This window comes from Bos indicus, chromosome 15 (assembly GCF_029378745.1).
Source record: "Bos indicus isolate NIAB-ARS_2022 breed Sahiwal x Tharparkar chromosome 15, NIAB-ARS_B.indTharparkar_mat_pri_1.0, whole genome shotgun sequence".
Taxonomy (NCBI): Eukaryota; Metazoa; Chordata; class Mammalia; order Artiodactyla; family Bovidae; genus Bos; species Bos indicus.
Genome location: NC_091774.1, coordinates 43,496,905 through 43,760,459, shown reverse-complemented (window position 1 = coordinate 43,760,459; position 263,555 = coordinate 43,496,905). Strand labels below are relative to the sequence as shown.

Here is a 263,555-nt window from a genome sequence, read left to right as displayed (position 1 = left end):
ATATTAATTTGCCCTGGGAAATGTAACTGCTCAGAGGCCCAGAATATTCAACTGTAAAGTGATCTCCTTCCAGTAGGAAATATGTTTGGCAGAGTGATTGCTTCTTCCAGATTCAGAGGAAAACAACAGAGCTGCGTGCTCTTGTTTTAGATTAAATCCTCACTTCCACTCTTGCTAGTTATGTGAGCAGAGGTACATCAGTTAACTTCTCTGAAATGGGAATAATCATTCTTACCCCCACAAGATTGCTTTCAAGATTCTTAATTTTTTTAATGAAGGAAGAAAGGAATTTAAATGTCTGGAACATAATATACTCTTTTCTTCTTAAACCAATGTTTCTTTCTAATATTTATTTATGTATTTGGCTGCACTGGGTCTTAGTCATAGCATACAGGATCTTCGTGACACATAGGCTCAGTAGTTGTGGCTCGGGCTTAGTTGGTCCATGGCATGTGAGATCTTAGTTCCCTGATCAGGGATCTGACCCATGTCCCCTGCATTGCAAGATGGATTCTTAACCACTGGACCACCAGGGAAGTCCTCATAACATACTCTTAATAAGCAGCAACTTGGAGCACCCATTTCAGCACCGAGGATCTGGGAGAGAGCAAGTCGACATCTGAGGGAAGGTAAATACAGGAAATACTCCTAGACTTCTCTGGTGACTCAGATGGGAAAGCATTCTGCAATGCAGGAGACCTGGGTTCGATCCCTGGGTTGAGAAGATCCCCTGGAGAAGGGCCTGGCAACCCACTCCAGTGTTCTTGCCTGGAGAATCCCATGGACCGAGGAGCCTGGTAGGCTGCAGTCCATGGGGTTGCTAGGAGTCAGACACGACTGAGCGACTTCACTTTCACTTTCCACTTTCATGCATTGGAGAAGGAAATGGCAACCCACTCCAGTGTTCTTGCCTGGAGAACCCCAGGGACAAGGGAGCCTGATGGGCTGCCGTCTATGGGGTCGCACAGAGTCGGACACGACTGAAGCGACTTAGCTGCAGCAGCAGGAGGTTGGTCATAACTTTCCTTCCAAGGAGTAAGCGTCTTTTAATTTCATGGCTGCAGTCACCATCCACAGTGATTTTGGAGCCCAGAAAAATAAAGTCTGACGCTGTTTCCACTGTTTCCCCATCTATTTCCCATGAAGTGATGGGACGGGATGCCATGATCTTCGTTTTCTGAATGTTGAGCTTTAAGCCAACTTTTTCAGTCTCCTCTTTCATCAAGAGGCTTTTTAGTTCCTCTTCATTTTCTGCCATAAGGGTGGTATCATCTGCATATCTGAGGTTCTTGATATTTCTCCCAGCAATCTTGATTCCAGCTTGTGATAAACTATACTAAAAAAGAATAATAATATTTTTAAAAAGAATGTCTACATGGTGTATAACTGAGTCACTTTGCTGTATAGAAGACATTGGCAGAACATTGTAAATCAACTATATGTCAAAAAAAATAAAATTTTAAAAAGAAGCAAATGAGATTAACTAATTAATTAAAATTTTAAGAAACAAATGAGACTTTTTCTGTCTCTCTTTTTTGCCTTCCACCAGCTAGAAGTAAAGAATTTGGAGGTTCTAAGGAATGGCAAAACAGAAGACAGAGAAACCTGGATCTCTGAATCAACTACATGGAGGAAAGGCTCTCGCTGACCAAAAATACCCCCATAGGACTGTTTGGTGAACAGAAAATAGACTTCAGTTGTGTTAAGCCACTGGTAATGTGTTGTTTTTTGTTATGGCAACCAGCATTACCATCACTCAAGTAGAAGACATTGGGGTGGGGGAAACAGATTACAGAGAGCCTTGTAGGCACATTGTAAACATTTTACCTTTGTCTCTGAATAAAATGAAAAATCACTGGAGATCCACAATGTGGATCACAATAAACTGTGGAAAATTCTTAAAGAGATGGAAATACCAGACCACCTGCCTCCTGATGCATGCAGGTAAAGAAGCAACAGTGAGAACCAGACATGGAACAACAGACTGGTTCCAATTTGGGAAAGGAATACATCAAGGCTGTATATTGTCACCCTGTTTATTTAACTTAAATGCAGAGTACATCATTTGAAATGCTGAGCTGATGACTCACAAGCTGGGATTAAGATTGCCAGGAGAAATATCAACAATCTCAAATATGCAGATGATACCACTCTAATGGCATAAAGTGAAGAGGAAGTAAAGAGCCTCTTGATGAAGGTGAAAGTGGAGAATGAAAAAGCTGGCTTAAAAGTCAACATTCGTAAAACTAAGATCATAGCATCCGGTCCCATCATTTAATGGCAAATAGATGGGGAAACAATTGAAACAGTGATAGACTTTACTTTCTTGGGCTCCAAAATCACTTTTGCTTGTGCTTCCCTGGTGGCTCAGATGGTAAAGAATCTGCCTGCAATGTGGGAGACCTGGGTTCAATCTCTGGGTTAGGAAGATCCCTTGGAGAAGGGAATGGCAACCCACTCCAGTATTCTTGCCTGGAGAATTCCATGGACAGAGGAGCCTAGTGGGCTCTTGTCCATGGGGTAGCAAAGAGTAGGACACGACTGAGCGACTACACTTTCACTTTCCAAAATCACTGTGGATGGTGACTGCAGCCATGAAATTAAAAGATACTTGCTCTTTGGAAGGAAGCTATGACAAATCTAAACAGTGTATTAAAAAGCAGAGACATCACTTTGCTGACAAAGGTATAGTCAAAGCTATAGTTTTCCCAGTAGTCATGTATGAATGTGAGAGTTGGATCATAAAGAAGACTGAGCACCAAAGAACTGATGCTTTGGAATTGTGCTGTTGGAGAGACTCCTGAGAGTCCTTTGGATAGCAAGGAGATCAAACTAGCCAATCCTAAAGGAACTCCACCCTGAATATTCACTGGAAGGACTGATGCTAAGCTGAAGGTCCAATACTTTGGCCATCTGAGGCGAAGAGCCAATTCATTGGAAGAGACCTTTATACTGGGAAAGATTGAAGGCAAAAGGGGAAGGGGGCGGCAGAGGATGAGATAGTTAGATAGCATCATTTATGCTATTGAATGTATCAATATTGATATATTTGAGGAAATGCCAGGAAATAGTGAGAGACAGAGGAGCTTGGCATGCTGCAGTCCACGAGGTTGCAAAGAGTTGGATACGGCTAGGCCACTGAACAACAAAAGGTACCATTTTAAGCATTTTATATACATTAACTCTGTCTAGAACTTGTCCTGAACTCAAGATTTGTATATCCAACCGATTTCTATCATATAAATCTGAAAGTCGCTAAGAGACATCTCAAAGTTAACATATTCCAAATCAAATTTCTAATTTACACCCATAATACGATGCCCCTTCCATACGCTTTCCCTATCTCAGTAATTGGCAACCTCATGCTTTCAGTTCATTTCAAAAACTTCACACTCGTTCCTCTCTCTCTCTCTTTCCCTCCCTCCTCACACTTATACCACATGCACACAAACACACAGACACACACATATGCACACATACCACATCATATCCATTAGAAAAGTCTATTGCTTTTGAAAATTTTAACAAAGTAAAGCATAGAAAGTTGTCTACTTTTAACCCTTGTTTGGTTCAGAAAGTTATCAAAGGAAGCTGGAGAAAGAACAGGTTTTTGAAAGTGTGAAACATCTTGGTTATGTGAATTCCAGAAAATCACTAAGCATGGTTTGAAAAATATTGGGTTAGTCAAAAAGTTTATTTGAGTTTTCAATAACATCTATTGGGAAAATCTGAATGAACATTTTGACCAATCCAACACTTTGTAACTATATCTTATAAGTTACCCGTACGTTTAGTTAGTATTGCTGGATAATGATATCAATAGTGGAAAAACTGAGGAAAAACACAAATTCATACTGTATAAAATATAATGATAGCTACGATAATAAATCCATTATTTTTAATATAAAGAAAAAAGTAGGTAATTTTATTAAGTCAGTTTATTTCCCTTTGCTTAATACATAGTCAATAAACATTTCTAAAATATCAGTTTGAAATACACAGGGTTACTTGCCTTATAACTCCCATGGGTGTCAGTTCTTCCCTAGAGAAATGTAGGAATAGCAGAACTAATCTTGCAAGTTTGTACCTTACATAGAAGCACCAAAGTAAAGAGAGGGAAGGAGGATGTGATCCCAATAGATCAGTTCAAGAGCAGAGAAGTGAGCCCCTAGGAATGGTCCACACAGGTCCGCTTACAGACACGAACCTTCCTTCAAAAGCTGGAATGAGGTCATTGGTATATCTTGGATCAACACTAACTGCAAAATTATATATATTTGCATTGCAGTATTATGATTATACAGTGGAAGTGAGAAATAGATTTAAGGGCCTAGATCTGATAGACAGAGTGCCTGATGAACTATGGAATGAGGTTCGTGACATTGTACAGGAGACAGGAATCAAGACCATTCCAATAGAAAAGAAATGCAAAAAAGCAAAATGGCTGTCTGGGGAGGCCTTACAAATTGCTGTGAAAAGAAGAGAAGCGAAAAGCAAAGGAGAAAAGGAAAGATATAAACATCTGAATGCAAAGTTCCAAAGAATAGCAAGAAGAGATAAGAAAGCCTTCTTCAGCGATCAATGCAAAGAAATAGAGGAAAACAACAGAATGGGAAAGACTAGGGATCTCTTCAAGAAAATCAGAGATACCAAAGGAACATTTCATGTAAAGATGAGCTCAATAAAGGACAGAAATGGTATGGACCTAACAGAAGCAGAAGATATTAAGAAGAGATGGCAAGAATACACAGAAGAACTGTACAAAAAAGATCTTCATGACCCAGATAATCACGATGGTGTGAGCACTCACCTAGAGCCAGACATCCTGGAATGTGAAGTCAAGTGGGCCTTAGAAAGCATCACTATGAACAAAGCTATTGGAGGTGACGGAATTCCAGTTGAGCTATTCCAAATCCTGAAAGATGATGCTGTGAAAGTGCTGCACTCAATATGTCAGCAAATTTGGAAAACTCAGCAGTGGCCACAGGACTGGAAAAGGTCAGTTTTCATTCCAATCCCAAAGAAAGGCAATGCCAAAGAATGCTCAAACTACCGCACAATTGCACTCATCTCACACGCTAGTGAAGTAATGCTCAAAATTCTCCAAGCCAGGCTTCAACAATATGTGAACTGTGAACTTCCTGATGTGCAAGCTGGTTTTAGAAAAGGCAGAGGAACCAGAGATCAAATTGCCAACATCCGCTGGATCATAGAAAAAGCAAGAGAGTTCCAGAAAAACATCTATTTCTGCTTTATTGACTATGCCAAAGCCTTTGACTGTGTGGATCACAATAAACTGTGGAAAATTCTGAAAGAGATGGGAATACCAGACCACCTGATCTGCCTCTTGAGAAATTTATATGCAGGTCAGGAAGCAACAGTTAGAACTGGACATGGAACAACAGACTGGTTCCAAATAGGAAAAGGAGTTCGTCAAGGCTGTATATTGTCACCCTGTTTATTTAACTTATATGCAGAGTACATCATGAGAAACGCTGGACTGGAAGAAACACAAACTGGAATCAAGATTGCCGGGAGAAATATCAATAACCTCAGATATGCAGATGACACCACCCTTATGGCAGAAAATGAAGAGGAACTCAAAAGCCTCTTGATGAAAGTGAAAGTGGAGAGTGAAAAAGTTGGCTTAAAGCTCAACATTCAGAAAATGAAGATCATGGCATCCGGTCCCACCGCTTCATGGGAAATAGATGGGGAAACAGTGGAAACAGTGTCAGACTTTATTTTTCTGGGCTCCAAAATCACTGTGGATGGTGACTGCAGCCATGAAATTAAAAGATGCTTACTCCTTGGAAGGAAAATTATGACCAACCTAGATAGCATATTCAAAAGCAGAGACATTACTTTGCCAACAAAGGTTCGTCTAGTCAAGGCTATGGTTTTTCCTGTGGTCATGTATGGATGTGAGAGTTGGACTGTGAAGAAGGCTGAGCACTGAAGAATTGATGCTTTTGAACTGTGGTGTTGGAGAAGACTCTTGAGAGTCCCTTGGACTGCAAGGAGATCCAACCAGTCCATTCTAAAGGAAATCAGCCCTGGGATTTCTTTGGAAGGAATGATGCTAAAGCTGAAACTCCAGTACTTTGGCCACCTCATGCGAGTTGACTCATTGGAAAAGACTCTGATGCTGGGAGGGATTGGGGGCAGGAGGAGAAGAGGACGACAGAGGATGAGATGGCTGGATGGCATCACTGACTCGATGGACATGGGTCTGGGTGAACTCCGGGAGTTGGTGATGGACAGGGAGGCCTGGCGTGCTGCGATTCATGGGGTCACAAGGAGTCGGACGAAACTGAGCGACTGATCTGATCTGATCTGATCTGATTGTTTGTAAGAGCAAAACAAGAGAAAAGAAAACAAACAAAACCAACTGGAAACAATCTTAATATGCAGCTTTAGGGAACAGGTTAAAGAAACTACAGCTTGTACAAATACTGAAATATGCACCTGTAAAACAAAACAAGAAGAAAGGATAAAAGAAAAGACAAGAAAAAAAGGAGACTCATTAGATACTGATACAGAAAAAAATACAAGTTGCTTTGCTAATGTAAAAAGCAAGGTGCAAAACTGCGTATAGTAGTTAAAACATGGAAGTAACATAAGTGTCTCTCAGTAGGTGACTAGATAAGGAAAATGTGGTATATAGATACAGTGGAATATTATTCAGCTTGAAGAAGGAAGGAAATTTTGACATATGCTACAACACAAGTGAGGCTTGAGGACATCATGCTGAGTGAAATAAGCCAGTCACAAAAAGACAAGTACTGTGTGATTCCACTTATTTAAGTACCTAGAAGAGTCAAAGTCATAGACACAGAAAAAGAATGGTGGTTGTCAGGGGCTGAGGCAGGGGGAGAGGAATGAGGAGTTTTTGCTTAATTGGCATAGAGTACCTATTTTGCACATGAAAAGAGTCATGGATGATGATGGTGGTGGCACAACATTATGAATGCACTTAATGCCTTTGAACTGTACACTTAAACATGATTAAAATGATAAATTTTATGTGTATTTTATCACAATTTCTGAAATTAAGAAAAAAATTACACAGTAAAAATAAAATAAAACTTCAAGGTAGACTTCTCTGGTGGTACAGTGGATAGGAATCTGCCTGCCAATGCATGAAACACAGGTTCAATCCCTAGTACACGAAAATTCCACCTGCTGCGGAGCAGCAAAGCCCCTAGAGCGCCCAAGCCACAGCTACTGAACCCCTAGGCCTAGAGCCTGTGCTCCGCAGCAAGAGAAGCCACCATAGTGAAAAGCCTGTGCACTCAACAAAGAGTAGCCCCTGCTCGCTGAAACTAGAGAAAGCCCCAGCAAAGCAACGAAGACCTAGAGCAGCCAAAAATAAATAAATAATTTCAAAGTAACGCACAATTCTTCAGTTATTCTGAACTTATTTCTTGGACGCTGGTTTTTAAAAATGAAAAGGTAGGTATGAGCTAAAGATACAATTAAAATGTGGAAGAAAACAATATACAGGTAGAGGATTAAAAGACACAAAATATTAGGTAGAAAATACGCTGCTGCTGCTGCTGCTGCTGCTGGGTCGTTTCAGTCGTGTCCGACTCTGTGCGACCCCATAGACAGCAGCCCACCAGGCTCCCCCGTCCCTGGGATTCTCCAGGCAAGAACACTGGAGTGGGTTGCCATTTCCTTCTCCAATGCATGAAAGTGAAAAGTGAAAGCGAAGTCGCTCAGTCGTGTCCGACTCCTAGCGACCCCATGGACTGGAGCCTACCAGGCCCTTCCGTTAATGAGGTTTTCCAGGCAAGAGTACTGGAGTGGGGTGCCATTGCCTTCTCCGAGAAAATACTGCAAGGGAATACAGCTAATATTTAATATAAATATAAATGACATGAGAATGTGAAAAATTGTGAATCACTATATTGTACACTTATAACTTTCATGATTTTTACATTAACTCTTCTTTAAAAAATAAAAATAAATAAAATGTAGAAGAAGCAAACTGACTTATTAAAGAAGAGCTTTGAGAGGAGCTCTAAACAGATCTCTGAAGTCAGACACCCAAGGTTCAAATCTCAGCTTTACCATTTATGAAATCTGTATTTTTAGGTAAATTTCTTAACCTCTCTGAGCCTTAATTTTTTCATCTGTAAAAGGAAAACAATAATGTTATTTGTCTCATATGTTTGTTGTGTGAATTAAAGTGATACACATAAAAAAGAATGTGCGTGTATTGTGCTATCATCTGTGTAAAAAGAATAAAAGAAATATGTACTTTATTCTTTCTTGTATATGCATATACTATTTTTGGAAGAATAAATAATTTTGTTAAAATGTATTGTTCTAGAAATGGAAACTCACAGGGATCTAGAGGGGAAATATTTCATTATACATTGTTTTTTACTTTTTGACTTTTGAACCATAAGAATGCATTATTTACTCAAAAACAGACAATATTAAAACTTTTTAAAACGCTATCCCCTTCCTCCACTGCCCCCTACTCACACAGCAAGATTAATCCTCTGGAGACATGGCTCTGGTCATGCTACACCCGTCCAGTCAGAATCCTTGGTAGGGCACAAACTCTTTCCAGTGTGACTGCTAAGGCTTTGTATGATCCAGGCTCAACCCACCCACCTTATTATTCTTCCAACATCCCCCTTCACACCATCTATCTCCAGTCAAGATTTACTACTCACTACATTCCCAGCAGTCACCCCACTTGGGATGAAGTACCCATAACCAATCCTCATTTGGAAAGCCCAGAGTTAATCACTCATTTGTGGCTCCTCCTCTGTTACCCACCCAGGGTAACAGACCCTTGGACGCTTTAACAGATAGAAGTTGATAAGAAGCCAGATGAGATATTCAGGCAAGGCTTTATTGGGACTCCTGCTGTAGTACAAGGTAATAGGGGCCCTTGCTCACTCCCTAAGGGGAATGAGTTGATCCCTTAAATGGGATGAGGGTAGGGGCAGATCAGTGGGTTGGGCTTGAGGGGTGGCTTGAACCTGCCCACTCCCAGTTCACAGTACAGCATTCAAGAAAGGCCTTCAGGTGAACTCACAGGTGCTCAAAACCCCTTCTCTGCAATGTTCAATGAAGAGTTCACCATGTACAAACTGAAATGAATCCCACTGATTATACAAAAAAATGCAAGCTTCATAATACAGGCTTTCTTCCTTAAAAAAAAAGTTATGTATTTGGCTATGCTGGCTTTTAGTTGCAGCACGCAGGATCTTCAATTTTCACTGTGCCCTATCGGGTCTTTAGTTGTGGTCTGTGAACTCTCCGTTGCTGCATGTGGGATCTAGTTCCCTGGACTAGGGATCGAACCTGGATCTCCTGTGTTGGGAGCTCAGAGTCTTAGGCCCTGGACCACCAGGGAAGTCCCAATACAGGCTTTCTTAACACAAGAAAATGCAAACACTGCTGGGTATAGAGTGACAGACTCACAACATCTCAGGCAGTCAGGTCCCTCTGTACACTGATCCATGCCCTGCTGTCCCACCAGCCCCCAGTACTTCATTCATGACCAGCATCAGGCTCCTCATGTCACTTGTTGACGCAAGAGCTCTAAATTGGTTGAAAACCAGATATCACATTTAGCCACTATAACTCACAGCAACCAAGAAGCCCCAAAGAAGAGTCAGCAGCAAGCAGCATCTCCTGCCCCATGGCCTGAGGAGGTATAAAGTTGAGCAACAGGAAGAGCAAATTGCCGATAATGTTCACAATGGTGCAACATTCCCAGAAGTTGTGCATGATCGTGTGCATGTGTTTATCTATGTATGTGTCTGTTTACTTATATGTGAGTGAACATTTGTATACAGAGTTGATCATGTATATATAGGCACTTAAATATTTTAGATGTATCTTCATATTTGCATGCATCAATAATTGTATGTGTGTGTAGTGTGTGAGTATGTGCGTGTGTGTGTGTGTTGTGTATATCTGAGAAGGCTGAACGAGTTGCTAGACCAGATAAGCAGAGGCTCTTGACAAACCTAGGAGTGATTCACTGGTGGTCCCTTCTGTCCCCTTGTCCCTTCTATCCTCCTGGGTTGAGAATCTTTTGAGAGCCTGGGTAAATGTCTAAGTGTTAGTCATTCAGTCGTGTCCAGCTGCAATCCCATAGACTTTAGCCCATGTGTTTCCTCAGCCCATGGAATTCTCCAGGCAAGAATACTGGAGTGGGTAGCCATTCCTTACTCCAGGGGATCTTCCTGACCCAGGGGTCAAACCCGGGTCTCCTGCACTGCGGGCAGATTCTTTACCATCTGAGCCACCAGGAAAGCCTGAGAGTCTGGGTAGATGACCTTATATGTGCTGCATCCCCTGGCTGTGAACACAGCCCCTTACTATTCCCATCAACTCGAGAGCCAAGAGCTTTCTGAGAAAGGCCAGATGGTCTGCTGAGGGGAAGTGAAAGGCCTTTGGACCAGATCCCACGAGGAAGATATATTTAACTGGCTGAGCTCACAAAGATTTTGGAGGGGGAGGTGGTGAAATTGTTATATGTCTTAATTGTGATGGTGGTTACATAATTGTGTATGTTTGTCAAAACTTACAGAATTGTACACCAAAAAAGTGAATTTTACTGTAAATCATATCTTAATTAAAAAATAGGAAAAAGTCTGTACAATTGACAATTGAATAATTTAGTATTTTTTCAGCTATGATCAAAACCAGTGTCACAGTATTAATTTGCTAGTTTATATCAATTTGTCTTTAGTATGGCAGACAAAAAAGAGTAATTACATATAGAAAAATTAATGAAATTTAATTGTTGAAATGATCAAATTTATAATAATGAATTGACAGACTTAAACAGCACAAAACTTTTTAACACATCAAGTATTAACTATAATCAAACTGAATTTCTAAAAAAGTTCACAGAATTATGTCCTAGGTTATATTTGGGGACCTCTTTGTTTTTATTCACACATAAGAAAATGTTCCTTTTTTTTTTTTGGCTGTCCCACATAGTATACCAGATCTTAGTTCCCCAACCAGGGATCGAACCCATGCCCCTTGCAGTGGAAGCGCTGAGTCCTAACCACTGGATGGCCAGGGAATTTCCGAGATGTTCTCTTTTAAGAGTACAGTTTAATGTACTCTGTGGACAAAGAAGAGATATTATTGGGTTGCTGGTAACTGGAGCTTGCAAAAGAATTATTAATAATTACTATTCAATGCAATACACTCACAATGTTCAATAGATTTTAGCAAATGTTAAAGAAATGGTTTGGATTTTTTCTGAGCCTGAATAAAAGTTCATGAAATTTCAGGAAGAGGAGGAGGAGAAAGAAAGATGCAGATGCCGCTCCTGGGGACTGGAAATACTCAGTGAACGACACTCAGGAACCAGGAAACCCGGGTTAGAATCCCCACTATACAATGTGCTCGGATGAAGTGACCTCGGCAGATTTCTCATTCTCTCAAGTCTTTGGCTTACCCAGTTTTACAGAGAAATACAGTTTCTAATAGCTGCAACTTTCAGAGTCCTTTTATTGCTTTCCCACCTCAGATACCCTATAATTAGAAAGATACCTCTGAAAAAAACTGCCTAGATAGTTTTCCCATTTTTTATTAATAAAAGATACATTAATCTTATTTCAGACCTTTTAATTAACACAAGATGTGTAGACCACAACAAGTTAATGTAATTCTAGCCAAAAGCAAAAGAAAAGGAAGCTTGGTGGGGTTTTTTAGCCTGCACAGGCTTCTCCTAAATAAAAATATTATTCTCCTCCACCGCTGCTGCTAAGTCGCTTCAGTCATGTCCGACTCTGTGTGATCCCATAGACGGCAGCCCACCAGGCTCCCCCATCCCTGGGATTCTCCAGGCAAGAACACTGGAGTGGGTTGCCATTTCCTTCTCTAGTGCATGAAAATGATAAGTGAAAGGGAAGTTGCTCAGTCACGTCTGACTCTTAGCGACCCCATAGACTGCAGCCTACCAGGCTCTTCCATCCATGGGACTTTCCAGGCAAGAGTACTGGAGTGGGTTGCCATTTCCTTCTCCAATCTCCTCCATTAAACTTTCTCAAATGTTGGAATTGGCCAAAAGCCCTCACCAAGATAATTTTCATAAGCTCCTAGGGGCAAGGCGATATAAAGTGAAGAACCGGTTTTGATTCTCAACTGAATGTCTCTGAAGCTGCTATTCAGAGGTGTGCCTGGGCCACCCCTTGGCCTGTTGTCTCAACCCACGTGTGGGCAGGCCTGCTGCCTGCTACCCACTAAGTTTGCCAAGCTCAGGTTGTAAGTTATCCCCATTCGTGCCTCTGACTCCTGGGGACCCTGAGGGTAACAGGCAGGGCTACCATTCACAAGTACACAGACTGAGCTCTGCCCAAGAGATAGGATTCATTGTGGTCACTATTCATTCACATAGTTATTATGACAGTTTCCCAACAGATGGCAGTAAAGTATCTTAAGAAAGGGGCATCTTTTTCTAGTTCACCCCAAATCATGCATGAACTACCAGTGGGGCTCCATTTTCTTTGCATTGCCCAATGTAGTGCTGGTAAACAGCAGGATACACGAAGTAGAACTGGGCCTCACAGAACTAGAAAGTCAACACCAGTTTCTCTCTCTCTTTCTCTCTCTCTCTGTGTCTCTCTTGGCTTCTTTCCGTTCCTCTGCTCTTTCTTCCCCCTCACCTTCCATCCACATTCCTTACTCACCTGTTTACAAGTGCACTATACTGGATGTAGTAATTGGAGTCTACAACCATTCTTACCACCTTCTATTATACCCAGGGCCACCTCCATGGGTGTATGTACGTCCTATGCACAGGACTCTGTATTGAGAACTTGATTTAATGCTGGGTTGTTGCCAGCATTAAATTTTTATTTATTTATTTATTTATTTGGTTGTTCCAAGGAGCTTGCTAGATCTTTTTTTTTTTTTTTTAACTTTACAATATTGTATTGATTTTGCCATATATTAACATGAATCCGCCACAGGTATACACGTGTTCCCCATCCTGAACCCTCCTCCCTCCCCATACCATCCCTCTGGGTCGTCCCAGTGCACCAGCCCCAAGCATCCAGTATCGTGCATCAAACCCGGACTGGTGACTTGTTTCATATATAATATTATACATGTTTCAATGCCATTCTCCCAAATCATCCCATTCTCTCCCTCTCCCACAGAGTCCAAAAGACTGTTCTATACATCAGTGTCTCTTTTGCTGTCTCATATACAGGGTTATTGTTTCCATCATTCTAAATTCCATATATATGTGTTAGTATACTGTATTGGTGTTTTAATTCCAGGACCAGGGATGGAATTGGGTCCTAGAAGTGAGTGCGCCAAGTCACTGGACCGCCAGAGAATTGCCTTAAAATTCTTAGTAACTTTATGAGCAGATGGTGTTCCTTGCTGTCTCACTCCCGTACAACCTCTGCAGTACTACACAGGTGGTGAATTCCGATGGACCTATGATGCCCCTTAATTCACGAGACTCAAAGCCAGTACAAGGCAAACTCATGATGTCTACAACTGCATAAGCAGGAGTGCTGACTATCCTGACAGGGTGTGCTTTCTGTTCAAACCGGAACTTGCTTCTAACACAGAAAGAAGGCAATGGCATTCTAAGAAATGCAGGGCTTCTCTGATGGCCCAGTGGTTAAGAATCCCCCTTGCAATGCAAGGGACACAGGTTCCATCCCTGGTCTGGGAAGATCCCACATGCTGAGGAGCTGCTAAGCCCATGTGCCGCCAACTACTGAGTCCACCTACTGCAGCCACTGAAACCCTCATGCCTAGAATCCTTCTTCCCCAACTAGAGAAACCACTGCAATGAGAAGCCTGCACACCGCAACAAGAGAAAGCCCACGTGTAACAATGAAGACACACCATAGCAAAATACAAAAAACCTTTTAAAATGCAGACAGTGGGTTGGCCTGTGGTGCAACCATCAAGCTCCAGGCTGGTCTGGGGCTCCAGTGCTCTCCTTCCCCTCACTGAGTGCTGCCTGTTGCAGAAGAAGCCATGGTGCTTCGGATCACCAGGAACACAAAGACTAATGCTGAAAATAAGCTGAAAATCAGTATGGCAGGGGCAAAGCGCTTGCCTGTGGCTACTGCTGCAACCTCTAAGCCTGGGCTGAGGCCCCGAACAGCTCTTGGAGACATCCGTAACAAAGTCAGTAAACAGCCACAGGCCAAACTGCCCTTGAAAAAGGAAGCAAAAATTTTAGCTGCAGGAAAAGTTACTGCTAAAAAAGTAGCAAAATCTCTGGAAAAGGCTCCTGTACATATGCCGGAGCCCCAGCTGAGGCCGGAGACAGAATCAGAGCTTGTTAAGGAAGAGAAACTTTCCCCTGAGCCCATTTTGGTTGATACTCCGTCTCCAAGCCCCATGGAAACATCTGGCTGTGCCCCTGCAGAAGAATATCTGTGTCAGGCTTCCTTGGATGTAATTCTTGCAGTGAGTGATGTGGATGCAGAAGACGGAGTGGATCCAAACCTCTGTAGTGAATATGTAAAAGACATCTATGCTTATCTGAGACAACTTGAGGAAGAGCAAGCAGTCAAACCAAAATACCCAATGGGTCGTGAAGTCACTGGAAACATGAGAGCCATCCTAATTGACTGGCTAGTGCATGTTCAAATGAAATTCAGGTTACTGCAGGAGAACAGGTACATGACTGTTCCAAAATTGATTGGTTCGTGTAGGATAATTGTGTGCCCAAGAAGATGCTGCAGCTGGCTGGAGTCACTGCCATGTTTGTTCCAAGCAAATGTGAGGAAACGTACCCTCCAGAAATCGGTGACTTTGCCTTTGTGACTGACAACACTTACACCAAGTTCCAAATCAGACAGATAGAAATGAAGATTCTAAGAGCTGTAAATTGTAGTCAGGGTCACCCTCTACCCCTGCATTTCCTTCAGAGAGCATCTAAGATTGGAGAGGTTAATGTTGAGCTACATACTCTGGCCAAATATCTGATGGAACTAACTATGCTGGACTGTGATATGGAGTACTTTCCTCCTCGGATTGCAGCAGGAGCTTTTTGCTTAGCACTGAAAATTCTTCATAATGGTGAACGGACACCATCTCTACAGCATTACCTGTCATACACTGAAGAATCCCTTCTTGTTGTTATGCAACACCTGGCAAAAATACGGTCATGGTGAATCGTGGGCTTACAAAGCACATGACTATTAAGAACAAGTATGCCACATCTAAGCATGATCAGCACAGCTGAATTCTGCACTAGTTCAAGATTTAGCCAAGGCTGTGGCAACGGTGTAACTTGTGAACTTTGGAATACTATCTGCAAATAAAACTGGCACCATGTGCCATCTGTGCGTGTTATATGCTACATTCATTTACTTTTAATACAGTTTTATTCCTTTTTACTTATCTCTTCACTCATTTGAACGTGGCTACTTTCCACTTTGGAAGGACTGATGTTGAAGCTGAAACTCCAGTACTTTGGCCACCTGATCCAAAGAGCTGACTCATTGGAAAAGACTCTGATGCTGGGAAAGATTGAGGGCAGGAGAAGAAAGGGACGACAAAGGATGAGATGGTTGGATGGCATCTCCGACTCAATGGACATGGGTTTGGGTGGACTCTTGGAGTTGGTGATGAACAGGGAGGCCTGGCGTGCTGCAGTTCATGGGGTCACAAAGAGTCAGACACGACTGAATGACTGAACTGAACCGAACTTTCCACTTGAGGATAAAAGTTGTTTGTTTAAAAACAACTGTTTTAAACAACAATTGTTTAAAAACAAACAAACAAACAATTTTCAGTTACTGGGTACCCAGCTAATATATACAATTGGTTCTTCTGGGTTTTTGTTTTATGTGCCTGGCTTTACTTAAGATGATTTACTAAACTCTTGAAGGCATTTAAAATCCTGATGTGTTTTACATATCATACTGTATGTAAGCCCAAGTCATCTTAAGAGACTCTGCTGCCTAGTTCTACGTAAGGAAAAGTCTACCGTCTCATTCCTAGTCCTCCTGATTGCTATTTCCTCTGGTGGTTGCTACCATAATTCTAAGTAATCTACTTCTACTGCTTTCTTATATTATCAACTTTAGCTAGCATCAGCATTTTCACTTGGAAAAACAAGAATTTTAATTTATATTCAAAATCTAATTTTTGTTTATTAGTTAAGAAAATAAAACAATACTTAAAACAAGATAAAAAAATGCAGACAATGGAAGAACCCTAGCATATTCTTATTTATGTGACTTCCTTGTAGTAACTGATGACTTGCCAAAACTGGCGATATAAAAGGAAAGGGAAAAACAGGGCAACCCATAATTCTTTTCCTTTCAGGCCTTTCTCATTTATCAGTAAGTCAAAGAATATTGGTAGAACATGTGCTCATCAAGAAGTGAAATAAAATCTGTTGAGTTACTTTTTGCAGTATTTCCACTATTCATGTAAGAATGAAATGCATACGTGTATATGAGTTTCAAAGCAGAACTATATAATTTCGGCAATTCTACATGCAGTAAAACCCTCTGATATTTGCATTTAAAACTGCCACTGCACAATATAAAATCAAATATAAAATTCAAGCTCATAATTTACTATTTTAATTTTTCTTTGCTTAGACCAACATTGGGAGAAGGCAACTCCAGTTGCCTTCAGTACTCTTGCCTGGAAAATCCCATGGACGGAGGAGCCTGGTAGGCTGCAGTCTATGGGGTCGCTAAGAGTTGGACACGACTGAGCGACTTCACTTTCACTTTTCCCTTTCATGCATTGGAGGAGGAAATGGCAACCCACTCCGATGTTCTTGCCTGGAGAATCCCAGGGACAGCGGGGCCTGGTGGGCTGCCGTCTATGGGGTCGCACAGAGTCGGACACGACTGAAGCGACTTAGCAGCAGCAGCAGACCAACATTAAATAAAAACGCCAGGACACATCAAGAAGATCCTGGAAGGAAGGAAAAACCTCTACATTTTAGTACTTTTAATAGCACTATTTCTTTTCTGCTTTTTGAAAAAGGAGTTCCGCATTTTGTTTTCTTTTTTATGGAAATATAGCTGATGTACAATACTATGTAAGTTTCAGGCATACTACATAGGATTTGACATTTGTGTGCATTATGAAATAATTACCATGATAAGTTTAGTACCCATCTTTCCCCAAACATAGTTATTAAAATGTTATTGATCATATTCTTTATGCTATGTATTACATCCCTGTGGCTTATATTTTATAATGGGAGGTTTGTACCTGTTAATCCCCTTCCACTATTTTGCCTCTACAAGCCCTGCTCTCGTTAGGCAACCACCTGTTTTTATCTCCATATCGATGACTCTGTTTTCATTTTTGTTGTTGTTGTTGTTTTTAATGCCATTCTTTATTATACAAGTAATTCATACATAAGAGTATAAGGAAGAAAATAAAATGACCCACAATTCCACCCTCAGAGATAGCATCACATTTTTGTTATGCTTTGGTGATTTCTGTCTTGTCTGATGGCCTTTGAGCTGGACTTGGGATCTGGAATACAGACACTATAGCTGAGTGAGACTTCAATGCAACTTTTTCCCACAACTTTATCTAATTATGTTTAGGAACAGGATGCTGCTAACAGGAATTTGGCAGACTTCCCTGCCTCCACATCCATTTGATCATGGTTATTTTTTTTAACTCAAGTATAATTGACCTACAACACTATGTCAGTTCCAGGTGTACAACATAGTGATTCAATATTTCTATACATTGCAAAATGACCAATGTGATCAGTCTAATTACTTTTTGCCATATACAACATTTTTACAATATTATTGACTGTGTTCCCCATGCTATATATTTCCTCCTGGCAGATGACTCATTTATTTTCCAGCTGGAAGTTTATATCTCCATTCTTGAAGGAATACCAGTTGATTGGGACTTCATCAACTTTCCCTCTCAACAGCAAAGTTCTTGTCCTCAAAATACTCATGGTTAGTTAGGAGTAAATAGACCTAACTACATTGAGAATTGGAGAAGGAAATGGCAACCCACTCCAGTGTTCTTGCCTGGAGAATCCCAGGGACGGGGGAGCCTGGTGGGCTGCTGTCTATGGGGTCGCACAGAGTCGGACACGACTGAAGCGACCCAGCAGCAGCAGCAGCACATTGAGAATATTTATTCCTTTAGCAGCTGTACAAAATTTCCTCATGGAGGAGGCTGTCTTGTGGTTTAAGGCTGAGAGTCCAAAGATAATCTTTTAACAGGGCAGATTCTATTAACCAGTATGCCATTTACTTGTGTCTGACAAGCCAGCTACAGCCTCATTTTAGCTTCAGTTGTTTTGTTTATTCTGCTGTTTTAAAGTCAATGATTGTAGCAATTCCAAATAATGACAGTTATATCTTTCCCTTCTTTACACCTAATATTTCTTAGTCTTTCCTTATAGCATTAGGCCAAGACTTTCAGTACCACATCAAATTGTAGCAATCATAGTGGGAATCTTTATTTTGGTTCCCAAATAAAGTCTTAAAGAGAACGCATCTAAAATTTTCTATTAAGAATGACATTTGGAGGACTTCCCTGGTAGTCCAGTGGTTAGGACTTTGTTCTCCAATGCAGGAGGTGTAAGTTCAATCCCTGGTGTGGAGCTAGGATCCCACATGCTTTGAGGACAAAAACCAAAGCATAAAACTAAAACAATATTGTAACAAGTTCAATAAAGACTTTAAGGATGGTCCACATCAAAAAAAAATCTTAAAAAAAAAGAATAGCATTTGTTATAAGGTTTTGGTAAACAATTTATCAAATTAAAGAAATAATCTTTTATTACTGATTTGTAATTATAAAAATTATAATTTTATCATATATAGATATTGAACTTTATAAAAAAATTTTCTGTAGCTATCAAGATAATATATAGTTTTCTCCTCTTAATATAGCAAATTACCCTGATAAATTTTTCCTATGTTGAACTATCACTATACTCTGAGAATAAATTCTATTCATTCTCAATGTATTTTTTAAATATAAGAGTTGGATTTAGATATACAATATTTAGAATTTTTGCATCTGTGTTCATAAAAAATGTCTATAATTTTGTTTTACCTGAATTAGTCTCACCAGGTTTGGGAATCAAAATTATAAAAGGCTTTCACATTGAACTGGAAGGTTTTCTATCTTTTTCTACCCTCTAGAAAAGCTTGTATAAGATAGGAATAAACTGTTCCTTCAAAATTTGTTAGAACTTATCTGAGAAACACCTGGGTTTTGAGACCTATGTGTCTGATTCTCTTTGAAATTTCTTTTAATACATTTTGGTCTGTATGGTTTTCTGTCTTTTCTTCTGCCAGTTGTGGCACTGTATTTTTTTTAGTTGAGGTTCATGCCAGCTTAGTTGCCCCATGGCATATGGGCTCTATGTTCCCCGACCAGGGATTGAACCCATGTCCCACACATTGAAAGGCAATTCTTAACCACTGGACCACCAGGGAAGTCCCCATTGTATATTTTTGAAGTTTTTCCAAGAATCTATCCATTTCATCTAGATTTTTCAATATATATTTAATTCAGAAATATAAAAAGTTTCTGTTGTACATACAGCCATTTTTCTTGTCTGTATTTTATTTATTTGCACATTTTCCTTTTTTGCTTTGATCAGTCTTGTCAAACGTGTAACTTAATCTTCAAAGTACTAATTTTTATTTTGTTAATCTTTATTGCCTTTTTGTTCTTTATTTCATTAATTTGTACTGTTATTCTTTTTTGTTTTTTGTTTGTTTTCTTTTGGCCTTTGACTTTTTTCTGTTTCCAACACATTTATATAATTTGCTTGTTAGGTTTTTTTTTTTTTTTTGGCCAAGCTGTGTGGCTTATGGGATCTTAGTTTGTGGACCAGGGATTGAACCTCAGCCCTTGGCAGTGAAAGCATGGAATCCTAAGCGCTGGACCACCATGAAAGTTCCATCATTTTGGTTTTGGTTTTTTAACAATGTACTGCATTTTGTTTGTTTTTTAATTAAGCATTTTTTCTGAGATAATTGTAGATTTATGTGTTGCTTTAAAAAATAATGGGGCTTTCCTGGTGGCTCAGATGGTAAAGAATCTGCCTGCAATGCGGCAGACCTGGGTTTGATCCCTGGGTTGGGAAGATCCCCTGAAGAAGGGAACGGCAATCCACTCCAGTATTCCTGCCTGGAGAATTTCATGGACAGAGAAGCCCAGCCAGCTACAGTCCATGGGGTCGCAAAGAGTCGGACATAACTGAACACCTTTCACTTAAAAAATAATATGGAGAGATTTCATTTACTTTTTACCCAGTTCCCTCCAAAGGCAGTACCTTGCAAAGCAATACCACAACCAGAATATCAACATTGTTACTGTCAAGACACAGAACACTTTCATGCTACAGCAATTTCTAATGTGATCCTTTTATAGCCACACCCATTCCTGTCCTACATCTACCCTTTCCTTAGTCTCTGGCAACCACTAGTATCTATCCATGTCTATAATTTTGTCATTTCTAGGATGTTACAGAGATGTATCATATCTATTATATTGTGACTGGCTTTCTTTCACTTAGTATAGCTCTTTGGAGATTAATTCAGGTGATTCATGAATCAATAACTCATTCTTTATTATTGCTGAGAAATATTCCATGGTATAGATGGGACACAGTTTAATAGTTCACCCATTAAAGGACATTTGCATTGTTTCCAGTTAGGAAACAATTTTATTATGAAAAAAGCTGTTATAAACATTCATATGCAAATTTCTTTGTGAACAGTCTGCATTTCTCTGGGAAAAAGGCCTAGGAGCTCAGTTATTGGATTATATGATATTCCAATCCTAAAAGCTATTTCAAATCCTAAAAGATGATGCTGTTAAAGTGCTACACTCAATATGCCAGAAAATTTGGAAAACTCAGCAATGGCCACAGGACTGGAAAAGGCCAGTATTCATTCCAATCCCAAAGAAAGGCAATGCCAAAGAATGTTTAAACTACTGCACAATTACATTTATCTCACATGCTAGCAAAGTAATCCTCAAAATTCTCCAAGCCAGGCTTCAATAGTACGTGAACCAAGAGCTTCCAGATGCTCAAGCTGGATTTAGAAAAGGCAGAGGAACTAGAGATCAAATAGCCAACATCCATTGGATCATTGAAAAAGCAAGAAAATTCCAGAAAAACATCTACTTCTGCATTATTGATTATGCCAAAGCCTTTGACTATGTTCAGCTCAGTTGCTCACTCATGTCCAACCCTTTGTGACCCAATGGACTGCACCATGCCAGGCTTCCCTGTCCATCACCAACTCCCAGAGCTTGCACAAACTCATGTCCATCGACTCAGTGATGCCATCTGACCATCTCATCCTCTGTCATCCCCTTCTCCTCCTGCCTTCAATCTTTCCCAGCATCAAGGTCTTTTCCAATGAGTCAGTTTTTCGCATCAGGTGGCCAAAGTATTAGAGCTTCAGCTTCAGCATCAGTCCTTCCAGTGAATATTCAGGACTGATTTCCTTCAGGATTGACTGGTTGGATCTCCTTGCTGCCCAAGGGATTCTCGAGTCTTCTCTGACACCATAGTTCAAAAGCATCAATTCTTCGGCACCCAGTTTTCTTTATGGTCCAACTCTCATATCTATACATGACTACTGGAAAAACCATAGCTTTGACTAGATGGACCTTTGCTGGCAAAGTAATGTCTCTGCTTTTTAATATGCTGTCTATGTTGGTCATAGCTTTTCTTCCAAGGAGCAAGTGTCTTTTAATTTCATGGCTGCAGTCGCCATCTGCAGTGATTTTGGAGTCCAAGAAAATTAAGAAAATTAAACTGTTCCCATTGTCTCCCCATCTATTTGCCATGAAGAATGGGACCAGTTGCCATGATCTTAGTTTTTTGAATGTTGAGTTTTAAGCCAGATCTTTCACTCTGGTCTTTCACTTTCATCAAGAGGCTCATCAGTTCCTCTTCACTTTCTGCCATAAGGGTGGTGTCATCTGCTTTTCTGAGTTTATTGATATTTCTCCTGGAAATCTTGATTCCAGCTTGTGCTTCATCCAGCCCGGCATTTTGCATGATGTACTCTGCATATTAGTTAAATTAGCAGGGTGACCATATACAGCCTTGACATATTCTTTTCCCAATTTGGAATCAGTCTGTTTCATTTCCAGTTCTAATTGTTGCTTCTTGACCTGCATACAGATTTCTCAGGAGGCAGGTAAGGTGGTCTGATATTCCCATCCCTTAAAGAATTTTCCACAGTTTGTTGTGATCTACAATCAAATGCTTTGGTGTAATCAATACAGCAGAAGTAGATGTTTTACCGGAATTCTCTTGCTTTTCCGGAAAACTCTTCCACAGTTTGTTGTGATCTACAATCAAACGCTTTGGTGTAATCAATACAGCAGAAGTAGATGTTTTACTGGAAATCTCTTGCAAATTGCCAACAGATGGTGGCAATTTGATCTCTAGTTTCTTTGCCTTTTCTAAATCCAGCTTGAACATCTGGAAGTTCTCGGTTCACATACTGTTGAAGCCTGGATTGGAGAATTTTGAGTATTACTTTGCTAGCATGTGAGATGAGTGCAATTGTGCGGTAGCTTGAACAATCTCTAGCATTGCACTTCTTTGGGATTGGAATGAAAACTGACCTTTTCCGGTCCTGTGGCCACTGCTGACTTTTCCAAATTTGCTGGTATATTGAGTGCAGCACTTTCACAGCATCATCTTTTAGGATTTGAAATAGCTCATCTGGAATTCCATCACCTCCACTAGCTTTGTTCATAGTAATGCTTCATAAGGCCCACTTGACTTCTACTTCCAGGATGTCTGGCTCTGGGTGAGTGATCACACCATTGTGTGACTGTGTAGATCACAAACCATCGTTTGACTATGTAGATTACAACAAACGGGAAAATTCCTCAAGAGAGGGAAATACCAGACCATCTTACCTGCCTGGTGAGAAATCTATATGCAGGTCAAGAAGCAACAGTTAGAACTGGAAATGAAACAGACTGATTCCAAATTGGGAAAAGAATATGTCAAGGCTGTATATGGTCACCCTGCTTATTTAACTTATATGCACCATGCAAAATGCCAGGCTGGATGAAGCACAAGCTGCACTCAAGATTGCCAAGAGAAATATCAATAATCTCAGATATGCAGATGACACCACCCTTATGGCAGAAAGTGAAGAGGAACTGAAGAGCCTCATGATGAAAATGATAGACCAGAGTGAAAAAGCTGGTTTAAAACTCAGCATTCAAAAACTAAGATCATGGCAACTGGTCCTGTTACTTCATGGCAAATAGATGGGGAGACAATGGAAACAGTGAGAGACTATTATTGGGGGCTCCAAAATCACTGTAGATGATGACTGCTGCCATGAAATTATAAGGCACTTGCTCCTTGGAAGAAAAGCTATGACCAACATAGACAGCATATTAAAAAGCAGAGACATTATTTTGCTGACAAAGGTCCATCTAGTCAAAGCTATGGTTTTTCCCATAGTCACATACAGATATGAGAGTTGGACCATAAAGAAAGCTCAGCGCCAAAGAATTTATGTTTTTGAACTGTGGTGTCAGAGAAGACTCTTAAGAGTCCCTTGGGCAGCAAGGAGATCCAACCAGTCAATCCTGAAGGAAATCAGTCCTGAATATTCATTGGACGGACTGATGCTGAAGCTGAAGCTCTAATACTTTGGCCACCTGATGCAAAAAACTGACTCATTGGAAAAGACCCTGATGCTGGGAAAGATTGAAGGCAGGAGAAGTGGACAACAGAAGATTAGATGGTTGGATGGCATCACTGAATTGATGGACATGAGTTTGAGCAAGCTCCAGGAGTTGGTGATGAACAGGGAAGCCTGGCGTGCTGCAGTCCATGGGGTCGTAAAGAGTTGGACATGACTGAGCGATTGAACTGAACTGATGATAGTTCCATGTTTAAGAAATTCCAAAACTGTTTTCCAGATTAGTATACTGTTTAACAGTTCCACCGCAATGTATAAACAAATGATCTAGCTTCTCCACATCCCTGTCAATATTTAGTATCACCACTATTTTTCATTTAGTCACTCAGATAGTTGTGTAAGAATACCTCATTGTGGCTCAATTTGTAGTCCTCTAATGATTGACTGTGTTGAATATCTTTTTAAATATTAATTTATTTATTTTAATTGGAGGCTAATTACTTTACAAAAATATGGAACGCCTCACGAATTTGCACATCCTTGCACAGGGGCCATGCTAATCTTCTCTGTATCGTTCCAATTTTAGTATATGCGCTGGCTAAGTGAGCACCGTTGAATATCTTTTCATGTGCTTATTTGTCATCTGTATATCATTTTTGACCAAATATTAGTTCATATCTTTCACCCATTTTCTAATTGGATTTTTGGGTTTGCTTCCCACTCCAGTACTCTGGCATGGAAAATCCCATGGATGGAGGAGCCTGGTAGGCTGCAGTCCATGGGGTCGCTAAGAGTTGGAGACGACTGAGTGACTCCACTTTCACTTTTCACTTTCATGCATTGGTGAAGGAAATGGCAACCCACTCCAGTGTTCTTGCCTGGAGAATCCCAGGGACGGGGGAGCCTGGTGGGCTGCCGTCTACAGGGTCACACAGAGTCGGACACGACTGAAGCAACTTAGCAGCAGCAGGAGCAGCAGCAGCAGCATACATTCTAGATATCAAGGCTATTTTGGATATGTGGCGTGCAAATTTTTCTCCAATTCTGTAGCTTGTCTTGTCATCCTCATACAAAGATCTTTTGTAAACATTTAAAAAATTGAACTACAATATATCAGTTCTTCTTTTTATGTATCATGCTTCTGCTCTCAAGTCTAAGAATCTTGCCTAGTTTTGGGCAACAAAGACTTTCTTATATTCTTTTCTAAGTTTTAATGTTACATTTTACATTCAAGTTATTTAATTAGAGTTAATTTCTGTTTTGAGGTTTATTTAGAGGGTTTTTTTTTTTTTTTTTGCCCATGAATGTCCAAATTGCTCCAACATCATTTGTTTAAAAGGTTATCTTTCTTCCATTGAGTTGATTTTACACCTTTGTCAAAAATCAGTTGGGCATGTTTGTGTGGTTCTCCTCCTGTATTCTCTATTCTGTTCCACTGATCTATGTATCTGTCCCTCTGCCAATATCACAGTCTTGATTATTGTAGCTATATAATAAGTCTTGAAATGGGACAGAGTGAGTCCTCCTACTTTATTCTCCTTTTTTGAGATTGTGTTAGCTATTCTAGTTCCTTTGCCTTTCCATTGAAGTTTTAAAATAATCTTATCTATACCTACAAAATATCTTGCTGAGACACTAAGGACATCTGTATAATGTTGAGTCTCCCAGTCCATGGTGATGGTATGTCTCTTCTTTCTCAACAGCATTGTGTTGTTTTCGGTGTACAAGTCCTGTATACAATTTTGAGTGATTATAAATGGTATTATATTTTTAATTTCAATTTTCATGTGTTCAGTGCTAGTATATAGAAATGTAACCTTAAAAATAAAAAAAAAAGACAGAAATGCAACCTTGCTGAACTCACTTATTAATTCTAGGCTTTTTTTTTTTTTTGGCCAATTCCCTTGCATTTTCTTCAGAAATTATCTTGTCATATGGAAATAGGGACAGTTTTGTTTCTTCCTTTATGATCTGTATGCTTTTTATCCCCTTTTCTACCTCATTTGACTAGCTAAATCTTCTAACACTTAAATAAAGTGGTGAGAGTGAGCATCCTTGCCTTGTTCCTGATCTAGGGGAAAACATTCAATCTTTCACCATAAACTGTAATAGTAACTGTATTTTTTTAGTTAGCTGTTGTTTTCTATAACTTAAAGTTCCTCTTTATTATTATCTTTCTGAGAGTTTTTGTCATGACATGCTGCTGAATTTTGCCAAATGCTTTTTCTGCATCAATTGAAATGATAAATGAATTTTCTTCTTCAGACTGTAAATATAGTAGATTATGTTGATTTTTCAAATTTTAATGTTGTTTTCTGATGTAATATTTAAGTGTGTTTAATGCTCAAAATTCTCCAAGCCAGGCTTCAGCAATATGTGAACCGTGAACTTCCTGATGTTCAAGCTGGTTTAGAAAAGGCAGAGGAACTAGAGATCAAATTGCCAACATCCGCTGGATCATGGAAAAAGCAAGAGAGTTCCAGAAAAACATCTACTTCTGCTTTATTGACTATGCCAAAGCCTTTGACTGTGTGGATCACAATAATCTGTGGAAAATTCTGAAAGAGATAGGAATACCAGACCACCTGACCTGCCTCTTGAGAAATTTGTATGCAGGTCAGGAAGCAACAGTTAGAACTGGACATGGAACACCAGACTGGTTCCAAATAGGAAAAGGAGTGCGTCAAGGCTGCATATTGTCACCCTGCTTATTTAACTTCTATGCAGAGTACATCATGAGAAACACTGGACTGGAAGAAACACAAGCTGGAATCAAGATTGCCGGGAGAAATATCAATAACCTCATATATGCAGATGACACCACCCTTATGGCAGAAAGTGAAGAGGAACTCAAAAGCCTCTTGATGAAAGTGAAAGTGGAGAGTGAAAAAGTTGGCTTAAAGCTCAACATTCAGAAAACGAAGATCATGGCATCTGGTCCCATCACTTCATGCCAAATAGATGGGGAAACAGTGGAAACAGTGTCAGACTTTATTTTTTTGGGCTCCAAAATCACTGCAGATGGTGACTGCAGCCATGAAATTAAAAGATGCTTACTCCTTGGAAGGAAAGTTATGACCAACCTAGATAGCATATTCAAAAGCAGAGACATTACTTTGCCAACAAAGGTCTGTCTAGTCAAGGCTATGGATTTTCCAGTGGTCATGTATGGATGCTAGAGTTGGACCATGAAGAAAGCTGAGCGCTGAAGAATTGATGCTTTTGAACTTGTGGTGTTGGAGAAGACTCTTGAGAGTCCCTTGGACTGCAAGGAGACCCAACCAGTCCATTCTGAAGGAGATCAGTCCTGGGATTTCTTTGGAAGGAATGATGCTAAAGCTGAAACTCCAGTACTTTGGCCACCTCATGCGAAGAGTTGACTCATTGGAAAAGACTCTGATGCTGGGAGGGATTGGGGGCAGGAGGAGAAGGGGACGACAGAGGATGAGATGGCTGGATGGCATCACTGACTCGATGGACATGAGTCTCAGTGAACTCCGGGAGTTGGTGATGGACAGGGAGGCCTGGTGTGCTGCGATTCATGGGGTTGCAAAGAGTCGGACACGACTGAGTGACTGAACTGAACTGAACTGAATCAATCTTACTTTGAGTACTATGCTTGTTGTGTACTATGCTAATTTGTTCCACAAATTTTAACATATTTGTTGTCATTCAAGTATTTCATAATATCCTTTATGGTTTCCTTTACTACACGAATTGGATTTTTAAGTTGTCTCTTTGTTATTAATTTCTATATTCACTGCAGTATAAAGATCGTCTGATACCAATCTTTTGAAACTTACTGAAACTTCCTTTGTGGTCCTTTTTTGAAAGATTTTGCTTGTGTTCAGAAGGAATATGTATTCTTTTTTGGGTGCACAGTTCTACATATGTATCATACATATGTGCATGCGTGTGTGCTAAGTCACTTCAATCGTGTCTGATTCTTTGCAACCCCATGGACTGTAGCCTGCCAGGCTCCTCTGTCCATGGGATTCTCCAGGCAAGAATACTGGAGACGGTTGCCTAGCCCTCCTCCAGGGGATCTTCCCAACCCAGGGATTAAACCTGTGTCTCAACTCCTGCATTGGCAGACAGGTTCTTTACGACCTAGTGCCACCTGGGAGGCCCATCATACACATATATACTTTAATTTATTAATTTCCTTTTCATGTATTCAATGTTTGTTAATCAGTTTCTGAGAGGGATGTCTTAAAATCTCCAACCACAATTAATCTATCCATTTCCCCCACAGTTCTATAGGTGGTAGCTTTTTATGTTTTGAAACTGTTTGGTTTTTTTGAAGTTATGTTTTTAATGCATCTATGCTTAGAATCAGAGAAGGCAATGGCACCCCACTCCAGTACTCTTGCCTGGAAAATCCCATGGACAGAGGAGCCTGGTAGGCTGCAGTCCATGGTGTCGCTAAGAGTCAGGCACAACTGAGCAACTTCACTTTCACTTTTCACTTTCATGAATTGGGGAAGGAAATGGCAACCCACTCCAGTGTTCTTGCCTGGAGAATCCCAGGGACGGGGGAGCCTGGTGGGCTGCCGTCTATGGGGTCGCACAGAGTCGGACACGACTGAAGTGACTTAGCAGCAGCAGCAGCATGCTTAGAATCGTTGTATGTTCCACTCTGTTCTTTTTTCCTAGCATATAATATGCTTAACAGCTATGGTATTTTTGACTTTAAGTCTGTTTCATCAAATACTCCAGCTTTACTTTTTTTTTTAAGTTATTTATTCTTAAATTGAAGGGTAATTGCTTTACGGAATTGTATTGGTTTCTCCAAATATCAACATGAATCAGCTATAGGCATTCTAACTTTCTTTTGATTTAGAATTACATGGCTTATCTTTCAATTCTTTCACTTAAACATATATTTAAGTATTCATCTATTATATTTTTATTTCAATTATTATATATCTATTTAATATTTTACCTAGTTCCTTATTTCTTATTCCTATATCATATTAGTAATACATTTACTATTTTGAATACATTGTTTAAAATTTATCTGATCCAATAATTCTGTTTTAAGCATTATACATTGTTCAATTTTTTGTCTGTCAGTGATTTTTTTTCTTAGGTGTCTAGCTATCTTGGTTAATGATCTCATGTTCTCCTGGCATTAGTTACTCTTTCTGTTAATATTTACTGGGCAGGGACTGAAGGCCAAGTCTCAGTATCTCTCCTAGTGAATTTAAAGAGAGAGGATGGAAGAATTTCCAGGGTAGAAAGCTTTAGATACCAGGTTCCTTTAACTGCCACTTTATTCAGTTCAGTTCAGTCGCTCAGTTGTGTCTGACTCTGCGACCCCATGAATCGTAGCACACCAGCCTCCCTGTCCATCACCAACTCCCAGAGTTCACTCAAACTCATGTCCATCAAGTCGGTGATGCCATCCAGCCATCTCATCCTCTGTCGTCCCCTTCTTCTCCTGCCTCCAATCCCTCCCAGCATCAGAGTCTTTTCCAATGAGTCAACTCTTCGCATGAGGTGGCCAAAGTACTGGAGTTTCAGCTTTAGCATCAGTCCTTCCAGTGAACACCCAGGACTGATTTCCTTTAGGATCTCCCTGCAGTCCAAGAGACTCTCAAGAGTCTTCTCCAACACCACAGTTCAAAAGCATCAATTCTTCAGCGCTCAGCCTTCTTCACAGTCCAACTCTCACATCCATACATGACCACAGGAAAAACCATAGCCCTGACTAGACGGACCTTTGTTGGCAAAGTAATGTCTCTGCTTTTTAATATGCTGTCTAGGTTTGTCATAATTTTCCTTCCAAGGAGTAAGCATCTTTTAATTTCATGACTGCAGTCACCATCTGCAGTGATTTTGGAGCCCAAAAAAATAAAGTCTGATACTGTTTCCACTGTTTTCCCATCTATTTCCCATGAAGTGATGGGACCAGATGCCATGATCTTAGTTTTCTGAATGTTGAACTTTAAGCCAACTTTTTCACTCTCCACTTTCACTTTCATCAAGAGGCTTTTGAGTTCCTTTTCACTTTCTGCCATAAGGGTGGTGTCATCTGCATATCTGAGGTTATTGATATTTCTCCCAGCAATCTTGATTCCAGCTTGTGCTTCTTCCAGCCCAGCATTTCTCATGATGTACTCTGCATAGAAGTTAAATAAGCAGGGTGACAATATGCAGCCTTGACGTACTCCTTTTCCTATTTGGAACCAGCCTGTTGTTCCATGTCCAGTTCTAACTGTTGCTTCCTGTCCTGGATACAGATTTCTCAAGAGGCAGGTCAGGTGTTCTGGTATTCCCATCTCTTTCAGAATTTTCCACAGTTTATTGTGATCCACACAGTCATGACCCAGATAACCACGATGGTGTGATCACTCACCTACAGCAGACATTCTGGAATGTGAAGTCAAGTGGGCCTTAGGAAGCATCTCTATGAACAAAGCTAGTGGAAGTGATGGAATGCCAGCTGAGCTATTTCAAATCCTAAAAGATGATGCAGTGAAAGCCACATTCAATATGCCAGCAAATATGGAACACTCAGCAGTGGCCACAGGACTGGAAAAGGTCAGTTTTCATTCCAATCCCAAAGAAAGGCAATGCCAAAGAATGTTCAAACTACCGCACAAAATTATATTCATCTCAAGTGCTAACAAATGCTCAAAATTCTCCAAACTAGGCTTCAACAGTGTGTGAACTGAGAACTTTCAGATGTTCAAGCTAGATTTAGAAAAGGCAGAAGAACCAGAGATCAAATTGCCAACATCGATTGAATCACAGAAAAAGCAAGAGAATTCCATAAAAACATCTATTTCTGCTTTATTGACTATGTCAAAGCCTTTGACTGTGTGGATCACAACAAACTGTGGAAAACTTTTAAAGAGATGAGAATACCAGAACACCTTACCTGCCTCCTGAGAAAGCTTCATGCAGGTCAGGAATAACAGCAGCAGACATGAACAACAGACTGGTTCCAAGTTGCAAAAGAAGTACATCAAGGCTGTATATTGTCACCTTGCTTATTTAACTTATATGCAGAGTACATCATGTGAAATGCCAGGCTGGATGAATCACAAGCTGGAATAAAGACTGCAGGGAGAAATATCAATAAGCTCAGAAAAGCAGATGACACCACCCTTATAGCAGAAAGTGAAGCAGAACTAAAGAGCCTCTTGATGAAAGTGAAAGAGGAGACTGAAAAAGCTGGCTTAAGACTCAACATTCAAAAAACTAAGATCATGGCGTCCAGTCCCATTTCTTCATGGTGAATAGATGGGGAAACAATGGAAACAGTGACAGACTTTATTTACTTGGGCTCCAAAATCACTGCAGATTGTGATTGCAGCCATGAAATTAAAAGATGCTTGCTCCTTGGAAGAAAAGCTATGACCAACCTAGACAGCATATTAAAAAGCAGAGACATTACTTTGCCAACAAATGTCCATCTAGTCAAAGCTATGGTTTTTCCAGTAGTCATGTATGGATGTGAGAGTTGGACCATGGAGAAAGCTGAGTGCCAAAGAATTGATGCTTTTGAACTTTGGTGTTGGAAAAGACTCTTCAGAGTCCCTTGGACTGCAAGATCAAACCAGTCAATCCTAAAGGAAATTATTCCTAAATATTCATTGGAAAGATTGATGCTGAAACTCCAATACTTTGGCCATCTGATGGGAAGAACTGACTCAGTGGAAAGGACCCAGATTCTGGGAAAGATTGAAGGCAGAAGGGGATGACAGAGGATGAGATGGTTGGATGGCATCACGGACTCGATGGACAGGAGTCTGAGCAAGCTCTGGGAGTTGGTGATAGGGAAGCCTGGAGTGCTGTAGTTCATTTCGTTGCAGTCAGACACGACTGAGCAACTGAACTGAACTGAACTGAACATGACTAACAGATAAGGAATGTATTTATTTCCATTGCCCAGAACTTTACTCAGGTCTGTAAACTCAATTCCAGCTCAGATTTGAACTGATCCCTCTCTTCCCAACAAAGCTGGCTAGAATTGTTATCTAAAGATAAGGAGTGTGACATCCTGCTTCTCCACCCAAATTTGAGACCTAAGAAAGATGATTCAAGTGTCTTCCAGGCCTCAGGTTGAATGTGTTTCCACATTTAAATGTCACTAAAAATGGATCCTGTAATGTTTGCTTCCAGGTAGGCCTGATGTCCCAAAATGTATTTGACAGCACCTTTTATCACATGACTCGAGGCAAAGTCTCCCAAGTCTTACATATAGGTAGAGATTTTTCCTATTTTTGTGTAGCCATAGACATAAATTCTGACAATTATTCACATTACCAAATATCTTACTTACCACTACCATAATTCTTCATGACCATGTATAATTCTAATTGTTTTTCTATCAATCACTATTGTTTCATCATTTCCAAATTCCATCAGGAATTCCAATTTTTCTCTGCAATACCTGTCACTACTTCTTTTCAAAACGTCTTAAGAGTGGGCACGTAGCCTCATAGCTCAGTTGGTAAAGAATCCGTCTGCAATGCAAGAGACCCCAGTTCAATTTCTGGGTTGGGAAGATCCACTGGAGAAGAGATAGGCTACCCACTCCAGTATTCTTGGACTTCCCTCATGGCTCAGCTAGTAAAGAATCCGCCTCCAATGCAGGAGACCTGGGTTAGATCCCTGGGTTGGGAAGAACTCCTGGAGAAGGGAAAGGCTACCGACTCCAGTATTCTGGCCTGGAGAATTCCATGGACTGTATAGTCCATGGGTTCGCAGTCAGACACGACTGCGTGACTTTCACTCTCACTTTTTTAACAGTAGCCTATAACCTTGTATTAGGACTCTCCAAAGTAACAGAACCAGTAGGAGACATGTATATAACAGAACCAGTAGGAGACATGTATAAAGTATTGGGTCATGTGATTATGGAGACTGAGAAATCCTATGATCTGTAGTCTGCAAGCTGTAGACCCAGGAAAGTCGGTGGTACAGTTTGAAGGCCTGAGAACCAGGTGTAACCAGGGCAGACAAGTTGGCACATACAATTACACACAAACTTTGACTGCTATTCTAACATGAATTCAAATGCAGGCCCCAGAGTGTTCATCCAGTCACCAGGAAACCCTGTCGCAAAGGTAAAAGTAAGGTAGGGGTCTTAACTCAGCACACTCATGTCTGCCTTGGGCCTGTTAGCTTTCCAGGAAAGACAGGTTTCTAGGAAAGAATCCATTTTTTTCAGGTGACGCTGGGCAAAAGACCATCTTCCATACTATGATTTTGTGATGAAGATCTTCATAGATTCACTCTAGAGAGAGAATGCTATGTGAGCGGTTTTCCATTCAAAATATAGTGTATTTCCCTCTCAGCTTCCAGTTTTATATTGATCTCAAGAGTAGTTTTCAAAAATTCCATTAGACTTTCGGGTGGCATTCCAGAGCTATCAGAGGCTAACACTGGATCAATTTCTATTCCCCAGTACTCTTTATCTAACAGTTCAGTCATGATGATGAGTGCCCACTTGGCAGATCTCCAACTGCTAGATGATACTGAACTTTAAAGCTCCCCAAATGTAATATAGGAGTTCAGTGACTTCTCCCACATTTTATTCTCAAAGTATCATCCCTGCTAACTCGAAGTGGTCATCAAACTTGGGATTATGGTTTCTGTTTTTAACACCAAGTCTTTGCTAGGATGAAGACTCTTCAGAAGAGTCCTTTTAGTTCCTTTAACAATTACTATTTTACCCTGTTTTATACTACTAGTAAAGTAACCAAATGGGAATAGCTTTTGCTTTGTTTTCTCAAGTATTTCATTACAAATGAAATGGTTAATTTATCAAAATGTGATGATGTGAAAGCACACTGTCAGCTATAAAACGAGCTAGACAAAGGATTGCTTAATTTAGTATTTTTAGTTAGAAGGGCCTATTAACATATCGCATTAATTTCAGAAAAATCCTATCATGTCTGAGCTGTAAAGAACCTGGAGTTCACTTATTCCAGATGAGAAAAATGAGGCCTAGAGCTTAAACAACATCCCTTTAAGTCACCCAGCTTAGCAAGTTTTTCCCAGGAAAGGAAGAAAAAAGGGAAAAGGCAAAAATCAGAATAGAGCATCGAAACTACAATAAGACCCACCTTCAAACACCTAAACTACAATCAATGAACAGTTATTTAAATACCAGGAAGTTTCAGCCCTTTTGACTTATTCTACTCATTTTCAAAAAGCCAAAGAGAACTTTAAAAAGATGGCTTTATAGAGAAATCATTACATATACCACTTATATAAATGTTTACTTGTACTTACCTCTACAATTTAAAATTTAAATGCTTTAAGATTCTCAAAAGCCAACTATAAAAATTAAAGGTTTAAAATTTTTTTTCTTTGTTCTTAGAGGTGCAAATGTGCATCAGAATTTCAAAAGAATATTTTTGTTCAATATAAATACTTACATGAAATAAATCCCAAGTGCTATATTTGAGGTTTTTTCAGTACAATTTATTCTTCTTACATTTTAATTTACATTTATTAAATACCTTAGAAATATTACACTCAAAAGTTAATAGACTTCCAGACAGAGACCATTAACTAAGAAGGAGCAGTCTCACTAAGTCAACTTCCCTAGTTAGTTTGCTGGCCTCCTCACTATTCACATGCTCTCTGGTGCTTATTACTATGCAACTGTCTTCAAGATGTGGTTGAAGCTTGAATCTACATCTGGCATCAGGCCAAGTCTGTTAATCCATGAATATCGGCCATCAACTGCATTTAGGGTACAGCCTGCAGAAGGCTCTTTCTTGACAGTCAATGATGATGAATGTGGAAAGACTGGATATTCTCTTGGGAGAAGAAAATATACCCCACCTTAAGTGACAGCTACAGTTTCCTAACAGAAAAAACAATTAGGAAAGGGAAAAGATCAATGATAAGAATAAGGAAAATACTCTGAGAATAGAGTAAGTACATATACATAATGGAGTAAATAGGCTGCTCCTGAGTCCATATGCTTACTTTTATTTTTAAAAGTCTGATAAAAATTTACTCAATTACATTTTATACAGTAATATTTAGTAAGCTTTGTCCAAAAAGGCTATGTTTTAAGTTTGCTTGTAAAAATAACGAAAGCTTTATCAGTCTCTGGTCAATAAGAAAGGAAGAAAACCTTGCTAGAAATAACAATAAATAATTTCACACAAAAGGCCAGGTGACATAAGAATAGTATATTAATGAATATATTTTCTTTGTATTTACAATAAGTCCATTTGTTAATACTGTGATAGAAAAAATAATCAGTCCACATTATACAGTAGAAACAGGCTTTGAGGCTGATCATACCTGTCACAATAAAAACATACAAGGATTTCTTCCACAGCTAAAGTACTTTTCAACATGACAGTCTTGGGTGAAGGCAAAACTGACCGAGTATTTCACGTCTTAGAATCGAGGAATCGAGGGTGTTACCATTAAGCAAGCAGCAAAAAGCTGTTTGGGTTTTCCAGGACTATTTAAATATAGTAGTTACCATATGAGAATTTAATTTTACTTTGAGATATAAAAAGTAAAAACCCTCAATAGGGAAACTGCATTAATCAAAAGCAGCCCCAAACAATAAAGCCATCAATAGAGAAATGAAACAAGGCATTCTTATGTATCATGCATAAAAAGGATAATTACATCATACATACTTTAATGACCAGATTAATAAATAAATGTGATAAATGTTACAGTCATTGGAACAAATAAACTATGTTCAACTACTTAAGTGTTATGCTGCCACTGCTTCTGTTTCAAAATATTAAGTAATATAACTAATCTAACATCTAAAAACTGCATACTTTGAATGTTTGCTTTTTTGATCCCCTCTTGAGACAGTAAAGGGGAACCATATAATAAAATATTATCTGAATATAAATTATCAACACCAATATGATACAATTATCATGTAATTGGAATTTTGTATATGCACAGTGTAAATATTTTGAAAACTGGAAAAAAAAAGATGAAAATAGACTGGTCAGAATTTTAAATTTCAGACTAATCCATGATAATCTAGAACAGAAGATAAAAATAAAGTTCACCAAACAGACATAACTTGATATCTTTTCCAAATTCAGTAGTCCACTGAAGATGCGACTTCTAAACAAGTCTATTGTCTCAAAGGTAAAAAGAGGAGGAAAATGTAAATCTCTTTTGAGCTTTAGTTTTCAAGTTTATGCTCTCAAAAAAGGCTTGACATTAGTCAGAATAGCAATACTATATCTTTGTTTTTGAACTTTGTATTTGCTTTTCCTATTTTAGCTATAGTACTGAACAGATAAATTATCGAGTCAAGGGTAACTATTTACGGCAAGCTCATGAAATATATTAAACTGAATTAATCAGCTGGGTCAAGAATTTCCTACTATCCTGCTATGTTTAATACCTATAGTCTTGGAACAGTAATTTAGGAGATGTCTATCATAACTACTGACAGCACTTTTCATGGTATACCAATTTCCACTTTTACTTTCTTCTCTCCTTTGCCACTTAAATGCATTATTTTAACCATCTGATAAGATATTTTATTTTACAAACTCCTGTTCCAATTACTGAAGAGGTGATTGTAACACATAAACCTGCCAATCCTGAGATGATGATGATGATGATGGTTAAATTAAAACCCAGAGGATTATTCACTCAAATTTCTGCTTTAGTTTTTTCTGGAAGATGGCTGGCAGAATAGAAAGAAGAGCCAAAATCATTAGAACAAATACTGAGTTCCAGGAAACAGCTTCCCCTGCTGTTGTAAGCTGGTATAGTGTTGTTCCTGCCTTAATTGCTACAAAAGAGGGAGGTGCAACACCTAAAATGAAAAGTAAAAACACACATTAGAAAAACAATCAATTCTCGTTAAAAATTAAAATTCTGTGTGTATAAAATTTCTTGTAAGAATACAGTGACTTACATTTTTTTAACTTTTAATTTAATTTAAAGCCCCTCAAGTTTATTTCCATATAAAGAATTCAATTTTTCATAATCACCTCTTAAGGATATTGAATTAAAAAACCCAAGGAAAGTTTCCAGAAAATAATTTTACAAAATTGATCAACAGCCTTAAACAAAGAAATGTGCTATGATTCTCCAATTTCAACTTTAGGAGATACTAATGTATATAAGCAAAGATCTGGTCTCAAGGATGTTCATCTAAGAATTATAATTTAAAAATCTGGGAAAAAACCTCCATCGTTGAAAATAAGATTGAGTAAGTTTTCATTCACTCTTGACAGAGTACATTTAAAATAAAAATGAGTGGTAGGAGATACTCAGAAATAGAAAGATACTCAAAATATATGAGTAAAAAGGGCACTTTATACAAAAGAATGGTGAAACAACCATATTTTATTAAAAATCAGGACTGGAAAAATTACTTTAGCCAAAGCTGAAGTTAATTTTATCTCTAGGTATTTCATCTGTAAAATAAAGAGACAGTACAAAAACTCTCTCTTCTGATCCCATAAATGAAATATTATTTTACAAAATCCAAAAGTACCCCCACTAGGATATTTTTGCCACTTTTATGGAGAACCTAAGACTTTCAGCTTTGTCTATGAATTCTTCTAAAAGTAGCAAAAAAATTAAGTATTAACTTAAAGGTTTAATGTAATACACACTCAACACTTGAGGAATCTGCTCATTTTGTTGATATCTGAACAATTCAACTTAACTTCAAAAGAAACACAGAATATTCTTAGTGAAAGAACTACCAGAATTCACAAAATACATAAATGAATCTTTATGTCCACTGATTAATTTCAAAACTAGGTGTTAGCTCCTCAAAAGCAAGAATCTTTTTGTTGAGCCTTATTTCCCCTATACTTTTGGTAATGCCCATAATGAGTACTATGTCAATAAAAAGAAAGATAGGATCAATTCTTTATCGAAAATTAAAGTTCATTATTTAAGTACCTGATTAGCAGACAAAGGAGAAAGTACTCAAAAGAGGCACTTTCATTTTTTTTTCTCTCCACTGAGGGAGAGAACGGAGTTAAGAAGTCCTGCATAATTCTGTATGACTAAAAGAATATCCAGCAGACAGTGCTCTTATTTTTAAAAAGTAACAAAAAAGATGTAAATCAACACAATCCAACAAACAATTCTGAACATTAATTTACACAGACCAGGCTCTGTGACCACCAGTTATATAAACCTACCCCAGCTGGACATGGCTAGACATGTACACAATGAGTTCTGTAACGTGCATGAATTCATAGACAAAGATAAAAGTCTTAGCAGGTTCTCCATAAAAGTGGGAAAAAAATCTTAGTGGGGTACTTTTGGATTTTATAAAATAATATTACACTTATGGGATCAGAAGAACGAGAGGCCTTGGCCTTACCTAGAAAAGTGCCAATAAAGAAGACTTTCAAGGGCACATTTATCACAGGAGATGTAATATTAATAAACCAATTAGGCAGAAATGGTGTTATTCTCAAAAATATAATGTAGTTAATGAGATGTTCTCTGTGACGTTCAACCTGTGACAAGAAAGAAACAAATCAGTTTGAAGACAAAGCCAATCCTGAAAATAAACTGCTTATTATAAAATACCTTATTTCAAATTCTTATCCCTGATAGCTCAGCATTTACCCAACAGAAATTATCAAAAAAGGAATTTGGAAATGACAATGAACTAGTCATCAAATGTTCATTATCAGAGCTAAATAACATCAGATGAAAGTTTTTATGATTGTGCTTACAGCATAATGTTACACTATTAAAGACGGTTCTACATCAGCCAGATAATATGGCTCAACAACATTTTAAACCTAAAAAGGCAAAATTAAATTTATAACTATATATAAGATATCCAATGGTCAACTTTTTAATGCCTTTAACTTCCTATAAAGGAAGGGCTAGTATAGTACATCAATAAACCTAGCCTCCACTTTTTAAAAAAATTTCAGATAACCTTTGTTATTACAATTTACTTCACATTCATCACTGATAAATGAGATTAAATAAGCAAATGGAAACATTCAGCTGATTAAATAAAAGCACTGAATGCAGTTTATACTTCCTAGATCTTGCTATATAAATAATGATTTTGATTTGGGGCAAAATGCTTAATTTCTCTTAATTTCCTAACGTATAAAACAAAGGGGCAAATATCTAAAATTTCTCTGATTTAATAATCTGTTTCTTCTGCTTTTTTCTTAGAAACACTATGTTAGACTTTCCTGTGTAGTAGTGTTTATATCAATATTTATCAGTGGTAGTCTTTGCAGAGATCCTAACAGAAGATAACAGTTCTTCCCACTAATGAAATGCATTAAAGGAGTTGGCTGATCCAAGCTTTTCAGAGACCCACTGACAGCATCCTGCATCAACACAAGTGAGGTGTTTAAATACATGGATGCCTTTACATTGACACTTTGATTTTTCTGCTCTGACTAAACTTACTAGGAATACAGAATTTACTGTTATAGACACAAAAACTTCATATTTGAAATTCTTAACATTCATTATTTGCCTACCACTTAATTTTATTTTGGACAAAAGATTATTTTTATCAAAGCTCTGAGTCTGAGTTCATTTATGTAGATATTATACACTGACCTCCCAAGTAGCCAAAGAATTACATCAAATAATTTAAAAATACATGTTTACCTGCTGTGACCATTTTACTGCTTTCTCCGTTAGGTATTTATATACAACTGGCCTCCCAACTAAATAGGAGAGCATATAGCAGAATGAAGCACCAAGTCCAGAACACTAGAAAATAACAAAAACTCATAAGCATTTTGTACTTTTCCATCTTACTCACATGGATATATTCCTCTAAGGCAAAACTCAACTAGTTTCTTTCTTTTGGGGTACAGGGAGGTTACTTTGCATAACACCTCTAATGCAGAGAGCAAGAACCCATCTAATCCAGTCCTTTCTCTCACCAAATTATAACTAAAATGAGACCAGCTAAAACAAACTGGAACTTGTGATTAAACTTACAGACTATATCCAAATAGTTCACGTTAGCCATTAGCCTATGAATAAAACCTCAAGAGCCAATATGTTTTCAATTGCTATGCTTGAAAACACCACCCCCATTGGGACTTAACTCCTTGTGCCCACCAACAACGTTCTTGGACTGTTTGAATTACAAAACAGTACTGGAAGCAAAGGCTAGAACAGAGCCTATAAATGCAATTAAGTCTGTGATATCCCTGTTCTAGAAAAGAGACAAACTATAACATCTCCTTATGGAGGGACAATTATTACTTTAACATTAAACAGCTCTTAAAACTAATTAAGTTTATGCTTCCAGAGACTAGAATGCCATCATCATTCCATCATTCTATTTAAAGTTATTTTTTTCTAGCCTCCCAATTTCATTTTAAATACTTACCAAACAAACAAGAAATAAGGCTAGTGGAAAGGGATAAAGGAACCCTGAGAGTATACTGAGAAATATAGAGCCCGGAATAGCAAATGTTTGCAAGCTGTTAACTTCTAAGTTAAGGATTAAAACATAATTAAATGGATTTTTCAACCACAAATCCAACAATCCAGAAAAAAAGCATCAATGCAGAAGTTATATGTTAATAAGATTATATCCATATTTCAATATTAAAAAAATTAAGTGAAATTACACCCCAAGTTTAAAAAACACATGATTACTCAGTTGTAATACCTGTAACTTGGAGCTTACAATTTACTAACATTATCAGAAATCAATGCTAATTAGAGTGCGTTACTAAGAGAAAACCAAGACAAATGCCGAATGTGTACTGGACAGAGAAGAACTAGGCACTTTAGGGGAACAGGGACACAGAAAAAAAGAAGAAGAGAACAGAAAAGGTCTTCAGTAACCTTGTAAATAATATACTTCTCTAAATACAATGGATTTTTACTCTCAAATACTTTTAGGAAACATGATTTCTGTAGACACACAGGTACACAGAAGATTTACTATGCCTAATTCAATGTGTGGACATTTACCTCAACTTACTACTCATTAAAAAAAGGACAAGGGTCACAAAAGATAGTAAAGTTACAAACAAGTCTTATTTTTAAATTAGATCTTTTTTCTACTTCTCTGATTCCTAGTTTGGGCCTGCACCTCTGCATCAACCATAACATGATTTACTTACAAGTCAGAAAGAGTGAATTCCTTCAACATCTCTGTACTTTAAAATTTGTATCTTCACTCAACCTGTTTGTTCCCTCTAGTTTGCACTTTACTCTTATTTTTGTTTCAATCTCCTTCTTCCTGGGTTCTTTAACTTCTTGCTCTTTGACAGATTCCTCCTGCATAAAACTATTCAGATGCCTATAAACTAAAGAAAACCTGGGCTTTTTCCTTGAGTAAGGTATCCTATCCAGCTATTTCCTCTCTCATCTTCACTGCCTTAGATTCTCTCCATGTCCCTTGCCACCTGGCTTACCCATCCGCCACTCTACTGAAACCTCCTTCTGGCTGAAAGTAATGACTTTTTCTTAGTAAGAATTTTTTAGTAATTCCTGCATAAGATTCGGAGAAGGCAATGGCACCCCACTCCAGTACTCTTGCCTGGAAAATCCCAGGGACTGGGGGGCCTGGTGGGCTGCCGTCTATGGGGTCGCACAGAGTCAGACACGACTGAAGCGACTTAGCAGCAGCAGCAGCAGCAGCATAAGATTAGATATCCTTTAACGTGAAACTCACCTCCAGTGAACTGTATTTTTCGATATTACAGATCATTCCTTCTCTATAGCTTTTTCCTTCTCCTTACCCTCAAATCTGGAGATTGTTAAATCCATCTCCTCTCACTTTTGATAAATTCAGCTACTTCCACGTATATGGATGCACACATGGCTTCAAGTATATGGTCATATGAATCTATAATTTTGAATTCTCTTACCACTCTCAAATTTCCCAGCTGTTTATTAGATACCTCCACTAAAAAGTTTAAAAATTACACTTATTTATTTCAGGGCTCTTTAGAATCTTTTAATGGAAAGTCTCAAACACATATGAAAGATGAGAAACTAGTACTATATACCCATACACAGTTTTAACAACTAACATACAACCAATCTTGCTTTCTCTGTAGCCCTTACACGCAATTAGATTGAAGCAAATCCCAGACATACCATTACAACTACTTTAATACCTTTAAAAGATAAGGATTTCTTTTCTTAACACAACTATAATAACATTGTGAGAAATTAACTATAACTTCCAATTGGTCTAAGTAGCTATTTAGTGTGTTCACAATTCCCACATGCCTTTTTTTTTTTTTTGACAGTTGGTTTGTTCAAATCAGGAATGAAAGCGGTCCACACATGGTATTTGCTCACTATTAGCAAGTAAATACAGATTTTTTTTTCCCCTTGCAATTTACTTATTGAAGTAATTAGGTCATTTGTGGAGAAGGCACTGGCGACCCACTCCAGTACTCTTGCCTGGAAACTCCCATGGACGGAGGAGCCTTGCGGGCTGCAGTCCATGGGGTTGCGAAGAGTCGGATACCACTGAGCGACTTCACTTTCACTTTTCCCTTTCATGCATTGGAGAAGGAAATGGCAACCCACTCCAGTGTTCTTGCCTGGAGAATCCCAGGGACAGAGGAGCCTGGTGGGCTGCTGTCTATGGGGTCGCACAGAGTCAGACACGACTGACGTGACTTAGCAGCAGCAGCAGCAGGTCATTTGTAGAATTTACCACTTTTTGAATTTTGCCTATTGTATTCCTTAGGGTGGTTTAATATGTTCCTTTGTCATTTTTTAAGATTAATCTTTGTTGGCATACACCTGATTTACAGGGACTTCCCCAGTGGCTCAGTAGTAAAAAATCTGCATGCCAATGCAGGAAACATGGGTTTGATCCTTGGGTCTGTAAGATCCCCTGGAGGAGGAAATGGCAACCCACTGCAGTATTCTTGCTTGGACATCCAATGGACAGGGGAGCCTGACAGGTTACAGTCCATGGGGTCTCAAAGAGTTGGACACGATTAAGCAACTGAGCACGCAGGCATGCAGTTCATCTACAATGCTGCATTAGTTCCTGCTACACAGTAAAGTGAAGCAGCTATACATACATATATTTATATATATTGTTCCTCTGTCATTTATCTTGTAGTAACAAAGCCATTTTCTGTGCACAGGGATATAATTTGACCTTAATTTCCCAGCTCTGTATGGATTGTGTATTTTTTTCTCTAACACTGAAAAATCTTGGTTCTTAATACCATAGCAAAATTAGCTATTTCCTTACATATTAATATATATATACACATATATATGTATGTGTGCATATATGGGCTTTCCTGGTGGCTCAGACACTAAAGAATTCACCTGCAATGCAGGAAACCATTAGTATTACATATTTTTAAATTTCAGAACAATACAACTGAAAAGAGTTTAAGATTTCTTTCTAATTTTTTTTTGTCCTTAAGATTTATCCCAGAAGGGACACATAACCAAATTAGTTTTTTCAAGGATATAACTAATTCCTCTTGATACCCAAATCCATATCAACTCACTATATCGTTAAATTTATTTCATTTTGCTTTAGATTATTTTTTTTTGTTAAAATATACTGAACGTAAAATTTACCATCTTAACCATTTTTAATGTATGTTTCAGTAGCATTAAGTACTTTCACACTGTTGTGAAAGCAATCTCCAGAACCCATTCCTTCCTCCCCCACCCCTCTGACAACCATTCTTTCACTTTCAGTCCCTATGAATTGGGGCTACTCTTACGCATGTGCCCAGTCACTGAGTCGTGTCCGACTCTTTGCAACCCCATGGACTGCAGCCCGCCAGGATCCTCTGTCCATGGGGATTCTCCAAGCAAGAATACTGGAGTGGGTTGCCATGCCCTCCTCCAGGGGATCTTCCCAACCCAGGGATTGGACCCAGGTCTCCCACACTGTAGGTGGATTCTTTACCATCTGAGCCACCAGGGAAGCCCACTTTTCATGTGAGTGGAATCATACAGCATGTCTTTGTGACTGGTTTATTTCACTCAGCATAATATCCTTAAAGTTCATCTATGTTGTAACATGTTTCAAAATTTCCTTCCTTTTAAAGCTGATAATATTCCATTGCATGTACATAGCAAACTTTGTTTATCCATTCATTGGTTAAAGAACACTTGAGTTGCTTACATTTTTTGGCTATTATGAATAATGTTGCTATGAACATGAGTATACGAATATCTCTTGAGACCCCGCTTTCAATTTTTCAGGTATATACTCAGAAATGGGACTGCTGAATCTTGTTTTTAATTTTTTGAGGTAACATCATATTGTTCTTCATAGTAGCCACACTGTTTTACACTCCCATCAACAGTGCACAGCGGTTTCAATTTCTTCACATCCTCACCAACACTTGTGACTTTCTGGGATTTTTGCTTGTTTTTTTGATTAGTAGCCATCTTAACGGGTGTGAGGGTACTTTAGATTTTAAAGATTCTTGTTTCTTTTTTCATTTTGATTTAGTTGATTTTATACCTGTGTGAAATTATTTACTTGGTTCTAAAGTCAACTTTACACAATGAAGTACACTTGAGGAAGTTCCACTTCCATCACTGTTTCATCTCTCCCCCACAGGTAAACATTTTTATTAGTTTTTAAAGATATCCTTTCTATTGTTATCCACAGCTCAAAAGTCCTCAATGACTATCCAATACCAAATAATATTCTAAATTCCTTAGCCTAGTACTCAAAGTCCTCTACAATCTGAGTGCAACGTCCAGCCTATCTTTCTAAACTTATTTCTCAAATCCTCCCCTTCTCACTTCCTATACACCAACAAAACTGGACTACTGATCACTTCCTTACCATGCCCTGTGCTTATAAGCCCTGCTCTAGACTTGCTGTGTCTAGAATGACTGTACTATATCTCTACCCATAATTCTCATTATTCCAGATGGAAACAGTTGTTTTTGCTTTTGAACACTTAAACTAGACTGTACTTAGTATATAATTAGTACTTAAAAAAAAAACCTGGCTAAATGGATGAAATCTAAGTTAAAACTAGTGATTATAACATAAAAAGTAACAGATACATAGGTAACACCAATGAAAGAACTAGTACTGCACGCTGAACACAATGGCTACCAGGCAAGTGTGCTGTGAAGACAAGACACTAAAGCGTGCCTGGTCTGAACTGAGATGTGTCATGAGCGTGAAATATACACATTTCAAAGACTTGGTACCAAAAAAAAATGTGAAATACTAATAACTTTTATGTGGTTACATTTTGAAATGATATTTTTGACATTTCAGTTCAAATAAAATATATTAAGATTATTTTACTGGGGACTTCTCTGGGGGTCCATTGATTAAGACACTGTGCTTCCAATGCAGGGGACACAGATTCAATCCCTGGTTGGGAAACTAAGATTCCCACACGCTGTCTGGCCAAAAAAAAGAAGGCTATGCCAACATCATTATAATAAATATTTTTTAAAATTACTTTTTCTAATGTGCTAACTAAAAAATTTTAAAACTGCATGTGGGTCACATTATACTTCTATTAATCAGCACTGTACTATTAATTATATGCCTTATATACCCTAAGATAAGTCTTCTCCTGTACACTGAATTTTAAAAAGTATCTTTTTAACACCCAGAGCTTATGATTCAAAAGTGTAAAATAAATAGAAAATTATAAGAAAATATGGAATTAACACATTATCCTATAAAAAAATCTAAAACTATGCAGAATCATTACAATTAATTATTAAGCAAATAGTTAACCATATGTTATCAAACCTGAACTGACAATATTAACCAATGATTTATTTTTATCCAATGTATTTATAGTAACAAACCTATTCCTATACTTTCAATTCACTTTCTACAAGGCACTTTATTCTTTCCTACTAATTTGCATATGAATATTAAAGACAACTAGGCTATAACATTTGTTCTCCTATAGATGATCAATATTCACTTATGCTAACTGGCTGATTTGCCATATGAGTGGGAAACCCTTTTATCCTTCAGCCATGAATCCCTCCCAAAGCTAGGGGGCAAACCGGACAGAAAAGATGATTTTCCAAAGTGAATAGAAACTGTATGTCTTGTTCACAAAAGTCTTCCAAATGAAAGGGATGAATCAAATTTGTTTCTTCTTTGGGGAAAATATTTAATTTTATGGCTAAAGTTTATAAGTGTAAAATAACCTACAAGCCTAACACTCTGGTTTTCACAAATAAGCGATGAAATGGAAAGCAAACATCAAGAGTTAATGTCTTTCATTACCTAAGAAGATATGGAAAACACACGGGACTAGAATAAAAGATACAAAAGTTAGAAACTAACATCCACAAATTGGAAGGTTAATCACCAGTTGAACAGGTGGTTTGAAAATATGTGGAAAGAATAAAGCTATTTTCCTGCCTAGTTAAATTATAACATATATTTCTATATAAAACAAAGGAATACATACTGAGAACTGTAAAAAAAAAATCATATCTTTTACATGACTAATTATCCTGTTAGGATTTTTTTACAAAGAGAACCATTAAGAAAAAAATCATGAACAAAAGATTCATAGCATAGTATCTACAAAAGCAAAAAATTAAATACAAACTATAACTTCAAATCTAAGAGAATTTTTAAAAATTATGGTATGGTAACTATTAATTCAAAATTATTATTTAAATTACACCATGGATTAACTAATAATCCTAAATAAAGTAACTATCTTAAATAATACAAAGGAAAGAAAAAAGTTTATGATAAGTGAAATAAGCAGAAAACAGAAAAACAGGTAAATATTCAGAAATGACAACTGAGTTGAACAGACAGGATTAAAATGAGAATTTTTTCATTCTCATTTTTCAATATTTTAATGTTATACTGCGTTAGCAATTTTTAAAAGGAAAAAGTTATATATAACTGAACAGCAGATCTTTCAAAACCTTTTTCTTAAATAAAACTAAAAAACATTTTTCAGTTAAAAGGATACAAAATATATGTAGCAAAATAAGCTACAAGTACTTGTACATAAAAGGTGTCCTTATATTTGGATAAAACTTTTCCTAGAGCCTTGGCATCATCCATATCTCTGGGAACCTTCATATTCATTCTTTCTTCTCTAAAGAAATAAAATTAAAGTGAAAAAAATTTTAAATAGAAATTTGCCAAGATAAATCATATCAAAGTCAAGTTCAAAACATGAAGTTTTATCCAAAATGATTTTGATGCCTCGATCTGTAATATGCTAAGTATAAGTCCACAAAATTTAACTTCAAAGTCTATATATCATTTGCCTTTTAATGCTTTAATATAGTTTTATGAGACATATAATTCATATGAAAATTCAGGATGACCCAAATTAAAGGTTAAAAGCATTTGCTCAAACACTGGAGTAAATTTTGAACTAAGAAATGAACCACTGACGTTAGCATATTTAAAACATACTAAACATCATTTTGGGTAATTCTCATGATAAGCTACAGTAAATAATTAATTACAACCAAAATTAAATATAAATTTCAATGAATTTACAGTTCATATCTTTTCTTTAAGTATCCCAGCTTAAAGTTCAGATAAAAACTTAAACACTTGTTACTTTCTATTAATTTTACTTTATATTTGGTGCCTTGTTTGGAACTGAATATTCTATTTATAAAAGCCCCAAATAATCACCTTTGTGTTTAACATATATTGTGCCCATTTGTTTACATAAAAAAATTTAATCTTACGGAACAATGATAGAAAGCTCTTAAAAGTCCTATAAAAATAGCAGGTAAACAAAAAAGGGTTTTTCTCTATAAGTTTAAAAGGTAAACTTTATGGGGAGATGCATACATCTCATACATATTACACACACAGAAATAATAAGCAGAATACAGAAGATCTACATAACAGCATATTATTATATAAAAGTGTTATAATTCTTAGAACAGATTGGAAGCAAACAATCTTAAATTACACTCTATATTCTTTCCCTCTTTCAGTCAGTTCTTTATTTCTTACTCCTTTGATAAAAATGAGAAAGGATCCAGAACTGAACGACACTAGTATTAATGAAATGACATGCTATCCTCCCAAAGGCCTTTTCATTCATGTAAGAAATTAAAAGTATTAAAAATAAACATGTGCAACTATAAAATTTCAAATATAAGGAAGCGTTAATGAAAGAAATTAAGAGGAGACAGGAACTCACTGATGCCTTGAAATCACATCTCACAGTTATCCATTACCACATCAAGCTGGCCCTGGTTGAAAGTCTAACTATTTACATTTCAGTAGTCTCTCACATAATCTATGATTACCCAAGGGTGTTATTACTGTGGTTAAATAACCCAGAGATATTTCACCCTCATAAAATATGCCTCAGGTCTATAATCTTTTACCTGAAATTCAAAAAGCACTGAAAACCAAAAGTTCTTTGTAGCTTGTCAGCAAAAATTGATCCACATGTATATAAAGTTATTTATAGTCTTTTACGATACAAGTTTTTCTATGTGTTTTATTATGGGGTACTGCCCCAGACCCTGCTAGAGATACTACATAATATACAGGATTTATACCATGTTATCTTTCCAAAATAGAAAAGCTCTAAATTCTGAAATACATCTCACTCCCAAGGTTTTTGCTAAGGAACTGTGGCTGTATACTAATAGACAAGTCTTTTTACAAGGTGCATTTCACAGCAAAAAGTACTTATTCAAGCCTTATCATTTCTATATAACAGGGAACAGAAAAAGAGCCAGTAGACAGAGATGCGGGAGGGAAGTAAATGGACTGGACAGAGGCAGACAGAAACTGCCACAAGGAAAAGTAGGAAGGGAGAAAACAAGAGTGGAAAAAGGGAAAAAGCAGAGAAAAAGAACATTAGTATTTCTCAAACTGCAGGTCAATTTCTATTCTAGACTGCAAGATAAATTTACTTGGTCACTACTAGCATTAAAAAAAATAAAATGCAATAAATTAATGTGGTTTATTTTCCAAAATTGCTTGAAAGCCATTAGAAAGATGCCTTAGAGGAGAAGAGCTAGAAAAACCAGGCACAGAAAATCAAGAGACATATTTGGAAAGAAGTATTTAAAGACAGTGTCAATATGAACTTGCTACAAACCATGAGAGCTGATATACAATCATGACATTCTGTTGCTTAAAATTAGTTAAACTTTTAATCCACTTTAATGCCTTACAGACATTTTCTATATATATTTTTTTAGTATACTTACTCACTAAGCTGAGGAAAATTTTTATATACCAAAAACATAACAAAAGCTGCAGACAAGAAAATGGACACCAATATAAGAAGTGACATTCTTGCTGAGCCAGCTTCTGCACAGGCTTTCTCTGAAAGGGGAAACAAAAAGTTGTAATTAAGATAAATATAAAGGAAGAGAGTATTCCGAGCCAGTAAATAATTTCCTGAAAGATTTTCCTCCCGAGAAACTGTTCACACTTTTGCCCAAAACACTGTAACATAAAATTTTAAGTACTACCATATTTGATGTTTTATGAACTGGCTGTAGTTCTTCTCACTGATACATGCATTTTAAAAGCATGAAAAAACAGAATAGCAGAATTTGTAGCACTGATTTGTGGATAAGCTAAAGGGGAAAAAAGGGCATTGCTGTAAATGCTATCACTGACTTGGAATTTTATGTATCTACATTGGGAGCTGACAACATAGGCAGAATGGCTTCATAGGAAAAATGAGCTAATGCGGCAGTTACTTCAACTCTCATAAGAAAGAACCTGGAGATTGACTAATGCAACTGGTGAATGTTACACTTTCTGTTTATATCAAGGGCTTCAGAACACAGCTGAAGCCTAGATATTTTGGGTGACTCTGTGACTCCAAGAATGGGAGAATATGTTTGTGTTCTCCAATAAGGTAATCTTAGTGTTATCTTAAAAAAAAAATCTTATGGAAGATGACCATATGAAATGAGAGCCAGGATACTGCAAGCAGAATGAGCAGGGTGTTTTTACTGCAAGCAATCAATACTGAGGAGGCAGGAATACCTTATAGTCATCACTGGGGAAGAGGCAGGAGAGGGTGGCTCAATTTGTATTACCTACATTTATCATAATCCCATGTATACACTGATGACAGTCAGGGGACTAAGAGACAAACATGCATACTATAATTCAGTTCGGTTCAGTCACCCAGTCGTGTCCAACTCTTTGCGACCCCATGAATTGCAGCACGCCAGGCCTCCCTGTCTGCCACCAACTCCCAGAGTTCACTCAGACTCATGTCCATCGAGTCAGTGATGCCATCCAGCCATCTATCCTCTGTTGTCCTCTTCTCCTCCTGCCCTCAATCCTTCCCAGCGTCAGGATATTTTCAAATGAGTCAGCTCTTCGCATCACATGGCCAAAGTACTGGAGTTTCGGCTTCAGCATCAGTCCTTCCAATGAATATTCAGGACCGATTTCCTTTAGGATGGACTGGTTGGATCTCCTTGCAGTCCAAGGGACTCTCAAGAGTCTTCTCCAACACCACAGTTCAAAAGCATCAATTCTTCGGCGCTTAGCTTTCTTCACAGTCCAACTCTCACATCCATTCATGACCACTGGAAAAACCATAGCCTTGACTAGATGGAACTTTGTTGACAAAATAATGTCTTTTCTTTTTAATATGCTATCTAGGGTGGTCATAACTTTCCTTCCAAGGAGTAAGCGTCTTTTAATTTCATGGCTGCAATCACCATCTGCAGTGATTTTGGAGCCCAGAAAAATAAAGTCAGTCACTGTTTCCACTGTTCCCATCTATTTGCCACGAAGTGATGGGACCAGATGGCATGATCTTAGTTTTCTGAACGTTGAGCTTTAAGCCAACTTTTTCACTCTCCTCTTTCACTTTCATCAAGAGGCTTTTTAGTTCTTCTTCACTTTCTGCCATAAGGGTTAGCAATATTTATAAAGGTGCATCAGGTGTCACTGCCTACTCCACTAATGCTCCCTTCTCTGAGGCCTAGCATCTTCCTCAAGTCTCCCCCACTCTTCAAAGGGGCTAATCTCAATGGCCCTATTACCACTGATGCCAACACTTCACCCGCCCAACACACAAGGCTGACTGGCCTATGGCTGGACACCTGACCCAAGTATCGGGATGGCCAAAATGTCATTTGGGTTTTTCTTAAGATGGTATGGAGAAATCCAAACAAACTTTTTGGCCAACCCAAGAGAAACAATTCGTTATTGGCTGACCACATTTTCTCTTGAGAATATGAACTAAGAAAAAGAGATATACTATTGTCAAGGTGTGGCAGATCTTGAGGCCAAAATGTCAAACAGCAAAAGGACACAGTCAAAAGACATGGCAAGCCAAAGATGTGTACCAGAAAATCCAAGAGGACAGGTTCAAAGGGAAACCCAGACAGTAGACATGAGAGGAAGCTAACCTTCTTATCGATTTTGAACTTTTCATTTCCCTTGAAGCCTGGTGAGAATTCATTTTTTGCTCCTGGATACCAGAGTGACTGTCTCATATTCTTAGAGAACAACCTTGCTTTTTATTTCTGTTGGTTTAAACTGACTCCTGTTCCTTTGAAAGGAAAAAGTTATAACTTTTTATACTCAGTTTATCCCTTAGCTCATTATGGCAGTTTTATATACGTTACATCTGAATTAATAGAATTTTAATACATTCAATGTTGAACATAGAGCAATAGAAAACCATCTAGACTCTTGCTATTCCGTGTGTTTTATGAACTACATGACTAAGCACTATCAATGAGTTTGTTAGAAATATAGATTCTCAGGCTAACATCCCAGACCTACTAAATTAGAAGCTGTATTCTAATTAAATGCCCAGGTGATGGTATATTAAAGAAGCAAAAATCTGACCCATCCTTCCTATTTTTTGATAAGTTACGGAGGCCCAGAGGAGACTGCACTATTTTTAAAAAGTCTTAAGTCAATGAGATAGTGTGAAGTATTAAATATATTCCCAAAGCACTTTAATATCCATTTATAAGCAACTCATAATTTCTGCTGAAATGAACTGCTTAGGTTAGTGCTTTAATATACTAAATATAAATTATTCTTATTGGTTCATTAAAGTATGCTTTCTGAAAGACAATATTAGGTTTACTGGGTTCTAGTATGTGGACACTAAAGTTAATTTTTTTTTTAAATCTTTTCTAATTTTCTGTAGTCTAAATGTATCACTAATCAGCCCAAGCTTCCAACGAGGCCCTATCATTTTAACTTTGCTTCATCTTAATCTCAAAAAGGACTTTACCTCAAAAACCAAGTCACAGATAGAAACTTATCTGTTCACATCACACTTATAAAATTTATTGCAGGAAAGAAAGGGATGATAAAACAATACAAAAGATGTCTTGAATGGAGTAATAAAGCAGTCACGTGCATGTGTATGTCAGTCGCTCAGTTGTGTCCAACTCTTTGCGATGCCATGGACTGTAGCCCACCAGGCTCCTATGTGCCTTGGACTCTCCAGGCAAGAATGCTGGAGTGGGTTGAGACATGCCCTTCTCCAGGGGATCTTCCTGACCCAGGGATCGAACCCAGATCTCCCACATGGCGGGCAGATTCTTTACAGTTTGATCTACCCGGGAAGCAATAAATAATAAAACAGTCATGCCTGCCTCTTAATACTCCAGTTCATCAACCCACTTACATATTTATATACATGCTTTGTTGCGACACAGAGAATTAAACAAAGACTTTAAACATCTGAGGTGGGTCAAAAGTGAAAAGGTCTCTTCAGAATCTTATGATAACAAACAAGTAATTTCCCATTACTTTTTTACCCTGATTATGATACCTAGTTCAATACACACCTTGAGGATTCCTAATAAATCAGATCTACTCAATCTAAAAGGAAAAAGAGTAATTAGCCAAAAGTTATAAAACTATCAGTGCACTAAAACCAATTATATGAAAAATGTAGTTTTAGTTTCTAAGTAGAAACCCTATTGAAATATAGACTACTCTTAAGGCTAAAATGGTTAGTTTCTTACTTATAAAATAAAGGAGTACTCTACTAAAAAATAAGGGTAATATATAGGTACTGAGTTTGGGGACATAGTTTTCTATAGGCTGACATCAAAGGAAAGACATGATAACATAAATGGTCTGTATAATTTTTCCAGAGTCTGATTACTTCTTAAAGATAGGAAATTAACTTGCCCCAGCCTTCATGGCACCCCACTCCAGTACTCTTGCCTGGAAAATCCCATGGACGGAGGAGCCTGGAAGGCTGCAGTCCATGGGGTCGCTGAGGGTCGGATACCACTGAGCGACTTCACTTTCACTTTTCACTTTCATGCATTGGAGAAGGAAATGGCAACCCACTCCAGTGTTCTTGCCTGGAGAATCCCAGGGACAGGGGAGCCTAGTGGGCTGCCATCTATGGGTCGCACAGAGTTGGACACGACTGAAGTGACTTAGCAGTTAGCAGTCCTCACTTTTCACTTACTTTCCTGCTAGAATCAGGTCTAGAGTACAGAAAGGACTGATGTAATATTTTAATATTATGGGCATCTTTTAAAATCTTTAAAACCATTAGTTTCTGTTTTTTCATCCTATAGATACTTGTGGACACAAGCATCACAGCTAAGACTAAATGGCTGATTTCCCCTCCTTTCTGGGAACATCTCTTCAAGATCTCTCTTATGCAAGGAAGGCACACAAAGGTAGAGCTGCATAGGACTATCTGCTGAGCATCTATATTGTACAAAATGTTTGGTCAATTTATGCTAAGAAGCTGGTAACACCATTAGCTAGAATCCCAAGGAAGAGGACAAATGGGGTTTGAGATTATAGGAAAGCAAGATTACTGGGCTGGAGGAAGGCAAGATTCACAGAACAGGTGGAAATTTAGTTGAAAAAAAGATAAGTTTACACTCCTCTAACCTGTCCTGGAGCTAAAAGTATATTTAAAGAATCCAATAGGTGACTGCTGCTGCTAAGTCACTTCAGTCATGTCCGACTCTGTGAGACCCCATAGATGGCAGCCCACCAGGCTCCCCAGTCCCTGGGATTCTCCAGGCAAGAACACTGGAGTGGGTTGCCATTTCCTTCTCCAATGCATGAAAAGTGAAAGGTGAAAGTGAAGTCGCTCCGTCATGTCCGACTCTTAGCGACCCCATAGACTGCAGCCCACCAGGCCCCTCCGTCCATGGGATTTTCCAGGCAAGAGTACTGGAGTGGGGTGCCACTGCCTTCTCCTCCAATAGGTGACAGTCCTCCTTAAATTACACAAGACATTTTGCATAGTAACTCTAAAATTTAACTATAATATTTTTCTCCCCATCATTAATTCACCAGTCTTAAGTAAGGGATCTGAAGGGAGAAAGGTGTGAGACTTTTAAGTGGACTACAGAACACCCTGGCCTCCTGATTTCACTAGAAAAGACCCTGATGCTGGGACAGATTGAAGGCAAAATCAGAAGGGGGTGCCAGACAATGAGATGGTTAGATGTATCACCAACTCAATGGACATGAATCTGAGCAAACTTCAGGAGATAGGACGGGAGCCTGTCGAGCTGTGGTCCATGGGGTGGCAAAGAGTCGGGAAGGACTTAACGACTGAACAACAAAAACAGAATACTATCCTGAGTCTTCCTTGAGTACAGATTTCTCTGATTGCTACTTGTTGCCTTACAGTTGGATGATGAAATATGTAAGACATTTGTTGAACAAAATTAACCTCCAGGTTTAACTCGATACCTATTTTTTCACTCTCTATAATGAAATGCTTTTTCAAGCATTGTACTCAACATAACGTAAACACAAGAAAACAGTTGATAATGCAATAAAACTAAGTGACAGTCAACTTTAAAGCTCTCCATTCTTTCACACAAAACTTGCAAGTAGAGAATGTTGCCTATTACAATTCAATAATTCTGAGTACAGTTCTAATAAATCCAGAAGCTAGCATGCAATTCACTTAGTTCTGAACCTAGATTAAAGTTATAAACTTGGGAATTCCCTGGCAATCCAGTGGTTAGGACTCTGTACTTTCACGGCCGGGGGGCCTGGATCTGATCCCTGGTAAGGGAACTAAGATCCCACAAGCCTTGTGGCACAGTCAAAAAACAAGAGTCATAAACCTTGTTTTAATGATGATTCAACATCTAAACGTGTAGCATACATAATTATAATGCCTCTTCCTTCTGGTTGCATTAGACACATGTTATTTAGCATTTAGAGCTTCTGACAACAGTGCTCTATACATTCATTAACCTCCAGATCTTCCATTATACTAATTCCCATTCTCAATTATCCCATTATCTGTTTGCCAACCTCCACCCAGGCCAAAGGTACTGCAAGAGAAAGATTACTGTGTTCTCTTGGCCGACAAGTTCATAGGCTTCAAGCTTTTCTATCTTCAATTAAGGTTATCACTGGTAAACAATAATGATTTTACAGTACCCTCCAAATAGGCTTCAAGCTTTTCTATCTTCAATTAAGGTTATCACTGGTAAACAATAATGATTTTACAGTACCCTCCAAAAAGACTACTTCAAGTCTCTTCAAGCTTTTAATTCTACTTTCTCCTATTCTCAACCAGCGAGGCTGCCTCCACAGCTTACCAATCTCCATCTCAAGATCTATTCTTGAATTATCTCCCCGGGCCTCTTTCCCCTTATCTTTCCATTAAATGCCAGCACACTTCCTTCCAGATCTTGCTCTCAGAACTAACTCTTCACTGAGTATCTTCAACTCTTCCTACTAACAAGCAACTTTTCTCTAACTTCAAATATGCTTCTATTCATCCTGAAAAACCAAAACTTAACCTTAATGCCCCTGTAGTAGCTCTCTATTTCTTATTACTTTCATATCAATACTTTTTGAAGAGCAAAAAGTATTATATCTACACGATCTCAGGCATCACTCTACTGCTCTTCTAGTACTCTAGTTCTCTACATTCAGCCTACATGATCCTACCATGGAGGAAGCAAAAGGCCCATCTCTCCTGAAGACACAATTTACAGGGACTCTAACAAAAGTTTTTTTATGGTTACAAGAATCTATTATAACACTGCTGGAAGTAAATTTTATTTCAAGAGCTTAAAATTCTTTAAAATGATGTATTAATAATCAAAAATGGTAGTTTCATCTAGTATAAATTTAAACTAAAATAACTTTTTTTAATAAAATACAAAGAATTAACAACTTTAAAAATACATACAGAGAAAGCATGTTTGCAGGTAGGTGAAGAAATAGCACCACCTATTTTGTATGAAAGCTCATTCTCTGATGTTTGCGCCCTGCACATCTGCTACCATTCAACCCACAATGCTCATTCACGATCATCAACCACTTTCAGGCACTTCCCCTTGAGAGGATAATAGGCAGGAAGGCAAGGGGTCTCCAAAAGGAGGAAATAGGCTCCAAGTGTCAGACTTTTTTTTCTCTCTCCCTTAACCAGCAGGAGGAAACACTCTCCACTGATGTTTTTCTTAAGCTATGTTAATGAAACTATGTATTTGCTTTGGAATTTGCCTTTCTTCAAAATGGTCCCACCTAAGACTAACTTGACTTCCTTTTCTCAAACCTTGGGCTGATAATAGCTCAACAAACCAGTATTCATATCAACTGTTTTACAGCTGGGGGATGACACACCTCGTGCCATCCTATCTCAAAAATGCATATTATGGGAGAGGGTCCTGGTGAAACTCCCTCAGGTCTCTCTTACCTGATTCAGTTCAGTTCAGTTCAGTCACTCACTCGTGTCCAACTCTTTGGGACCCCATGAACCGCAGCATGCCAGGCCTCCCTGTCCATCACCAACTCCCAGAGTCCACCCAAACCCATGTCCATACCATCCAACCACCTCATCCTCTGTCGTCCCCTTCTCCTCCTGCCCTCAATCTTTCCCAGCATCAGGGTCTTACCTGATTAATAGCTTTCTAACAGACATAAAACAACTTGCTAAAACTAGCGGGGTGGCGGGGGGGAGCACTCTCTGTCCCTCTTCTGACGTCTATGTCAAAAGATTTCTCTTTCCCTTTTTATACTTTAATAAAACTCTGCTACACAAAAGCTCTTGAGTGATCAAGACTGGTCCCTGGTCCCAAAGTTAAATCTTCTTCGGAGATCACGAACCGGACACGGTTCACCATAAGCTATCACCCTATTCAGCAAAGACTAAGACCAAGCTTCAAGTAAACTTCATAATCCTAAAAGATACCTCCATTTAGAAGATTTACTCAGCCTCAAAATTCTTAAGACTTTGATTTCTATTCAACTTTAGCCACCCACTTCCAGAGATAAAGTTCTCACACCACCTGAGACTGCTCTACCTTCAACATTTTAAGCTTCAACATGCCATTCTTTGATCACCTCTGTTCTTTCATAAGCTTAACACCTCTATTTTCTCCCTTCTGTTGGGCTCCTCGCTTCTCTTCCTTCTATGCCCAGCCTGTGTATCCAACACCTTTGATTTAGAATCCTTACCTTTCCTTATAGCTAATCTAACCTGAAATCAGTGTTTCAAGCTCACTTTTTTCACTCCCATACCAAGATGGCTGAGCACAAATATAGAAAAATCATTACCCATCACAGAGATCCATGTCTTTGGGAAAACTGACTTAGCCTCATTCCTACTTCCTTGTTTAGGTATTGAATACACATCAGGCTGAGCCAATTAAGTTATTCTTACCCTCTGACAACAGTGATAGGCTCAGGGACAAGCATTTTATCTGAGGCAATCTAATCGGAGTGACTAGACTTTTATTGGTAATACTAGGAAAAATAGGCTCAAAATTATCAAGGAAGCATTTAGCTTTACCTGGACCTTCAAGAGAAATCAACCTTAAGTAAAGCTGATATCAAGCAAGCAAAACAAGATATGAAAGAAATCTGATCCTGATGATATTACTGAGCCACTGGTTCCAGACTAAAGCCAGCGAATCCCACTTAATCTCTCTACCTTTTAGTTATATGAACCAATAAACTTCCTTTCAGCAAAGGTTTCAATTGTGTACTCTACTGATTATAAGCAAAAGAATCCTGATATATAATATTTGGGTTGAGTCTGACATCAGCACATCATACTAATATACCTTGGTTGATGTCCAGTTGCCAATTTTACTCTTAGTTCCCAGTTATCAGTAATCAGTAATTCTTCTTCCTCTAAGCTAGTACTTAGCTCACACCAGATGCCCAAAGGATATTTGTTGAACCTAGGTTCTGCAAGGCAGAACCTAGAACAGGCATCTGAGAAGGATTTTATTATCCAAGTTCAAACAATACTGTCTTCTAAGAGCAGTAAAATCAACTTCTTTTAGTGTTTCTAAAAGAAGTTTTTAGTGTTTCTCAAACATTTTTGGCTGCATTCCACAATAAGCAATGTATTTTATACCATGATCTGATACACACAAAACTAGATGACTGAAAAATAAAATTAAAAGAATACTTACCCCTACTACATACAAAGAACTCTATTTTTCCTTCAATTTTTTTAATGGCTCATGATTACCTATCAAATTCATTTCACACTGCTTACAAGGGGATGACCTATATATTGAAAAATGTGGCCTTAGGAGTTCTCTTAAATCAAAATGGGGAACTTCGATGATTTGCTAGTAAAAAGATCAGTCAGGGCAAACAAAAGAAAATAAAACATCTGGTCCAGGTATTCTTGCACAAAGAGTAGGTCAAGAGCCTCTTAAGTATTATTACCTCTTGTGTCTCACCTTTTCTAATCATGCAAGAATTAGACTTTTAGTGTTACTGTCCTGCTCAAATCCTCACAGTGGTCTTCAGTGCCTAAGACTCAAATGTCAGATTAAAGTCAAGGTGAAAGTGAAAGTCGCTCAGTCCTGTCAGACTCTTTGTGACACCATGGACTATACAGTCCATGGAACTCTCCAGGCCAGAATACTGGAGTGGGTAGCCTTTCCCTTCTCCAGGGGATCTTCCCAATCCAGAGACCGAACTCAGGTCTCCCGCATTGCAAGTGGATTCTTTTACCAGCTGAGCCACAAGGGAAGCCCAAGTCAGGTGAGGAATCCACTAAATGTACCAAATACTGCATGTGAGGTGTAAAATATTTCTTTTTTAATTTGGCTGCTCCAGGTCTTAGTTGTGGCATGTGGGACCTAGTTCCCTGACAAGGAATGGAACCTGTGCCCCCTGAATTGGGAGGGCAGAGTCATAACCACTGGACCACCAGAGAAGTCCCTAAAATATTTTAAACATACACACAATGACAACTACTATTCGTCAAAGTTATGTAGATGTATCAGTTAACAAAAACACAAACTTATTTAAAGTGTCATGGAATTTATAGAAATATTTAATTACTATGTATTCAAGAGTTACTGCATTTTCTTCCTCCAAAACTTTTCCTTTCTGAATACCAAGTTACCACCTACAATTAACAAAAATTATTTTTCATAATAACTTGGAAAATCAGTTGTTAAGTGGTTACTACTGACATCACATCACCAGCTAATTAGCCATGCCCTCCTCCAGGGATCTTCCTGACCCAGGGATCAAACCCACATCTCCCACATTGTAGGCGGATTCTTTACCATCTGAGCCACCAGGGAAGCCCAAGAATACTGGAATGGGTTGTCTATCCCTTCTCCAGGGGATCTTCCCAACACAGGAATTGAACCAGGGCTTCCTGTATTGCAGGCAAATTCTTTACCAGCTGAGCTACAAGGGAAGCCCAGCTAATTACCACCAGCAAGGAACTTACACCCTATCATGTAAGGGGTCCACAAAATCTTGTACACAAAGACAGAATTCCTCACACCAATTAAAAAGAGAGAGAGAGGCAGAGGAAAAGAAAAACCTGAGAATCATTAATAAGCAGATAGATCAAAAAAACATCCTTTGCCTAGGACTTAAAGCCCTTTATACTAACATCATTTTGACCATGGCCAACATTATCTCCTACTACCACCCAACAGACCTAGTCCACTCCTGACAATTTTATCTCTTTATAAACACACATGAATGGTTCACACTAACTTTCAAGCCTGTTAGTCTCCTCTGCCCAGAGTCCCTCTCGGGTCTACTAATCCAAACCCTACTTCTCTATGAAGGCATACCTTCACATCTCTACCCTCTGTCTTCCTGCAGATTTGTAGTTTCTCGACAGCATCACAAAAATAACTGTGGTGGATGTGTTTTTCTAATGATAAAATAAGATGAACAATTGTAAAAGCTCTTTGGAGGTTTCAAGGTCTTATTTTTTATTTTCCGAACAGCTTTAAGTTAAAAAAAAAAGTAATAAAGCAATTGATTGCTATTCCAAACCAAATGATAATCTTTAGGGATGACTTATCTGGTAAATACTTTTTCAAAAAACCCTTGGATTACTGTCACTCTCAATCACAGCATCTTCAAAAGATTCCTGTCATTTACAGTGTATTTATACTTTGACAACAATTCATTTCTGGGTTTTTGAAGTTATTTGGCTCTATGTCTATGAGGTAGAAAAATATCCAAATATATAAAGCTGAAAGACCCAAATCAGACTGGAGGCATCTTAAAATATTTTAAAGTAAAATACCATTTTCTGCAAGACACTTTCTAAATTTTTCATATATTTTAAATTTGATTCAAAAAAAATTCAGCTGAATGTTAAACATTATCTCCATTAAAGTGTGCAATACTTTATTGTTGACTATAGTTAACAATGTTGCTGCTGCTGCCGCTGCTAAGTCACTTCAGTCATGCCCAACTCTGTGTGACCCCAAAGACAGCAGCCCATCAGTTCCCCCCATCCCTGGGATTCTCCAGGCAAGAACACTGGAGTGGGTTGCCATTTCTTTCTCCAATGCATGAAAGTGAAAAGTGAAAGTGAAGTCGCTCAGACGTGTCCTATCCTCAGCGACCCCATGGACTGCAGCCTACCAGGCTCCTCAGTCCATGGGATTTGACACTCTTAAAAGATCCTCTCTTTACCCATCACCGGTGGTGCAACACATCAGTGTGAGCTGTAGACAACTTAATTGAGACAACTAAACTAACAACTAAATGGAGACATCCATTTGCTACAATCACTCCAAGTTTACTGGACAGAGGAACCTGGTGAGCTACAGTCCATGGGGTTGCCAAACAGTCAGACACCACTTAGCAACTATACAACAACAATTCCAAGTTAATGGGCTTTAAAAGCATTTAAAGAGTTTAATCACTTCAACTGCTAAAAATTCTAGCTCAGATGGTATCAAAATATTTAGTTTCTGGGTATACTTTTTTCCTTAAAATAATATTTAAAGCCCTGAGAAATTCCAAGATGGAGTAGCGCAAAAAAAAAACTTAAGGATAAGAGATCTTAGCTATAATAGTAATTACTAACATTTATTCAGCCTTCACTTCAAATAAGACAAACATCACTTTAAATCCTTTATATGAATTATTCTCTTTAATCCACGCACCAACTGTAAGTAGCTATTATTACTGTTATCATCATCCCCCACTGTACAGTTCAGATACTGAACTTTTAAAGGATAACGAGTCCAAAGTCGTAAGTGGTAGAGGAGGGACTCAAACTCAAGTGTTCTTGCCACCTGGAAGTGGCATCTGGACGTATTAATAGTTAACTCCTTGCTTTTAGTCACTACTTCACTAATCTGGCTCTGTGACTTTGTGTAAGTTATATATCCACTGTGGACCTCAGTTTCCTCATCTGAAAAAAATAAACCTACGAATGCTAACGTTCCTTCCAGTTCTGCCTGGCTTTAATATTATCAACATTACAATCTCCCTGAGCATCAACAAGCCAGCGTTTCATTCCTTTTTTTAGTTGAATTAAACTGAAAAAAAAAAAAAACCACACACACAAAAACATTTAGGAACGCACCCCATTTAGGTGTCTGGCCTTATGGACAGTGGGCACAAGGTGGACAGTGGCCGTAGCCGAGGTCTTCCAATATCTCTGCTCCCGGTCCTGGATGCCCCCTTTTCACCCGCAAATCCCCGGTACCCGCTGGGTTCCTTTCTCCTCCGAAACCCCTCCCGGCACACCTCCGCCTCTGGGCCAGGCCCCGCGCTGGTTCCCAGGTCTACTCACCTTTCAGGTGGTCTCTGCTGCTCGGCGTCGAGGGACCCCGCGTCCCCGTTGCCTTGTCCCCCGGAGGGGTCGAATGGAGTGCCGCCGTTTGCGATCTTTCGACCGCTCTGCCTTTCGTCATGGTTGTTTCAGGGTAGGTGGAGGAAGCGGGGTGAGGCCGCTCCCCCTTAACAACTCCGCTGCAGGATCCTTACAACACCCAGGGGCTACAGCACAGCCACTTCCGGGTCGACCACCTCACCTGAGACGACCTCAGCTCCGCGAGCAGTGACGCTGAGCTGAGATCTGCAGCGCCTACTCGGGCTAGGCTCCGCCCCGCACCGCCCCCAAGGCTCGCGCGCTCTCTCCCACCCAGTAACCGCGAGACAAGTCAGGGTCCCCGCCCGCCCCATTTGCTGCCCTACCCGGCTTCGTGACTGCGCGGAGCATGCGCAGTCATGGCACCGGCGTCAGCCGGTGTGACTCACGGGCTCAGGCTTGTAACGCGCATCTCAAACTATCCGGAAGTGCGGTCCTAGACACTTGAATCCCTTTGTCCCGGCAGCCGGAAGTGGCCAGGAGTAATTAGTTGGCGTTTCACGGCAGATGTTGATTCCAATCTGCACCAGTTAGACAACTTGTCTTGAATCTGGAGAAGCTAGACAGTGCTTTGTCTGGAGATGTTGGAAAACATAAAGGCTAAGCCGAACCCACCGAATTTCAGGAAATTAAGACTCAGCTGGCAGCTATTACCTGTGAAGGTCACAGGGTGGCAGAAATGGGTTTAGAGGGACTTCCCTGGAGGTCCAGTGGTTGAGACTCCGCGCTTCCACTGCAGGGGGCATGATTGGATCCCTTATCCGGAACTAAGATCCCACATGCCCTACAGCAGGGCCAAAAAAAAAAAAAGGAAATAGGTTTTGAATCCTGTTCCCAAGTAAATGCTTTCCCACATCATTGACCTGTCACCCGTCACTTGTAAATCCAGGATGGCACATTTATCTTTTCCTTTTCCTGACCCTAAAGGTACGTTTTTTTTTTTATGGTTACATTTTCCACTCTTACTTCCCAGAGCGGTATTCATTTACTGGTGAGTGTATTGAAATGTCCTCTTGAAAGCAACTTGGCAATGTGTGTAAAAATACTGATTCTTCCTATCCTGTAATTCAATTGCTAAGAAACTATTCTGTGGGAATAAACCTACAGAGGGAGTTATTCCTGATGGGATTATATTTTAGTATGATAGTAAATGCAGAAGCAGTCTGAAAACCAATAGGAGATCCACTCAGTGGAACTGTTACTTTGTACACATCCTCTGCCTCCTTATACTAAGACTGTCAATGCCCTCTGTTAGGAGGTAGTGAAAACAGGAGGGAAGGGGGCAGGGCACAACCTTTGAAAGAATGACATAGCCTGAGGAAAGGACATAAACTGATTAGACTCAAATGGGTCCACGATGTCAGACAAGTCACCTTTGACTAGCCCTTGAGCCTCAATCAACACCCAGAGGTACTATGACAGTTCCAAGGTAAACCATCAAAGATCAAAAGGTGGGCAGTGGCCCAATCCCTGGAGAACCCCACCCGTTTCCCAAAAGAGTTGGAATAATACTCCCACTCATTAGCCTGTGAAATTACCCAACCCATAAAAGCTAACCACACACTCTGAGGCTGCTGCACTCACCCTCTGAGATGGCCCACGCTCTTCTGTGGAGTGTGTTTCTTTCTGAAGAATCCACCTCTTACCTATCGCTTTGTCTGTCACTGAATTCTTTCTACGATGAGACATCAGAAACCTGAGCTTTGTTAGGTGTTGAAACCAGATCTGTGATCTCAGTTGGAAGACTGTGGATCTTGGCTGGTTTAGAGTCCCAAAGGGCTTCCCTGGTGGTTCAGACAGTAAAAAATCCGGCTGCAATTCAGGAGACCTAGGTTCGGTCCCTGGGTTGGGAAGATCCCCTGGAGGAGGGCATGGCAACCCACTCCAGTATTCTTGTCTGGAGAATCCCCATGGACAGAAAAGCCTAGCTAGTTGAAAAGAGTCAGACGTGACTGAGCAACTAAGCACGGAGTCTCAAAATGGGTTTTGGCTGTTCAAGTCCCAGCCACATGGGTTCAAGTCCCAAGTAGGGTTTTGGCTGGGTTTGAGTCCCATTCTGAGGTAAATTATTTCAGCAGCTTCCCATTCAATTAATTCATGGTCATTATTAAAAGCAATATTTATTTAGATTATTTGTTTACTCTCTGCCTCTACCTCTAGAATGTAAGCTCCATTAAGAGGCCTTGCCTTCTTGTCCATTTGTATGCCCCAGCACCTGGCAGTGCCAACACCTAAGTGGGCATTCAATAAATATATTAAATAGATTTTCTTTTTGGCAGCACCAGGTAAATAGTTTCCTAATATATAATAATAATAATAGTTCCCTATTCTATTATTATTTTATAGTTCTGGGATCTTAGTTCCCTGACCAAGGATTGAACCTTGGGCACTCAGCGTGAAAGCATAGAGTTGTAACCACTGGACAACCTTGGAATTCTGTATGTTTTTCAACCATAGAAAATTACAAAGAGACTAATAATGTGGATAATGCTTCTTTAGAAACAAATGCCAAGAGGTAAGTATAAAAAGCAAAACAAATATCAAGAAGAAATACATAAGAAATTTATATCTTTAGTATAGAGGTCTTCTTGAGCAAGATGCAAAACCATTTTTAAACACTTTATATATTTTACTAAAAAAACAAAAATTTTTTTTTAGCCACAACTTGTGGGATCTCAGACCCCTGACCAGGGATTGAACCTAGGCCATGGCAATGAAAGCCCAGAATCCTGACCACTAGCCACCAGTTCACTTCAGCCTCTCAGTCGTGTCCGACTCTTTGCAACCCCATGAACTGCAGCACACCAGGCTTCCCTGTCCATCACCAACTCCTGGAGCTTACTCAAACTCATGTCCGTCGACTCAGTGATGCTATCCAACCATCTCATCCTCTGTTGTCCCCTTCTCTTCCCACCTTCAATCTTTGCCAACATCAAGATCTTTTCCAATGAGTCAGTTCTTCACATCAGGTTGCCAAAGTATTGGAGTTTCAGCTTCAGCATCAGTCCTTCCAATGAATATTCAGGACTGATTTCCTTTAGGATGGACTGGTTGGATCTCCTTGTAGTACAAGGGACTCTCAAAAGTCTTCTCCAACACCACAGTTCAAAAGCATCAATTCTTCAGCACTCAGCTTTATTTATAGTCCAACTCTCACATCCATACATGACTACTGGAAAAACCATAACTTTGACTAGATGGACCTTTGTTGGTCAAGTAATGTCTCTGCTTTTTAATATGCTGTCTAGGTTGGTCACAGCTTTTCTTCCAAGGAGCGAGCGTCTTTTAATTTCATGGCTGCAGTCACCATCTGCAGTGATTTTGGAGCCCAAGAAAATAAAGTCTGTTACTGTTTCCATTGTTTCCCCATCTATTTGCCATGAAGTGATGGGAGCAGATGCCATGATCTTAGCTTTCTGAATGTAGAGTTTTAAGCCAACTTTTTCACTGTCCTCTTTCACTTTCATCACTTTAGTTCTTCACTTTTTGCCATAAGGGTGGTATCATCTGCATATCTGAGGTTACTGATATTTCTCCCAGCAATCTTGATTCCAGCTTGTGCTTCTTCCAGCCCAGCATTTCTCATGATGTACTCTGCATATAAGTTAAATAAGCAGGGTGACAATATACAGCCTTGACGTACTCCTTTCCTGATTTGGAACCAGTCTGTTGTTCCCTGTCCAGTTCTAACTTGCTTCTTGACCTGCATACAGATTTCTCAGGAGGCAGATAAGGTGGTCTGTTATTCCCAACTCTTGAAGAATTTTCCAGTTTGTTGTGATTCACACAGTCAGTTATAAGGGCTTCCCTCATAGCTCAGTCGGTAAAGAATCTGCCTGCAATGCAGGAGAACCGGATTCTATTCCTGGGTCAGAAAGATCCCCTGGAGAAGAAAATGGCAATCCAAAATCCCATGGACAGAGGAGCCTGGCGGACTACAGTCATGGGGTGGCAAAAGTCGGACACAACTTAGCGACTACACCGCCACCACACAGTCAAAGGCTTTGGCATAGTCAATAAAGCAGAAGTAGATGTTTTTCTGGAACTCTATTGCTTTTTCAACTTCCAGCTTGAACATCTGGAGGTTCAAGGTTCACATACTGTTGAAGTCTGGCTTGGAGAATTTTGAGCATTACTTTGCTAGCGTGTGAGATGAGGGCAATTGTGCGATAGTTTGAACATTCTTTGGCATTGCCTTTCTTTGGGATTGGAATGAAAACTAGCCACCAGGGAACTCCCTAAAAAAAAATTTTTTTAATACCAAACAATAAACTTTAAAACCTAGGGATAGACTGAGAAAAAATATTTGCAACATAAATAATAATTACCACAAATCAATAAGACAAATACAACTCAGAAAAGTGGACAAAAGATGTAAATAGTAAATTCACAGAAGGAAAATTAAATAGCCAACAAATTAGGAAAAGATGAACAGGCTTATTAATATTGTGAGATGACACTGATTGAGAGGTGCCTAGATTGCAGAAGAGAGGAGTGTCTGCATTAGAATGGAGCTGCAGTGAAGGTCTCCTAGGAAGAATGATTTTTAAACTGGTTTAAAGGATGGGAGGGAATTCACAAAGGAAAGGAGGCGAAAACAGTTTTTACCGCTTATCATATACACTAATAATGAGAAAACAGAAAGAGAAATTAAGGAAACAATTCCATTCACCATTGCAATGGAAAGAATAAAATATTTAGGACTATATCTACCTAAAGAAACTAAAGACCTATATATAGAAAACTATAAAACACTGGTGAAAGAAATCAAAGAGGACACTAATAGATGGAGAAATATACCATGTTCATGGATTGGAAGAATCAATATAGTGAAAATGAGTATACTACCCAAAGCAATTTATAGATTCAATGCAATCCCTATCAAGCTACCAACAGTATTCTTCACAGAGCTAGAACAAATAATTTCACAATTTGTATGGAAATACAAAAAACCTCGAATAGCCAAAGCGATCTTGAGAAAGAAGAATGGAACTGGAGGAATCAACCTACCTGACTTCAGGCTCTACTACAAAGCCACAGTTATCAAGACAGTATGGTACTGGCACAAAGACAGAAATGTAGATCAATGGAACAAAATAGAAAGCCCAGAGATAAATCCACACACATATGGACACCTTATCTTTGACAAAGGAGGCAAGAATATACAATGGATTAAAGACAATCTCTTTAACAAGTGGTGCTGGGAAATCTGGTCAACCACTTGTAAAAGAATGAAACTAGACCACTTTCTAACACCATACACAAAAATAAACTCAAAATGGATTAAAGATCTAAATGTAAGACCAGAAACTATAAAACTCCCAGAGGAGAACATCGGCAAAACACTCTCTGACATACATCACAGCAGGATCCTCTATGACCCACCTCCCAGAATATTGGAAATAAAAGCAAAAATAAACAAATGGGACCTAATTAACCTTAAAAGCTTCTGCACATCAAAGGAAACTATTAGCAAGGTGAAAAGACAGCCTTCAGAATGGGAGAAAATAATAGCAAATGAAGCAACTGACAAACAACTAATCTCAAAAATATATAAGCAACTCCTACAGCTCAACTCCAGAAAAATAAATGACCCAATCAAAAAATGGGCCAAAGATCTAAATAGACATTTCTCCAAAGAAGACATACAGATGGCTAACAAACACATGAAAAGATGCTCAACATCACTCATTATCAGAGAAATGCAAACCAAAACCACTATGAGGTACCATTTCACACCAGTCAGAATGGCTGCGATCCAAAAGTCTACAAGCAATAAATGCTGGAGAGGGTGTGGAGAAAAGGGAACCCTCTTACACTGTTGGTGGGAATGCAAACTAGTACAGCCACTATGGAGAACAGTGTGGAGATTCCTTAAAAAACTGGAAATAGAACTGCCTTATGATCCAGCAATCCCACTGCTGGGCATACACACTGAGGAAACCAGAAGGGAAAGAGACATGTGTACCCCAATGTTCATCGCAGCACTGTTTATAATAGCCAGGACATGGAAGCAACCTAGATGCCCATCAGCAGATGAATGGATAAGAAAGCAGTGGTACATATACACAATGGAGTATTACTCAGCCATTAAAAAGAATACATTTGAATCAGTTCTAATGAGGTGGATGAAACTGGAGCCTATTACACAGAGTGAAGTAAGCCAGAAGGAAAAACACCAATACAGTATACTAACGCATAAGTATGGAATTTAGAAAGATGGTAACAATAACCCTGTGTACGGGACAGCAAAAGAGACACTGATGTATAGAACAGTCTTATGGACTCTGTGGGAGAGGGAGAGGGTGGGAAGATTTGGGAGAATGGCATTGAAACATGTAAAATATCATGTATGAAACGAGATGCCAGTCCAGGTTCGATGCACGATACTGGATGCTTGGGGCTAGTGCACTGGGACGACCCAGAGGGATGGTATGGGGAGGGAGGAGGGAGGAGGGTTCAGGATGGGGAACACATGTATACCTGTGGCGGATTCATTTTGATATTTGGCAAAACTAATACAATTATGTAAAGTTTAAAAATAAAATAAAATTAAAAATTAAAAAAAAGAAAATAGGAGAAGGGGAAAAAATGAGATAAGACAAGGGCATTATCACAAAATGCTAGAAGTTTGAAGTTAATCCTCAGAGATATCTGAAGGCATTGAAGAACTTTTAACTGGAGAGAAATGTATTAAGATTTGTATTTACAAAGCTTATTCTGACTGCCCAGTGACAGAATTAGAGGAGTGCCACACTATCTACAGGAAGAGAAGGTAAGAAGTTATTGTAATAAATCTGGCTAGACCCCTGGTAGCAGACTGGAAACAAAGAGATGATGTCAGATATAAGATATGTGAGAAAAACTATTTTAAAACTTTTACTTAATTATGTGAGTAAATACTAGTTATTATATACTAGTTACAACTGGTTATACTGGTTACTAGTAAATGCTAGTTATTCCTGAAGAACACTGAAAAAGCAAATTATCAGACAGAAAAATATAAAAAGCATCTCTAATACCACAATCTATAGATTATCATGATGTCTGGGATTTATCCTTCTGGAATATTGCTGCTGCTAAGTCGCTTCAGTCGTATTCGACTCTGTGCGACCCCATAGACGGCAGCCCACCAGGCTCCCCCGTCCCTGGGATTCTCCAGGCAAGAACATTGGAGTGGGTTGCCATTTCCTTCGCCAATGCATGAAAGTGAAAGAAGTATTAATTAAGGAAGTCAAATTAGGGGAGTAATGCCATAATTAGACAAGGATAATAAGTCAGAGTGAAGGGGTTAGGTGTTCAGGGAATTTTTGGCTTAGGAGGGTGAGGGGAATATCTGTGTCTAAGGTTGCAGGAAGAGGAGTCACATTGGAGAGAAAGACATTGAGTTTTGTTTGGATACTGCCTATCTATACTTCCTTGCTTCCTGCCTTCTACATCTTTTCTCACCTGAAATTCCTCTCCTTGTAGTCACTAGTGAGCTTTTCACTGGATTCAGTTTTTAGTCATTTGCTACCTCTCTCCATTGCTTAATATGGTCCCTCCTTCATGGTTTCCATGACAATTCTCTGACCACTTAGTAAAATCTTTTTGAAGGAAATGTTTCTTTTTACTTTACTTTAAATGCTGGTATTTCCCCTAGATATCCACTCTCTTCTCAGTCTACAGACTTTTTCTAGGCAATCTTGGCCATGACTTCAGCAACCATGTGTAGATATATAGATGATAAATTTTTATCTCAAATACCAGAATTACACATATAATACTTATTAGACATTTATATCAGGGTATACCACAAGCACCTCAAACTCAAATATCCAAATCTGAAATCAACTTTATTCTTCCAGGGGCTTCCCTGGTGTCCAGTCATTAAGAATCTGCCCTCCAATGCAGGGGATGCAGGTTCAATCACTGGTCAGGGAACTAAGGTCCCCCGTGTGTGTGTGTGTGTGTGTGTGTGTGTGTGTGTGTGTATTCTAAGTTGCTGAGTCATGTCCAATTCTTTGTGACTCCATGGACTGTAGCCCGCCAGACTCCTCTGTCCATGGAATTTTCCAGGCAAGAATACTGGGATGGATTACTATTTCCTACTCCAGGGGATCTTACTGACTCAGAGATTGAACCGTCATCTCCTGTGTCTCTTATATTGGCAGGTGGATTCTTTACCACTGTACCACCTGGGAAGCCCCAAGATCCCACATGCCAAGGGTCAACTAAACTCATGAGCCACAGCTAGCTCTGGAGACTGGGTGCTACAACTAGGGACCCTGTGAGCCACAACAAAGACCCAACAAAAATACTTCATCCTTCCAAACTTTAAACACTTGCTGTATTCATGATCTTGGGGGATGGCACCATCAGTTCCTATTTTGCTCAAGTCAGAAACCTAAGAACTCTCATTTCAGTTCAGTTATTCGCTCAGTCATCTCCAACTCTTTGCGACCCCATGGACTGCAGCACGCCAGGCCTCCCTGTCCATCACCGACTCCAAGAGTTTACTCATTTAACTCAAGAACTCTCATTTAACATTCACTAATTTCAACTTGTTAAATGAATAATGAATGAATGTGAATTCCACTTGTTTTTTACTCTCCATCCAAACACTGGTCTAGTCACACCTCCATCTCCTCTTCCTTACCTTCCTCATTCAGATCTCATTATCTCTCTTCTTACTCTCCTTTAAGCAATTTTCCATATTACCACTAGATTGGTGTCTAAGAGACCATCTCGAAGCCCTTCATGATCTGACACAAGCTTAAACAGCTGACTGTGAATCCAACATGAATAAACAAATAAATGAATAAAAAGAACCATTCTGGGGGATTTCCCTGGTGGTTCAATGGTTAAGAATCCACCTGCCAATGCAGGGACACAGTTCGGTCCCTGGTCCAGGAAGATCCCACATACTGTGAGGCAATTAGAGCCCTCTGCGACAGGAGAAGCCACCACAATGAGAAGCCTGGGAGCCGAAACTAGAGTAGCCCCCACTCACTGAAACTAGAGAAAGCACACAAGAAGCAATAAAGATTCAGTGCAGCCAAAAATAAATAAATAAAATAAAATTTTAAAAAGAAACCTTTCCAAACCACATGTAGTACCCTGAACATGCCACACTCATTTGTGCTGCTATGCCCTTGCAATAGTTGTCCTTCTGCCTTTAAGCATCTTCTCCCCAGTGTTTTCCTATGATCAATTACTGCTTATCTTTGAAGAGTTCTCCTAAAGTTAGCTACCAGCCATGACAGGGAGTCCCTCCCCTGGATTGACGCTCTTTTAGTAATTATCTAATTATATTTGTTTATTCTTGTCCGGGGTACACACAGCACAACATATGCGATCTTAGTTTGCCAACCAGGGATTGAACCCATACATTGAACCCTACATGGGAATTGAGGAGTCTTAACCACTGGACCACCAGGGATGTCCCCTAATTGTTTACTTATTGTCTACCACATAGACTACAAACCCCTTTGGTGATCCAGCATGCTGCCTTTCTCAATATGTTTTTGTACAGTGAATGCCTTTGAGGCACATGAAACCTCTCCACATACATATAATTTATTGCTGTTGTTCAGTTACCTAGTTGTCTCTGACTCTTTTTGACCCCCATGAACTGCAGCATGCCATGCTTTTATATACATATATATATGCTATGCTAAGTCACTTCAGTCATGTCCGACTCTGTGCAACCCCATAGATGGCAGCCCACCAGGCTCCCCCGTCCCTGGGATTCTCCAGGCAAGAACACTGGAGTGGGTTGCCATTTCCTTCTCCAATGCAGGAAAGTGAAAAGTGAAAGTGAAGTCGCTCAGTCGTATCCGACTCCCAGCGATGCCATGGACTGCAGCCCACCAGGCTCCTCCGTCCATGGGATTTTCCAGGCAAGAGTACTGGAGTGGGGTGCCATTGCCTTCTCCGATATATATACACACACACACACACACATACATAGTTAGTTAAATGGGTAAATGAAAAAATAAGACTGAAGGGGTAGATCTGTACCAGCAAATATAAAAGATATTATAAAATAATTAAAACAGGCATGTACAGGGTTAGGAAAAATGAAGGCAAATACATGAGATCAAATAGATTCACATAATCATGAAGATTTGTATATAATAAAGGAGGAATTTTAAATTAGAAGAAAAAAAGGATTATTTAATAAGTGTTCTAGGATAATTATCTAACCAATTTTTAAAAATCAGATACCCAATCACATCAGTTCAGCTCAGTGGCTCAGTCACATCTTGACTCTTTGCAACCCCGTGGACTGCAGCACGCCAGGCTTCCCTGTCCATCACCAACTCCTGGAGCTTACTCAAACTCATGTCCATCGAGTCAGTGATACCATCCAACCATCTCATCCTCTGTCATCCCCTTCTTGTCCCACCTTCAATCTTTCCCAGCATCAGGGTCTTTTCCAATGACCAGTTCTTTACATCAGGTGGCTAAAGTATTGGAGTTTCAGCTTCAGCATCAGTCCTTCCAATGAATATTCAGGACTGATTTCCTTTAGGTTGGACTGGTTGGATCTCCTTGCAGTCCAAGGAACTCTCAAGAGTCTTCTCCAACACCACAGTTTAAAAGCATCAATTCTTTGGTGCTCAGCTTTCTTTATAGTCCAACTCTCACATCCATACATGACTACTGGAAAAACCGTAACTTTGATAAGATGGACCTTTGTTGGAAAAGTAATGTCTCTGCTTTTTAATATGCTGGTTAATATGCTTTTTAATATGTTGGTCATAGCTTTTCTTCCCAGGAGCAAGCGTCTTTTAAGTTCATGGCTGCAATCACCATCTGCAGTGATTTTGAAGCCCCCCAAAATAAAGTGTTTCCACTGTTTCCCCATCTATTTGCCATGAAATGATGGGACCAGATGCCATGATCTTAGCTTTCTGAATGTAAAGTTTTAAGCCAACTTTTTCACTCTTCTCTTTCACTTTCATCAAGAGGCTCTTTAGTTCTTCACTTTCTTCCATAAGGGTGGTCTCATCCGCATATCTGAGGTTATTGATATTTCTCCTGGCAATCTTGATTCCAGCTTGTGCTTCATCCAGCCTGGTATTTCCCATGATGTACTCTGCATATAAGTTAAATAAGCAGGGTGACAATATACAGCCTTGATGTACTCCTTTCTCAATTTGGAACCAGTCTGTTGTTCCATGTCCAGTTCTAACTATTGCTTCTTGACCTGCATATGGATTTCTCAAGAGGCAGGTCAGGTGGTCTGGTATTCCCATCTCTTTCAGAATTTTCCACAGTTTGTTGTGATCCACACAGTCAAAGGCTTTGGTGTACTCAATAAAGCAAAAGTAGATACTTTTTTGATGATCCTGCAGATGTTGGCAATTTGATCTCTGGTGCCTCTGCCTTTTCTAAAACCAGCTTGAACATCTGGAAGTTCAAGGTTCACATACTGCTGAAGCCTGGCTTACAGAATTTTGAACATTACTTTCCTAGCATATGAGATGAGTGCAATTGTGTGGTAGTTTGAGCATTCTTTGGCATTGCCTTTCTTGGGATTGGAATGAAGACTGACCTTTTCCAGTCCTGTGGCCACTGCTGAGTTTTCCAGATTTGCTGTCATATTGATGCAGCACTTTCACATCATTATCTTTTAAGATTTGAAATAGCTCAACTGGAATTCCATCACCTCCACTAGCTTTGTTCATAGTGATGCTTCCTAAGGCCCACTTGACTTCACATTCCAGGATGTCTGGCTCTAGGTGAGTGATCACATCATCGTGGTTATCTGGGCCATGAAGATGTTTTTTGTATAGTTCTTCTGTGTATTCTCGTCACTTCTTCTAAATATCTTCTGCTTCTGTTAGGTCCATACCATTTCTGTCCTGTATTGTGCTCATCTTTGCATGAAATGTTCCCTTGAAGAGATCCCTTGAAGAGATCTCTAGTCATTCCCTTTCTACTGTTTTCCTCTATTTCTTTGCACTGATCACTGAAGAAGGCTTTCTTATCTCTCCTTGCTATTCTTTGAAACTCTGCATTCAAATGGATATATCTTTCCTTTTCTCCTTTGCCTTTAGCTTCTCTTCTTTTCTCAGCTATTTGTAAGGCCTAGTCAGATAACTATTTGCCCTTTTTGCATTTCTTTATCTTAGGGATGGTCTTGATCACTACCTCCTATACAATGTCACAAACCTTCGTCCATAGTTCAGGCACTCTATGAGATCTAATCCCTTGAATCTATTTGTCACTTCCACTGTATAATTGTAAGGGATTTGATTTAGGTCATACCTGAATGGTCTAGTGGTTTTCCCTACTTTCTTCAATTCACCTATCACATACTATATACAAAATTAATTATAGATTACATTAAAGCTTTAAATTTAATAAGAACTATGAAAGTACAGTCTGCATATTGTCACTCTGCTTATTTAACTTCTGCAGAGTACATCATGAGAAATGCTGGACTGGAAGAAGCACAAGCTGGAATCAAGATTGCCGGGAGAAACATCAATAACCTCAGATACGCAGATGACACCACCCTTATGGCAGAAAGTGAAGAGGAACTAAAAAGCCTCTTGATGAAAATGAACGAGGAGAGTGAAAAAGTTGGCTTAAAGCTCAACATTCAGAAAACGAAGATCATGGCATCCGGTCCCATCATTTCATGGGAAATAGATGGGGAAACAGTGGAAACAGTGTCAGACTTTATTTTTGGGGGCTCCAAAATCACTGCAGATGGTGATTGCAGCCATAAAATTAAAAGACACTTACTCCTTGGAAGGAAAGTTATGACCAACCTAGATAGCATTTTCAAAAGCAGAGACATTACTTTGCCAACAAAGGTCCGTCTGGTCAAGGCCTTTCCTGTGGTCATGTATGGATGTGAGAGTTGGACTGTGAAGAGGCAGAGTGCTGAAGAATTGATGCTTTTGAACTGTGGTGTTGGAGAAGACTCTTGAGAGTCCCTTGGACTGCAAGGAGATCCAACCAGTCCATTCTGAAGGAGATTAGCCCTGGGATTTCTTTGGAAGGAATGATGCTAAAGCTGAAACTCCAGTATTTTGGCCACCTCATGCGAGTTGACTCATTGGAAAAGACTCTGATGCTGGGAGGGATTGGGGGCAGGAGGAGAAGGGGACAACAGAGGATGAGATGGCTGGATGGCATCACTGACTCAATGGACGTGGGTCTGAGTGAACTCCCGGAGTTGGTGATGGACAGGGAGGCCTGGCGTGCTGTGATTCATGGGGTCGCTAAGAGTCGGACACGACTGAGGACTGAACTGAACTGATGAAAGTACAGAAAGATAAAATAGAAAAAATGTTTTTATTATCCTGAGCAAAAAGACCTTTCTTAGTAACATATAAGAAAGCCTCTGATTTTACCCCCGTGAAAACTTAAAACAGAATTTAGCACTTTGAGTGATAGTCGCTCAGTCATGTCTGATTCTTTGCAACTCCATGGACTGTAGCCTGCCAGGCTCCTCTGTCCATGAAATTATTCAGCAAGAATACTGGAGTGGCTTGCCATTTCCTTCTCTAGGATTTAGTACTTTATCACACACCCAAAGGAAAATCCACTCCACAAAACAATGATGAACAATGTAGACATTATTGAATTGTTTGAAGAGAAATAGAGAGACAGTAAATTCTTTTAGACATTATTGTTCCTCCCTCTCATTGTGAGCACCTCCCTTTTTCTTCCCTCTCCTAATCTCTGGAGCAAACACAATCCTTTTCCACATTTAATCTTGACTCATAGGCCCTGGAGGTCTAGCCTCTGTGCAGGCATTCCAAATATTTATCTAATAAAAGTTGAAGAGCTTTTTTGAGAATCTAAAACTAATATTGGAATAAGGAAGAAACTGAAGTTTTTATTATAAAGAAATGTGGGCATAATTTAAGTTTGCAATTTGCTAAATATTCACAAACTCAACAGGGGAGTCTCTAAGAGAAAAAATAGTACCAATACCCAGAAAACCCCATATTACTTTCCAAGTCACTATTCACACTCCCAAAGAGACACTGGAAAAGCCTCTTAAGCAAAACCCAAAGCCAGTTTCATATTTCTCTATCAAACCATGACAAAGGAACTGGGGACTTCTCTGAAAGTCCAGTGGTTAAGAATCTGCCTGCAAGTGCAGGGGCACGGGCTCTATCTCTGCTCCAGGAAGATCCCACGTGCCACAGAGCAACTAAGCCCCTCGCCACAACTACTGATTCTGTTCTCTAGAGCCACAACTACTGAGCTCACGAACTTTAATTACTGAAGCCCAAGCACCCTAGAACCTGTGCTCCTCAACAAGAGAAGTCACCGATATAAGACGGAGCAGCACAACTAAAGACTAGCCCCTGCTCACTGCAACTAGAGAGAGCCTACACAGAGCCATAAGTAAATAAACAAAATATTGGTAAAAGTAACTTTACACCTTAAGGAGCGAGAAAAAGGAGCAAATTAAAACAATAGCTAGCAGTAGGAAAGGAATAATAAGGAATAAAACAGAGACTAATACAATACAGAATGGAAAAACAATAGAGAAAAATCAATAAAACCAAGAGCTTGTTTTCCAAAAGAAAAAAAACTAACAAAATTCACAAATATTTAGTTAAAGTAAGATATGAAGCAAGAAAAATCAAAGTATTAAAATCAGAAAATGAATCATTACAGAACAAAGCTCGTGTGCCCAACTCACAGTGAGGTCTAATAAACTGAAACACTGGAGCCAGGAACAGAGAAAGGTTTATTGAAGTAGGACATTTTTACAGATTTTACAGAAACAGAAAGGATTATAAGAGAATACTATGGCTTTTCATGAAGACGGCACCTAAAGCAGGGAAGGAAGTCCCTGCCCCTACCCAAACTGAAGCCAAAGCAAAGCGTTTGAAGACCAAGAAAGCAGTGCTGAAAGGGATCCACAGTCACAGAAAAAAGATCCGAAAGTCACCCACCTTCCAACAACCCAAAACACTGTGGCTCAGAAGGCAGTCCAAATATGCTCAGAAGAGTACCCCTAGGAGAAACAAGCTTGACTACTATGCCACCATCAAATTCCCCCTCACCACCGAGTCAGCCAGGAAGAAAATAGAAGACAACACACTGGTATCCTCTGTGGATGTCAAGGCTGACAAGCCCCATATCAGACCGGCTGTGAAGAAGTTCTATGACACTAACACGGCCAAGGTAAACACCCTGATTGGGCCTGATGGGGAAAAGAAGACATCTGATCAACTGGCTCCTGACTATGATACTTTGGCTATTGCCAACACAGTTGGGCGGAGAAGGCAATGGCACCCAACTCCAGTACTCTTGCCTGGAAAATCCCATGGACAGAGGAGCCTGATAGGCTGCAGTCCATGGGGTCTCGAAGAGTCGGACACGACTTCGAGACTTCACTTTCACTTTTCACTTTCATGCATTGGAGAAGGAAATTGCAACCCACTCCAGTGTTCTTGCCTGGAGAATCCCAGGGACGGGGGAGCCTGGTGGGCTGCCGTCTATGGGGTCACACAGAGTTGGGCACGACTGAAGAGACTTAGCAGCCGTAGCAGCAGCAACACAGTTGGGATCATCTAAATTGAGTCCAGCCTGCTAACTTTTCATGTAAAAGTTTTCACTAAAAGGAAAAAGAGAGAGCCAGAAGATACTATAAATAATTCTCTTCAGGGAGAAGAACTGGGTGGCAGGGGAACAGTGAGATTTTACTTTTTAAATTTTGCCCTGTATGCATGAATAATTAACCAATAACAACAATAAACATATGAACCCAAGAACAGATAAAAATAATTTATTAAAGTGTAAATTATTTTTACTGTAAATTATTTTTACTGTATTTTCTAAAGTATTTGCAATAGGTTTATGTTATTGTCACAATTTGAAATAAAAACAAAAAAAGATTTTCTAGGTGTTTGTAGTGATAGTGTGCATACAGTTTTTATTGTGTATCTTTAATATCAGGTCTTACCTCTTCTTTGACTAAAGGACTTTTGGTGAAAACAGCATCTTCTTCTTGGCTGTGAGCAGGAACTGGAACCCCTAAGTTTTGCATTCTCAGATGAGGGAACTGAACTGGGAATGGTAACAGTTTAGAAACAGAAAAAGAGTAGTTTCTCAGGAAGCCAAAGGAGGAGGATGTTATCCTAAAAATAGGTTGGAATGCAGTGGCTGGACTCAGGCATTTAGAACTCATTTTTAAGTCCGAGTGTTCAGGCAGCTGTCAGACAAGGCAGGCCAGAAGCCAGTGAAAAACAGCTGGTAAAGCTGGAAAGAAGTAGCAGGCTATGCATGTGGGGTAGGCAGGGTTGGCACCTTCATATACTGACACAGCAATGAGTTCTGTCCCCAGACTGAGTGGGAAAAGGCCTGGGCTCCAGTCAAGAACAACGAGCCAGGTCCAACTCTGGATTGACATCACTCTTGTGCCAAAAGAATGCAGGGAGCTCAGACTGCCTTTTCATTTGGGCTGGGTGGAGAGAGTGTTGGCAAAAGTCCAGATGGTTCAAGGCTTTGAGGCTTGGCCCTCTGGCCCGTTTCTCTTAGTGCTGCTATTTGCCCAGGCCAGTAAAGAACCCTGGTCTCTACAGAGTCAAGATTATCGGAACAAATCAGAATAGAATAACTTTTAAAATAAGAACTTTTTTTTTGGCTGCGCTGGGTCTTCGTTGCAGCACACGGGCTGTCTCAAGTTTCGGCAAGCAGGGGCTACTCTTCCCTGTGGTGCATGGGCTTCTCAATGTGGCGGCTTCCGTTGCTGCAGAGCACAGGCTCTAGGGCTTCAGTAGTTGTGGTGCACAGGCTTAGTTGCCCTGTGGCACGTGGGGTCTTCCCAGACCAGGGATTGAATCCATGTCCCCAGCATTGGCAGGAAGATTCTTAACCACCAGACCACCAGGGAGGTCCCTAAAAATGAACCTTTTTTTTTTTTTTAATGTTTTTTCCATGGGCCATGTCATCAATTATCATTATATTATAATAGCAAACTTGTATAGATTTTTAAAATTTTATATTGCCTCCCCAGTTGGAATGTAAGCTTCATAAGGACAGGGGATTTTTCTGTTTCATTCACCACTGTCTTCTCAAAGCTCAGAAGGATGCCTGGCACAAAATGTTGCTCAGCAAATTTTAGTTCAGTTACCAAAAAAAAAAAAATCACTGCCAAAAAATTGTTAGAAAAAGTTCAAATAGTAAAGTTCAAAAAGTGAAAATTAAGAGTCTTTGTCCGTACCTCTAATTCTACCCACCCCCTACATAACCATTAAAACATTTTTGTGTGTACAATATTAATCCTAGAACAATCTGTCTTTTTATTATATCTTAAGCAGAGCACAATGCCTGGCATAGAAGAAAGTACTTGATAAAACTAGTTGAAAAGTCACTGAAAGAGTGGTAAGCAGTCTTGGAGTTGGGGTGGAGTAGCTAAAAAAGGGTCGGCTGCTACAGGCTATTTCCTCAGCAAGTTAGGGTGAGTTCCTTGAGTTAAGTATTCATCTATATATCACACGTATCTCAGGAAGAGTGCCTAAACAGGACCAATTATTATTTTTTTGCTTGTCTTTGAATTAATTTTTATTGGAGTATAGTTGCCCTACAGTGTTGTGTTAGTTTCTACCGTACAGCAAAGTGAATCGGCTATACAAATACTTACGTCTCCTCTTTTCGGATTCCCCTCCCATTTAGGTCACCACAGAGCACTGGATAGAGTTCCCTGTACTATACAATAGGTTCTCCTTGTTGTTGTTGAGTTGCTCAGTCGTGTCCGACTCTTTGCAACCCCATGGACTGCAGCGCACCAGGCTTCCCTGTCCTTCACTATCTCCCAGAGCTTGCTCAAACTCATGTCCACTGAGTCAGTGATGCCATCCAACCATCCCATCCTCTCTCAACCCCTTCTCCTCTACCCTCAATCTTTCCCAGCATCAGGGTCTTTTCCTGTGAAGCAGCTCTTCACATCAGGTGGCCAAAGTATTGGAGTTTCAGCTTCAGCATCAGTCCTTCTAATGAATATTCAGGACTGATTTCCTTTAAGATTGACTGATTTGATCTCCTTGCAGTCCAAGGGACTCTCAAGAGTCTTCTCCAGCACCACAGCTCAAAAGCATCAGTTCTCATTAGTTATTTATTTTATACATAGTATCAGTAGTGTATATATATGTCAATCCCAATCTCCCCGTTCATCCCACCCCAAGGAACAATTATTTATTAAGCACTTTCTCCATGACCCAAGCATACAATGAGGAGAAAGGTTTGATTCCCCAGCCTGCTGCACTACGTCTGGCTTCCTTGAATAAGACCTCTTGCCCTGTTAAACTGGCTCAGTGCCTTTCTACCTGAGCATGCTGGCTCCAGGCAGAACTCCCATCCCAAGGGGCTCTCCAAGCCTTTTGGCTGCTGGCAAGATGGAATGAGAGGACTCTTCCACAGGAATAACAGACACAGACACCCATGCTCATGCCCAGCACGTCTGGATGGAAAGTTGCCCAGTTAGGACCTCTGAGAGACAGACATCTGTCAGCATTTCTTTGTGAGGGTGTCTCGGGGGATTTGTCTGAGTGCCAGCTTTTCTATGGAAAAGGCAGTCAGAGCCAGAAAAAGCCAGCCATTCAGTCACACTGAAAATACAATATTGAAGCATTCAGCTGGAATGTGGCGATTTACAGCTGTCATACCACACTCTCTAAGTGAAATCACATTTTGTGCCAGACTTCCAAAGACATAATCACATGAAAACTATTTTTATTGCCTTGATGCATGGTTACAAGTCGTTTACCACAAACGTAAGAAAATCTACTATGGGATTGCTGTTGAAAAACAAATACAGGGAGCAAAGTGGTGTTTTCTATTTCACTTCGGGAAACATTTAGTTATAAATAGAGCGATGCACTAAGCACAGAAGAGTGACTTAGGGTGGATTCCTTGCTGGTCAGTAACTTTATTGAGTCAGTGAAACTAAATTTCCTAGAATTCACCTTAATGATAGAAGATCTTCTTAGTAGGTCTTTTAGGTTCCAATTTAGCTTCATTTTCTTTTTGACTTCTGCTTATTTCCTTACCAGATCTTTCACCTTCTAAAAGTTATGTAAAATATTCCAGCCTTACACTACACTTAGCACTGGATTCTCATGGGAAGGGCAGGGGTGAAAGGCGGGTGTTGGAGAGAGCGCCTGCATTCTTAGTAACCAAAACGTTAAAAGTTGCCACATATGGGACTTCCCCGGCATTCCAGTGGCTAAGACTCTGCTTTCCAATACACTTTCACTTTCCAATGCAGGGGGTACGAGTTCCATCCCTGCTCGGGGAATTAAGGTCCCACATGCCTTGGGGTGAAGCCAAAGGAAAAAAAAGTTGGCACACATTTCCTCAAGCCCCTGAATCAGCTTGTTTTTTGGTTTGAGAGGAGGCTCTTTTCCAAGTCCTTGAGTGGCTGCCTCTTCATCATTTCAGTCAAAGGTCAGTCCCTGCTGACTATCCTATTTAATATTACCCTCCTCCCATGACTCTGTCTCATGATGTTTAATCTTATATTCCTCACACTACAGCATCTGAAATTTTACTTATTGGATTCCTGTCTGTCTCCCTAGGTTAGACCTAAGCATCATGAAAGCAAGTAACTTGTCTGCCTTGGTTACCGTGGTACGCCAGCACGTCTGCTGGTGCTTGGTACAGAGCAGCTTCATGTACATGCTTATTCATAACTGAATAGATGGAGGCTGATAGATGGCAGTGATCAAATATAAAAGCTTCAGAAGAGTGATTTGTTTAAGGATTTAAAAAAAGAATTTTAAATTTCCAGTCAATTACTGTCTTACCAAAAAGAAAAATGAATTGGGACAATTGTCCCAAAAACAATTGTCCATTGTCAACTTCTGATCATGCCCTTAGCACCGGTTTCTGTAGCTGGTATGAGTGTATCACACACACGGTGCTGGTTTTACCACTTGGATCTGAGATCAAAGGAAACCAGAAGACATTAGCAAATCCTAGATAGATTAACCATAACATGTGTTTTCCTTAATAGCTCTTGGGAGAGTCACCCTAAAACACATTGTTGCTCAATGGAATATGTAAATTAGTAATGAAAAAGTTCATTCAATTAAGGTGAAGCGATACATGTGTATAGAGAAGACACATTTTAAAGGGATCGAAGAAGTGCCTATTGAACTTAGCAACAATAAGATCATTCTTTTCTTTAGTTCTCTGTAGTGAAAAAACTGTAAGGATGGCAAAAAAATTGACATTTTATGGCTCTTATACTTGTGAATTGATACAAAGTAAAGGTATATATTTGCATCAGAAAAAAATTAACATTAACAATCAGAGCTATATCCTAAATGTCCAAAATATGACTTTGTTGGAGAAGGAAACGGCAACCCACTCCAGTATTCTTGCCTAGAGAATTCTGTGGACAGAGGAGCCTGGTGGGCTGCTGTCCATGGGGTCGCACAGAGTCGGACACGACTGAAGCGACTTAGCTAGCTAGCTAGCTATGACTTTGTTACTATTACCTCTGAAATCTTAACTAGTTTTTTGCAGGGGGCTGCTATAGAAATTAGGTAAGAAACCAGGCTCTCTTTGCTATGAAGCACAGGAAGCTCAGCTCGGTGCTGTGTGATGACCTAGAGGGGTGGGATGTGGGTAGGGTGGGAGATCCAAAAGGGAGAGGATATATGTATGCATATGGCTGATTCACTTCACTGTACAGCAGAAACTAACACAACATTATAAGGCAATTATTTTCCTTTTTTTTTTTTTAAAGAATGGGAAACAAGAGAAAAAAAGAAACAGGGCCCTAAAATAATGGCAATTGATTTAATTCTTCTTACCTTCACTATGCTCATCTGTAAAATGGAGCTAATAATCCTTACCATATAGAATGGATAGTGTGTACTAAGTGCCTGACTTCAGTATATAGCCAATAAATATTATTTTGGGTTGTTGCTCTATTTAAAGTGCTTGAAATCCAGAAGCCCTTTGAACAGCATCTGATCTGTGGTCGCTAACCTGCTTCAGCCATTCTGAGTTCTATTATACATCCTCCCCGGGAGGTTACTCAGCAGGCACTGTGGGAAATAAGAGTTTGTTCTGACTGTAATCTGCCCCTATTTGTCAGAACAATAACAACAATAAAAAAATCAAGCCTCAGTTCCAGTTTCCTCTCTAGCACCAACTGTGCTTCAGTAATCTAACACTGGGCTTCCCTGGTGGCTCAGTGGTAAAGAATCTGTCTGCCAATGCAGGAGACGCAAGAGACATAGGTACCATCCCTGGATGGGGAAGATCCCCTGGAAGAGGAAATAGCAACCCACTCCAGTATTCTTGCCTGAGAAATCCCATGGACAGAGGAGCCTGGCAGGTTACAGTCCATGGGGTTGCAAAGAGTTGGATACAACTGAGCATGCACACTCACACACAAGGTAACACTAAAGAGGTATCTGAGGTCAAACTGAACATATGCCTAAAGAGATTGTGTACCCATTCAGGTGAGACTACCCCTCCACAGAGGCCACAGCAGTAGCAGGACAAAACTGAACCAGAGTAGTAATTTCAGGGCTGCCTCCCCAACAAGAGTAAACTACTACTAAAAGGAGCTCCAAAGGCCGCCTCCCTCTCCCTGACCCCTTCCTGAGAACAGGGAAGGGGACGAGGTGTCCCAGGGTGTGACTCAGCTTCCACCGGTCCTCCAGGGCACTGGAGTGGGAGGAGGATTTAAGAAGTCCATGGATCTCCTCTGCCATAAGTCCAGCATCTCCTCTGCCATTGTACCAGGGGAAGTGGAGAGCTTTGAACCAATCTTGAGATGGACATTTTAAACCAGACCAAACTGAGTTTTAGTTGTCATATTACAGAATCTGTCCAGGAAGACATTGAGGTACAGGTGAGGGGAAATTGCCACATCATCCTTGAAAGTGGTAAGCAAAAATAATAATACCTAACAATTACTGAGAACTTACTATGTGCTAGCCTATTCAAGACCTCTACATATACTGTCTAATCCTCATAATAACCTTGTGAAGTAGATCCATTACTGTCTCCACTGGACATGAGAGGAAACTGATGCTCAGAGGAGTTAATCTGACGAATACAGACTCCAGCAGTCCTGCTCCAGGATCCTGCCCCAGACCATCATACTCCACCTCTTCTTATGCCCTGATAGGGTAAGATTTCTTCATAAGCCTATACTCAGGTATGTGGGCTCCATCATTTATCAAGACCATATAAGCTGTCAGTGCAGAGTTCTCTCTTTTCTTTACTTAAAGAACAAAACCTCTCAAGACATCTTGACTAATGCAACCAGACCTTTTTGTTTTTGTTGTTTGTTTTGACTGCCCCACACAGCTTGCAGGATCTTAGTACCCTGACCAAGGACTGAACCTTGGGCTGCGGCAGTGGAAGTGCTGAATCCTAACCAGTGGACCGCCAGGGAACTCCCCAAGCAGATGTTTTAAAGGCAAGGCTACACATGGCCATTCTATAGCTTCTGAGAATGTACCTCCTCCACTCAAGCAACATGCAAATACTGAAGAAGAATTTCTCAAATTCAATCATAGTTTCTGATGGAACACATATCCTTGAAGCCAACTCTGACTTCATCAGACTTTAGAAGAATGAAACAATAATCTTCTCTTTTTCACCTGGTCTGAATTGAGTTTCTGTTATATGCACTTGAAAGAGTTAAGAATTTCTGATGGTAAAAGTTATGAAGCTCCAGAATGCATTCCAAGAAAGGTTTCATTTCGAAAGAAACTCTCTCCAGTAATTGTCTGCTGCTGCCAAGTCGCTTCAGTCATGTCCAACTCTGTGCGACCCCATAGACGGCAGCCCACCAGGCTCCACCGTCCCTGGGATTCTCCAGGCAAGAACACTGGAGTGGGTTGCCATTTCCTTCTCCAATGCAGGAAAGTGAAAAGTGAAAGGGAAGTCGCTCAGTCGTGTCCGACTCTTCGTGACCCCATGGACTGCAGCCCACCAGGCTCCTCCATCCATGGGATTTTCCAGGCAAGAGTGCTGGAGAATAATTGTCTAGAAAGGACAATTCTTTCTTTCAAAGGGCCTTAAGTCTAGATTTTTCCCTCTAGATTTCAAAAGCAAATAAATAAGAAGAAATAAATCAATTGTCTCATCATCTTCCTGGAGAGGCAGACAGATATTATTATCCCAATTTGATAGGTTCAAATGGGCACAAAAATACTGAATTATTTTTTGGTGTTATCTACCATGTCAAGAGACCTGCTAGGAATGGAAAATACTTTTTAGCCTTAGGACAACACTTCTCCTTTTAAAAAGAAAACATATGGAATCTAAATCTAAAAGAATCTGAAAAAGAGGGGATATGTGTATGCGTATAACCGATTCACTTTAGTGTACACCTGAAACTAACACAACACTGTAAATCAACTATCCTCCAATAATTTTTTTTTTAAAAAGGAAGAAAGAAATCTGCAACAATGAACACTTAACCAAGAAAAAAGGTTAACTTCTAAAGCCCATTTATTCCACCAAAGTAAACTCTAGCCACTCCCTTAGTCAAGTACCAGACATAGTTCAGGTAAATGAATGCGTGAGCAGAAAATACGGGAATTAGATCTTTAGCTTATCACCTTATTGCCCAGTTATTTCTGTATACGTTTTCTGCTTTGAATACTCTTTGATCATTTGCTCTTCAGGGAATCTGATTATTGCGTTGCCTTTTGAGATTTAGTTGTGAGGCATCTGGAGTTCATGGTGAGAACAAGATTTCCAACTGTGAGAAAGGTATTTTCCTAATAACAGCTGTTACCTCTGTGGGGGGTGGGATTGTACAGAACATTTTTCCTAAATTAAATATTTCTGAAATGTTTGAAAACTTTCAATGAGTATGGCTTGTTTCTGTAATCAGAAAAAAGTAAATACATATTTCTTTAAGTGTTCAATGCCAAAAATAAAAAGGCAGCCCCACAAAAAAGAAAGATATTTTACCTATGGAGTTCTCCAAGGGTATAGTATTTCTCTATCAGTTCAGTTCAGTCGCTCAGTCATATCCAACTCTTTGCGACGCCATGGACTGCAGCACGCCAGGCCTCCCTGTCCATCACCAACTCCCGGAGCTTACTCAAACTCATGTCCATTAAGTCAGTGGTGCCATCCAACCATCTCATCTTCTGTCATCCCCTTTTCCTCCCACCTTCAATCTTTCCCAGCATCAGGGTCTTTTCAAATTTCTCTATCAGCTAGTGCATTTTGTCCTTTTTATCTTCTAATGATAAAATCCTATGTTCTTTTTAAAATTTGTGATGTCTTAACAGAATTATAATAACCCCAGGTCTCTGCTTCCAGTCATCCTTTTCAAATCATTCCCCACACTGTTACCAGAGGGATCTTTCTAAAACAGATCTGAAGAAGTTACATTCCTGTTGCAAATTTATCTGAGGCTCCTCCTCCTCGGCAGGGCTCCAGGGGCTCCATGAACCAATCTCTACCTACCTGCTGCTTCTCAGCTTCATTGCCCTTTACTTGTCACCTTGCCCTTGAAGGCTCTCCAATCCCAGACTAAGTTTTAGGGACACCATCTCAAGGCCCAGACTGAACCATCTCTGTCTCTGTCTAAATGAGAATGCACAAAGATCTCTCTAAAAAGCTTGACTTGCTGGGGCTGCACTCAGAGGTGCTCCTGTGAGTAGGATTGAGGTCATAAAGATTGAGACACAAGCGCTGGCACTATAGTGGGTGGAGTGTCTTGCCACAACATGGAATAGAGAGCATTGTGCTTAGAGAAGTAAGTCAGTCAGAGAAAGACAAATACTCTATGTTGTCATTTATTTGTAGAATCTAAAAAAATAAGAAATGAATGTATATACTGAAACAGAATCACAGACATGGAGAACAAACTAGTGGTTACTAGTTTCACTCTTTCATGGAGAGTGAAAGGAAGAGGGGCAAGAGAAAGGAAGGGGTAAGTTAAGAGAGACAAACTACTATGTATAAAATAGATAAGCTACAAGGATACACTCTACAGAATAGGGAAATGTAGCCATTATTTTGTAATAATTTTGAATAGAGTATATTCTATAAAAATATTAAATCACTATGCTGTACAGCTGAAATAATAAAATATTGTAAATCAACTAGACTTCAATTTTTAAAAAGGTGGATGGAGAGCCATCACTTTGCTGATCCTCTGTGACCATCTTATCACTCCTGTTTTAACAACAGAAGAATCACCAGCACATCTCTATATCACTTGATATTGGTTTTCTCTGTGACTTTAGAGGTTTGGCATAACCCTCTGGTGGCTGCTGTGATGTCTGCTAAATGGATCACTTGGTATTTCTAGCCCAGACCCAAACTCACAGTGAGTGCCATGTAGACCAAAGGCTACTTAGCTCTACCGGGCTTCCTGAGTTCCTGTTGTTGCTGAAGCATCAGGAAGGAGACTTAAGAAGGAAGAGAGGCCACACCAGAGTAGTTCAAAGGCCAGTTTGTTCCTCGCCTGCTCTTATTATGCAATAATTGGAAGCACCCCAAGCTTTGACTTCTCTTGATCACGTGTGGGATATGAACTGGGGCTTGTAAGGACACCAAAAGCATGTGCTAGTGACTGCAACTGGAGCAATATGCAGATGGGTGGTCAAGATCTGGAAAGGAATTAGCCAAAGTATAATTAGTAATGTATCAGGTTAGTGGTATTACGGATTACTATTTCTTTTTAAAATTTTAAATAATTAAACTTTAAAAAGATAATTTTTGTTTATTTAACTTTTTGGTTCTCCTGGGTCTTCATTGCTGCGAGGGCTTTTCTCTAGTTGTGGTGAGCAGGGTCTACTCTCGTTGCAAAGCACGGGCTTCTCATTCTGGTGACTTCTCTTGTTATGGAGCACGGGCTCTAGGGTATGTGGTTTTCAGTAGTTGCAGGTCCTGGGATCTGGAGCACAGGCTCAATAATTGTGGCCCACATGCTTAGTTGTATGTGGGATCTTCCCGGACAAGAGATCAAACTTGTGTCTCCTGCATTGGCACGGGCTTCCCAAGTGGTGCCTCTTCACCACTGAGCCATCAGGGAAGCCCTAAATAATTTATTTTTTAAGTACTTGTTAGGAGAAGAGGGAGTAAGGGAAGAAAAGAATGCTGCAGCCTTGAGACCTGAATTTCTAGGGCTTAGTGTAATGGGATATATATATATATATATATATTTAATAATCCATCTCACAAGTCACCATAGAGCTCAGTCAAATCCACCCATAGAATTAGAAAGTCATTGAAGGTAACTTTGGGACACCTTAAAGACAGTCTAGTCCAATTCTTCCTTTTATAGAAGAGAAAACTGAGTTTCAGAGAGATCAAGCAGTTTTCTACACTAGCACAGCTAATCTGTGGTAAAGCTAAAAAGAGAACTCAGGCTTACCTTTCCACCAATGAAAGGAAAATTTTATTCTTCCTTATTACTGCCTTTCAAACACATTCTGTCAATTCTCTCTTCCCAGCCACTTAACCTACAATCTTTGGTCCTCCAGCCAGCTTCTCACATAGCTCTCAGGTGAGAAAAAAACATCAGTTTCTCTCTACCACAAGTCAGGGGACTCTGGTCAGACTGTCCGAAGAACTCTCACCACATTCTGCTCCAGGTCTCGGCTGCCTTGGGGCAGGACTTCCATTCAGCACACATCCACCAGGGTGTCAGTCTCTCCGCTTGATAGGTCCCTATTGTTTCCTTTCCCTTGACCAGAGAGAGAGAAAACCACAGTGCTTTTTAGTTCTCTTCAAAGTAATCCTCATTTTTTTTTCATATTTTAAATGTTAAAGCCATCTTCATTTTTTAAACCTCTTCCCTTGATCTTCTTTCCTTAAACCAAAAGTGGGAGTGACAGGTTACAGATGTCAGAACCAATGTGGGGGCCACCCCTTGAGCAAGCTGAGCATAAACAACCTGAGGAGTCTCCTTATAATATGAGGGTACTCGCCACCTGCTAGCCTAAGCTCTGAAATGAAGAAAAGAAGGAAATCTCATTTAACGTCTTGGGGAGGTGGGTTGAATTGGGAGATTGGGATTGACATCTATACTCTGCTGCTGCTGCTGCTAAGTCGCTTCAGTCGTGTCTGACTCTGTGCGACCCCACAGATGGCAGCCCACCAGGCTCCCCCGTTCCTGGGATTCTCCAGGCAAGAACACTGGAGTGGGTTGCCATTGCCTTCTCCAGTGCATGAAAGTGAAAAGTGAAAAGTGAAAGTGAAGTCGCTCAGTCGTGTCCGACTCTTCGAGACCCCATGGACTGCAGCCTACCAGGCTCCTCCGTCCATGGGATTTTCCAGGCAAGAGTACTGGAGTTGGGTGCCATTGCCTTCTCCAGACATATATACACTACTATATGTAAAATTAGATGACTAATGAGAATTTACTGTACGGCACAGGGAACTCTACTCAATGATCTGTGATGACCTAAATGGGAAAGAAATGTATAGCAGATTCATTTTGTTGAAGCAGGAACTAACACAAAATTGTAAAGTGATGATACTCTAATAAAAAATTTAAAAAAACACAAAACACACACAAAAACAATTGCCTCTATTTCTTTCCTGGTGTCTTTGCTTCAGCTGAATCTTTTTTCAATTTGATTTTTATTACATTAGGCGTTCAAATAAGAGAATGCATGTTTCTGATTTTTTTTAGTTGGTTGGATCCTATTGTGGGACCAACTTCTGTCTCCCTCCTTCCCCTCAGCTGCGACTCTCAATAGCATCTGCAGAACCCTGCACAGAGACGAGAGGAATTTACAGTACATCCATCCCTCACTCTAGGGTTTCCTATCAAGGCTGTCGATCATCTAAACTTAGGTCCCGGTCCTATCTGTTATCTGAACTTCAGTCTTATTCTCGAGACTCAGCCCTCCTGGCTGCCATGGACACTCCAGACCTAGTCCATGGATTTCAGCCTGGTCTAATGCCTTAGCTCCAATCCTGACTCCCTACCCAATCTCGATCCCCCTGCAACTGGCACATGCCTACCCCTTTAAATTTCTTAAGATTAGACTGGCCCTGAACTTTTTAGTCCAGGGGCTAAGGTCCTGCTACCTGCCAACCAGATCTATCTGTTTATCTGAAATCCTGAGTATTTCCTACCTCAGAATTTTCTGTCTCGCATTAAGACGTGTCATGTTCTGTTTGGTCCCGGGAAATAACTGCTTGCCCATGTTACTGCTTGTCATTGGCTTCTGTGTCCTCCCAGTGGTGGAGCTGGCCTGCCTAGGACTATTTCAGTTGACGCTGTGTTCCCTGGTGGTATCAGATCCCAGTCTCTTCTTCTCAGTTGGCTGTAGACTATCACAGGACTCCAGCCAGGCATAAACCATTTCCCGAGAGTAGAATGTTTTGTTATATGACTGCTCTGAAGAACAGCACAACCCTTGGGACTAAACCAGGAAAACACTCTTATGCGGTGAGTCATTTGAAGGCAGACCATGGGCTTCCCAAGTGGTGCTAATGATAAAGAACCTGCTTGCCAATGCAGGAGACATAAGAGACACGGGTTCGATCCCTGGGTTGGAAAGATCCCCGGGTGGAGGGCATGGCGACCCACTCCAGTACTCTTGCCTGGAGAATCCCATGGGCAGAGAAGCCTGGCAGGCTACAGTCTATAGGGTCACAAAGAGTCGGACAAGACTGAAGGGAGTTACCACGCACATATGGAGTCACCTACTGTCTCTACTCAGGCACAGACAACATGGATCACAGACTGTTGAGTCCTAGCTTAGTGAATGTATGTATAATGGACATTTATCTTGCCTGTCCAGCATCCCTTCTAGTCTGGTACCATAATTTTTCTTTTCCCATTCTCAATCCATAGAGTTCTAGTAGGGTTGACCCAAACCTCAGGCTTACCCCTGGCCAATCAGAGCAACCCAACACTCCTCAAACAGAGATTATTTCAGGGATGTGCATGTGACCCAAGCTGGGCCAAGGACAGTCTTACTTGGGAATGTTACAGGACCTATCAGAAAAGAGGTGCTTTCTTCTGGGGTTGTTAAATTGGTAGAATGTAACCTGGAGCTACTGGGAGCCATCTTTGACATCATACAGGGAGATACTGCCCAGTTATGAAATCAATTTACAGGAAAACAAAACAGAAGGCCAAAGGCAAACTTGTTACAACATTGATCCAATCCTAACGCCAGCAACCCACCAATGAACTCCTTGGTTTATAAACCAATAGATTTTCTTCTATTGTGTAAGTCAGTAGGAGTTGGTTTCCTATTTAGTTCAGTTCAGTCACCCAGTCATGTCTGACTCTTTGCAACCCCATGGACTACAGCATACCAGGCTTCCCTGTCCATCATCGCCAAATCCCAGAGCTTGCTCAAACTCATGTTCATCAAGTTGGTGATGCCATCCAATCATCTCATCCTCTGTCATCCCCTTCTCCTCCTTCCTTCAATATTTCCTAGCATCAGGGTCTTTTCCAATGAGTCAGTTCTTCACATCAGATGGCCAAAGTACTGGAGTTTCAGCTTTAGCATCAATCCTTCCAATGAATATTCAGGACTAATTTCCTTTAGGATTGACTGGTTTGATCTCCTTGTTGTCTAAGGGACTCTCAAGAGTCTTCTCCAACACCACAATTCAAAAACATCAATTCTTCAGCACTCAGCTTTCTTTATAGACCAACTCTCATATCCATACATGACTACTGGAAAAACCACAGCTTTGACTAGACGGATCTTCATTGGCAAAGTAATATCTCTGCTTTTTAATATGCTGTCCAGGTTGGTCATAGCTTTTCTTCCAAGGAGCAAGTGTCTTTTAATTTCATGGCTGCAGTTACCATCTGCAGTGGTTTCCCATTACTTGAAGCTAATACAGCTGGTAAGAAAGACTGATTGGTATTTCCTTCTGCTTTACCAGCTCAGTAAACCTCCAGGAAGGAAATATGCCAAAGAAAAGCCAGTTGAAAAAGTGTTCAAAAATGTATTCTTCATTTATTCAACTATTCAGTTTAAGAAAGTAGCATTATATAATGAAAACAAAACAAGCTTCAGAACCTGTCAGAGCCCTACTCAAATCTTACTTTTCTTTTTCTTCCAGTTTTATTGAGATATAATTAGCATACAGCACCATATAAGTCTAAGGTGTACAGTACAATGATTTAAATTACATACATCATGAAGTGATTATCACAATAAGTTTCCTGAATGTCTATCATCTCATATGGATACAAAATTAAAGAAAGAATAAAAGTCTTTCTCTGTAATGAGAACTCTTAGGATTTACTCTTTTAACAATTTTCATATATAACATACAGCAGTGTTAGTTATATTTATTATGGTGTACTTTAAATCCCTATTACTTATTTATCTTGTAACTAGAAGTTTGTACCTTTCAACTGCTTTCATCCAGGTACTCCTTCCCCAACCCCTCCCCCTCAGGTAACCACAAATCTGATCTCTTTTTCTATGAGTTTGTTCATTTCTGAAGCATAATTAACCTACAACAGGATATTAGTTCCTGTTACACAACATAGTGACTTGGTATTTTTATACATTTCAGAATAATCACCAGGATAAGTTTGGTTATAATCTGTCACCATACAAAGATATTACATAATTATTGACTATATTCTCCACACTGTACATTTTGTACCCATGACTCATTTATTCTGTAGTTGGAAGTTTGTACCTCTTAATCTCCCTCACCTGTATACTAGGCAGGTTAATTAATACCTCTGAGCCTCTATTTCTTCTTTTATAAAATGAGAATAACAGTACCTTCATCCTAGGGTTATTATGAGGAATAGACATGTATATGGTGCCTAAAAAAGGCTTTCAATGCTTGGTAGTTATTTTAATTAGCATACACCTTGACATGCAAAGTGCTTCGGCCTAGTTATTTTAGAGGGATTAACAACAACAACAAAAAAAAACGGAAAAAACTTATACACTACCTCCAGAGATTCAAAATCTAACTAGAGGAAGAGATGTTAGAGAGAAAAAAAGCTGTCATGTGACTGGTAGAAACTTTGATAACTGAGAGGAAGGAGCTAATTTCCTCTGGGATGAATACAAAAGTCTTTGTGGAAGGAAGGGAATTTTGACCCTAGAATGAACAGTATTTTTGATAAGCAGAGATTGGGAGGAAGAGCATCCCAGAAAAACAAAGAGTTGGGGGAGTGGGAAAATGCATGGCTCTGTCTGTGGGATTACACAGCATATCAACATGGCTGGAGTCAGAATCCATACAGGAGAAAATGCTGAAGCTGCAGAAGTTAGCTGCTGTCAGACCTGGGGTGTGGGATATGCTAAGGTATGTGGCTTCTATTGTAGTCTCAGGGACTAGAACCAGGCAATGGGAACCTTTAAACGCTTTAGGTTAGTGTTTGTACACGAGGAAAGTTATGATTGGTCAGAAATCACTTAGATCCTTTTTTAAACTGCACAGTTCAACACAGGCTGTCCTTAGAACGCCTGCCTCAGTGAACCACTATTACTGAGAAGTGCATGTTATAACTTTCATCCCAGAGGCAGAGATGCTATTCCAAAGACTATCATGTATGATCAAAAGGGCACCAGGATCAGTAAAGCTTTAAAAAAATGAAGGGAATGTGGGAAGGATCTGTGTTTATCTCTTGCTTGGGCTCCTACAATCATTTCCTCCTAACTGCTTTCTCTGCCTGTGATACTTCTAACTATTTTCAAACTATTTTATATTTCATGGCCAGATTAATTTTTCTGTCCTTATCCTGTCATTCCAACTCCAAAACCTGTAATAACAAGCCACTATCTACAGAACAGACTGAAGTTCTTGATTTCCCTTGGAAGGCTCCTTTTGAATGAAACTTTTAGACCATACTTCCTGGTTTTTGTCATCAGGTACTTCTGGTCCACCAAGCAACTATTCCAGAATCCCTTGTTTTCCTGTCTCCATGCCTTTTTCATACTGCTCATTCTACCTGGAGTAGCGAATCACTCCACATTCCCTTTCTTATCTATCTTCATTTTTTTCCATCCTTAAAGGCTTAATTCAGGTGCCTTTCCTGAACCCCTCTATGTCCCACTCTACCTTTGATAATGTCTCTCCATTCTGAATTCCCATAGAACTTTACCTATATTTCTCTTTAGCCACGCATAATTTGCTTTTTAAAAGAGACTCTGAAGTTATTTATTTTTCAAAAAATCAAAAATTTAAATACAGTGTAATAAATAAAATAAAATCACACATACACCCACCACCCAGAAGCACCAATTTTTAACCTTCATATTTGTACTCATATTCTTTTTTCTTTTTTTAATTGAGGTATAGTTGATTTACAGTGTTTCAGGTATACAGCAAAGTGATTCAGTTGTATGTATATATATATATACACACATATGCTGCTGCTGCTGCTAAGTCACTTCAGTCGTGTCCGACTCTGTGTGACCCCACAGATGGCAGCCCACCAGGCTCCCCAGTCCCTGGGATTCTCCAGGCAAGAACACTGGAGTGGGTTGCCATTTCCTTCTCCAATGCATGAAAGTGAAAAGTGAAAGTGAAGTCGCGAAGTCGTGTCCGACTCTTAGCAACCCCATGGACTGCAGCCTACCAGGCTCCTCTGTCCATGGGATTTTCTAGGCAAGAGTACTGGAGTGGGGTGCCATTGCCTTCTCCAATATATACATATACATATATACAAATTTGGAAAACTCATCAGTGGCCACAGGACCAGAAAATATCAGTTTTCATTCCAATCCCAAAGAAAGGCAAAGCCAAAGAATGGTAAAACTACTGCACAATTGCATTCCTCTCACATGCTAGCAAAGTAATATTCAAAATTCTCCAAGCCAGGCTTCAACAGTACATGAACTGTGAACTTCCAGATGTTCAAGCTGGATTTAGAAAAGGCAAAGGAACCGGAGATCAACTTACCAACATCCGTTGGATCATCAAAAAAGCAAGAGACTTCCAGGAAAACATCCATTTCTGCTTTATTTATCAAAGCCTTTGTATGGATCACAGCAAACTGTAGAAAATTCTTCAAGAGCTGGGAATACCAGACCACCTTACCTGCCTCCTGAGAAATCTGTATGCAGGTCAAGAAGCAAAAGTTAGAACCAGACATGGAACAACAGACTGGTTCCAAATTGGGAAAGATCATGGCATCCGATCCCATCATTTCATGGCAAATAGATGGGGAAACAGTGGAAACAGTGAGAGACTTTATATTTGGGGGCTCCAAAATCACTGGGCATGGTGACTGCAGCCATGAAAATTAAAAGATGCTTCCTCCTTGGAAGAAAAGCTATGACCAACTTAGACAGCATATTAAAAAGCAGAGACATTACTTTTCCAACAAAGGTCTGTTTAGTCAAAGCTACGGTTTTTCCAGTAGTCGTGTATGGATGTGAGAGTTGGACAGTAAAGAAAGCTGAGCACCAAAGAATTGATGCTTTTGAACTGTGGTGTTGGAGAAGACTCTTGAGAGTCCCTTGGAAATCAGTCCTGAATACTCATTGAAAGGACTGATGCTGAAACTGAAACTCCAATACTTCGGCCATCTGATGTGAAGAACTGACTCATTGGAAAAGACCCTGATGCTGGGAAAGATTGAAGGCAGGAGGAGAAAGGGACGACAGAGGATGAGATGGTTGGATGGCATCACCGACTCGATAGACATGAGTTTGAGCAAGCTGGTGATGGACAAGGAAACCTGACGTGCTGCAGTCCATGGAGTCACAGAGTCGGACACGACTGAGCAACTGAACTGAACTGATAGATATATACATATATATGCATTTCAGTTGCTCAGTCGTGTCTGACTCTTAGTGACTCTACGGACTGTAGCCCACCAGGCTCCACTGTCGGAGGGATTTTTCAGGCAAGAATACTGGAGTGGGTTGCCACTTCCTCCTCTAGGGGATTTTCCCAATCCAGGTATTGAACCTGTGTCTCCTCCAGTGCAAGTGGATTCATTACTATTGAGCCACTGGGAAAGTCCAATATGTATGTTTATATATTCTTTTTCAGATACTTTTCCATTATAGGTTATTACAGCATATGCATTTATATCCCTAAAAGACTGAAACATTATAGATAAAATTATCTCCTTTAACCACAACACTTTCCCACTCAGTCCCATTTCTGCTCTCAATGTCCAGTGGTAACTGCTACCATGAGTTTGGGGTGTATCCATCCATTCCATTCCCTATAATTTTATCTGAGTATGTATATGTATCTATATCCATCACCAATGGACTTCGATGTTGTGTGTTCTTAAATTTATGTTAATGGTATCATGATGCATGTACCAATTTGCATGTTGCTTTTAACACCCAAAATGATTTTTGAGATCAGTTTAGGTTGATATATGAAATATACTGGGTTGGCCGAAAAGTTTGTTTGGGTTTTTCTGTAAGATATTACAAAAAACCTAAATGAAAATTTTGGCCAACCCAATACTACTTTTATTTTATCCATTCCTTTTTGATAAAAATATAAACTATTTCTATCTTTTTGCTATTATAAACAGTGCTCCAGAGGACATCCTCATACTTGTTTTTTTGTGTAGATAGGTGAAAGTTTCTTTGAGATACAAACCCAGAAATGTAATCACTAACTCACAGGGTATATACCTTTTAAAAAATGTTTCATTGTGGTTAAATACACATATAACATAAAATTTACCACCTTAACCATATTTAAGTGTGCAGTTCAGTAGTGTTAAGTATATTCACAATAGTGTGCAGTCAATCTCCAGAACTCTTTTTATCTTGCAAAACTGAAACTCTAAGAGTATGTACATTTTTAACACATTATTAAGTTCCTGACTTAGTTCATCTACTAAAGTGTGAGCTTTATATGATCAATATCTTATTAATTTCTACACCATGTCTACTATCATTGTTCAATAGGTAAATGCATAACAAATGTTTGTTGAGTAAATGAAAGAACCAAGTAATTAAGAGGAGTAATATAATTTTCACAGTTATAGTGAGACAAAATTTCCTCATTACACAGATGAGGTACTGGACTCAGTTCTGAGAACCTCAATTATTTGAAACTTATCCTATAAGCCAAAAAGGGACAATCATGACCTCTGAACAGACAAAATAGCTGACCAAAGAAAAAAAGAATCAATGCTCTAAAGTGTATGTGCTTTAGAGGATCCCTCCTGAACTTATATTTGAGGTCTACTTACTATTTTACAAATTTTATTATATAGCATTTTTGATGCCAAAATTAGATTATAAAAATATACAAAATAGGCATTTTAGAATAATCACCCTTTGTTGCAAATAGAGAGATGTACTAGTCAGATTCCCTCTCGAGAAAGGGCTTTTTGCCCAGCTGCAGGAAAGGTGATGGCCTTCATCTGTTAACTTCTTGATCATCCTTATCTTTCCAGCCTCTGTCACTCTCTTCTTAGACTGACTCAAACCAATGACCATGGAAGGTGGTGGTACAAAGTCCTGGCTCTTACCACAGATCACAGGACACCTCCAGTAAAGCAATCTTTGCTCCAAAGCTCCCTGTTGGCAGCAGAGAATTTGTACCACATCTAACTACTATATCTACCCAATCTGGCTTCCTCCTCTTTCTTTTCAGAGGAGTAACTTCCCAATGACTTTATCCACTTGTAACTTCAACCCAACATTTGCTTCCTAAAGAAACCTAACTCTATCCTAATACTATAATTCCAATTACCAGAGATAAATACTTCCTTCCAGTCTGTTTACCATGAATATATGTACCTTTTTTTTTTTAGGCCACACCAGAGGCCTGCTGGATTTTAGTTCCCCAACTAGGGATTGAACACAGTCCCTGGCAGTGAAAGTGCAAATCCTAACCACTGGACAGCTAGGGAATTCCCTGAAGACACATACTTTTGCCTTTTATTTTCACTCATTTAAAATTAGCATTTTACTATGAAATTAAATCATTCTCAAAACTGTTATTTAATAAAATCATATGATTGCACCATGATTTTTTAAATTATTGTCTTATGTTAGACATTTATATTATTACTAGTTTTTAAATAAATAATCCTGCAATGACTATTGGGAGAAGGCAATGGCACTCCACTCCAGTACTCTTGCCTGGAAAATCCCATGGACGGAGGAGCCTGGTAGGCTGCAGTCCATGGGGTTGCTAAGAGTCGGACATGACTGAGTGTCTTCGCTTTCACTTTTCACTTTTATGCACTGGAGAAGGAAATGGCAACCCACTCCAGTGTTCTTGCCTGGAGAATCCCAGAGATGGGGGAGCCTGGTGGGCTTCTGTCTATGGGGTCGAGCAGAGTCGGACACGACTGAAGCGACTTAGCAGCAGCAGCAGCAATGACTATTGTATATAAATCTCTGCTCATATCTGTATTTATCACCTTAAGATAAACAAATAGAAATTAAATTACTGAGACAAGTTTGTATGCTTTTATTTTTACCACATTATAAATGAATGAAGTTTAAAAATATCTCACTGGAAATATTCCTTGACATATTGAAAAATATTTCAATACTTCAATACCCTAGACAAGATAGAGTGAAAAACACTTATCTTCTGCCTCATTCCTCTTCATAACCCAAAGACAACCAGTTTCCACTTTCCATGTTGCTTCAGGTATATACCATCATATATTAAAAAGAAAAATGTGTTTCTGTTGCTATGTGTTAAACATGCTCTATTGCCTTCCTGTTGTGGTAGATGAGGATGTAGAACTGTGACAAATACACCACACACCCAACTCCACTTCTTCTTCCCTATCTTCCCAGAGTAGTTAAATCATAATTTTAACTTACATTAATAATCAATGCAGATTCTTTACTGTCTGAGCCACAGATGGCAATCAATGTTTATATTATGATCAACATCTATAATTTCCAGAGTTGAAAAGTGAACTCTGACTCCTGTATTGTAAAACTCTGCAGCTGCTGCTGCTAAGTCACTTCAGTCGTGTCCGACTCTGTGCGACCCCATAGACTGCAGCCCACCAGGCTCACCCGTCCCTGGGATTCTCCAGGCAAGAATACTGGAGTGGGTTGCCATTTCCTTCACCAATGCATGAAACTCTATCGAATAAGAAATGGGTACCAATGCAGTGACTTTTTAAAAAGAAATAATGTTTCTCTGGGACTTCCCTGGTTACCCAGGGATTAAGATTTTGCCTGTCCACTGCAGGAGGTTCAGGAACCAAGATTCTGCAAGCCTCCTGCTGCAGTCAAAAAATTTAGTAACTAACTAAATAACTAGATAAATAATTTTTTAAAAAGTAAAACATGTTCATGATGGAAATGTTTAAGAAAGAACCTGAGATCAAATGTAATCAAAGTCCTTGTGTAAAATACTCCTCTTGCTACCTCTCTGATCCCTTGTCTTCTTTCCAAGTACTGAATTGAATCAATGCTACCTGGGCTATCTGCAGAGTGTCATTGAGATGTCCTTGACCCTGAGGTCCCTTGGAGCATCCACTCTGCCAACTTGCAGATCTGTGCTGCCCTTCTCTCTCTGACCAGTTGGAAAAGCCTGTCCCTTTCTCATGCAAAGCTTTTTTTCACAGGGAAATCCCACAGCAGTGTGTGCCAAGTGTGCCTGACAATTCAGTTCTTTCAGGGAGCTACCCAGAAAGGTATGTGGGCTCCTGGTGAATTGGCTGCTTCGTTTTAGTACACAACCTTCTCCTTCCTTGGACTGACTGGAGGCAGGTTCAAATACAGCTTTATAAAATCCTCACAAACACCCTCCCCTAGCATTCAGGCCTGGTGGCTGATTCCACCCTCTATGGAAACTCCTTCCTCAGTTGTGGAAGTTTCCCTTAAGGAATCCATTACTTCCCACAATCTGTGTTTCATCAAATGATATTCATTTTAAAACCCAAATTTTATTTTCCATAGTACTTCTGGATCCAAGAAAATCAAGGGAAGGGGCTGTTTCAGACATCGTGTAACAACAGTCCAGAGCCCAGCATGACTTCCAGGTTCTGCACCAACCATGACACTGATATATAACGATGATCAGAGTGCTGGCAACTCCGCTAAGCCGCCAGTTACCCTCCGTATGTTACTTCCTCTGTGAAATTTTTCCTGTACCCCTCTACTCACTGAGTAGACAAGAGTCCCTGGGCTTCCCTGATAGCTCAGTCAGTAATGAATCTTCCTTCAGTGCAGGAGACCAGGGCCCGGTCCCGGATCAGGAGGATTCCCTGGAGAAGGAAACGGCCACCCACTCCAGTATCCTTGCCTGGAGAATTCCATGGACAGAAGAGCCTGGCAGGCTGCAGTCCATGGGGTCGCAAAGAGTTGGGCAGGACTGAGCGACTTTCACTTCACTTTCACTTGTCCGCACTTCCGAGCAGAGCTCTTACTATGCGTATACACCCCCTCTCAGCCCTGACAGGGCAGGAAACTGTGCCACAATGCAGGACGAAGAGTAAGCATAAATATTTATAGAAGGGATGAGGATTTGGGTAGTCCAGGCTACATTCTAGGGCTTAAACACCAGGAAAGGGACTTTCTATCAAGTCGAAAAACAGCAAGGAGGTGTTATGTTTTCTTGAGGCAGGGCAACTGGCTTGCACAAAGCAGCGTGCCTTAAAAATATGCCAGGTCATTGAGTGAGAGTCGGATGGGAATTCGGGAAAACCATTTAGGAAGTCACGCGCGGTGATCCTGCATTGAAATGTGAAGTGCAAGAAGGTTGCAGTGGCGGGGAAAGGAAGAACTACATCCGAAAGGTATTTCAAAAGAAATAATAACCAAGTTAGATTTGCTGAGTTCCCGCTATTTGTTAGGCTGGGCCAACAGCACCGAAATGGGTGTGGACTCAGCCCTATTTCGCCCAGGTGCAAAGTGAAGTTGACCAGATTGAATGATTCTCTAGGGGTGACCCATCCAAGTGACAATGTTGAGCTTCCAACTTAGGTCGTCGGGCTGCCAAAGCTTCAACTGGCCCAGCCCAGTCACCCAAGCTCTGCACAGCGGGCTGTGGACTGTTCTCAGTTCACTGAGAGGAGCCTCGCCGGGCCCTGGAGTTCAAGGCTGCTTTACAAGCTGCAGAGCCCTGTCGGAAGCTTAGAGCTCGGCGCTTACGAGGGGAAAAAGGCTCGTGGCCGCGGAGGCTGGAGCTGACCGGGGCCCGGCAGAGCGGAAGCGGCTGAGTCACCGCAGGGCCGGAACGCTGCCGGCAGTTTAAGATTAGTGAGCCGTGACGCTCGGCGGCCGCACCTGCGGAACTGCCGGGAACCCCAGCTGAGCCGAAGCGATGAGTCAGCGCAGGTGACGCCCGCGGACTTCGGTGTGGAGGGCGGCCGCGTGGCTCCACGGCCTCCGCGCCTCCGGCTCCCTAAGGCTGCGGATGGCGGATCCCAGGCCCTCCCCTCACCTCCGCTCCGCAGAGATTAGGAGCGGGTTTTCCGTGATCCCGCCTTAAGAATGGAATCTGAGACCGAAATTTGACATCTTCAGGATGCTCCAAACAACAGATGCTGTGTGCAGGTTTCAGTGGAAGCTCCTGACCTTGTGAAGAGTTCCTGACCTGTGTGTCTCATAGACTGAGTGGGTGTTGAAGATCAAAGGGACTTTCCCAGAACCAAAACTGATTTGCTCAGTTCCCAAGTTTAGTAAATAATAATGAAAACAAAACACTCACTTTTTCTTTTCTTTCTTTCTTTCTTTCTTTCTTTTTTTTTTTTTTTGATGCAAGAGAAGAACTTACAGAATTCCAAGAGATTTGGTTTCTGAGATGACATCCCAACACGGTGGGAGCATGCCAGAGGGAACTCCAGAGATCCCTGATAAACGTGATCTGAAAGTCTTTCTCCGGTTTCTCCCCACTTGTGCAATGCTGAAGCCAGAACCCATTTTAGTATAATGATGTTTTATTATTCCTTGTTTATTTTTTAGTTAAAAGATGACACCACAGAAATTGCCACGGGGGAGGGGAATGACACCTAATTACAGTCCGTCAACCAGAAACCACAATTACTTCTGCTTCTCTCTTTACATTACTGTTCATAAAGAAGAGATTTTTCACGTAGCTGCAACAGAGCCCTCATTTTCTGTTTTACCGTTTTCAGGTAATGTTATGTAAACATTGGCCCCTGTCGCACAGACCTTCGGGATCATTATTTTAAATTACTGCATTATGCTTACCACATAAACTATGCTCCTGTTGCTATGCGTGTAAGTTGTTTTGTTGACTGTAGGATGTTGACTGCTCTCATTTCTGATTGTCAGTCTTTGTCCTCCATCCGAAAACGTTCTCACTGGGCAAAATGAGGAAACTTATGAGGAAAAGTGGCTGCCAACCATTGCCTTATAGGAAAACTTATTTTCTTTTTAAGAGTTGGCATCATTTCCCCAAATAGTCTTTTGATATTTTATCCCACTTGAATCATCACAGCATTTTTTGAATGTTGTTCGGTATACATTTTAAAAGACAAGGACTTTCCAGGAGTCTGACAGAAGAGGGATTCAGAGTTGTGTTATGAGACATTTTCAGATTTTCATTAAGCAAGTTTGTGTTAAATTGCCACTGTTTGCTGTCTTCTGTATGACTCAGAACGTGTTATTTAACCTCAGTCTCAGTTTTCTCATCAAAAAGATCGGGATAATAATAGTACATAGTTCATTAATTGTTGTGAGAATTAAATTAGATCATATTTGCAACATGAGTGCTTAAAATGCCTGAAAATAATAGTAAGTATTTACTTTAAATAGTATCGTGTTTTTGCTATCAAAGAGAGAGCAATGGCTCTATACTAATGACCGGCAACATCTGCCATGGCTACCAAAGCTGAAATGGTAGAAGTATTTCCTTACAAACTTTCCCCACCCTTTGAAAGTCAACTCCATGTGTTAAGTCTTCTTAATCAGATCAGTAGTTTCATAGAGAAAAATGATAAAGCTGAAAATAGATACATAATGTCATCTGATCTTTTTTTAAGGTTTTTTTCTTAGTTTATTTTTTGGTTGTGCTGGGTCTTTGTTGCTGCATGCAGGCTTTCTATAGTTGTGGACAGCCGGGGCTACTTTTCATTGTGGTGCACAGGCTTCTCTTGCAGAGCACAGGCTCTAGGCACACGGGCTCAGTAGTTTCAACTCATGGGTTCCAGAGCACAGGTTCTTAGTACTTGTGGCACACAAGCTTTGTTGCTCCTCAGTATGTGAAATCTTCCCAGACCAGGGATCGAACCCGTGTTCCCTGCACTGGCAGGCAGGTTTTTATCCACTGTACCACCAGGGAAGTCCAGATCTTTCAAACAGTTTTACCTTTAGAAAGTTGGACCTATCTGGGGTAAAGACTGAAGGTGGGAGAGAAGATGATCAAGAAGCTGTTACGTTCCATTTTAGACTCCTCTGTACTACTTTGTCACCGTGCACACGTATTACTTACTTTTTCATTGTAATTTTGTGTAGCCTGAATGCTTGCTTTGAGTCAGACAGTTTGATGGTTCTTCAAACTGAAAACTAGTAGTAAATCCCAGGTGTGATTCTGGTGTAAAATACAGTAGAATTTTGCTTTTTCATTTTTCTGTCTTTAGGCATTGTTTTCAACTACTGCTATTCATTCATCCATTCAACATATACTCGTTAAGTGGCTATTATGTGTTGGACACTACTCTTGTTGATTAAGACATTCCTCAACAGGCAAATAAAGTTTGAAACACGTGTGCCAGCTACACAGAATGGATTTTTGTTAAAGGCTTCTGTAATTGTTGGTCCTTGCACTTGTTGCTACTGAATCTTGAGATGATCTGACAGAATGTAGCTTTCTTTGCAACAGAGCTGGACCTAAAACATTCTATTTCAGACTCCAGAGTCTTGCACATATGAAACAGAGGTAGGATTGACTTTGGGCCCTGTGGTGAGGGAAATTCTTCCACAACACTACTTTTCTGGAGTTCTGCCCAAAGATAATGTTATATCAAAGGGCCCTGTGGGTGCACTTTGCTGGAGAAATTATTTGCTTCATATCAATTCAATTCAAAATCAAGTATTGAGTGCCTAGTATTAAAGCACTGGGTAGGAATGGGTGTGCATGCTAATTCACTTCAGTTGTGTCCGACTCTTTGTGACCCTGTGGACTGTAGTCCACCAGGCTCCTCTGTCCTTGGGATTTTCCAGGCAGGAATAATGGAGTGGGTTGCCATGCCCTCCTCCAGGGGATCTTCCCAATGAGCCAACTATGGAAACAACCCAGACCTTGAAGCTCATTATCTTTTAAGGCCTTAAATCTTCTTGAAGGGCTTCCCTGGTGATCTAGTGGTTAAGAATCCACCTGCCAGTGCAGGGGACACAAGTTCAATCACTGGTCCAGGAATATCCCACATGCTGCAGGGCAACTAAGCCCATGTGCCACAGCTACTGAGCCCACAAGAGAACCACCACGATGAAAAGCCCATGCCCTGAAACTAAAGAGTAACCTCTTCTTGCCACAATTAGAGAAAGCCTGTGTGCAGCAACAAAGACAAATAAATAAGTAAACAGCCAAAAATAAATAAATTAAAAAAAATTTTTAATGTAATCTTCCTCATTAAAAAAACAAAATCTTCCTGAAAATTGTCTGATCTAGGTACTTCTCTTTTTTAAAAATCTTGAATGGATCTCTTTTGCTTTCAAAAAAATTAGTTTTTCATCTCAAAAAATGCTAAATGAGTACTGGGCACTGTGCTAGGGGTTGATGATACCATTTTTAAAAATGACCATTACTGCTTGCATTATTGTTGATGGCATCTCATCCACCAATACAATGCACTTAAATCAGTCTGAATTGTAGCCAGAACAGGTATAATTTTCTCTTGTATTGCTGCAAGCATCTGACCACTGCTTTATGACTTCTAGTGTAGCTGTTCCATGAGAAACTGCATATTAAAATATACATTATTTTGTTATATCACTTCCCTTTTATTTCTTCCTTGTATTAAAGCACTATATTGATTCTCTAAAAATTAGTGTATTTAGTATTTATAATCCTCATTTAAGAATAGCATAGAAGACATTACAAGATGTCTGATAAAATTGAGAACAACTGGACTAGTCAAATAAATCTAAATGACTCATTTTGGCATTTGTGGCCATCATTGTATTGTCTCAGGTTTATTTTTCTTTGCTATACCTAGGATCAGGCAAAGTTGCTTCACTTGATATTAGCACTTTTGAAGCAGTGCCTTCTGCTCCCACAGCTCTGAGGTCACTTTGTTCTGTGCCACTGGGCTCTGTCAACTTTGACACATCCAATTGATCAGTCTATTCATAGTCTGTCCAACTGCCCAAGAGAGATATTCAATAGGAATGACAATAATTAACCAGATCAATCAAATTTTCTCTTGCAAAGATTGAATTTGAGACCCAGACAGATAATTAGTTAACAGCAGGATGAGAAGATGAAAAACATACAGAAAAAAAGCTGTAACTAGATATTATAACACAGTGGAAGCCAGGAGTAGACAGAAGTTCTTGAATATGCAGAAACAAAATGAGAAGCAGTATTAGCAGGAGCACCAGATACAGAGAGAGTGTCCCTACCTGGTCTGTGGCAGACCCTTAGAAAGGGGCCCAGACAAAGTATGTGTTCCCTTGAGCTGTCTTGGATCTAGTATAACCTTCCAGTTCCCAGACAGAATTTAATCCCCCACAAGGTCTTAGTCCTATGTGACTGAGATTCCTGTCTTCTTTATTCTTCCACGTTGCCTTGGAGAAGTCTATCACTTAAGATAATGTGATTTTTGCAACCAAAGATCCTAACTACCAGCTACTACAAATCATGCTATCCCATTGCTATGCCCCTGCCATAGCCTCTGTTTACAACGTTCTGCTCCCATGGTCTCCGTGTTTCATGATTCAGTGTCATGTACAGAGTCCAGCTCAGACTCCACCTCCTCCATCCTGAATCTTAGCTGCAAGTAATGCTTTTCTCTCTCCTTGGAGCTCCCGTTTCTACTTCTCTTAAGAATATATCTCTCTCCGAACTCTGTTACAGAAAAACATCGCCTTAATCAGGCTTCCCTGGTGGCTCAGACAGTAAAGAATCTGCCTGCAATACAGGAGATCGGAGTTCAGTCCCTGGGTTGGGAAGATTCCCTGGAGAAGGGGCTACCCACTCCAGTATTCTTGCCTGGAGAATTCCATGGACACAGGATCCTGACCGGCTACAGTCCATGGGGTCACGAAGAGTCAGACATGACTGAGCAAATTACACTTTCACTTTCTAAGACTATTTCTCACTCCCAACTCTGTTACAGAAAAACATCACCTCTATCAAATTATGAGTACCTTGAAGTAAATACATTGACTATTTTATCACTGTTACCCTTCACAGCAGAGCTAAACATAAAATCATGCATAGAATAGATGCTTAATTCTTTGCTTCTCCTTCTACTGATACATTGCCTATCTTCTCCCTATTTATTTCTCAGTCTTAGTTTGTTCATGGTGTCAGTTATTTTTAAGAACATGGCTTTGAGGGTGGGAGGGAGGCTCAAGGGGGAAGGAAATTATAGCTAATTCACTCTGTTGTACAACAGAAACCAACACAACATTGTAAAGAAATTATACTCCAATTAAAAAAAAAAAAGAAAAGAACATGGCCATTGGGCCTGAACTGGTTTGTACATAGTTTTACTTGATATATAGGGCAGCATCATGTCCTATGCACTGGGCATCACAAGAATATACCCAGATTTTTAAATGAAATATTTCCAGTAGCCCTGAAATATTTTCAGTTGACAGTTCCTACTACTTCATTACTGATTTCTTCTAATGGCACTACCACTCTCCAAATCACTCAGATTTAAAAACCTTGAGTCACCCAAACAAACAAAACCGAACTACCATAAAACAAAGCCAAGCTGAATTTGACCCATGAGCCATAGTTCTCCAACACCAGATCTAGAACCCTGGAAACGTGGCAACTCTCTTTTTTGAGCTGGCAAGAGACACTTACAGGGGTTTTGCCTGCCATGGATACCTCTGGCATATCATATCTACCGAGTCATATGACCCAAGTGGCAGAATAGCTTGCTCTGTTGCTTGGACTTGCTACAAAGCATACAGTTGCTTGGACCTCAGTCGCAGGTCCCTCTCTTGCTCTTAGTCTCACTCAAAAATAGGAGCTTTCCTAGATACTCAAAAAATGGGTAAAGCACTATTTCCAAAGTGGCTTTTGCTGCTCTCATAATTGAAAGAGGTCCAGCAAGCATGGTTTCTTTTGCTTTCTTTCCTAGTACAAGGTGAAGCAACTTGTCCTTTAAGTTTTAAGGGATGCCACAAACCACTGGATCGCTAAACACTTCACCAACGTGGTAGTTTTAAATTTTCATGAGTTTGCATGGCCTACATATGTATTACTAGGGCTTTGGGGAGTATTTAATACTCCTGCTCACCAGATCCAATTAGTATGATGTTCTGACTACGGTGATGTTCTGTAGAATGTTAAGAGATCAAGGTCACTGCAGACTGTATATACAGTGACAAAGTAGGAGAATTATTATTATTGTTATTTTTTAAAGATGTATTTTTCTGGCTGGTGGGTGAGTCCTCTTCATTGCTGATGCAGGCCTTCTCTAATTGTGGAGGGGCTGCTCTCTAGTTGCAGAATGCAGGCTTCTTATTGCTGTGGCTTCTTTTGTTGTGGAGCACAGGTTCTAGGCTCATGGGCTGAATAGGTGTGGTTCACGGGCTTAGTTGCCCTGCAGCATGTGGGATCTTCCCGGACCAAGGGTTGAACTGGTGTCCCTTGGCATTGCCAGGTGGATTCTTAACCACTGGACCACCAGGGAAGCCCCAAAGTAGGAGAATTAAATAAAACAGCCTTGGTGCAAGACACTGCTGCTGCTGCTGCTGCTAAGTCGCTTCAGTCGTGTCCGACTCTGTGCGACCCCATAGACGGCAGCCCACCAAGCTCCCCCGTCCCTGGGGTTCTCCAGGCAAGAACACTGGAGCGAGTTGCCACTTCCTTCTCCAATGCATGAAAGTGAAAAGTGAAAGTGAAGTCCCTCAGTCGTGCCCGACTCTGTGCAACCCCATGGACTGCAGCCCACCAGGCTCCTCCATCCATGGGATTTTCCAGGCAAGAGTACTGGAGTGGGGTGCCATTGCCTTCTCCCGGGCAAAACACTAAATGGGTACTAATGTTGTTTCCACTAAAGACAAAATGGTTTGGGCCCTTACTTTCTATATAGCCATAACCATTTACTAATTGCTGGAAGCTGTGTTGATGTGTTGACAGTTCTTGTATTCAAGCTTCGAAAGAGCCATCCCCAGCAGGATATTAGGACCAGCTCCTAGTGTGCTCCTGCCAGAGAGCTGAATCTGAGTCTTGGGTGAATGTCTCCATGTCAGTAAATTCTCACCTATTTGGTTTAAAATAGTCCACTCCCTTGCTCTAACTCTCTCAAGATAAGCTCTTTTGGTTTCAGTTGTGACATATTAGCCAAGTCCTGTAGTTCTTTTGCTGTGTAATTTATTTTCTCTTGGAGCAGGAAGAATATTTTTCCTCCTGGGCTATCCTGAGACCTAACCCTGGCTATCAGTATTATGAGCCCAGAGCAATGAGGGGTGACAAGGATGGATCTTAAGAAGGACAAGTCATCTTATGAGGCATCTGCTCAGGTTAAATCTTCTCAGGATCCTCAAGGGAAGGAAGGTTTCTTTCCTTCAGCTAGAGGAAGGAAGGGCTTCTGCTAAGCTGGAGGACTTAAGAGAATCCAGGGGTTCAAAATTCTCATGCTTGTCCATCTAAGTATCTTTATCCTGGTTTTCTTTTTTTATTAATTTTTATTGTAGTACGGTTGCTTTACAATGTTTTGTTAGTTTCTGCTGTACAGCAAAGTGAATCAGCTATATGTATACATATATACCTTCTTTTTTAGATTTCCTTCACATTTAGGTCACCACAGAGCACTGAGTAGAGTTTCCTGTGCTATGAGGACAGTTCTCATTAGTTTTCTCTCTTATACATAGCAGTGTATATATGTCAGTCTCAATCTCCCCATTCATCACACCCCTCTTTCTCCCCTTGGTGTCCTTAAGTTTGTTCGCTACATCTATGTCTCTATCCTGCTTTGCAGATACATTCATCTATACCGTTTTTCTAGATTCCACATATAAATGATATTATACAATATTTTTCTCTTTCTGACTTACTTCACTCTGTATGACAGTTTCTGGGTTTATCCACATTTCTGCAATTGGCAGTATTTTGTTCCTTTTTATGGCTGAGTAATATTCCATTGTATATGTGTTTATATGTACCACATCTTCTTTATCCATCCTTCTGTTGACAGACATTTAGATTGCTTCTGTGTCCTGGCTATTGTAAATAGCACTTCAGTGAACATTGGAGTACCTGTGTCTTTTTGAATAACCACTTTCTCTGAGTATATGCCCAGAAGTGGGATTGCTGGATCATATGGTAATTCTATTTTTAGTTTTTTGAGAAATTTCCATACTGTTTTCCATAGTGGATGTACCAATTTACATTCCCGCCAACAGTGTAGGAGGGTTCCCTTTTCTCCACACCCTCTCCAGCACTTATTATTTGTCGACTTTTGGATGATGACCATTCTGACCCATGTGAGATGATACTATCCCAGATTCAGTCCCCACCTTCTTCCTATCAGGGACTGACTGACTTAAGACATCTGATGCAGCTTTGAAACAGTGCTACCCTTCTGATGAGAACCTAGGCCCAGTTTTCAGCACAGACTGCTCTATTATTTCACAGTGTTTAGAGTCTACTGAAATGGCAGAAAGTGAAGAGGAACTAAAAAGCCTCTTGATGAAAGTGAAAGTGGAGAGTGAAAAAGTTGGCTTAAAGCTCAACATTCCGAAAACGAAGATCATGGCATCCGGCCCCATCACTTCATGGGAAATAGATGGGGAAACAGTGTCAGACTTTATTTTTTGGGGCTCCAAAATCACTGCAGATTGTGACTGCAGCCATGAAATTAAAAGACGCTTACTCCTTGGAAGGAAAGTTATATCCAACCTAGATAGCATATTTAAGAGCAGAGACATTACTTTGCCAACAAAGGTCTGTCTAGTCAAGGCTATGGTTTTTCCAGTGGTCATGTATGGATGTGAGAGTTGGACTGTGAAGAAGGCTGAGTGCTGAAGAATTGATGCTTTTGAACTGTGGTGTTGGAGAAGACTCTTGAGAGTCCCTTGGACTGCAAGGAGATCCAACCAGTCCATTCTGAAGGAGATCAGCCCTGGGATTTCTTTGGAAGGAATGATGCTAAAGCTGAACCTCCAGTACTTTGGCCACCTCATGTGAAGAGTTGACTCATTGGAAAAGACTCTGATGCTGGGAGGGATTGGGGGCAGGAGGAGAAGGGGACGACAGAGGATGAGATGGCTGGATGGCATCACTGACTCAATGGATGTGAGTCTGAGTGAACTCTGGGAGTTGGTGATAGACAGGGAGGCTTGGCGTGCTCCGATTCATGGGGTCACAAAGAGTTGGACACGACTGAGTGACTGAACTGAACTGAAATGTATCACAGAGGTCCTCCTGCATTCAAAGCTTAGTTAAGTTGTCAAGTTGTCCTTTTCATTTTTTCTTCAAGTCTTACAATGCTAATAAAAAATGAAGTCCCTCCACAATTTTCATAATCATCATTGCCTCAAACTCTTCAAGCGTCACAGCCACTGTAGATATAGCAAACACCTCCCCTTCACCTGCACCTCATCCCAATCAACCACAGGTGAGAGTCTTAGTAAATGTGATCCCAGGGAGGTCAGAGGTATCACTAACCCAATTTTCAACAGCATGAAGTCCTCATTAGGTGATGCAATTATTTCCCAAAGTTCTGCTTTCTAAGACTATTTAATGCATCGCTGTTCTTAGGCTGGATTGCCCTGAGAGCAGAGCTTAAAACAAAGGCATACACAATTATTTCAGAGCACAATCCCAGAGGGCAAAAGTAAGGGACAACAAGGGTTAAAACAAGGAAAGAGAAAGAAGCCAATATAAACGGGGCTCTGCAGTTAGCTATTGTTCTGGACGGCTGGGTGCTAGATTCTATGAGGCTGTCTCAGGAGTTATAGGAAAGATATCTCAGGACTATGCACCTGAGGGAAGAACGCGAGAAACATTTTTTTTTTTTTGATCCATTACTGTTCTCATTGCTTAGGGTGTCCCCACAAGGCTTAAACTTCTCTGGGTACTTTTGGGTTATGATGTGGGAATACCGAGCAGGTGCCCACAGAATCCTAAGGAGTGTAATCAGAGACATCCTCGGACAGGAAGTGAGAGGTAAATTACATGCCTGAAATGAGACTTTGTTAAACTACACCTGCATGAAAGTGGTTGAAACCACACAGAATTGGTCACTACAGCTAAACCTAAGAGGATTTGAAGTGGTGCACAAGAAGTATAGGAAAGACTCAGGAACTTTACTTCCTGAAGTCATCTCTCACCTTGACTACTACAACTCATTTTGTCTGATTTATCTGCTCTTAGTTTCACTCCTTCCAAGTCAACTCAGTATTACAAGAATAATGTTTCTAAAACACAGGCAAGTCTCTGGTTCAAATAATAAAGCATGGTGATATGATGATGAAGATCACACATACACATACGCACAAATAATAACTATCATGTCCTAAATGTGTACTATATGCCAAGTACACATTTGGCGTATAGTACACACTATAGAAAGGTATCCATGCAGAATAGTACACTGTATAGAAACAGTGACAGATTTTATTTTCTTGAACTCCAAAATCACTGCTGATGGTGACTGCTGCCATGAAATTAAAAGACGCTTACTCCTTGGAAGGAAAGTTATGACCAACTTAGACAGCATATTAAAAAGCATAGATATTACTTTGCCAACAAAGGGCTGTCTAGTCAAAGCTATGGATTTTCCAGTAGTCATGTATGGATGTGAGTTGGACCATAAAGAAAGCTGAGTGCTGAAGAATTGATGCTTTTGAATTGTTGTGTTGAAGAAGACTCTTGAGAGTCCCTTGGACGGCAGGGAGATCCAACCAGTCAATCTTAAAGGAAATCAGTCCTGAATACTCATTGGAAGGATTGATGCTGAAGCTGAAGCTCCAATACTTTGGTCACTTGATGCGAAGAACTGATAAATTGGAAAAGACCCTGATGCTGGGAAAGACTGAAGGCAGGAGGAGAAGGGGATAACAAAGGATGAGATGGTTGGATGTCAGCACCAACTCAATGGACATGAGTTTGAGCAAACTCTGGGAGATAGTGAAGGACAGGGAAGCCTGGTGTGCTGCAGTCCATGGGGTCACAAAGAGTCAGACATGACTGAGCGGCTGAAGCCAAGTACTGTGCTCAGAGGTTTATCTGCATTTTCTCATTTCTTACAAGTCACTCATAAATATTATTTATTCTCAATGAGAAACTGAGTCTCATTGAGAGTAAATAACTTGCCCAATGTCATACACCTGCCTTGTGGTATGGTTCAGATTTAAATCCAAGGCTTTTAAATTCAAATCTGAGCTTTTCAACCACTCTAAAGTACCGCCCTAAAAATTACTTTCACCTGTAAAGCACAAATTCTAACATGATACTTTTACATTTTGGCACTAGCTGAGCTTTCTGAATTCATCTCTCATGATCGTCCTCCCCTTTCCACTCTCAAACGCCATGCACTCTCATTATTCTATGTCCCCGTACCTGCTATGCCTTCTTCCTAGAATGCTCTTCATTCTAACTGCATTTAAAGTGGTATCTCTCATCCTCCAAGTTCAGGGATCATGATATGTAGTAATCTGAAAATCCTCCTGGACTCCTTGAAAAGTAATAATTTTGACCTATATAGTCCTTCCTTCCATCTTTCTAGCCTTACTTTTTTCCTTCTTTTCCTCCCAGCTTTTGGATCTCAGATGTGGAGACTTCAGTTAATTATAATCTCAACTCTTTGTACATTTATCATCAACGGTCCTTGTTAGATTCCCTTCTTTTATTCCCCTTCGTCTGGGACTCTCATTAACATCTCTTTCCCTTCCATGGGCAACCATTTTAATATGTTTTATATGTATCCTTAAGTAATTATTATGCTTGTAAAACATAAAATACTATTTTTTGTGAGTGGGCATTTTTAAATGTCAGATAAAATAGACTTTAATGAAAAAAAAAATTACTGAGCTAAAGACAATCATTCATAATGGTAAAAGTTTCAGTCCCCCAGTAAATAGCTTAGCCCCAAATATCTAATGCAAGCCAACTGATAGAATTACAAGAGAAAATTTAGAAGTCCACAATCATAGATGATTTTAATTTTTTTAATATTTGAAGAAACAAAGAGGAATTAGGAAAGAAAAAAGAAGGACAGAAGATGTTAAAGGCTAAGCAGTGTCCTCCCAAAATTCATGTGATGAAGCTTTAACTACCATAACATGACTATATCTGGAAATAGGGCCTTAAAAGAGGTGAAGTTAAAGTGAAGCCATTAGGACCTAATCCAACTTGACTGGTGTCCTTATAAGGAGAGATTAGACACACACAAAAAGAGACACCAGGGGCACAGTGTCCATGGAGGAAACACCACGTGAAGACATGAGAAGCTAGCCATCTCCAAGCCAAGGAGAGAAGCCGCAGGAGAAAGCAACCCTCCTGACGCCTTGCTGTTAGAATTTTAGGCTCCAGAACTGTGAGAAAATAAATTTCTGTTGCTTAGAAGGGAAAAAATGTGACAGTATGGGATACTGTTTCATTATTTTTATATTTTTTTAACTTTTAATTTTGAATATTTCTTTATTATTTTTAATTTTAGTTTTAAGACTTTATTTTAAAAAGTACAAAAATTCCGATATACCCTTTACCCTGAGTTCTCAAATGTTAACATTTTACCAGGTTAGCTTTATCATTCCCTTTGCCTATGTTTCTTTTTTGACCATAAAGTGCAGACATGATACCCCTTTATTTTTTAGTTTTTTATAGTTTAGTTTATCATTTATTTATTTTGGCCGTGTGGGGGTCTGTGTGCACAGGCTTTTTCTCTAGTTGCAGTGAGCAGGAGCTGCTTTCTAGTTTCAGTGCACGGGCTTCAGTAGTCGTGGCTCCCAGGCTCTAGATCACAGGTTCCATAGTTGTGGGGCACCGGCTTAGCTGCTCCACAGCATGTGTGATCTTCCCAGATCAGGGACTGAACCCACGTCTTCTGCATCGACAGATGGATTCTTTACCACTGAGCCATCAGGGAACCCCCCTATTTTGTATTTTTTAAGAGAAAGCGAGTTTGTTTAGAAACATACACATTTCATAGGCAGCATGCAATCTGTCTCATAAGGTAAGAACAGCTTACATGACACCCCTTTAATGCTAAACTCTTCTATGTGTATTTTCTAAAAATATATTGGGTTATTTTTGAGGGTTTATTTTCAGATTTTATCAAGTTGAATCTAGCAGAGCTTTTTCTTTAAGATATGGTCCTTATGGCTAAGGCGCAGATGTGTCTAGTGTCTAGTGTCTCAGCTGAAGTCCAGGGATGTTTAACGGGATCTCATTACCCTGTCACGGTTGGAACTCCAGTGACTCCCAGACAACTTGGTCTCTACCATCTCTGGTCCATTCTCTAGCTCCTGGTAGCTTCTCTTTGGCAAGCCTTGGATGCTGTCGCTCCATGTGCATACAGCAAAACCCTCAGCCATGTTCTCATGGGAGACCATCACTACCCAGACTTCTGCAGCTCACCTGTACACAGCTCCCACTTCTGGGAAATCTCACCCCAAAGATTCCAGCAATTTCTCCTGGCCTGAGCTCTAATCCCTGATTTCTTAGATCAGCAGGATCCCTGTGTTCTTCCAGAACCCTCTTCTTTACGCTGTAATTAAGAATTATCTTCAGACAGAATAGACCGGTGGTTGCCAAGGGGGTTGGGGGTTGGATTGGGAGTTTGGGATTAGCAGATGCAAACTGGTATGTATAGAATGGGTAAACAAGGTCCTACTGTATAGCACAGAGAACTATGTCCAACATCCTGTGATAAACCATAATGGAAAAGAATATGAAAAAGAATGTGTGTGTATATATATATATATGCCTGCAATGAAGGAGACTGCCTGCAGTGCAGGAGATGTGGATTCGATCTCTGGGTCTGGAAGATCCCCTAGCGAAGAAATGGCAACCCACGCCAGTATTCTTGCCTGGGAAATCCCACGGACAGAGGAACCTTGCAGGCTACAGTCCATAGGGTCACAAAGAGTCTGACATGGCTTAGCGACAAACCACAAGTATACGTGTAACTGAGTGACTTTGCTGTACAGCAGTAATTACCACAACATTGTAATTCAAGTATACGTCAATAAAAAATTTTTTTAATTAAAAAAAAGAACTATCTTCAGACAGATAGGTGGACAACCATAAGGCTCACTTTGTAAGTTCCTTTTCTCTCAGGGATCAGTCTGACAGTGTCTTTTTCTTTTCCTTTACCTGAAGATGAATATCTTATGTATTTTGTCCAATTTTATAGTTTATAGTTGGTTACAGTGAGATGGCTCGTCCCCTAGTTACTCTGTTTTGGTCAGAAGTGGCATATGTATGGGTTTTTAATTTACATCAATGTCATTATGCTGTGAATTTCATTAGGTTGCTTCCTTTTTCATACAACCCTGTTTTCCAGATCTGTTCATATTGCTATAGATACATTGAGATTGTTGCTTTTAACTGCCTCATAGTGTTCCAAAATGTGAATTTATTACTTTTGTCTTTTCCACTGCTCTTCCAGACCTTCCACTGCTCTAATGATAGATACCTGTGTTCCCGTCTACTTTCCTCTAAAAGAAACCTATGAAGATTTTGCTCTGAATTGCAGACCTAGGACTGGGAGCACTGTCTTATAGTATGAAAGCACTATTTGCTTTTGCTAAGTACTAACATTATTTTCCAAAATAGTTAATAAGGTTATGCTTTCATAAGCAGTACACAGGAGCGCCATTCTTCCCATATACTTGTATTGATAAATACTTGGTATTATACTACTTTATATTTTCTTGTTGCTGTCCCAGTGCATTAAAAAGTGGCATTTCATTGTTTTATGTTTCACTAATTACTTGTGACCTTGAGCATTTCTTTATGTCCCATTTAGCAATTCAAGCTTCCCCTTCTATGAATTGCCTCTTAATACTACATTTCCATTTTTCTTTGTGGTCTTAATTATACTGACTGCAGAAATTCTACATACATACTTGATAATTATCCTCTGTGGGTTTTAGATGTGGTAAATTTCTATATAGACTCTGCCATTAACTTTGTCTCTTGTATCTTTAATTGGATAGAAATCCTTGTTTTTATGTAGATACATTTTTGTTTTGGAGTTTTAAAACCATTTCCCTCCTTCTAAGGTAAAAAAAATTCTTTTACACTTTTTCTATTAACTTTACAGTTGTACTTTTCAAAGTTATATCTGGCTACTTCCTTGGTGGTTTAGTGTCTAAGTCTCCCCAGTCCCAATGTAGGGGGCTACAGTTTGATCTCTGGTCAGGGAACTAGATCCCACAGTCTGCAACTAAGACCCAGCACAGCCAAAATCATAAATAAATATTTTTAAATTGCTACAAAATTACATTTGTAACCACATATATAGTAGAATGCATTAATCTTAAGTGAAGACCTAAGATGTATAGAACAGTCTTTTGGACTCTGTGAGGGAGGGAGGGGGGGGATGATTTGGGAGAATGGCATTAAAACATATATAATATCATATAAGAAACAAATTGCCAGTCCAGGTTCGATGCAGGATACAGGAAGCTTGGGCCTGGTGTATTGGGACGACCCAGAGGGATGGTATGGGGAGGGAGGTGGTAGGGGTTTCAGGATGGGAAACACATGTACACCCATGGCAGATGCATGTTGATGTATGGCAAAACCAATACAATATTGTAAAGTAAAAAAAAATAATAATAATAAAAAAATTTTTTTAAGTGAAGACCTAGATAATTTTGTAAAATATTTGTTTATTTTTTTGGCTGCATTGTGTCTTGGCAGTGGTATATGGACTCTCTAGTTGAGGCGTGTGGGCTAGTAGCCCAGAGGCATATGGGATCTTAGTTCCCTGACCAGGGATGGAATCCATGTCCTCTGCATTGGAAAGTAGATTCCCAACAACGGGACCACCAGGGAAGTCCTAAGGCCTAGATAATTTTTGCATGTGTATGTAACTGTTGTAACCACTATTTAAACCAATACATAGAACATTTCCATCATCCCAGAAAGTTCCTTGTTTACTCTCTCTGTCAGTATCCTCTCTAGGGGTAACTACTATTCCGACTTCTACAACTACTGATTAATTTTCTATACTTTTGAATTTTAATGTAAGCAGAGTCATACAATTTATACAGCATCTATATGTGTGACTTCTGCCATTCAACATTGTCAGGGAGATTCATCCGTATCATGTATGTATCAGTAATTTGTCCTTCTTTCATTTCAGTGTAGCATTCCAGTGCATGAATTTATTTATCCATTATATTAATAGATATTTGAGTATTTTCGGTTTTGAACGATTGTAAAGAACATTGCCACAAATATTCATGTGCAAGTGTTTTGATAGACATAAACACTAATTTCTTTAGAGTGTATGTCCAGTGTCATCAGTTCAGTTCCGTCACTCAAATGTGTCCAATTCTTTGCATGGACTGCAGCATGCCAGGCTTCCCCGTCCTTCACTATTTCCCGGAGCTTGCCCAAACTCACGTCCATTGAGTTGGTGCTGACATCCAACCATCTCATCCTTTGTTGTCCCCTTCTACTCCTGCCGTCAGTCTTTCCCAGCATCAGGGTCTTTTCCAATTTATCAGTTCTTCGCATCAGGTGGCCAAAGTATTGGAGCTTCAGCTTCAGCATCAATCCTTCCAATGAGTATTCAGGGCTGATTTGCTTTAGGATGGACTGGTTTGATCTCCTTGGAATCCAAGGGACTCTCAAGAGTCTTCTCCAACATCACAGTTCAAAAGCATTAATTCTTTGGCACTCAGCTTTCTTTATGATCCAACTCACATTCATACTTGACTACTGGAAAAACCATAGATTTGACTGTATGGGCTTTTGTCAGTAAAGTAACATCTCTGCTTTTAAATATGCTGTCTAGGTTTGTCATAGCTTTTCTTCCAAGGTAATTCTACCTTCTGGTGGTTTAATTTGCATTTCTTTGATGACTTAATGATGTTGAACACCTTTTTATATGTTTATTTCTCATATTGTTTTTTCTTTTTTTGTCTTTAGTGAGACATCTATGTAAGTCTTTTGTAGGCTTTTTGAGTTTTGTTTTTTTTTTCCCAGTTTGCAGGAATCATCTATATATTCTGGATATAAATCCTTATGTATTTGACTTATGTATCTTATTAACTTGCCACTATTCATTATTTTTTAATAAACCTTTTATTTTAGAAGATTTAGAGCTGGAGAGGAGCTAACTCTTCTCTAAACTTTTGCTAGAATTTGACTGTGAAGCCGTCTGGCCCTGGGCTTTTGTTTTTGGAAGGTTTTTTTTTTTAAATCACAGTTTTGATTTCAGTGTTGTGATTGGTCTGTTCATAGTTTTTGTTTCTTCCTGGTTCAGTCTTGGAAGGTTGTATTTTTCTAAGAATTTGTCCACTTCTTTCATGTTGTCCATTTTATTGGCTTATAGTTGCTTGTAGTAGTCTCATATGATCTTTTGTATTTCTGCATTGTCTGTTGTAACTTCTCCTTTTTCATTTCTAATTTTATTGATTTGAGTCATCTCCCTTTTTTTCTTAATGTATCTGGCTAATGGTTTATTAATTTTGTTTACCTTCTCAAGGAACCAGCTTTTGGTTTTATTGATCTTTGCTATTGTTTGTTTCATTTCTTTTTTATTTATTTCTGCCCTGATCTTTATGATTTCTTTCCTTCTAGTAACTTTGGGGTTCTTTTATTTGGTTCTTTTTCTAGTTGACTTAGGTGTAAGGTTAGGTTTTTTATTTGACCTCTTTCTTGTTTCTTGAGGTAGGCTTGTATAGCTATAAACTTCCCTCTTGCTGCTGCTGCTGCTGCTGCTGCTAAGTCATTTCAGTTGTGTCCGACTCTGTGTGACCCCATAGACGGCAGCCCACCAGGCTCCCCCGTCCCTGGGATTCTCTAGGCAAGAACACTGGAGTGGGTTGCCATTTCCTTCTCCAATGCAGGAAAGTGAAAAGTGAAAGTGAAGTCGCTCAGTCGTGTCTGATTCTTAGCAACCCCATGGACTGCAGCCCACGAGGCTCCTCCGTCCATGGGATTTTCCAGGCAGGAGTACTGGAGTGGGGTGCCATTGCCTTCTCCGAAACTTCCCTCTTAACACTGCTTTTACTGAATCCCATAGGTTTTGAGTTGTCGTCATAGAATGAGTCTGCGAGTGATCCTCCCTCTGCAATTTTTGGAAGAGTTTAAGCAGGACAGGTGTTAGCACTTCTCTAAACTTTTGGTAGAATTTGAACTTTTTATTTTAGAATAGCTTTAGGTTTGCAGAGTTACTGCAAAGATAGAACAGAGTTTACCCATATTGCACATCTAGTTTCCCTTATTATTAACATCTTACATTAGCATGTTTTGTCACAACTAATGAGCCACTATTGATACATTATTATTAACTGAAGTCCTTAGTTTATTCATATGTTCTGTTTTTCCTAATGTCCTTTTTCTTTTTTAGAATCCTATCCAGGATGCTACATGGCATTTAACATTTATGTCTACTCAGACTCCTCTTGGTTACAATATTTATTATTTTTAAAAAAATCTTGTTTTTCTTTTTTGTCTGAGTCACGCGGTTTATGGGATCTTAGTTCCTTAACTTGGGATTGAACATAGGCCCACAGCAGGAAAAGCACAGAATCCTAACCACTGGACCACTAGGGAACTCCCCCTAAACTTTTTATTATTATGCAATTATGGATTCACAGGAAGTTGCAAAAATAGTACAGAGAAGTCCTATGTATTCTTTACCCCATTTCCCCACTTCATCTTGGACATTAGCACAATATTAAAACCAGGAAGTTGACATTGGTACAATGTGTGTGTATAGTTCTATGCCATATTGTCAACAGTGTTGATTCATGTAGCAGCCACTGCAATCAAGATTCAGAGCTATTCTGCGGGCTTCCCTGGCAGTCCAGTGATTAAGATTCTGGACTTCCACTGCAGGGGGCATGTGTTCAATTCCTGGTCAGGGAACTAAGACCCCACATGCAGTGCAGCCAGAAAAAGAAGAAAAAAAAAGACATGGAACTATTCCACAATCACATCTCCCTTAGTGTTTTCCCTTTTAAAGTCACATAACTTCTTTTCTTTCTTGTCCACCACCATCTCTAACCCTTTATAACCACAAATTTGTTCTCTACTGATATAATTTCATCATTCTGCCACTATTGATTTTTTAATTGACTTTAGTTTTTAGAGCAGTTGTAGAATAATAGAAAAAGTGAGCAGAAAGTACAGAGAATTCCCACTTAACCCTTCACCTCTCCCCACTGTTTCCCCTGTCCTTAACATCTTGCATTAGTGGGTACATTTGCTATAGCTGATCAGCTGATATTGATATATTATTATCATTTTTTACTACTTGATATTTTTTTAAACTTTTTTATTTTGTATTGGGGTACAGTGTGTGTGTTTGGGTTTCCCAGATGGCTCAGAGGGTAAAGAACCTGCCTGCAGTGCAGGAGACACAGGAGATACGGATTTGATTCCTGGGTCAGGAAGATCCCCTGAAGGAAGTGACTGAGCCTGAGCGTAATGTGTGTTAAGTCATTCAGTTGTGTCTGACTCTGCGACCCTTTGGACTGTAGCCCACCAGGTCCTTTGTACGTAGAATTTTTCAGGCAAGAATACTGGAGTGAGTTGCTATTTCCTTCTCCAGGGAATCTTCCTAACCTAGGGATCGAACACACATCTCCTATGTCACCTGCACTGTAGGCAGATTCTTTACCCAGAGAGCCATCAGGGAAGCTCCTCTGAAATGGGGTATAGACGATTAATAATGATGGACTTCCCTGGTAACTCAGTTGGTAAAAAATCGTCCTGCAATGCAGGAGATCCAGACGCAATTCCTGAGTCGGGAAGATCCCCTGGAGAAGGGATAGGCTCCTCACTTCAGTATTTCTGGGCTTCCCTGGTGACTCAGTCGGTAAAGAATCTGTCTGCGATGCAGGACACCTGGGTTTGATCCCTGGCTTGGGAAGATCCCCTGGAGGAGGGCATGGCAACCCACTCTAGTATTCTTGCCCAGAGAATACCCACGAACAGAGGAGCCTGGTGGGCTGCAGTCCATGGGGTTGCAAAGAGTCGGACACAACTGAGTGACAAAGCACACAGTGCTGTGTTAGTTTCAGGTGAACAGCGAAGGGACTCAGCCATACATATACATGTATCCACTGATACTGATATATTATAATATTTACTGACATCCACAGTTTACATTAAGGTTCACTCTTTGCGTTGTATCATCTATGGGTTTTGAGAAATGTATGGTGACATATGGGATTCCCTGGTGACTCAGACCGTAAAGCGTCTGCCTGTGATGTGGGAGATCGGGGTTCAATCCCTGGGTTGGGAAGACACCCTGGAGAAGGAAATGGCAACCCACTCCAGTACTCTTGCCTAGAAAATTCCATGGATGGAGGACCCTGGTGGGCTATAGTCCATGGGGTCGCAAAGAGTTGGACACGACTGAGTGACTTCACTCACTCATAGTAACATCTACACACTATTACTGTATCAAATAGAATAGTTTCACGGCAAAAAATCCCCTGTGCTCTACCTACTCCTCTCTCTCTCCCTGAGCCTCTGGCAACCACTAATCTATTCACTTTTTTTATAGCTTTGCCTTTTCCAGAATGTCATATCGTTAGAATCATATAGTATGCAGTCTTTTCATACTGGCTTCATTCATTTTCTGATATACACTTACGTTTCCACTATATTTTTGTGGTTTGATAGCTTGTTTCTTTTCAGTTCAGTTCCGTTGCTCAGTCATGTCTAACTCTTTGCGACCCCATGAATCGCAGCACTCCAGGCCTCCCTGTCCATCACCAACTCCCGGAGTTCACCCAAACCCCTGTCCATGGAGTCAGTGATGCCATCCAACCATCTCATCCTCTGTCGTCCCCTTCTCCTCCTGCCCTCAATCTTTCCCAGCATCAGGGTCTTTTCAAATGAGTCAGCTCTTCTGATCAGGTGGCCAAAGTATTGAAGTTTCAGCTTCAACATCAGTCCTTTCAATGAACACCCAGGACTGATCTCCTTTAGGATGGACTGGTTGGCTCTCCCTGCAGTCCAAGGGACTCTCAAGAGTCTTCTCCAACACCGCAGTTCCAAAGCATCAATTCTTTGGTGCTCAGCTTTCTTCACAGTCCAACTCTCACATCCATACATGACCACAGGAAAAACCATAGCCTTGACTAGACGGACCTTTGTTGGCAAAGTAATGTCTCTGCTTTTTAATATACTGTCTAGATTGGTCACAACTTTCCTTCCAAGGAGTAAGTACCTTTTAATTTCATGGCTGCAGTCACCATTTGCAGTGATTTTGGAGCCCCTGAAAATAAAGTTTGACACTGTTTCCACTGTTTCCCCATATATTTCCCATGAAGTGATGGGACCGGATGCCATCATCTTCATTTTCTGAATGTTAAGCTTTAAGCCAACTTTTTCACTCTCCTCTTTCACTTTCATCAAGAGTCTCTTTAGTTCTTCACTTTCTGTCATAAGGGTCGTGTCATCTGCATATCTGAGGTTATTGATATTTCTCCTGGCAGTCTTGATTCCAGCTTGTGCTTCCTCCAGCCCAGCGTTTCTCATGATGTACTCTGCATATAAGTTAAATAAGCAGGGTGACAATATACAGCCTTGACGTACTCCTTTTCCTATTTGGAACCAGTCTGTTGTTCCATGTCCAGTTCTAACTGTTGCTTCCTGACCTGCATATAGGTTTCTCAAGAGGCAGATCAGGTGGTCTGGTATTCTCTTTCAGAATTTTCCACAGTTTATTGTGATGCACACAGTCAAAGGCTTTGGCATAGTCAATAAAGCAGAAATAGATGTTTTTCTGGAACTCTCTTACTTTTTCGATGATCCAGCGGATGTTGGCAATTTGATCTCTGGTTCCTCTGCCTTTTCTAAAACAGCTTGCACATCTGGAAGTTCGTGGTTCACGTATTGTTGAAGCCTGGCTTGGAGAATTTTTTTTTTTTTTTGGCTTGGAGAATTTTGAGCATCACTTTACTAGCGTGTGAGATGAGTGCAATTGTGTGGTAGTTTGAGCATTCTTTGGCATTGCCTTTCTTTGAGATTGGAATGAAAACTGACCTTTTCCAGTCCTGTGGCCTCTGCTGAGTTTTCCAAATTTGCTGGCATATTGAGTGCAGCACTTTCACAGCATCATCTTTCAGGATTTGAAATAGCTCAACTGGAATTCCATCACCTTCACTAGCTTTGTTCATAGTGATGCTTCCTAAGGCCCACTTGACTTCACATTCCAGGATGTCTGGCTCTAGGTCAGTGATCACACCATCGTGATTATCTGGGTCGTAAAAATCTCTTTTGTACAGTTCTTCTGTGTATGCTTGCCATCTCTTCTTAATATCTTCTGCTTCTGTTAGGTCCATACCATTTCTGTCCTTTATCGAGCCCATCTTTGCATGAAATGTTCCCTTGGTATCTCTAATTTTCTTGAAGAGATCTCTAGTCGTTCCCATTCTGTTGTTTTCCTCTATTTCTTTGCATTGATCGCTGAAGAAGGCTTTCTTATCTCTCCTTGCTATTCTTTGGAACTCTGCATTCAAATGGGTATATCTTTCTTTTTCTCCTTTGCTTTTCACTTCTCTTCTTTTCACAGCTATTTGTAAGGCCTCCTCAGACAGCCATTTTGCTTTCTTGCATTTCTTTTTCTTGGGGATGGTCTTGATTCCTGTTTCCTGTACAATGTCACGAACCTCCGTCCATAGTTCATCAGTCACTCTGTCTATCAGATCTGGTCCCTTAAATCTATTTTTCACTTCCACTGTATAGTCATAAGGGATTTGATTTAGGTCATACCTGAATGGTCTAGTGGTTTTCTCTACTTTCTTCAATTTCAGTCTTTCAATTTCAATTTCCGAATTTGGCAATAAGGAGTTCATGATCCAAGCCACAGTCAGCTTCCGGTCTTGTTTTTGCTGACTGTATAGAGCTTCTTCTCCATCTTTGGCTGCAAAGAATATAATCAATCTGATTTAGGTGTCGACCATCTGATGATGTCCATGTGTAGAGTCTTCTCTTGTGTTGTTGGAAAAGGGTGTTTGCTATGACCAGTGCGTTCTCTTGGCAGAATTGTATTAGCCTTTGCCCTGCTTCATTCTGTACTCCAAGGCCAAATTTGCCTGTTACTTCAGGTGTTTCTTGACTTCCTACTTTTGTATTCCAGTCTCCTATAATGAAAAGGACATCTTTTTGGGGTGTTATTTCTAGAAGGTCTTGTAGGTCTTCATAGGACTGTTCAGCTTCAGCTTCTTCAGTGTTACTGGTCAGGGCATAGACTTGGATTACCATGATATTGAATGGTTTGCCTTGGAAATGAACAGAGATCATTCTGTCGTTTTTGAGATTGCATCCAAGTACTGCATTTCAGACTCTTTTGTTGACTATGATGGCTACTCCACTTCTTCTAAGGGATTCCTGCCCACAGTAGTAGATATAATGGTCATCTGAGTTAAATTCACACGTTCCAGTCCATCTTAGTTTGCTGATTCCTAGAATGTCGACGTTCACTCTTGCCATCTCCTGTTTGACCACTTCCAATTTGCCTTGATTCATGGACCTAACATTCCAGGTTCCTATGCAATATTGCTCTTTACAGCATCGAACCCTGCTTCCATCACCAGTCCCATTCACAACTGGGTGTTGTTTTTGCTTTGGCTCCATCCCTTCATTCTTTCTGGAGTTATGTCTCCACTGATCTCCAGTAGCATATTGGGCACCTACCGACCTGGGGAGTTCATCTTTCAGTGTCCTGTCTTTTTGCCTTTTCATACTGTTCATGGGGTTCTCAAGGCAAGAATACTGAAGTTGTTTGCCATTCCCGTCTCCAGTGGACCACATTCTGTCAGGAATCTCCACCATGACCCGGTCGTCTTGAGTGGCCCCACATGGCATGGCTTAGTTTCACTGAGTTAGACAAGGCTGTGGTCCATGTGATCAGATTGGCTAGTTGTCTGTGATTGTAGTTTCAGTCTGTATGCCCTCTGATTCCCCTCTCTCAGTGCCTACTGTCTTACTTGGGTTTCTCTTACCTTGGATGTGGGGTCTCTCTTCACGGCTGCTCCAGAAAAGTGCAGCCGCTGCTCTTTTTGTTTCTTTTCATTTGCTGAGCAATATCCCATTGTATGGATTTACTCTGGTTTGTTTATCCATTCACCTATTGAAAAACATCTTGGTTGCTTCCAAGTTTTGGCAATTCTGAATAAAACTACAATAAACATTCATGTACAGATTTTCATTTGTACATAAGTTTTCACCTCATTTGTGTAAATACCAAAGAGTATGATTGCTGGGTCATATAGTAAGTGTATTTTAGTTTTGTTAAGAAACTGCCAAACTGTCTTTCAAAGTGGCTGTACTATTTTGCATTTCCACACAGTGAATATGAGTTTCTGTGGCTTCACATTCTTGTCAGAATTTGGTGTTGTCAGAGTTTTGGATCTTAGTCATGTACAACAATAGCTATACAGTAGCATCTTGTTTTAATTTGCAATTCCCTAATGACATACAGGGGCTTCCCTGGTGGCTCAGTCAGTAAAGGATCTGTCTGTGATGCAGGAGACCTGGGTTTGATCCCTGGGTTGGGAAGATGCCCTGGAGGAGGGCATGGCAACCCACTCCAGTATTCTTGTCTGGGGAATCCCCATGGACAGAGGAGCCTGGCGGGCTACAGTCTGTGGTGTCTCAAAGAGTTGGACACGACTGAGCGACTAAGCACAATGACATATGATGTTGAACATATTTTCATATACTTATCTGCCCTCTGTATATCTTCTTTAGTGAGGAGTCTGTTCAAAGTGTGTGTGTGTGTGCACACTAAGTCACTCAGTAGTGTCCAACTCTTTTTGACCCCATGGACTTGTAACCCACCAGGCTCCTCTGTCCATGGAATTTCCCAGGGAAGAATACTGGAGTGGGTTGTCATTTTCTATGCCAGGGGATCCTCCTGACCCAGGGATTGAATGGCCACTCTTGAGTCTCCTGCATTGGCAGGCAAATTCTTTACCACTAGGGCCACGTGGGAAGCCCCATCTGTTCAAATAACTCTTGGTTAAATTACCTTACATTGTTTACTCTGCGTGCAGTGCTCATACTAGTTGTTTGATATATGTGAACTTATAACAATCTAATGATAAAAGTGCTGTTGTTCCTGTTTAATAGCAAAAAATCCCCTTAGCTCCTCAGTCATGTCAAAACTAGGAAGTTGTAGGGTCAAGATTTAACCCAAGTTTGTCTGTTATGCTAATGTACCTTCTACTAGACTATAATGGTACTGAAGCTCTGTGGCTAACTAGAATAATTTTTGCCGGCTAAAAGCTATGTGTTTCTGGATCAGCTCTTAATGAGACTGCCTTCCTAGAAAATTAAGTCCACCAAATAACCAATCACAGACCTCCTTCCCAGGAAATGAGGTATTCTGACCTCAGGTCAGAGTTTTCTGGTTATTGGGACCAACACTACCTCACATGTATTCTGACTGCTTTCTCCCCTTCAATCCGCTTGTTGGGCTAGATCTGCATATAAAAGTGGAAAGTATGTAGCAAATTTCACCTGCATTATGAGTGAACAGGTAAAAGGAAACTTTTCCATTGTGAATTAAAATAATAATCTTCATATGCGATTTCTCTTTCGGTTCTAATGGTTATCCTGACTACTTTATGTTATAAAGAGAGTACCTCTACCGGTCCGCAGTAGCTAAAAATGACAGTCTTCTGTTTTCGATCTCATTGGAGTAACAGCGAACACCTCCTGCTGTAAATAACTAGAAACTGGACAAAATATACGAAACAGCTGCTTTCAGACTTCAAACAAAGAGAAGCATTGTGATCCTTGAAAGAAAGAAAATAAAAGAGGCAGGCCCTATAGTTTCCCCAGTTTTCTGTCTGGAGGCATAGTCTGAACCATAGGGCAGAAAAGGGATTATCATAAGGAGTATTGTGGTCTTACTGAGTCATAGAGACAGAATTTGAACTTTAGAGAGGTCAAGGTGATTGTGATAGCAGAGTAGGGTTTCTGAAAGGAGAGGACTTTGCGGAAAAAGAACTCAAGAAATCCACATGAAGTCCCCCTAAATCTTTGTTGAATATTACATAATTTGATGTCTTTGAAATATGGTGCTGGAGAAAACTCCTGAGAGTCCCTGGGACAGCAAGGAGATCAAACCAGTCAATCTTAAGGGAAATCAACCCTGAATACTTGTTGGAAGGACTGATGCTGAAGCTGAAGCTCCAGTATTTTGGTCATCTGATGTGAACAGTTGACTCACTGGAAAAGTCCCTGATGCTGGGAAAGACTGAGAGCAGAAGAGGACATCGGAGGGTAAGATAACTGGATGGCATCACCAATGCAATGGACATGAACTTGGGCAAACTTCAGGAGATGGTGAGGGACAGAGAAGCCTGGGATGCTGCTGCAGTCTATTCCTATCAGCCAGACTGCAAAGACATTGTTGATCACCTGGGACATTAATAGAACCCCAGAAGCCACACCTTAGTTTTACCATAAAATAGCCCTATAATCGGAGAAGGCAATAGCACCCCACTCCAGTACTTTTGCCTGGAAAATCCCATGGATGAAGGAGCCTGGAAGGCTGCAGTCCATGGGGTTGCTGAGGGTCAGACACGACTGGGCTACTTCACTTTCACTTTTCACCTTGATGCATTAGAGAAGGAGATGGCAACCCACTCCAGTGTTCTTGCCTGGCGAATCCCAGGGACTGGGGAGCCTGGTGGGCTGCCATCTATGGGATCGCACAGAGTCAGACACGAATGAAGTGACTTAGCAGCAGCCCTATAATAAATGATGACTTAGACTTACCCTTAGAAACCTTGTAAACAAGGCTTGCAGGTGTCAAACTGAACCCCAAATAACTTACTGCATACCAGGACAAAGCATTCATTAAAGAAAGACAAAAAAATTCACTTAGTCAGCAACATAAATTTTACTATATTATCCAATAAAAAAATTACTAGATGTGGGGCTTTCCTGGTGGCTCCTGCCAATGCAGGAGACACAGGTTCAATTCCTGATCTGGGAAGATCCCACATGCTGTGGAGCAACTAAGCCTATGCACCACAGCTACCGAGCCTGTGCTCTAGAGACACAACTGCCAAGCCTACATACCACAGCTACTAAAGCCCGTGCACCCTACAGCCTGTGCTCTACAAGGAAAGCCACTGTGATGAGAAGCCCCCACACCACAATTAGATGGTAGCCCCGGCTCGCCACAGCTAGAGAAAAATCCTGCACGGCAACGAAGACCCAGTACAGCCAAAAGTAAATAGATTAAAAAAAAAACATTTACCAAACCTGGAAAGAAGTAGCAAAATGTAGTACAAATTCCTAGTAACAGGAGTGAAAGAAGGAATGTCACTATATATACCGCAGATATTAAACGAATAACGTGAATATTATAAACTACTTATTCTAATAAATTAGACAACTGAGATGAGAGAGACAAATTTTGATAGACACAAATTGCCAAAACTGGCTTAAGAAAAGTAGAAAATCTTAATAGTCCTATATCTATTAAAACTTAAATTCATAATTCAAAATGCTTCCAAAAAGAAAACTCCAAGGCTCTGATGGTTTCACTGTTGAATTCTACCAAATATTTAAGGAAGAAATAATACCAGTCCTACATAAATTCTTTCATAAAACAAAAGAGGAAGGAATATATTTTATGAGGCTAGCATTATCCTGCGCAATGACAACCCACTCCAGTACTCTTGCCTGGAAAATCCCATGGACAGAGGGGCCTGGTAGGCTACAGTCCATGGGGTCATGAAGAGTCTGACATGACTGAGAAACTTCACTTTCACTTTTCACTTTCATGCATTGGAGGAGGAAATGGCAACCCATTCTAATATTCTTGCCTGGAAAATCCCAAGGACAGAGGAGCCTGGTGGGCTGCCACCTATGTGGTCGCACAGAGTCGGACACGACTGAAGCAACTTAGCAGCAGCAGCATTATCCTGATACCAAAACCAGGTAAAACCATTTAGGAAAGGAGAACTACTGAACAACAGCCCTCATTAAGGTAGATGTACATATCTTCAAAAAATTTAGCTAATTGAGCACAGCAATATACAAAAATGGCAATACACTATGACCAAGTGTAGTTTATTCCTGGAAAGCAACATATGAAAATCAATTAGTATAATTCACCACATTAACAGAATAAAGAAAAAAATCCACATGGTAATATTAACAGTTCAAGAAAAATATTTGACAGAATTCAACACCATGTTCATGTTAAAAGCTTTAAGGAAATTAGGAACAAATGGGAACTTTTAAAATCTCACAAAATGGGCTTCCTTGGTGGTGTGGTAGATAAGAATCCACCTGCCATGCAGGGGACATGGGTTTGATTTCTGGTCTGAGAAGATTCCACTGCCTTGGAGCAACTAAGTCCATGCGCCCCAGCTACTGAACCCAAGCTCTAGAGCCCTAGGGTTGAAACTGCTGAAGCCTGTGTGCCTAGAGCCCATGCTCTGCAACCAGAGAAGCCACAACAATGAGAAGCCTGTGCACAGCAACGAAGAGCAGCCCCTGTTTGCGGCAACTAAAGAAAGCCTGCAAGCAGTGATGAAGAGCCAGCGTGACCAAAAAAAAAAAAAAAAACCAACTCACAAAGAGAATCTGAAAAAGAATAAAAAAGTTGAGAGGATTTATACCACCTAGGGCTAAAGAGTAAGGGGGGGGCCCAGGAAATGTATCTGGAAATGCAAATAACCTAGAATAATCTAAACATTTTGAAAAAGAGCAAAAAAAAGTTGGAGGATGTATACTACCCGACTTTAAGACTTACTAATAACCTACAGTCCATGGGGTCGCAAAGAGTCTTACACGACTAAAGTGACTGAGCATGCACACAGTAACCTATAGTATCAAGACACTGTGATATTGACATTACCTGGAGGAAGGCATGGCAACCCACTCCAGGATTCTTGCCTGGAGAATCCCATGGACAGAGGAGCCTTGCTGGCTACAGCCCAGGGGGTTGAAGAGAGTCTGACATAACTGGAACGACTTAGCACACACACATGTGATATTGGCATAGGAACAGATAAACATATCAGTGGAACAAAATAGACAGTTCAGACATAAAGTGAAAGTGAAAGGTGCTCAGTTCAGTTCAGTCGCTCAGTCGTGTCTGACTCTTTGCTACCCCATGAACTGCAGCATGCCAGGCCTCCCTGTCCATCACCAACTCCCGGAGTTCACCCAAACCCATGTCCATCGAGTCAGTGATGCCATCCAGCCATCTCATCCTCTGTCGTCCCCTTCTCCTCCTGCCCCCAATCTCTCCCAGCATCAGAGTCTTTTCCAATGAGTCAACTCTTTGCATGAGGTGGCCAAAGTATTGGAGTTTCTGCTTTAGCATCAGTCCTTCCAAAGAATACCCAGGACTGATCTCCTTTAGGATGGACTGGTTGGCTCTCCCTGCAGTCCAAGGGACTCTCAAGAGTCTTCTCCAACACCACAGTTCAAAAGCATCAATTCTTCGGTGCTCAGCTTTCTTCACAGTCCAACTTTCACATCCATACATGACCACTGGAAAAACCATAGCCTTGACTAGACGGACCTTTGTTGGCAAAATAATGTCTCTGCTTTTTAATATGCTATCTGGATTGGTCATAACTTTCCTTCCAAGGAGTAAGTGTCTTTTAAATTCATGGCTGCAATCACTATCTGCAGTAATTTTGGAGCCCCCCAAAATAAAGTCTGACACTGTTTCCACTGTTTCCCCATCTATTTCCCATGAAGTGATGGGACTGGATGCCATGATCTTCGTTTTCTGAATGTTGAGCTTTAAGCCAACTTTTTCACTCTCCTCTTTCACTTTCATCAAGAGGCTTTTGAGTTCCTCTTCACTTTCTGCCATGAGGGTGGTGTCATCTGCATATCTGAAGTTATTGATATTTCTCCCGGCAATCTTGATTCCAGCTTGTGCTTCCTCCAGCCCAGCGTTTCCCATGATGTACTCTGCATATAAGTTAAATAAGCAGGGTGACAATATACAGCCTTGATGAACTCCTTTTCCTGTTTGGAACCAGTCTGTTGTTCCATGTTCAGTTCTAACTCTTGCTTCCTGATCTTCATATAGGTTTCTCAAGAAGCAGATCAGATGGTCTGGTATTCCCATCTCTTTCAGAATTTTTCACAGTTTATTGTGATGCACACAGTCAAAGGCTTTGGCATAGTCAATAAAGCAGAAATAGATGTTTTTCTGGAACTCTTTCTTTTTCCATGATCCAGCGGATGTTGGCAATTTGATTTCTGGTTCCTCTGCCTTTTCTAAAACCAGCTTGCACATCTGGAAGTTCACGGTTCATGTATTGCTGAAGCCTGGCTTGGAGAATTTTGAGCATTACTTCTCTAGCATGTAAGATGAGTGCAATTGTGCAGTAGTTTGAGCATTCTTTGGCATTGCCTTTCTTTGGGATTGGAATGAAAACTGACCTTTTCCAGTCCTGTGGCCACTGCTGAGTTTTCCAAATTTGCTGGCATATTGAGTGCAGCACTTTCACAGCATCATCTTCCAGGATTTGAAATAGCTCAACTGCAATTCTATCACCTCCACTAGCTTTGTTCATAGTGATGCTTCCTAAGGCCCACTTGACTTCACATTCCAGGATGTCTGACTCTAGGTGAGTGATCATGCCATCATGATTATCTGGGTCATGAAGATCTTTTTTGTACAGTTCTTCTGTGTATTCTTGCCACCTCTTCTCAATATCTTCTGCTTCTGTTAAAGGTGCTCAGTTGTGTCTAATTCTTTGCGACTCCATGGACTATACAGTCCATGGAATTCTCCAGGCCAGAATACTGGATTGGGTAGCCTTTTCCTTCTTTAGGGGATCTTCCCAATCCAGGGATCAAATCCAGGTCTCCTGCATTGCAGGCGGATTCTTTACCAGCTGAGCCACAAGCAAAGCCCAAGAATACTGGAGTGGGTAGCCTATCTCTTCTCCAGTGGATCTTCTCGACCCAAGAATGAAACTGGGGTCTCCTTCAATGCAGGCAGATTCTTTACCAACTGAGCTATCAGGGAAGCCCTCAGACATAAATATACACACATATATTTGGTCAACTGATTTTAAACAAAGTGGCCAAGTGAGTCAATGATCAAAGAGTAAGCTTTTTAACAAACTGTGCTATACTAACTGGGTATCCATATGCTTACCTCACACCGTACACACAAAAAATTAATTCAAACTGGATCATAAATGAAAACATGAATGCTAAAACTATAAAAATTCTAGGAGAAAGTATAAGAGAAAATATTTACATTCTTGAAGTAAGAAAGATTTCTTACACACAAAAGGCACAATTATAAAAGAAACAGATACATTGGACTCTATCAAAATAGAAAACTACTTTTTGAAAGACCTATTAAGAAAATGAAAAGATGCAAACTGAAAGATTCACAAAACAGCCCAGTGGGTAGGACCATGGCCCAGGTTCAATTCCTGGTGGAGGAACTAAGATCCCAAAAGCCACAAGGTATGACAAAAATAAATAAATAAATAAGTAAGACAGGCAAAACAGATACTTTTATAGATATACAGATACTACAAATAGATGTTATGGCACATGAAAAGATGCTCAACATTAGTTAAGTCATCAGAGAAAAGCATCGTGTATTACACATCTACTACAGTAGATACACTTAAAAGACTGAGAATTCAAACTGTTGATGAAGATGTCCATAATTGCTGGTGGGAATGTAAAATTATACAACCAATTTCAGAAATGACTAGGCTCTTATAAAGTTACATATACACACTTTCCATGCAAACCAGTCTTTCCATTCTTAGCTATTTACAGAGAAATGAAAACATACATCCACACAAAGATTCGTACACAAATGTACATATTATCTTTATTATGATAGTGAAAAACTGGAAATGACCTAAAGAGCCATTAACAGATGAAAGGATGATTGTTGTATATCTAGTGAATGGAAAGCCGTTTAGCAATGAGGAAGGAAGACCTATATACTCAACATCATAGAAATCATCTCAGAAACACTACAGTGAGTGGGGAAAAAAGCCAGACATAAAAAGTGCTTACTGAATGCTTCCATTTTTATCAAACTGCTGCTAAGTCGCTTCAGTCATGTCCAACTCTGTGCGACCCCATAGACAGCAGCCCACCAGGCTCTGCCATGCCTAGGATTCTCCAGGCAAGAACACTGGAGTGGGTTGCCATTTCCTTCTCCATTTTATGAAACTAGGAATGGCAAATCTAATTGATAGTAATAGAAAGCACATTAGAGGGTTTATGTATCATGGGGCTGAGCATGTCAAGGTTGCCTAGGAAGGGCTAATGGACAGAATCTATATGTTGATTATGGTGGTGTTACATAGTGTATGATTTTGCAAAAATTTATTGATTTTGTGTAAATTATACCTTGATGAAGTTGAGCATCAGAAAATTGTTATATGGTTTAGGACATAAACTTCGATTTTGTGTAGGTTAGTGTGTTTCTGAAAGCTTGGCCTCTCTGTACAAATACCAGGGCTGAATCAAATCTTGGAGACAGGGTTTTGGATGAAATAGAAAAGGATAGCTTTATTCCATTGCCAGGCAAAGGGAGACACACCGGGCTTCTGTCTCAAAAAGCTATGTATCTCAACCCCAAAGAACTCAATTAGGGTTTTTATAACAGTAAATCAAAGGTGGGGTCTCTGACAAGATTAGGGTGTATGCAGGATCTTCAGGGGTAGGGTCTCCTAATCTTGATGAATTTATCTGGTCCCTTTCATCTTGCCTCAGACAATTTTTGACTGCTCCTTCCTTGATTAGCAATTGTTCTAATCTGCCCTTTGGAACTCAAGGTCATAATGGCTGAGGTCTTGCCTACAAGAAGTGGAGGGCAGAAAGGTCTCTAAGCCTGGAAGCCTCACAGGGCCCTGATTGGTTTCAAATGTACTTAAAAGAAATGCAATAATAAAATTGACAAGGGACCTCCCTAGTGGTCCAGCAGTTTAGAATCTGCCTTCCAATGCCAGAGACACGGGTTTTATCCCTGGTAGGAAATGGCAACCCACTCCAGTATTCTTGCCTGGAGAATCCCAGGGATGGGGGAGCCTGGTGGGCTGCCGTCTCTGGGGTCACACAGGGTCGGACACGACTGAAGTGACTTAACAGCAGCAGCAGCAGCAAGGGAACTAAGATCCCACATGCTGAAAGGTGACTACGTCCGCAAGCCGCAGCTACTGAGCCTGGTGCATTCTAGAGCCTGCACACCACAACGAAGACCCAGCATAGCCAAAAAGAAAAATTAAAAATAAAAATAAAATTGACAAGATTGTCTTTTACCTTTCTTTGTTTTTTTTTTTTTTTTTTTTTTTTTGTCTTTTACCTTTCTTTGCATACACTAAGCTTTATAAAGTCACATATGTACCAAACGGCTGAAACTGCAGACTTACTGCTGGGAAGGATGCTTTGCAGAAAGTCCCCCTTGCTTCACTTTCTTTCAGTTTCTTTCCTTGCCCTCTCCTCAGTCCTTTCCTTAATACCAATAACAATTTATGTTTGTAATGAGCTTTCTAATTACAAAGCACTTTCCAACCTCATTTCATTCTCAGAATAACTTTGAGAGTCTGGGATAGAATTATTTCTTCATTTTATAAATGATGAAACCAAAAATTTAGGGCCAACGAGATAAAAAACATTTTACCAAAGGCAGCACAGTTTGTATGTGCCTCACAACATAATCAATAGCTTTTCTCTTAGCTTCCATGCCTTTTTTTTTTTTTAACCCCTCTACACTTTAAATTGTTTAGAGTAAAAATCTTTCCAAGGTGTGAAAATAAATCCCGCTTAGTGACAAATATACATGATGTCTTTTAAAACAAATATTCATTTATTTGACTGCATTGGCACATTGGATCTTCGATCTTCTTTGCATAAGTAGGATCTAGTTCTCTGATCACAAATCAAACCCTGACCAGGGATCAACCCCTCTTAGCCACTGGACCACCAGGGAAGTCCCATAGGATGTCTTGACAAAATCCAATCACCTCAGACAGATCAGTCTGGGCCTCAATATGCCCTTAGGTGCTAGGTACTTATGATCAAGGGACTTGTCATTGGTGTTCACCCACAAGAGACCCCAAGATCAGATCAGATCAGTCGCTCAGTCGTGTCCGACTCTTTGCGACCCCATGAATCGCAGCACGCCAGGCCTCCCTGTCCATCACCAACTCCCGGAGTTCACTCAGACTCACATCCATCGAGTCGGTGATGCCATCCAGCCATCTCATCCTCTGTCGTCCCCTTCTCCTCCTGCCCCCAATCCCTCCCAGCATCAGAGTCTTTTCCAATGAGTCAACTCTTCACATGAGGTGGCCAAAGTACTGGAGGTTCAGCTTTAGCATCATTCCTTCCAAAGAAATCCCAGGGCTGATCTCCTTCAGAATGGACTGGTTGGATCTCCTTGCAGTCCAAGGGACTCTCAAGAGTCTTCTCCAACACCACAGTTCAAAAGCATCAATTCTTGGGCGTTCAGCCTTCCTCACAGTCCAACTCTCACATCCATACGTGACCACAGGAAAAACCATAGCCTTGACTAGACAGACCTTTGTTGGCAAAGTAATGTCTCTGCTTTTGAATACGCTATCTAGGTTGGTCATAACTTTCCTTCCAAGGAGTTAAGTGTCTTTTAATTTCATGGCTGCAGTCACAATCTGCAGTGATTTTGGAGCCCAGAAAAATAAAGTCTGACACTGTTTCCACTGTTTCCCCATCTATTTCCCATGAAGTGATGGGACTGGATGCCATGATCTTCGTTTTCTGAATGTTGAGCTTTAAGCCAACTTTTTCACTCTCCACTTTCACTTTCATCAAGAGGCTTTTGAGTTCCTCTTCACTTTCTGCCATAAGGGTGGTGTCATCTGCATATCTGAGGTTATTAATATATCTCCCAGCAATCTTGATTCCAGCTTGTGTTTCTTCCAGCCCAGCGTTTCTCATGATGTACTCTGCATATAAGTTAAATAAGCAGGGTGACAATATACAGCCTTGACGTACTCCTTTTCCTATTTGGAACCAGTCTGGTGTTCCATGTCCAGTTCTAACTGTTGCTTCCTGACCTGCATATAGGTTTCTCAAGAAGCAGGTCAGGTGGTCTGGTATTCCCATCTCTTTCAGAATTTTTCACAGTTTATTGTGATCCACATAGTCAAAGGCTTTGGCATAGTCAATAAAGCAGAAATAGATGTTTTTCTGGAACTCTCTTGCTTTTTTCATGATCCAGCAGATGTTGGCAATTTGATCTCTGGTTCCTCTGCCTTTTCTAAAACCAGCTTGCACATCTGGAAGTTCACGGTTCATGTATTGCTGAAGCCTGGCTTGGAGAATTTTGAGCATCACTTTACTAGCGTGTGAGATGAGTGCAATTGTGTGGTAGTTTGAGCATTCTTTGGCATTGCCTTTCTTTGGGATTGGAATGAAAACTGACCTTTTCCAGTCCTGTGGCCACTGCTGAGTTTTCCAAATTTGCTGGCATATTGAGTGCAGCACTTTCACAGCATCATCTTTCAGGATTTGGAATAGCTCAACTGGAATTCTATCACCTCCACTAGCTTTGTTTGTAGTGACGCTTTCTAAGGCCCACTTGACTTCACATTCCAGGATGTCTGGCTCTAGGTCAGTGATCACATCATCGTGATTATCTGGGTCGTGAAGAGACTCCAATGGAGGGCTGAAAACAGAAGATTAACTCTTTCCATTTCCTTATAGCTATTATGGTCAGTCCCTCAAGAGCCCCCCTCCTCCCATTTTCTCCTCTCTCTAACCTGCAGCCAGACAAGTTTTTTCTGTTTGAGCAACAGAACCCTTGTTTATAAGAGCAATTGACCAAACCACCCCTGGATTGTTCCTTTATCTCTTCCTGATTTTTGTTGAATCCCATCCTACTTCAAAACTATTGATAGCTCTGAACTCTAGAACCCCTGTGCTTTGTACTTCTCTAAATTCCTCAGACTAAACTTCCCTCCTGAGGGCAGGAGGAAAAGGGGGTGACTGAGGATGAGATGGTTTGATGGCATCACCGACTCAACGGACGGGAGTTTGAGCAAACTCAGGGAGATAGTGAGGTACACGGATGTCTGGCAAAGTAGTTGCAAAGAGTTAGACACGACTTAGTGACTGAACAACAACAACAACAGAATGTATAAATCAATGCTGGAATCTAAAATCGCTTTGCAGGGACTTCCCTGATGGTCCAGTGGTTAAGTATCTGCCTGCCAATGCAGGGGAACATGGGTTTGATCCCTGGTCTGGGAAGATTCCACATGCCTTGGGGCAACTAAGCTCTGTGCACCACAACTACTGAGCCTGAGCTCTAGAGTCTGCCAACAACTAGAGATAGTCCCCACTTGCCCAAATTAGAGAAAACCCTTGCACAGCGATTTAGATCCAGCTCGGGCAAAAATAAAATAATTAATTAATTAAAAAGTAAAATAGCTATGTAGTACTGCAAAGATGATTGGCTTTGAAATCATAAAGACTGAGGTTTCAATTCTGGCTCAGCCCTGACAACTACAAGTATTTATTGAACTCTTAGTAGACATTCAAGCTCTGTGATAGGTGAAGATGCAAAAGTGAATTAAAACATAATCATCATTTTCAAGGCCCTTATATTTGAAGGATGGAACAGGGAGATGAAATTCCTAAACAGATTGTATCTGTACAATAATACATCTAACTAAAGGTTATATTATGAAAATCTTATGATCTTTCACAATTTAAGCCTTGGAGTCTTTATCTGTAAATCAGGAATAATTACATTTCACTTCCAGGCATAATGGCTGGCACATAAGAGGTTAATATTGCAAAACCTGTTATTCCAGGGAAAGCATTTTATGTCCTTGCTTCTCCTTTCTGTAAAGAAAAAACAATAAGTGATCTTTTTACAAACTGCATTTGAAGGCTTTAACGTAAGATTCACTTAAAGTAAATACACTTACATAACTTTATTACAACAATAAGAGGTGTGAAAGGGAATTACTCAAAATCTCACCATGCTAGAAAATCACCTACTTTCCCTTGGTAGTCTTATTTCCCAGTTTTTGTCTGTTACAAAGCTGTATCTATTTTTAAATGTTTTAGTGTTGTTACAAGGTATACAATACTTGTAATTTTTGGTGGCTGTTAAAAATTTAATTGACTGGATTCCTGTTATTTGCTTAATCATTCCTCTATGGTTCCACATTTCTCTTGAGAGACAACGATTCATTGGAGAGAATGAAAACTTTGAAAACAGAAATATCCTAGGTTTGAAGTTCTAAGTGAACCTCTTACTAAGAGATCCTGGGTAAGTTATTTAACCTTTCTGAAACTGACTGTTTAAAGAGGATGGATTTTAATAAAAATTACGCTTTTATTCTGCATTTAGAAGTGATCTGTATAAAGTCTGTGCCAAAATTTGGATTGCATTTAGAGGTGATCCGTATAAAGTCTGTGCCAAAATTTGGATACTCGAAATAAATCATAATTTTAATATTTAATTATCAGTACATAATGCGATAAACACCTTTAACACATAAAGCTCATTTAACCCTTTGTGTTAGTTACTTCCTTAGGATCAAGTTTCACATGGGATTACTTGGGTCAAAGATTATAAACATTTTTACGGTATTTAGAAACATCTCAAATTGCTTTTCAAAAGACTTCCTTCAGTTACACAACTACTAGCAACACACATTACATCAGCCTACTTTATGGTTACCAAAGGTATATCATTGCGTGACATCTTTGTAACTGATAGTTTTAATTTTCTTTCTGAGAAGTTGGAACTTTTTTTTTTTCTTTTTTTAATAGCAAGTACTGTCTGTAGGAACGACAGCTCAGGGCCACGTGGGTTGCGGATCGCACAAATGCACTACATCTCCCAAGGTGCTCCGCCGGCGCGCCGACAGGAAGTGGCCGGAGCATCTCCCGCCTCCACGCCGAGGAGAAGAGGTTCTATCCGGGGCCTTGGCGCTTCTCTTTCCTTTCGCGCCGGTTGCCGCTGCGGAGCGCGGCGGGTCCATGTGCGCAGTGAGCGGCACTATTCCTGGCCCAGTAGCACCCGAGCCCCGGGTTTGACCGCGTCCCCGCTGCGATGGACCCCAACACCATTATTGAGGCCCTGCGGGGCACCATGGACCCAGCCCTGCGTGAGGCCGCGGAGCGTCAGCTCAATGAAGTAAGGACGCCGGGGTGGCGGTGGCGGTGGCGGCAGCGGCGGCGGCGGCGGCAGCAGGCGGGCGGACTGTGGCAGGCCAAGCCCTCCCGGCCTGGCCAGAGGCGCGGACGGCGTCGCTGAGGGGCCCAACTGGAGGGGTGGGGCGGGGACCTGACGGCGAGTGCCACGCCGGGGCCCTTTGGCTGCTGCGGTAGTGGTGGCGCCGGCCACGGTTTGCGTCGGATCCTGAGTTGGGCCTCTGGCTGCGGTGGAGGCATGAGGGGCCGGCTGGGGCGAGGCGGGCGTGACGGGCTGGACACATGGCTGGCTCGGGTGGCGGCCGTCCTCTGGCTCATTCCCAGCTTGTTCTCGCGCCCAGGAGGGGGCGAAAGTCACCGAGAGGTTTTCAGACGTTTCCGGGAGGAGTCTTGCTGGCGCCGGATTTGGAGGGGCTCCTGGGAATGCAGTGCTGGTCCACTGGAGACTGCGCCTGCCAGCTTGTCCCTTTGCTGGGCTGATGGGTGACCTGCACAACTTTCTCCTCCCTGGCTGAGTTGCTAGGGACAGCTTTCAGAGGCGAGCCCCCACTTCTTAGGCAGGGTGAAGGTAGTGCGGGACACCCACAGGAGTCTGATTCACTGCTCTTCTACTCTATTATTGCCTCGCTGGGAAGGCAGGGCTATTTAGTGGAAAGTGTCGGGTGAAGCGCAACCTTCTAAGTAGAGCTACACCACTAATTTCTGAACTGACCTTGGGCAAGGCGCTTAACCTTTCGATCCTGACTTTTTCTCATTCATAAAATTAGGCCAGAGGGTTTGCTGAGAGGTCAAGGGAGACGATGTAAGACAGTGCCTTGAAACGTGCCAAGGTCCACATCAACTATCTGAGGGTTGGTTTATTTTTCTCCCCATATTTTTGAAGGAGACCACTCTTTGGAAAGCAGCCTTATTATGTGGGTATTTAATTGTACTCGTTTCCGTTTCATTCTTTGTTTCTAAGTTTCTGCAACTTCTGTTGGAGTATTTTAAAGACTTTCAAAAGGATCCCTGTCACTTCCTGTGTCTCCCTATGAATTTGCCCAGCTTTAGTGAGGTTTATGTCTTTTTATTCTTAAGGTAGAGAGAATTCCTCTTTAAAATAGAATTTCGGTTAGTTTATGTTCCTCTTAGCTGGTAGGTAAATACTTCTAAAACTTTATATTGACTAATAGGAATTGAACATCATCAGTGTACCACGCTGTTTAGAGATCCCTGGCCTCAGTGAACTTAAATTTTAAAAAGCTCATCCACAGAATTTAGACAAATTAAGTGTAAAGTTACTTCAAAATAAAAAGTTAGATCTATTTTATATGGAAGACCACTAGATCTTGCCAAAAATGATGCTCAAATTCTCAGGCTGAAAGTCACCTTGGGAGGAGGACAGATTCCTTTTGGATATAAAATAGTGAGTTGAAAGAAATTCACTCTTTAAACCATTACTAAACTATGGAGAGAGTTATGAATCACTTTTTGCTTTTGTGATAGACACATGTTAAGATGAACATTATTTTGTTTATGATGTGCTAGACACATTGCAAGTTCAGTCATAGTGATGTCTACCATGACTTTGCCCTAAATCACATGAGTTTCCTTTTGGATATAAAATAGTGAGTTGAAAGAAATTCACTCTTTAAACCATTACTTAACTATGGAGAGAGTTATGAATCACTTTTTGATTTTGTGATAGACAGAAGTTAAGATGAACATTATTTTGTTTATGATATGCTAGACACACTACAAGTTCATAGTGATGTCTACCATGACTTTGCCCTAAATCACATTATTTTGAGTAAATATACTTGTGTGTAATTATTAATTTAAGAAGTTATTATTTGAAAGAATTGGTTCCTTTGTAGGAAAATTGAGTAAGTAATACTTCCTGCAAATTTGAAATTTATTTATTCCTCAAGCAGCTCAGTTCAGTTGTATGTGCTAACATCTTGTAATAGAGACTTGGGGTAAGTATTTAACAGGCTAGTTTTTAGAAGATAAACAATCAAAGTAATATTCAAAACATTTATTATTTAACAGTTAAGCTGCTATTAGGGTTTTGAAATTTTCTGAAGTATGAACACTGCTTAGCTTTTCTTTCAAAAAAATTGATATCTGGCCTGTATTTCTGTAATTGTTAGCTACTTATATTTTGCACTTTTCTTTCAGTTATTACAAAATACCTAAGTTTTTTAGTAATTTTCCTAAGGTAACTTTTCTGTTAATTAGCATATTTTAATTTCCAGTCTTGCTTGTGTTTGAATTCTTTTTGCTTTGACTTTCTTGTGGCAGAACCTAGGTTTAGTCACACTATACAGCTCAGTCGTGTCCGACTCTTTGCGACCCTGTGGACTGTAGCTGGCCAGGCTCCTCTGTCCGTGGGATTCTCCGGGCAAGAATACTGGAGTGGGTTGCCATTTCCTTCTCCAGGGGATCTTCCCAACCCAGGGATCGAACCCTGGTCTCCCGCATGGCAGGCAGATGCTTTATCCTCTGAGCCACCAGGGAATTCCTGAACCTAGGTTTAGGAAGAAATAAATCCAACTCTTGAAGAAGCTTGACTGTAGTAAGAATGAGGAAGTAGCATCTTATTTCTGGCAAGCTTTTCTTGCTTTGGATAAAATAGGGTAAACCAGTCATTCCATCATGATGGCTTTTTCAACTGAAGCTACATATTGGTTCATTTAGTTAGAAGAAAAAGATCATTGCCATTGAATGAATCTCTTCAGCTAAGTGAAGTAATCACTAACTTAAAAATTTTTTAATATTATCAAATAGATAATTTAAAAACCAAACCAAAAGTGTCCCTATCTCAGAGATTGCACTTGACTGTTCCATTTGCTTGGAACCCCTTTTATTCATTTGCCTCCCAAACTTGTTATTTCACTTCCCTCTCATTACTGTTCCGCTGTGTCTGTATCCCTAAGGAGTGACTTGACTACCATGCTCCATGTCTCCCTTCACTTGTTTATATCATATGTATTGTACTTACTGTTTCCCCAGTATAATTTTTGAGTTTCATGAGATCAGGAATTCTTATGTCTTGTTACTGTTATTCTTTGGTTGTTAATGGTAGGCTTTACTGACTTCCTGTTACAGTAGATAACAGTATAGGCTTTAGGTTTCTCATATGACCTCCACTTCAGGAATTTTAAGGGTATTTATGTTTTTTATATTACATATAAAGTTCCAAAAGATTGTTAAAGACCACTGTATGGACACTGTTTTTGACAGATATTTTCAAGATAAATCTGATTTAGTATTCCTCACTTAACTCTGTACTATGTTATGAAAGTTTTTTTTGAACCACTGTTATAATTTGGAACCCATTGCCATGTCTCAGTTTGAAATATGTTCATGTAACAAGCTTTGCCTCAAAAACTGGAGAGAACCATTTTGATTTTTTTTTTTTTTTAACTACTGGAAGATTTCTCCACTAGCGGGAGGGTATTAATTTAACCTTTTTTAAAGCATCATTTTCCTTATGTTATCGTGGTATGTCATTGTGTGGGTTGAGCAAAATGATAAATGTAAAAATTTTAGAACTACTAAGTTCTCTCGAGAGTATTTGAATTACTGTTTAAGTGCCAATTGATTAACCAATCCAACATGCAATACATTTCATTTCCTACCTAAGTTAGTAGTTGTTCATCTCAGTGGCAGATGATCAAAACTGATGGAGAGAGAACACATAACCTGTTATTTGGGCACTTAGCTCACTAGTGGGTAGCATTATTATATTGCAGCATGAAAACTGGTACTCTTATAAGCACACTGCATGGCACATTGTAGGCTCTCAGTAAATATTTGTTGAATGCAAAGAAATAAAAGCTTGAATAATGGAAATGTTAAGAATACTCATCCTTGAGTTGTTAAAGTAGATTTGTGTTACAGGGATCTTTCAATTCTCATTGAAATTCTAAACTATATAGTCTAATATATCTAGAAGTGCAATTAAAAAATTTGTTTAGGTTATCTAAAATGTGTGCATTTGGTATTCATTCAACGTTGTTTCTAATATTCTAGAGACTATTTGTTTTTGAATGCAAAGACTGTTCTTTTCCATCTGTACACACACACACTTAGAAATACTTGTTTTTTCATTTTCATTTGCAAGATAAAATATGTCTGAAGGTTTTTGGCAGATAATTATAACAGAGGACAACATCTCTGCTCTCTTGCTTTAGCTGCCAGTGTTCCTCAGTGGAAACCTTTCTGCATGCAAATTTTTGCTCATGCTGCTCACTCCTCTTGTTAAGCTCTATCACCTACAACTAAAATTTTTCCTAGTCATGGTTTAGTCCCTAAGTTGTGTCCGACTCTTGCGACCCCACGGACTGTACGTAGCCTGTTAGGCTCCTCTGTCTATGGGATTCTCCAGGCAAGAATACTGGAGTGGGTTGCCATTTCAAATCTCTTAAACCCACAGTTCCTAAGCTTAATGTGCTATAAAATAGTTATGTGGGCAGAAATGTTGCTTTTTCACATGCTTTCTGTGAATAAAAAGTAAGAGGACATAGCCTTGGTAAGTTTCTTGATATTTTGTGTTTATCTTTAAAATTCATGAACTACCTAAGTTATATCTGGTATCTTCACAGATGGTTACTATTACAACTGTAAGTGATATATTTATTTATAATTGATTAGTTTTATTTTATTTTATTAAAGGCTTATGAAATGTTTAAGGAAAATCTTAGGTCTGGAAAAGTGCAGAATGACAGCAGTTTGGCATGTCTAAAAATTCAAATATTTTTGAGACTATGGTGTATATTTTTGGAAGATGGAATAGTTTGTAGTCTGAGCAGGTAACATTCCTTAATTAGGAATGTCATGAAGTAGGTACTGTTGTGAGTTTTGTAGAGGGAAAGTCCCTGGATTCTTGGACAGTTAGACAGGAAGTTATTCAGTGACATAGCATGTTAAAGATCTGAAAGAAAAATAACAGTGTATTAGTAATACTTATAAGAAAACAACTTTCTTTTTCAGAATTAGCGATGCATGCATATCTGTCAGTGGCACAGTAATGATGAGTTTGATTTGAAGTTTGGCTTTTCTTTTGTAAATTTTTTTTGTCACTGATAATTTGTAATTAAGTTTTTAGAAACACCTTATTTGGAAAGCATTACCACTGTTTAATGAAAGGCAGGAAGACACAGTGAAGACCCTCAACCTGGTCCTAATTTTACCACTACACTGACTTACCCTCACTATGCCTCATATTTCATATAGGTAAAATAGATACAGTATTTGCCTTTGTCAACTTCTTTAGTAAAGCAGAGAGGGAAGAAATTCCTTGGCTCTTGAAATTATCTGGCTGTATTCATTTTATGTAAACTCTGATATCAGAGTGCCCTTAAGCCCCTCTCTTCCTTGTAAATGATGTCAAGTACGGAGAAGGCAATGGCACCCCACTCCAGTACTCTTGCCTGGAAAATCCCATGGACGGAGGAGCCTGGTAGGCTGTAGTTCATGGGGTCGATAAGAGTCAGACACAACTGAGCGACTTCACTTTCACTTTTCACTTTCATGCATTGGAGAAGGAAATGGCAACCCACTCCAGTGTTCTTGCCTGGAGAAGCCCAGGGACGGGGGAGCCTAGTGGGCTGCTGTCTATGGGATCACACAGAGTCGGACACGACTGAAGTGATTTAGTAGTAGTAGTAGTAGTTGTAGTAGTAGTAGTTGTAGTAGTTGTAGTACAGTAACTGAAGGTTTGTTTGGTTACATTCCAAAATGGCAAGAAATAATAAAAAGTTACCTATTAAAGAGTAAGCTTTAAAAGAGACTGACATTGGGTGGTTACATTGGAAAATGTGGGTCTGGAAGGGAAATTGATATTGAAGAAAGCATGACTAAAAAGTTTTGTCTGATTTGAGGAGCTGTAAACCCCAAGGAGAAAATGTCCAGGAGGCAATTGGGAATGTGGAACTGAAGTTTAGGATAGAAGGCAGTAATAGAATAGTGATTTTTCTTCTGCAAGTGAATTGAGAGGAAGGGAGTATGATCCGGATGTGTGGGGTGGACTGGAGCGCAGCACACACTTAGGCCATGCTCATTTTTTGGGGACTCTGAGAAACATGGAAAAGGAGATGGGAGAATTGTGCAGAAAAGTAGGAGGAAGGCAAGAAAAGGAATTTCAAGTAAGAAGATTGGTTTCCTTTTTCCTTAAATAAATTAAAAAAATTTTCTACCATTGAGTATGAATTCCTTTTGCTTAAAAAGCTATTAGAAAAAACGGTTTTTGACATTTCTAAATGAGAGAAATTAACGGAAAATGAAGACTTTGCTGGGAAGGTCTTTTAACGTATTGATAACCTTGGAGAAAGATAACCTTGGAGAAAACAGTGTCTGATTACAGGATTAGTGAGTGAAATGCTCGTTCAGTTCAGTCGCTCAGCGTGTCCGACTCTGTGACCCCATGGACTGCAGTGTTGCAGGCTTCCCTGTCTATCACCAACTCCTGGAGCATGCTCAAACTCATGTCCATTGAGTCGGTGATGGTGATGCCATCCAACCCTCTCATCCTCTGTTGTCCCCTTCTCCTCCTGCCTTCAATCTTTCCCAGCACCAGAGTCTTTTCCAGTGAGTCAGTTTTTCACATCAGGTGGCCAAAGCATTGGAGCTTCAGCTTCACTAGGAATAAGTTTGTAGGTTAGAAGGGTAGTAGGGTCAGGGGAAGTGTGTTTATGTGATATATATGTCTTTCTTTTTTTTTCCTTTTGTAGTCAGACTTATTTTGGGGAGTAACGGAGCTCCCTGTGGAGTAGAAGATTTCAGACTTTTATAATGATAGTTTTCTATCTGTAATGTTTTATAGTCCTCTATCCTAGAATTACATCCTCATACTGCTTCGTGACCTTATCTTCCTACAGGATAGATCTGATCATGTGAAAACTTTCAAAAATAAGTTCACACTTAATAGATCTTGATATGATCACAACTTACCTATTCATTTTTGTCTTTCACTGTTCTCTTTCGTACTCCTGGTAATCTCTTTAAAATCATATCAGATCAGTCACTCAGTCGTGTCCGACTCTTTGCTACCCCATGAATCGCGGCACGCCAGGTCTCCCTGTCCATCACCAACTCCCGGAGTTCACTCAGACTCATGTCCATTGAGTCAGTGATGCCATCCAGCCATCTCATCCTCTGTCGTCCCCTTCTCCTCCTGCCCCCAATCCCTCCCAGCATCAGAGTCTTTTCCAATGAGTCAGCTCTTCGCATGAGGTGGCCAAAGTACTGGAGTTTCAGCTTTAGCATCAGTCCTTCCAAAGAAATCCCAGGGCTGATCTCCTTCAGAATGGACTGGTTGGATCTCCTTGCAGTCCAAGGGACTCTCAAGAGTTTCTTCTCCAACACCACAGTTCAAAAGCATCAATTCTTCGGCGCTCAGCCTTCTTCACAGTCCAACTCTCACATCCATACATGACCACAGGAAAAACCATAGCCTTGACTAGACGAACCTTTGTTGGCAAAGTAATGTCTCTGCTTTGGAATATGCTATCTAGGTTGGTCATAACTTTCCTTCCAAGGAGTAAGCGTCTTTTAATTTCATGGCTGCAGTCACAATCTGCAGTGATTTTGGAGCCCAGAAAAATAAAGTCTGACACTGTTTCCACTGTTTCCCCATCTATTTCCCGTGAAGTGATGGGGCCGGATGCATGATCTTGTTTTCTGAATGTTGAGCTTTAAGCCAACTTTTTTCACTCTCCACTTTCACTTTCATCAAGAGGCTTTTGAGTTCCTCTTCACTTTCTGCCATAAGGGTGGTGTCATCTGCATATCTGAGGTTATTGATATTTCTCCCGGCAATCTTGATTCCAGCTTGTGTTTCTTCCAGTTCAGCGTTTCTCATGATGTACTCTGCATATAAGTTAAATAAGCAGGGTGACAATATACAGCCTTGACGTACTCCTTTTCCTATTTGGAACCAGTCTGTTGTTCCATGTCCAGTTCTAGCTGTTGCTTCCTGACTTGCATACAGATTTCTCAAGAGGCAGGTCAGGTGGTCTGGTATTCCCATCTCTTTCAGAATTTTTCACAGTTGATTGTGATCCACACAGTCAAAGGCTTTGGCATAGTCAATAAAGCAGAAATAGATGTTTTTCTGGAACTCTCTTGCTTTTTCGATGATCCAGCAGATGTTGGCAATTTGATCTCTGGTTCCTCTGCCTTTTCTAAAACCAGCTTGCACATCAGGAAGTTCACGGTTGACATATTGCTGAAGCCTGGCTTGGAGAATTTTAAGCATTACTTTACTAGCATGTGAGATGAGTGCAATTGTGTGGTAGTTTGAGCATTCTTTGGCATTGCCTTTCTTTGGGATTGGAATGAAAACTGACCTTTTCCAGTCCTGTGGCCACTGCTGAGTTTTCCAAATTTGCTGGCATATTGAGTGCAGCACTTTCACAGCATAACATAACCCGTACTTTTCCTTTTAAAAATCTTTTCTTCTCATTTCCGTGGGTTTAACTGCTTTAGGGTCTAACTAAAAAACTTACTGTCAGTCTAATTAGAATTAATCCCCTACCCTACCTTGAAGTGGTGATCTTTTATCTCTGTAGTATATGGCATGTTGTAAAGTACTGGTAAGTGGAGTGGAGTTAAAGGAGATGGAGTTGAAGAATTTTGTTGAGGTGGGTTAAGGGTGAATGTTGGTTATCTGTATTGATGACAAATAATGAGAAGGTAAGAAGTTGTCTAGAAAGATAGTTCTGTATTATGGTGAGCAGCTTTTAAACCTGAGTGTTAGCAGTTTTAGCTTTATGATATATAATGACCCATTTGTTGCTTCACTTCTCCTGGTTCTCGGACTGCTAGATGCCAGGAGCTTGAGGCAGGCCCCTAATTAGTGTCAGCATCCAGAAGTTACATTTATACTTAGACTCATATAAAAGATTTATTGTAGCATCTTCTGAAGCCTAATCAGTGTTTGCCAGACTTTGTGATTAAAGTTGATGCTAGTGATATTTTTACTTAAATTTATTTTTTATATTATAAAATATAAAGATGTTTAACATTTATGAATAGTTAACATGTGATAGAAATTCTTCTAAATATGTGATAGTTTGCTATATTCAAGAATCCAGAAAGTTGTTAGAGATTACCCAACGCTTGAGTTTTTTCCTAACTTGTACAGTTAGTGTATATCTTGTTTGTTTTATAACTAACTGTACAGATCTATGCATTTTTCCCCATTTTTAAACTTAATTGAGGTATAATTTATATACTATAAAATTTACCTGTTTTAAGTGATGATCAGTGATTTTTAGTAGATTTGAGTTGTATGGCTTTTAGAACAATCTAGTTTTGGAAACGGAGAAGACAGTGGCACCCCACTCCAGTACTCTTGCCTGGAAAATCCCACAGACGGAAGAGCCTGGTAGGCTGCATTCCATGGGGTTGCTAAGAGTCGGACACGACTGAGCGACTTCACTTTCACTTTTCACTTTCACGCATTGGAGAAGGAAATGACAACCCACTCCAGTGTTCTTGCCTGGAGAATCCCAGGGACGGGGGAGCCTGGTGGGCTGCTGTCTATGGGGTTGCAGAGTCGGACACGACTGAAGCGACGTAGCAGCAGCAGCAGCAGTTTTGGAAACTTACCATTATCCCAATAAAATGCCTCAACTCCAGTTTATAGTTAATCTCCATCCCACCCTCCAGTGATGATGAATCTACTTTTTGTCTCAGTTTTTTTTCTTGAGAACCTGATGTTTGATATTTGGTACTAATTTAATTGAGTCCATTTGTTAACTTCTTTGGGAGAAGATGACAAGGCTTCCTGCACTAGGGATTTCAGATGGACGGCACCAGTAGATGGATGTCCAAGGTTGAGATTGCTTGTGCTATTCCTGCTGATAGAAACACCCCTTCTTTCTTAACCTTAGTCTAGCTCAGTTGTCTGAACATAACAGTTTTTTTTGGTCAGTTGCGCTTTTTGGATTTATGCTGGTGTGTTTCTGAAAGCATTCAAAGTGACAAGATAATAGAGTGATAAATTAGTACTTATTTTCAATGTTTAGTTTCGCTGGTTTTTTAAAATAATAAATTTATTGAATTCAGTCTCTTTAGTATCCAATTCAGGGGTTTTTTAGTATATGCACAGTTATGGATCCGTCACCACGAACTTGAGAGCATTTTTATCACCCCAATAAGAAATCCATACTATTAGCAGTCACTCCCTGCTTCTTCCTACACACCTCCAGTCCTCGGCTACTTTCTGCCCATAGATTTACCTATTCTGGACATTTGATACAAATGAAATCATACCATCTGTAGCCTTTGGTGACTGGCTTCTTTCACATAGTGTAATATTTTTAAGCTTCATACGTATTGTACTATGTGTCAGTACTTCATTCTTTGTTATTACTGAATAATGTTACACGAATGAATGGATATGCTTACATTTTGCTTACCCATTGAAGGACATCTTGGTTGTTTCCACTTAGTTATGAATAATGCTGTGAATGTTCAAGTATAAGTAATCTTGTTGATTTTTTTTCTCTTTTGAGGGATAATTTATATATAATACAAAGCTCAAAAATATGTACAACTCAGTGAGCTTTTATCTAAGTATCATCCTCCAGATTAAGATGGATAGACAAATAGAGAAAACATTTTCATTGGCCTCGAACTTTCCCTTAAGACTCTTCCTAATCAGTACCTTTCTTTAGGTTACTGTTACTCTGATTTCTGTTAATTGTAGCTTGGATTCACCTGTCCTTAAACTTCATGTTAATAGGATTACATAGTATATCATACTATATCATAGTCTGGCTTCTTTCTCAACATGTTTTTGATATCTGTATTATTGATTTCATAGGTTGGGTATTTTTTTTTTTTAAGTTATTGTATAGTATTTCATGTATGAATTATATCACATGTTATATAGTCATGTTTATATGGTTTATATAGTCACATGTTAATAGGTATTATTGTGAACATAACCCCTTATTTCTCTTGAATATATAAGAGGGAAATTGCTAGGTTATGAGATAAGTGCATGTCAGATAATGCCAGTTTTCCAATATGGTTGTACCATTTTATATATCTACCAGCACTGAGTTCCTTTTTTTCCTTACCTTGATCAGTGCTTTGGTGTTGCATATATTGTTTTGGGGTAGCTTTGTCTCGTCCACGCGTGTGTGTGGCCATGCCATGTGGCTTGTGGGATCTCAGTTCCTCAACCAAGGGTTGAACCTGGGCCATGGCAGTGAAAGCCTGGAATCCTAACCACTAAGCCACTAGGTAGCTCCTTGTGCTAATTATTTTGTAATTTGCTCGCACATATTTGTTGATTTTTGTTGTGGAGTAGTTAACACTTCCTCAGATGTTGAGGTATTTTCCTTTTGTTCCCCTCAACATTATTTATACCAAGGCAGGGCCGAAGCCTATGAAGCTTTACTTTTATCTATCTGATACCAAAACTATTTCATGTCTTTCACCCTTTAAAGTGTTAGGCTTAGGTTTTCTCCACCAAGATGATAAAAATATTCACCTTGGTTTCCTTCAAGTACTCCTAAGGGGTTTTTTTGTGTTGTTTAAACCTTAAGAAGTTAGAAATTGATAAAGGTCCTTTGTTATTATAACATGTGGTACCTATTGTGTTACAGGAAGATGCACTGAGTCGCACGTGCTCACTTCTAACTCACATGTAGCTGTCTGTGTCCAACCAACAAAAACAGTAGCCGTTGTGTGGTGGTTTTTGTTGTTATAAAGTGACTCCTAAATGTAAACCAACAGCCTCATTTGGAGTTCCAGTCATAGAAAGCAGTCTTTTTCTACTCAGAATGATAAACTGCAGAATTGGGACCTCAGGAGAGCATTATATATAAGTGAAACTGCATGTTGTACTTTATGAGTGATTTAACGTACTGAAAAGTAATTTGGCAAAGTCAATTTATGCCCAGCTGACTTTAGAACATACTTTCTGAGAAAGATGAGGTATGATTTTTGTGTGTTTTTTTGTTGTTTTTATTTTTTGGCCACACTGCACAACTTGCAGGATTCTTAGTTCCCTGATCAGGGATTAATCTCTGGCCATGGCAGTGAAAGCCTGGAATCCTCACCATTAGACCACCAAGGAACTCCCTGTCATGTTTTGATGTTTGCTAAAATACTTTTCGTGTTATTTCCTTATAGCTATCCTGTGAAGTAGATTTTGTTATACTGACTTTGTAATTAAGAGTTAGATTTGCTGCAGACGTCTATATACTACTATATATAAAAGAGATAATAAGAACCTGCTGGTATAGCACAGGGAACTCCATTCAGTACTCTGTAATGGCCTATATGGGAAAAGAATCTTTTAAAAAAAGTGCCATAAATATTTGTTAAATATAATTAATCTTCACAATAAAAAAAATTAATTTGCTGAATTAAACTTGCTCAGGAGTTTAAAATGTAGGACATGACATCACTTAGGTTTATAACCAGTACTGTCTTGAATTCTAGCGTTCATTCATAGAGTTCACAATTTTATGCAGGAGATAAGATATATTGCTGTAATATTAATGACTTAAGAAGTATCATAGTAGTGGTCTTTGTGGGCTTACCAGTCTAAAAATACAAATTTGCTTTTTTGCTCCATACAACCTCTATGTGATCACAACTGCCTCTAAGGCACCTTTTTTGTTAATTCATTCAGTTATTCTTTTAATAAATTTGTTGATTATCTTGAATGCCAAATATGAGTAATTGGATATAAAGATAGTAAAGTGTTTATTCCTAGTGTGTCTTGAGTCTAATAGGAGAGGCAGACATAAAGCCAGTCTACAAATATGTAATAATTATTATGAAGTGGGAAAAAAAAACCCTTGGAGCTTATGAGAGTAATTGGGAGCCCTACTTAGCCCTAGTGTGATCAGTAAGGAAATGCTTCTCTAAGGAAACGTTTAAACTTGAGACCTAAAGAATAAGGGTGTGGACCAGTTAACTCTGGTGGAGCATTGGAGAGAAGAGTGATGTAGGCAGAAAGTGACAGCGTGTACAAAGACTGAAATGGGGTAATGTTTATTGTTGCAAAAACCTAAGGTGGGGCAATGAGGGGGATGAGGAAATTTCTTTAAGTGAGGCTGAAGAAATAAGCAGAACAAGATAAGACAGGGCCTTTTAGGCCTTAGGAAATACACTAGAAAATTGTTAAAAGATGTGTTTCAAGGGGATTACTTTACAATTTTAAAGATTATTAAGTACTAAATAAAGCATGGTTGGGGAGGCAAATGGTTATATTAAGAGGGATGATAGTCAGTTGGACTAGGTTGGTGTTAGTGGGAATGGAGAAAGTGGATATATCAATTATACAACCATTTTGGCTATGCAATTGATAGAGTGTGATGTATTGAATTGGGATAAGAAGAGGAAAGTGGACTTCCCTGGTGGTCCAGTGGTTAAGAATCTGCCTGCCAATGCAGGAGACATGGGTTCAATCTCTGCTCTGAGAAGATTCCATGTGCTGAGGGTTGAAAAAGCCTGTGGGCAGCAACTACTGTGCCAGAGTGCCCTAAAGTTTGTGCTCTGCAACAAGAGAAGCCACTGCAGCGAGAAGCCTGTGCAGTGCAAGGAGGAGTAGTCTCTGCTCTAGAGAAAACACATGCACAGCAACAGAGACCCAGCACAGTGAAAAATCAATAAATTAAAAACATTTTTTTTTAATTTTAAAAGAAGAGGAACATATTAAAGATGACAGTCAATTTTCAGATATGAATAACAGATAGTGATGACAGGTTGGGAGGGGTGGTACAAGGAAGGAAGAGTCACGACTTTTAGGGGAAAAAATGATTTCATCATAGTAAGTCTGAAAATCCTGTGTGATAATGGAGGTAGGGATGTTAAATAGGTCTGTTAGTGTGTCCTTGACTGGAAACTACATTTGATTTATAGATGGTAGTTAAAGATAGGAGTTGCATGAAATCAGCTGGGGAGCAGAAAAGCTGGCCTGTGACTGAGTTCTTGAACCATGTAGACAGAATGAGAAACAACCAAAGGAGCCTGAAAAGGTACCAGGAAAAGTGATGTATGAATGATTTAGATGGCAGGGTGTTTCATGAAAGATAACGGTTAACTGTTCAGATCTATTTAGAGTACTGAAAAGGGTAAATTCCTCCCCTCTATCTATTTAACTGCTCCTGTCCAGGTCTTAAATTTAAATACTACTTCTGGGTTAGGAGATTCTACTTTTGATTCTTCCGGAGTGTTTTCTGTTTCTTCCATTATATTGATACTTCATTACAGTTACCTGTTTGGCTGTCTTATTTTCCTTCATTGTTCATTTTCCATGAGGTCATGGAGACTTCCTGTCTTGTTCAACCTTGTGTTTTCAGGTCCTGGTATAGTGTTTTGCACCAAGAACAACTAAGTAAATAATTTTTGGAGTGACTAAATGAGCAGAGTATCCCTTTGGGTCTAATGTGGAAGACATTTTTTTATATCTGAAGGGAAATTCTTCTGTTTCTAAGAATGTGTTTGTAGAATGCATGAAAAAGTCTATAAGGAGGAAACTAAAAATTATGAGTGTCCATGTGAACATGCGCAGAAAAATACTAAAACTTGGGCTGGAAGGACAATATAGGAGGTATTTATATTGTGGAAGAGGGAATGAGAATACATATAAGAAGAGATTTCAGGTCTTTTTTAATAAAAGCAAATATGACAGATTTAGGAATTAACTAACTTTTTTGTGTTGTTAATGAAAGTAATCCAGGATCATGGCATAAAATTTGGCTAATAGAAAATCTCTATAATCCTACCGTCCCAGATATAACTCATTAGCATTTTTGGTGCATTTCATTATTTTCTGTATGTGTTGCATTGTATATTCATGTAAATACATTTATTAAGTCATGCAGTTTATATCCTACTATTATTGTATGTTCAAAGCTATTTTTAAATATAGCATGCATACAGAAAATGATCATGAGGATACAGTTGATTAATTTTCACAAACTGGACACACTTATAAAACAGCTGTATTATGATACAAAATGTTATTAGCACCTTGGAAATGACCCCCTCAGGTTATTAATTTTTGCTCATTTCATTTTTGTCTAGCCACTTAATGGAATATCCCTGGAGAAATTATTACTGAATTGGGGAAATAGGTATCACAGAGGAGACTGTTTGTGAGCTGCTGCCATCAATGTGGTTAGAGGTTCAACAGTATGTAGGCAAATGCAAACATATGAAGGTTTTAGGAGTTAGATTACTGCGTTTTGTGTGTGTTTCTTATATGTGAGTGGTAGGAAATACTGGAACCAGCTAGTGGAGGAGAGCCTTTTGTGCCAGCCAAGTAGTGAAATAAGAGTACTAAGAATATTTATTTGCAGAAATTTAAACTATATTTTTTTATTTGTAGGCACACAAGTCTCTGAATTTTGTTTCAACGCTGCTTCAGATTACTATGTCGGAACAACTGGATTTACCTGTGAGACAGGCAGGCAAGTTTCCTGAATTATTTTCTTGGATATATGTAAATAATGTTTGAAAGGTTCATAGTTGAATAGCAGAAGTGTCTTGGGAAGATCCTTCTGTGATTTTCTTCCCAGAAAATTGATTTGGCCCCCTTGTGTTTACTACGAACTGTCGCAAGTACGTTGGTATCTGGTGGCAGAGTTTAAAGGAATGTGATATTTCACCAAATTAAGAAAAAAGCTGGAAAATTGATGAGGTTTATTGCAAGATTCTCCATATTGTGTTTCCTTCCTTGATGGATGATTCTAAGATACAAACCTCCAGTTATTTGCTTTTACTGTTTTATTTTAACCATTTAAAAGATACTATTTCTTAGTCCCAGTTTTAACAAAATATTAATTCCTTCAGTATCAGAGTCTATGAAAATGTGGCATGCTACTTCTGATATTATCTGTTAATCAGCACAGTAATGGAATTCACATCTTTAATGCTTGTTGTTTATTTGCAGATGCATTTCTTATAGGACATATAAACTGCAAATAACTATTGTTTTGGAAAAACCACTTATATTCTGGAGTTATTTTTTGCTGTTCTTTTTCCTTACACCGATTTTGTTTTTTAAAAAAATTTTTCCACTTACTTTTTTAATGCAAGCACATCCCTTTTCTCTACATAGTGTTAATCCTAAAATTTATATTTTAATGACTAAATGGTTTACCTTAATGTTCCATATGCTCTGAAACCTTTCTCAGTTGTTGGAATTTAATATCAGGTCTGTATGGTTAACAGTTGTATTCCGAGTACCTAAAGAATTGCCTGACACAGTGAAGGTACTCGGTAAATGAATGAATGAATGGAAGTTAGGACTTTTAAAAAATTGGCATATAAATAACACAAATGAGACTTTTGTGTCTATAAAATACAGTAATTTCACTGAACCATGGTCAACAGTAAATCTTTAAAAAAATTTTCTAGTTAAATAGGAAAAGGTTGGTTTGACTATTTTAACTGTCATTTCTCTTTTACTTATGAAGTTGACATTTTCCCCTTTGGATATTTTTTTAGATAAGAATCTTTGCCTTTAAATCTCAAAAGTTTTACTAAGATGTTGAAAGCCTTTGGATTTAGGAAGGATCTTAAGCACCTTAGAAACTTGATTATGTGTTTTAGCAAAATTAAATTCTACTAGAAAGTTGTTTTTTTAGTATGTATAAAGCCAGAAGCAACTGAACTGTGGAATTGGTCCTAATTTTTATAGTATCATCATTACTTTAAAATTTACATCCTTGTAATAACTGAATTATATTGTATAGTGCATGGTATATGGTGGTTTCATTTGTTAGACTTTGAAAGGTACATTTACTGTCTTTGTAGTAGAGCTCAAGCATTCTGGATGGAGTAGAGTGAATCATAAGGTTCTTGCAGTACAGTTCCCACTTGTTTATGTATTTTGTTTGACTAAACACCTTTTAAAATACTGAATCAAAATTGTACAAGTAAGTATATACATCCACTTCTTTGGTGCATTAAGATAGAAAGAAATCCTCAGAGGCTGTTTCTCACAGTTCTAGATTCCAAGATTAAGTAGAAACTTTATTGGTACGTGTATTCAGTTTCGTTTTTTAGAAGTTTCATTTAAAAAACAGACTTGGTAAAACAGCTTTCCTACAGAAAACAGGGTGAAAAGTGTTGTGTGTAAATGCATTGTAAAAACGGTTTTGTTTTAGTTTGCAGACTTACTGCAGTTCAGTTCAGTTTAGTTCAGTTGCTCAGTCGTGTCCAACTCTTTGCAACCCCATGAACCGCAGCACGCCAGGCCTCCCTGTCCATCACCGACTCCCGCAGACTGTATATTTAATAATGACTTTGTGGGTGATTACTGTAGCCAACCTTAGATTTGTGTTTTGTCAACTTTTTAAATAATAGAATACAGTATTCTAGTTTTAAAAGGATAGCTTTACTAGCAGTGGTTGGTCTAAAAGAAAGAAACTTGAGGTGTAGATGCGGGGATGGTTACAGTGCTTTCACATTCTTTTGTCAAATTGATCTATATTTTAGGTGTTATCTATTTGAAAAATATGATAACGCAGTATTGGCCTGATCGGGAAACAGCACCAGGGGATATATCCCCTTATACTATTCCTGAAGAAGATCGACATTGTATTCGAGAAAATATTGTAGAAGCCATTATCCACTCTCCTGAGCTCATCAGGTATGTATGTATTTTAAACTTAACCATTATTTTATTGAAGGTAATAATTTTCAGGGTTTGCAGGAAAGGGAATCTTTCAGCACATAAAAATTGGTTGTTTTGGAGACTTCCCTGGTGATCCAGGGGTTAAGAATCCACTTTACAATGGCAGGGGATGCAGGTTCAGTCCCTGTTTGGGGAACTTTGATCCTACATGTTGTGGAGCAACTAAAGCCTATGTGCCACAACTCCAGAGTCAGTGTGCTGTGACTGAAAGATTCAGCAAGATGCAGCCAAGATCCCTAGTGCTGTAACCAAGACCCAGCGGAGATCCCCCCCAAAGTCTATCCTTTCTGAAGCACAAAACTTAAATGCTGTTACAGGAAAATTAGTTTTTTGTTTTACTTTCTCACTGCAGTTTAATTTTACATTTATTAAAATCCAGAACTTTAAACTTCATGTCAAACTTGTGAAACATACTATGTTTAGATGAAAGGGAGCGTAGAAAACTATAGAATTCTGTCATATACTTTATATTGTATTGATGTTCTGAACAAAACCTATCAGTTGATGGGGATGAAAAAAAATACAATTACCTGCATTTGTAACATTTGTTGGGTTTCTTTGAAATCAGTAGTGATAGTTCTTGCTTAGTGACTTGTTTTTTAAAATTTATTTTTGGCTGCACTGAGTCTTTGTAGCTTTGCTCAGGCTTTCTCTAGCAGCAGTCAGGGGCTACTCTTTGTCGCAGTGTGCTGGCTTCTTATTGTGGACCACAGGCTCTAGGTACTCAGGCTTCAGTAGTTGCAGCATGTGGGCTCAGTTGTTGGCAGCTTGCACGCTCTAGGGCGCATGGGCTTCAGTAGTTGGGGTGCACGGGCTTAGTTGCTCTGCGGCTTGTGGAATCTTCCTGGACCAGGGATCAAGCCTGTGTCCTCCACATTGGCAGGGGAATTCTTATCCACTGCACCACTTGGAAAGTGCAATCCAGTTGCTCAGTTGTGTCTGACTCTTTGCGACCCCATGGACTGCTGCATTCCAGGCTTCCCTATCCATCACCAACTCCCGGAGCTTGCTCAAACTCATGTCCATTGAGTCGGTGATGCCATGCAACCATCTCATCCTCTGTCGTCCCCTTCTCCTCCTGCCTTTAGTCTTTCCCAGCATCAGGGTCTTTTCCAGTGAGTCAGGTCTTTGCATCACGTGGCCAACATATTGGAGCTTCAGCTTCAGCATCAGTCCTTCCAGTGAATATTCAGGACTGATTTCCTTCAGGATTGACTGGTTGGATCTCCTTGCAGTCCAAGGGTCTCTCAAGAGTCCTCTCCAACACCACAATTCAAAAACATCAATTCTTCAGTGCTCAGTTTTCGTTATGGTCCAACTCTCACATTCATACATGACCACTGGAAAAACCATAGCTTTGACTAGATGGACCTTTGTCAGCAAAGTAATGTCTCTGCTTTTTAATATGCTGTCTAAGTTGGTCACAGCTTCTCTTCCAAGGAGCAAGCGTCTTTTAATTTCATGGCTGCAATCACCATCTGCAGTGATTTTGGAGCCCAAGAAATAAAGTCTGTCACTGTTTCCATTGTTTCCCCATCTATTTGCCATGAAGTGATGGGACCAGATGCTATGATCTTAGTTTTTTCAATGTTGATTTTAAAGCCATATATATATATTTGGCTGCTTTGCTTCTTCTTTTGGGCATGTGGGATCTTTCCATTGTGGCGAAGGCTTCTCTAATTATGGCATGGGCTTAGTATTTCTTCCTTCTTATTGTTTATTTTTGACTTTCAGGGTACAGCTTACTACATGCATTCATCATATCATCAAACATGATTATCCAAGTCGCTGGACTGCTATTGTGGACAAAATTGGCTTTTATCTTCAGTCTGACAACAGTGCATGTTGGCTAGGAATTCTTCTTTGCCTCTATCAGCTTGTGAAAAATTATGAGTAAGTATCTCTCAATTCCTATAGTTCTGAGAAGTAGAAAAAGCTTGGGAAATTTAAGCTAATCGGTTTGAACGACTTAAAGTTTCATTTGATCTGTATACCAAAGTTAGTGAATTACATGTTGATTTTAATTGTGTCTTCGTTTTGAAATAGCATTCTTGTTTTAATTCTGCAGTCTCTTCTGTTGATTCAGCTGTGAAACTCATTGTGCCCTTTCTTCTTAATCATCTATTTGCCTATTCAAAACCTAAGTTATCTATAACTCTTCTATATAGACTCCTCAATTGTGCTGATAATAGGCCTAAAGATAAGCTTTTTTTAAGATGTGAAAGGGGTCAGAGTACACTGAGCTTTAGAGCTCTTTTCCTGGCTTTCTGTAACTTTTTATCTTAATTTGAGTTCTTGCTAAGTTTCAAGAACCTACCTCTAATTCTTTAAGAAGAATGTGTTGGAAATTCATTTGATCATTTTTTAATCATTGTGTTTGAAGGATTCATAGTCATCTGCTTCAGTGTTGGTGTATTTGAGCAAATTATAGTCTGTGTAAGTACTTAGTATCAGTAAGAAAGATTTAGGGATCATTTTAGACCTGGGTTTAGGGATCAGGAAAAAAAACATCTAACCTTGGAAGTTGAGGTAGCACTAAAAGTAGTGAGGTGTAGCACTAAAAGTAGTAAGCCTAATGTTGTTGAGGTTTCTCTCTTAAGTGTGTGGTGAAAATAATGAAATTGGTAGGCACTTGAAAATTTTGATGTTAGAAAATTAAAGAAGAAGGAACACTACACCATGATGGTGGCTTTATTTCTAGTCCTAACAGCTACACATTGTGAGCCCTCTAACTCTGGGGCTTGAAGTTAGCCTCTGATATCCTTTCTGGGTCCCACTCAAAGTAGCTGATGAACTGCTGCTTTTGTTCTGAGCAGGAAAGAAATATACCATTTACAGCATTGGTACTGGTGTTTTCTTGTGTTCCCACCAGCTACCCATCTTCCTGCTAAGGGATGTTCCAGCTGTTGCTCCAACCTCTGTCGGAGTGCCAGTTGTTGTAGTTCTGGTAAGTGAGTGACTGAGAGAGAATAATAATAACAAGCTGTCATTGTCATTGAGAAGGTTCAAGTCTCTCCTGCCCTGTAATCTTTAGTAGGAGAGAGTATGATAGGGATTTTTTAAATGGAAAACATAGGAGACTGCTGCAGTGGTGGAATTTCAGTTTATTTTCAGCCAGTGTTTGTGGAGCACAAGGTGTTCACAAGGGGCCTGTGTGGACTAAAGCAGTTCTACGAAAATGCATGCAGAAATCGAAAGTTGTGATGGCCTTCAGGAGCATAGATCCTTAGGAAATGCTTGTCAGTTGAAGGAGCATAGAAGGAACATTTGAAGAGAAAGATATGTCACACCACATGGAGTGAGCAAATAAAGACGCCGAGGCAGAAATGAGACACTGTCTTTAGTGGGTAGTGAGGAGACCACTGACTGGTATGGCTAACTTCTGGTGAGAGATTGGGGTTCGTTTTAAATTAGTAAATTGGGACCTTGTTAAAAGACGGTTTTGAATGCCAAGATGGGGAATTTGCATGTGATCTTTTACATGCAAATTGACTTACTTCTTTTTTTAAAGAGGAAAGTGATTGGCTAGTTTTTGAGAATTCCCTGAGTATGGTTCACCAGATTGACACTGATAATAGGCTTTTATTTAAGAGGTGAGCTCCACATCCTATTCCTCCACCATCTTGATCGCTCCGTAGGCTTTTATTGGTATCACATTTTCATGCTTTCAGGAGCTTTCAGGTCTTATGGAATAGTATTTGTATCCTTCCATAAATTATTTTCATACTCAAACCCATTCCATTTTAAGACATTCTTCTCTCCTAACTCCCTCTCTGCACTGAGTGGTGGCCTGGAAGTTGGATGGTACAATATCTAAACTAATGAGTATGAAAATAATAATGTGGGCGATCACTGGATTAGATAATGGAGAGAGGGTTGCATAATATAGTTCTCCTCTTTGTTGTTACAAGATAATATTGTCAGTAATTAATACAGCTTGTCTAATCAAATTGGAGAGTGCAAATGGCTTCCTCTTGTAAATCGTTACTGTTTTTATTGACTCAAAGAAATGTTCAGGTAACCTTTAAATGTATACTAGGTGTAATTTCTCAGCATATCAAATAATATTTAAAACTGTCAGTTAATTGTTTAATCTCAAATCATTATTAGCATGAGCATTGCTCTTATTTTAATCTTGGCAGTTTACTTTGCTTCTCGTTTCACCCAGTGGAAAAAACACTCCTGCCTTTTAGGAATGTCTACCTTTACCTTTAAAAACGTACTAACACACTCAATTCTTAGATACATTTTCTCCCTTTAGAAAAGCTAGTGGTAGATAAAACTGGGGTCTGATAGGGGAAATCAGTTACTTAATTAAAAAAAAAAAAGCCAGTAGACCTTTTAATAGTACTGTTAAAATGCTAAGGATCTCTACGGGGGAATGTCTCAGTTAGTCAGCACTTGTTTACTCATATCTTTGAAGCAAAATGTAAGTCAGAATTCAGGATTTTTCAAAGTTTACAAAGGTTTAACAAGGTTCACATAATATATTTTCTATTGAAATCTATACCAGTATCCAGGAATCAAACATTATTTTTTATACATGCTATAAGTATATGAATATTTAGTCCAAATGGGATAAACAGAGATCATCAATATCCTGTTGAGGTCAGGCTTTGTTGCCAGAAAGGTTACAAATTTATAGTGGTAACATGTCACTACAGTGATTTATAGTGCTTTTAGAAATAGAATATTTTCTGCTTTACAGATGCCATTTCTTCCGTAATGCTTTTGGTGTATAAATCACATCAGCTCCTAATGTTTAAAAACCAAATCATTGTAGCTCCTCAGTTGTATCAGAATTCACAGTTAGTGATAACATAGTGAAATGGTTAAAGGGCAGATCCTGAATCTGCTAAGGTTCATACCTAGATTTATATATTGGGGAAGATATTTAACTACTCTGTGCCTCAGTTTCCTCAGCTATAGAAGTGAGAATATTAATGAGGCCTTGGAGGTTATTTACCTCATAATAAATACTCAGTAAATTTTAGATGTTCTCTTGTTATTTGAGGTTTTTCTCAAGTTGCTTTTTACCTATGGTTAAATTCCATAATAGGTTTTTCTTCTAGGACTATAAAATTGCTTAGAAAATATTTGCTTTTATCTGTATAAACAGGCAAGTAGTTTATATTTATAAATAAAATTGTAAATAAATTCTCACAGAATTAGTTTATATTCCTACCCAAAGGTATAAGAAACCAGAGGAACGGAGTCCATTGGTAGCAGCAATGCAGCATTTCCTGCCAGTTTTAAAGGACCGTTTTATCCAGCTTCTTTCTGATCAGTCTGATCAATCTGTTCTCATTCAGAAACAAATTTTCAAGATCTTCTATGCTCTTGTTCAGGTAATTTTTATAAAGTAGTTTTTAATATATAAAGTCCACTATCATTTGGCACCATTAATGATGGTAAAGAATATCTTTCAGCTTAAGAATTCACAAAACTGAAAATCAGTTCTTAGAGTTTACATCTGACATGTGCTTTGTCATGCCATATATGTGTAGATTGTCCCACTAATTACAAAACCTATTCCTAAGCTTGACACAAAATGATTAATACTGTGGATTTGACTTTATATATTCTAAATCTTCCTGGGATAAAAGACCCAACTAAGGAAATGGTGGTATCTATAGTCTCAGTGGACTGTAATTACTTATGAAACAGAGTTTTCGATTAGGATTAAAATTCTTGCTCTTCTTGTGCCACATGGCCAAGAGAGATTTGTCTCATCTGCCAGAGTCTTTGGTTCAATTCATACCATTACTTATTTTTTATAAATCTCATTTAAATAGACTTTATTTCCACTAAGGTTATTATAACGGACTGCCATTGTTTGGTTGGATTTTTCATGCTATTGCTAGATCTTTAAAGATAATCTAATATCTTTCTAATGACTCCTTATACAATTTTTAAAGAAATGAAAGTTCTTTTCATAAGTTATTCTAGGGCATAGGACCCAATTGATTTTTTGAGACTAGCATATCCTGAAATCAAAATATAGTACTGGCTCATTTGTGAAAATAGAGGTCCTGAAATGCTAAATAGGATATTGATTTTAAGTTCCTATTAAGTGATATGATTTACCCCAGAAACATGAGAATGTCAAGAGTGAAAAACCAGTTTTTGTGATTAAGTTTTATGTTATGCAAAAAGAGACCTGTAAACAATCTTTAAGGATGGTAGATAAAGTATTTGATAAAATAATCATTTCTGCTTTAAAAAAAATTAACAAGTATCCTGGAATAGAAATTTCCTTAACTCAATAAAAGATATCGTACCTTATGGTGAAAATTAGATGTATTCCCAGAAATTTGGGAATCAGGCAAGAATGCTCACTGTCTTTGCCACAGTTGACCATTGTACATAAACTAACCAAATCAGCCAGATGAGAAATTTGCCTATCTACTAAAAGAGGAAATGTGGATTGCATGAAGTACGTTTTAGGTTTTATAAAGAGTAAAAGGTAAAGATTTTAAAATATTGATTCTTGATTTTAATTTAGTATACATTACCACTGGAGCTGATAAACCAACAGAATCTGACAGAATGGATAGAAATTTTAAAGACTGTTGTGAACAGGGATGTACCTAATGTAAGTGTATTTCCTATATCACTGAACTTAAATATTTAGTTACCTTTTGAGAATTTTAATTGATATTTTCTAAAACATTCTTTGTGAATGTATGTATTTTGTGATGCAAGTTTTTCTAAATACATGTTTCATTTGTTTATATATGTGAGTATATTAAGGGAAAAATTATAAAGGTTGTTATGTGTATTATTTAAGGTGCTTATATATAGCTTATTTTTTCCATCCTAATTCTCTGTTCTTCAGTTTTTAACTGAGTTCATAAAATGTATCACCTGACATAGTTAGGAATTTTTTTTCTTATAGTGAGAACTTTTAAATATACTGTCCTAGCAACCTTCAGATAAACAATATTTTTTTGTTATTTATTATTTATCAAATCTATAGATACCGTGTCCCCAGAATTTATTTATCATATACCTGGAAATTTGTACCTTTACACCATCTTCCAAAACTTACTGTAGTAAACATTTTGCAGTTTATACATATATCAAATTATTCTGTTTATACCTTAAAACTAACACAATGTTAGATATCAATTATATCTCAAAAAGAAACAAAGAGCCTGTAGCTGGATTTTAATCTAGTGATTTGTCAGACTTGGATGAACTGAAGAAGAACTTGATTTACAAGTTGGTCAGACTTTGTTGTTAGTTATATTACTTGGTTTTAAAATAACAACCTTATAGAGATCTAACTCAAATACCATAAAATTCACTATTTTAGTGTACAATTCATTGGTTTTTCAGTCCCATAAACAGAATTGTCCATAAAAAAAAATCTTATTTTTTTCACATTTAATAACAATTTTTTAAATAACCACAATTTTTCTTTATAATCTAGTTTTCTAGAGAGGTAGCGAATTTTCAATTCCTGAATCCCTAGTGTGTTTTAAGTACTTTTGCATACCTTGCTTATCTAATGTTCAAAAAAAAAAAAATCCTGAATTTATTTAAACAGAGGCATAGAAGGGTTATGTAATTTACCAACATAATTTTTTTTAGTGGAATAAGTGAGACTAATCTGTTTTGTAATTTAGTTTGCATTTTAGTGCTCAAATTTTTATTTTAAAAATACACTGAAGAAGTAAATAGGACCTTCCTTCCACTCCATAGAAAAGTGATTTGATGAGTTATTTTCTGTACACATTTAATAGGTATAAAATATAACTTTGAGTTTTCATAACTATATTCTGCATCTTTTTTGGTATCATTTGTAATAATAAACATGCACATATAAGTAAACAGTTTGAGTTGTAGCAGTCATATTCACTCAAATAACCAGCACCTAGAATATTTGCTCATGGCTGGATCTAGTCATTCTACCATCACCATTCTAATTTCTAGCACCATATATTAATTTTGCCTGCATAGAATCTAATAAAAAGGTGATTTTTTTTTGTATCTACTTTTACTTAATATACTTATGATGCATTCATGTTGTGTTATGGTAGTTCCTTTTTATTGACAAGTGGTATCCCATTGTAAGGATGTTCTATATTTATTTACAAGTTAATGTGTATCTGGGTGGTTTCAAGATTTTAGTGTTACAAATAAGGCTGCTATGAATGTATATGTTTAATTTTATAAATAACTTCCAAAGTAGTTGTATCATTGCTGTCACTGGCAGTGTATGGAAGTTTTGGTTGTTTCACAGTCTCATTTCTTTGTCTTTAAAAATATGTCATGACTGTCTTAGGTCAGTAATACAATGAGCCAGTTCATTCTTTTAATGGTTGTGTAGTAGTCTGTTATGGATGTTCCGTAATTAAACATCTCCTTATTAATGAGTGTTTAGTTCTTGGCATTTTTCTCTGTTACAAATAGTTTTGTAAATGAATATTTTCATCTGTTTATATATTTAAACTAGTATTTCTGAAAGTAGATTTTTTAAATGGAGCTTTTTGTGCCCTTTTGATTTGTGCCCTTTAACTATACTGGTTTTAGTTAAGCTGCTTGCCCAGGCCTTTATTTGTATTATTTGGATCATGACTAAAATGTTTTTGAGTTTAAACTTTTATACGACTTTGAAAAAGCATGTCCTTTGTAACTAAGTAGTGAAGCAAAACGCCTCTTATAAACAAAGGTTAGTACTTTTCCAAGTATATCGTTTTATAATGAGGCCAATGTTGGAGGAGCATTCATGTTTTTGTGAATCTGTTCTGAACTCACTCTGTATTCCTTTTAGATTATGTTGTCTGTCATTAAATAAATGTCTCTTTAAAGGAAACACTTCAAGTTGAAGAAGATGATAGACCTGAGTTACCATGGTGGAAATGTAAGAAGTGGGCTTTACATATCTTAGCAAGGCTTTTTGAAAGGTAAACACTTCTCACTATGTGATAACTTAAGTTTTTTTTTTTTTTTTTTTCAATCTTCACGATTTGGTACTATTTTAATAAGTGTTGATATAAAACATTATAAAGACATGATGGGCATTTTAATGTTCTTTTAGGTATGGAAGTCCTGGCAATGTTTCCAAAGAGTATAATGAATTTGCTGAAGTATTTCTGAAAGCATTTGCTGTTGGTGTCCAACAAGTAAGTTTAACATAATTTTTCCATGTAAAAACATGGCGCTGTTAATTTATCTTGCTTATTTCTAGTTTCTTTGTCATCCAAAGATTGCATGTAGCAGTCTTTAACATCTTGAACACTGTAGTTAGCAAATGTTTTGGTCTCAGGACTTCCTTACAATCTGGATAATGGATTGTATTATATGTAATGATATTTACTGTTTTAAAAACTGAGATAAAATTTAACAGTATTAATTTATTTAAAAGTAATAGCAAATCTGCCACATATTAATAGAATACATGTTTTTTGTTGTTGTTGTTGAAAATAGCTCTTTTCCAAAATGAAAAATTTTTAGCAGGAGGAAATGGCATCGTTGCACATTTTTACTAATATCTTTAATGTCTGCCTTACTAAAAGGTAGCCATATACCACATCTGCCTCTCTATTCATTGTTTTAATTTTTTCTAATGGAAGTAAATAAAGATTATTTGGTCTCAAAGATAAGTTGGAAAAGAAAAGACTGATTTAATATACTTTACACATAATTGTGGAAATTTTTTATATCATGCCAACATTTGACAGTGGTATTTTCTTAAAGGTTAATTGCAATGTAGAGTTTGAAACTATAGCAATAAACATCTCATATTCTGTTATATTAACATTCATTGGTTTGGTATTGTACTTTGAATGGGTCTTTTATCCATGTATGATTTTGTAATCCTGCCTTGGTCATTGGAAAATATTGACTTAGTGGGTCAGTGGCAATTTTCTGAATGTTAATTGATTTCATTATGTAACTTTAAAAATTTTCATTCATTCATATCACCACTGATCTTATCAGAAGTATCTTTAAATATTTAAAAGCTGTCAAGTGGAACTAAGTGGTGGGTGTAAGATTTTGAGAATTCTAGTTTTGCTTGAAGTCTTGGATTTTAATACCAGTAACATATTCTCACTTCGGTGAGAGGCTCATTTTGTTCATTTTTGAGGAAAAAAAAAATCTGCCATATACACAAGTCTAAATAACCATAATTTTATCAATCAGTTTTTCGTTCAAGCTTATGGTATTTGTTGGAAAAAACTTTTTCATTTCTGACTCTTGTTTCTCTTGGAAATTAATCTTTCGCCTTTTACTGAAGGTTTGCCTAGGGAGGGATAGGCAAGTGTTGCTTCATTTTTTTTGAGGCCTTGTGAGATAAACAACGCCCCCCAAAAAAGCTGTTTCCGCTTTTCTTCCAAGCATTGTACTTTGGTATGTAGCAGAAGTGCTGCATGTATGCATTACTGGTTCGTGAAGGACATTCCTAAGGAAAGTTTGTTCTGTGACTATGTGGCTGTAAAGAATATGGTGGCTGCTAGTACACTTTATCCCGCTCTGTTGACTCATGTTGGGCCCCTGAAGTTTTACCACCACCACTTTTGTATCACTGATGCAAGTGTCAACATAGTAAAAATGGCAAATAATGACTGAGCATTATTACAAAAATAGTTTTGACCTGTCAGACCCTCTGAGGTCATATTTCAACAACTGCTATTCTCAAATATCAAAGATGAATAAGAACTCTTAGCAGACATTAATTGCTTAAATGGTTTGGGTAAGATTTTCCTAAAAGTTGATTTTAACAATATAGTGCTGTCTCAGTGGTGTATTCATAAATAGCATATGATTTTTTCTTCTTGTATTTAATCCTTTATGTACTCATAAAGAAACTCATCTTTTGATGTACAATGTTACCTCAATTTGTTTATTTTACTTTGGGAATAAATATAGTTCTCCAATACATAATTTAAAAAATTCCTTTTTAATAGAATCTGGTGGTTATTTTATGATGATGATCTGGGTAGTGTCAGATGTTTTTGCTAGCTTGTAAATGGTTAAACTCTATTTAAGCTTTGGGTTTTGATCAAATTTTTTTTCAAAGGTTTTATTGAAGGTGTTATATCAGTACAAGGAGAAGCAATATATGGCTCCCCGAGTTTTACAACAGACGTTAAATTATATTAATCAAGGAGTTTCCCATGCTCTCACCTGGAAGAATCTGAAGCCTCATATACAAGTAACAATTTTCTATCTGAACTATTTTTCTAGAAAATATAATGGAAATAACATTAATTATCAAAAAGGTTGAAAAAATCCATTTTTTAATGTGTGTTACTTGGTCTAGTTCTGATAGTTTTATATTAGAAAAATAAAGTAACACCCTGAAAAACTTTATAAAAGATATTTTGTGAATATTCAGTTTATTTGTTTAATCTGAAACTATTATCTAAAAATTTGCCTTCAAGTTCTGACTGTTAGATCATGATTAGTTTAACATGACTAGTTAACATGTAATTTGGAATAGACAAAGGACTATTTCACCAAATTACTTTTGAGGCTAATTGGCTTATGTATTGTTTCCAGTAGTGTATTTGCTTTGTTTTTAACTGTAGGGTTTGATGGACTAAAACTTCACTTTGTATTTTCTAAGAATACTTAATTGCTATCTGTGTATGTATAGGCTTATTTTATGACACGTGCCTTACCCTTGTTGCACAGAGGGTAAGATTATGTACGTTGGTGGTTGATCTGAGAATGCATTTTAATGCATTTATATTTTACTAAAGTTTGATATTAAGCTTTAAAACACATGCTGTAGAGTTATTTTTATTTTAGCACTTATTAGAAATTTGAAAACTGAATTAAGGTTACTTTCTTAACTTTTAAATTGCAGGGCATTATCCAAGATGTTATTTTTCCATTGATGTGCTATACAGATGCTGATGAGGAACTTTGGCAAGAAGACCCTTATGAATATATACGCATGAAGTTTGGTGAGGACATTTTACTTTTTTAGAGACAAAATATGTCAGTAGTTAAGGTTCTATATGATAAACCTTGAATATTAAGGCCTCACCTTTGGAACTGAAAAATCTTCCATTATTTTAATATAATTTATCCATTGTTAAGTCATTTGGGAAGCTTTTCATTAGTTTGGTCATTTGATAATGATAATCCTCATTTTTAGCAGATGTAAATACAATAGTGTTAGTAGGTTATGACTGTTGGATATACCTCTGGCACATGCCAGAACTGTTAGAAATTCAAGGGTACGCCTTAACACTAAGTATCTGAACTGTGCTTTTGGATCCCATGTCAGTCATCATGTGTATGGAAGTTGAGAAGACGCATACGGGAAGCTGGAGTCATACGGAGTCTCTGCATGGAACTAAAGAATTGTAATTTGGCTAATGTTGAGTATTAGTCTTTCTTCCTACCAAAATCTTACGTACTTTCAGTAGTTGGTATTTTTGTGACCCCATTGTGAAAATTCTCACAGTAGTGGGGCTTCATATGATAGAAAATAATCATTGGGAGAAGTTAATGGATTAAGATTTAATTCGTACAGGAAAGACAAGGCATTAGGCTTTTGCAAAATTCTATGGAGATCTGGATTTGTTTTCATGCTTGTCTTTGAAGATTTAGCAAAAATTTAAGGTCCTTTTTTGTTATCACTGAAAATCATTTGTAAACTATATGAAAATGTTTGGTGAAAAATTTGAAATTACTATTTTTCTATATTCTGTGTTAATTTTAAATTTATTCTCCAGATGTATTTGAGGATTTCATCTCTCCTACCACCGCTGCCCAGACACTCTTGTTTACAGCCTGTAGTAAGAGGAAAGAGGTGGGTTATTTAGTATGTGGATAACTTTTGCTTTAATATTTAAAATATGTTCAGATATACACTTAGGATGTTTTTTTGTTTATTTTATTGAAGTATAGTTCATTTACAGTGGTAATTTCTGCTATTCAGCATAGTGATTCAGTTATATATATAGTTTATCACAGGATATTGAATATATTTCATCCTGCTATACCGCAGGACCTTGTTGTTTATCCATTCTGTATATAATAGTTTGCATCTTCTAAACCCAAACTTTTAGTTCTTAATGGTTACTTAAGATCATCTTGTCATCAGTGCTTTAGAAGGATTTTTGGATATCCGGTAAAGCAGTACTTTTCTCTGTTAATCTAGGTACTACAAAAGACTATGGGATTTTGCTACCAGATTCTCACAGAACCAAATGCTGATCCTCGAAAAAAAGATGGAGCCCTGCATATGATTGGTTCTTTAGCTGAAATACTTCTGAAGGTATTTGTGTGTGTGTGTGTGCGCGCGCGTGCGCACACGCACGCACACGTGCATGCAATTAGTTTGTTTAATAGTGGCAATTGAGATAAAACTGAATTGAGGTATAGTTCATATACCAGGGAACGCCCTGTAGCTCAGATGATAAAAATCTGCCTGCAGTGCAGGAGACCCGGGTTTGATCCCTGGGTTGGGAAGATACCCTGGAAAAGGGAATGGCAACCAAATCCAATATTCTTGCCTGGAGAAGTCCATGCACAGACCATGGGGTTGCAAAGAGTCGGACACTACTGAGCAATTTTCGTATACCATATGGTTTGTCCATTTAAACTGTACAGTTCGGTTGTTTTTCTTATAAAGAATTGTGCCACCATCAACTCTAATTCCAAAGAGTTTTCATCATCCCCAAAAGAAACTTTTAGAGGTCACTGCCCATTTTCTCCCAAATCTCCTAGCCCTAGTTGTAATCTCCTTTATGTCTCTGATAATGGATTTTTCTATTCTGGACATTTCATATAAATGGAATACGTACCTGTGACTTGAATTGCTGATGAAATGTTGGGAGACTGCTGGACTGTTTTCCAAAGTGGCTGTACCATTTTTTATGTATTAATTAGCAGTGTGTGACAACGGTTCCAGTGTCTTTGTCTTTATCAACACTTGGCTATTGTCTGTCTTTTAAAGATATAGCCATCCCAGTTGGTATCAAATGGTAATTTCACTGTGGTTTTAATTTACATTTCCCTCACGACTAATGATACTGAGAATCTTTTTTTATGCTTATTGTCCAGTCTTCCTCGGAGAAATTTCTGTTCAAATCTTTTGTCTATTTTAAATGGAGGTATTTATCTTTTTACTGTGATTTGTTAGAGTTCTGATATATATATATACATATATATATATATATATATTTTTTTTTTTTAATCTAATTTTTTTGGCCACACTGGGTGGCTTGTGGGATCTTAATTTCCCAGCTAGGGATCAAACCTGGACCCTTGGGTGTAAAAGTGTAGAGTCCTAACCTCTGAACCACCAGGGAATTCCCTGTATATTCTAAATGCTATGCTTTTAAAAAGCTTTCAAATACAGTTGACCTCTGAACAACACAGGTTTGAACTTTTTTCAGGTTCACTTAACATGTGGATTTTTTTAAGTAGTAAATACTACAGTTGGTTGAATCCACAAATGGAGTTGTTTGAATCCACAGATGCAGAATCACAGATATGCAGGGCTAATTGCAAATTAAGTGGCAGATTTTCAACTGCACAGAGGGTTGGTGTGCCAACCGCCTCATTATTCAAAGATTAGCTGTATGTGATTTGCAAGTATTTTCTACCATTCTGTGGATTATCTTTTATCTTTTCACATTCTTGATGGTGTCCTTTAAGGTACAGTTTCTTATGATTTTGAAAGTGTCTTCTATATTTCTTTGTTTTTGCTTGTGCTGAAGGTAATTCTTTTTGCATGAATTATTTTCTTTTCATATTGTATTAAATTGTAGTATTTTTTCTTCTCAGAAAATTGGTTTTGCTGGAAATTTGTAAACCTGAATATATCCCTTCCCATTATTACCTTGAGAGCAGAATATTTCTAAATCTATGCTGTATTGTTCATGTAGAACCTTTCCAGAGAGGTTCTTTCATCATAATAATTTTATAAGAGAAAAATGTTTTGTAAGATAAGGAATAAAATTAACCATTCTTCTATTACTTAAACACCACTGGTGTTAATGTTCAACATAATTGCTTTGTAAACAAACGATGTAAAAAGATTAAAAAATGTATAGTGATTTTGATGTTAATGTTTGAGAATTAAGATGTTTTGACATCATTAGTCATTTTAAGGATTTGTGTATCTGTTTGACATTTGAGATGATTATATTTGTTTATTTTTACAGAAAAAGATCTACAAAGATCAGATGGAATACATGTTGCAGAACCATGTATTCCCTCTCTTCAGCAGTGAACTAGGCTACATGAGAGCCAGGGTATGTTTTAAAGCTGTATTGTTTTGTGTATTTATGTCTTATAATGAATAACCGCTTATGTGGACTTCTATGTGTTATCCTAGACTTTTGTGTTTCTTTAAATGGCTGCTCATAATGTGTGCATAGTTTTCATCTGTGTCTGATAGCAGCATCTGTCTGTGTTTTGCATTCAGATCTTGCTATCCACACAAACATCATGCAGCCAAAGAGTAAGTTGGGATCATAGTACTGGTCTAGTGTTGTCTCTTTTGACTTTATCTACCACTGGCCAGCCTCCAAATTCCCACACAAGAACTTTGGCACTAGAAATATTGTCACATGGTAGAATTTAATGTAAGACACCTATAGTAACTCACTGCATTTTTTTTTTTAAAGGCTTGCTGGGTCCTTCACTACTTTTGTGAAGTGAAGTTCAAAAGTGACCAGAACTTGCAAACAGCCCTAGAACTGACCCGAAGATGTCTGATAGATGATAGGGAAATGCCTGTTAAAGTGGAAGCTGCCATTGCACTTCAAGTGCTGATCAGCAATCAAGAGAAAGGTAAAAGATTTGTATATGTAAGACATAGTCCTAAAAACTTGACATATTGTCTTCCTTTTTATTTGAAGGTATTTCTTGTTTACTCTTTGGTATATATTGATTCAGGATTTGAGGAGTTTTAGCTGTTGGCACCAGAAGTTTTTTCCTCTTTCTCTTACAGCTAAAGAATATATCACACCATTCATCAGACCCGTCATGCAGGCTCTTCTTCACATTATAAGAGAAACAGAAAATGATGATCTTACCAATGTAATTCAGAAAATGATCTGCGAGTACAGTGAAGAAGTTACTCCTATTGCAGTAGAAATGACACAGCATTTGGTATGTTATTTGATCAGTAATGTATGCATTACTTAGATTACAGCAGGTGTTTTCACAGAGCTTACTGTATATCAGGCATCATTCTAAGTCCTTGATACATATTTTAACTCATTTAATTCTCATACAGTCCTATGTGAGGAATATTCCTATACCGAAAGAAAATGTGAGTTATGAAAAGGTTAATTAACTTGCCCAAGTTAGAAGGGGTGGGGCTCCTTCTAACTTGGAGTGGATTGTCATTTCCTTCTCCAGGGGATCTTGTCAACCAGGAATCAACCCCTCATCTCTTAGTTCTACATTGGCAGCCGGGTTCTTTACTAGTAGTGCCACATGGGAAGCCCCAAATGTCAGCCAGTAATACTAATGTTCATAATATTAAGCATTTTCTATGCCTTGCCTCATTTAATCCTCACAGTATCTCTATGAATATGTCAGGAAAAAGAGGTCAAGTAGTCTGTTTGAAGTGACCCAGTAAGTGGTAGAGCAGTACCATTGACTATATAATATTAATTGATTTGGAAATGCCAGTTGTGCTGTCTTAGAACATTTTAAAAACTATGTTTTAGACAAAAATATGTTTATACTGCTTTAAGGGCAAAGCTTAATTATATTCTCTTCAATGTAGGCAATGACTTTTAATCAAGTAATCCAGACTGGGCCAGATGAAGAAGGAAGTGATGATAAAGCAGTTACTGCTATGGGAATCCTGAATACCATCGACACGCTTCTTAGTGTAGTTGAAGATCATAAAGAAGTAAGAAAATAATCCAGTGCTATAAAGTTTTAGGGAATTTCAAGCCATTCTTCATCAGTTGTTCTGTGCTTTTGGGGGGCCTCTGACGTATAGTCTTTGGTCATCTTCTCACATACCTTGATTTTTGCTATCTTTTAACTAGTAGTACCCTTTTCATAGTACCTTATAAATATTTTAGAAGGAATAGGAGGGAGGTATTTGTATCTTTGCCTCAAAGCTCTGAGTTTGGGGTTACCTTTCTCAGATCTAAAAGTATAGTGAAAAAAGAAACAAAAAACAAAAAAAAAACAAACAAAAAAATAAAAGTATAGTGATTCCTAGGAAAACTTACTCTCGCTAGTTTTTCTTTTTAATAAAAAAATTTTTTAGTTAGGGTATAATCCGTATAACATATACCACCTTAACCATTTTTAGGTGTACACTGTATGTATTCCAAATGGATGTCCTGCTTCCTGCACTTTTTAACATTATGATGACTGTTAGGAATTTGGGATCCAATTGAGGATCATACTGATAATTAAAGGGGAATTTGTATATTCTATCTATCTTGTATGACTTGGGTGCACTGCTCACTGTTAGATAAATGGAGCTGACTTAAAAATTACTGGGAGTGGTAGGATTAATACCTTCTTTTAAATAATTTTTCAGTAAGCTATTGATTTGTATCTCTGTTAACTTCACTTACATTTGGCTGAATTATAAGATTTTAGTCTCTGCAGAATGATGTGGCTCCATTTTTCTAGGAAATTTTTTTTTCTTATAGTAAACTATACTTGTTATTTCCGGTTTGTCTGATTGTAATGGTATTAAGTTTCATTCCCAGATTGATTCACAATTTTGAAACATTCCATTTTGAAACAAAGGCTTAAAATAATTTGTTGACAATATTGACTTTACATGTAAATGCATTGAATTATTATAGTATTTAATAATTCACTCAGTGTGCTGCAATTCCATATGATTTTTTTCTTCTCTTTTAGATAACCCAGCAGCTTGAAGGAATCTGCTTGCAGGTCATTGGAACTGTTTTACAGCAGCATGTCTTAGGTAGGTACCTCTGATTGTTCTAAGAATATCCTACTATTTCATATGAGCAAGCATTGTCCTAATGACTTGGTACTCTCTTTTAGAATTCTATGAGGAGATCTTCTCTTTAGCACACAGTTTGACATGTCAACAAGTGTCTCCACAGATGTGGCAGTTACTACCTCTGGTATTTGAGGTTTTTCAGCAAGATGGTTTTGATTACTTTACAGGTAGGTGAAATCATCATAGAAATACTTAGGGTTCCCCCTGTTTGTATTCAGTTTTAGTATATCACTTGAACACAAAGTTTTGCATATTCTTAAATGCTTCCTTGTTTGGATAAGTTATCAGTAGTAATTAATGCTCCAAGATGACCCTAGCTTTGATTTCCATTATACATTTTGTTTTAGTTATCACTTGAGATTTTTTTCACTAAAACACATATTCTTAAGTTTCTGTTTCCTTTCAGTCTTCTTTGTATAATCTTTAACATAATCTTTATGTTTACTAAATATGAAGGAATATACTTTAATAATAGGCTCATTTTTACATTTAATTACAAATGAATAATTAAAAGTGAATGTTAGGGATAAAACATTCAGACTTGCTTCTTTTTCTTAGATTTTTCAGAAACACAGCATTTATGTTAGTAAAGATATTTAACTTACATTTTTTATTAATACAGATATGATGCCTCTGCTTCATAATTATGTAACAGTTGATACAGACACACTTCTATCTGATACCAAGTACCTTGAAATGATATACAGTATGTGCAAAAAGGTAGGTCACCCTAATACAAGAACATGTGAGGCTTATATTATAAAAAGTACAAAATTGTAAAGAGACATGATACTACATTATGGTAAATATCATATGAGTTTGACATAATAAGGGTTATTTAAAAGTTACCAACAAAATGGCTTTGATTCCTAGATCTCTCATTGATGACTTTGACAAGTATTTATGTCTACCTTCTGGTATTTAATTAGAGCTACGTTTCTTGATTTTAGTGCCTGGATCTTATCTTAGCTTGTTCCCTGCTAAGTTTTGAATCAAAAGAAGAAAAGGCCAGAAATGATCAACAATGTTTTATAAAGAACATTCTCAGACTCAAAGATACAGAAAAGAAACTAATGGTTACCAAAAGGGGAGGGAGGGTATAAATTAATGAGATTGGGATTAACAGATACGATCTACTGTATATAAAATTAATAAACAACAAGCTTCTGCTGATGTTCAAATAAATAATAAACCATAATGGAAAATAATATGAAAAAGAACATGTATATGTATTAATGACTTCGCTGGTGGCTCAGTTGGTAAAGAATCTGCCTGCAATGCAGGAAACCCAGGTTCAGTCCCTCGGTGGGGAAGATCTCCTGGAGAAGGAAATGGCAACCCACTCCAGTATTCTTGCCTGGAAAATCTCATGGACAGAGGAGCGTAACAGGCTACAGTTCATGGGGTCACGAAGAGTTGGACACAACTTAGCGACTAAACCATACTATGTGTAAGTGAATCAACTTTGCTCTACACCAGAAATGAATACAACATTGTAAATCAACTACTTCAATAAGGAAAAAAAAAGAAAGGAACTCCTTGGAGGCTGTGGGTTTGCAGTAGCTGTACAGTATTAGTAAATAGCAAGATTATAAAATCTGAAGGTTCATTTTTAAAAAGTCAAAAGTACTAGGCCATTTTTGGAAAATCATAAGATACATATACATGGTGAATGTTGCCTTTTTTTTTTTTCCTCTTAAGAAGTAGGAGATAAAATGATTGATTGGGGTCCTTTGATATCAGAGTCAGTGTAATTGGTAACATGAGTTTCTTACATTATTTGTTGAGAACTCTCAGTCTGTTATTTAAAACCAGACATTAAAAAATGATTTTCCTCCATGAAGTTTTTAGATGTGTTTGTCATCCTCATTCTTTCTGAACACTTAGTTGCAGAATACTCTAGTTATGTTATTATTTATTGCTAATTGTTTATGTTGATGTTCTAGGAACAGAGATAGCTATGCCATCTATACTCCAATTTTAAAACACTTATCCTTAACCCTTTGATTCCTCTAGTGCTAATGAGCATGTGAATTACATGCTTTTATTTCTTCTCTGGGGACAACTTCTGCCATCAGCAGACTGTCTTTTCATCCTGCTCATCTCACAATCCATTGCCAGTGTTTTTTTTTTTTTTAGACACAGTGGTTGTCAACTTGTTACAGTCCAGAATGGCACAACAGGGGAGGGCCTTTGATTATTTGGACCAATGTTACAAACAACTCCAAATCCTTACAGTTCTTTAGACTGTAGTCTGTGCAATCACTCATATTTATTTATTAGACTCTCTTAAATACTTAAGCAGTTACAGACTGATTTAAAGGTTTTGAGACGCCTCCTTGCAGTTTATATTTTGTGTTGATCAGGTTCTTACAGGAGTTGCAGGAGAAGATGCAGAGTGTCATGCAGCAAAATTGCTAGAGGTCATCATTCTGCAGTGCAAAGGGCGTGGCATTGACCAGGTCAGTGAAGCCATTAATGATTCAGATTGCAGGATTCAGAGAAGGAATCTTTCCTTCCGCTTTTTGTTTTTGGGCATTTGTTATATATATATATTGTATGTTGTTTATTATGACACCAAGATAACATGTTAAAAATGTTTAAAATTTAACCAATATTTAATAGTGATCATATATTTAATATGTATGGAAATAAACAAAATGATTACCACAGTAAGGTTAGTCAGTAGGAATATTTTGAATCCATGATTGCTCTTGTGGTGGGGCTTTCATATCAGTGAAGACTGAGTTTTCTCTAAAATTGGATTTCCCACTGAAATGCTTCAGCAATAAAAATTATTGGATCATTTAATGGAAAAGGGTTTAGTTGAGGAAACCAGAAAATTAATATGGTTAGGATAGTTAATGCCTGCTGTTACTGACAGTTTTGAAATGTTTTGTTCTTTCTCTATAGTGTATTCCCTTATTTGTGGAAGCAGCTTTAGAGAGGCTCACGAGAGAGGTGAAGACAAGTGAACTTCGAACAATGTGCCTGCAAGTTGCCATTGCAGCTTTGTATTACAATCCACACCTACTTCTCAATACCTTAGAAAATCTTCGCTTCCCTAATAATGTTGAACCAGTTACAAATCATTTTATTACACAATGGCTTAATGATGTTGATTGTTTCTTGGGGTAAGTGACATGTACTGGGTCTTTGTTTATATAACTTTGTGAGGAACTGTGCAAAATTTTTTTAAGGAAAAGAAGAAAATATTTATTTTATTTTTTTCAGGCTTCACGACAGAAAGATGTGTGTTCTGGGCCTGTGTGCTCTTATTGATATGGAACAAATACCACAAGTTTTAAATCAGGTTTCTGGACAGATTTTGCCAGCTTTTATTCTTTTATTTAATGGATTAAAAAGAGCTTATGCCTGCCATGCAGAACACGAGAATGACAGTGACGATGACGATGAAGCTGAAGATGATGATGAAACGGGTAAGGGATTTGCAGTGTAGGAAGCCAGTCTTATTACCTAGTTAGAAATATCACTGGACTTATTCCTTTAGCCCTTCTTCTAATGAAATGTGGGATCATAGCTAAATATTTACATGTTCATTCATTCATAGACTGTTACTAGATTCCCACTGGAGTGTAAGGTCCATGAGGGCAGAACTTTGAGCTGTATCTCCATTACATAAAGCAGTTCTAGGCAAAAATGGCACCCCACTCCAGTACTCTTGCCTGGAAACTCCCATGGATGGAGGAGCCTGGAAGGCTGCAGTCCATGGGGTCGTTAAGAGTCAGACACGACTGAGCGACTTCACTTTCACTTTTCACTTTCATGCACTGGAGAAGGAAATGGCAACCCACTCCAGTGTTTTTGCCTGGAGAATCCCAGAGACGGGGTAGTCTGGTGGGCTGCCGTCTGTGGGGGTCGAAGAGAGTCAGACATGACTGAAGCGATGCAGCAGCAGCAGGAAAAAATGATTTTTGGTGTGGGGTTTTTAGTGTTTGTGAGCATCTAATACATTTCACCTGTGAGATACTACAGACCACAAGAGTAAAAATAGATGTTGTTTAAGTTATTGTAATGGTTCCAAAATATGATAATTGCCATTTTTGTCTTTTATCATATATTATTTTAGCCAGCCTTTTAAAAAAAATCTCATAAAAGGTATTCCTGTGGAAATAACAAACTGTTGCTTTACTATTGGTATTTATTTGGTTTGGTAAATACCATAAGGTTCAGAGCATGCCAAGTGCTGGCTCTCATTCAGTCCATTTTCCAATTTTAGAATCTATATATAATATTAGAATACTGGAATCTAGATTATTAACAATTGTGGTAGTTTTCTTAGATTTCTGTGAGAATTTTTTTCTATTTATTGCTGAATGTGTATTTAAACACCAATTCCTGGAACTCTCCCTTGAATTATTCAGTTGTGATTTTCCAACAATGATCATTGTCAGTGAGTTAAAATGAGTAACAGAATATTTCAGTGTTAACAAGAGCACCTTTTTATGACTTGGCAGAGGAACTGGGCAGTGATGAAGATGATATTGATGAAGATGGACAAGAATATTTAGAGATTCTGGCTAAGCAGGCGGGTGAAGATGGAGATGAGGAAGATTGGGAAGAAGATGATGCTGAAGAAACTGCCCTGGAAGGCTATTCTACAATCATTGATGATGAAGATAACCCTGTTGATGAGTATCAGATATTTAAAGCTATATTTCAGAGTAAGTTTACTTGTTCTATGTAATTCAGATAGTTCCATATGACCCATTTTCCTGAATCAAACTGTTCTTCTTTATGTCTGCCCCCTAAAGAAGAGATTGGTGTATATCAAACCCAAACTAGAATACGATTTAGGATTGTTAGGCAAAGTAACCAAAGTTACTTCTCCTATTGCCTTAGACATTCAGAGTATTTTCCTCATCCTGTTATTTTACTTTTATTTAGACCATAATTTTGAAATAGGCACATCATAGGAAAATTGTATACTTCATTGTAGCCTCCCAGGTTTCCCCAGAAGTATCTACCCTTATGTTTCTTGTGTTTGTGTATTTTTCCGCCTGGCTAAACCTGTGCTTACCTATCTGAGAATTTGACCATTTTTTTTACATGTATAGTCTTGGGAATCTTTATTCTTTTCTCCTGCTTCACAATGCGTGGCTATAGACTGCTAGGTGCCACTTTTTGTTTTTGATAATCATTTACTTGGATTTCAACAAAATACAACATCAGTATTCTTTAACCTAGCTTAAGAAATTTAAATTGACACTATATTTGAACCTCCTTTCCTTCCAGTTAACTACTTTCCTAGTTTATCATCCCTATACATTATGAATTTTGATGTAGAATAAATTCTCTGATAAGCAAAGCATTAATCTTCCAAGCCCATGACAAAGCAGTTTTGATGCAAGCTTGCGGAAATGCAAGTAATTGTTTTGGTGCTATGTGGCAGGCTGTTAAAATTGATTGAAGTGCCAAGAACTGACTGGCTTTTGTCCTTGACTGTGTATTTTGTATACTTAAACACATGTTAATTCCTAAATGATGGTTTATAATAGAAGGCTCATGCACAGTAAAGGCAATAAAGTAGAATATCATGAGGAAATGAGTTTTCATTCTTGGGAATTACTCTGTAAAAATTTTTTATTTTGTGGAAAGCCTTTATAGAGAACATTTCTCTCACTCACTCACCATCCACACAAACCCCTTTCTGTAGCTAATTGAAACACAGACATATATAGTTAGACTTGTTACCATTATATATCAACTTATCTAGTGCGTGTTTTCATTAAACAGTGAGATTTTTAACACCTGGTCTTGTGATATGCTGGGAAATTTTGTTATTCCTTCTTACGGGTTGTATTTGACCATTATTTAGACTATAATATAAAAATATGTGAGTACTGCAGAGTACCTTTCTATGGAAAGACTACATATATTTAAGAAAGATTTTTGAATAAGAAATGCAGAAAAAAATAATTTACTTTGTACCATTCATCTCTTTTTTAAGGTTTCTGGGTTTTGTTTTTTAATGTAGGAGTTTGAGAATTATATCTAGAATGTGGGAATGTGTCCATTTTTAAGTTGTTTTAACTCTGAATCTTCTAAGGAGTTTGAGTTAACTTTATTTCTAGTTTCCCTACTTTGTTACTTGTTAGATAACAACTGATTTAGGCTCTATTTACTAACGGTGAGGATTTTGAGCATGATTAGATTTTTGAGGCATAATGCTAAACCATAGCTTTTTCCCCTGTATGTTTTTCTCACAAACAATTTAAAATACTGTAGGTAATTATTGGGAAAATATAAACGAGATCAGAATTTCAGTACTGGAGGTAGAGTAGAGGGAATAGAATAGTAGAGAACTACCAGGACTCTTACCGCTCTTTTTTACCTTGTTTTCTTTTTGATAGCTATACAAAATCGTAATCCTGTGTGGTATCAGGCTCTGACTCATGGTCTTAATGAAGAACAAAGAAAACAGTTACAAGATATAGCGACTCTAGCTGATCAAAGAAGAGCAGCCCATGGTATGTTACTTGACCCTCTTTAATGCAATTAATAACTTTGATACAGCTTTAAAATTTAAATTTGGTGATTTAAATTATGTAAAAGCTACAGTTGTTGGAAGTGATAAGAAATTCACTCCAATCTGTAGGAATGAGATGAATTTTGGTTTTGGCCACAATTTCTTAATTTTAAGTGTAGTTGAAGACTATAATAAGGTTGCTAAACCTCATGAGGCTGGTTTGATAGTGGAAAATTCTGAAAACTGCCGTTTCTTAAAAGTATATTAAAGACATACATCATTTCTTTTCATCAGTAAACGTTTCATGCTTAACGATATATAAATGCTTTTCAATACAGGATATTTTAGGTAATACACATTCTAACAGTTTTGTAGGTCTTAATAACTGTGAGTAAGACTAGTTTTATATTCAGCGAGGGTCCTCCTTATAAAAAAGGAAGTATTTATACCTCCTTTCTAAAGTATTTATATTTGAATTTGCTTGCAGTAAATTCATTAGCTGTTACTACCTTTGGATTTGGATCTGTTGATTCACTGTTTGACTCAAAATAGGGTATTTAAAGATTTTTCTTTTTAAACAATGGGAAGTAAAAATTGCCTAAGAAGTCTACAGCATACAGGAGAGTTCATCTTCTCTACATATTACACACTTCTCTTCTTTACATATGGAGGGAGAACAGAGACCAAAGTTTGGAACTTCCTGGCTAATATTGGTGGTTTAGCTGTTGTTAATGTCTGTTGGTTCCTTCTGTTCTCCAAAGTAGTAAGCTGATCGAATGCTCTACCAAACGTTTACTTTTTGTTTTTCTAGAATCCAAAATGATTGAGAAACATGGAGGATACAAATTCAGTGCTCCAGTCGTGCCAAGTTCTTTCAATTTTGGAGGCCCGGCACCAGGGATGAATTGAGTTACCACTTTCCTTCCTGCAGTGTGATTGTAGTGAAGAGCTTGTGTTCCTCCTAGTAGCGGTTCCAGAACTGGTTCATGTTATCTACTCTAAACTAATTGATCAATAGATGGACAAAGAAACCCCAGAAGGTGGGACTTGATCATGCAACTTGGCACTGAAAATGAAACTAGAGGGATTTTGGCCGGGGAGGGAGGTAACTTGGGGGGTAGGGAGTATTTTCTTTATTTTTTGAAGAAAGTAAGGATTTGACTGAAAGTTCAAGTGACACTGTGGAAATCTGCAACAGGAGGGGATGTCATGAAGGCAGCTTTTCTTTTTCTGAGGAAAAAAATAGGCATGGGCTACAGGACTATTTAAAATGTCTCATTTACAGTATAAGCTCAAAGGTAGATGTAATTTTTACACCTATGAGTATTTGTCCAATTTCTGTCTCTCCTTCACCATTGGGTATCTATTCTTTATATGTAAATAAGATAAGGTAATGGATAGCCTTATTCAATCTTCATCATTTTCATTCATCAAAGATTGTTCCTATGTAGATTATTGGACATTTATTGTAGCACTACATAACTGATTAAAAAAAAATCTGTAAATGAATTAGCACTTTCATATTGAAACAAGCCTGCTAGCCTATGTATAAAATAGCAAAATGTTTGCTGTTTATAAAAAGATGGGATGTAATGGGGTGGGGGGCAGGGGTAATTTCAAGTTATTAATTTAAAAATGAATTAGCAATTTTGTACCTGGTGACTTTGTGGTGCACTCACCTCTGATAGTGACTTGAATTCGGTATGTTAAAAGGGGTTAGTGATATTTCATTGCTGCTAAAAATGGCAACTCCCTCTGTGTCCTGTTTTTTTCTTAAAGCTCTCAGTGTACAAGTGGATATTTGGGTACAAGACCTTACTGTAACAAAGAGGAAAGGTGATATTTGAAGCATGTAAATTGGATATAAAGTTCTACTCTTAAAGAGTTGATCAAAGAGTATGACTAAACATCTATATATGCAATCTATTAAAAGAACTTAATTCGGCTCTTATGTCTTGATTTGATTGCAGTTTTTTTCTAATTATAATTTTTTTCCTCATTGATCTATTTTTATCCTATAACTAGAAAGAATAGGAAATGCACACTTTTAAAATTGACATTAACACCTGCCCACCTCCCTTTCCCATCTCCTCTGCCCCTCTTGTTGATGCTGGTATCTGATAGGCTGAAGGCACAGGGTTCCCTCCAAAAACCACTGTTGATACCACTGCAAAAACAAGCCAGCAACAAGACAACATGGAGAGGTTGGCTTGCTTCCCTCTCTTCTAACTGCATGTTCAAAAATAAGCTTTTATTGATCTTGAACATCTGTCAGATGAGTCATACGTTGGGTTATTTTTTTATATACATGTATACACACAATATTTCAAATTGAAAGCAACATCTCAATGGATTCAAAACTATTGAGTGCTGTTGTCTATAACAGACTAGAAAATTTGTAAATGTAAAAATGAAACAAATGCACATATTATTTAAAATGCATAATGAAAACCCATTGGTGTTGTGTTTTTCTTGTATGCCAGTAATTAAGCCACTACTGTTGGCATTGTTTGGTTTTCTATTTTAACACTGAAGGAGTGAAAGTATTTCCTATATTTATGAATTTACTATGAAAATCTTGGCAAAAAAAGAAAAAAATGTTTATCTGAAATGTGTGGGTGAAAATTGTTAATCAAGTGTGTTTCTACTTTTTCGCCCCAAGTTGAACACCATCTGTAAACCCTAGGTTGCTTCAGGGGATTTCATTATTACATAAAAGTCATAAAATTAAAATGGGGTAGTTGTATATATGCAACATTATGTACAGAGGGGAAGTGCTGAATAGTATTAAACATTTTTGTCTTCCTTTACCTTTTATCCCCTACCTAATATCTAGTCTACTTTTTTAAATTTCAAATTTCACTGCTCTTTGAATTGATAATTTCAATTTTCACATTGTTACTGGAAACCATATTAATAAAGGTTTTAGTTATTTCCATGCACAGTATGAAAATTCTCGGTTGCTGAGATTTTGTTTCAAGAAAATGTATTGGCATGTCTTTGAGATCAAGTTTTATTGTCTCCTCTGTCATACAATCCAAACTAATCTACATTTATGAATTTTTGACTGAAATGAAAGACCTTAAAATTAAACTATATTTAATATTAAATATTGTTCAAATGGTAGTTTCTAATGCATCAAATATACCTCGATTATTTTCAGTATTTCCTTAAATATAACATCAAATTAGAGTTTCTTATAGATTATGAATCTTGATAATGTATCAGTGTTTTTAAATAAGGTTATAGGACTTTTAGATAACTTTTTGAGAGTAGTATTTATAAACTTGTAATTAGTTGCATGTGGATTTTATTTATTTCTTTAACATACAGCATTTCCCACAGTTTCACTAATCTATAACTTATTTTTTAATTTATACAAGTTAATTCTGATTTTGTTTGGGTTTCAGTATGTCTTTTTTAATGGCTGACATTAGCATAAAATCTTCACTTTTTTGTAAACCTAAGCCATCCATTTTTATAAAAGCTATTCGTTTATCAGTATTAAATAAAAGATGTTAATCTATTTCTCTGCAGGTAACAGAATGGTGATTACTAATCTACATGCCTTACCAGGATAATGACTGCTATGTTCACCTCTTGAAGAGACCAGAGTGTAGAGCAGGGGTGGCCATACCACAGCGCTGTGGCTATGTTCAGTTCCAGATATAGTCCCTGAAGCAAGCATTTAGAAAAAGTTATTAGGGATTATATTAATATACACCATGTCTTTGGGAGGATTTAGCACAATGGCTTAAGCATAGTAGGCATTCCATAAGTGCTTGTGAAATAAATGACCTAAACTTACATTAAAACATTGGTTATAAAAATGTCAGTTCTGTTCTATGTAATTTTAAGTTTTGGTGAATGTTGATCCCTTCTGAAGTTGAGGTTTTACCGTTGATGAGGTTGGCCACCCTTGCAGTAATAGCATTTTACTTCGGTGCCTGTGGTTTTTACAAACGGAAACTAGATATAATAGAAATCCAGAATTTTGTTACTATGAGAGGAATATCTTTTAAGTAACTTTTTGAGAGGTAATTCCCCCTTTAGTTTTTTTTTAGAGCACGGGTGATAGGTAGAAATTTGTCAGTTATATTTGGTATCTGAATCCTATATTTAAGTGCTTCCTGCTGCTGCTGCTGCTAAGTCGCTTCAGTTGTGTCCGACTCTGTGCTTCCTACCAGAGTCTTTTTTAAAATTTCCTTTTAACATCCTTTTAATAAACTCAAAAAGGAATTTCCTCAATCTGAAAGAAAGGCTCAAACTAATGGACTTAATAATGAGAGTAAAAACCCTTCCCCCTAAGATCAAAAATGCCCCTGTTGCCCCTTCTGTTTAGCGTTGTACATAGGGTTTTGTTTATTGTTGTTCCATTGCTACTGTGTCCGACTCTGGCCCCATGATCTGCAGAACGCTAGGCTCCTCTCTGTCCTCCACTCTCTCCCCGAGTTTGCTCAAATTCATGTCTGTTGAGTCAGTGATGCTATCTAACTATTTCGTCCTCTCCTTTTGCCTTCAATCTTTCAATAAGGGTTTAGCCAGGGCAGTTAGGGAGGAAGAAATAAGACATCCAGTGGGAAAGGAAGAAGTAAAATGTATTCTCAGATGACTGATGTCACAGAAAACCCCGAAGAATCCACACACAAAGAGCTAATGACTTCAAGTTTGCAAGGCATAAGATTAATATACAAATACACAGTTGTATTTCTATACAGCAGCAGTGAAATTAAGAAAATTACATTTACAGTGTTGTTTAGTCACTAAATTATGTTCGGCTCTTGCCACCCCATGGACTGTAACCCGTCAGGCTCCTCAGTCGATAGGATTTCCCAGGCAAGCATACTGCAGTGCAGTGGGCTGTCATTTCCTTCTCCAGGGGATCTTCCCAACACAGGGATTGAAGTCTGCTGCTTGGTTGGCAGGTTCTTTACCACTGAGCCATCACCTAGTAAGAATAGGTAACCTTTTTTTTCTTTTTTTGCTGTAACTTCTGGCTTCTGGGATTTTAGTTCCCCAATCAGGGATTGAACACATGCCCTTGGCAGTTAAAGCACAGAGTCCTAACCACTGACCACCAGGGAATTCCCAAGGATAGATACCTTCTACTGACCAAAGGAATAGAATTGAGAGTCTAGAAATAAACATTTAAGTTTATTGTCAATTGATTTTCAACAGGGGCTTCCTAGGGGCTTCCCTCATAGCTCAGTTGGTAAAGAATCTGTCTGCAATGCAGGAGACCCCAGTTCTATTCTTGGGAATATCTGATGGAGAAGGGATAGGCTACCCACTCCACTATTCTTGGGCTTCCCTTGTGACTTAGCCAGTAAAGAATCCACCTCCAATTTGATCCTTGGGTTGGGAAGATCTGCTGGAGAGGAGAAAGGCTACCCACTCCAGTATTCTGGCCTGGAGAATTTTCATGGGGTCACAAAGAGTCGGATACGACTGAGCAACTTTCATATTCCTAGGTGGCACTAGTGGTAAAGTATCCACCTGCCAATGCAGGAGACATAGGAGACTCAGGTTCTATCTCTGGTTTGAGAAGATCCCCTGGAGGAGGGAGTGGCAACCCACTCCAGTATTCTTGCTGGGGAATACCATGGACAGAGGTGCCTGGTGCGCTATATAATCCATAGGATCACAAACAACTGGACATGACTGAAGTCACTTAGCACATACTTATGCACAATTTTCAACAAGGGTCCCAAAACCAATGTAGGAAAGAATCTTAAAAATGGCTCTGAGACAGCTGGGCATATTCTTAGGAAAAAATACAGGTGTAACTCGTGGTGACTGAACTAGTTAAGTTTCTTGGATATAACACCAAAGACCAAGAAACAAAAACATGATTTAGATTTCATCAAAACGTTGGTTCAAAGGTTACTTTTGAAAAGTGGAAAGACTCCACAGGATGGGAAAAAATATCTGCTAATCTTGAGTATATGCAGAACTTAACAAGAAAACCCCAATGTAAGAATGGTAAAGAATCCAATTAGACCTTTCTCCAAAGAAATAAATGGCCAGTTATCTTAGGAAATGCTTAACATATCTAGTCATTCAGTTCAGTTCACTCAGTTTTGTCCAACTTTTGCGACCCCATGCACAGCAGCACACCAGGTTTCCCTGTCCATCACCAACTCCTGGAGCCTGCTCAAGCTCATGTCCGTTGAGTTGGTTGATGCCTTCCATCTCATCCTCTATCGTCCCCTTCTCCTGCCTTCAATCTTTGCCAGGATCAGGGTCTTTTCCAATGAGTCAGTTCTTTGCATCAGGTGCCCAAAGTATTGGAGTTTCAGCTTCAGCATCAGTCCTTCCAATGAATATTCAGGACTTAGGATGGACTGGTTGGATCTCCATGCAATCCAAGGGACCCTCAAGAGTCTTTTCCAACACCACAGTTGAAAAGCATCAATTCTTCAGCCTCAGCTTTATAGTCCAACTCTCACATCCATACGTGACTACTGGAAAAACCATAGCTTTGACTAGACGAACCTTTGTCAGCAAAGTGATGTCTTTGCTTTTTAATATGCTAGTCATTAGGGAAATGCAGATCAGAATTCATGATGCAGTATTCCTTATCTACTATCCTGTTTAATCAAGAAGGTACACAATCACAAGTATTGGTGAGGAAGAAGAGAAATTGTACCCCTGTACAGTGTTGGTACAATATAAAATACTTATCTGTTGTATAAAAGTTTGACGGTTCCTTAAAAGATTGAAAAGTGTCACCTAAAAATTCCACTCATACACATATATATATGTATACGCACACACATATATATATATATAATTTGAGAGAATTGAAGCCTATCCACACAAGAACTTGGTGCACAGTTGTTCATACTAGCATTATTATAGCCAAGAGCAGGAAACAATCCAAATAGCCACTGGTGAGTGGATAAACAAAATGTGAAATATCCATGCAATCAGATTTTTGACAGTAAAAAGGAATGATGTGCAATTACACACTACAGAGTGGATGAGCCCTGAAAACAATTCAGACACAAGTCCATATATATGAAATGTCAGGAATGAGCAGATCCGTAGATTAGTAGTCACTGGGACAGGGGTGGGGAGGGATGAGGGAATGGAGTGAGTGTGATGGGCGTAGGTTTTCTGTTGGCATGATTAAAGTGTTTCCCATTGGGTACTGGTGATGGTTGAACAGCCTGGTGAATATACTAAAAACTACTGAAGTGCATGTATACTTTAAAATGGTGAGTTTTCTGATATACGAGTATCTCAATTTTCAGTTTTCAGTTTCAAGTTTGTTTAAAGTTCTCTAAAAAGTAATACTCAATGTTTATTCATTAAGTAAGAGCTGCTGCTGCTGCTACTAAGTCACTTCAGTCGTGTCCGACTCTGTGCAACCCCATAGACTGCAGCCCACCAGGCTCCCCCATCCCTGAGATTCTCTAGGCAAGAACACTGGAGTGGGTTGCCATTTCCTTCTCCAATGCGTGAAAGTGAAAAGTGAAAGTGAAGTCGCTCAGTTGTGTCCAACTCTTAGCGACCCCATGGACTGCAGCCTTCCAGGCTCCTCTGTCCATGGGACTTTCCAGGCAAGAGTACTGGAGTGGGTTGCCATTGCCTTCTTCGAAGTAAGAGCTAGCTATCCCCGTACATAGGGAAAACTGTCTTAGAGATTGTATTCTGCCAATATTTAGTTATTTGAGCTAACTGCTCTTTTTTTTTTTTTAATCACATCACCCCATCAAACAGCCCTAGCTGGCACTGAACTTTGGCAGGGTGGATAGCAGGAGGAAGAATTCTTAAAAAAAATTTTTTTCCTGTAAATGCTGCATCTTTGTTATATATTTCAATGTAATACAGCATTAGAAATTTAACACTGAGCCATCTTTTTTTCCGCCTCCTCCCAAAATTACAGCACCTAGTGCTTTTCTATAAAATGGTATCAATCTTACTGTTTATTTGGAGACAAACGCTTCACTTGAAAAAAAAAAAAAAAACCCTCACCTTGACTTGAGTATGTCTTTTCAGAAAAATAAAAATCATTTTAAAAACAATGGTTTCATTTATAGACTATTCTTTACTGCTGAAGTACTACCTACTGACTATGTATATTAGTGAAACTTGATTTTCCTTTTGTCTAGAATGTTATATTTTAGATTTAAGCAAATTAATTAGAAGCCAAAAATGACTGCTAGAATCTTACGGAGGAAACCAATTTCAAAGGAACACCTGGAATCTTCAAGGGCTTTAATTGATAAAATTTTGTAAATAAGAGTTTATTTTCTCTTAGCTTGCCATTAAAATCAAACACATTAACCACAACTAATAACCTTGGAGCTCAGTTATCAGGTGCTATTTTCAAAGATGTAACGAATGAATGCTTCTCTGGTGGCTCAACAGTAATGAATCCGCCAGCCAACACAGGAGGTGCAGGTTCCATCACTGGGTAGGGAAGATCCCCTGGAGAAGGTAATGGCCAACCACTCCAGGAATCTTGCCTGGGAAATCCCACTACAGAGGAGCCTGGCAGAAGAGAGTCCTGAGGTGGCAAGAGTTGGACACGATTTAGCGACTCATTCAACAACGAATGAATGAATGAATTGGGTTAACAAGTGGTCCATGAGTAGAGCTGGTAAAATGGCAAACTGCACATACTGGAGTTACTATCAATAACTTGAAATGATGGGAGTCCTGCAATTAGCCACTAACAAAACATTACCAGTATTATCAGCACTATGCTTAAGTCAGCATACATACTGAGAACTATATCTGAGATTGGAAAGGAACGTTTTAAGTAACATATACTTCTAAAAGTATATTCTAATAAAGCTCTGATTAATGTTTTCAGTGTAGAAGCCGAGTGAGATTAACTGAGTTTATACTGCAGAGCAAGGATTCTGGGTCCATGAGCCCTATGAAACTGTGATGCCTTTAGTATATTTTTCATAGCTTTCATCTGAATCTCAAAGGAGTTTTCAAAGTGCTTAGAAACCACCGGTGTTGAACATTAAAGTGAGACTTAGAGAGGTAACATCAAGCATTTGAAAAGTACCTCTGAAGGGCACTGTGCTACCTTTTTCTACATTCTCATATATCTTCCCAATCAACACTTGTGAAGTTTGTTTTTTATTTATTTGCTCTGGGTCTTAGTTGTAACATGTGGGATCTAGTTCCCTGATCAGAGATCGAACCCAGGCCTCCTGCATTGGGAGCACAGTCTTAACTACTGGACCACCAGGAAAGTCCCTGAAGTAAGTTTTTATTTTACAAATGGGGCAAGAGTTTCTAAGACAAGTGACACATCTAACAGCCACAGCTTCCAATGAAGAGCAAATGACTAGCTTGTTTTTAAAATCTTTAGCATTTTAAGAAAAAAGACAAAATTCTTCAGTGTTTGAAAATGAAAGTCGTTCAGTTGTGTTGGACTCTGCCACCCCATGGTCTATACAGTCCTTGGAATTTTCCAGGCCAGAATACCGGAGAATACCAGAAAACTGGTAGCCATTCCCTTCTCCAGGGGATCTTTCCAACCCAGGGATGAAACCCAGGTCTCCCGCATTGCAAGCAGATTCTCCACCAGCTGAGCCACCAGAGAAGCCCTCAGTGTAAGAATTGTAGATTTTTTTCAGTGTTTTAAAAATTGTACAAATTTAGAGGGAAAATGTATTAATAAACCTATTCCAGAAATAATTTGGTAACTCAAAGTCACCTTCTCCTAGACATAGTTACTTTTAAGAGTTGAATGCATTAATTTTTTTGCCGAACCACCAGACTTGTGGGATCTTTGTTTCCTCACCTAGCCCTCAGCAATGAAAGCACGGAGTCCTAACCACTGGACTGCCAGGGCATTCCTTCCACGTTTCTTCTACACATAGAATACTTTAGTAGTTATATCGGTGTGCAAACATGCCCAAATCAACCAATTCTTCAGAAAATTCTGAGTTAAATGTTTTTAAAAACTAATAGTTTTTGAAGGCGGCTAGAACCAGACCACCTGACTCTTGAGAAACCTATATGCAGGTCAGGAAGCAACAGTTAGAACTGGACATGGAACAACAGACTGGTTCCAAATAGGAAAAGGAGTACGTCAAGGCTGCATATTGTCACCCTGCTTATCTAACTTACATGCAGAGTACATCATGAGAAACGCTGGGCTGGAAGAAGCACAAGCTGGAATCAAGATTGCCGGGAGAAATATCAATAACCTCAGATATGCAGATGATATCACCCTTATGGCAGAAAGTGAAGAACTAAAAAGTCTCGATGAAAGTGAAAGAGGAGAGTGAAAAAGTTGGCTTAAAGCTCAACACTCAGAAAACTAAGATCATGGCATCCGGTCCCATCACTTTCTGGGACATAGATGGGGAAACAGTGAAACAGTGTCAGACTTTTATTTTTGGGGGCTCCAAGGTCACTGCAGATGGTGACTGCAGCCATGAAATTAAAAGACGCTTACTCCTTGGAAGGAAAGTTACGATCAACCTAGATAGCATATTCAAAAGCAGAGACATTACTTTGCCAACAAAGGTTCGTCTACTCAAGGCTATGGTTTTTCCTGTGGTCATGTATGGATGTGAGAGTTGGACTGTGAAGAAAGCTGAGCGCCGAAGGATTGATGCTTTTGAACTGTGGTGTTGGAGAAGACTCTTGAGAGTCCCTTGGACTGCAAGGAGATCCAACCAGTCCATTCTAAAGGAGATTAGTCCTGGGTGTTCATTGGAAGGACTGATGGTAAAGCTGAAACTCCAATACTTTGGCCACCTCATGCAAAGAGTTGACTCATTGGGAAAAGACCCTGATGCTGGGAGGGACTGGGGGCAGAAGGGGACGGCAGAGAATGAGATGGCTGGATGGCATCACTGAATCGATGGACATGAGTTTGGGTAAACTCCAGGAGTTGGTGATGGACAGGGAGGCCTGGCGTGCTGCGATTCATGGGGTCGCAGAGAGTCAGATATGACTAAGAACTGAGAATTAAGTTAGCCTGTTTAGAAAACTGGTGAAAAAGTTCAGCTTTGTGGAAAAGCCTGGACTAACAATGATTGGCAGTTAAATGTTTTCAAGCCATTAATTTGTTAAGATGTAATATGAGGAATAGGAGGTGATTCAGGGAAAATCTGGATTATGGATGGCCCTAAATATTACGACATTCGAACTCCGATCTGTAGTCAGTGGTAAACACTGTAACACAAAGTTCTATTATCTGTGACAATATCATTAGTGTATCTTTGTGAATTAAGGTAGAATTATAGCATCCTATTCACCATTATCATTAAATGTTTACAACCACTTAGTAGGTCCCAAGGATAGAAAGATGTCCTGTAACCAAGATCCACAATTACAGGGTGATTTTTAACTTCCTTTTTGAGATTCTGTATTACAATGTTTTAACAAACACACTAAAGGTTAGTGACTTAGTAATAAATGACTAAATTCCATAAAAATATTTTGATTCTTTTAATAATATTTCTGATGACAAAATATAGATATAGCATCTGGAAGGTACAGAAGTCTAAATTGGAACACTTGTTTGTCATCTGAACCCTCTGCTCTGTGAAAAAAGGAGTCTACCCATCGGGAACAAGACTGGAATGAGCCAATTCCTCCAGTTTCAAGCAACTTAATCCAATCATATGTGTCCCATTTTTTATTCTTATAAGAGAATAAAAGATAGTAACTACTTTAAACTTCTAAAGATCATGTACTCAAAGGACACTCAAAAGTCTCTTCCTTCCAATGGCGTTTGGGCACCAATTAGGCACCTATACCTTCGTTAGGGTCTGTCTGCCCCTCACTCCCTACCAAAAACAAGGTAACGCTAAAGTCTCAAACTAGACTCAAGTGTAAATAAAAACACTGTAATGATCCTGAGGACAGTCCATAATCACCTGAAAGACACTAAATCAAACATTATCCAGCTTTCTCCAATTTTTGTAGCATTACACAAATCTCCAATCTACACTTGGAACGCCAGATTTAAAAAATCTTGAGTCTACACACTTTATCTCATCTTTATTCAGCTTCGTTGCCAAAACACATGAATACATACTGAATACTCCTCAAATGAGACTTGTATTTCCAATAGCTTAAAAAAGTTTGGGTTAAGAGCTACGAGAAACATTACCTAAACTTGACAACTAACTTGCATCCAATCTTAATAGGTACAGGGAGACCCACTCAATCAATGCTTTCCCCACCCTTTTTGACTTTAATTCGCGGCACACACAAGAGGGAAAGTAAAAAAGAAGTTAGCGACACCATTAGAGACGACTTCAAAATTTGAACTTATGCAACACGAAAACGCAAAGCATCCGCAATGTCTCCCAGCAGAGTCCAAGACCACCGCCTCGTTGTCGAGTTTCGCCTGAGCTTCCGCTGAGGCAGGAGGTTCATCCTCCTACCAATGATGACACCCCGGCGACTGGAAAAGCAAAGACAGTCTTGGCAGCCAGTGACAAGGATACGGCAGCTCTCAAAAACCAGAACCTCCATCCAAGATCAAAGGCCTTAGCTGGCACCAAGAGCCCCCAGGGAACTGTGAGCCGTCGCATCCCGTCTCACCCCACCCTACCGACGGGGCAACACTCAGCAATTGCTAGGCAAAGCGCAACCGATCTCCAGAACGCGCTCCAGCAAGCCCACCGGGAGAGCCAAGGCCACCTCCAAGCCCCTGTGGGGAAAATGGCGCCTGTGAACTCTTCTCCCTCCCGGCTAGTCACAAGGACCAGCCTCCCTCCCTCGCTACAAAATGGCGCCTCCTGCTGGGGCCCCAGAATAGGCATAATTCACTTGTCTGAAAGGCGTTGTCGCGCTGGGATGAGCGGTTCTGTCAACCAGTCAGAAGCAGGAACTTTGGTTCCGCACTTTGGGTAAGCCACTCAGTCGCTGGCTGTAAGGCCAGGCGAGGCTGACGTCAGGTAAGGGGGCGTGGATAAGGCCGTCTTCTTTCGCGTCGCCTTAATTTGAGCCAATGGCAGGCAGGAAGCGTCTAGTGAGTGACGTAATGACAGCCCAATGGAGGCTGGGGGCGGGCCTCAGAGCTACTATGCGGGTTGCGGGGCCTGGGGGCCGGGCGGCTGTTTCCTGTCCTGGTGCATGGTGGTCGGACGAAGGAATTGTTGGAAAATTTTCTCGGAGGTTCGTATATAAATGTGTTTTTACCCAGTGTGCATTATTCTCCGCCCGGCCGCCGCCCTCAGCGCGGCGGCGCGGGCCCGCTTGGGCCCGGGCTCTGGCTCCGGCTGCTCAGCCTCCATCTCAGGCCTTGCCGATCCTACGGCCGGTCGCGGTAGTTGCGTCTGGGCAGAAGCGGAGTTTATTAATAACCCGCGGCCGCCACTCTGGGGCGGCGGAGCTTTTCTCTCTGAGGACGTAAACCACCCCCCCCTCCCCCCAGGCTCGTCGGGTAGCGCCCCGCCTGTTCCCCTCAGGGGACCGCCGAGGGGAGGGAGTGAAAGAGGGGAGGGTGGAGCCCTCGGGAGCCTGGCGGCGCTTCTCGGCTTGACCTCCGCGCGGAGCGAGTCCCCAGGCGCCGCCGCGGCGAAGCTCCCCTGGCTGAGACGCTGGGCCCTGGTCTGCACCAGGCCCCGGCTGGGGCGCCGGCGGCAGAACTGGCCGAGGGCCCGATTGGGTTCCCGCCTGCAGATCGCCCCCAGTATTTCCTCCCGCTCCGACCATGCACACATTTCTTGTTTCCCTAACTTGGGGAAAAAAAAAAAATTGGGGTCGTTGAGCCTAATATCGAATATTGGAAATTACTGATTTTATCATTCTGTTTTCTCGATTTTGGTGAAAAGTGAACGAATCCTTCGTTGCTTTGTAACATTTATTGTGGAACGTCCATCAATATTCTCTCCCCTTTTGCTCTTTGTAACATTGTTTACTCATTAAAGAAGTTAAGTAAAAAGTGATAAAATGATTGCCAAACTGATGATAAGTTTAAGATCAGTTTAAGCTTTTGGAAGTGTGTCTGTAGTCAGCTGGTATAATCTAGTGGACATGTGAAAAACTGTAATTTCGAGGTTGTCGCCTTTGTCCTGAATCTTACTAGAAGCTGTAAGCGTCCAGTAGTTTTGCTGTAGTTAACAAAAATCTGTGCAATATTTAATATTTTCCCTTGCTGATGGCATAGTTCCAGTTCGTTACTACGTGTTTAGTAAGAGACTTAGGTAATGAAATCATCCAAAAGTTTCGGTAAGGTAGTAACGAATTTTACCCAAGTGTATTTTGATTACTTTGGAAATTATTTAATGTACAAATACTTTGCCTATTTTTTCCATAGCCACCTTTTAGTTTTTAAAAGTAACAACTTTATTGATAGAATATACAGACCTTTACAATTCACCCCGTTAAAGAATGTAATTAGGTAGGTTTAATGTTTTCACGGAGTTGTGCAACCATTACTAAAATTTTAAAACAGGTTCATCACCCCCCAAGAAACTCGGTACCCACTAAGTTTCTCCCGATTTCCCCATAACACAGCTCCTTCACCAACCACTAATCTACAGGTTTGTCTGTTCCCAGTGTTTCATAAAAATGGAATCACACAGTATGTGGGCTCTAGTGACTGGCTTCTTTGACTTAGCATGTTTGCAAGATTCATTCATGTTAGAGCATGTATGAGTACTTCATTTCTTTTTATTGCCAAATATTTCATTGCATGCACATAATACCTTTTATTTATCCGTTCATCTGTTCATGTGGACTTTCAGGTTGCTTCTATCTTGGCTATTATGCATAATGCTGCTATAAACAATCACATATATTTATTATTTATCTATTCATTTGGCTCCTCTGGGTCTTAGTTGTGGCATGTGGAATCTTTTAGTTACATCATGAATGTGTGGAATTGATTTCTCTGACCAGGGATCTAACTAGGGCCCCCATCATTGTGGGTGTGGAGTCTTAGCCAGTGGACCACCAGGAAGTCCCCTCTACTGTTAGTTTAGTTGTTATTAAATATTTATAATGTAGGTACAGTTTATGATTACACATGAGAACTTTCTGAGTCCTGATGTTCTTATCATTACTTAATTTTGAAGTTCTTATATAGTTCTTGTTTTTATATATGTGTTATTTATTTGGCTGCCCTGGGCCTTCGTTTCAGCATGTGGGATCTAGTTTACCCATCAGGAATCAAACCCAGGGTCCCTGCGTTGGGAACTCAGAGTCAGCCTCTCTACCACTAGGGCAGCCCTTGTTTTTATTTTTAATTTGAGATTTTACCCAGTTCTTAGTCTTTTTGCACTTGGCTTTATTTCAGGACATAGTGATTGTTTAAAGAGTTGAGTTGTTTCATTGCTGATTTCTATGCTTAATTTGCATTTTAAGGATAGCTTTTGTAAGACAGTGTATTGTACTATCAAAATGATTTTGTTTTTAAGATGGATCTATACTGAAAATCTCCCTCCCTCTCAGAGAAATAAAAAGTCTAGTTTCCAATAAATTTAATCCTATTTTAAAACTGTGCCACCATGGGAACTCTGTACTCTGTGGAAATAACTTATCCATTAATGTGTAGACACAGGCCTTTTAACTCCAAACTACATTTTTTTGTACTTAAAATACCACTTTATGGAAATTCCCCGGTGGTCCAGTGATTAGGACTTGGTACGCCAGGGGGCCTGAGTTCAATTCTTGGTTCGGGGAACTAAGATTCCACATGTGGCAGCTCTGCCAAAATAAATAAGTAAATATATATTTTTTAAAGTCAATTATTTTAAATCACCCTTAGAAATTATTTTTTGTCTTCTTTTTGAGGGAAAAAACTTTCATAAGGATAAGGAAATTTTTTTCTCTTTTTAAATTGAAGTATAGTTGATTTACATTTTATTTGTTTAGGGCATATAACAGTGATTCAGCATTTTTATAGATTGAAATTTTTTATTTTTAGCTTTAAAAAATTTTTTTAATGGAGGAACCTTGAAAACATTATTTAAGTGAAAGAAGACAGTCACGAAAGACCATATGCTATGATTCCATTTATGTGAAGTGTCCAGAATAAGCAAATCTGTAGAAATAGAAAGTAGATTGGTGGTTACCTATGGGTTTGGGAAGGGGGAGATAGGCTTTTCTTTTGCTGGTGATAAAAATATTCTGAATTCAGGTTGTGATAATATTTGTACACTCTATACTTAAGGTCATTGACTTGTACACCTTAAATGGATAAATTTTATGGTGTGCGAATTGTATCTTAGTAAAGGTATTTTCAAAAAGTAAAATTATGAACAAGAGGAAAGTTTCTCTTGAATAACACATCTCTGAAACTTTTTCTTGTTTTTTCCTCCTCTGGCAATACCACTTGACGGAAATTCCCTAGCAGTCCAGTAGTTAGGACTCAGTTCTTTCACTGCCTGGGAGCCTGAGTTCAGTTCCTGGTCAGGGAACTAAGATCCTGCATGTAGTAGGTGAAAATAGTGAATAAGACAGACATTCAGCTTCTCGTTTAGCTTTAAACTACTGATAAGCAGCTTAGTCACTCAGTCATGTCCAACTCTTTGGGACCCTCATGGACTGTAACCCGCCAGGCTCCTCTGTCAATGGGGATTCTCCAAGCAAGAATACTGGGGTACTTTGCCATGCCCAGGGATCGAACCCAGGTCTCCCACGTTGCAAGTGGATTCTTTACTCTCTGAGCCACCAGGGAAGCTCATTAATAGCAAACATACATGTAATGCCACGTGCTGTTAAAAGCGATTTTTATTTGCAGTACCTCTGTGAAGTACCTGCCTTTTACAGATAGAGAACTGTGGCACAGTGTGCTTAAGTAACTTGCCCAAGGTCACATAGATAATATGTGGTCAATGAGAGTGTGAAGCAGTCTGGCTCAGGAGTCCTTATTCTTAAGTATAATCCTATATACCATGTCTTGTAAGTATTCCTTCCTGGGTATAACGCATACTTTCTAGTCTATCAATAGGTGAATTCTCCTTAGATACTATTGTATGTTTTAGTAACTGGTTGCTATAAATATGGGCTTCTCTGGTGGCTCAGTGGTAAAGTATCCGCCTGCAGTGCAGAAAACCCAGGTACGGTCTGTGGGTCAGGAAGATCCCCTGGAGGAGAGCATAGATGGCAGCCCACTCCAGTATTCTTGCCTGGAGAATCCCATAGAGAAGCCTGGCAGGCTGCAGTCCATAGGGTCACAAAGAGTCAAATGTGACTGAAGCTATTGAGCACGCGTGCACATGCTCTAAATACACTGCTTCTACTCTGGAGAAAAACAGGTCAAGTATACTGTGGTAAGTGTTATGGTAAGGGTATAGACACAGTGTCTTGGGAAATACAGGTGAAGCATTCAGACCCAGTTTGGGGAGTTGAGATAAAACTTTCCAGTGGAATCTGAAGAATTTAGCCAAGTAAAGAGAGAAGGCAGAGAAGGCAATGGCAACCCACTCCAGTACTCTTGCCTGGAAAATCCCATGGACGGAGGAGCCTGGTAGGCTGCAGTCCATGGTGTTGCTAAGAGTCGGAAACGACTGAGCGACTTCCCTTTCACTTTTCACTTTTATGCATTGGAGAAGGAAATGGCAGTCCACTCCAGTGTTCTTGCCTGGAGAATCCCAGGGACAGGGAAGCCTGGCGGGTTTCTGTGTATGGGGTTGCACGGAGTTGGACACGACTGAAGCGATTTAGCAGCAGCAAAGAGAGAAGAAAGAGTATCCTTGAGAGAATGAATGGCAGTGTTCAGAGCCCAGATGCAAGAGACATCTTGGGCCGGAGTGGCTCATGTAGAGAGTCAAATGGTTAGAAGGTGATTTTACCATTTATGTTGTGAAGTTAAGGACATCATTTAACCTGAGTTTCACTTTCTTCATTTGTAAAACTGTGATTAAATGATACTTAATTCATAGGATTACTAGAAGGATTAAATGAATTAGTAGTAATGCCTGGCACATAGTATTTTGGAAGGATAAGTTGTCATTATTAAATTTTTTAATTATTTACATCTTAATATTACTAAATGATACTGCTGCTGCTGCTAAGTCGCTTCAGTCATGTCCGACTTTGTGCGACCCCATAGACGGCAGCCCACCAGGCTCCCCTGTCTCTGGGATTCTCCAGGCAAGAACACTGGAGTGGGTTGCCATTTCCTTCTCCAATGCAGGGAAGTGAAAAGTGAAACGCTCAGTCGTGTCCGACTCTTAGGGACTCCATGGACTGCAGCCTACCAGGCTCCCCCGTCCATGGTATTTTCCAGGCAAGAGTACTGGAGTGGGGTGCCGTTGCCTTCTCTGATTAAATGATTCTAGTATCGTTAACTACTAGAATTTTAATCAGTGTTGCTGGAATGTAGAATGTGAGATTGTGCTAGAATAAGACTGGAGGATAGAGTGACCAACTTGTCTTGATGTGCTGAAAGTGTTAGTTGTTCAGTCATGCCAGTTTGTGGGTGGTTTTTCTGTGTTTAGAACCATGGAGAAAAATAGTTACCTTAGAAAGGAGCAAAATGAGAACAAAGTAGGATATGCCTGTGTATACACACATAAGCACATTTAAGAGATTGAGTTCACACCAGTACCTCCAATTCCAGCTCATTCCACAGAGCTCTTTCTTTTCTTCCCTTATTCCATATTTGCATTTCCCTTCTTCCTTAACGAGAGCTCTGGCTTCCACTAGCGTTTACACATTTATTCAATGCTCAGTCTTTTATTATGTCTAAAATAGTTTCCAAGTTGTTTTGCCTTTGAAAGTGTTAGTCACTCAGTTGTGTCTGATTCTTGTAACCCCATGGACTGTAGCCCGAAGGCTCCTCTGTCCCTGAAAGTCTCCAGGCAAGAATACTGGAGTGAGTAGCCATTCCCTTCTCCAGGGGATCTTCCCAACCCAAGGATGGAACCTGGGTCTCCTGCATTGCAGGCAGATTCTTTACTGTCTTGAGTTACCAGAGAAGCCCTTGCCCAAAACTATTCCAATTTGTTTTCCCTTTTAATTATTTATTCTTTTATATACATATATATATATATTTTTAATTGAAGTGTAGTTGACTTACAGTGTTTCAGGTGCACAGCAAGGTGATTCAGTTATACAAATATACATATATTATTTTTGAAATTATTTTCCACCATAGGGCATTACATGATATTGACTATGGGTCCCTATGCTATGCAGTAAACCTTTGTTGCGTATCTATTTTTTAATTAGAAATCTAGTATTCTATTCATAAGTCAAACAAATGGAATAAAAATGTCATAATTTTTTTAGTTAGGCAAAAATGCGTACATTTTAAAAAATATAAAGTATACATATATATATATATGTATACAAAAGCTTTTCTACTATACTTGATAAAGACTTGAGAAAGAACATCAAAAAAAGAGATGGAGAACATAAACTAAATGAAATGGAAACACTGAAGATGAAATATAAAAAGTGAAACAAACTAGATAAAAGTAAAAGTCCATCATGTAGTCCAGTTTTTAAATATGACTGCTCATTAGAAACATGGTGCTATGGAGGTAAAAGCAATACCTGAGCATTTGTATTTTTCAAGAAATTTCAAGATAATTCTGATATGTAGCTGGATTTTAAAAAGTGATTACAGATTTTTCTGTTAGATCCTAGTTTTGGTGATATGGTAAGTAGAAGTGCATATATGCACATGTTTTCATCCACCCAGCTAGTCTATGTCTTTTGGCTGGTGCATTTAATCTATTTATATTTAAGGTTATATTATGATCCTGTTAACTGTTTTCTTAATTATTTGGGGTTTATTTTCTGTAGGTCTTTTCCTTCATTTTTGTTTCCTGCCTAGAGAAGTTCCTTTAGCATTTTTTGGATAGCTGGTTTGGTACTGCTGAATTCTCTTAACTTTTGCTTGTCTGGGAACTTTTGATTTCTCTATCAAATGTGAAGGAGAGTCTTTCTGGGTAGAGTATTCTTGGTTGTAGGTTCTTCCCTTTCATCACTTTAAATATATCATGCCATTCCCTTCTGGCTAGTAGAGTTCTGTTGAGAAATCAGCTGATAGCCTGATGGGAATTCCCTTGTATGTTATTTGTTGTTTTTCCTTTGTTGTTTTTAATATTTTATCTCTGTCGTTAATTTTTGTCAGTTTGATTACTGTGTGTCTCTGTGTGTTCCTCCTTGGGTTTATCCTTCCTGGGATACTCTGTGCTTCTGGACTTGGTTGACTATTTCCTTTCCCATGTTCAGAAAGTTTTCAGCTGCTGCTGCTGCTGCTGCTGCTAAGTTGCTTCCGTTGTGTCTGACTCTGTGCGACCCCATAGACAGCAGCCCACCAGGCTTCCCTGTCCCTGGGATTCTCCAGGCAAGAACACTGAAGTGGGTTGCCATGTCCTTTTCCAATGAATGAAAGTGAAAAGTGAAAGTGAAGTTGCCCAGTCGTGTCCGACTCTTAGCGACCCCATGGACTGCAGCCTACCAGGCTCCTCCATCCATGGGATTTTCCAGGCAGGAGTACTGGAGTGGGTTTCCATTCCCTTCTCCAGGAGATCTTCCCAACCCAGGGATTGAACCCTGGTCTCCTGCATTGTAGGCAGACGCTTTACTGTCTGAGCCACCAGGGAAGTCGTCTTCTGGGATCCCTGTAATGCAAATGTTGGTGTGTTTAATGTTGTACCAGAAGTCTCTTAAGCTGTCTTCATTTCTTTTCATTCTTTTTTCTATATTCTGTTCTGTGGCAGTGATTTCCACGGTTCTGTCCTCCAGTTCACTTACCCATTCTTCTGCCTCAGTTATTCTGCTATTGATTCCTTCTAGTGTATTATTCGGGAGAAGGCAGTGGCACCCCACTCCAGTGCCCTTGCCTGGAAAATCCCAAGGATGGAGGAGCCTGGTAGGCTCCAGTCCATGGGGTCGCTAATAGTGGGACAGGACTGAGCGACTTCACTTTCACTTTTCACTTTCATGCATTGGAGAAGGAAATGGCAACCCACTCCAGTGTTCTTGCCTGGAGAATCCCAGGGACGAGGGAGCCTGCTGGGCTGCTGTCCATGGGGTCGCACAGAGTTGGACACGACTGAGGTGACTTAGCAGCAGCAGCAGCAGTGTATTATTCATCTCTGTTTATTCTTTAGTTGTTCTAGATCTTTGGTAAACATTTCTTGCATCTTCTCAATCTTTGCCTCCATTCTTTTCCCAATATCCTGGATCATCTTCACTATCATTAGTCTGAATTCTTTGTCTGGAAGGTGCCTGTCTCCACCTCATTTAGTTATTCTTCTGGGATTTTTTTCTTGTCCCTTCATCTGGGATATAACTTGCTGCTTTTGCATCGTGATTAACTTTCTGTAATAATAGGTTTTGTTATAGCTGCTGTGAGACTGTGCTTCTTCTTCTTCTGTCTGCCCTCTGATGGATGAGGCTAAGAGGTTTATGTCAGCTTCTTGATGAATGGGAAAAACTGGGTCTTGCTCTGGTGGACAGGGCCTTGCTCAGAAAAGCTTTAATCAAATTATCTGCTGATGGGTGGAGTTGCACTCTATCCCTGGTGGTAGTTTGGCTTGAGGCGATCCAGCCCTGGGGTTTGTGGGCTCTATGGTAGACTTAATGGTGAACTCCAAGAGGCTTTATGCCAAGGGGGACCTTCCAGTGCCCCCGTCCCTGTGGCGAGCCCCTGCCGATCCATGCTTCTACAGGAGACCCTCCAACACTAGCAGGTGGTTTTGGTTCAGTCTCCTGTGTGGCCACTGCTCCTCTCCTCTGGGTCTTGGTGCAGGCAAGATTTTGTTTGTGCCTTCCAAGCTTGGAGTCTCTGTTTCTCTCAGTCCTCTGGAAGGCCTATAATCAAATCCTGCTGGCCCTCAAGGCCAGATTCCATGGAGATTTCCAGTCCCTTTGTTGGATCCCCAGGCTGGGAAACCTGATGTGGGGTTCAGAACCTTCACAACAGTGCGAGAACTTCTTTGGTATTACTGGTCTCCAGTCTGTGGATCACCACCTGGTGGGTATGGGATTTGATTTTATCGTGATTGTGCCCCTCCTACCATATCACTGTGGCTTCTTTGTCTTTGGATGTGGAGTATCTTTTTGGTGGGTTCCAGCGTCCTCCTGTTGATGGTTGTTCAACAGCTGGTTGCAGTTTTGGTGCTCTCACAGGAGAGATGAGCACACACCTTCTACTCCACTGTCTTGAACTGGAAACTATCCCAATTTTAAAACAAATTCCCCCCAGAGAAATAAAACAGAAATGAAAGTTCCATGACCTGGGAAGTTTGTCAGTGTTGGGCAAACCAGGATGATTGTATTAGAGAAGTTAGTAGAACCCCAATCATGGTATTTGGACTTTATGGGTAAGTGGGAAAGTTTTGAAGGTTTTTATGACAGAGAAATGCTCTGATTGGATTTGAAAGCACTTGGACTGTGCTGTGGAGATCAGGTTGGAGGAGGGTAAAAGTGGATTTCAGGAGGCTGATGTAATAACCCAAGTGGTGATGGTGTCCTGAATTAAGACCACCTAATAATAGAAGTGAATGCATTTGACAGATATTTAGGAGGTAAAGTGATCATTTTTCGTGATTGGAGATTAAGGGGGATTGGACTACTGGGTAGTGATTGCATTTATCATTGAGGTAGAAAATACAAAAGTAGAATTTTATGGCAAACTGTTTTGAGATGGAGGTGGCTGTGGACCATGAATGTTATCAAGGCCAATAAGCAGCTAGATAAATAAATCAGGAGCCATTAAGGGGAAAGACTTGATAGTTTTAGAAAGCTTGTACATTCTAGAGATCTTTGAAACCATGGGAATGGATATGATATTCCAAAAGGAAAAGTGCATAAAATGAAAAAACAAATGAGGATGCAAACTTGCAGGTACTCAACATTTAGGAATACATCGGAGAAATGGAAAAAGATTGGCTAGGAAGTTGGAGGAAACCAAGAGCATGTAGATGTCGTAGATGCCAAGGCAAGGGAATATTCTAAGAAAGAGATAAAGGTCAGTGGTATCAAAGACAGAAAAGTATCCATCACACTGTTTTTTAATGTTTAAATATCAATATTATAATGTCTGGTCATTTAAAAAAACTTTTTGAAAATTTGGGGTATAATAATCTATGTTCAATTTGATGAGTTTTGGCAGTTGTATACATCCAGATGATCATTACTCAAAAGAAGATAATAGAACATATCCATCACCACAGAAAATTCCCTGTTCCCCTTTCCAATCAGTCCCCTAACCTTGCAATCACATTTTATTCTAACATTGTAGATTAATTTTGGTGTTCTTGGAAGTTATATTAATGGAATAATACAATATGTACTGCTCTGTGTCTATCTTACTTCTCTCAGCATAATAATTTTGAGATTCATCACTGTTACTGTTATACACTGTTATTTATGTGTATATAGTTTGTGATACCAAAGAATGCTCAAACTACCGCACAGTTGCACTCATCTCACAATAGTAAAGCAATGCTCAAAATTCTCCAAGCCAGGCTTCAGCAATACGTGAACTGTGAATTTCCAGATGTTCAAGCTGGTTTTAGAAAAGGCAGAGGAACCGGAGATCAAATTGCCAACATCCCCTGGATCATCAAAAAAGCAAGAGAGTTCGAGAAAAACATCTATTTCTGCTTTATTGACTATGCCAAAGCCTTTGACTGTGTGCATCACAATAAACTGTGGAAAATTCTTCAAGAGATGGGAATACCAGATCACCTGACTTGCCTCTTGAGAAACCTATATGCAGGTCAGGAAGCAACAGTTAGAACTGGACATGGAACACCAGACTGGTTCCAAATAGGAAAAGGAGTATGTCAAGGCTGTATATTGTCACCCTGCTTATTTAATTTCTATGCAGAGTACATCATGAGAAACGCTGGGCTGGAAGAAACACAAACTGGAATCAAGACTGCCGAGAGAAATATTAACAACCTCAGATATGCAGATGACACCACCCTCATGGCAGAAAGTGAAGAGGAGCTAAAAAGCCTCTTGATGAAAGTAAAAGAGGAGAGTGAAAGAGTTGGCTTAAAGCTCAACATTCAGAAAACTTAAGATCATGGCATCTGGTCCCATCACTTCATGGGAAATAGATGGGGAAACAGTGGAAACAGTGTCAGACTTTATTTTTGGGGACTCCAAGGTCACTGCAGATGGTGATTGCAGCCATGAAATTAAAAGACACTTACTCCTTGGAAGGAAAGTTATGATCAACCTAGATAGCATATTCAAAAGCAGAGACATTACTTTGCCAACAAAGGTCAGTCTAGTCAAGGCTATGGTTTTTCCTGTGGTCATGTATGGATGTGAGAGTTGGACTGTGAAGAAAGCTGAGTGCAGAAGAATTGATGCTTTTGAACTGTGGTGTTGGAGAAGACTCTTGAGAGTCCCTTGGACTGCAAGGAGATCCAACAAGTCCATCCTAAAGGAGATCAGTCCTGTGTGTACATTGGAAGGACTGATGCTGAAGCTGAAACTCCAGTACTTTGGCCACCCCATGGGAAGAGTTGACTCATTGGAAAAGACTCTGATGCTGGGAGGGATTGGGGGCAGGAGGAGAAGGGGACGACAGAAGATGGGATGGCTGGATGGCATCACTGACTTGATGGACATGAGTCTGAGTGAACTCCGGGAGTTGGTGATGGACAGGGAGGCCTGGCGTGCTGCGATTCATGGGGTCGCAAAGAGTCGGACATGACTGAGGGACTGAACTGAACTGATAGTTTGTTTCTCTTTATTGCTAGGTAATAATCTATTGTATGAATTTATCACAACTTTTTTTTTTTCCCACAACTTTTTTTTTTAATCGTTTCTTTTATTTGAGTTCATTCCAGCTTGGAACTATTATGAATAAAGCTGCTATGGACATTCTTGTATAAGTCTCTTTGTGGATAGATGAATATTTTCATTTCTCATTCATGCCTAGAAATGGCCATTGAACTTCATGTTAAAATGGAGATCAGTGAGCAACCAGAGAGTTTCCATTCTTAGGGACAGAAATCAGATGGATGGCAGTGGGAAATCAGGAAGCATTGTTAGTAACAACTGTTAAGGAAATCTAGCTGTGATAGGAAAGAGATAACAAGTAGCTGAGTCAGAGGTGAGTTTTTTGTTTTGTTTTGTTTTTTTGTTGTGTTTTTAAGTTATTGATGGGAAGAAACGGGGAGAGAGGGAAATTGTTTACAGAAGAGGTCCATGAAATCCCTGTGGAGGAAAGACAAATGAAATGCAGAGTACAGGTTGAAGAATTGGCCTTACCTTATAGGAAAGTAGTATGGTAGGAGAGAAGGAAGAAACATGCAGAAATGCAGTGAAGTGAGGGTTATTGGCAGATAATTCCTTTGATGACTTATTTTCTGTGAAATTGAGAGCTGATTAATTGAAGTCCTGAAGGAGACAGAGTGGGGGGATAGCAGAAGAGGGGGTGAAGTTGAGACAAATGGAAAATATTTAAATAGTTGCTACGAGGAACCAAAGAAATGTAAGTTTTCGGGACAGGTTTGGGGATTCAGAAGAGGCTGGAAGAGCCCAAGAACTTTTATGTCGCTTCAGGACTATTCCATCAAATAAGTTTTTAGATCTGAAAAATGCCTTGTAAATATGAGACCTATGCAAAGTTATTTCTGACTAGAGGTGTGTTTACTATTTATGTTTAGTGTCTTAGTCCGTGTACTTTTTGTACAAAGGATCTATTTTGTTGCAGTTGTATGTCAGGAATGCTCTGTAATTTTCATAATTGTCTCACAATGTTTTGCTTCCCTTACTTATGACAAGATGAGCAATTTGGATAATAAAATATTAACATAAACTGTTTCGGAGAGGGTGGTGGCACCCCACTCCAGTACTCTTGCCTAGAAAATCCCATGGACGGAGGAGCCTGGTAGGCTGCAGTCCATGGGGTCGCAAAGGGTCAGACACGACTGAGCGACTTCACTTTCACTTTTCACTCTCATGCATTGGAAAGGGAGATGGCAACCCACTCCAATGTTCTTGCCTGGAGAATCCCAGGGATGGAGGAGCTTGATGGGCTGACGTCTATGGGGTCGCACAGAGTCAGACACGACTGAAGCGACTTAGCAGCAAACAGTGTTTATCTTGAGGGAAATAAAATACAATGCATGATCACAGTCAGAAGTGGAGTTTGAATATATCAGAACCTCTCTCCTGCTACTTACACTTCCTCAAACTCCCTAGACTCTGTGCAGGCAGGCCAGGGCATGCTTAGTAAACTGAACTATGCAGGAATGCCCTTATCAAGCTCTGCTGTTAGTACCGCATTGTTGAGGTTTGAGAGAGATTTTTTTTTAGGTTCTTTTTCATATCAGTGGTTCAGTTAAGAGCAGACCATCGCCAACATTGACGTTTCTGATGACTAGACCTAGATGTCCATTTCTAAATTCTTGTCTCTGTTCTCACAGCTTTTTCTCACACATATTTTAGTTTTACTTCTCCAGGCCTCATCTCAACTTCCGGCCAGTCTGTTGTAAATCTTTCATTTCTGAATGTTCTTGGAACTTCGTAAAGCCTTCAATTTCAACATTTTACCCACCCACTAGGATATCCTACTTCTTTAAAATTGGTAGTATAAGCTCTGTCCCTCCATTTTACCCTTTAGCATTCTGTACAGCCTATGAAAACTACCTCATTTATTAGCACGTTCTAACTACTCTGTGCTTAACTGAATTACATTGCATCCACGGAACATGCTTACTCCCTGGGTATATTAATATTTAAATAAAACTGAAGAGATTTAAAGACAGTTTTCCACAAAGGTTAATCAAAGCAGTGTAACTGAATCAGCAAACTACAAAGTTACAGAATAGCCTACTATTTTTATGTTGCTATACTAAGAGATTCCTCATTCCAGGGTAGATGTCATAAAATGCAGCACAAATGACCATGCTTAAATGAAGAAGCACTTTGTATATTAGTGAGTTCATAAGGAAAATTTGTAATTGAGACCAGGTAATAGAAAGGCGGGACTTCTCTGGTAAGTGTGTAGGTGGAACCAGCCTGAGGTTAGAACTGGAGTTTGACAATTTCTGAAGGTCTGGTTTTTGTTAGTTAGATCAGTCGCTCAGTCGTGTCTGACTCTTAGTGAACCCATGGACTGCAGCACACCAGGCCTCTCTGGTCCATTGCCAACTCCCAGAGTTTACTCAAATTCATGTCCATTGAGTTGGTGATGCCATCCAACCATCTTATCCTCTGTCATCCCCTTCTCCTCCTGCCTTCAAGCTTTCCCAGCATCAGGGTCTTTTCAAATGAGTCTGGTTTCTGTAGCTTCATGCAAAAAGTCTTTAGGATTTGTTAATCTAGATTTCTTTTTGTATCATTTCTTACTACGATAAAGATTACTTGTAGTTGAAGTCCTTACTCTTATACCTGAACCATTAGATTTATATTTTCATAATAATTCATGATAATAATTGTATCTCACAATTTACACCAAATTTGAGATATCTAAGGGCTTCAAATTTTAAAATATTGGTCTGATGTAGACTGAGACCACTGAGGAAACTCCGATTCTTTTTTTTTTAGGGGATGAAGTCAGCTAGTATTTAATTACTAATTTTCTTTAATGTGGGAAGCATGATTCTCTTTATTTTTTTATTTTTGGTTGTACTGGGTCTTCGTTGTTATGAGGGCTTTTCTCTAGTTGCAGTGAGTGGGGCTGCTCTCTAGTTGCATTGTGTGGCTTCTCATTGCGGTGGCTTCTCTTGTTGTGGAGCGTGGGCTCTAGGGTGCTTGGGCTTCAGCAGCTGTGGTACGTGGCTCAGTAGTTGTGGCTCCCGGGCTTTAGAGCACAGGCTCAGTAGTTGTGGTGCCCAGGCTTAGTTGCTCTACCACATGTGGGATCTTCCCAGACCAGAGATCAAACCCTTGTCCCATGCACTGGCAGACAGATTCTTAACAACTGCACCACCAGAGAAGTTCCTGAGAGTCTGTTTTTAATCCCTTTGGATATATGCCCAGAATTGGGATTGCTTGATCATATGGTAAAATTCTATTTGTAATTTTTTGAGGAATCTCCATACTGTTTTTATTTTGTTTTAATTTGTTTGGCCCTGCCACTCAGCTTGTGGAGTAACAGTCTTTTTTGTTTGTTGTTGTTGTTTTTATCTTATTTCATTATTATTATTATTTTTTTGTGGAGTGGCAATCTCAGTTGCCTGACCAGGGATTGAACCTGTGCCTTTGGCAGTGAAAGCAAAGTGTCCCAACCACTGGACTGCTAGGGAATTTCTTCTATACTGTTTTCAATAGCAGCTGCTAGTAGTAAAGAATCTGCCTGCCATTGCAGGAGATGCCAGAAACTTGGGTTTGATTCCTGGGTCGGGAAGATCCCCTGGAGTAGGAAATGGCAGTCTACCCCAGTATTCTTGCCTGGAGAATCCCATGGACAAAGGAGCCTGGCAGGCTACAGTCTATAGGGTCACAAAGAGTCAGACACAACTGAAGAGACTGAGCACGTGTGCACATACTATATATACACTGCTTCTACTCTGGAGAAAAACAGGTAATTAAAGTACACTGTGATAAGTGTTATGATAAGCACGTGACTGAGCATTCGTCCGTGCACCATTCTACATTCCCACCAAAGTGCTGCTGCTGCTGCTGCTGCTAAGTCACTCAGTCGTGTCCGACTCTGCGACCCCATGGACTGTAGCCCACCAGGCTCCTCCATCCATGGGATTTTCCAGGCAGAAGTACTGGAGTGGGGTGCTATTGCCTTCTCCATACCAACAGTGCATAATGGTTCTAATTTCGTCATGTCCTTGCCAACACTTACCTTGTGTTTTGGTAGTAGACATTCTCACAGTTGTGAGGTGATATCTAATCATGGTTTTGATTTGCCTTTCCTCGATGATTAGTGATATTGAGCATATTTTCATCTTTGTTGGCCATTTATCTTCTTTGAAGAAATTTCTATTAAGTCTTTTGTCCAATATTTATTTGGGTTATTGTTTTTTGATGTTGAGTTGTAGAAATTCTTTATTCTGGATATAACATTTGCTGTACTTCATAAATGTATTTTATTTTCTTTTCTTATGGTAATATTGATCATCATCTTCCAGAAAGGCAGGAACCTATTACTTTACATATGTCTTCCTTTGAGATTCCTGTTGTGCCCCATCACAGCCTCCCTGTGTCTGATTTCGGTCCATGTTTCATTATTAAAGCACAGTAAATTGCCTGCTTTTCACAAGGTGGCTCTTTCTGAAGATATCGTGTGTATCTCACATGCTTGTGTGTGCGTGCTCAGTTGTGCCCAACTCTTTGCAACCCTGCCAGGCTCCTCTGTCCACGGGATTTCCTGGGCAAGAATACTGAAGTGGGTTGCCATTTTATTCCCCAGGGAATCTTCCCAACCTAGGGATCAAGCCTGCGTCTCCTGCATTGGTAAGTGGATTCTTTACCACCGAGCCACCTGGGAAGCCCTTCTCACATGCTTATTTACACACTATCTGAAAATGTTGATGCACAATCATGACATGAATGTGAATATGGTGTGAGTAACTATAGAGTTTTTAACTCTAGCTTATTTCATTTATTCACTATCATATTTTCCCCCACTTGATCATTTTCTAACAAAGGGCAGTAGTTGTATCACGGAGTCTTTTTGAGAATAAGATGGGCTGTGACCTGACATCACTTATTATCTCTGGCAGTTGTAGTGCACATTTGATCTCTTCTGAATCCCTTACCACCAAGTGTATTTGCCAGCAATTTGTGTCCAGGAATCAGCTGACTCTTCATCTTTGAGTTAATGTAGATTTTTTTCAATTAGGATAGAAACTATAGGTGCTGAAGCCTTCCTAAAGAAATGTAACACTTGACCAGCTTTCAGACAAGAAAGAACTTTATCAGTTACCTGTTGATGTAGTAATTTGGAGATTTATAAATAATTGAAAAGGACAAATGCTTGAGTTATGGTCAAATGGACATTTTTTGATATTATGACCCGAATTAACTTGTAATCTGCCTTTTTCAAAATTCACTTTCTAGATGTATACTGTAAAAATCATGCAGTACTTACTACATTTTTATAGGTGCTTTCCCTTCCATTTCCTTGTCTTATTTCTGTTATATAGTGACTGTACTTGTTCTGAAAATGAGCCTGTCCCAGTCTTAAACTCAGGGAGCAGAGTACCATTATTACTTTGAGGCTTCTCTGTTAGTCCTTAGAAGTAGCAAGGAAATAATTGAAGTTTCCATTTGCTTTATAAACAGATATAGATTATAAATACTTCAGGAATCCCTGAGAAGTCAGCCCTTGACTGGCTTTTTGTGAGTCTAAACCATAGTCTTTGGCTTTTATCCAAAGAAGGTGCAGTTTATAGTGTTTATAAAATGAAAATCTTCTAGTCCTAAACATAAATATAATTGTAAAATATTACTAATGTTTGTATATTTCCCTTTTAAATATTGACAGCTGAAATTAGATCTTTAGACCTGAAAAGTTCCTCGTGAGATGCTCTGGTCCAGTTCCCTGGCTTAAGGCAGCTAAATTATCCCAACTTCTGTTAGAGACAACTCAAGGCCCACAGAAGTTATGAGACCTGGAGGTGGGAAAAGGGAGACGGGGTTACGGTGAAGATTGGTTAAAGGGCCATTCGTGCATCCATTTATTCAGCACCTATTGTGTGCTATGTGCCAGGGACTTTGTAGGCACTTTAGTCAGCAGAGAGCAGATAACAGTCCCTGTCCATTCTAGTAGAGGGAGAAATAGATAAGAAACAAAATAAGTAAATCATGTAGTGTCCATTTATTAGTACTGTGCGGAAGTATAAAGGAAGGGAGAAGGATAGAGTGTATCATCATTGAGGGTTGGTGATACAGTTTGCAGTGAGGTAAATAAGGAAGCTCTCGTTGAGGTGCCGTTGAACAAAGACTGGAAGAAGACGAGAGTAATAATGAAGATACCAGGAAGACTGTTTGAAGCAGAAGGAACATCACATGTAAAGGTCCTGAGGCAGCAGAGCATCCACTATGTTAGAGGGAAAGCAAGGGCACCAGCGTGGCTGAAATGGAGTGAGTGAGATGTAGAGCAGTAGAAAAGAGGGGCGAGACCATTGGCCTCAGAGGCGAGCATAAGGACTTTTGGCTTTACTTTGATGAGAAACCATCAGAGAGTTTTGAGAAGAGAGACAAGATCTAACTTTTCCCTTCAAAAAGGGCAGTCTGATTGCCGTGTTGATAGGAGACTGTGAAGGAGGTCACAGTAGAAGCAGGGAGACCAATTACTATGCTGTTGCAGTAACATCTCAGGGTAAGAGATGGTAGTGGCTTGGATCAGGGAGGTAATGGTGAAGCTTGTGAGAAGTGGCCAGATTCAGGATAGATTTCGGAAGATTGTCAACAGAATGGACTCAGTACATTCATGGATTCTAAGGGGGAATATTCAACATGTTAAACCCAAAGAATGTTGGGTTTTACAGGAATTTTAGACATGGTACAGAACTGATGGGCAAGACTTGTCAGTGTGTTCAGTAATTTTCTGATGAAGTATTAAAAGCATGCTCTGGACTTTCGGCTAATACTCTTACCCTGCATATTAAGTGAAATTTCAGCTTATTTCAAAACACTCTTTAACTTCCTTAGCAGTTTTTTATAGTTCATAAATATTCTCTGTAGATTTTATTTCGTAAATACATTGTTTTTTGTTCTTAATACCTGCATTTTTCTTCAAGGTAGAAAATGTTGTTAGCCCAGATAAATCGAGATTCTCAGGGAATGACAGAGTTTCCTGGAGGAGGAATGGAGGCTCAACATGTTACCCTGTGTCTGACAGAGGCAGTAACTGTGGCAGGTGAGCAGTTTTATTTGAAGGGATCATGTGGGTTTGGAAATATTTATCTTAAGGGAAAATGGAAACTCACAACTGTGATTACTTTGTTCCTCCTCCCTTAGCTAAAGGCAACACAAAGCTAAGCCTTTTTATGAGCATTTTTACCTTGGTGTGGATGGTGGGTACAGTAGGGTTAGAAATATTTTTTTGTAAATGCTTTAAGAAAGTCCACTTGAGTCTAAGTTAAGCAATCTGCCTTTTGATTAATTTTTACTTAAAAACTTAAACAGCATGCACATATGATAGTTATTTAAAGAAAATAACTTTCGTTTTGTGATAGATGGTGACAATTTAGAAAACATGGAAGGTGTAAGCCTACAAGCAGTCACACTTGCAGATGGTTCTACTGCTTATATACAGCACAATTCTAAAGGTATGTGCTTCATATACAGCCCCTTGGTTATTACCAGCAATTCATAACCTCAGAGTTGGAATACCTAGCAGTTATACTTTTTCCTAACCCCTCCTAAAGACACTTATATTGCATGTGGTAATTTTAAGTCATTTCAATTTAACTTAAATTTTGTTTTGATAATTTGAGGAAACCTTTTGAGATATTTGGAACATACTCTATCAGAAGCAGTGAGGAAAGGGAGAGGGTTAGTGTCATTGACCTATTATCAGTAAGACCTTTATCACTTTAAATTACTATTTAATGTTTTTACAAAATATGCATAAAAATAGACATTTGGTTTTGCTTTTATAACCTTGTTTCTAAATCAGTGTTTACTTTGTGCCAAGAAATAGCCTAGTTCTCAAATTTCTTGTTTTTATGGAAACCTGCTGAGCATATATGTATGCATAGTCGAGGGACTTGTAGCCCCCAAAGATAAGAATGACAACTAGCCTTGCATGCACTGATATATCTCTCTGTCTTCCCAGTTTCAGCTTTGCTGTGGTCAGGGTCCCTATTCCTAAGTGGCTCTGAAAGGTATATGGAGGTTTGACTCATGTCGCTTGCTATGATGAGCCACTCTTCCTCTTGAACTAATTGAAAGTTGGAGGGAAGGAAGGATGGCTGAGGGAGGCTTTTCTGCTTTCTGTAGGATCACTGGATGTGTTATTGAATTGCCTCAGAACATTGAGGGAAGAAGCAAGATGAACATGATCTTAAGTAGTGTATGTTTTTATAGTTGATATCATTTTGAAATTGTATGAAGTTGAAATTTTTTGCTTGTGCTAATTTATTGGCTTAAATCTTTTGTTTCTAGATGGAAAACTCATAGATGGTCAGGTCATTCAGTTGGAGGATGGTTCTGCTGCCTATGTTCAACATGTACCCATACCTAAAACTAGTAAGTATTTGATACTCTCCTTCCTGATTCTCATACTTCAGTATTTTCTGCCTCCAGCTGCCTCTTACTACTTTAACTTGGTCCTGATCTCTAGTCTTCCTTCTGAAAGGAGAGATGGGTAGATGTCAAAGAGAGGATCTAAAGACTATTTTAACTTGAGACTTTCTCTCAGACATAATAGAAAAGAAGTTACTAGACTGTACTCTGGAGATAAATGGGCAACAGTTTTAAGTGAATATTTCTATTAGTTGAGCTAAATCCTACATGTCTTCTTATTTTCTTCTTTTTTATCCCTTCTTTCAATTCTCCTTTTCCCCTGGTATATATTTCTCAGGTATTGTAAATATCTTTTTACCTTTAAACACTTATTCAGAGCAGCTTTGCTGAAATTATTTATATTCAAGTATCCTTAAAGCAAGCATAGGTTTGTATGATGTATTTAACGGTTTATTGACTCTGTTGCTGCTGAACTATCAGCATATACTTGGATAACGTGGGATCTAAATGTAAGCATTGTTTTTGAGCAGGGGACAGTTTGCGTTTAGAGGATGGGCAAGCAGTGCAGTTAGAAGATGGAACGACAGCATTTATTCACCATACCTCCAAAGGTAAATTAGCTCTGAACATTTGAATAAAACAAGGGAGAAGTGGGGTGTGGGAAAAATAAGACCTTTATTTAGTTGCTGAAATGGTGTTATGTAAGAGAAGAATTCTTCTCTCAAATATAAGATGGCAGATTTTGGCACAATCTAATATAACTCTCATAATGGTCCAGTAGCAGTTTGGATTAGCAAAAACACTGATTCCTAGAAAGACTTCAAATAGAGGCTGCTTTTAAAATATGAAATTAAAACACTTGAAAGCTAAATTGTGGATTTTTTTTCCTTTTAAATGTACTGTCTTTAGCAAGGTCCTTTGCCCCTTGGGTTGGTCCTTAAAACTAAATAAAAATTTTAAAATTATCTAAAGTAAATATGGCAAAATGTTCCTGAGTATTAACTTTCTGTAGGGGAGACCAGAGGATTGAGGTGAAATGCGTAGGAGCAATGAGCACAGCTCTGCAGCCAGACTATCTGGGTTCCAGTCTGGATCTGCTGTCTTTTAGCTGTGTGCCCTTGAGCAAATTATTTACCCTTCTTGTACTTCAGTTTCATCATCTGAAATGAAAATTATAATATATACCCCCATCATAGGGTAGTTGTAAGGACAAAATATACAAACATCTAAAGCACTTGGAACAATATTTGTCACCAAGTAAGTGCTCAATAAATATTAGTTATTGTCATTATTTTATAAAATATTTTATTATAGAATGATTGTAAATGTTTTAAAAACTGTTTAGTTGTGAAATCAACGAAAGAAACTTTTAAAAATTTAGAATATTTTAATTTGTAAGTAAATTTATTAAAGTTGAGGAAAAGTAAACTCTGACTTTTTTTTTCTTTAGCAGTGGAAGTTGATCACAGATAATTGGTTAGATTTATTATTTAACAATGCTGTGTGCATCTTGGAATGGTTATTTAGAGGGAAAAAAACATGGAGTCATACTGACAAGTTCAGATCCTAGTTTCTCTGCATAATGCTTTTAACTGTTAATTGTTATTTTTTTATTTCCTGGGTCTTAAGAAAGTATCTTTACTTCCTCAAGCCTCAGTTTGCCATTTGTACAATAGGGTGATAAGTATACCCACCTTAGAGAATAATTGTGAAGATTGAGTGAAATACACACATAAAGCACATGGACTCTGCTCATAGTAGCTGCTCAATAAAACTTCATTCCCTGCTTCCTTTAAACATGTAATTGTTTATCACACTACCTTTAATTTAATGCCATTCTCTTCCACTCCCTCAGATAGTTATGACCAGAGTGCATTACAGGCAGTTCAGTTGGAAGATGGCACCACAGCTTACATCCACCATGCAGTGCAAGTCCCACAGTCTGACACCATCTTGGCAATTCAAGCTGATGGGACAGTAGCAGGTCTGCACACTGGGGATGCCGCCATTGACCCCGACACCATCAGTGCTTTGGAACAGTACGCAGCAAAGGTATAGCATTTTACGATGTCAAGAACATCCCAGGTAGAGCTTCTTTTGTTGTTGTTCAGTCACTAAGTCATGTCCAACTCTGCAACCCCATGGACAGCAGCACATCAGGCTTCGCTGTCCTTCACCATCTGGAGTTTGCTCAAATTCACGTCCATTGAGTCGGTGATGCCATCCAACCATTTCATCCTCTGTTGCCCCCTTCTCCTCCTGCCCTCAATTTTTCCCAGCATCGGGATCTTTTCCAGTCAGTCGACTCTTCATATCAGTTGGTCAAAGTACTGGAGCTTCAGCTTCTTTATCTTTCTTTAAAAGAAAAAAAATAAGAAACTAGAAATCTCAAAGTCAAAATGAGACAGCATCAAAGAGAAGGTCAGCATTTATCCTAAAAGAAATGAAGGGTAGAAAGAAATATTTGAATAAAAATAAAGGAATGAAGTAAGAGCTTATAGAAGGGAAGTGGGTAGCAGGTAATTCATACACAAAAAAATCCAAGGATGAGTGCCATAAAAGAAACAATGAGGTATATAGATGGAATTGCTTATGAATTATGAAGTAGACATTAGAGATTGGAAAAGGTGAAGAAACATCTTAAGTTTTACATCAGAAGGGCTGTGATTTCTCCCTGCATTGAAATTATATCATTTATATAGTTTAAAAGTCCCCCCTAATTTTTATCATGAAAATTTTCAAACATACGCAAAAATAAATAAGAATCCCCATGTACTTATCTCCCAGCCTAAACAGTTATCAGTATGTAAAAATTTTTTTAACTTTATTTTATTCTTATAGGTGTCCATTGATGGAAGTGAAGGTGTAACAGGTTCAGGAATAATTGGAGAAAATGAGCAAGAGAAAAAAATGCAGGTGTGTAAGGCTACTTTTTTATATTTGAATCTCTTTCTCTCAGCATGTCTGGACCCTTCTAGGGATGAAAGCAAGAATTGGGAACTTACTACCTCCTTAGGGAAATTTTTACCAGTGAAGAAAAACAGTGTGCCTTCGGCAACAGCTTTCTCCAGCTACCTCAGGTCTCAGAATTCATGATCTGGTTGAAAGTGGCACTAAAGAAGTAGGAATATCACAGAAATCCAGATGAAGCCTGTGTTCTGGAGTCCAAGGCAGTTTTGGAGACCAGGTGGTCTTCTGTCTGCCCCACCCATGGCAGTCTGTGAATCCTTTTTCTGGGCTTTCACCCTTACTGTGATTAAACTTTGCTACTTTGGTTGTTATGTCTTTTTGTTTCTTTTGCTTATAATTGATTCCTTCAGTACTTCCCTTTTCAACTTCTAAAGAGAGGGTCCAGCCTAGCTAATTATCATTGTTCCTTCTGGTCAAAGCTGTTTCTACCTCTTCTACCATACACCTTCCTGGGCTGCAGATGGCCATGGGTCGGCTTGATTCAGATGCTCACCTTGGGTCCAGTCATTGGCTGTCCCTTACCAAGCTAATAGCCTAGAGCAGCAGTCAGTGCCTCCACAAGTACTGTAGTTAAGTACAGAGTAGTCACAGAAGCATTTTGGAAGCCCTACTGAACTGAACAAATCAAAATTCAAGATTATGTTTTGAATTTATGTGAAAACATAAATGTATTTGTTTGAGGGTAGGTGTGTGAGTGGGCGTTCTTGGAGTTTATATAATCATTGTAGTGTATTCTTGCTTTAATGCTGCTCCTTTTTGTGTTTAGCGATTAGTTCTAATGTTCTGTTGACTGTTTCCTCATAGCAGATTTTTTTTTTCATTCTTCTAAGAGTTTTTATCGTATTTAATTCCTAAAGTTATTGCTTTGGGACCACACTTGTTAAAAATTTACTTATTTATTTTTGGTTGCTCTGGGTCTTCATTGCTGCACGTGGGCTCTCACAAGTTGCAATGAGCGGGGCCTACTCTGTCGCGGTGCACAGGCTTCTCATTGTGGTGGCTCCTTCTGTTGCAGAACACAGGCTCAAGGTGATTGGGCTTCGGGAGTTGCAGCATGTGGGCTTCAGTAGTCACGTCCCAGGCTCAGTAGTTGTGAGGGCCACACTTTTTAACTTGAGCATGTTGTTGCTACTGACCACGGGAAATGTAGCTAGTCACAACTGGCATGTGCTGTGAGTCTAAAATAATGCCAGATTTCAAAGACTTCTAATGAAAAAAGAATGTAAAATATCTCTTAATAATGTCTCCTATTGACAACATGTTGAAATGATAGTATTTTGGATATATTAGATACAATAATTACTAAAATTAATTTCACCTATTTCCTTTCACTTTTAAATGTAGTTACTAGAACATTTTAAATTGTATATTTGGTTTGTAGTTGTGACTCATATGTCTGTTAAGAGCTGGACAAGAAGTTTCTGAATCTTCCATCCTCTAAAATAATTGTGTCCCATAGTTAAGGTTGAGGGCCAAGTACATGGTATTAAAAGGTCAAAATGTCCTATAGCCATTCTGCCAGAGTTGCTTAAGAGGTTGTAACTCTGTGCCTGGCTGAACTTTAAAGAGGTCTGTACCTAACACAATAAATTTTTTTTTATAGTCTTGTTTTAAAGCTTTAGTTTTTTTTTTTTAATTGTGATGTTTATAATGTAGAGCTTTTTCTTTCACCTATAACATAAGCATACTTGTTGTGCTGCTGAGCTGACCTCTTACTTGAAATCAGATTTCATAGGACAGCAAAGACCTACAGTATTAAAAGCATCTACCCTCAAGGGAAAGTGGTTTTGCCCCTAGGGGACGTTTGGTTGTTACAGGTGTCGGGCATCTGCTGGGTAGATGTCCTGCAAGGCATAGGAAAGCCCACCTCAATAAAGAATTGTTCTGTTCACAATGTCAGTAGAACTCAATGTGAAAACACTCATCTATTTAAAGATGTCCACGTGTTCAGTTGTAAGAACTGTAAGGATGATGGGATGTACGTGTTTTGAGGAGGCTGTAACTGTTGTGATTACCCTCATGATGCACCACCCTTAGTTAAGCAGAAAACAGTATGGTATTAAAGTAGCATGTGATTTGTAAAAAAAAAAAAAAAAAAAAAAGTCTGAGTCAAGCTTCCATCCTGCTGTGTAGTAGCTGTGTGACTGTGAGCAAATGACTTAATTTTTTTGTATCTGAGATTTCTTATTAGCTAAATGAGAATAATAGCCTTTGTTTTACTCATCTCATAGGGTTGCTGCTGCTAAGTCACCTCAGTCGTGTCCGACTCTGTGTGACCCAATAGACGGCAGCCCACCAGGCTCCGCCGTCCTTGGGATTCTCCAGGCAAGAACACTGGAGTGGGTTGCCATTTCCTTCTCCAATGCATGAAAGTGAAAAATGAAAGTGAAGTTGCTCAGTCGTGTCCGACTCCTAGTGACCCCATGGACTGCAGCCTACCAGGCTCCTCTGTCCATGGGATTTTCCAGGCAAGAGTACTGGAGTGGGGTGCCATTGCCTTCTCCGAGTTTCATTTGATTAGTATTTTAGGTAATACATAAGAACATAATTTGTATATGTGTAAGCATTATACAACATTGTTGATGCCTTTACATGTTCTATAAGAACCCAAGGCCCTTGTTCATGGTTTCCATCAGTTTTGACTTCATTAAAAACCAGTTTTATTTATATTGGAGATCAAAGTCCTTTGGCTTGACAACTTTTTGTTTGTTTTAAGCCACACCATGGAATTTGTGGAATCTTAGTTCCCTACCAGGGTTTGAACCCAGGGCCCCTGCAGTGAGAGAGCCAAGTCCTAACCACTGGACTGCCAGGAAATTCCCTGACTTGGCGGTTTTAATCAATCAAAGCTCTAATAACTAGTTAACACAAAAGGCCCATCAATCTAGCTCTTGAAAAAAAGAGATACGTTGTCAGAAGAATGTATCTTATAAGAAACTAAGAATTGGAACTGCTGAACAGCTATACTTCACAGGAATCAGAGTTGCAAAGGAATCAGGACTGGTTTGATTATGTCTGATTATTTGCTGATGTCAGTCCTCCTTTTTCCTTCTTCTGCCCTCTTCCATGGCATCTCTGCTCCTTTCTTTTCTCTGCAGACAGGCTTCCTCTGCATCTTCATTGAGTGTGCATTTGGTTTCACCATAGCCATGCTTTCTCAGGTTTACTGCCCACAAGCAAGTCAAGATTTCCCTGGAGAATTTGTGGACTCAGCTTGACTTTTTAAGCCAGGCCATGTAAGTTATACCTCATTGGTCAGTCTTAGGTATGCCATCTTCCGTGATTATTAAGGTCTATGGCTAGGGTGGCAGACTCTCCCAGAACATGGGTTGGATAATTATCGCAAAACTCATTTAGTATAGACAGTTTGAATGTGGGTCACATTTCATATATATTTTCTGGGGAGTTCCCTGGTGGTCCAGTGGTTAAGACTCCGCACTTTCAGGGGAAGGGCACAGAAGTGATTCCTGGTTGGGAAACTAAGATCCCATATGCTGTGCAGGGCAGCCAAAAAAAAAAAAAAGTATGTTCAGTACTTTTGTCTAGCTATGTGATCTTGAGCAAGTGAACCTTGCTTTTCTTAGGCTCTTTTTTTCATTCCTAAAGGAATGTATTAGATCACTGGTTATTAATCAAAGGCCAGCATGAGTTTGAGCTGTGGGACTTTTGCAAAATAACCCAAGACCAACTTCCAGAGATTCTACTGGTAGGTCTGGGATGGAACCCAGGATTTTAAAATATATATATTATTTTTAGTGGGTTTTTTTTTTTAAATCAGAGACATATAAAGAAAAAAAAACCCAAAAGACCATATCTTACTCTACAGATAGCTACTGTATACTTTTTTTTTAAGTAATCATGGTTTCATGTTTATATTTAGATATCTAAAAATAAAGAGACATAAAAATAAAAAGTGAAGGACCTGGATAAACAAGGTCCTGCTTTAGCATGGGGAACTATGTTCATTATCCTGTGATAAATCATAATCGAAAAAAATATATATATAGATATAGGGTTGGCCAGAAAGTTCGTTCAGGTTTTTAGATACAGTGTTTGGAAAAAACTGAACAAGCTTTTTGGCCAACCCAAAGGTATAACTGAATCCTTTTGCTGTACAGCAGAAATTAATGCAGCATTGTAAATCAACTGTCCTTCAATAAATTTTTTTAAAAACTGAAGGACCACTACCTTGTAGTATTCATTGTGTAAAACCAGTGAAGATTTTTTTTGTTTTTTTAAAGTCTTCCTGTCAATGCTGACATGTCCCACGGTTCCCTAAAGGTCCCTCTGTTGCCATACTTCTAGTATTCCTTTCTTGAAAGAGAACATACTTTAAAAAATATTTCCGGTTGCTTTCATTTTGTTCTCCCAAGGAATATATTTACATCCTAATATGCAAGTTTGTATACAGCAAAAAATAAAAACTGTATCTGCCGTGTGCATCAGGGCATTATTGTAAATTGGATTTTACTGAACGAGGCAGCAAAAGGTACCAGTTGTCCTCTGTCCTATGTCTATCACTCTACAACTACATAAACTCTGCTGGCCCCAGCCAGAATGTGTTTATCTGATTTACACTGTGTAAATGAATGCTGTGTGAGATTTCATCTGACAAAGGAGTTTGACTCCTTAAAAAAATGTTTAAGAAAGGAAAAATACCACTGGTTTCACATAATATGTTCCTTTTAAAAACTTATTTATTACTTTACAGTGTTATATTGGTTTCTTCCATACATCAACATGAATCAGCCATAACGTGTTCTTTACACAGATAAGCAAATAGGCCCTACATAACTTGCACAAGGTCACATAGTGAATTTATGATAGAGCTGAGGTTCTCTCTTAATTCTCAGAACATACATTAAGCATAAAATAGTAATGAAGTCATTTTCTGTAAATGGTTTTAGAAGCTAATTAGTATTCACTGATAATAGCTTCTAAATGGCCCTTGACTCATTTCCCTTGTGATAACACATCAGGTGGTTTTTCTTTTTACAAGGACCACTTAAATACCTAAGCCTAGTTTATTAATTTAGCTTTTGAATTTTGAATTCTGTCCATTTTTGTCCTTGAAATATCCGCAGAATCATTAGTCAGTTGTCCCGGGTTGGTTTTCGTCACTCCATGGTTCCGATTATACAAACTGCGTTGGTTTTCGTCACTCCATGGTTCCGATTATACAAACTGCGTTGGTCTCCTCGCCTCTTTTGTCTTTCACTGCATTGTGCACCATTGCCAGTTTTCTCCTTTGAAACGCAGAGCTGATCTTGGTCAATCCCATGCTTTAAACTTTTTAGTATCTTTTACTTTGATTATCTAGGTTTGCACTTCAGAATGACACCTAAAACTCTTCCCAAATGTGGGCCTAAACTTCCCTTTCTTTTTTATGGTATTAATTCTATTATATAGATATAATGTTCTTATATTAAGTTTCCATTTCTTCCAGACACACTTTCATACTTTTGGTGATACTATTCCTACTGCCTGGACTGCTCTGCCCACCCCTCTTTTTCAACCTCCAGATTTTTTCTGTAGACAGCTTTCCCTAACCTATAGTTCTCCCAACTTTTAAATTTTGTCCCTCTAGAACTTTACGTGGACTGCCGTGATAGCAATTATTATATTCTATTATTGTCCTTCATTTATAGGACAGTTTAACTAGCTAGACTGAGAGCCCTACCAAGGCAGGGGCCATATCATTTATTGTTGTTGAAGTAGGTACTTAACCAGTCATTTGTCAAACATTTATTATTTCAGAACTTCTGCCATGGTGGAGTCAGAGGTGGGTGGAAAGGGAAATTAGTATGGAAATAGGATAAAAGAGAGTGGTAGACATAAAGCAAGTTCCAAAAAGAATAAAATAGTTTGAGAACTGAAAAGATAAATGTTGATTGGGATTGAGAGATAAAGGGTTTTATAAGGAAACATTTCCAGTAAAAAAAGGAGAGGCTTCCCATTCCATTCAAACATTCTATACATGGAGATAAAAAAGGTTTTTTGACTGTGTGTCCCTTGGCTATTTGGAGATTTTTCCAGGTGTTGTTGTTGAGTCTCTGAGTTATGTCTAACTCTTTGCAACCCCATGGAATATAGCCAACCAGTCTTCTCTGTCTATGGAATTCTCCAGGCGAAAATACTGGAGTGAGTTGCCATTCTCCAGGAGATCTTCCTGACCCCGGGATTGAACCCGAGTTTCCTGCTTGGCAGGCAGATTCTTTACCACTGAGCCACCTAGGAAGTCCATTGTATGTTATATTGCATTGCTATTTCAGTGGTTTTCTTTTAAGAGGTTCCTTTTGCTAGTTGGTGTTGCTGTGGGTACTCATCCTACTGTATTTTGCAAGAATGCCTTTATGCTGGGTCTGTTTTGGATAATTAGAGCTACTAGTGGAAATAGTTCTGTTGCAAATAGTGCTTACTAATAATTCTCATAATATGTTAATGTTAGTGACTTCAGTTGGTTTAGAAATAAGAAATTCTGTTACCAGCCTCACTTCTGCCATGCTGACAGAGACTTGGAGTTCTCAGTAGTTCTTCCAAAACTGGAGCTTCTGCCCCTTATGTCACCACCCCTGAGCTGTGGACGTTAGGATAAGAGCAGAAACAAGTACATTTTTGGAAAACATTTTGAATCCTCCTAACAGGTTTTAAGTTCAGTCTTAACTTCATTGTTTTGGCTTAATTAAATTAAATGCCAAACCTCTGATAATCTGTTTCATGCCAGAATTAAAACTTGTCCTAGGAGAGAATAACAGAACAGATTCAGGTGTGGGCCTTTCCTGAATAAAGTGCTGCCACCACCTGGTCTGAAGGTGTGGGCTGTTGGGCTTAATCTTTCAGACCTGGGAGATGATAAACTTGGTACTTTTAGAAAGGAAGAGAAGGAAACAGCAAGAACTCTCTTCTCATGATTTGGAGTCCCATGTACAATTAATTTCTGCCTTTAGAATTTGTGTAAAGCTTAATTCCAGTTCTGCTAAAATAAAACTTACACACTAATATATATATAACATATATATATTTTAAAAATGCTAAATAGAAACAAACCAAGATATTAACAGTTATTTTTTGCATGCTGGAATTACAGCTCACTTGAACTTTTCTCTTTACTCTTTGCTGTGGTAACCAAATTCGCCCAATGTATGTGTTACTGTTATAATCAGAAAAAATAATAGTGAAATTTTAAAAATAATAGTTACTTTTTAAGGGATTCATAGAGACTCTTCTGGTTCTTGCAAATAAGAGAAATTTTCTTATTCAAATTACCATTTATTTCCTTTTAATTTTACTAATATATATTTCACGTACTATACAGTTCACCAGTTTAACATGTGCAACTCAGTGGTTTTAGTAGATTCACAGAGATGAACAGTGATCACCACAGTTTTAATTCTAGAACTTTTTTAACACCTCCCAAAAGATTTTTAGTTCCTTTGAATTATGCTCATATAGTTAGTGGTATAAACCCTTTACCTAGCACTGTGAGTAATGACCGGAGAAGGCACTGGCACCCCACTCCAGTACTCTTGCCTGGAAAATCCCATGGATGGAGGAGCCTGGTGGGCTGCAGTCCATGGGGTCGCAAAGAGTCGGACACGACTGAGAGACTTCACTTTCACTTTTCACTTTCATGCATTGGAGAAGGAGATGGCAACCCACCTCAGTGTTCTTGCCTGGGGAATCCCAGGGATGGCGGAGCCTGGTGGGCTGCCGTCTATGGGGTCGCAAAGAGTCGGACATGACTGAAGCGGGACATGACTGAAACGACTTAGCAGCAGCAGCAGCAGTGAGGTATGATGGCATATATGATATAGATTTTGACATTGAGGAACTGCTAGGCTAATAGGGAAGAAAAGGAAATACAAATTCTTTAAAATAAGACAGTAGCGACTCGCGGCGGCCACAGCGCAGATTCGACTTGACTCGCTCGCAGTTCGCTCCGCGCCCTCTGCAACCATGTCTGACAAACCTGATATGGCTGAGATTGAGAAGTTCGATAAGTCGAAATTGAAGAAAACGGAAACGCAAGAGAAAAATCCACTGCCTTCGAAAGAAACGATTGAACAGAAGCAAGCAGGCGAGTCGTAATGAAGCGTGCGCCGCCAGTATGCACTGTACATTCTACAAGCATTGCCTTCTTATTTTACTTCTTTTAGCTGTTTAACTTTGTAAGATGCAAAGAGGTTGGATCGAGTTTAAATGACTGTGCTACCCCTTTTCACATCAAAGAATGGAGAACTACTGACAACGTAGGCTGCGCCTGCCTCTCCCATCTGCCTGTGTGGCTGGCAGGGAAGGAAAAGAACTTGCATGTTGGTGAAGGAGGAAGCTGGGTGGGACGACAGTGAAATCTAGAGTAAAAAGCTGGTCCAAGGTGTTCTGCGGGCTGTAAAATGCAGTTTAATCAGAGTGCCATTTTTTTTTGTTGTTCAAATGATTTTAATTATTGGAATGCACAATTTTTTATTATGCAAATAAAAAGTTTTAAAACCTGAAAAAAACCAAACAAACAAAAAAGACAGTAGCATCAAGTGCCAAGTCCATGATACAAACTAAATATTACAGAGATGCTGAGGATTTGAAGAATCTGCTCTGTTTGGAATGATGAGAACAGGCATCATGAATTTAGAAGGATGGAATTTCCTAGGCAGAGAAGATGTGGAATTATATCTTTTATTTTTGTAAAGATACTTTCAATCTTCACCCATTTGGAAGTGTGTCCATATTTTATCTAGATGTTTTAACATAAGCCTGTCTTTACTTAGAAAACTGCCCTGCAACATTTATTAATATACCACAATACATGAACATAGATAATTACTAGCTTGTAATTCAGCAATGACACTGAGATCTACTGCTTGTTTTTCCTTTTTTTCCCCCTGATTTTTTATTTATTTATTTATTTTTTATTGAAGGATAATTACTTTACAGAACTTTGCTGTTTTCTGTCAAACCTCAACATGAATCAGCCATAGGTATCCATGTATCCCCTCCCTTTTGAGCCTCCCTCGCATCTCCCTCCCCATCCCACCCAGAGCTCTAGGTTGATACAGAGCCCCTGTTTGAGTTTCCTGAGCCATATAGCAGCAAATTCCCATTGGCTATCTATTTTACACATGGTAATGTAAGTTTCCATGTTACTCTTCCCATACATCTCACCCTCTCCTTCCCTCTCCCACTGCTTGTTTTTTAATTGATTTAACAGTTACAAGGAAAAGCCTAAGACAGACTCTGTATAGCCATCCATGTCCGTTTTGTAAAGACCGTACCACACCTTCTGTACTGTTATCCTCTAATGCGGGGCTCTCTCTGTCCCCCCAACCCTTGTAGCTCCTCCACACTCCCACCCCCCAACCCTCACCTCCCACCCGCCACCATTTAAGTGTGTATTGCTGTAGTGGATCATTGCTCAGAATGAAGAAGACCTGCCATTCCCACTTAGAATGATGAGGACCTGACCATTCCCAAAGTTTAGACAGCTCCATTCCAAAACAGCAGAATGATTTTTAAAAGTTGTTTTGTCCCTTACAGTATGGTAAATAAAATTTTTAAATTATCTACCCTAGAAAACTTTATTTGATGTAAATATATCCTGTGAATAAATGAAATATATTAAATCAGAGTGTTGTGCAGATTTTTAAAAATATCTAGGTGAAACCTGAAGATGGAGGGAACACTCATTATTTAGAAGCTTAAATATTTAGCAATATAAATAAAATTAATTTTTATCAGTTCTGATACCAGAATCAGATTCCATGAAGCATATTCATTTCCTTCGACACAGGGTTTATAAATATTAAAAAAAGAAAAAAGAATAGGAATAAAAAGCACCAGGCAATTGAAAATATGGAATTTTTATTTACCAAAAACTCCATGTTGATGTGCAAGTGATAGGGGGTGTGACAGAACCTCTTTTGGAACCGAGAGTTCTCTTTAATAGAAACAAAGAGATTCTAACAGCTCTTTGAAAAAAGGCCAGTAGAGTCATCTGTTTCACTTTGTTGTGTCTTTTATTTTCAGATTTCTCTGTCAGCTTTTAGCATCTGTTGTATCTCATCAGTCATGATGATATTTGCTCCATTATTTTGAAATCTTTACAATATAAAACAGCTTTTGGCAGAGTTATTTTTGAGCCAAGTACGACAATCTGCACAGATAGGATGTGGCAGCACCGTCACTACATGCCCACAAAGTAGAAAGTCATGTCTTCAGGTTTCATGGTAACTTAATTTCTAAAATAGGTCATCATCTTTAAAAAACCTCTGTGGCAATTTAGTTGCAAAGTTGTATCTGACTCTTAACAACCCCGTGGACTGTAGCCCACCAAGCTCCTCTGTCCATGGGATTTCCCAGGCAAGAATACTGGAGTGGGTTGCCATTTCCTTCTCCAAAGAAACCTCTAACATCAGTGCAATTATTTAAAGTCTTATGGTGTTCAGTTCCAGACAAAGTGAAAGGGAAGTCGCTCTGTCATGTCCGACTCTGCAACCCCATGGACACCAGGCTCCTCCGTCCATGGGATTTTCTAGGGAAGAGTACTGGAGTGGGTTGCCATTTCCTTCTCCAGGGAACTTCCTGACCCAGGAATCGAGCCCAGGTCTCCCACATTGTAGACAGACGCTTTACCGTCTTGAACCACCAGGGAAATTCCAGAGAAGTGATCTTCTAAAGTGATAGTGTGAAAGTGTTAGTTGCTTAGTCGTGTCCAACTCTTTGCAACCCCATGGACTGTAGCCTGCCAGTCTCCTCTGTCCATGGAATTCTCTAGGCAAGAATACTGGAGTGGGTAGCCATTCTCTTCTCCAGGGGATCTTCCTGACCCAGAGATCGAACCCGGGTCTCTCTCCTGCTTTGCAGGCAGATTCTTTACCATCTGAGCCATTTTTTCCCCCACAGACTAGCATCATATGGATTCTGATGTCTCCCACAGGTGACTCAGATGATCTAACCCCTGCTTTTTCATTGGTTTTGAAATTGAAAATGACTTTTACATTGTTTTTAGAACATATGTACTCTTATATATAAATATTTTTTTAAAAAGCATTATTTTACATATATACTATATTTTAACGGAGAAGGAAATGACACTCCGTTCCAGTATTCTTACCTCAGGAATCCCATAGACAGAGGAGCCTGGTGGGCTACAGTCCATGGAGTTGCAAAGAGTAGGACATGACTGAAGTGACTTAGCACATTATATTTCCAAAAATATTATTATTATATATATATATTATGTCATTTTTAAAATTTCAGAATTTTAAAATATTTTTAAAAATACACACACACACTTACTGGAATATGTCAAGGAACAGCTGCATACAGTGGACCAATGTATACTGCCTGGCTTAAGTTTTCAGTTTCCAATCTCTGAGTGCTGATTATGCCCCCTTGTGGATCTCCTGTTGACTTCTTCCAGAGCTGCTGACTTCAGCCACATAACAGAATTAACCTGACCGGCTCAGGATGATAGAATCTTCGTCTGAGTCTGGAACCTGAGTCTGGAAACCCACATTTTATCTTTTTTTTTTTTTTTCTGAAAATTTTAACTTCATCTACTTTATTTCTGTGTAAATACTTTAAATTGTACTTTTGGTCTCATCTAGATTGTCTTACAAGGACATGCAACAAGAGTAACTGCTAAATCTCAGCAGAGTGGAGAGAAGGCCTTTCGATGTGGCTATGACGGATGTGGAAAATTGTATACAACAGCTCACCATCTGAAGGTATGTACGAAGGAAGGCTGTGTCTAGATATGAGGATACCTAGGACGTTAAACGCCAACTTGATGTACTTGTAGCATTCAGACACCATTGTTCTCCCCCACCTATCAAGATACAAATGCTCACACTCATATACACACAAAAACCTATGCAGATTTTAGAAATAAACTCTTTGAGGACCAGGACTATGCTTTCTTCATCTTTGTCTCCCTCGTGTCCAGCATATGTCATAGCATATGATAGGTACTCTACATATTTGAATAAATTTTTCTCATGTGAAATTTATGTAATTATATGGGAGATGTGGATATAATCACTCCGTTAACAGTGATTTGCTGCAATCCAGCAAAAGTTGGTGTTGATTGTCCTGTCACATACATAGGCCAAGTATTTTGATCGAAGCTAAATACAATATACCATCACTCAAAAAAATAATAGCTAACTTTTATTGAATAACTTACAGTGCGTCAGGAAGTGTGCATTTAGCATATTTGGAATAGCAGCCCCAGAGCCCATCTCTGCTGCCTATCAGTATGTAACCTTGACATGTTACTTGACCTCTTAGTACCTCATCTTCCTTATCTGTAATATTAGACCATAAAGATTATAAACCTCCCTCAATGAGTAGCTGTGAGAATTAAGTAAGTTAATTCTGTGCCTGTAAAGTACTGAAGAGAATGGCCTGGCAAGTGGTAAAGGTTCAGTAAATATCGGGCATTGTCATGAGTATTCATTTGTCACAGCAGCCCTCTATGGTAGGTACTATTATGCCCCCATTTTACAGAGAGAACTTTGAGGCTGAGAGAAGGCAGATGCCACAGTCACACCACTAGTCAGTGGTGAAGCCTTGCTTCAGATCAAGGCCCCTGTAGCAGCAGCCTCCACACTCTTAACTTTATGTTGTGTAGTGTCTCCTTGTACTCGCTCTCAATAGGTATATGTTCCATACAGACACCTTTGAGCAGTTTAGAAAAGCTCACACCTCCAATATTCCTGTTCCTTACTTAAAATGAGTACGTCTTAACATATAGCATTCGGTCTATATTGAGAATTAGTAGTTTTTGAGAAAAGTTATCTTCTGTCTTTCAAAAATAATATACAAGCAACAAAATAATTCAGCAGTTGGGGGCAAGGAGGAAGTCTTTGTGGAGACCATCTACCTGCAGAATGCCTCGAGGAAACAGACTCATGCTTTTGCTTTAATGACAGGTCCATGAGCGGTCACACACAGGAGACCGGCCTTACCAGTGTGAGCATGCAGGCTGTGGGAAAGCATTTGCAACAGGTAAAACTTTGAGTTATGTTTATTGGTTCCACTCGGGAGCAGAGACAGGTTAGAGGAAGGAACTGACCGCCTGCCTTGGTCTGAATTAGTGGGCGTGCAGTGACTAGTTTTCTAGTCTCTCCCTTTCTTCCTTTTGTCCCACTTGGTCTGTTCTCTTTGTGTTCTCATTTTTCTCCTCAGACCTGTTTCTGCCTACTGTGTTCATATTTCACTCCACACACTACTTTCTTTTAGCAAGAAACACAAAAGCTGAGCATTAACACTGACTCAGAGTTTAACATTAGGACAGACTCTGGGGGGAACCATGATCTAGGGCTTAGCAGTGGGATGGGTCCTGCCCTGGGACACATGCAGCAGGGCCAGGACTGGTGCTCGGACTCCTGACTTCTGCCCTGTTCTTCACTCCATGCCTCCATTCTGCTTCAAGATTTTGGAGTATGAGTAATGCACATATAATAAGATGGGGACACTTTAAAAAAAGAAACACACAGTCTCTTCTAGTCAGAGATGAAACTGTTGAATTTTCAGCTGGACAGTCCTGATCTGTCATGCTGTAGTACCTGTTTAATAGTTATTCTATTGTGTTTGCCTATTATATCCTTGGTGTTTACTGTACTTTTCAATAGCTTAATCTCAGTGGGCATGCTTACAGGAATCTTGTATAATTAAATTTCTTTTAAATTTTTCTTGAAGGTTACGGATTAAAAAGTCATGTCAGAACTCATACAGGAGAAAAGCCATATCGGTGTTCAGAAGACAATTGTACCAAATCTTTCAAAACTTCAGGAGATCTACAAAAACATATCAGAACTCATACAGGTACTGGTGTGAAGAAATACTCTATCTAGGCCAGGAGTTCTTCATCTGCAGGGAGGGTCTTGGGGAAGTGGTTTCTGGAAGCGCTTCAGGGAGTCAGTATCAAGGGCTTCGCTTAAACTCATGAAACTCCATGTAGTCTGCCATTCGTGCAGGTCTGTTTCCAGGATGAGGGCCTGTAACATTGTTAGACTCTCAGTGGGTTCCGTGTTCCAAAAGATTAGCAGTGGCCCTAGACCGCCAACCCTCTGTTTTCAGGAATTATCTGAGCACCAGGCTTACGTACCTAGGATTATATGTCTGCTTAGTAGCCCAACTGAGACCAGAACCTAAGGCACCCAATTTCTTTAGCATGGCTTCTCCTGCTTTAAGCTGCTCCTATAAAAAGAAAAGAATCTGACGTCCTTACAGCCCCACAGAAAGAAAGGCTTGTTCCTTTCTTGTGATCATTTTTCCTACCCTTTAAATTCCTTCTCTCCTTTTCCTACGGGGTACTTTGTTCAAATCTTCCTTCCCCTCCCCTCCTCTCCTTATATTTGATTATTTGCTGATTGGTGTTATAAAGGTAATTATTTGCTTTGGATTAGAGTTGGAAGACTTTCAGAAACTGTTGATAAGAGATGCTGGTATAAGCTGTTGACTAAGTAATATATTGATAGCATAAGGTCATTTAGTTTGAGATTTTACTGCAGATGTTTTAAACATAATCTTATCACTTTGTCCCCAGATATTTCTAAGTATTCTGAGATAGTTTAGCAAATTTTCATGGAGGATTCTTCCCGTTATCAGTGTTTAACTTTTAGTTCAAATATGATTCCAGATCGGCTTTACAGTGTTCAGAAACAAAGCTGTAGGTCCCTGGTTCTATTTCATTCATGCTCTTATTGTTATATGAAAGGCAGGTGTTTCTAAGCTCCCGAGAATAATAATATATTCAGTGAGTATTTTTAATGCATATTATGTGTGAGACACTAGATTTTAAAAAGACCAAAAATTTTTTTCTTTTCTTAGGGGATTCCAAGGCTATTGTAACTTAATCCTTATGCTTGACTCTGTTTTTCTTTTGTATTTCTTTGTGATATGTAGTTCTTTGTCGCTTATCTCAGTTCATTTTTTAGTATGCCTTTCTGGATGACTCCTGTCTTGGAAAGTCATGTAATCAGTGATGAGTTTTGAATACTATTCAGGTTTTCCTATGTAAATTAACATTTGGAGTAGACAATGCTGTTTGCAGAAAAAAATAAAACAAGAAAAACAAAGGGAAGCTCAATACAAAAAGGCTATAGAGTCTGAGCATGAATGATCCTAAGCAGAATTGAAGTATAAGACATTTTAATATCTGTGTATTTTTGCACCATTTAATGTATTTCCCTTTGTGTTTTCAGGAGAAAGGCCCTTTAAATGTCACTTTGAAGGCTGTGGTCGGTCTTTTACAACATCAAACATTAGAAAAGTGCATATTAGGACACATACAGGAGAAAGACCTTATTACTGCACAGAACCAGGATGTGGGAGGGCATTTGCCAGTGCAACCAATTATAAAAACCACGTGAGAATACACACAGGTAACGGTCTCTAGTTCTTGGTCTTCTGTCTTTCAAGGCTCAGTTTTAACTCCTGCCTCTCCCATAAACCATTTGCAGGAATCTCTTCCCTCCTTCCTGCCACAGCAGTGGATTACATAAATTGAACAAACTTCGCTTTAGCATTTATACATTTATTTATGCAATAGTTACTGCATGTCTGCTGTGTGTTCCCCTGCTAGGCATCAGAAATGCAGAGATAGACAAAACATGTCAAGGGCAGTTGATTTAGGGAGGGGTCATAGACATAATTGTTGCAGAGTATCTATGTATATATTTTTTTACCAGCTTTATTGAGATATAATTCATACACTATACAATTCATCCATTAAACTATATGATTCATTGTTTTTTTAGTATATTCACAAGGTTATACAACCATCACCACAATCCAATTTTTATAGATATTTTCTGCTGTTTTTTTTTTTTTAACTTTTTTGATGGTGCCATTTACAGCACAAAAGCTTTTAATTTGATGCTCTGCTTTGTGGTTGTATTTTTTTATAGTTGACATATAATTGATTTACAATTCTGTATTAGTTTCAGGTGGTTGTATTTTTGATGGGAATGGAGAGGAGAATGAGAGGATACATTAGTTTTATAAGAAAATTTTAATGTATTATTTTTATTACTCATATTAAGAGTAAACTTGTGATAATTCAAAATTAAAAGACATTTAGAATGGAATGTTAGTTGTGTAAGGTAGTATTTCTCAGGCTACATTCTACAGACGCTGGATATCTCTGGAAATATTTTCAGGCATCTATAGCAATCCCTTTACTTTGAGAAAGGTACATTAATAAGTTTTGGATACTGTTTGGGAATGGTACATTAATAAATTTGGATACTGCTATGGACCTAAGAGAAGCAGAAGATATTAAGAAGAGGTGGCAAGAATACACAGAAGAACTGTACAAAAAAGATCTTCACGACCCAGATAATCACGATGGTGTGATCACTGACCTAGAGCCAGACATCCTGGAATTTGAAGTCAAGTGGGCCTTAGAAAGCATCACTACGAGCAAAGCTAGTGGAGGTGATGGAATTCCAGTTGAGCTGTTTCAAATCCGGAAAGATGATGCTGTCAAAGTGCTGCGCTCAATATGTCAGCAAATTTGGAAAACTCAGCAGTGGCCGCAGGACTGGAAAAGGTCAGTTTTCATTCCAATCCCAAAGAAAGGCAATGCCAAAGAATGCTCAAACTACTGCACAATTGGCACTCATCTCACATGCTAGTAAAGTAATGCTCAAAATTCTCCAAGCCAGGCTTCAGCAATACGTGAACTGTGAACTTCCTGAGGTTCAAGCTGGTTTAGAAAAGGCAGAAGAACCAGAGATCAAACTGCCAACATCTGCTGGATGATGGAAAAAGCAAGAGAGTTCCAGAAAAACATCTATTTCTGCTTTATTGACTATGCCAAAGCCTTTGACTGTGTGCATCACAATAAACTGTGGAAAATTCTGAAAGAGATGGGAATACCAGACTACCTGACCTGCCTTCTTGAGAAATCTGTATGCAGGTCAGGAAGCAACAGTTAGAACTGGACATGGAACACCAGACTGGTTCCAAATAGGAAAAGGAGTATGTCAAGGCTGTATATTGTCACCTTGTTGATTTAACTTCTATGCAGAATACATCATGAGAAACGCTGGACTGGAAGAAACACAAGCTGGAATCAAGATTGCCGGGAGAAATATCAATAACCTCAGATATGCAGATGACACCACCCTTATGGCAGAAAGTGAAGAGGAACTCAAAAGCCTCTTGCTGAAAGTGAAAGTGGAGAGTGAAAAAGTTGGCTTAAAACTCAACATTCAGAAAACGAAGATCATGGCATCCGGTCCCATCACTTCATGGGAAATAGATGGGGAAACAGTGGAAACAGTGTCAGACTTTATTTTTTGGGCTCCAAAATCACTGCAGATGGTGACTGCAGCCATGAAGTTAAAAGATGCTTACTCCTTGGAAGGAAAGTTATGACCAACCTAGATAGCATATTCAAAAGCAGAGACATTACTTTGCCAACAAAGGTCCGTCTAGTCAAGGCTATGGTTTTTCTTGTGGTCATGTATGGATGTGAGAGTTGGACTGTGAAGAAGGCTGAGTGCCGAAGAATTGATGCTTTTGAACTGTGGTGTTGGAGAAGACTCTTGAGAGTCCCTTGGACTGCAAGGAGATCCAACCAGTCCATTCTGAAGGAGATCAGCCCTGGGATTTCTTTGGAAGGAATGATGCTAAAGCTGAAACTCCAGTACTTTGGCCACCTCATGTGAAGAGTTGACTCATTGGAAAAGACTCTGACACTGGGAGGGATTGGGGGCAGGAGGAGAAGGGGACGACAGAGGATGAGATGGCTGGATGGCATCACTGACTCGATGGACGTGAGTCTGAGTGAACTCCGGGAGTTGGTGATGGACAGAGAGGCCTGGCGTGCTGCGATTCATGGAATGACAAAGAGTCGGACACGACTGAGCAACTGAACTGAACTAAACTTATGGATAGAGAGGAAGGAAGATTTAAAGAAAATTTACTTTTTTTAGAAAAAAATTACTCTGTCAATACTATAGAAAGAAGTTAAAGGGAGATGAGGCCATAAGCAAGGAGACTGATTAAGGGCCATTAGAATATTTTAAGTGAGTGAGATGGAGAAGGATAAAAATGAAAGACATTGAAGAGGTATCAGCAAAGGACCTGATGACCAACTTAGTCATGAGGAATGAGAAGAACTTGTCTTCTAGCTTGTGTAATAGGTTCAGTGATAATGCTAAGATGAGGATGACCAGGTTGGGAAGGGAAGATAATAGTGTGGGTTTGCAATATATAGTTCTCTGGGTTTCCCTCACCACCTGAACTCTCACCATCTGTATATTTGCTGTAATGGTTTGTAAAATTTTTACTCATAATTTGATTCAAATTGAAACCCCACCATAATGAATCCACTTGATACATGCATTTTTCTATAAAAGGAAAAGATTTTAAGTTGCATATGAATCTAAATGAGAGAACATAGAATACACTGTGGTAATATTTCTGATGCAGTCATATCTTATACTCACATTGTATATTATACATTACTTTTTTTATTATACATTATTGCCATCATCTTGCCCACATTATTTGTGTTTCCTAAGAAAGTAGAATATCCTGTGAAAACCTCAGAGGCCTGGAAAAGATGGCTGTGGATTAGAAAAAAAAATTGTCTTTTGCTAATATAATCTGAATTCCTGTCTGTCTTTAAGATTTGTTGTTCAGTTGCTAAGTTGTGTCTGACTCTTTGCAATCCCTTGGACTGCAGCACACCAGGCTCCCCTGTCCTCCACTATCTCCCAGAGTTTGCTCAAATTCATGTCCATTGAGTCAGTGATACTATTGAACCATTTCATCTTCTGCACCCCCCTTCTCCTTTTGCCTTCAGTCTTTCCCAGCATCAGAGTCTTTTCCGATGAGTTGGCTCTTTGCATCACATGGCCAAATATTTTTAAGATACTTCATTTTAAACTTATAGTACGTGTTTGTGGTGTAGAAAGAAAACAAAATTCCTATTTGATACTCTGCTATTATTGTGTATTATACACAAACTTATACATGCTACTGAGTTCAGAGTGTTAATAATTAGATAAATGGTGTTTTAAGTGCTTCATTTTATGCAGACATTCTTGGTGGGTTAAGAGCCTTTTTGTAATATTTGGGGAAAATGGTTGGGGTTTTTAGATGGATTGGGAAAACTATTTTTCCCATCTAAAGTAATGGAATATAGAAAGTTAGCCATTCAACATGTTTTATGGGCAAATTAGATTACAGTCAGAGGGATGCCTGCTTCCCAAGTGGCTCATTGGGAAAGAATCTGCCTGCAATGCAGGAGATGCTGGTTCAATCCCTGATTGGGAAGATCCCCTAGAGAAGGACATGGCAACCCATTCCAATATTCTTGCCTGGGAAATCCCATGGACAGTGGACCCTGGCAGGCTACAGTCCATGGGGTTGCAAGAGAGTCAGACACTACATAGCAACTAAACAACCACCACAAAGAGGAATGCCTACATTAAGTTTGGTCATTATGATCTTTGGAATATGCAGGTAGCGTAGTGCTTTCAAATGTGGCTGTACATCAGATTCACCTTTTTAAAATAGACTGATTCCACAGATCCTGTCTGCAAAGATTTTGACAGTTTTACTGAGGTGAGGCCCAGGTATCAGTATATATTAAAAATCCTCCAGGTCTTTTAAATGCATACATGGTTAAAAGTCACTAAAGTAAGGATATCCAGTGGCGGTTTAGTTGCTAAGTTGTATTCGACTCTTGCCACCCCATAGACTGTAGCCCGCAAGGCTCCTCTGTCCATAGGATTTTCCAGGCAAGAATGTTGGAGTAGGTTGCCATTCCCTTCTCCAGGGAATCTTTAAAACCCAGGGATCAAACCCGGGTCTTCAGCACTGCAGGCAGATTCTTTATCTATTGAGCTCTCAGGGAAACCCCCTCAAGGATATCCAGTAGGTAGTTGTAAATGTTGGCCTGACCCAGGAAGTAGGTCTGGGTTGGAAGAAAAGATTGGCTGATGATCATCAAGTAGATAATACAATTAAAGCCCACATTATGTATAAGTGGAGCATAAGACTCAGCTTGTAAAATGCGGTCCATTTTAGAAGAATGATGAGATGACCGACCCAGTTGAGAGTGCAGCTAGCCATTGCTGCTGCTGCCGCTGCTAAGTCACTTCAGTTGTGTCCGACTTTGTGCAACCCCATAGATGGCAGCCCACCAGGCTCCGCCGTCCTTGGGATTCTCCAGGCAAGAACACTGGAGTGGGTTGCCATCTCCTTCTCCAATGCATGAAAGTGAAAAGTGAAAGTGAAGTCGTTCAGTTGTTTCTGACTCTTCGTGACCCCGTGGACTGCAGACTACCACGCTCCTCCATCCATGGGATTTTCCAGGCAAGAGTACTAGAGTGGGGTGCCATTGCCTTCTCCACAGCTAGCCATTAGGGAGCTCTAAAGTGCAACTCAGATCCATTTATGTCTCCATGAGAAGATGCTCAACATTGCTATCACCCAGGAAATGGTAAACAAAACCACAATGAGATATCACCTCACACCTGTCAGAATGGCTATTATCAAAAAGATAGTAACAAGTGTTGATAAGGATGTGAAGGAAAAAAAATCCTCTTGCACTGTTGGTAGGAATGTAAATTGGTACAGCCACTACAGAAAACAGTTTGGAGTTTCCTCAAAAATGAAACAGAACTACCATACAATCCAGCAATTCCACTTCTGGGTATTTGAATGAAGAAAATAAGACACTAATTTAAAAAGATATATAGACCCCTGTGTTTATTACAGCATTATTTGCAATATCCAGGATATGGAAGCAACCTAAGTGTCCATTGATAGGTGAATGGATAAGTGTGATACATTTACATACAAACATACAGTGGAGTATTAACCATAAAACAGAATGAAGTCTTGCCATTTGTGACAACATGGTTGGACCTAGAGGGTATTATGCTAAGTGAAATGTCAGACAGAGGAAGACAAATACTGTATGATTTCACCCGTATGTGGAACTTTAACAAACCAAATGAATAAACAAACATAAAGACAGACTCATAGATAAAGAAAACAAAACTGGTAGTTGCCAGAGGGCAGGGGATTGGTGGATGAATAAAACAGGTAAGGGAGATTAAGAGGTATAAACTTCCAGTTATAAAATAAATGAGTTATACAATGTGCAGCATAGAGAATATAGTCAATAATATTGGAGTAACTTGGTATGTTGACAGACTTATCATGGTGATGATTTTGTAATACATAATATTATTGAGTCACTATGTTATACACCTGAAACTAATATAATAAGTCAGTTATATCTCAATTGTAAAAACTATAGTTTCAAGACAAAACTAGAAAAAAACAACGCCCCCCCCCCCCAGCCCCCGGCCCCATGTATTTATATCTTGACTGTGGTTTGGTGCCACATAGTGGCAGTCACTGCTCAAGCCTGAATATGAGTAGGGCTGGTTCTCTGAATTGGAGTTGCCTGACATTTTCCTGCCTGGTCTTGCCCTCATCATGTCTCCTCCACAACTATTCCCCAAGATAAAAACTTCAACATATAGTACTAGAATAAACAAGCCCACCAAGAAGAGTTAAATCTTTGTAATTTTTCCCTATTCCAGGTAGTCCAAGACTGAGACTATTAAATACTGTATATATGAGTTACTTTAGCTTCTCCTCCCCAACCCTGGCCCCCATACCTCTTCTAAGTGGTTAAAAGTGTTCATTTAAACTACAATTAGGCTAATTGGTTCCAGTTTGGTTTCCCTCACTGTGTTAGATTCCCTGCGCGGCACCCTCCCACAACATACAAACAGTGTCTAGATATTGTGATATTAAATAATTATTGGTAATTTTGTTCTTTATAAAAAGCATCCATCTTTTATACAGTCAGAAATACTCATGGATGAGATGGAATGTACATGGAGTTGTTTCAGAGGGGGCAAACGTGTGGCGAATAATTGATAGTTGAAGCTAAATGATTGATTTATTGCACTGTTTCTCTATACTTGTGTGTATGTTTGAAATTTTATATAATGAAAAGTTCTAAAAATATGTGCACTGCCTGTATTATTCTCAGACTGTTTCATGGAAAAAGAATTGCTTTGCATTGAATTGTTTTTAGTGAATATTTAATAGCTTTTGATTGGTTGCAAGAAGTCAAGTGAAGTTAATATGAAATATGTGTCCAGACTATATCTCATACACTTTTTAGAAAATGTTTGTTTTTTATCCTTATAAAACCCTTAGGGTAAGCTACATACATTATACTAATAATTGCATTTATTATTTTTATTATTATTTTGGGCTGTACCAAGTGGCTTGTGGGATTGACCCCAGGTTCTCTGCAGTGAAAGTGTGGAGTCCTAACTACTAGACTGCCAGGGAATTCCCTACATTTATTATTTCCATTATTAATATAGTATCACTAATGATATGTAGATTATCTAGTTATAAGTAACAAGAACAGTTTCATCAATGCTTTTTTTGTGTGTGGCTCTCTGTGTGGCATGTGAGATCGTAGTTCTCCAACCAAGGATCGAACCCATGCCCCCTGCAGTATAAGTGCCTAGTCATAACCACTGGATTGCCTGGAAAGTCCTCATCAAAGCTTGTAGCTGGGCAGTAAATATCTCCATCCTTATTTTTCACATTTCTTGAAATTAAACAAAAAGTGGTATTCAAGTGTGGGGTATGACTCAGGTTGCAGACCACCTTTTGAGCCAAGTTGAAACCATAGTCAGAGAGTCTTTTCTTATGCTGTGCCTTACAGCAGGATAGAAAGGGATTTAACAACTGTTTACTTTTGCTACTAGTGGTTTCCTTCATACCCTTCATTCCCTGTCCACCTCCTAGAAGGTATGGAATGATTATGCCTTCATAACTGAAAATTGATTTTTTTTTCCCGGTGCCATTCTTTTCTTAGGGGAAAAGCCATATGTTTGTACAGTCCCTGGGTGTGACAAAAGGTTTACAGAATATTCCAGTTTGTACAAACATCATGTTGTTCACACTCACTCCAAACCATACAACTGTAATCACTGTGGGAAGACATACAAGCAGATCTCCACACTGGCCATGCACAAACGAACAGCGCACAACGACACTGAGCCCATCGAGGAGGAGCAGGAAGCCTTCTTTGAGCCTCCCCCAGGTAAGGGTTTTTCCCAGTATTTTATTTTTATGTCCAGTATTTTATTGTTTGAAAATCAATAGTTACGAGCATAATGTATGATTGAAAGCATTATCTCTAACCATAAAGTTTCATTCAAATAGTCGCACAAAAATACCGTTTACAACTGCAATAATTGCTATCAAAGTAAGGTACTTAATGCTCTGAGATGTATAAGAGGGGAAATTAATCTAGTCTCAAAGGTCAGAGACAACTCCCCTGAAGAAGTGATTTTTGGAGAGATCATGGGTTCACTTGGTGTACGGGCAGGGATGTACAAGGGTTGGGGGGTAGGGTGGTAAACAGGGAGCAGAGGCAGGAGAATGTTCCAAATGGAGGGACTGGCACATGCAAAAAGCCCTGAGGTTGGAGAGAGCCAAGTAAATTGGAGAGACTGAATGAAGCCTGGCCAGCATGGCATTTCTGCCTGGGAGGGTGATATGACATGAGGCTGCACAGCAGGGTAGGGGTAGCTAGACTATTTGGGTGTATTAGAATGTTGGTCTTAATCAAGAGTGGTGAAGCATTCCTAAATAACTCTTAGTTGATTCATGTCTATTCAGTAGTGTTGTGGGAGACAAAAACATTCATTTCAGTAAGGATAAACTCTTGAGAAAAACAGAATTAGATTCCATGATTTCAGTTAAATAACACAGCATAGTTAAATAGATTAAAATGAAATAGGTTTTTCTGAAACAGAACAAAACATATATATTGTCCTGTTTCATTGAGTAGTTCCTAAATGAAGTAAGTTTGAAAATTAAAACATTCTTACCCAATCTTACAACTAATATTAAAGGATTGAAAAACATACAGGTAGGGAAAAAAATGGAGAATAAGGAAAAGAACAGATCATTCACTATCTACTCAAATAATTCCGTGTAATTCTAATTTATCTTTTCAGATATTAGTCGTGTGATAGTAAGAAAATACAGAGAAGGAAATGGCAATCGATTCCAGTATTCTTGCCTAGAGGATCCCGTGGACAGAGGAGCCTGGTGGGCTGCTGTCCATAGGGTCACACAGAGTCAGACACGACTGAAGTGACTTAGCATGCATGCATGCATGCATTGGAGAAGGAAATGGCGACCCACTCCCATATTCTTGCCTGGAGAATCCCAGGGACAGAGAAGCCTGGTGGGCTGCTGTCTATGGGGTTGCACAGAGTTGGACATGACTGAAGCGACTTAGCAGCAGCAGCAGCAGTAAAAAAATAACATTTCCTTCACTCTTTTTAGAATATTTCATCCATATCACAAGGTTTGCAGGATCTTAGTTCCCTGACCAGGGATTGAACCCAGGCTCCATCAGTGAAAGCACCAAGTGCTAGCCACTGGACTACCAGGAACTTCCCAACAATTCCTTTCCTCTCAAATGCTATGCTGTTTTCTAGCCATAGCACTGTAAGTGTGCTTGGTTAGATGTTAACAATTGCTGCTAAATCCTTGCAATTATAAAGTAGACTTTAATGATGTCAAACTTGGGTTTAAGACTGTTCCCTTTTTAATCTTCCTCAATCTCTTCCTTAAATGTTAACATTTCAGATTGTCAGAATTTCTTGTGTTCTAGAAGATAACCTATGATATACATGTTATTAAAAAAAGTTAAACTAAGATTGTTTTTCCGAGAATAAGAATGGGTTTGTGTTCCTTTTCTCCCATGTGATGCCCTACGTTTTGAACCCCGTTGGAGTAATGGTATAATAATAATAAATGGCCGTGCGTGCATGCTAAGTCATATCAGTTGTATCTAACTCTTTGTGACCCTATGGACTGTAGCCTGCAGGAATCCTCTGTCCATGGGATTCTTCAGGCAGAAATACTGGAGTGGGTTGCCATGCCCTTCTCTGGGGGATTCTCCTGACCCAGGGATTGAACCTGCATCTCTTATGTCTTCTGCACTGGCAGGCGGGTTCTTTACCACTAGCGCCACCTCAGAAGCTCATCTGCCTGTGTCTTGTGTGTGTGCTCAGTCGTGTCCAACTCTTTGTGACCCTTTGGACTGTAGACCACTAGGCTCCTCTGTCCGTGGGATTTTGCAGGCAAGAATACTGGAGTGAGTTCCCATTTCCTCCTCCAGGCAATCTTCCTGACCCAGGGATCAAATCCACATCTCCTGCACTGGCAGGTGGATTCTTTACCACTGAACCACCTTGGAAGCCATGGAACAGAACAAAAAGAAATGAAATGATGAGTGTCATAGGGATTACACCATGATGACCATAGCTGTATGAGTGCAGGCATCAACCATAACTTTGAGAAGTACTCTTAAATTAGCATATAAAATCCTTTGAATTAAAAAAAGAAAATTACCCTTTTTCTGGCCTCATGAGATGTGGAAAGCAGTAGAAGAGAGGGATAAGGCATCTTACTGGTTGCCAAGTATGGAAGTAATGGACAGTGGAAATTTCTGTTTACTTGCTGATTTTTTGTGAAATAAAAAAGTGGGTGGGAGTTCCTGTTCAGTCACTTATGAAATTATTAACCTTTCCCCAGATAATACTGTCTTTACACAGTGATATCATTGTGTACTGATGACTTGCAATAAGTCACTCTTGTTAAAGAGTAAGTAACTTAGTGTTAGTACATTGTGTTTACACACCATTCTGGTTTTGGGGTTAATATTTATGAAGATTGTCTTATCATTTTTAACAGCTTCTTAAGTGACTGCAAGAACTTAGCACATATTTGCCATGTTAGAAGGGTTACTTGCTAGTTAGTCTCCCTGTGCAGTTCCCCCACTCCTCACCGCAACACACATGCACAGTGTTATATAATTATGCCAACTAAGGGAGTAAGCAAGGTCTCTCAAAATTAGAACAGTTACTCTTTATGTGGAAAAGTTTAGTTCAGTCTGCTTGGATTTGGTTTGGCTTTGCAAAAGAGCAGGTGGAGAGATCGGCAGGAGGTGTTAGAAATCATTTTCATGGTTTAGAATTCAGTACAGTCTTTTGGACTCTGTGGGAGAGGGAGCTGGGGGATGATTTGGGAGAATGGCATTAAAACATGTATAATATCATATAAGAAACGAATTGCCAGTCCAGGTTCAATGCAGGATACAGGAAGCTTGGGGCTGGTGCACTGGGATGACCCAGAGGGATGGTATGGGGAGGGAGGTGGGAGGGGGGTTCAGGATGGGGAGCACGTGTACACCCATGGCGGATGCATGTTGATGTAGGGCAAAACCAATACAATATTGTAAAGTAAAAAAAAAAAAAAAAGAATTCAGTACATATGCCCTTTCATTTTTGTCAGTTTCTCCATAATATTTAAAATATTCTGTTTTCTAAAGAGCTTGGTAGGTTGATCAAATAAATGATTCATTTGTTTTAAACAGGTCAAGGTGAAGATGTCCTTAAAGGGTCCCAGATCACATATGTTACAGGTGTAGAAGGGGATGACGTTGTATCTACCCAAGTAGCCACAGTAACCCAGTCTGGGTTGAGTCAACAGGTTACACTCATATCCCAGGATGGGACTCAGCATGTAAGTACCCACCAAAAGCCAGACACATTAAATAAATATTTCTCTGAGCCTGGGCTCGAAAGGCAGGTTGGGTCCCAGTTGAAGAAAGCCTTGAATTGGAGCACAAAGTTTGGAGTTCAGCTTGTGAGCAGTGCTAGATCTCCTGAAGGAAGAAACTCTTTCTTGCTGAAAGAGACTACATGCAAGGAGGTCCATAAAGAGAGAAGGTTTGTCACTCTGTAGAATTCACGTGGTGGAATGGGTATCTTTCAAAGGTAAGGTGATGAAGGTCAGGAACACAGTGAAAAGTAATGGGTCTGTGTGAAACTTGGAAGAGATAGATTGGGTGGCTAATTAGGTCCAGGAGATAAGATTGAGAAATCAGCAGAAGTTTGGCAGAGGTGATGAGGACATCATTAAAAGATCTGGGCAAGTCAGTGATGGGGAAACCTGTAAAATTTCCAGGGTGTGACTTTCTCCCTACTTGGAATCATGCGAGTTCATTTAACTAGCTTCAAAATTAATAGGAAGCTGTCTTGATTTCCCCAGGAAAAGCAATATAAGAGTTGTTGTTTGACAGTCAAACTTGTCATTGTTTTCTAGATGCCACTGTCCTAAAATAATTCAGACTTGATTTCATTTTTAAGCCCTTGCTAAGGTTGTCTTAATACCCGCGGAAATAGATGCATGGGTTTCTTTATCCCCCAATACTGCTTCTTCCATGGAGAACTGTCTTTTTACCCATCTCTTTTAGAACTTTACCTCCCATGATTAATCTGCCCTTTGAATAAATAACTCTTAATGTGCTGCACTCAATATGCCAGCAAATTTGGGAAATTCAGCAGTGGCCACAGGACTGGAAAAGGTCAGTTTTCATTCCAATCCCTAAGAAAGGCAATGCCAAAGAATGCTCAAACTACTGCACAATTGCACTCATCTCACATGCTTGTAAAGTAATGCTCAAAATTCTCCAAGCCAGGCTTCAGTAATACGTGAACCGTGAACTTCCTGAGGTTCAAGCTGGTTTAGAAAAGGCAGAGGAACCAGAGATCAAATTGCCAACATACGCTCGATCATGGAAAAAGCAAGAGAGTTCCAGAAAAACATCTATTTCTGCTTTATTGACTATGCCAAAGCCTTTGACTGTGTGCATCACAATAAACTGTGGAAAATTCTTCAAGAGATGGGAATACCAGACCACCTGACCTGCCTTCTTGAGAAATCTGTATGCAGGTCAGGAAGCAACAGTTAGAACTGGACATGGAACACCAGACTGGTTCCAAATAGGAAAAGGAGTACGTCAAGGCTGTATATTGTCACCCTGTTGATTTAACTTATATGCAGAGTACATCATGAGAAACGCTGGACTGGAAGAAACACAAGCTGGAATCAAGATTGCCGGGAGAAATATCAATAACCTCAGATATGCAGATGATACCACCCTTATGGCAGAAAGTGAAGAGGAACTCAAAAGCCTCTTGCTGAAAGTGAAAGTGGAGAGTGAAAAAGTTGGCTTAAAGCTCAACATTCAGAAAACGAAGATCATGGCATCTGGTCCCATCACTTCATGGGAAATAGATGGGGAAACAGTGGAAACAGTGTCAGACTTTATTTTTTGGGCTCCAAAATCACTGCAGATGGTGACTGCAGCCATGAAATTAAAAGACGCTTACTCCTTGGAAGGAAAGTTATGACCAACCAACCTAGATAGCGTATTCAAAAGCAGAGACATTACTTTGCCAACAAAGGTCCGTTTAGTCAAGGCTATGGTTTTTCCTGTGGTCATGTATGGATGTGAGAGTTGGACTGTGAAGAAGGCTGAGTGCCGAAGAATTGATGCTTTTGAACTGTGGTGTTGGAGAAGACTCTTGAGAGTCCCTTGGACTGCAAGGAGATCAGCCCTGGGATTTCTTTGGAAGGAATGATGCTAAAGCAGAAACTCCAGTACTTTGGCCACCTCATGCTAAGAGTTGACTCATTGGAGAAGACTCTGATGCTGGGAGGGATTGGGGGCAGGAGGAGAAGGGGACGACAGAGGATGAGATGGCTGGATAGCATCACTGACTCGATGGACGTGAGTCTGAGTGAACTCCAGGAGTTGGTGATGGACAGGGAGGCCTGGCGGACACGACTGAGCGACTGAACTGAACTGAACTGAACTGAATGTGCCAGTGTTAGCTAGAAGCAGAATATATTCAGGATAGAAACATACAGAGCACTTGGACCATCCCATTTATCCCTCTCCTCCTCACTTCTGTCATCACTAATTCCACATAGTACTCTTTGTCCACTGAGTGGCATATAAGATTAAACAAATTTACTAACAGTTTTATTCTGGACAGATAGGGCGTCACTGGGGATTTGAGCAGGGAGCATAATGAAATTTGTTTTTTACCAAGGTGACAAGGTGCAAGATGATTAGGGAGGGGTTAAATATCTAGAAAGAAGTTGTATTATTGGCAAAAATTAGATGAAAGAAAAATAGAAATCTAAATTGTCAGTAGAGATGGAGAGGAGGAAAACGTATTTAAGAAACACTCAGTTTTTCTGATGATCTCTTTCTAAAAAGAGTTTATTCCATTATAAAATGGTTATTTGCTCCCAGAGTAGACTTAAACAAGACTTGTATGTATACATGCTCAGTTGTGTCTGATTCTTTGCAACCCCATGGACTGCAGCCTGCCAGGCTCCTCTGTCCATGGAATTTTCCAGGCAAGAATACTGGAGTGGGTTGCCATTTCCTTCTCCAGAGGTTCTTCCTGACCCAGGGATCAAACCTGCATCTCCTGCACTGGCAGGCGGATTCTTAACCACCGAGCCACCTGGGAAGCCATAGGAGGCTTAGGCTCAGTCCTTAATAAAATTGACCAGATAAAGCAAGAAACATTGCCTGATTGTAAAATGCATTGTGTTGCAGGTCAACATATCTCAAGCCGACATGCAGGCCATTGGCAACACCATTACAATGGTAACACAGGACGGAACGCCCATCACAGTACCTGCTCATGATGCAGTCATTTCTTCAGCAGGAGCACATTCTGTTGCTATGGTTACTGCCGAGGGTACAGAAGGGCAGCAGGTAATTGCTTTTTTCTTGTATACCAATTGGTACAAATATCAGTATCAAAATTGTTAGTCATAGATGTATGGTGTGGTATCGTGCATTCTAAATCACTTCAGTTGTGTGTGCCTCTTTGTGACGCTGTTGACTGTCACCCGCCAAGCTCCTCTGTCCATGGGATTCTCCAGGCAAGAATACTGCAGTGGGTTGCCATGCCCTCCTCCAGGGCTCAAACCCATGTCTCTTACGTGTTCCACATTGGCAGATGGTTCTTTACCACTCGCGCTCCCTGGGAAGTCCAGTGGTTAAGCACATAAACTTCAGATTGAATCTCAGTTTTAAAGCTTCTTAGCTACACAGCCCTCTGAGTCTCAGTTTTTTTTTCATATGTAAAATAGGATTGATTTTTGCATATACCCCATAACAGCCCCTGGGATCACAAGAGTTAGATACAACTGAGCGACTGAGCACACACACACACAAATAGTCATCTCCCCCCGCCCTTTATACGGTAGTAAGCACAGTAGTGTTTCTCATCTCCTTGTTTTTTTTAATCTTAATAGTACATCTAGAACATCTTTCTGTGTCTTTATATAGAGAGTTTTCCTGTTCTTTTTTTTTTTTTTTGATAATCTGGTGGCGCCGCACGGTTTGCAGGATCTTAGTTCCCAGCCGGGCACTGAACCTGGGCGCTGGAAGTGAAAGTGAAGAGTCCTAACCCCTGGATTGCCAGGGAATTCTCTCTCATTCTTGTTCTAAGCTATATCATATTCCACTGTATGGACATGCCATAATTTATTTAAAGTCTTTTGCTGTTTCAGACAACACATAATCTTGTGCACATGGGATTTTTTATGTGTGTGAATATATCTGCTACTAGATAAATCCCTAGAGTGAAACTGCTGGCTGAAAAGACATACACATTTGTAACTGTGATAAGCATTGCCAAACTTCGTTTCTAGGGTTGTACACATCTACATTCTTATCTGTAGCCTTTGAGAGTGCCTCCTCCCCTTTTGATGGTCAGCACAGTGGTACCAAATCTTATGTATCTCTTTGTACTTTTATTTTTCATTCATCTTAAATGATTTTGGTTAATACATTTAAAAACTGTTCTTATAGGGTCTTCCCTGGTGTTCCAGTGGCTAGTACTCTGTGCTGCCAATGCAGAGGGCACCTGGCTGGGGAACTAGATCCCACATGCTGAAACTTAAAGATTCTGACTGCCATAACTGGAAAACAAAAAAAAAGATCCTGCATGCTGCAACTAAGACCCAGCACAGCCAAATAAATCAATAAATAAAATTGAAGACATTACAACAACACACGCACACAAAAATTGTTGCTGTGCTATGCTGAAGACAATGCTAAGTTTCACTTCAGCTACTGTACCCTGTTCAATGCAAGGGTCTGTCAAAATTCATAGCTATTATTCTTCCTAAATTCATTTGTAGATTGAGTACTATCACAATCAAAATTTCAGAAGGCATTTTTTAAGATACACATAACCCAATTCCAATATTTATATGAAAATACAAAGGACCTAAAAAGAACATGCAAAGTCCTGAAAAAAAGAACAAAGTTAAAAGTCTTCTGGACCTTGAAATACAGGAATCAGAATCAAAAAGCTTCTAAAAGTAAATGTTTTTGTAACCTTAGGATAAAAATTTCATAGACAGGATACAAAATGCACTAACAATAAAAATTTTTTCTTTTTGGATAAATTGGACTTTTTCAAAACTACTTCTGCTTACCAAAGACAGTGATAAACAGGGTGCCTGATGAACTGTGGACGGAGGTTCGTGACATTGTACAGGGGACAGGAATCAAGACCATTCCCAAGAAAAAGAAATGCAAAAAAGCAAAATGGTGGTCTGAGGAGGCCTTACAAATAACTGTGAAAAGAAGAGAAGTGAAAAGCAAAGGAGAAAAGGAAAGATATACCCATTTGAATGCAGAGTTCCAAAGAATAGCAAGGAGAGATAAGAAAGCCTTCCTCAGCGATCAATGCACAGAAATAGAGGAAAACAACAGAATGGGAAAGACTACTGAGCTCTTCAAGAAAATTAGAGATACCAAGGGAACATGAAATTTCATGCAAACATGGGCTCAGTAAAGGACAGAAATGGTATGGACCTAACAGAAGCAGAAGATAGTAAGAAGAGGTGGCAAGGATACACAGAACTGTATAAAAAAGATCTTCACGACCCAGATAATCACGATGGTGTGATCACTCACACTCACCTAGAGCCAGACATCCTGGAATGTGAAGTCAAGTGGGCCTTAGGAAGCATCACTACGAACAAAGCTAGTGGAGACGATAGAATTCCAGTTGAGCTGTTTCAAATCCTAAAAGATGATGCTATGAAAGTGCTGCACTCAATATGCCAGCAAATTTGGAAAACTCAGCAGTGGCCACAGGACTGGAAAAGGTCAGTTTTCATTCCAGTCCCAAAGGCAATGCCAAAAAATGCTCAAACTACCGCACAATTGGACTCATCTCACAAGCTAGTAAAGTAATGCTCAAAATTCTCCAAGCCAGGCTTCAGCAATACATGAACCATGAACTTCCAGATGTTCAAGCTGGTTTTAGAAAAGGCAGAGGAACCAGAGATCAAATTGTCAACATACGCTGGATCATCGAAAAAGCAAGAGAGTTTCCAAAAAACATCTATTTCTGCTTTGTTGACTATGCCAAAGCCTTTGACTGTGGATCACAATAAACTGTGGAAAATTCTGAAAGAGATGGGAATACCAGACCACTTGACGTGCATCTTGATAAACCTGTATGCAGGTCAGGAAGCAACAGTTAGAACTGGAAATGGAACAACAGACTGGTTCCAAATAGGAAAAGGAGTACATCAAGGCTATATTGTCACCCTGCTTATTTAACTTCTATGCAGAGTACATCATGAGAAATGCTGGACTGGAAGAAGCACAAACTGGAATCAAGATTGCCGGGAGAAATATCAATAACCTCAGATATGCAGATGACACCACCCTTATGGCAGAAAGTGAAGAGGAACTAAAAAGCCTCTTGATGAGTGAAAGAGGAGAGTGAAAAAGTTGGCTTAAAGCTCAACATTCAGAAAACGAAGATCATGGCATCTGGTCCCATCACTTCATGGGAAATAGATGGGGAAACAGTGGAAACAGTGTCAGACTTTATTTTTGGGGGCTCCAAAATTACTGCAGATAGTGATTGCAGCCATGAATTTAAAAGATGCTTACTCCTTGGAAGGAAAGTTATGACCAACCTAGATAGCATATTCAAAAGCAGAGATATTACTTTGCCAACAAAGGTCTGTCTAGTCAAGGCTATGGTTTTTCCAGTGGTCATGTATGGATGTGAGAGTTGGACTGTGAAGAAAGCTGAGCACTGAAGAATTGATGCTTTTGAACTATGGTGTTGGAGAAGACTCTTGAGAGTCCCTTGGACTGCAGGGAGAGCCAACCAGTCCATCCTAAAGGAGATCAGTCCTGGGTATTCTTTGGAAGGACTGATGCTAAAGCAGAAACTCCAATACTTTGGCCACCTCATGCGAAGAGTTGACTCATTGGAAAAGACGCTGATGCTGGGAGGGATTGGGGGCAGGAGGAGAAGGGGACGACAGAGGATGAGATGGCTGGATGGCATCACTGACTCGATGGACATGGGTTTGCGTGAACTCCGGGAGTTGTTGATGGACAGGGAGGCCTGGCGTGCTGCGAGTCATGGGGTCGCAAAGAGTCAGACAAGACTGAGCGACTGAACTGAACTGAACTGATGAACTATTTTAACCTTCTTCTAAAAAGAATATTGCTAAATTCCTTTCTGGAGAGTTTTAATAATTATGCCATGGATCTAAAAGTATTCTTATTTCACTGTACTCTTGATAGCACTGAGGATTTTGTTTTTCACATTTGCATTATTCACAAGCAAAAGATAAGTTATATTTTCACTTTAACTTGTCTATTAGTGAGGTTGAACATGTTTTTCATATTAGCCTGCAATTGTTTCTTCTTCATTGAGGTAAAATTTATATACAGTGAAATGCATAGATTTTTTTTTTCCCCCACATCATGTGGTTTGCAGGATCTTAGTTCCCCAACCAGGGATCACACCTGGGCTCCTGGCAGTAGAAGCACAGAATCCTAATCACTGGACCACTACCTGTACAGAAAGTTTACAGTTTAGTGAGTTGTTAAACATACACACCCATCCCATCCCAAACAAGATCTAGAACATTTCTGTCACACCAGAAAGTTCTCTTGGGACCCCATCCAGTCAGTGTCCATCTAGTTGTTCTGACTGTATTATCTTGTCTTTCCTTGAATTTTGCATAGTGATACCAGAGTATGAACTCTCTTGTTTTGTGTTTTTTTGTTTAACATAACATTTTGGAGATTTATCCATGTTATTGTTTATAACATGAGTTCCTTCATTTTTATTGCTAAGCAGTATTCTGTGGTTAGGAGTGTATCACAATTTATTGATAGATTCTCCCCTTGATGAACAAATATTTGAGATGCTTCCAGTTTTTTTTTTTTCTATTATGAATTAAGACGGTGGTAAAAATTCTAGTACAAGTATATTTGTAGACACATATTCTCATTCTCAGATTAATAACCTGTTAGTGGAATTGTTGAGTCATAGGGTAGAGGTATATTTAACTTTATATGAAAGTGTCAAGCAGTTCTTCAAAGTGGTTTGACCCCACTCACACTCCCACTCACAATAGTTCTGTTTGTTTCATATCATCAACATTTTGAGTTGTTGCTATTTAAAAGTTTAGCCATTCTTGTAGATGTGTAATGGTATATCATTGTGGTTTTAATTTGCATGTAGGTTTAATTTCTTGAAAGAGAAAATGTTAGTTGCTTAGTCGTGTTTGACTCTGTGACTCTAGACTGTAGCCTGCCCGGCTCCTCTGTCCATGGATTCTCCAGGCAAGGATACTGGAGTGGGTAGCCATTTCCTTCTCCAGGGGGGATCTTCCTGACCCAGGGATCGAACCTGGGTCTTCCACATTGTGGGCAGATTCTTTACCATCTGAGCCACCAGGGAAGCCCTGATAATTTCTTAATATCTGGTACTTTTCTCAATACCTGTTTTTCTTGATTTTTAATTTAAGTCTGTTTTGGTCAGAGAACCATATGGTAAGATATTATTATTTTGAAATTTGAGACTTGTTTTCCCTTTGTCTTTCATTGATTTACTATTGTATTTCATATGTATTTGAAAAGAATGTGTGTTCTGCACTTGTGTATAGCATGTTACACTTTAAGTTAAGGTGGTTGATAGTGTTGTTCAAATATTCTATAACCTTACTAATCTTTTATATATTTGTTCTATCAGTTACTAAGAAAAAGTAATTGATATCTTCAACTATGATTGTGGATTTGTCTCCCTTTTAGTTGTTTCTTTTTTTACTTCTTGGTTTTTGAAACGCTGTTATTAGGTGTGTACATATTTCATTTTAATTCCTCAAATGACTACATAATTATACCCTTCTCTGTTACCTTTTTGAGGTTGCCCCGGGGATTAAAATGTGCATCCTTAAAGTTATTGCGGTCTCCTTAGACTTAAGATTGTTACTAGTTTACATAAAACCTTGAAGCAGTATATTTTCATTTATGTCCCTACTCTTTGTGCTGCTGTGATTTATTTTATATTTACAGATATTAAAACCCCCGCAGTGCAGTATTATTTTTTAGCATAAGCAGTTAATCTTTTAAGTAAGTTACAAGATGATGGGAAACATAATATTTTATACTTATCTGCTGGTTTACAATTTCCAGTGCCTCTTATGCCTTTCTGTAGACTAAGTGTCTAAATGACATCCATTTGGCCTGAAGGATATATTTTGTTTTTTAAATTAGTTAACTCATTTTGGCTGTGTCAGGTCTTAGCTGTGGCACACAGGATCTCTCCGTGCAGTGCGTGGTTGCTGTGCAGGCTCCAGAGTGAGCAGGCTTCGGTAGTTGTACCTGTGGGCTCAGTAACTGCGGCACTTGGGCTTAGTTGCTCTGCAACATGTGGGGTCTTAGTTCCCCAGCCAGGGACCAGACCTGTGTCCCCTGCTTGCAAGGCAGATTCTTTATCATTGGGCCACCAGGAAAGTCCCTTGAAGGATATACTTTAGCATTGTTTGTAGTGCAGATCTACAGTGACAAATTCTCTGGTTTTGCTTATTTGAAAACATGTTATGTCGCCTTTCTGTTTGAAACATATTTTTGTCTTGAAGGATATTTTTGCTAGATATAGAATTGGCTGGGTTTCTTTTTTTTTTTTCTTTCAGCACTTTAAATTGTCTCTGTCCTTCATTGTTTCTGGTGAGAAATCAGCCATCTTCATATCATTGTTCCCCTGTATATGATACACCAGTTTTTCCTCTGGCTATTTTCTAGACTCTTTATATTTGCTTTTTAGCAATGTAATTATGGTGTGGTCTTCTTTGTATTTATCTCCTAGGTTTCTTATATGTAATTATAAGACAACATATATAATATTCAGATCAGATCAGTCGCTCAGTCGTGTCCGACTCTTTGTGACCCCATGAATCTCAGCACGCCAGGCCTCCCTGTCCATCACCAACTCCTGGAGTTCACGGAGACTCACGTCCATCGAGTCAGTGATGCCATCCAGCCATCTCATCCTCTGTCGTCCCCTTCTCCTCCTGCCCTCAATCCCTCCCAGCATCAGAGTCTTTTCCAATGAGTCAACTCTTCTCATGAGGTGTCCAAAGTACTGGAGTTTCAGCTTTAGCATCAGTCCTTCCAAAGAAATCCCAGGGCTGATCTCCTTCAGAATGGACTGGTTGGATCTCCTTGTAGTCCAAGGGACTCTCAAGAGTCTTCTCCAATACCACAGTTCAAAAGCATCAATTCTTCGGTGCTCAGCCTTCCTCACAGTCCAACTCTCACATCCATACATGACCACAGGAAAAACCATAGCCTTGACTAGACGGACCTTTGTTGGCAAAGTAATGTCTCTGCTTTTGAATATGCTGTCTAGGTTGGTCATAACTTTCCTTCCAAGGAGTAAGCGTCTTTTAATTTCATGGCTGCAGTCACCATCTGCAGTGATTTTGGAGCCCAAAAAAATAAAGTCTGACACTGTTTCCACTGTTTCCCCATCTATTTCCCATGAAGTGATGGGACCGGATGCCATGATCTTCGTTTTCTGAATGTTGAGCTTTAAGCCAACTTTTTCACTCTCCACTTTCACTTTCATCAAGAGGCTTTTGAGTTCCTCTTCACTTTCTGCCATAAGGGTGGTGTCATCTGCATATCTGAGGTTATTGATATTTCTCCCGGCAATCTTGATTCCAGCTTGTGTTTCTTCCAGTCCAGCGTTTCTCATGATGTACTCTGCATATAAGTTAAATCAACAGGTTGACAATATACAGCCTTGACGTACTCCTTTTCCTATTTGGAACCAGTCTGGTGTTCCATGTCCAGTTCTAACTGTTGCTTCCTGACCTGCATATAGGTTTCTCAAGAGGCAGGTCAGGTGGTCTGGTATTTCCGTCTCTTTCAGAATTTTCCACAGTTTATTGTGATCCATGAAACATTATATGGTAATGTTTTTTGTAGGGAAGGGTGTTTGTGTTTTTATCAAATTTAGGAAAAGTTATGCCATTATTTCATCAAAAGTTTTTATTCTGCTTCATTGTTTCTCTTTTACTTCTGGGTCTCTAAAGTATATGTATATTAACTTGGTGTTTTCCCACAAGTTTCTGGGGGGTGCATTTTTTTTTTCTTAGTTCTTCAGATAGATAATTCTTATTGCTCTGTCTTTGAGTTCACTGATCTTTTCTTTTGACATCACCTATTTTACCCATCTTTTATTAGGCCCATTTAGATAATTTTAGATATTGTCATTTTTGACTGTAGAATTTACTTTTTTATAGTTTTCATTTATTTACTGAGATTTCCCCTTGTGTGAATTCCATAAGCCTTTTAACATATAATAATTGTCTTAAAGTCCTAGTTTGCTAATCACAACATATTGGTCATCTCAAGGTCTGTTTCTGTTGACTTCATATTCTCTTGACTCTGGATTACATTTTCCTCTTCTCATGTGTTGTAATTTCTTATTGTATTCTGGATATTGTAGATGATACAGTATGGGGATTTTTAATTTATCTTCCTCTGAAGAATATTAATTTTATCAAGTAGTTAAGTTACTTATGGAGGCTGGGTTTTGCACTTTATTAAGGTAGGTTTGTTTTGGTTTTGGCATTTGGTCTCAGAGTGAGTCTTTAGTCCTGGGACATAGTCTTTATTCCTAAAATGTAGTCAGTGGAAAGCTTGAGGTATTTTCCAAGCCCTTCTAAACTTGGTGGGGTTGAAATTCTAAATTCTGTCTGCCCTGTGGTGAGTATCACTGAATCCTCTTTTCAGCTTTTTAGCCTTCTAGCTGCTGCTTTATTCCAGATTTATTGACACCTCCCCAACACATTTGCAGTTCTGAGGTCTTAAAGAATTGAGAGGAACTTATATACAGGTTTGGGGGGTCCCCCTCCCTCTGGTTTTCTCCTTTCTAGGATATCCCTTTCAATATATAGCCATTCTGGCAGCCCTGGACTTCAATATCTTATACCATAAGTTGCCTTATGCTGCAGATTGGTGACTGCCCTCAAGTGGAAAAGCTGTTGAAACCAATGTGACCCAAGTGTGGTTCCCTTCTATTGAGAATCCCCTCCATTTCCTGCCTGCTTTTCACCATTCACCAGTGCCTTCAGATGGTTGCTTTTTCATATTTTTTTGACACTTTATGATTGTTACCTGAAGGAAAGTAAGTCTAATATAAGCTTCTCCCCTGTTGGACTAAAATCTGTTGCTGGACTATGGACCAATACTGGGATTGATCCAAGCTAAATATCTATTAGCACTAAAATCTAGCATTCTTACTGGATTAATGGCCAAGTAAAATAGTAATTTCAGTTTTTAACCTATTCTTTCTCTAAGTTTGGCTGAACAGAATACTGAAATATCATATGACATGTAGTTGATGCTATTTTCTATGTTATTATCTACACAGAAAAAGCTGCATTCGTAGTTTAAGAGCCACAAAAGCACTTTTAACCACTCTGACGAGGTGCTTCAGGAACAGGTTGGAAAGATTCCGTGGGATCTAAAAGAGGAAGTGACTGTGACAATGTGTTGCTGGGAATTAATTCCCTGGTAATCCAGTGGTTAGGATTCCATGCTTCCACTACAGGGGTCATGGGTTCAGTCCTTGGTTGGAAAACTAAGATCCCTCATGCCATGTAGTAATGTTCCTGGTACTTTGTTTTCCCAGTTAATGGAAATCTTTTTATTTCTTTTTTTTGGCCATGCTGTGCAGCTTGCTGGGATCTTAGTTCAATTCCCTGACCAGGGCTGGAACCCAGACTCACGGCAGTGAAAGGGCTGAGTCCTAACCACTGGATCACCAGGGAATTCCCTGTGGAAATCTAATTTTATTTTTAATTTTAAAATATTTTTATTTAAAATTATTTTATTTATTTATTTTCTTTTTGGTTGGCATAAATTTCCTTTAATAATTTCTACATTTCCAGTAGGATTTAATTTTGAGGTTTAACATATCAAGCCAGTATTATGTTTTGCAATTTTAGTAATTCTGGATTCCAGGTCATTTAAGATGAAAATGGAAATGCAAAATTTACTTAAGTAATTTAATTTTCTTCTTCTGTAACATCTAAGTCTTCATCCTCTTCATCATCATCTTCTGTTTGGTGATCCTTTCTTAGTCGACAGGTCAATACCTGTCCTGTTCCAGATACACACTTAGCAGACAATGATCTTTGAAGAGGTGACTTCGAATTTGCTCTTACAATATCTAAACAGGATGAATAATCTTGCGGATACAGAGAATGTCGGAAAACCTCTAAATCTTCTTCTTCATCAATCTTTTGTATATTTTGGTAGGCAGCAGTGTAGACCTCTAAAGCTTTGCCGTGAAATAACATTTCAATAGTGATGAATTCTGAAAATATAGTCTTTATATCCTTTATTTTCTGCTTTTCAAAATTGTCAATAGTTTCCTCCAGATGACGAGTTGTTCGGGTAGCATCCATTGTAGCTCTTTGTAATTCAGTTTCTGCCTGTGAAATAACATGTCGATCAGATGGGTTTCTCTGACGTGTTCTTTCTAACTGAGTTAACTGTTTAGCTTCTCGATTCCTTGCTGTTAATGTTGCTTTGAGATCATCTCGCTTCATTTTTACAATGGTTCCATAAGCTTTCAAAGGTTCAACTACTTTGGCTTCAAGTCTTTCAACCTATTGAGAATTATTATAAAATATAACTCGGCTTGTCGATAATCTTGAAGTTTGGCAAACTCGTCAGCAAAGTTTTTCAGGCCCTGCTTTAAGTGCGGAGTCTCGGTAGAAGCATATACGTTGATTTCGTTCACCAGGAGGTCCACTTTGTCTCGCAGTCGGGCAGTTTTCCACACGTAAGCAGCAAAGATCTGGCACAGCTCTCCGAAATGTTTCTCCACATTGGTGACAGCATCTTGCAGTTGTCTGGTCTGAGCGTCCCGGTTTTCCAAGCTGCGCCTCAACATGCTGCCTCACTCATGGCCGGAGACCCTGGGCTGAGACCCAACGACAGGGTCTTGGCGCCCGGACGTGCGCCGGGGCGCGACAGCCCGCCCCGTGCACCCAAATTATTTTATTTTTAATTTTTTGTTTAATTTTAAGCATTTAATGGAAATGTAATTTTTTAAAACCTTTTATTTTGTATTGGGGAATGGCTAATTAACAAACAATGTTGTGATAGTTTCAGGTGAACAGCGAAGGGACTCAGCCATACCTGTACATGCATCCATTCTCCCCCAGATTCCCTCCCATCCAGGCCGCCACATAACACTGAGCAGAATTCCCTGTGTTACATAGTAGGTCCTTTTTGGTTAATGGAAATCTAATTTGTAGTGCAACAGATAAACAGGAGAAAATAGTGTATCTACCACGGATCCAAACTCAGGAATAAATAGACATATGAGATATAAATGAATTCATGAGTGTAACTTCCCAGGCAGCTGCTTAGGGATATTAGAATCTAGGCACAGTCACATCTCTTCTGTTTAATGAAATCTGACATAGCGAATCCACTTTCTCAGTGTCCTCTATCCTGTTTTGCTATCGGCTTGCTTCATAACTTTAGATAAGTCCCTTCTTTCTGAGTGTCAACTTCCTCAAGAAAGAGGAGTCCATGGGAATTCCATGGCAGTACAGTAGTTAGGACTCTGCTCTCACTGTTGAGGTCCCGGGTTCACTCCCTCGTAGGGGAACTAAAATCCCTGGGAGGTGCAGTCAAAACAAAAAAGGAAAAAAAGAGGAGTTCAGAATAGACAATATGTAAGGTCTTTTCCAGCTTTCAGCTTCTACAAGTCTATGGTCAGAAGGGAGGATTTCCTTTTGAATTTGAAGACAGTCCCTTGCATTAAATGGATTTTAACCTATTTAAATCATAGTTTTAATTCTTCTGTGTATTTTTTAAGGTTGCAATTGTGGCTCAGGACTTGGCAGCATTCCACACTGCATCATCAGAAATGGGGCACCAACAGCATAGCCATCACTTAGTAACCACAGAAACCAGACCTTTGACCTTAGTGGCAACATCCAACGGCACCCAGATTGCGGTTCAGGTGAGTACGATGGCAGCTGTCCTCTGTCGGCAGCAGTGCTGTTCAGCCCTCAGCCTTGTCACTGTGCTCTGATGCATGGCATTCACAGAAGCAGGCCACAGAATAGTACGCAGTACTTAGCTCCTTTAAGGAAATTGCCATGTTTGAAATAAACTCAAAGAGACTAAAACTTTGTTTGCTACTATCTTTGCGTGTTATAAGGGAATTTATAACAAGAAGTATAAAGCTCCTGGTATATACATCCCTGTGTGTACCTGACCAGCCATCTTTACTGTCAGAATAAAAGTTTTAATTAGGCAGGATTCCATAAAGCATTTAAGAATTATTCCTTGGAAATGAACCACCTGTAAACATAGACTCCCAAGTTAGTCCTCAAAAATGTCTCTGCACAACAGCTGTATGTTATGATGGGGAATGTCAGAAGACTATGAAGAATACAGTCTCTGGGAAGTCACTGCATTCAGAGAATCTAGAATATGAGGTGTAGATTACCTTTCCTTGGGAAGTTTGTTTTGTTTTAACATATTTACTTGGAAAGGGTTAGAATGCACTCAGGAAAATGCCAACTGTTGGTTTTAAATTAGTTTATGGGCATGAAGCTAAAGGCTCATGAAGCTCTCTATCTCCAACAGAAAAGATAAGCATCTTTTTGTTCCTTGCATGTGTGAAGATTTATCAAAATCCTGTATAAAGAAACTGCAGCATTCTCCCCAGCAGGAATGTTTGTGTTTTGTGGATGAGCATTAGTACTTTAACAAGCCCAGGTGTTAGAATTATAGAGAGAAATTTTACTTCTGGGATATTATATTTCTTTGGCATTATCTTGACTGTGGCTTTGTGTATGTTCCTGTTTCAGCTTGGAGAACAGCCATCTCTGGAAGAAGCCATCAGAATAGCATCCAGGATCCAGCAAGGAGAAACGCCAGGGTTGGATGATTAATCCTCAGAACAATGGAGCAATAAAGCCAGAGAAGCCTTTCATCTTCAGGCAGCAGAGATCCATGAAGCCCGGGCCCAGGAAAATTAGAAATTTTCCATTCCCGAAACACTGTACACATTTTTATGCAAGAGTGGAGAACATTTTATTCTTGACACTTTTGTGTATATAACCCTTGGAATAGATTTCCTGAACTGATGTATTGTGTACAAGGAAGTATGAAATTAGGGCAATACAGTAATTTTTTATGTTACTCTTTTATCAGATTGCAAACTCCTAGAGTCTACGTGCAAGACCAGTGAAGTCTTACGGAGTCTTATGATGGATTTTTAACTTACTATGAAAAAAGTAAATAAAGGCTGTATTGAAAATGTCAAAGGTTCTATACGTCAAACAATCATAATTCCAAAAGCCATCATGGATAATAAAGGATGTAAAGCCTTCAGATATTTCCCTCAGCTAGTAGAGTGTCTGCAGTTTTTGTTCTACTGTATACTTGTCCATTTTTATTTGTATTAAATATCTCACGGTTTGAAGACTATTCATTACAGTTTTCCACCCCTGTTAAATTCCAGCTCTGCAAGCTGAAGTGCTAATTATATTAGCATTACATTGGATTATGTATAAAATTACAAAGTTTGGTTATTTAAAATTAAAAAGTTAAATCCAGTACTTCGGTTTTGTTAAAGATGATTTCCTGAGTGTTCAGTTTTTTTGTTACTGTTTCTTAAAAATAACGAACTATCAAAGCTTGACCACAGGCTGGAGCCCGGGATAATAGTGCTGTAATTGGAAATGGCTTTACTCTGAAAATTAGGTTAGTGGGTTGGTGTAAATTATTTATTTTTGCTTATGTACCTTTGTTTTAAAGCTTATTTACCCTAAAGTTTATTATTAATTTTGAATACAGCAATTTTTAAAATGTTACCTTTATATTTGTTTCATTAAATTGGTATGGGGTGGGGGGAAGAGTTGTAGAAAACACCACTAATGTAATTGGTTAAAATACAATATATATATATTGAGAGTATATTATGTATCAAGCACAGTAAGTACTTTTCCATACATATTTATCTGCTCATAACAGGAGTTTGTGAGATATATGAGATTTAATACCTCTGTACATGAGAAAGCTGAAGGTTCAAAGAAGTTGTGTCTGCCCAGAACTTGGTGAGGCAAGGCAAGGACTTGAGAAGCCAGACGACTGACTCCCATGTCCAGGGTGTTTTTTTTCACCACACCACAACTGCCTCCAGATTATGTATATGAGCTTTGGTGATTTCTTTTTTTAAAATTTCTGGTGGCATGCCGAATCTCAGTTCCCTAAACAGGGATTGAACCCATGCCCGCTGCAGTAGAAGGGCAGAGTCTTAACCACTGGACCTTCAGGGAAGTCCCAAGCTTTGGTGGGGATTTATGATTGCCCAGTGACCTGATAAGCATCTGAAAAACCATCTCTAATGTTAGAAATTCAGTGTAGGGGCCACCAAGTTCCAAAAAAGGTGGGGGGAGAGTGTGTGAGGGTTGTCCTGTAAGAATCACTTCTTTGCTGTTTTCACCATGCTTTGTTTGCCAGAGAGCTGAAACAGGGCTGTTTTTCATTTCAAGCTTTACAGTAAAAAGGAAAAAATGTTGTGCTGTTTTATTTAATATAAATGTTATCTTTGATCAGGTTCTTTGAAGTCTTTGCTAAGAAGGGTCATGACTTAGTCATTTGAAATGGGAAACCCGGCAGGGTTGGGCAGGGCGGATTGGCTGCTTCCCTTCAAAGCTCTTCAAAGATATATAACATTAGAAAAGTCTTAGTCACCCACAGTCTCAGTCTGCATTCTTGACAGAGACATTTAAATACACACAACTCCCAGCTGAGGCTCAGAAAGGGGTCAGCATGGGGCAGGGGCTGAGGTAGGGGTGGGATAGAGGAAGAACAGGATCTTGAACTGTGCTCCCGCCTTCCACTCTTCCTCTGGGGACTGGCTGCCAACCCAGAGCTGCTCTGCTGAACCCAGCTGGCTCTGCTGTGAACCAATACCCAAACCTCCCTAGGCTTTGCCTTTCACCTGCCTTTGTTTAGAATCGGTGTTCATCCCTCACCCCAGCTCCTCTGCCTGGTTTGGACAGAGCTGAGCTGGATGCTGCTGTTGGGCCTGATTGTCCCTCAGCTCAAAAGAAAACGCCTTCCTAATAGCACCAGAGAAGAGGGCAGGGGGTGTTGCTGGTTTGTCCCCTGACTTCCTGGGAAGGGAACTCAGGAGCATAGACAGTGTATTCCCCCAAGGGAAAACTCCAGCTGATGCACTGAGAGTTATGAGTAAAGCTGGTGTGGGGTTTCTTCTTAGCCCGCGAAAGTTGAAGAGTCCCCCCAAGACACTTGATGAAACTAGAGTACATCTTTTTTTTTCTTCCCCAGCTGCTCCACGAGTCTTGCAGAATCTTAGTTCTCCGACCGGGTATTGAACCCAGAGCCATGGCGTTGAAAGCACCAAGTACTACGCACTGGACCGCCAGGGAACTACCCCAGGGTACATCTTAGCAGATGTAGCTAGTTGGAGCATAACTCTGCAATATGATCCAGACGATGCTCAAGGCAAGCCTTTCAAGTCCAAGAAACCCTGCCCCCACCTCCCACTCTATCCCAGACACAATTTGAAGCCACTACAAAGAGAAAGTACGTTGGGTACAGTCTGCACTCCAATTTAGGAAATAGAAGGATTTGGCTTCCTTAATCCTGTACAGGTGGCAGCTACCCAGAGGGCCACACTTCTCCCTGTGCCCGCGCACTGCACCCCCAGGTCATTAGGGGCAAACTAACAGCCAGTCTCACATCCTGCCCTCCTGTATGGCAGCCCTGGGACTAGGGAACTTGGGAAACCATGCACTCAGGGCTGACATGGTCTGGATTCCATGTCTCATCCTGAGGAATTTACATCCCAGTGTTTCCTGGCTCAGACAAGTTGTAGACCGGTGGAGCAACAGTGGGTGGGGAGTGGGAGGGTGAAAGGAAAGGGGCGGAGCTGGAGTCTGTTGTCAGAAAGAAAGGAAAGGGAACAGGAGGGACAGGAGGCAAGGCTGCCTCAGCCCCTCCACTGTAAGCACTTCTACACTTAACTAGGTTTAAGTGTAAACTTCCTTCAGGGATGAGGGGGTCTTTCGAAGAATACTCCAGCCAAACACACTCTTTTCTTTGGCCTGAGGAACAGGGTGTGTGACTAGTACCGTTGAGGGCCCCGCGCTTGGGGCTGAATGCACTGTGGTTGCAGTCTTAAAATTCATAATCATTTTATCTCTGATTTTGTGTCAAGGGAAGTCTCATGGAACCAACAATGGAGCAGGCAGGCACAGCGGTGGAGGGAGCGGGGGTCCCTGGAGCCTGACCTTACACAGTCACATTCCCTACGGCCGCCATGGATGGGTTCTCACTATCCCTCCCCTGCCTGGCAGGGGTCTGGTGCCAGTGCAGGATGGTGGGTGTTGGGGGCATGGTGGTGGCCATTCCCACCTACTGAGCTCATCCCAGCTCTGAGTTCTAATGATGCTTGGCAGTAGCCTATGTGCTGTGGGCTGGGGTGGCAGGCCTGTGGGAAGGGGAAGCTGGCAGCTTTTAGACCAAAGAGACCACCCCCTCAGGCACCCATGAGGTCCTATGCCCTGGAGGGCTCTTTCTCCAGGTTCTGTGCCAGGAGGATCCTCACCTCCTCCTTCCACTTTTCCAGACCTTAGCTCTTGTTTTTCTCTTCTAGCCACCTCAAGGTAACCTCCTGGAATTACACAAAATTCAAGTTGTATAATTTCAGTGATTCCAAATACAAGCTAAATACTTCATTTAAAATTGGTATTGCATAAAATGAAGAGTAAAATTGATACTAAAAATTTAAGTCTTTAATTTTTCTTTACTTAGGATGACATTAAGTAGCAAATAAAAACACCATAACAAGTCATAAGAGAGTCTGTGAAAGAAGGAAAAAGTTTATGTATTATGCATCTGTGTATAAGAGGTGGAGGCTGAAATATACATAACAGAAAATTTACCAGTTTAAACATTTTTGAGTGTGCAGTTCATTAAGTACATTCACTCTGTTGTGTAAACATGACTACCATCTGCAAAACCTTTTTATCTTCCAAAACTGAAATTGTACCCATTAAAAACTCCCCCTCCCCACTCCCTCCAGCCCCTGGCAACCACCATTCTTTCTCTTTCTATGACTCTAGCTGAACTTGGTACTTCACAGAAATGCAATCACATGCTATTCGTCCTTCTGTGTCTGGCTTTATGTATACCTTCGATAGCCCTTTTCCTCCTGCTTTTTGACGAAGAGTCCCC

General features: G+C 39.3%; 5 protein-coding genes, 2 non-coding genes and 2 pseudogenes across 10 annotated transcripts; 6 read left to right on the top strand and 3 right to left on the bottom strand.

The window, feature by feature from the left end:
- The first annotated feature begins 13,995 nt into the window (after positions 1–13,995).
- LOC109568828 (G2/mitotic-specific cyclin-B1-like) lies at positions 13,996–15,282 on the top strand (annotated as a pseudogene).
- An 8,857-nt stretch (positions 15,283–24,139) lies between these two features.
- LOC139176192 (U6 spliceosomal RNA) lies at positions 24,140–24,243 on the bottom strand. The gene has a single exon (XR_011560647.1). It is a non-coding gene; the product is annotated as a U6 spliceosomal RNA (small nuclear RNA).
- Positions 24,244–34,054: 9,811 nt separating this feature from the next.
- TMEM41B (transmembrane protein 41B) lies at positions 34,055–61,862 on the bottom strand. The gene is made up of 7 exons (XM_019975518.2): positions 61,532–61,862; positions 48,750–48,867; positions 46,520–46,648; positions 39,961–40,054; positions 39,225–39,329; positions 37,954–38,092; positions 34,055–36,420 (listed from the first exon to the last, which is right to left on the bottom strand). The coding sequence occupies exons 1-7, from the start codon at positions 61,650–61,652 to the stop codon at positions 36,251–36,253; spliced, it is 876 nt and encodes a 291-aa protein (XP_019831077.2). The 5' UTR covers positions 61,653–61,862; the 3' UTR covers positions 34,055–36,250.
- Positions 61,863–76,290: 14,428 nt separating this feature from the next.
- On the top strand, positions 76,291–77,336 carry LOC109568826 (large ribosomal subunit protein uL23-like). Its single transcript, XM_070803143.1, has one exon. It carries the CDS (start codon positions 76,391–76,393, stop codon positions 77,150–77,152), a length of 762 nt encoding a protein of 253 aa, XP_070659244.1. The 5' UTR covers positions 76,291–76,390; the 3' UTR covers positions 77,153–77,336.
- A 61,320-nt stretch (positions 77,337–138,656) lies between these two features.
- Positions 138,657–182,957, top strand: IPO7 (importin 7). Its single transcript, XM_019975109.2, has 25 exons — positions 138,657–138,908; positions 154,272–154,353; positions 156,386–156,539; positions 158,319–158,477; positions 161,776–161,932; positions 163,090–163,179; positions 165,402–165,496; positions 165,631–165,715; positions 167,614–167,748; positions 168,406–168,505; positions 169,283–169,359; positions 169,711–169,827; positions 171,722–171,811; positions 172,187–172,352; positions 172,513–172,673; positions 173,299–173,427; positions 174,408–174,474; positions 174,558–174,683; positions 175,139–175,236; positions 176,883–176,978; positions 177,430–177,650; positions 177,751–177,956; positions 178,995–179,201; positions 180,891–181,007; positions 181,818–182,957. The coding sequence occupies exons 1-25, from the start codon at positions 138,825–138,827 to the stop codon at positions 181,913–181,915; spliced, it is 3,117 nt and encodes a 1,038-aa protein (XP_019830668.1). The 5' UTR covers positions 138,657–138,824; the 3' UTR covers positions 181,916–182,957.
- On the top strand, positions 171,920–172,104 carry LOC139176213 (small nucleolar RNA SNORA23). The gene has a single exon (XR_011560666.1). It is a non-coding gene; the product is annotated as a small nucleolar RNA SNORA23 (small nucleolar RNA).
- An 11,078-nt stretch (positions 182,958–194,035) lies between the features above and the next one.
- ZNF143 (zinc finger protein 143) lies at positions 194,036–260,161 on the top strand. 4 transcript variants are annotated; one of them, XM_019975409.2, is made up of 16 exons: positions 194,036–194,119; positions 212,584–212,702; positions 213,022–213,114; positions 213,953–214,036; positions 214,561–214,644; positions 215,889–216,085; positions 216,875–216,949; positions 228,607–228,726; positions 229,933–230,008; positions 230,702–230,827; positions 232,210–232,389; positions 239,886–240,113; positions 243,468–243,616; positions 246,513–246,674; positions 258,151–258,297; positions 259,154–260,161. In XM_019975409.2, exons 2-16 carry the CDS (start codon positions 212,591–212,593, stop codon positions 259,235–259,237), a joined length of 1,917 nt encoding a protein of 638 aa, XP_019830968.1. In that variant the 5' UTR covers positions 194,036–194,119; positions 212,584–212,590; the 3' UTR covers positions 259,238–260,161. The 4 variants fall into 4 exon arrangements, with proteins under 4 accessions (XP_019830968.1, XP_019830967.1, XP_019830966.1 ...); XM_019975408.2 differs by having other exon boundaries at positions 194,040–194,119; positions 212,588–212,702; positions 214,564–214,644; XM_019975407.2 differs by having other exon boundaries at positions 194,040–194,119; positions 212,588–212,702.
- LOC139187308 (thymosin beta-4-like) lies at positions 224,866–225,493 on the top strand. Its single transcript, XM_070803692.1, has one exon. It carries the CDS (start codon positions 224,960–224,962, stop codon positions 225,089–225,091), a length of 132 nt encoding a protein of 43 aa, XP_070659793.1. The 5' UTR covers positions 224,866–224,959; the 3' UTR covers positions 225,092–225,493.
- On the bottom strand, positions 256,150–257,306 carry LOC109569735 (CBY1-interacting BAR domain-containing protein 1 pseudogene; annotated as a pseudogene).
- Positions 260,162–263,555: the final 3,394 nt, after the last annotated feature.

Coding starts and splice junctions, on each gene's coding strand:
- ZNF143 (XM_019975407.2), top strand. CDS start 194,078: ATGGTGGTCGGACGAAGGAATTGTTGGAAAATTTTCTCGGAG. Junction 213,115..213,952: donor TATACAGCACAATTCTAAAG/GTATGTGCTTCA, acceptor TTTTGTTTCTAG/ATGGAAAACTCATAGATGGT. Junction 243,617..246,512: donor CCCAGGATGGGACTCAGCAT/GTAAGTACCCAC, acceptor ATTGTGTTGCAG/GTCAACATATCTCAAGCCGA.
- TMEM41B (XM_019975518.2), bottom strand. CDS start 61,652: ATGACGAAAGGCAGAGCGGTCGAAAGATCGCAAACGGCGGCACTCCAT. Junction 39,330..39,960: donor CCTTATTTCTTGTTTGTTTG/GTAAGTATTTAA, acceptor GTTATTTTCTAG/TGTTCTGGACTTGGTGCTTC. Junction 38,093..39,224: donor CAGTAAAATGGTCACAGCAG/GTAAACATGTAT, acceptor TTCTTGTCACAG/GTTGAACGTCACAGAGAACA.
- LOC109568826 (XM_070803143.1), top strand. CDS start 76,391: ATGAAGACGGCACCTAAAGCAGGGAAGGAAGTCCCTGCCCCTACCCAA.
- IPO7 (XM_019975109.2), top strand. CDS start 138,825: ATGGACCCCAACACCATTATTGAGGCCCTGCGGGGCACCATGGACCCA. Junction 165,497..165,630: donor TTAGCAAGGCTTTTTGAAAG/GTAAACACTTCT, acceptor ATGTTCTTTTAG/GTATGGAAGTCCTGGCAATG. Junction 169,828..171,721: donor TAGCTGAAATACTTCTGAAG/GTATTTGTGTGT, acceptor TTATTTTTACAG/AAAAAGATCTACAAAGATCA.
- LOC139187308 (XM_070803692.1), top strand. CDS start 224,960: ATGTCTGACAAACCTGATATGGCTGAGATTGAGAAGTTCGATAAGTCG.